At 35.9% G+C, this 220,240-nt stretch overlaps 4 protein-coding genes across 13 annotated transcripts; 2 read left to right on the top strand and 2 right to left on the bottom strand.

Moving 5' to 3' along the window:
* Positions 1–22,298: 22,298 nt before the first annotated feature.
* Positions 22,299–111,104, top strand: LOC128988350 (protein held out wings-like). Of its 7 annotated transcripts, XM_054409564.1 has the most exons (8): positions 22,300–22,480; positions 75,704–75,837; positions 93,303–93,419; positions 98,315–98,455; positions 100,668–100,779; positions 101,472–101,762; positions 106,382–106,496; positions 107,719–111,104. In XM_054409564.1, the coding sequence occupies exons 1-7, from the start codon at positions 22,354–22,356 to the stop codon at positions 106,471–106,473; spliced, it is 1,014 nt and encodes a 337-aa protein (XP_054265539.1). In that variant the 5' UTR covers positions 22,300–22,353; the 3' UTR covers positions 106,474–106,496; positions 107,719–111,104. The 7 variants fall into 7 exon arrangements, with proteins under 7 accessions (XP_054265540.1, XP_054265544.1, XP_054265539.1 ...); XM_054409565.1 differs by lacking the exon at positions 107,719–111,104 and having other exon boundaries at positions 22,299–22,480; positions 100,668–100,767; positions 106,382–107,140; XM_054409569.1 differs by lacking the exon at positions 107,719–111,104 and having other exon boundaries at positions 22,299–22,480; positions 100,668–100,767; positions 101,472–101,808; positions 104,291–107,140.
* A 246-nt stretch (positions 111,105–111,350) lies between these two features.
* Positions 111,351–118,669, bottom strand: LOC128989719 (acyl-CoA Delta12-desaturase-like). Its single transcript, XM_054411733.1, has 6 exons — positions 118,654–118,669; positions 116,121–116,305; positions 115,175–115,305; positions 114,297–114,502; positions 113,581–113,766; positions 111,351–112,827 (listed from the first exon to the last, which is right to left on the bottom strand). The coding sequence occupies exons 2-6, from the start codon at positions 116,293–116,295 to the stop codon at positions 112,518–112,520; spliced, it is 1,008 nt and encodes a 335-aa protein (XP_054267708.1). The 5' UTR covers positions 116,296–116,305; positions 118,654–118,669; the 3' UTR covers positions 111,351–112,517.
* An 8,841-nt stretch (positions 118,670–127,510) lies between these two features.
* On the bottom strand, positions 127,511–138,968 carry LOC128988834 (acyl-CoA Delta-9 desaturase-like). Its single transcript, XM_054410519.1, has 6 exons — positions 138,909–138,968; positions 133,414–133,564; positions 132,736–132,866; positions 132,291–132,496; positions 131,061–131,246; positions 127,511–129,896 (listed from the first exon to the last, which is right to left on the bottom strand). Exons 2-6 carry the CDS (start codon positions 133,448–133,450, stop codon positions 129,593–129,595), a joined length of 864 nt encoding a protein of 287 aa, XP_054266494.1. The 5' UTR covers positions 133,451–133,564; positions 138,909–138,968; the 3' UTR covers positions 127,511–129,592.
* A 35,582-nt stretch (positions 138,969–174,550) lies between these two features.
* On the top strand, positions 174,551–207,923 carry LOC128988656 (acyl-CoA Delta-9 desaturase-like). 4 transcript variants are annotated; one of them, XM_054410150.1, is made up of 6 exons: positions 174,551–174,661; positions 199,321–199,605; positions 201,527–201,863; positions 204,670–204,852; positions 205,464–205,734; positions 207,196–207,923. In XM_054410150.1, the coding sequence occupies exons 2-6, from the start codon at positions 199,338–199,340 to the stop codon at positions 207,274–207,276; spliced, it is 1,140 nt and encodes a 379-aa protein (XP_054266125.1). In that variant the 5' UTR covers positions 174,551–174,661; positions 199,321–199,337; the 3' UTR covers positions 207,277–207,923. The 4 variants fall into 4 exon arrangements, with proteins under 4 accessions (XP_054266125.1, XP_054266123.1, XP_054266126.1 ...); XM_054410148.1 differs by lacking the exon at positions 174,551–174,661 and adding an exon at positions 177,166–177,238; XM_054410151.1 differs by lacking the exon at positions 174,551–174,661 and adding an exon at positions 185,617–185,688.
* Positions 207,924–220,240: the final 12,317 nt, after the last annotated feature.

The raw sequence follows: 220,240 nt of genomic DNA, 5'->3' as shown, positions 1-220,240 counted from the left end.
CTATTCATTATTCTTTCTAACCACTCTCCATATTTCTTTTTCTTCATGAATATTCCTCATTCTTCTTTTTTCAGTCTCCGCTCCATGTTCTCGATACTTTTCTCATTTTTTATACTAAAAATGTATACGGTTATCTTCTAGTGCAACGATTAACTATTTATAAAACTCTTTTCTTAGAATTAGTGACGTTATTTTGCACATTTAGCGATTCATGATACTAACCGATGATTCGGATTCGGATGATTCACTTGATTAACTGAGTGGTTACAGGGCTCATTTAGCAATCCGAGCCACTGATTCGATCGTGAAGTTAAGTCAGTAGCATTTTCATAGTTAAGTTCTTCCAACACTATTTTATTAATGCAGTGATTCAAACCAAGAGCTAATAAATAACCACCAACTCTTAAAAGTTGGATACGAAATACATGAAGAACAATCAGCTGAGGGGTCCTTGTAAGGTCGTTCAAGGGTGGAGTAGGCACCAAGGACACACACACTCCCACAGGACTCCTCGCTGAGCGCCCACCTCCAAGGACAGATCCCACCTGATGCCTGTATTCAGCAAGCTGACTTTTCCATCAGACTCCCACAACCTCCATATAGGGAGCGGCCTGGACCTGCCCAGGTCGCTGATCCTGGATCTCCAGAGGGAGGTCACTCAAGGTTATCGAGGAAGGGAGGAGTCCAGGGCTGCATGCGGTGAAGGATAAGTTGGTAAACAATTGCGTCGTTGTAGATTGTTGATGTTGTGTATCTAATGTTGGAAATGGGGTTTGTGGGTTTAATCAGTAACTTCTTGATTAGCGCTTTAAATGTTAGCGCTACGATTATTGCGAAACACATCTTCCAACTTTTTACAGTATTGCTGTATCAATATAGTAAATTGCTGGAAAATACTAACCAGTGTAGTGGTCTTTACGACATACGTAAGACTTCCTTTAATTTGTACAAATTCCGATGCCAAATTCACTATTGTATAGGTTTTTTAATGGATCCAACACTAGAATTGTTTCTTCTAACTACTCGGAAATTTTTGTTTTGCCACTTAAAATAGTCCGACACAGACACAAAGGTCTTTGGTTTAATGGGTTAAGAGACGAAACGTCACTCTGAAAAAAAAGAAAATAGTCTGAGTAAGTTTTCATTTGACCTAATATATTTAACTTTATTTGTAATAAATTTTGTCTTTTATGCAATGCTCTTGTGCAATGGTTTTGGTTTGTTGTCGTGCATGTGCAACAAATACTCAAATGCGTTTTCTGAAATAAATAAAATCATTTATTCCTGTGTTAAGCTGTCTCCTATTTAACAATAAGCTTCTATCCTATCAGTTTTGATAACTGTTTAAAACTGTTTGGTAACTGAGTTTGTTCAGTGCAAACCAAAATCATGCCATAAATGCCACAGTCATGATTATTGTTTTATCAATATCACCTTGTTGAAGAATTGCATTAAACTAAACGGAGTACCGGTACACGTCAGAAAGATGGTAGTTTTTGTCAATATGTTTACGCTGAGGAATAAAATTACATTTCACTATTTAAACCCCAACCCCAAGCATGGTAAAGCTCCCCAATACAGTGTGTGGGCGAGCCAGCAATAAATGTAACGGCGCTGGGTATGCAATCGAGGTACAGGGAGCTGTACGCATATTGTCTACCTGCGCATGACTATACCATAATAACAACAAAGCGAGATACATAGGATGTGTTTTTTAATTCACTGGGTTTATTTGCTGGGTTTATTTGGGTTTAATTGCTATCTCTTAAAAAACAGCTCTGACTTTATTTTATGTAGGAAGATATAATTCTTGGAACCATCATAACTGTTATTCTTAACGCACTACAGTTCAGAAGATTACTGGCTCAAAACTAGTTTGTTTTGCTTATTAAAGTTAGCTTAAATTCATATAAATTTGAGCAAGGAAACTTTTTGGGGTACACTTCCATATCTGTTGGCACAAACAACCGAATGAGTAATATTGATTATTCGATTGTTTAATTCGATATATCGTTTGGTTAGGTTAACCTTACCTTAATAAACAAACGATATATCAAATAATCAATATATCGATCGATATTTTCATTCGGTTGTTTGTGCCAACAGATACGGAAGTGTACCCACTTCTTGATATACAGTATCTGAAATCATAAAATTTGAATGGTGCAAGTATACTTCTCGTCGCATCTGAAGCCTGTTCTAATTTCGTTCATACTGGTAATGCGTTGATGTAGACTAAAATTTATCGCTTTTTCTTTTGGGGTATATTTGACAATTTTGTATTCCCGGTTTCGCTATAACATCAGAGGATAAGCTATTTTATAATGTGATTTTTTCTTCGGTTGAAACAATTTTAAACATTTTCAAATAAAAATAATCGAACAAAAACAACTCTCTTTATAATATAACCCGGATAGAACAAATGTTTTTTTGTTTTCTGATGATTTACAAGGGAATAGAAATGCGTAAGTTTAATCTGAACTGAAACGTACTCGGGTATTGAAATACTTTGTTGTTTATCAGTTTTGTGTCTTTGTTTTTTTATTATATTTTTACAAGTGTAATATCTATGTATCTATCTATCTATATATCTATCTATCTTTATATTAATAGGCAATCGTGTTTCTTTAAAACCTTTTTTCTCAGCTCGTGTGCATCGCAGAGGGAATCCACGCTTACTGTTAGAAAGATATTTTCTTATAGATGTGCAGAATCCCTTTATAAATGGAAAAAGGCTCAAAAATAAGCACAACAAATAAATTAAAAATTGTTTAAAAAATTAACATGGCCCTTATGGGTTGCCATGCTGGTGACGAAATAACAAAGAAATTTAAACAGAAATCAAAACAAATTAAAGAAATTCCTATCACATGTTTTCTTTACAGCGTTGGGTGGAAATAGAGAAGTCTGTACATTACATATGTTGGTCGAATTTTCGACCACTGGACGACCTCTAGTATTACATTAATGAAGCAACTCCTGTCTTTTGCTTTATAATATAAAGCATTCGTTGTTTCAATTGTCACAAATTAAAGTTGGGGAACTGATTTGAAAAAATACATATGCAATATTGTCATGTTAAATTAAATGTATCCCCAACATTAGATACTACGTCAAAGATGACACACTAAATGTCACAAGAATGAATCGATACTTTTGAATTGTATTGATCAAAACTTCTTAATTCTTCACTTCTTTGATTGAACCCTTCTTAATATTGTTCAAAAATAGAAAGTTCAAATATGTTAAAAACAGCAGACTACTGTTTCATATAGGTTCTTTGGCGGCGCCGTGCCTGAGGCTGAGGAGGAGATGAGGAGAACCAATCATAAACGAGCTCGCCGCTCCCAAGGTTAATGTAACTACTTCGTGGTCAAAACAAGCGTAAGTCAGTGGCTTAATAAAACCAACATCTCAATATCACGAAACTTCCACATTTAGCTAACCACACCGGTTATAAAAGGTCCATTTTGCCTTTAAATGTTTAATACTACTGCAAACCTCTTTCGCCAAGTATTTTCAAATATATTCTGAGATTTCAGAAGATTGGTAAACGTTGAAACAATATTAGTTTAGCATCATGATCACAACACTAAATTGAGACATATAGGGCTACATGTTTTGTGTCTATATAAATAAAATTAGAGTTTTGTATGTACATTGCTCAGAATCATAAATGTTTAGGTTATTTTTACGTTTTATACATTAAAGAAGCTGAAACAAGTCTCATCTAAATTTCTGTCTGTCTGTCTCCTTCACCGTCAAAAAACGCCCTACTTTCAAAATTTTGTAAATTTCTCTCAAATTTTTAACGGCTCTCACTATTTTTTCATATCTAAATAATTATTTTCCCCAAATCCAACGGAAGTCACATAGAGCATCTTTAGTTTAAGGTAAAAAAACTTGAAGTGTTTTCCTTTAAAACAACACCAAAGCCAGCTCTGTACCTTGTTTAATAAGATTTATATGAATTTTCAAAGTTGTTAAGTCCTTTTTGAATCACCCTTTACTATAATTCCACATAGTATTCTCACGATTAGGCCAGTATCCCGTGAAATATTTGGAACAGCTTTTGTGTGGCCATAATTAGTATAAGTTATTTTGCAACACATTTTCTCTCCAACCTCCAGCAGTTCAAAATCTAACATTACACGATCGCTACTCGACACAATCTATCACCCTTATCTCTCAAATCTCCTTCTGAAGTAGGCATCCACGTCTGTCGTTGCAGATATGATAATTTATCCGCTGTCACAGCACAATGAATGATTATAACTATCAACTAACCGATCTCAGATTAAACGATCTCGTAGACAAATTACGCATTCAATTCCCCAGAGGAAACAAGATATAGCGAGAAGGATCGCCGCATCGCAAACAATCAAAAGTCAGCGAATCAGAGAGCTCATAATTGGCTGTCATAACAACAATGGGGGCCGCCCGCCAATCATTTTGATTATGGGCGGGGCTTAGAGTCCAATTAGTTTTATAGCTTAACGCAAGACTTGGGAGTAGCTGCTACTCCAGATATGCAAGCGGCGTTAAATTGAATTTGGATTGCAGGTTTTTGAATGGACAAAGGTAACATTTTAGATTTCTGTAGGGTTTGGAGGCAGTTACCCAGTTGCACCGATGGTCAGGGGTGGCCCTAATCTCGAATGCCCAGTTGCACCGACGGTCATTTTAGGGTGATGCCCAGTTGCACCGGCGCGCGGCGGTCAAAGATCCCTGACACCCTCTTTTCTCATTGAAATGTTGTTAAACATAGTTAATATGGTAAACTGTTAGGTTAGGTTATGTTATGTTATGTTAGGTTAGGTTAGGTAAGGTTGGGTTAGGTTAGGTTAGGATAGGATAGAGTGTTTGTCTATGTGTTTGTAATGTTTGTTTGTAACTCCTTATCCCGTAGCAAAGAAAGGGTTAGCTGCCGTATAGTTCCCTTTATACGGTAACTATTTAGCGCAGGATACATACGATGGAACTAAATGAGGGCATAGGTATATAAAAACATTCGAGGAGGGGAAGGAGCATCCAAGCGTGACAGATTGTTGACCACCGGTGCAACTGGGCACTCTTGGGAGGGAGGACTTCGTGGACCCTTGCAAATTCCCTTGACCATCGGTGCAACTGGGCATCAGCCAGGTTTGGAATCGGTCGGGGTAAAGGATAAAGATAACATTAGTTAGGGTCGATTCCTTAGTGTGGTGGAATATGTGAAAATATATAAAACAATATATTAATGATTACCTTCTCTGCTAGAAAATACATCTTCAGATACTGCACTACGGTCGTTTCGGACCACCCCATCGCCGGGTTTATAGGGTTGTGTAGTTAACTTTGGTTTTGGAAATTTAAGCAAAAATGATCACACATATTAAATTGCATAAACAATATATTCAGTTAGTCATCAAGTACAAACTTCGCCCAACAACATTACTATAACGGGAGGGAGACGCCATAAAGGTGTATTTTAAATTTCAATCCAAATATTGATGGGAGATAAGAAAGCAATAAGCCAGCGATGCCTGATGTGTAGCTTTGTCGATCAGCTGTGTGTTCAGCGGCAATATATTAACTCAGCTAGGAAAGTCTGTGAAAACTTTGAGTTACCATAGTAAATCTTTCGTAAACCCCATTTTGATATGCAATGATAAGTTTGGATGGCTATCTTCTACAAACTTTTATTACTTTAACTTTGTGAAGTTTCACACCATAAAACAATCAAAACATCAATCACCTATGGCTTAGTGCCCAATAATGCCCACCAGCTCCAGTAGTCAGTGACGTCACCAAGACTTGCCCACTACATTGCCCACATGCCCAGCTGTGAACAGGTACCGCGTGGGCATATACTGGGACACACACACCATACTGGGCAATACACCAAGACTGATATTGCCACAGTAGTTGCATGTCAGATGTGGCTGTATTAGTAAAGATAGCTATAGTTCATTTCCTTGGAACAGTCAGTATATTTTTGAGGGTTGGATGCTGGACCCAGCTGTTCCTGGAACCATTAAAAATGATCCTGGATTATGAAACAGCCGATCAAACAAGGATCATCACACTTCATTATACACTCATCCCTCACTCATATTGAGTTAAAATACGCACTTAGGTGGCGCCCCCAACCCAATTGGTAATAATAATAATTTGTCTGGGTGTGAGTGGTCTATTGGTAATGGAGAGGGATTTTTGTTGAGGAGACTCGTATTAAAATACCTCCAGTTAGGGTACACTAAGAAAGAATGCAGAAAATTACGCAAATGGAAATCCACTAGGGCATTTTAATATCCGCCAAACAAAAGTGAAGGCATATTGAGTCAGATGGCGGAAAAGTTGTTGGAGGCAATACGCCTTGGTTGGAGGTACCAAAAACCATATAATGAGTTTGAGTGACCACATTGCTAAATACAAGCAGCACAATCTGTCTTTGTATTGTCAACAATCTTGTCTGAAAACACTTTATGATTCACAAATTACGTAATAACATCGGAGTGATGAAAATCTTCTGTTTTGAGTCCACCTCACCTAAATCTACATTTTGATGTTGTATTCGTAATTAGTTTTTTTAAACTAAATTCATCAAGCTCTTTAACTCTTTTATATCAGCTGCATTTTACTCGTATTGGGTTTAAATATATGTTAAATGTTTATGGAGAGAATTGTTCAATACCCGGTCCTTTGTGGTCATACGCCAAACTGTTTAGAATACAAAGCTTTAATTATCTTAGGTTAGAATACGATTATCACCTTTAAAAAAATACTATATTTTATATTTAAAACAAATAAATGAAATAACTATCTTAACCCAGCCTCGATGAAGATTTTTTGTCGTAAGGCTTTAAGAAGAAGAAAAATTGCACTGCATGTTTGTCATTGATGTTAAGCTAGTTTCCGGTAATTCCCATGTAAAATCCAAGCAACAGCTCTGACACTATTATATATATACGCGATTATAATAAGGTATTGCCCCCGCCTGCGCCTGTTGACTGACATGCGTAGTAGTGATGTAGGCTGTCTGCGCAGGCGCTGCGCCCGCCTACGGTCTGTGACGTCACGGACTGGTCTACTTTATTGATATTGGCACCTATCTCTCATTGACCGGTAAATTGCTCATTTTCGCAGTGGAAAGTTTCCTGGCGGATTAAACAGGTTGTTTTGTCTACGTATCCTTGCGAGGGAATACGGTCTTCCAGTTTGGGATTTTGGGAAATGATTCATAGTATGTGGGTGAATACTATTTAATTTGGAAATTAGCACAAATTTAACATACTCCTTACTTATCATCCTTATGGGTAAGCTGAGGACAGTTTTATTGTTTTCGCCTGGTTTTGAAGAGGCAGGTTTGTTGTTTACTATTAATTTGTTTTTTATTAATAAAACTGTTTATTCGTAAATTATTGCTTGTCCTATGGTTTTGTCAGTAAAGTGTGAAGATCAAATCAAGTAACGTAATTTAGTCCAGACGAACTCACTGGACTTAAATAATGAGCACACTCAAACTTTGAGTGTGTCTCAAACGTAGCTAAATTAAAACACACATGAAAATAGAATCTTCATTTTATTGTGGATAGCAAGAAGTCTACTTGAAGCAAAATGTCTGTATGGACATCCAATTTAATATATTGACCAGCTTCTGCAATTTCTTGTTCAAATGTAACATAATTGAATGAACCCTCTTAGAGTGGGCTACTTTGAAAACTCTACTTTCTCCCTTTGTATTTTAAAATCCGATTGTGTATGCTATAACTTAGGATAAGTTACTTTTTTGGTGTACCTTGGTTAAAACGTCGGCGAATACGACCAAAAATCAATAGTCCTAATTGACAGCAGTGTTTGTCTATGTCTCGTTTCAACTAAGTTTATATAGATTCTGAATGGTTATCCACATAAATCCCAAAGTACCTATGAACTTTTGAGACAATTACAAATCACCCCCCCCCCCCCCATAAACCATATACTTAAAATGTTCGTCATGACGAGACACAAAACTATCCATTATTACATTTATTGCCCTTTGTCGTAATTCCTTTCTACAGAGAACTTTCCATAAACCTAATGTTAAAAATACCTCAGCTGTACTTATTTGTATGTTATTCTTTCAATTTATTACCTTATTAAAATCAGGTGTGATTACTTGTATGTATAACTGTATTCTGTTTTGTTTATTTTAGCTTAACATAACCATAGACAAAGCTATGACTTACCCAATCAATAATTTTATTAATACGAGTACGTTAATACTTATGAAGTCAAACGGGGTGAAGCCCGTGGGTAACAGCTAGAAATAATAATATGTATTAATGGTGAACTAGTGAACCCGTGCTGCTCATCGCGCCGCAAAACAACATATCAATTTAGAAAACAAATCCATCGTGTTATATAGTAATTCTAAGTCGAAAATAAAATACAGTAATGAATGAAGCCTTAGATGGAAAGTAGAGAATCCATTTTCTATCCTTTTTTTATTTACAAAAGTACTTCCTTGAATAACTTACTAAGTTTTTAGTTGTGAAATCAATCACCTTCAGGAAAATTACCCTGGTCAGAATTTTCCGCGATGAATATGGGTACACCATCAAAATATGTAGCCCTACTTAAAGCAACATAAAGCCCATGACTGAAAACTGGTCTGGGCAAGAGCAGTGCTACTCTTTTAAGTGATTGCCCTTGTGTTTTATTGATTGTCATTGCAAATGATAAAGCTAACAGAAATTGGCAGCTTTCCATTTTAAATGGTAAGTTTGTTTCCAACGGGCACATTTTTATCCTCGGAATCAAAATATGTCCCCTCTCACTTGTTCCAGTTAGGACTTTTACATTCTATTAAATTGTTAACCATTTTGGCCACTTGGAGTCTTGTTCCATTAATGAGGCCCTTCTTGGTGTATTGATATTCCTCATCAATAAAACCATTGCCCCGTTTTTTAAATCAATCTGTGTCTTGGCAATCCACCGACCTCCATATTGTTTAAAAACTCTGCTGGGCATTCTAGATGGGCGTTTAAATTATCTCCAAGCAAAACTATAAATGATTTCGAACACCTTGGGCTCAGCTGGCAATTTTTTCAAGACTTTGTTGTTGATTAAATCACAGTCACTGTTTTTGGAGCTATGGCTTTGTCTTTCATTTTGACCATTTTGTATACTTTCAACGACGTTTGGTTGGATGAAATCATCAGCGCATCCAACTCCAAGCATTTTTGCTGGCAAAATGGGGAATCCATCAGCTTCCTATCAGCTTTAGCCTATTTGAACTCTTTAATTTCCTGCTCGTGTACGTATTGCGTCATGAAGTTTCATATATAGCTCTGCTCGAAGTTTTGACTGTTCCCTATGAATGAAACCGAGAGGTTCACCTTCAATTCTGGTAAAAATTTCAACTATATATTGAAGTTTAACCTTACCACCACAGCAGAATACTGAAGCCTAACAGATAGCCTGTGGGCCTCCGGTGTGTAGTTGTCGAGTCGATCCCTCCATAAGGGAAAATCAAGGGATAGGCACAACAAATAATTAAAAAAAATTTGTATAGCAACAAACATGAATTAGTAGTATAGGATTTGTTTTGTTTTGATTTATAAATAAACTAGCTGAGTACCCGTCCTTCGTACGGGGTTGGTATACAATGTTTATTGTAGTTAAATATGCCCTACTCGTGCTTTGCATTTGCAATGAGAGAGGACACGTTTTGAGAAAATTTAGTTTACTATAATCTACGGTATACTATAGTATATAGAATATCTACCATAGCCATAATATTCTACCACTTCACCTAAACAATAGAAAGAAGTAAAGTTCTCACACTCAGGTTTTTGTTACTGCTTGGTTCAAATTAGCTGTTGTCATAAATGTATAAAGAACTAATGGTTCAGCACCCTGTTGGTAAACCATATAACCTTTTAATGCTATTGAATATCATAGAAACAAATTGTGTAGTTGAAACAGCTGGCAAAATTATTTAATTCCTTTTAAATATGAATACTCATAAGGTTAACATGGGAAACTCTAGAGCCGCTGGGGCGGAGCCCGAAAGGATTTTTGAGGTAAGAATATGTCTATATGTTAATCGGGAATGTGAGCTATCATCATACCAAGTTTCAACACAATCCGACCAGTAGTTAATGCGTGATTGAACTTTAAACAAACAAACAAACAAACAAACACACAAACTTTCACATTTATAATATTAGTATGATTGTCTGGTAGATCAGCTGTTTCGTGTCAAATTAATGAATGTCAAAGATTTGTGATTTTAAATAGGTATTACAGTAGCCTACGGTTTTGTAAATCATGGTAACTTTTTCTCAACTAAATTTTACTATTCCCAGCTTTAAAATAAAGTAGTATGATCCATTATTAGTATACTTTAATATACATTGGTTACCAAACGTGATAACATTTAATATACATTAACAGTCATAATAAACACTAATTTTTTATGTAGTAGACTTTGACTATTTTCAACTAAAAACATATGTTTTTATAAATTAAAAATATCTCCCATGTTATCCTTATGGAGAAAAAACTGACTTTAAAGGCCCCTGACGCCCTTACCAACGACTTTTATCAAAAATCTAATACCGTTGGGCACAACTACACGTTTTAACCTTTATTTTGAGACCTCTAACGTCAAAATCGGGCAAATAATAACGGAGGAGTTCGATTAACAAAAAACGGCTTAGCCTATTATATATATATATATATATATATATATATATATATATATATATATATATATAGATAGATATATATATATAGATAGATATAGATAGATTTTAGTTCTAACTATGTTCATAGTCAAGTGTGGAATGGTACCTATGTTACTGCCTAAGATCAGCTGTTTCTAATGTCAAGATAATCTATTATAGTTTAACTTATTTAATTTATAATGAAACAGCTGGTCAATGCAGTTAAACTAGTATTTGTTTATTTTCTCAAAAAATAAGTTGTTGATGCTTTATTTAGGTTAAGAAAATGTTTGCTTTATATTTAGTAAGAGGGTTATGTTTTGTTGAAGAAAGGTTGTAAAAGTTTTGTAGAGTATTGCTCACAGTTTGATTTGTAATTTATTTAATAAGCTAGATTAAAAAAAGCTCGACTAAAATTGAAGGATTATGGTAATACATCTCATTCAGGAAGCATCGATATCACTGAGGTATGTTGTCATATTGTTTTGGATCTATTGATACCAAAAGTAGGGTTTTGAATGTAAGTAGGTTACACTATTTAATAAGCTTATCAAATTAAATCATAGTTGCTTTATTTTTACACGTACATCAGCACACTTAAACAAAGTAATGGCTGCCTAGGTCACATTATTCCCTCTGCAAAGCACGGATATAACAGCTATTTTATTTAAGCAAAATTTAAACTTCACTTGACTCCGCCAATATTTTGAAGGCTCCGCAGCACACACGAGCTTCTGTATTGCATCCGCTGTGGCACGGCGCGACTAGCAAGCTGACAACCATAAGACAACATTCCACAATACGTGGTTAATCACACTTGTACACATCTGTTACAATTACACTTATTACGGCTGCACTTTACTTTAGGTCCTACACTCATTCGAGTTAAAATATCGATCGATATATCGATTAATTGATCGTTTCATTCGATATATCGTTTGGTTAGTTAGGTAAGGTTAACCTAACCTAACTAACTAACCAAACGATATATCAAATGAAACAATCGAATAGTCGATATTTTATTCGAATGAGTGTAGGACCTAAAGGAAAGTGCAGCCCTTATTACTCCAGACAACGGTGTGAATATACATTAAACACTGTGGAAAAACAAAAAGTAAAAGTTTATGCAAATGTGAAATTCGATAACTCGGTTTATCAGCAATCGTAGTATAGTTCGTTGTCTATGACGTGGTGGAGGGTGTCCGGAGCGTAGGTCGCACGTAGGACGCTCAGCCACATTAGGCAGTAGTTGCAGGAGGCGTAGGCGTACGGACTACGTTGTCAGCTTTACGAGAACGTAAACCTCGTGAGAAATTCGGTGCAAATAAATGTTTATGTTGCGAACACCCTACGTGGGCTCCAAATTGAGGCGTCGTCGGCGCCACCTGTGATCCCAGGGGATAGCGTCGTGGGAGGAACAGGTCGTAGGAGTGGAGGCTGAGGTCTGGGTAGGTTTGATAACAAAGTTTCTCATGTACTTTTCACATAGTACATGATGTCCATAGTTATATTGGTCCTGCAGGTAATTGAGCAGCTCAGGATAACTAAGATGGGGATGTGAATATGCGTACTCAATCACAAAAATTAACCGTGGATTAGTGTGTTGTAAAGTGAGATACATTGTGCTTTGTTAATGACTAACACCATCTTTGTCTTCAGCGAGGACCATTAAAACCCAAATACAAGGTGAGCTAGTCCAGTTTGAAACACACAAAAAACTATTGACTTAATATCGAACCATTGACCTCATGATAGTCAAGCCGTCGGAAACCAAAGAATATCATAAACAGATTGTTGTAAGTCTCAAATGAGTAGTAAAATATCATCCAAAATCTTAAAATCTCATATGTAAAATCTGATAGTGGTTCTTTTTGTAGCTTTATATTATTTTTTTTTTTTTACTTTTCAGCTCATACCCCATTGGCAAGTACGAAAATAATTTTTGGTTTTCTAAATAAACGAATTATGTTTACAACTACTTGACTATAGATCCTAAAATAACATGTCAAGATACAAGCGGAGCTGCATACATAGGTCCAGTTTGGATGAACTGGCCACTTACCAGGTGGACCTTGTTCAGCTAAACCAAACTGATTTCGATATACATTTGGGATCAAAGAGAATGTTTCCAATTTGTCAGGAAACGAGAGAAACACAAAATGTGGAGAGATTGATAAAATATGTGGTACGAATTAACCTATTTTCTGAACCTAGTTTTTAGACATTTTTCTAAGTTGTTGTTTATTTTAAATTCTGCCTACTTGCAATGGATAGCTGAGTGGTTATAGTGCTCGCCTAGAAATTATAAGGTCTCCGGTTTGATCCTGAGAAAAGTCAGTAGCTTTGATAGTTAAACTGGACCCAGCTGTTAAATACTAATGGTGTACATTTTCCAACACATTTCAGTCAGCTTGGTTATTAAATAGATTTGGAATAAAAATAGGTTGGCCTATAACCTTTAACTGGTCCGTGTGTTTGTTGTAGGTGCAATGATTTGAATTAGTTATTAGTGTTTCGCGCGAATTTGATAGAAAGACAATAAAATTCAAGGATTGGTAGAGGAGGCCGGTATAAGGCTCAGAATTAAAATGTATGTTATACGAGAAAAACCAGTATAGTCCCTACTGTTACTAGGGTAGAGATATGTCCAAGGTTTGGGCTAAAATAAAGAGTGGAATTTCAGATTACTATTCCAGACTGTATTAAAGTGTTTTTTTTTGTCCTAGAACGCTAGGCACGAGCCCGGGATTGTTTTTCACATTACTTTAGGCTAGATCTAAGGGTTGTGGCATTATCACTAGATAAAATCCATTAGTTATTTGGCGGGATTTAAACCCGAGATTTCAGAGACCGAAATCTCGCGCTTTTTTTTTATAACCACTACAGCTCGCTCCCCATGTGTAATAACTGTGCTGTGCATCATCTATTAATACATAACCATGTCAATGTATTATGAAAAGCCACTAATACACTTATGATAGGAGACTAATTTTTATTTCTTGTTTGAACATACAATACTCAGTACCGTGTGCTCCCACTATCTCCGCGTTCCGCCACCTCCGAACCCAAATCTGTCCCGCCACCTCCGAATTCTTGAGTGACCCTTATAATCCCGTCACTGCCTGCGATGTTAGCTGTCATTGCATCCACGACTGTGAAGCCCCGTGGATGGAAGGTTTAATGAAAATTTAACCCGTGGGTTCGGTTAGGTCAGGTCAGGTTAGGTTAGGTTAGGTTAGGTTTGGACAGAAAGTCTTAACGCAGGAAGTAACCGAGGATTATAGGGGTCACTCTGAAATTCGGAGGTAGCGGTACACGGAGGTGGCGGGACGCGGAGATAGCGGGAGGTAACCCTCAGTACTCCCTTTAAACTTTTATAATGAACCGACGAATAGTAATGGTATATTAGACTCCTGACTTACTGCAGTTAGAAAGCGGTTCATCAAGTTTCAAAATGACACAGTTAGATGTACAATAACCAACCGTATATCCACGATATGAGTTACATCTTTGACCTATCCTAGCCAACTTTCGCGCAGCATTCAGCATTGCTGATGCTGACGACAAGGTCAACAATGCTGATAGAACTACAGCTGTATTCCATACTTCACTCCCTACTGTACCTTCGGCTACAGAATGAACACCTGACAACTGTGTTACCATTTTAATTTTTTTTTTTTTTTTGGGGTCTTTGTTGATGATCCTCGAATTTCTTTAATATTTTCTACAAGCTTAGGACGTGAATATTTTTTGTAAAAGTTAATACTTAGCTTACTTTGCCATAATTAAACATAATCCAATATAAAATTGGCAATTACATGGGGGAAAGTAGCCTAGAAAATCGAGGAATTATATTGTTACCTAACCAATAAAAAATAGTGTAATCCATCGCTAAGGTCATACAATTACTCTTTCCTACACGAGCCTAAGTTTAACGACAAAGGTGAAGCCGAGGTCGGAAAATGAAAGGTGAAAAAGAAACTTTTAAATTATATAATAACAAATATTTTTTACCTTGTATATCGGAGGCTTACAAATATGAATAATATGAATAGCTGTACCCGCGGGCTTCGCCCCGTTCAACTTCATAAGTATTCGCATGGCTCATTCACGTCCTGGTTGAAGTTCGTTCGCTACGCTCACTCACCTTTAGGTTGGCGCTCGTTCGCTACGCTAACTCACCTCCAGGTTGAAGTTCGTTCGCTACGCTAACTCACCTCCAGGTTGAAGTTCGTTCGCTACGCTCACTCACCTTTTGGTTGCAAATTAGCTGTTGTCATAAATTAAAAAAAAATAATAGTGCTGCACCCTGTTGGTAATCCTTATAACTTTTATGCTATTGAACATCATAGAACAGAACCAACTTGTTTAATTGAAACAGCTGGTAAGATTCATTAATTCCTTTATATATGAAAAATCATAAGGTTAACATGGGGAACTACAGAGCCACTGGGGCGGAGCCCGAAAGGATTTTTGAGATAAGAATATGCTTTAATGTTAATCGGGAATGTGAGCTATCATCGTGCCAAATTTCAGCCCAATCCGTCAAGTAGTTTATGCGTGATTGAGCAACACACACACACACAAACTCACAAACTTTCAGATTTATAATATTAGTAAGATTTACAATAGGAACATTGCTTATGTGGTTTACAATAATTATGAGTTAGCTTCGGCTTTAGTTATACATCACTCCTTGATGCGTTACCGTTAATGAACAGATACAGTATCATCAATTAAAGAAAGAATATGCAACAGGTATTCAGATAATACAATGAGAAATCGAAAATACTAAATTATTTTACATTTCAATTCGATTTTCATGGGGTGAACGGATTTTGACAATCATTTGTTTTGTGAACTAACAACATTCTTCTTGTTCCCGGGTTTTATTTGTTTAAATGCCAGTACAAAATAAGCTATAGGCCTAATATGCATTATGCAGATGGTTCATTATGAACATATACGGTTTGTTACGTACATTTGAAACATATAAAATGAAATAAGTAGTATTCATGGTCCTTGTGACTATATTAGCCTGACTGGACGAGGGATGTGGGATCAGATGGTTTGTATAATCAGCTGTTTATTTTCGTTCACATATGGTATCGCTCGGGCCGCTGCACTCGTGCTATTTCATTCTGACTCCTTCTGTTACAGTGTATTATAAGCAATCTGTGGATGTATTACAAGTTAGTTGCGGAACCTGTTTATGTAGTAAAATAATAAAAGATAACACATTTGGCAAACTATTGGCATGTGGATTTAATTTCCCTTGTTTACATACTTCAAGAATGCGTTTCTCTTCACGTCCACTAGTTATTGTCACAAATGAGATGGAATATTATGTATAGCCACAGATATTAATCCCATCACTTAGCCTATAGATCAGCTGAAGATATAGTTAAGATACGATATCCACAGAAATAATATGTAACTTGAGTTTTCAAAGTTTTTCTTTTTATTTCAGTTCAATACTATTACAACAGAATAGAAAGACACAAGATAGATCAATAGTAAACCAACGAAACACACAAGACACTACAGTAAGTGGATTTGACATTCATTTGCAGTGTCTAAAGTAAGGTATGACTGTTTTTCAAGCTTATTGATATAATCGATTTTAGATAATGTAAAAGTCTATGTAAATGCATTGGTTATAGCTATTTTAACCAGTTTTGAATAATTATTTATGTAATTGTAGACTCACTTCCATTCCAAAAACAGTTAAAGTAATAGTAACTTATACTGTATTTACAGCATATTTAGGCGTACAAGGAAACTAATACAGTGTGTTTTTAGTAATATATTAATAGCTTAGTATAAAATAAATAAAATTGCCAAGTTTGGTCAAGATATATCCACAAACAAGCAAACCCCCACCACAGCAAACCTGCCGACTAAGCGAATTTCCAGTTGCCTAAATTGATTTTCAATTAAATGTATTTATTATAACATTAGGTTTTATTAGTAAATAGGCTTGCTGCTACAGGGACGGTAAAAAAGTGTGTTTTTTAGTAAAATATTAATAACTTAGTATAAAATAAATAAATTTAGGCCTACCAAGTTTGATCAAAATATATCCATAATAACAAGCAAACTACAACATTTTACAATATTCTCCATAATAATTTACTATTTTTTAATTTTCTCCGTTACCAATAATTGTACAAAAACACTTTGATTACTTTGGTTACTTTGAAAACACTAAATTATTTGTTTTTTAAGCTCTTTAAAAAGGTCCAGAGAGAAATTGAGATTTTGTATTTTGAGGGTCAAAAATGAGAAAACCATTTTTTTACCCCATTAAAACTCCCCGTAAAACCCCGTTCGCATAGTCCGATCATGGTGGTTCGCGAACTAATTCAAGTTTATCCCGCCTTAACACCTTTACACAAAATTTCATCAATATCGGAAAAAAATACTTAAGTTATCGCGTTCACCGTCATCAGATTATTCGTAAGGATGATACATTCTTAAGTAAGTATATTTAATCTATGTTTTAAACATAATGTACTCTGTGCTCCAGTTAGGATTGCCAAACGCAACCCCACGGTGTGTGAGAAACCCAGATCTAATCCCGCAGGAGTTATGTGGGGTTTGTTCCCCGATATGGACTTATAACCGTTTACGTAGAGATTCGCACTTTCGCTGCCAATTATAGAGCAGCAGTGCGGCAACAATGGCGGGTTATCAGTGGCGGGCGGTTGTTTTACGCGGGAACTGATTCCAACATGCACACGCAGTTGCTATCGTTATATGTGAATGGTACTGTATCTGAATTATATCCTTCCAGTGGCATGTGTCAGTGTAATGAAATAGAAACAATTAAAATTATCGAGAGGGACCACTTTAGACAAGGTATGTCCAGATAATTATCTTATTTTTGCCTTAACTTACCTCTTTTTTACCAATGGGTACTTGGCCGTAGCATTGGCTTGTGGATACTTAAGACATACCACCTTTAGGACCAGCTGTATGACCAGCTTTAGGACCGCCTTTAGGACCGCCTTTAGGAATAACTATAGGACCACCTTTAGGAATAGCTTTAGGACCACCTTTAGGAAGTCAAATGAAATAGCTTTATGTATACAAATATTCCCTAAATATTTTAGACCTCCCAAATACTTTTTAATCGACAATCTTATAGCTAAATGACGGCAGTTCCACCTGTGTAAGTGTGACAAGGGGATACATTTCTATCTGGAAGATGAAGATGCTGACGTGGTCACGAGTATTTGTCGTGAAAGGCCAGACAGAGGCTGAGCCTTGGCAGAGACAATAGGTTACATACAGAGATACAGGTGTGTGTTAATGAAGGGCTGGGATGCCGCATAATAGGGTTAACTCATTGAAGATGAAAAAATTAAAACATATTGTACATTGGATCACAAAACTAAGAATCGTTAGTAAACAAGCACCAGAGAGTCAACGGCGAAAGATAATGGATGAAAAATTCCTCCTAACTCTTATTAATTGTTTTTTATTTCATCTCATTCCATCTCATTTAATTTAATTTTGTCTCATCTCATTTCATCTCATGTCATATCATTTCATCTCATTTCATCTCATTTCATCCCATTTCATCCCATTTCATCTAATTTTATCTCATTTCATAGAATTTGATCTAATCTCATTTCATCTAATCCCAAACATATATTAATATTTTTCACACGATTAGAAAATCAACATAGATTTCGAGATAAATGGATGAATAGTTAGTGTTTCTTGAGTGTACTGTACTTGTCATTCGCGACTGTGTTGCAAGACAGCGAATGTGTAGTGTTAGTTAGTGGTATTGAGTGTCCAGATGACAGCAATATCGCCACACAAGGGGCCCTGTGTGACTTGTAATGACCAAACCACACCACAGCCATGGCAGATGTGATGCGCAGATGCCACCACCATTGTACAGAGTAAATATTTATAACAATTTTCAATTTCTTTGCTCGTAAGCGGTAAATTTTCAATAGGGTACTTGGGAGCCGAGATTTTCTTGGGGGAAATATTCAGCATAGTTTATTTTGGGGGGAAACAGTTGTGCATTCACACTCAGCTAAGTGGTTATAGTCATTGACTGTTATAGCTATCTTAAAAATCGGGGGATCGAAGGTCACCAGTCATGAGAAGACTCAGTAGTCTACGCAGCAAAATAATCAACAAACTACAAAATCTTGAGACGCTTTCAATAAAGTTTGATTTCGTACAATTAGGGAGAAATAGTTCCCTACGCTGTGTAGGCTCGAATACTCGGATTGCCCCCCACGCCGACTTGTACTTGCTTTACCCCGGACCAAATGGGCATTCTATAAAACCACTCTAGGATATGACCGCGAAACAAAATAGATGTACATTTCTGAAGAGGCTTGACTATCATTAGTATATGCGCTAATGCGCTATCATACAACAAAACATATTACGTCTTTCAACACAACTTGATGTTGATGTTAATTTCATTCAATCTTTATAGCAACTTAGCAGACGCACAGGCACAGCCTATGTCTGCTAATTCCAGGACTAAATTGATAGGAACAACCTTTGACACATGTATATAGTTAATTAGTTTAGTTTTGCATAAAACCCTTTTTCTTTTTTTGTATATTTGGTTGTGTAATTTTATATATGTGGTGGAATAAATTCATTCATTCATGCTATGGACTTCGAACCGTCACTCCTGTCATAAGGCAGTAACGGAGATTTTTGTTGCAGATATATATTGTAAATGTATAATAAACATTTGCGTATTACCAAAGTATTACTCCATCCAGCTTTATGGCCTAAGCTCCTAGCAACGATCTTGATTTTTACCGATTTGGAATCGCGATCTGCATAGACGATCGATACTCTAAATGGCAAGTCTTAACGCAATGGAAAAGTATTTCTCACCTTTCCAACTCGGCCGGAGGGGATTGCCTGTAAAGGAGAGTAGCGGATTACAAAACCTAACTAGAGAGTTTTTCTCCAAAATGTAACAGTTTTAGACTGAGAGCCGAGCGTGACAGAGATGTTCATGAAGCGATTGACGAAGACAAATTACCCAAATAAGCGACGCGACGATCAGGCGACTAAACATATGGTTTGATAAAATCACCGTTTCTAGGATACTAGGTAACGTGGTTAATCGTACCATATGGGGATGGTTGCCACACAGACGCCGAGACTAAAGCTAAAGGTTACCGTCACATCGTGATTAGCGAATGTAATCACTTGGAATTTGGTTTTTGTATAAGATTTTCCAAGTTAGTTGGTGCAGTGATAAACGGGTTCGTCTCGCTCTAATAACAGAACACTGCGAGATATTTCTTTCACTATACAATATTTACAATATAGTATCACTAATCGGTGGTGGGAAAGGTTTTAAAGATCTAAAGATATTTCCAAAGACAGTTGTTAACTGAAAATAGTACTATCGAAGCGTTGTTGGTTACGAAGAGAATAAAAATACCCCCGCCGCAGCAAACCTGCAGACTAAGCGAATTTCCATTTGACTGATTGGATTTACACTGAAATGTCTACTTAAAAATATAACATTTATTCTCTATTTAAATGGAATTAGTTTAACTAGTACTTAGGTTTGCTGCATCAGGGAGGGTAAAACTGTTTTTTTTTTTGTAAAACGTTAATAGTTAGTAAGAAATAAAAACATTTTCCAAATTTGATCAAAATATGTTCATAAACAAGCAAACTACAACAATTTACTTATTCTCCATAAGAATAACATGGGAATTTTAAATTTTAAATTTTTTGGAATTTTCTCCGTAACCATTAGGCGCATAACAACGCTTCAATATACTAAATTATTTGTTTTTTTAAGCTCTACAAAATGGTTTGGAAAGAAATTGCTAAATTTTATGTTTTTTGGGTCAAAAATGGGAAAAACCTATTTTTACCCCATAAAACCCCCCGTAAACCCCCGTTCCCATGGTCCGATCATGCTGGATCGCGAACTCGTTCGAATAAACGTGGGTTTACACGTTTGTACCAAGTTTCATCAAAATCGGATCATTTTTGCTCGAGTTATCGTGCTAACGGACACACATATATATATATATATAAATATATAAATATATAAATATATAAATATATATATATATATGAATTTGAACGGATGGTGTTTTTGGCCTCTAGGGACCTCAAAATGAAAAAAAAAATCGGTCCCGCGTCCAGGTCTTACCATGAGTACTACGGTAATAGCTTATTCCCTATATGGGAAATTCGCTAAAACTGTAAATTTCAAATACCATGTTATTTGGAGAATAAACTGTTGTAGTTTGATTGTTTATATTTTGATTATTTGACAAATCCATTGATTTCATACTAAGCTATTGTATTAAAATTTCAATAAAAACGCAATTTATTTCCCTACAGCACCAAACCTTAGTAAGTACTCGTTAAAGTTAATGCTATTTAATTAGAAAATAAATCTGACGATTTAAAGGGAATACTTTAGTGAAAAGCCAACCAGGTATCTACCAGGTATGGAAATTGTCTTATTCTGTAGGTTTGCTGCCGTGAGGGTGTTTTAGTTTTATTAAATTTCTGTCATGCTTAAAATTAATTTTGTTCTCAAATAGATTTTGTTCCCTAGATAGATTCCGCATTATACTTTATTTTTTATTATTATTTTTTTAGTCTGTTCATGACAATACTGCACACTTTTTTTACTCGACCAGCTCGCCTTTAACAAATTTAACAAATAGGTGTTTCATATACACCATTTTTAGAAATTTTACTTCTTCACCTCATAACCAACAAATATTCACTGTATATTATACTATATTACTGTATTATAGCTACGCAAAGCTAAAAGCTCAATGAATTAAATTAAATCTGTTGGCCAAACCGGAGTTGCGGTCATCAGAAGTAAACACGGCGAATCAGCTGATCGAGATAACAAAGTGAGAACAGCTGGCGTGTCACCTGATAGTGGCGCGAGATGCGCTGCATTCACCCGCCAAATCTACAGACTACACTGTAGTAGCCCACGTGTCAGCCCAGTGTACATTCAACTCGAAACTCGATTGTTATCATAATTGAATTATTTGTGTATTGTTTACCAACTGTGCTTAGAGAATTTAGGTGCATTCAGCTCTATGACTTTAAATAAAGCAAGTATAAATCTGATGCTATTCTGTGCGCTTCATTTATGTGAAGTTGTGTGTGCTGCTGTAACCCCTAGAGAGATATAATTTGTTTTCTGATTGAAATATCAGAAGACAAACAATTAATTGTTTACGAATATCAGTTGGTTTTGGTTAAACAGCAAGAAATAAGTCGTAAACAAAACGTCTACGTAAATAGATCCAGAAAAATACTTATGTAAATAATTGTTTTCAGGTGATCCGGATACTGAATGAACTAATTATTATAAGATACGGCACAGTTCACATTCTGACTCGATTGCCATCATAAACTCAAAATGTTCTCTCATTCAAGTTGTATTTGATAAGTTTAACAACACAGCGCGGTAGGAAGAATAAGAACGCGAGATTCTAGAGGGGGCGTGTTGTCGGAGGTCTCCGTAAAAGGTGTGCAGAGCAGAGTGTTGTGCGCATGCGCGCGGACAGACGACCGAGGCGCGGCCATTTTCACTCAGTCTGTTGTGTGCCCGGCAGTCGTGCGTTCTGTCAGCTGTTGCGCGTACGTACTTACAGACAATATGAGTGATACCACGGCCATCAACACACAGAGCATTGCGGACTATCTCGCTCAGCTGTTGAAGGATCGCAAACAAGTAACTGCGTTCCCAAATGTCTTCATGCACGTCGAGAGACTCATTGACGAAGGTAATTGTAAATTCTAGTTGTTCAGTTGGTAGGCGTAGGCACTGTTAGATAACAACTGGAATGTTCATGTAAGGTACGCGTCGAAATGTTTTCGAATTTTGATAGCAGACAGAGTACCACAGAAAATAAGTTTTTATGTGGTTTAATTTTTATAAATGGTGGACCAAAGTTAATTAATTATCACCATAATCACCTAGTGATAACATAGTTTTGTGATCCATGTTAGGCGTATTTAACCTATAAACAAGAACAAGATTGGAAGATGATTGTGATAATAATTTTACGTTCTGACATTGAACAAGACCAACTGTTTATTTAAATTTTATCATCACGTCGGGTTTAACATTTTTGATAAATGATCATTATGGCCAGTACTTTAGACAGTTGTTTTGTAATAACTTACGCTTCATTTAAAATCTCAACACACGAATATCCCTAGGCTTTTTTGTGCACTGTAGAGGTTTATAACCGTATAAACGTAACGTAAAAACTTTGAAATACATTAAGTTTAGCCAAACAGAAACGCTCGTCTGAGACGACAGCCAAGATGCAGACGATCTATTTTTGAAATGGATGGCGCCGTTGCTGTAGAGAATTTCAAACAAAAACCTCAGCTTAACCTGTGAAAACTATCCGGAGACAAACAACATGATATGGAAAATCACTAAGAAATCGATCAAAAACAAAATTTGCGTAAATAATCAACAAGATTTGTTTTATTAATATATCAACGTACGGTTTCCTATAATGAGATACAAAAATATTAAATACCTCAATCGAACACGTTGTAAAGATTCCACAGACATTTTAGTTACTACATTGTAAATAATTAAATTTAAATGCATTCCTTTCCAAATGGAAAACTCTCTACATCGATCTCTTATTTTTTAAATATATTACGATTTTTATTACCTTTAAATATGTATATTAATTTTTTTATTTATTAGATTTATTGGTAATCAGACGTGTACTGTATCTACTTCAGAAGTAAAACAATTTGGATACAAATACAATACTCATCTTGCACTTAGTTTTTTGAACTTAAATCTGTTATTTCCACAGAAATTTACATTATCCACATATGTACCGTACTCAGATAAAATGCCTCGCATTCAAGAACAAATGATGACAAGGATAAAATAAACATTGTACTCTAACATAAGATCAACACTTATAAAGTAGTGTAACAGATGTACGAGAAAATGTATACAAAATAAAACAGGTTAATTGGATGTTTCTCACTAAATTGTAGATTAAGTCCAGGCACTATGTCAAAATAAATCTACTATAGCAAGAGTCCATGTCAGTTGTTATCTTGAACCGGTCAAGTCAATTATCGTGGATGACGTCACGGTTTAAAGTACCCGCATGCCGGTCTTCGGTCTCCCTGCATCGCGAATCATTGTAATGTATTGTTGGGGTAGTGGGTAATTTAATAGAACGCGATCGTAAATCAAGAGAGTTTTATCAGGTGATTTGACCAGCTGATAAAACATATGATTCAAAATCACGAAAAAATACAGGATAGTTATTTTTGTATACACTTGAAACATGCGTACGATTGTTCCCAGAATTTTTCATTTGCTCAAGAGTTAAAATAATGGTACGGTACAGTACTAACATTTCTTTTAATGGTACAAAACACATCAAAAATATAGTTTGCTTAAACTTCTGTTTATTGCATAGAGTTGTTCCCCGGCCTAAAATAACTTATTTAAAAGTAGCTAAGGTTAAGTGCTGAATTAAGTGCTGAAACAACTTTTTTAAAGGCACAAAGTAATACAAAGAGAGAAAACTTAAGGGTTGAGGGTGTAAAATTGTTCATCGACTATTAAATTGCGTATAGCTTAAAAGAACAAAAAAAACTTCTTTTGACGGCAGGAAAAGCAACATAATTTAATAAAAATGTGTTTCACAAGTTTTGCTTTTAAAAGAAGGGGATTAACCCAATCACATAGATAACGTTTTTATGAGGTTACAATTGAAGCCAATTTATTTATTATGACGCTACTAACATAATTGGCTCAGTTCTGGCGAACACCCGTTTTTATAATCAGATGGGCCATAAAACCACTCTTTCTATTGTGCGCTGGAATTTTACTACAATTGTATACTATTCCGCATTTTCATTGGCTGGAATATTGTTACTGGGTTGCTTATCAAGATTCGGAGTCTTATTGGTTTTGTTAGGCCTGATTAACCGATTAAATTATACAAACAGAGAATAGGCCTAAGTATAGTATAGCAGTAACAATACGTCTACTATGGAATTTATAAACGTCTATATAGAGAAGTGAAATAGCTATTTTGATTAAGTAGTTTTATAAACAGTTGAATATTTGCTCGCTTAATAACTATGTAGCGCAACTCCTAGTGGATTGCTTGCTAACTACAGGATCATTACACAGAAAAGTGGCTATTTGATAGTTCAAATTGGACTTATCAGACCATGATTATTGCCAAGCGTTTAATAGACGGTTCTGGCTAAAAACAGTTAATGTAATAAGCCTATTTTCACACCCACATTTCACTCATAATTTTAAAACGCACACGATTGTGTCTTGTCTCAATACAATAAATAAACGGGAAAAGTGCTCAATGTTTGCTTAGGGATACACTAGTTTAGTGGTAAGCATAAATTAGCTAAATTTTAGATTTTGTAACACAATTTTGAATCAACAAACTCAATAAAATCACAAACGTAATTTTTTCATGAATTAAACTTTGATCTGAAACATGTAAAAATCTAAAATCAAAGTTTGTCTGGTGACATGAGAGCCTCAGGGGATTGAAATTAAATGAAAAATATCTTTATTTGGGAGGCGAAATTAGGAATAGCAAGTCCTCTAGCTACCACCAAACACATTTTGAGGTTAAGTGGATAGGGTGAGAGTTAAAAGTTTAAGGATTAAATTGTCTTATGTTCACACATATCAGCAGAAGCATGGAGGCAGGATTTTGCATCTTCACTAAACCGTTGTTTTAAGCGAACCTACCATCTACCATTTATGGAGTCGGATAGCATGACGGTGTTCGGGATTACAAATTTTGAGAGCCGTTATTTACTAGGTGGGCTCCGTGACAAGTTGTTTGACCACTCCGGGCGGCGCCGAAACCCCGAACCGCGACTTGTGGAGGAAAAATCGTAGAAAAACTACAAAAAATCCGCTTTAGTAGGTTAGTGTCGGCGAACATATGCGAAAAATAACTTATTAGTTGCATAGATGAAGAATGCTGTGTTTGTTGTATGACAGTGATGTTTGATAGATACATTTTCATACACTCAAATTTGGCCAACATAGTACGTAATTAGACGTTCAATAGGTGAATTTCAATTCATTATAATTTTTTTGTTAATTTTGTTATTAATTTTAACAGACTGTAACCGGTCTGTGTGGTGTTTTAAGTACCGTAAGGTCACTTGGACAAGTCAGTACAGTGAGTGCTGACCGCACTGATAAGATAACGTGAACGTTCTCAAACTGCGTCTATCTTATCAGCCCAAGATGCTACTTAGCTTCCGTGTTCAGGTTTTATCAATTCGCTTGTGTATTTAACACTATCAATGTTTTCATTCATGCCAGATTTTGTAGAATTAAATCAGGATAGTCTGATTTGAAGTTTATAACTCGTGCTATTTTTAATTAGGTGTTTTAGTAATTTGTTTATACTTATATTGTAAGATGGAATTGGTCGAATCCTTAGTCTGTTGCTGTAGATCGCACAATTTTTGTTGGATAGCAATTAGGATAGGAATTGACAAAAGTAATTTGAATCTGAAACCGATTCTATTAGAAATAGAAGCAGCAACATTGAGATGTGAATAAAAACACAAGATAAAGTTGAACAATTTTTTACGTTGTAGTATAAGTACGGCCCTGGATAAAGTAGTAAAAAATATTGTTTACTGCACATGATTCAAGCCACACAGTGCTCATATTTAGTTAAAATAAATCTTAAACTTTATTTGTTTAAAACATCATGGCATTTAATACAATTTGTCGTCGTTTTATTTAATCTTTAAAATTTCTTCTAACAACACCACGCGTATATTTCCTCTTACATAACTTATCATTAGTTATGTACACTAGGTACGTATTTTAACTAGATATACAGTAGAACCTCGATGACAAGACTATCATTGGGATTATCAAATAATTATATAAATAATTGATTAGGAGTAAAATAAATATAAGGGAATTTGAAAATGTCACTTGTTATCGAGGGCGATTCGTTAACGAGGGTCTAGTTATGGAGGTTTCACTTTATGTCTGAAGGGTGATATGGTATTTGTAGCAGTGGCTAACTAAAATCAGCTGTTCCTTAAGCTATGGCTATTCATGGAAATCCTAACCGAGCACAGCTGGGCATAGTATCGAACCTAAAGTTACTGTACTGTCCAGTATCGAACCGGCGACCTTTAGATTGCTATTTGCTAGTTACACCACTCATCTGCCTAGTTATATTACAGCAAGTAACATATCCACAATCCACGTCGCTACTCCAGTAGTGTTAGTGGCTACATCTCTGGACTTGATACGACCTGTCTTCCATGACGGGTCCAGTTTCAGTGGCTGGTTGCTGGTTGCTGGCTGCTCTTGCTGGTTCTCTACTTGAAACCAGTTTCGCAGATTACTGGTGTATTTCCATCCCGAACTCACATTCATGTCACATGATCGGCGGAAACTTATCACTTACGGCTTATTTCGGGTTTTCCGTTTCTTAAAGGTCAGTGGGTCTACTTGTATCCTTCCATAAAGGAGGATTCCAGCTGTTTCCTTCAAACTAAAAGTGAAATAAAAATGTAAAATCATGAATGTTTGAAACTTATTACACTCTGGCGTGATAATATTCGGGGTTTCCGTATAGTTGCGAAAGTCAGTGGGTCTACTCATTTGTGTATTCGAGTACAAAGAGGGATATTATAATGTCCTTCTTAAAGCCACCAACTTAAATCAAAAGTACAAAGCATTATCACATGTAATTGAATAATTCCACAAATTACATTAAATCATGTTTAAATTATCAAGTCTCCTGCTCGAGAAAAAAAATAGTTATTCTTAATTGAATGAACGAAGTGAATTCTCATACTGGTGTGAAATGCATCTTTATGTTGATCGAAATCTCGCGAATGACTAAAGTTATAAACTTGATGTGTTGCACAAAGATTCTATACCACTTTATCTTGCGACCATTAGTTGTTCAAAAATATTTGTTCCGTAATTATTATAAAATCTTAAAAAAACATTTTTAATTTTGTCCCATAAGATTAACATTATGAGCTACCTTCTTCTTCTTTTTATTTGTTTACATTTTACGACCTACAATTATTTTGTCGTTTACTTGAGACAAAGAGAACGACTACTCTTTCATCCATAGAGTAACAGTCATACCGTATTCACATTATAACTCTACAATTTCTAGGATAATAATGTATTTACGAAAATACTGGCAGGAGTTAACAAATTATCTACTAAAATGTATCGCAATTGATTGAAAAATAAATATTTACATGTTTATTAACAGGCAACGTTTCTTCAGTAGGCTGTGCTATATAATAAGTACGACGCGACGGTAAACGATGCCGTGGGTGAAAGTCTACTATTTTGTTTCCTAACTTGCTAAAAGTTAAGTGTTATATTTGACTAATTAATATTAGATAAGATTTCACTATCTAATAATCAATGGTTTTAGTTATTTTCGTTCTGGTTGTTCTAAATTAAATTTCAGTATGGCCTCGCGTCGGTGGCTTTATCTATTCAGTCAGTCATTCAAATGTTGCTCCAAAACATTTAGATAAGTTACTGTACTTTCATATTACTGTATAATTATATAACATAAGTACTAAGACTTTTTTTTATCAAATAAGGTTTTTTTCATTTAATATATCTTTTTTCATCGGTCGTCTGCAGTTCACTCGCTAACTAAGACAGAATCAGAAACATGCTGAAGTTTAGTCTTAGAACATACTCCTCAAGGTTTAGTAATTCTGCTATTGATAATAAGACGGCAACCTAAGTAGGTTTTAAAAGTTTGTGAATAAAATCCTATCCATTTAAATTACGTAGGTAAGTAATGCAATCAAACTGCATTTTAGATTCAACTCAAACATCATCCATTAAGTTAAGGTTAACCTAGAACAAGTAGACTCAGTTTTGATGAAGAGCGGATGAAACTCAGCCAATGGACACAAGAATAGGCAATAGGAAGGAGCTTTCCCGAATTTGGTCTGAATAAGTGACAAATTTTAGTGAGATTAATATTGAACTCTTCAGTCGACTATGTGCCAACTGAGCTTATGGACCCTTCATCAAGTATTTAAACACTAAATACTGTAGGTCAATAAGTGGGAACCTACTGCTTCAAAGAGCTAGCCCACTTATAATAATGCTGCTAAGGGCCCATAACAAAAGGACTACGCTTAGATAACCAAGAAGTGAAGAACAAGACGTACGGTACGAGCAGACATAAAATTGGGCGCACAGGTCTTCATCGATTGTACCAAGGCAGTGGAAGAATGGTGAGACAGACAATAAGAATGCTGAGTTAGATAATCTTAACTTCAAAATATAGCCTAAACAGTATAAACTTTTGAAGGAAGGCGGTGAAGCGAGGAAGTGCTGTGTCATGTAAAGTTGTTTTGTGTAAAGTGTGTCTGTTGACATTAATTGCCTAGACGGCCGTGTTGCCTAGCCTAGTCAAGTGTTATGGCCTGTCAAGTGTTTTGTTAAAATCTGTGTCTAATGATGTCACAGTACTATGTTTATTTGTTCATACAACAATCTGTGTTTAATGTGTTTTTCACCGTCAAAGAATGTAGGCCTACGGTAAAAAGTTTAAACTAAGAAAGGTAGGCCTTAATATAACCCTAACTTACCTAAATAGACCTAAAAAAGTAATGTAGCCTATAAAACTTTCTTTTAGCTACTAGATCTGTTTCCTTATAGTAGGCCTACTTAGATTAAGTTACCCATCTCAGGGGAACAGTTTCGCAGAGAACCTAGCCTACGATAATTTATCAGATGAAATATTTTTTTTTTTACTTAATATACCCTATATGCAATAACTTAACTTAATAGGTTCACTTTTAGGCTACAACTTACCGTACCTATTTATCAAGTAGGCCTAGGCCAAGGCCTATTTCAATATTGAACAATTTATGCCTAAGATCTTTTTTTAAGGAGCCTATTTACACTGTGTAGCTTACTTTTTAGTTTATAATAGGCCTAATAACAAAGGTAACATTTCTAGATCTAAAAAGATTCTAAAAATCAACATGAATCTTTTGTGTATGATTTTTGTTAAAGAGATAAATTTTTAAATACATATGTTAGGCTACGGTAAGTTAACTTTGATCTTTTTCATGAGTTTATAAAAATGTATGCTACCTAACTTACCTACGGTACTGGGTAAGTTACAGTTCCGCAGAGAACCAACAATAACTTACTTATTTTATCAGATGAATAACTACTTATCGGTTTGATTTCAACTTAACTTAATATCGTAGGCCTAGGCCTATTGAATTTAAGTTCTTCATACATTTACCATATGATATAAATAAAAAAATAACGTTTAAAAAATCCCACTTCCCAGAGCCATAGGTACACCTACCGAGGTAACCAAACATTAAAGAAGCATTTTATTTTTTTATCCTTGGTTGTTTTGTTATTAGGTTGGCGTAGGCCTATTTGTTTTGTTTCTTTTGGGTACACTTCCATATCTGGTGGCACAAACAACCGAATGGGTGATATAAATCGATATATCGAATTAAACAATCGAATAATCAATATTACTCATTTGGTTGTTTGTGCCAAAGATATGAAACTGTACCCTTTCTTTTTAATAGGCCTAACTTATAATTTATTTTTGGTCAATTGGAACTTAAGTTAGTCCTAGACAGTAGTTTAGCCTAATTTCTTAAATATGAACAAAAACCGTACCACCCATAAATCAATTTGATGTTTAGCGACATACATTGGAAAAAAGATTTTTTTGTAATCGAACAATTGAATCGGATAAGTTAAATATTGATATGCATTGTTAAGATTAAATGTATCTAACTTACTCATCCGATAAAATATTTGGCAATTATTTAGTATGTCTACATTGAGAAATGATGTAATTTTTAGATGTTTACTTACAGTATTTTTCATGCTGATTCCAAAAATGCAATCCGTTTTTGTCGGAAAGATTCCTTAGTGGATGTAAAACGAAGGCTAAAGTTACGAATCTACGGTTCATTTCGCGGTTCGGATGGTAATATGGCGTGGTCTGGACGGGTCCGAATGTGGCCTGACCCAGACAGCACACTTTATCCCAGGGACATCCCATAGTAGTCCCATATGTCCTGAGAATGTCTCGGGATATGTGCGCTATCCTCAGGATATCCCGCAAAATCCCGGGACGAGTACGAAATCCACAGGATATCCTACAATATACCGTAATGTCCCGGGATTTGTAAGTTAACCTCAGGATATCCTGTAAAGTCCCGGGATATGTACGAATGCCATAGGATATCCCAGAATGTCCCATGACATCCCGGGACATGTAAAAAATCCACTGGATATCCTGTAATGTCCCGGTAACAAACTGAAGAAAAAAATACTACCACTGATGAAATGTACAGTATATCTAAATTTAAATGTTCAACAAGGCCAATATATAATAATTTGTTTTTTTCACTAGTGCTTTCAGAAACTTGGTTTCCATCTTCAGGCTGTGTTTACACTAGTACAGAAAGTAAATATTTACTTAATAAATTAATTTTAAACAAAGTTAAAACAGATGATTTAAAGGATATTGGAAAAATAAAAAATGATATTAGAAAAATGAATCTTTTGAATTTTGGATATTTTACAGTGTTGTTCTTGATGTAATTATTTTCAGTATTCCGAATTTATAATTGGGCCGTCTTCATTATTTAGCAAATAATTTTGGTCTGTTTTTTTTTCTAAAAACAAGATTCCCACGCATTAAGATGTTGAGGTTTTATAATTTATTTTAAAAGTTTAAGGTTTCCCAGATTGAAAATATGTCTTGTTAATACCATAGATAAAACATACTCCCTTAGTAGATTTCCCATCCTTATGGAACAGCTGAAGCCAATTTTATTGTTAGTTCTGTACGGTTTTCTGTAGAGGTCGTGTTTTGTTTACAATGTGTTTCCCGTTATTACAGCCATTTAAAACCTCGTTTAACCAAATAATACGGTCTAATCATAAACAATAACTTGTCCCTTAGTTATATAACCAAACAGTAAAGCACAAATCAAGAAATTAACCCTAAAATAATAGAAACAAAGTTTCGTCGACACTAGCGCCCAGTGTGGCGTACATGAACTAGACATGAAAAACGAGCTTCAAAATTTACAATGGGATGAGAAGTCTACTTGTGTTGGTTAGTCTATGTTAATACTATGGCTAGCAAGGGTTGACTTTACTTTACTGACATATTACTACCACTGAATTCAGGAAAACTAGAGTTCTATCATAGTTGTGTGAAATGTGAATTTAATTCTAACTTTAAATTAATAAAACAACAATAAACTAATTTTAATCATATAACAATCAATTATTACTGTGCTAATCTAATGGTGATTAAATAATCTATATTCAAATACCAGTATCCTCTCCAACTACCAGAAAAACAATTGAACTACTTGAGGCCTAAACAGATTAACAGAATCATATACCTATAGCCTATACTGTAGTATCAAAAATATTTTAAGTATTGCGACCATTGCAACTGTCGGCTACTCTTTAACCACTTGAAAACACCCATAATCAACAAGCGCAGATAGCTCAGGAGGTAAGGTAAGAGGCTCACAAGGCGAAGGTTCCAGGTTCGAAACCCGTCTGGGCCAAAAACTTTTTTCTCGTTTTTTTCTTAAAAATTTGTGTTTATTAACTATTTAATCAATTTACTAAACTTATAATTAAGCTTTTCATACTAAATCTATATTATTTTGTGTTTTTTATGTTCAGGCCCAGACCACACTTTATCCCAGGGACATCCCATAGTAGTCCCATATGTCCTGAGAATGTCCTGAGGACTACCCTGGGATGACCTCGGATGTCCCACGGATATGCGTGTGAGCTTATCCGTAGGACATCCCCGGGCGGGGACATTACGCATTCCTGTGGATATCCTGTGATATCCCAAGTTGACCATAGGACCACTATGGGATATCTTGCATATCCTGTCGCAATATCCGTGGGATGTCCTGAGGAGAAAGTGTGCTGTCTGGGGAGGACTGTGTGAGCGAAGCAAACAGCTGTTTATACTTGACTCAATGCGGAATTAAATCAATTTGTTTTGAAACTAAATAATCAGCTCTTAGTTACGCATGTGGGGAAGGTAGGTTGGGTTTTATGCGAATTTGTGACTGTATTAAGTGTTTTGAAGTTAGGTTCGATTACATTAGGAAGGTAAAGTTTAGGTTATAATGAACCGGCTCATTAATTTATGCTAAGTTACCTCCAGATTGTCTTTGCACAATTGAAATAGTGGTTGAAACACAATGAAATAACAATATAAAAAATGCTTGCAAATTAAAACAAATTAAAATATTTATCTTGTTATTTTTACCTTAAATTCAATTTCCATAGGTAGGCCTACAGTACTTTATTTGTTTCTATATACAAGCTTCTATTCTTCTGGTAACATGGTCCTACAGGTTAAAATACTTAAATAATAACATTGTTATGCATTTTAAATAGTAACATTGTTTTGCATCTTCCCTTAAGAAGGAGTTCCAGATTACTTATAAAGAAAACGATTTTTATAAAATAAAAAAGGATATAAGATGTTTTAACATTAAAACCTAATGAACTATGGATTAGAAAATTCAATAAAAATTAAAAAGTGAAAAAATTGTTAGTAAAAGTTTTGAATATGCCTGATTGGGATTTGAATCAGGGACTCTAAAGTTGAACTCCGATCACTTAGCCACTACACCACGGCCACTTCTAATCACGTGTTGTAACGAAAGCCATTACGAATACGAGAATCTAGGTCTTGTAATTAATTGTAAGATAACATTTCCCAAAAATTGTCTTGCTCGGTAGAACTTTTACCAAACGAAATTCGACTGACTACAACAGTTCCTACAAATTTAATCATTTATTGATCTCATCTATCAATGAAGTGAATAATTGGAATATTTTAAAGAAAATGTCAAGAGGGGTTCACCAGTTAATTAATAATTAAAAAAGTAATCCATAGATAAGTTAGGCCTACACCTAATGTTATCGTAGGCTAACTTAAGTATGTAGGCCTACTTTAATACTTTTTTTTTGGTCCTTTACTTATGCCAAAACAAATAGTTGGCAACCATATGACAAAAAACAACATTGATTGTGAAAGGCCTACAATAAACAACACTCTACAAACTAAACAAATTAAAACTATTTTTTTTACTCATGCGTTAATTTAGTTGAAGTATTTTTCATTTTCTATGTCAATGGTTACTAACTTTTTTAGGCTTGGATTTTATAAGAATAAAGTGTGGATAACATAAAATGTTAGTTTGTCTCTTAAAACACAAATTTTACCAATTTCATATTCCATATCTGGCCAGATCTGGATGCCAGATACGATCAGATCTGGATGCCAGATACGATCAGATCTGTGATGCCAGATCTGAACTAATTCCATATCTGGTTAGATATGGGTGCCAGATTTGGAATATGTCCAGATATGTCATCCCAGATCTGGCCAGATATAGAATCCAGATCTGGGACCAGTTCACTTTTCCATAAGGGTTACTAACACCATTTTATGGCATCAAACTATTGAATATTATTCATAAGAATTCCGAATTAACCACAGTACTCAAATTGCCATTCACGATAGACCTAGGGTACTCTTGCATTACTTGCTCTAGCTTTTATAATTAATATTATTTATTCAATTTATGATAGGGCCAGGGGCCATCACATAAGGTTTAAAATCTTGTAAATTTTATGTTTTTTTTTTTAAATTTGTATGGTTGATATAGGGGATAGAGTCTTACTGTTATTCAGTGCTCGATTTGGGGGGAATGCAGTGGAACGAAGTTCCGGTACCTCTCTTTCAGAAAGATAAAAATATTTGCATAAATAGGTACCTACATAAATAGATATTTCATTACATTTCATTTGCCTTCAGTTAAAAAAAGTAGCCTTAAAAAAAACTTGAAATGAATGATGAATGGTTTTCTGAATATAAGAAAGAATGGTATAAATATTAATAATTCTCTCAATGCACCGTAACAACGTTGGTTACAACGAGGTTTTTACCAAACAGTTTGCCGAAATCTTTAAAATTTGAATTCAGGGGATTTTGTGGGTAATCAAGACTTGATTCCGGCTAATTCCGGGGATTACCACCGGATTTTGCGGGTAAAATGAGCATGTTGTGTTGGCAACGCTGGTGCGGCGGGCCGCAGAGGCAGGGGCCTACGTCCAAATTCACCAACATTTTTGGGGTCGTTTCTAATGTCCAAATTCACCAACTTTCTACCTGGAGCGTGTACGATATTTCTCCCGGCGGGCGGGGAAGGAATTCCGAATAGTTTGCCCTCGCCTGCTCCGTCTCGTCTCGGCGAGAGTGTACTGCTTAGCCCTAATAGTACTGTTTAAGCTGTGATTGTTTCAGGCAGCTTTAGGTTAGGTTAGGTTAGGTTCGGTTTGGTTTGGTTAGGTTTGGTTAGGTTAGGTTAGGTTACAGTACACTCTTGCCGAGACGAGACGGAGCAGGTGATGGCAAACTATTCGGAGGGAATTCCTTCCCCGCCCGCCGGGAGAAATATCGTACCTGCTAAAGGTAGAAAGTTGGTGAATTTGGACATTAGAAACGACCCCAAAAATGTTGGTGAATTTGGACCTGGCCCCCTGCCTCTGCGGCCCACCGCACCAGCGTTGCCAACACAACATGCTCATTTTACCCGCAAAATCCGGTGGTAACCCCCGGTAATTAAGGGGCACCAAAGACTAAAGACAGATTATATATGGTAGCCTACATGGAATTGTCTTCGTTCATTCTCATACGCGACTTCGGAGCGTACTCCTAGTACTGTACAGTAAGAGTCTTTGCTCGATGGCACTTATAGTACATTTTCCCTAATAATCTATATCATGTCACCTGGTTACATACCGTAGTACTCGTTGTATTAGTGCAGTTTCCTTGTTAACACGTTCATATAATCAAATGTGAAGCTGTTTTTGTTTACATTTTATTTGTTATTTGTTAACTAACTTGGCAACCTATAGGACCAATGTTAAGATTTCAAAACATTGTAGTACAGTTATGGAAAATTGATATACCATGCATTTTGTTTATGGATTGGCTAGTGATACTTATCACTTATTATACTACTACTGCACCTGCACATAGCTTTAAAGCGAAACTTACTGTTAATTAAATCAAACTACTGTATTGTAAATGCGTTGTACGGCAGTTGGATAGAAATAATTTTACACGGGATTAGTGTTACTGAAAGCAACAGAAGAGAAATCAAACAATGATTTGGTGAGACGTGTTTTATTTAATTTGTCTGAGCTATATTTTAGATGTTATGAGTAAATTTATCTAGGTGCTATAGAAGCGTAGACGTTCCTGCACAGTTGTGTCGTGTTGCCATAGTTTAGCTGATTGTGTTATAGATTTTGTCATTGGGCAGGTAGTTGAAATGTTGCCACATAAAAGATTTAAGCCTATTTCCCATGTACTGAATTGGCTATTACCGTAGGATAAGGTAAGACCCCCCAGGACCGATTTACCTTTTCGTTTTGAGGTCCACAGATATAAATATTTATGTGTGTCCGTTAGCTTGATAACTAAAGTAAAAATAATCCGATAGGCCTATTTATGAAATATTTTTAAAATGTTACCTTCATTAACATTACTTGTCCTTATAGCATAGTAATATAGCCTAGTTCTTTCATAAAGACCACCATTATTTTTTAATCGTAATTTATCTGTTATCCCCTTACCGTTTGAGTTGGGACACTTATATAGGCGCCATTCAATCACCATTATGATGTAGTTTGACAGATAATTTTATTTAACACTTATTACTGGACACCCTGTATATTTTGATCTAAATAGAAAATTGTTCATTTTATGGCTTACGAAGTTATTGACATTTTACAAAAAATACACTTTAAATTTTCTGTCGCAGCACACATAAGACCTTAAATCTAATGTTATTAAAAATAGGAATAAATCTGTCATTTTGAAGGAAAAACAGTTCTTCTAGTAAAAATCAAATAGGCAAATGGAAATTCGCTTGGTCAGTAGGTTTGATTTGGCGGGGTAATTTATATACAGGTTAGATGAAGTAGTAAAGATGTTGTCTATATTCTGCCGTTACAAGTTTAGATGTGATATAGCATTATACAATGTTGACATACTATAGATGTTGCTACGATTAGACATATTTTCACCACATACCAACCTATGTGGCGATGTTTCAACTCTAGCCGTGTACAAGTTCAAGTCTGTACTGACTGCTGGCTGCTGGCACCATGTGTGATGTGTTGCTGGTTACAGATGTTGAGGACTATTTCTGTCTCTCTCGCAGCTTGAGTGTCCGTGAACCCTCTACTCTCTCCGTCTCCTCAATTTACACAGTGACTTGAAAAATACGTGTAATTGTCCAGTCAGCCGCGACGCGGTTTGAATGTTCTCAGCTGTTTTATATGGGTAAGAAGACTATTAGCGCACGGTTATAATATTGGTTGGTATTTGCCTCAAAAACAGTGACATGAACGAAATAACAGGTCGTTTCGTTAATTTACAAGCCACACTGAGAGAGGACTAGCGTTAAACGTGTTGTTGCTTTAATACATACTAGCTGGTCCGACAGACGTCGTCCTTTCCTAATGTGGTTTTATGTCAAATGCTCGTTCATTTTCAAGATGAGTCGTTCGCATGGCTCAATCGCGTCCTGGTTGAAGTTCGTTCGCTACGCTCACCCACCTTTAGGTTGAAGCCCGTTCGCTGCGCTCACTTGCCTTCAGGTTAGTTCGTTCGCTACGCTCACTCACCTCCAGGTTAAAGTTCGTTCGCTACGCTCACTCACCTCTTGATAAAGTCTTTCTCAGATGTCTCTTGGTCTTCGATTGCACCTGGTGATGATCAACATTTACTTTGTGACTGGTGTAAATGTTATATATACAGTATCGAGTAATTTGTCTAGGTGTATTTAATAAAATCCGTAAATCATACGAGAGACATTTTATCATTAGGTAAAATTTCAATGTCTCTAGAAGAAATGCACAAAATATCAGTACAGTAGTTTAAAATAGTTTTTAGTTGCTCGGTCTTGAGACTAACGGTCTAATAACCCTCAAGTCCTTGAACTATTTAAGTTTTTCTCCCGGAAGGTTGACATACTCGTACCATGTGCTCCACATAATGCGGTGGCGGGAACTTTTTGCCGCCAAGGAGGGACGACCTTTCACGCTTATAATCAGCTGTTTGGTGCTGGCCTCCCGCGCTGTTGAGTGGTGCTGGTGCTCCTTTGTATCCCTAATGGAATTGGACTGCTGAAAGGTTTACGCCGGTACTGCTGACTATTGCGTGTAAAAACATTTGTAAAGTAACCGATTTTTCAGTGATGTTTCTGTTTTTTGTTCAACTTCATTTTTACTATGAAAATATTTATCAGAAACCCCTTAAATTTAGGCTTAGAGTTATAATAAACTTTCTAACTCGAGTATATCGATGTTTACTACGCACACTTTCTACAGAACGTGAGTTGTGATGTTTGAAAGTTTTATTGAAGTTCAAGCCAGGGCAAGTTGAAATTTACAGTGTACCATATAGTGTAATTCATAAGTCAGTTAGGCCATCAACTGTACGGATAAGAAACATTGTGGCCACGACATTCTCGACTGAAGGAGAATCTTAGTGTCCACAACAGGTGGGTAAACTACAACGACCTTGTGATGACATATCAGAAAAGGACCATAACACAAGCTATACTGTCGTACGTAACGCGAACTGTACATGACGTTACATAACGCTGTGTCCTAATGTAAGCAGGGCCCAGTACAATGAGAGTGTCGTGTAGGAGGCTGTCAGGTGACTGCAGTGACCTTGTAATAACATATTGGAGAAGGACCATAACACAAGCTATACTGTCGTACGTAACGCGAACTGTACATTACGTTACATAACGCTGTGTCCCAATGTAACGCAGGGCCCAGGACAATGAGAGTGTCGTGTATTAGGCTGTCAGGTGACTGAAGTGACCTTGTGATAACATATCAGAGAAGGACCATAACACAAGCTATACTGTCGTACGTAACGCGAACTGTACATGACGTAACATAGCGCTGTGTCCCAATGTAAGCAGGGCCCAGGACGATGAGAGTGTCGTGTAGGAGGCTGTCAGGTGACTGCAGTGACCTTGTGATAACATATCAGAGAGCGACAGAGCCTGTGGTGTACGTCCGCTGGGATGGAGGAATGTGGTCCGCGTGGAGGGGGGAGAAAGCTAGGAGTGTCCGCCTCGCAATATGGCGCTAAAAATCAACCTGGAGGTGTCCCCGAAGCCGATACTTCGGTGACAAGCACGATGTGACCTCAGGGGAGGGTAAACTGAGGGTGTAGAGGGTCAATGACCTCCGGGACTGCTCCAGGAGGTCCTGAGGGACCCTACATCCAGGACCAGATGGGCAACAAAGATGTGTCTGACCTCAATACCGGGCCTGCTTCCTCAACAGCGCGGTCGCGGCTCTCAATGAAAGTGAACCTTTCATCCTCTAAACTCTCTGTGTCCAGCTTTGTGTTAAATTGGGTAAACGTATCATTATAAAATGCGATTAAGACAGCTTTAATAGTCAGCGATTTGTTATTTCAAGGAATTCAAGTCATTGACTTTTGGAGACTGAAGTGTAATTTATATTCATTGTCAATGGTAGAAGTACTAGTAATTCAGAGTGGGGAAATTTGATAACACTTCTTTATTTTCTACCTGAGGAAGCTTTCATCTAAACTCATCGTCAGAAGTCTTTTCGTGTATTTTCATCATTATCTGTTGGTCCCAGACACTATTGTTACGTACTATCTTTATTATACTTGAACATGTAAATCATTAGCGTATTTAAAGTCATAGTGTTCTTAACGTTTTGTACATTCATGTTATCTTTGTAAATTATTAATTTGTATCTGCAGATCTGTAGACAAAGGATTGATCTTATTTTTCAATAACTTGCTTGTTAATGAGGTTTATTAGTGTGATGATTTATAGTGTGAACTTTGTACGCTATTCAGCATTTTTATCTTGTCAGTTTCACCTACTTTTTCCAGGACGAGGAACTGTTTGTGTGTATTCGGATGTGTACCTTCCAGTTCCTGGAAAGCAGATAAGAAAAATTGAAAGAGACTGACCAACTTCACATCTACAACATCATATTATAAATTAATGTCTTTCTTTAACTCCTTCAAAGTCACCTGCCACTCCGGAACTGATCATACTGAGCTTCGTCTGTCCTGCATGGACGCACGGACCATCGCTTATCCGGCAACAGGTGAAAGTCCGACTTCCTGGTCGCCGCTGCAGCTGAGTGCAATGCGTTGTCCGTTGATCAGACACGGTCTCATCCGCGAGTCAAGGGAATTGCCGACTTTCCTACTGGTATTTGTTGTATTTTCCTCATTGTGCTACTTATATAGCTTCTCGGCCTCGATATCGCTGTAGTGACAGTGCATCTTTATTTTTCGAGACGAATTTTGGAACAATACCACGAAGAGGGGAAGCTTAGAGTTTCCTTGTTAGATTATATCCCTGGTGAATAATTCAAGTGTTGCAACTCCTGGATGACGGAGGATTTCATCTCTCACAATGAGCCTCGTCCCACACACCATCAATCAATTTCCAATCCTCGCCACAAGATTGGTCCACGGTTTACCCAGCTTCGTCAGTACAGTGCGGTGGCAATGGTGCTTGTTATCCCTGTGAAAGTTGGCCATCTGGGCCCCCATATACGTCCGCTCAGCCATTGCCCAATATTGTTCTCTAGGTTTCTCCTGTTTCATTTACATACACCATATACGGAGCCAGTCTTGTCTTGTGTTGTGTTACTACGCTTTCGTCAACTTTTATTCTGCCCAACAAACCTTGTCTTGTTAGTTTATCTCTGATTTATTGGTTTTGCCGGTGCTCACTCACCTTGTACAAGTCCTAGTTATCCGTTTTCGTGGGTGATATTTGTTAAGGACTTGCCACTTGATTGGTTATTGAAATGGATTACGTTGAACATCTCGAGAGATTAGATCATGAGGGTTTACGAGTGGCGCTTGATCATTGAAGCCAATTGACACATTGACAGCTTTAGTCGACTGCTTACCTTTTTAAATGCCGACTGACTGATATGATCTACGTTGTGAACCGTTGATAGTTGTTTTGTAAGCTGTAGGATTGCAAATACCATATAGACTCTCCAAGTTCGTAAACGGAACATAAGGTTCTTCAAAATGTTTTGCATCGTTCTCCAAATCTGGGATGAATAAAGATATATATGCGTCAAGTTGTCTTTCAATTTTCTTGTAGCATTTAGGTATCGAGTTCTCAGCAGTTGAACAAGTATCCAATCACAAAGGAATTTCAAACAACCTCGACTTGTAATTTTCCTGATTGCAATTATGAATTTGAATATCACTAGAAGATGCTCGTTGCGAAGCAGCTACGACAGGATTCGCATTTGTCAGACCACTCCTTGTGATGTTATTGACTAACAACTACAAGCGCCTCCGGTCGTACCTTCGGTCTTGTTGCTCGGAGGAGTTCTAGACCATATTTCAGCGTCCTACTGCCAATTAGTCGTGTAGAGGACGGAGTCGGTGGCCTTGAGGACTCGGTGCCGTCTGCATTCCAAACAGACGCAGGATCAGGATCTGCCCCACATCCTCTGCTCGGCACTGCATCCAGTATCCAGACTTTCCTGAGTAAACCGTGCTTGCAGTTCTGTTGCCTGCGTAAGGGATCAAGAGTAACTTACAAACACGAGAATTTACTATTCAAGAGCACATTTTACTGAAATGTTCATAATTTAAAGAATACTGGTGTACTTATTGCAAAATAATCCCACTATCTCTCATCCGCATGTCTCTCTCCGGTACAGAACAAGGTTGCAAGTAAAGGGGACAAACATTGGGTAATGCCAACTGTTACCTCATATAAAAACCGCGAAGTAGAACTACTCCACGTAGTTTAACGTCTGAACCATCTGTTCCAGTGATTGATAGTGTTTAATTTACCAAAAAATTCAGATTTCATCCAAACGGATGTTACAGTGTTGTTGTAAAACCAAATACGCATCACGTGACAAAGTAGTCACAGCATTTCCCAACTGATTATACAGCAATCAGTAAACAGATGGAGGAACGTAACGGCCTTGACAAAGTAATAAAAAGTCCAGTTGCGGCGAAAGCCTCACTTCAAAGACTGGGAAACTGGGGTGGATGGAGACAAATTTGACAGTTTTCGAAGTAGAAAGCCTTTACAAATGAAACGCGGCAGTCACGAGAATCACGGAAACGACAAGTTAGTTGTGTCTGACAAATGGAAAGTAAAAGGTGGATAAAGTAGTAAATCTAGTATTCATAGTGGGCAAGGTCGGCACAAGGCAGTCACGCTTCCATTCTCTCAGCTCACCGACTTATGTAAAGCAAAGTCTTCACACTGCGGTGGCTCAGTAATTATAACTGTGGATGTTTGCGGTGTGATCCTGGATGCGGTTTGACGTTCCCTTTCGTCTGTCGGCAAGAATTCCCACGGACGTCACGGAGGGTTGTTGGCTGAAACTTTAGTCCAATTTCTAGAACCGTGTTTAGATGTGTAACAGTGGTGTAACAGTATGGCATAAATGGACAGGTGATGTCATCCTTTTAAAAAGGACAAGTTACCTGCAAAAACGTGTGGTCCTGTTTAACTATACTTTTGATCCAACCCTGAGAAGGAACAATTCTGGGCAAATGTTTCCGTTGGGTTATGTATGCTCTGTAACAGGTCAAGTTGGATATTGACAATCAGCAATACAAATGGATTGAAGTTGGTACAAGACAATCAGGGTTTGTTCTATTGACCAACAAACCACCCTTTCACAAAATACTTCTTACCTACAAACTGGTTTGAACCAAAAGAATGATTTGCATTTAACTTAGTCGTAGAACATTATTTTAATCCTGAACGCAGACACATTTAAGATCGAATTATGTCACGATATTTTTTTAGAATCAAAACGGAGCCTCGTGTAGTTCCCGGAGGTTCGTTTCGTACTCAATCATGTAGCTGGCGATGATAATTATCGCACCAGTGACTTTCAAGTCGCCGCCTGAGAATGGGAGGTTGCAGCAAGTCCGGACTCGTCCTCACCTCAGCGCGCCCCCGGCTGTGGGGAGCGGCCATGACTCACGGACACACCTAACTGGCTAACCATACACATCATGCCCGCAACTAGATATAAGACTGGACAAACGATAACGTACTAGTCGTTCAGCTTCTTTCTATGCGTACAACGTAATAATAGTTATCGTAAATGATGCTCAACAACGTTTCTGTTATTGCAAAATGTTGGTCCTTCGAGCCGGATAAACCAGAAATTTGCCTTTAATTGGTCGCGGTACAAGTACAGCTATCTTGTTATTGGCATTTTCAGAAACAAATGTTTCTTTAGTGCATAATTCAGCTTTGAAGTCCTTTCAGTATAAATGAGGAAGATTGTCAGTCAGAATCTGTTCTGTCTTCAAAGCCTGTAATGCATATAGACTACGTTTGGATAGTTTTTTCCTTTTTCATCAATTCAAACAAATATCACATTTCAAATACAAAATACCTGCAGGAGTTTTAATCTTGATCTAGGGAGCATTTATCGTAGTTTTCTAAACTGAGACAATCTTATGAATTCCAATGCTAGAACTATTTTGTGGTGTTATGACTCGGCATTCAATCAAACAGTAGCGTGATACGTGTTTGTTTACAAGCCATCTGTTTACATCGCATCTCACATTAGACAGGTGCGGAACGGAAGTCTCCCGAATGACGCTTGTCCAGCTTCTGTGACTAATAACTCCAATCTGACACAGTCAGGCGCCGCCTTATACAGCCAAGAAAGCGCCCGTTTTGTCGCCGCTCGCCTCTAATTTTGACGAATGACCGGACAATAAGTAGGCTAAGCAATCAAGTGGGTTCGAAGTTGTGGTGACCCAAACCCATCAAACCGTTCATTAGTGGTTCTGCTCCGGAGTTAATTAATTATTACCACTAATCGCGATCGTGAGTCATCTTGAAACTTTCCAATGTGTCTACCGATTTAAGGTTAATAGGATCACAAGTGTCGGCCTTCGCTCAAAATTGTATTTAAAAGCATATGCCTTGAAATTTTAAATACTTGCTCTTGAATTGTTGTTGTCATATTTTGGATGTTGAGCAAACATTTGATTGAAGAGTGCCAAAACGTTGTAGTCTAGGTGTTGAAGGTGTTGAGGGGTAAGAATTTAGAGAACTATAGACGATTCCGACACTTCTGTTTGATATTCTTGCACCAATGCTGAATAAATTATTATTTCACGCTTGGAAGAAATCAATTTTCCTCTCCAAATCTGAGGAAAGAAGACACACCCTGAGTTATAGCTGCAGGTGCGGCTCTCATGAAGATGTAGACGTCACGGTTCTGCCTACACCGAAACAATGCTTCCCGAAGCCTCCGGTCATCAGCTGTCCTTTGAATGTCAAGCGGCTCAGTTTCAAGCCGTCCTTAATTAATTTCCTGGCCTCTGACCTATTGCATCTCTCCGGACATGTGCGGATGATGGGCTAACTATAGCCTCCACATATCAGAGTCTTCATTAATTATTTATCACAATCTGTTGAAACGGTTCGACTGGCTTTTTATGCTCTCTGGGAACGGAGTTGGCCCTATAAATTAATTAGATTGGCACATTGGGTTTCAACGGGTTTTAAACAGTTTAACTAAACTCTCAGCATTTGTTGCCATAAGATGCCACACAACACTTAAATCTGTATGACATGCCAGTTAGTTTCAAATCACCTCAAACAAGAATTAGAATCTTTGTTTGCTCTCAAAACATTTACAATGTAAACACTTGTGCACAAGAGAATTGCACTCAACTTCCACCAGTGGCCACTCGTACCTCAAGCACTTCTCTCCTCGTCGACATACATCTGATATGATAAACATTCCCTCAGACATTCCATGAAATCTGAACGCATGTTAGTTGTTTACGCACAAATTGGCCCCGTTTCGCCACAGCGGGTAAATGTCGCTCGACCATTAAAGGGAGCGAAACGACAGTTGACGGGGACTATGACGAAGATCATTAATTTGACTATCACTGCGCCGCTGACATAATGCGAGCGTCGTTAATCAGCTGCTGAACTACTTTCTCGGCGTGTCACTGCAAAAGCTACGCGGTATCTTTGTATCTCCGCATTTTACGGCTTTTAGACCAACCAAGATTGCGGTAATTTTGCAGATGGCCCAATCAGACGTCTGTAAAATATTTGAGTGGAGACTTTCTTGTTTCTTCAGCGATGTTTTTGGAAACCCACCGTGATTTTCTCTGGTTATTATGCATTCTGGATTTCAACATCAGCTTTACTGTCATGTAAGCAATCAAAGGAAGGCGAGCATTCAAGATTATATTGTTGGTCTCACAGTTTCTTTTTGACCTCAAACGTTCAAAATAAGTCCTAGGAAGCTGAGAAATTCAATATTTAGGATTTGCTATATTATTCAAGTTTTTTTGTCATAGAGTGCAATAAGGAGTTTTCTAATTGCTATTGGCCATAACCTTGACCAGTGCCTAAGGCTGTCGTAGTTGTGATTACATTTTATGTTTATAGATGACCTGAGGCCGCCTGGGGCGATTTAAAGACAGATAACCTTGAAGTTCTCATCTTAACAATCTGGGAAGAATAAATTCTTTCTTTGCCAGCATCATAGTGATGAGTATCTTCAAAGAATATCCTAAATGTGTCATCGTCATGATATCAAGGATGAAAAGTGCTAAGCCCCTTGTTCTTTTCCCCAAGAGATGAAATTTTCCGATGAATGTGTTATTGGTTAGTAGAGTGTAACATACAATTAACCTTCACAGACTATTTGAAGATACTGTTCCTCTGCAGCTGAAGGTTGAAGCTATTGTTTCTATGAACACTACTACAGTTACGGAAGACGCAGTCTTATAATAGGCTCTTGTCGCACTTTGTTTCGTTGATTACCTGTTCCGATTACGCGGTCCACGGTCCGGTAGGGAAGAAAGCGAAACTGTGAGAACTGAGGATGTTTGTAATTACTCGGTCTGAAGAGTCGTCCTTCCCAGCTGTAGGTCACTAGGCGAACACCCCTCACGAGTTTTGGACGTTTATCATACAGTATTCCTTAACATTAATCTGGCTTGAAAACTGTTTTAAACACATGCATATCCTGTGTTTTACGGCCATTTATATTGACTATCACCTCTTGTCAAGGACGTTCAGGTAATTTAAATACCGTTGTACGTTTGCCGATGTTGAAAGATGAGGGACGAGAGAGGTTTAAATATCTTTAGAAGTTCGCCTTTCTTCGTTTGATCCTTGAACGGCAGTATGTTGTCTATATTTTGAGTACATTGATAGTTTGCAAGGGGATTCTGAGTAGATGTGCTTCGTCAAATATGGTCCGAGATTTAGTGTGGAGGGAGATCTGATCGTGTTGTAACCCAACTCCTTATCTGACCCAACGTCCTACTTCTCTTGTATCATTATTCACTAGCAATGTCCACATTGCAATGCTTCCAATCTACTTAATACGCTCTTTCAATTTTCCTCGTCAAGAAAATGTAGAAGTCATGCGTTTCCTAGAAGGATTGTTAAAGAACAGTATCCAATTCGTCCCTGAGATATGTAGCAACTGTAGAATACTACGACTCGGAGCTCTAGGTTGATCTTGAAAAGGTCATGATGACATTGGTACAAATTATATTGAACTAGCTGTAACCCACGGGCTTTGCCCCGTTTAACTTCTTAATTTTCAAGATTATCTCGTTCGCATGGCTCAATCACGTCCTGGTTGAAGTTTGTTCGCTACGCTCACTCACCTTTAGGTTGGAGCTCGTTCGCTGCGCTCACTTGCCTTCAGGTTAGCTCGTTCGCTACGCTAACTCGCTCCAGGTTGAAGTTCGTTCGCTACGCTCACTCACCTTTTGGTTGCAAATTAGCTGTTGTCATAAATGTAAAAGAAATAATAGTGCTGCACCCTGTTGGTAATCCTTGTAACTTTAATGCTATTGAACATCATAGAACAGAACCAACTTGTTTAGTTGAAACAGCTGTTAAGATTCAATAATTCCATTTCTCATAAGGTTAACATGGGAAACTCCAGAGCCACTGGGGCGGAGCCCGAAAGGATTTTTGAAATAAGAATATGCCTATATGTTAATCGGGAATGTGAGCTATCATCATGCCAAATTTCAGCCCAATCCGACCAGTATTTTTCGCGTTCACTTGTCACAAACATACATCCATACATCCATACATCCATACATCCAAACTTTCTCATTTATAATATAACTAGCTGTAACCCGCGGGCTTTGCCCCGTTTAACTTCTTAATTTTCAAGATTATCTCGTTCGCATGGCTCAATCACGTCCTGGTTGAAGTTTGTTCGCTACGCTCACTCACCTTTAGGTTGGAGCTCGTTCGCTACGCTCACTCACCTTTAGGTTGGAGCTCGTTCGCTGCGCTCACTTGCCTTCAGGTTAGCTCGTTCGCTACGCTAACTCGCCTCCAGGTTGAAGTTCGTTCGCTACGCTCACTCACCTTTTGGTTGCAAATTAGCTGTTGTCATAAATGTAAAAGAAATAATAGTGCTGCACCCTGTTGGTAATTTTTGTAACTTTAATGCTATTGAACATCACAGAACAGAACCAACTTGTTTAATTGAAACAGCTGTTAAGATTCAATAATTTCATTTCTCATAAGGTTAACATGGGAAACTCCAGAGCCACTGGGGCGGAGCCCAAAAGGATTTTTGAAATAAGAATATGCCTATATGTTAATCGGGAATGTGAGCTATCATCATGCCAAATTTCAGCCCAATCCGACCAGTATTTTTCGCGTTCACTTGTCACAAACATACATCCATACATCCATACATCCATACATCCAAACTTTCTCATTTATAATATTAGTAGGATATATATATAATATATATATATAATATATATATTAGTAGGACTAGTGTACCTGTTGCTCGAATTCGAGCAATTGCAAAGCATTACAGGTGTTATTTTAAAACGAATAACGGTCATAATTTCCGATGACTTTATAAAAGTCGAGTCAAAGATTATGGAAATATTCACGATGTACACAACAGTTATATATAATCAAAATTGTTTGTTAATATCTTATCTTTTTTCAAAAGCTGATCTTGTTTTTTAGTGTTTTCTACAAATGTTTCCCACTCATAGCCCCATTAGGTTCTCTATAATAACGATTATAAATGGGAAAAAAAAACATTATTTCTATTTCTTCTAATTCAGTTTAATTTTTAGAAGGCCTATATCAAATTGTCCAGGATTTCTCGTTTTTTTCCATTGTAATAGTTACACCAACCCAAGTATCGTCTACGGATGCAATACGCCAAAGAATATCATCTACGTGCAACACACCTACGTACAATCTCCAAGAAGTGGTAAAAAAGGCAGAAACCAACCCACACAATAGACATAAGTTACTGTAACTCCATAAGAAATAATTTTTAGTGTTACTGGGATATTAGGATTATCCACTGATTTGGATTGCACATTATCACATTACAACATTACAACATTATATTGCAAAACATGACACGATGCAGAAGAAAATCGATTTTGAAATCAGGAAAAAACCTTTGCAAATACTTCATTTTGACAGATTTAGTAAATCACAATTTAAATATTAACAGCTGTTTCATTAAAAAGTAATGTAAAATTATACATATGGTCATAATGTAAACAAATCTGCTGAGGGGACTTTAAATGCCTCTGGGGCAGAGCCCCAAGGGAATTTACCTCGTCTCTCTTTTGATGGCTCATCTACAGACCAAGGCCTTTCTTTAGAGACCCCTACCAAGTTTGTACGCCCAGCCGTTCTCTGGAATTAGCTGTGACAAAAACCCGTTTTTCCCCCATAAGAATAATATGGGATGGGAATTTAAAGGCCACTGGGGCAGTGCCCCAAGGGAATTTACCACGTTTCTCTTTTGATGGCTCATCTACAGACCAAGCCCTTTCTTTAGACACCCCTACCGAGTTTCTACGCCCAGCCGTTCTCTCAAATTAGCTTATAAGACATTTTCAGCTGTTTTCTTTCCACATTAGTAACATAAACCTCGAATACTTTTATTCAATGAGTAAATGAATGAATGATTAAAATCAAAATCTGGTTAGTAAATAGTTCGAAAAATGAAATTTTGCACAAGGTAGTCAACGAAATGAGAAGTGTTGGCGTGCGGAGAGCGGAGAGCCGGCAACATGGCAGCAACGTTGCGGACGTTTTGGCACGACTCGCGGTAAACCGGGCCAAACCAGTCGGTGGTCAGAGACCCGCGGACAGGACACCTACCTGCAACGTATCCTGAGGTAGATCAAGTATATTGCAAACCTACGGACAAGATACTTACCTGCAACGTATCCTGAGGTAGATCAAGTATATTGCAAACCTACGGACAAGATACTTACCTGCAACGTATCCTGAGGTAGATCAAGTATATTGCAAACCTACGGACAGGACACCTTCCTGCAACGTATCCTGAGGTAGATCAAGTATATTGCAAACCTGTGGACAGGATACTTACCTGTTGTGTATCCTGAGGATACAACTATCTATATTGTTGAAAACCTACGGACAGGATACTTACCTGCTGTGCATCCTTAGGATACAATTATCTATATTTTTAAAAACCTACGGACAGAATACTTACCTGATGTGTATCCTGAGAGTACAATCATATACATCGCAAACTTGCGGACTTGGTTTTTCCTTACCTGAGGATGGATCGAGTAGCCTATATTGAAAACAGGTGGACAGGCTGTTAACCTCCTATGTATCCTGAGGATATATATTGTATATGATTAACACTCTGTGGATACGATAACTACCTGCAATGTATCCTGGGGATACCATCCTGTATATGTTTAGACCTGAGAACGCTAACCTACAGTGTTTTAATGATTGTATTCTATAAAATGTCCGGTACAAAAATTGACAGTGATAATTTATTCTAAATCCAAAATTAGATCCTATGAAATTAGCTACGTGATCTTAATTTACCACATTTTGTTTACATATAATTTTGTGTTGCAACAAAAGCTAGGTATATTGATTCAAAACTAAAATACGTCTATATCTTTATACAATAATAACTGATAATACTTGTATTTATCTGTCTGTACACTTGGTTCGAATTGTTTGTTGTTATATCATTGAAGCTGTGGTCTTATCATTGTGGCGTTAGAAAGCAAATAAAAACTGTTTGTTCTGTGAGTCATCTAAACCGCATTTGACAGTTATGATTCTAACTTGGATTATGCCGTATCTACAGAAATGCCTTGTAGCAACTTGCAGCACCAAGCGAGAACAACAATACTAGTTCCAAAAACCATGCATAACTTGTGCTTATTATTTTTTATGATGCTTTATTACACTAATAAACTTGTATAGCCTTCGTAACTTATTAACCTTTATTTAGGGAAATGCCAAACTAACACGGTTTTAGTTTTATTTTTAAGGTATCACCGTAGATCGGGTTTCGAATCTTGGACAGATCAGTTATGCAACTAATGAAGAGTTTACCTGTTTATGGCAGAGCTAGGAGGTTGAGGACGGTTCGGGTTTAAGTGGGATGGGCATTTTACTTCAATTTAATTTTACTTACTGCTTGCGTGTCCACAGAAAACTTATTTAATCTGAAATTTTTTTTCTTCTCAAAAGTAGCAAACTGAGACATACTGTACATTAATCAACGACTCGTAAATAATTAGGACTCAAAGGGCGAAGCGGGGTAATTTCTTTACCACAAGGCGGGCATCAATATTTCTCTATCTAATTACCCACATCCCCAGATGCTGGGATGGTTGACCATCATTTTTTACCGAGCCGTGAGTCACTGTCCCGGGTGAGTCAGGAGGTGAGCCAGCGCCAAATCTGCGGTCCTCCAGCCTCCCGCCAACTGTGCACTAATGAGCGAATTTTGGCGGCAAACACGTCATTCAGGTGGTCTCTGGTCATCGTTAACAGTATTAATTGAGCCAGTATATTATTGATGGGTAATAAATAACCTCATTTGTTTGGCCAATTTAGTGCTCATTGTATTACATTTCGCACGCAATTTCGTAGAGATAAATCAATTGTGAATAGCTCAATTAGCTGTTACTGTGAGATTAATAGTTTGTTTTCTGTTGCAGGTAAATTCCATCACGTTTTAATCAATTGGTGATAGTAAGTAAACGCTTGTTTGGTTAGATGATAAGGTATGAATTTTTTGTAATGGTTTTGCTAGTAATAGTTAGGCACTCTGTTGTTAATAATCTGTACTGCGTGTGGATTTTGATCACGTCTAAAATCACAAAACTGTAACCATTCGATTTTTGTTGAAGTTTTGAGGAGTTCTGTTTTGATGAATGTTGAACGTTGATCGTTTAGTTTCCAGAAGTCTAGGACCGTTGACTGTAAGGAGTTACAGTCAACGCTAGGACCTAGGAAATTGAAGTATAGAGCTTTCACTTGTACATTCCTTGCTGAATCCCATTAATTACTAGACTAAATACTTTATCAATCAATCAACGTACAATGTTAGTGTTATCGTATAAGATACTAGACTACGTATTTGCTAGAGCATCTAATAAGTTGGTCATTCGAACCGGATAAATGCACGATATACATTGTTTTGAATGTATATTAATTATTCATTTATCTCCATTGCTTTATGCTGTTAAGAATTATTCTTCAAATATTAGTCAAATTCAAAGCATTTGAGCAGAAATTAAATGAGTGTGTCGAAATCCCAAGGCTGCACTAAATGCCCCATCTTAAACGATGGCTCAGGTTAGGTTAGAATAGTTACACAATTTGACAAACGTATTTTTAATATAAAAACAAACATTTATAAATGAGAATAAATATTCTAAATTGACCCAATTAGCATTTAAAAGAGTAGGGGACAACCAACGAATGTTGGCCGCCAAGTTTATCAGAATATTATCCAACATCGGTATCACCTAGGTCACTTGTTATCGCTAGCAATGTCACGTACACTAATCGTCAGTATTGTCGCGTACTTGTACAGAGACCTGCTGCTCCGTTGTACAGTGTACATGACACAATATTGGTGTTGTAACGTTCTCGCAACAACACGTTGCGACGATGTTTTGGCAACGGTGAGCCATTGTCTGCGGCCTCATCTCCACACAACCTCTGTCAAGTTGCTCTGTGATGTTCGTAAAATAATGTGATATATCTTGAAGTTCATTTTGTTAGAGATTCGTTTGTAACATCAGCGGAAATAGATGAGTTAGACAAAATCCGTTAGCTAACCGCAAGGTTAGGATGGTTATTTAATTTTCACCTTTTTCAAAATATATCACATCTCTAATTCAAAATCTTTGGTTAAAAGAGGCCGCCAACCTCTAAAAAAAAAAAAATAAAAAAGTATAACAAATGAAATAACTATCTAAATGTGACCTTCAACCTGAGCCAACTTTAAAAAAATTGGAAGCAGCCAACGAATTCGGACACTGAATCTTTATTAGTGGTAGAAAAGTGAAGATAGACATCTACATGAGGAGAAAGACTTTTGCCATTGCATTGTTAAAAAGATTAACTGAAATGGCTACTTTACAACAGCCATAGTTTTTCCAGCCGGTTTCCCCCCATATACTCATTATAGCTCACGTATATATCCACAACACAGAAGTATAAATTAGAAAGTGTCCAACAATCTCCACAACGATATTTAAATCGTAAACTGTCACTCACGAATTGGTTGTAAACGCGAGACGGTTGGTGTGATATCAGACGCGTTAGAAAGTGCTTTATCGTAATGAGATGGTAATTGGGACTATAGAGGATAATTTTAACAAAATTAACAAGGAAGTGGTCCTAGTGAAATGCTTGTTTTGAAAGCTACGTGATGGCACAAGACTCGGATTCAGGGTATCTTTGTATTTCACTGGATGATTTTAGATGGAAAAAGTAAAACTTGGTAAAACCAGATTTGGCCATTTGTTTTTCTTCGTCGGAAATGAACCGGAAAACACGATGATTTGTTGGATTATGAGGATAGCTGAATGAACGATAGAAAACAATTCAATAGGCTACCTTATGAAACTGAAAGGCATATGCAAGACTCGCTATGCAAGACAAGCTATACAAGACATAGTTTCAGTATGATGCTTCTGACATTTTCTTGTTCCCTTTCTAGATTCTGATGGCCAAACCACAGATAAAGTTTTTTTTATCTTTGCCCTAAATTTGTCATGGTTTCATTTCTACTGCATTTCTTCGCTTGCATTTAGCTTGTTCTTTTGGACTGATTATCCACCAGCCACTAGCCGGCCGGTTTAGGCACGTCTACGAAGGCAGTGTGAGTGCGATGGCTGGTCAGGCCGCTATTACAGCGTTCGTGTGAGGTCGGTCAAGGTGACGCTATACGCTATACGGCCCACCCACATTCCTTCATCCAGCGGTGGAAATGGCCTTCCAAAATGTATCAAACACAGTTCGCTATCCATTGTCCATGTCAGTGAGTTTTGCTTTTACAGAAGTCTTTGGTGGAGAGGAGTTTTGATTGCAACTTATCTGTTGCTGTGTCAACTGGATTTATCTCACATAACCTGAAATGTTCCTGAATGTTAGAGTCTGAATGTTTTGAATGCTTCTTTCGTGATTCTCGGCCTCTCCCGTCCTTAACTTCCTTTACCAATACTGATCATCAAAATTATTTTAAAAAAGCTTTATGATTGTTGGAGTGTGAAGACTTCAAATAGATACAGAAGGCCGAATTATCATTGGCAACATATTACTTCTTACGATTATCTTGAAACTTCATGTACTAACTAGAGAATTCAGAGAGTTCAAATTGGTATAAAGTGTTACCAGCAACATTTTGTTGAATTATTTTCCTGGTGTTTTATGTCACTCAGCTACATATAATAAATTGTACGTAATTTGTAATCATATAACCGGTTCGTTTCCGTATCCGTCAATGTCGAGTACTCTTCCTCCCCCGTCACCTCCTCTCTTACATCCGCCCTCAAGGTCAATCTTATCGATAAATCGAGCCGAAGACAGAACCTGTTCCCTGCCCCACTTACGACGTCGCTGCCAGACACATTAGTCACACGGTTTATGCCTTTAGCTCAGCGCTATAAGATCCAATGGTACAGCGTCCTGGCGCGTGCGGGCGGAGGACCAAGGTCAGATTTGATGTAGCCGCTCCTAGTGTTGTTTATGTATCGGTGGGCAGAAAATTACAATCAATCGCTCCTTAGAAAACGTTCAAGATTATTGCCAAGGTCGAACCTGTTGCGGTTCCTATTCCCTTTGGTGTTCCTGTACGAGTAACTCTTGTCTGACAAAAGGAAAGATCTGATCGAGGCTTTCAAGAGATCTTGCTTCTTTTCCCCTTATTCGCCGCAACTAGATAGGAGAGACTTCCGTAATCAACAATTTTCCGGGTAATCCACAAGCTTTCTGAACAGTCGCAGACAACGCTATCGCAAAACACGGTGCATCTAACAACTCGTTACCTCCTAGAGCGATTCTATCGAGATGCTGTTATGAACCTGGAATTGTTCTATCAGATATCACCTGCCACACAGCTGTTCTGCGATTGGAAATCGTGGGACTTTCAATGTTTCATGATATTATATGCCCTACATGGTGAAAACCTTTCCGATGATTATCTCTTTACTGCTGAGATGTGTAGTGGCTGATTGGTATCGTAAGCTGTGTCTGCCATTCGATATAACTGTCGTTGTTCTCCTATCGAAATTAACGATAACAAAACACGAATTCGTGAAATTCTTCTTAGGTAATCAAATTCAACTTGGCAAATAATCTTCCCTCGGCTGTTTCATATAGGCCTATCCTCGAGAATCGTCTTCATTACCAAAAAGTTCTGTTTATTTGGAAGGTTCATCTGCTCTTATGGAATATATAATTATTTTAATTATTTTCACATTATCACTATGTCTAGTACTATTCTTAGAACGGAAGGAAGCACCTCCTCAAGCAAATGTTATTGTTCGGAAACCCAGTTCAAAATTCTTTTATAAATCATTATAAATTTGTAAGAACACTTCCATGATTTCTCAATATAAAAAGGCCAAAATCAAATTTAATACATGTCATAGCATTCTTTGGAGTTTAAATGCCCAGTGGTTGATGTGCGGTGTATGCCTTCCTCAGCAGTACTCGCCAAGATGCGTGGGAGCCTCGTATCGTTCACCTTCTTCCGGCTGATGATATACTCAGACATGAATACAACAGTTTCAATGGATCTTGTGTAGCTGCAGTCTGCAGTTGCTGCATGCGTCATGGCCGTTACTGCGGTCAAGATGAACGGCTGTATTGTCCTGTAAATTGTGATTGTGAAGCTCGGTCACCTCGTTAGAGTCGCCGACGCCTCTGACTCCACCGCCCTCACCTTCCTGTCGCCGTCCCACAGCGTGAACAATAGGAATATACAACTCATCACCTCTCTAAACACCTCACTTTATGGAACACACCCAGTCTTCGGTAATTAACTTGGTGAGATAGATGGTTGCTTTGAGAACCCAAAAGTGATTGCCATGATAAGTCCGAGGAAAATTAGCAACGTTGATTGAAGTACTGTACATACCTTCGACTCCTTACTTCATCGGCCATGACGTACACTAGAATTACACCGGTGATCACTTAACCTGAAACTCTGAATCCAAATGGAATCTCTTGAGCCAGTAACAGTCCATAATATAATAGAGTTTTACCCTGTCATTATGAGACAAATAGGAGCAGATTGCATTTGTCGTGAGGACTGTTGAGGTTAGGTTAGGTTGAGCAAGACTCCATGACAATCACGATTGCCAACTGTCGTGCGCCCGGGTAACTGGACACTGATCAGTTGATTGAGCAGGGCTGCCAACCGACTCCACCTTTCACCGTAGATCGTATCTTTCCATTATACAGTACTTTACCACGTGTTTCCTGTCTGTTTTGGCAACACTGCAAGTGGAACTGTCTTAATTGAATTGCACACATTGTGATTTGTGCAATCGTGCTGTTACTGTATGCGTATGAAAGTTTCTACAATGTTTTGAGTTGAGAGGTCTCATGATAAAAAGTAAGTCTCCGCAGAAAATGGTTTCCGTGCTTGCTGTAAATCGACAGCACAACAAGTAGACTGAACATGGTCAACTCAAGATAGTTGAGCTGACTACGTTCATGTAGACGGATTAGAAAGTGCCGGATGAAAGTGGTAGGGTCGGTATTACTGTATAGCCAGTGGCGCTGAGAAGATTAGTCCACGTAACAGGTAGGGGAGTACAATAGGGATGCTGACCTTGACATTCCGTCTGCTACCCCAACCCCAACCCCTGGCAGGTGCTACAGAGTACAGCCACAGGTGACCTATTGACATCTTCCGTGTCAGGTGCGCCATTCACCGGAAATACTCGCAATAGCTTCCCGCCAGAACTGGGAATCACGTACGAGAAAGGTTCAGTGACTGTGTGTTTCCCCAAATGTTTCGATTGTTGCTCATAATTTAAAAATTTACCAGGCACATTCTTATTGTTTCCTTTCCAGTTCCAAAGTTTCACGTATGGTTCACGTTTGGTAGTGATTTAGACACTCCATGTCTTGTCTTATCGCGGGTAAAAAATAAATGTTGAGAGACTGATTTTGTAATTACTCTAGTGTTCTTTTCTAGCTCGTCAGCAAAAGCTTTTCATTTTACACGTTTTACTATTGTCTTTAGATGTTGATAAACACAGATGGGACCCACATACACCTTCAGAGATGTTTGGTATAATTTTATGTTGAAGACTATGTTTCGTTCAATGTTTTTCCATACCGTAAGGTTTTCCAATACCTTGAAACTTTGGATGATAAAATTTCAATTCAAAATTGAGTGCTTTCTATCAACTTTGCGTTGCAGGACACCACACGTTGATATCACGTGTGGACCACACGTGATATCAACAAATAGTGTTTCACCTTCACCAAAGCGTTGAAACGCCGCTATTTAGAGCCTAGACAGTGGACAGTGGTGACCTTTGCTTTTCAACGCTGGCAGATCCCCAACTGAGGATCGCCTCTCGTGAGCCTACGAAGGCCAAGGACTGACACCACGTGACTGGTCCTTCCTACCGCAGGATAACTAACTGTTCACCTGACCGGCGGAAGTAACTGCCACATTCTTTCTGACTTTCTCCGCTAATTTGTGCCAAGTGGGCTCGGTCGGTTTGCTCGTCAATTAAAATGCTCGCACTGGCTGATAGTTGTTAGGTAAACGAAATAATTGAATTTTGTAGGTACATTGTCTTTTCATTTTGGACGAGTAATAATTTTAAAAAATCTGTATTTGTGTTTACAAGGCCATTCGTTAAAGACCATTGGATGATAATGCATTTTCCCCAAACCACGCAATGAAACTTTTTATGGACGTAAATGATTTATTGTCTTTACTAATTGTGGAAAATGTGTAAGGGGTCATTACTTGAATTAGAATATGCAGTTAATTTTGGGACATTGTAAAGCCAAGAAGACGGAGGGCACCGACACATATTTCTTTTGTCAAAAGAAGCGCTGACAATATCCTTTCTATCCTAATCAAACTTTACAATTTTTACTGTTCACCAAGAAATATGAAACTTAAAAGTTAACCAAATTGCACTTTAACAAAAGAAATGAGCTATACATACTCTGTCACCTCCCAAATTTTGCATAGCAAGTTGAACGAACTGCTCCCCAAGATGAGAGGCGGAGACAAGGATGGAATGTGAAGGGACCGCAGGGGGTCCCACAGGGGAACGTCGGTGATGTAAGGCAGTGTCTCTGAAACCTATATGTCACATATTGTTCTTCTCAGCCACCGCATGAGCTCTTTGTAGATTTAAAAAGCGTTTCAAATTGATTGAGTCCTCTACTTTCCAACCGGAATGTTCTAGACTCTTTAAAAACTTATATATATTAAGTCGCCTATACGATGGATGCAATATTTAAACAAGCAAAAAGCACTGTTTCTATGGAAAGAGTGTATTTTAGCCTTTAGAGAAGAGGGATTACAATTCTTGCCCAGGCTATATCGTGGCTATTTCACAACAGCCCTCTTCACACGTCAAAATGCCCAGGTCAGGACCCTGTTTCAGAGTGAAATCAAATTTATTGGCTACTCGAAGACTGTAATCGTCACCGTTATGAACGTTGGTTCGCAGTTAAAGGGTCATAACTCATTTTACCCTCCACTCGGCAGCCTGGACAATTCGACGCAATAGTCAGCAATGCTTGTCAATGGTCCTGTGATAAATCAACTTCCATTCAGCAGACTTCACAAGCCTCCGCAGTTTATTGTCCAGTCGGTGGAAAATGCCAACCACTGTTACAGGGCTGTGATGAAGGCTGGTTGTGGGCTGATACTAGCCGATGTGGGTGTGACTTGATGCCCACTTTAATGGCACAACTTAGACCTGATTTGGTATGCGGCAAGGTCCAGCGCCGCCTGGCTCCATACATGTTGCTAGTCTCGTCATCTCGTAGACTGAATCATTCTACCTACGCTTATCCTTTCCGCATGATTTTTCTACCGTGTGATCAATCCTTCTGCGAATTGTAGTAATAGCTAGAAACTGTTCTCGGTAAAGGATCTGGTAAGGGAAATGCTCACTTTTTGTAGTAGTTGAATCCAATTGTCTATCAAATGTTTGGCGAGTCGTTGGCTCAGTTGGTGAAGCGATGTACAGTACTACGAATCCTTGGCTGATGTAGGTTTTGGCGCTGCTGCAACTAAAATTTATCATTAAAAAAACTTCAATTCAGTTAATTTCAATTTTTCACTATTAGGTTACTTAATTAATTGTGCTTCTCAAATTATTTTCCTTTAGATCGTGGTACCTTGGCTCATGTTTGTCAATATCGGTCATACAATTGTAAATCTTCACATCAAAGTCTTTATGGTAATTTAGAACTTTCAGCTACGGGATCAACTTTGCCAACAGCATTTTCCAAACCGATGATACTATATGACGATAACATGAATTCTTATACATCTTGCCATATTCTTGCCAGCAAAATGGCAAAGTGCCGGTCCGCTCTGACGCCGCAGACAGGCTTGGCAACGTCACGCAACACGCGCGTGTGAGTGGCGTCACGCAGTTTCTAAGAACTGACTCCCACATATTCCTAGGAATAGAGGAAACAGTCGTTGTAGCACGAGATCCATAGAGAAGTCAAGCCAGAAGTCACAGGGCAGTTATCTAGGTACTAAGCTTGACTCATCTGCGTGGGAGTCCAGTTGTCCTTCTTTGCTAATACATTGATGTATATCCCACAAAATCTAGGGAGGGTAATTTCATAGAAACGTCAAATGACTAATAACTGTTACGTTGGACATCTTTTGGCCCTGACATCGTAAATATTGCTAAACACATCAGAGTGAAGCAAAGTTTAAATTGTATTTTACCTAGTTTTCATAAGTTATGGAATTAATTATTGAAATTTAAACAACCTTGAGGATAAATCAATTATATCGTCAATGATCCGGAAGAATGTATACTTTTTAAGGGAAAAGAGTACCTGACTACGAGTTTGACCGATAGCACGTGCGTTTTTCTAGTCCAACGCCAAACACAATCCATCTGTCAGAACAGACCTGTTTGGCATCAAGGGATCTATAAATAGTAAACAAGCAAACCTAGCACTACAGTTTGCCTCTAGTTCTCTATTAGCTTAACTTATCAGGCTTTCAAATACTGTAGATATTATAATTAATTCATCTGTAGTGATAGTATACAAGCACAATTTATAGGATTCGTTCAAAATTTCTAGCATCTTTAAGCCCTGGGAGTCTCTTTGGGTACATCATGAAATCAGTGTAAGTTTTTTTGAAACTACAAAGTCTCAATAAAGTAGAATCATTAAATATTTAACACTTTGTAACTGTCATGCCAAGTTAGAATCCCTGGACTTGGCCCCTCTCCAAGGCACTGCCATAAATTAGTTAGCATCGCAAAGTATTGAGGACGGCCTAGTACAGACACCAGGAAGGAAATCTGATACAGCTTATTTCCGACTAAATATAAAGGCTCTGCAGGTATTAAAGGCTATCACTCCTTTGCTCCAAATCAATAAATCTCTTATCATCTTACTTTCAAGCAATGGTAAGTCTGTCAAGATTTCGGATTAGTTTTCCGGGTAATTCAGAATGTTTAACACTCCGTTTGTCTGCTAAGACCGAGGAATCGTTGTCATTCCTTCTCTTCAAGCAGCGTGAACTCCGTCAAGACCTTGCATTAGTTGTTTCCGAGGTAATTCAGATACTTGATCTGATCCAAAACAATTAATAGTTCCGATTCACAATCTTAGTGCAGGATGCATGTTGTTGGTTTCCTGATAAGAGAGTTTTCCAGGTGATTCAAATACAATATGACCCCTTTGCTTTGCTCCAAACGAAACAGTCGTCGTCACTCCTACTCCTCAACTATGACAAACTCTATCAAGATGTTGGATGAATTGTTTTCCTCCTGCTCGAGATGGACGCTGGATGCTGGAAGGTGAGGCTTGAATCACCATATAAGGTGACGCCTGGAGACCCACCTCCCTGAGTCACTTCGCTCACCTACACCTCACTACACACCCCTGCCTCATTTGTATTCATGATTCTTTGTCTCTTCTGCAATCTCGCTCGACTATGTGGCTTTATAAATCTCGTATATGTTAGTCCTTGTCGCGAGGCTTGGTGTGGGTTTGTTTTGTTACCAGTACCTCCGGGAAATCTCTCTCGACCAAAACAAACAAGTTGGTGTTCTTGTGAGCGTGTTGTGTTGGTCTTGTCTTGTTTACATAATTATCTGTGTCGTGGATTGTCGTTGCCAACGCCCAAACACGTGGAGTATTCAATACAACCGGGAAAATATTTTACACAACAAATATGAGGCCTAAATTGTTGTGGTTCTTGATCAAGAATATTTAATCACGATTTCCTTGGTCTTCATATCACTTACACGTAGTAAGGTTTTAAAGCCTCCAATTCAAACTAATTTAAAGAAGAAACAGTTGGAACTCTCAATTTAATTCATAAGACACACTTCAGAAACCCTTCTTTGCTTTACACTATTTTGACAAAACCACGTTATTAAATAATTTTCCAGGGGGGTTGGCAAAGGTTTACTGGCTACAGAGAAATACTTCTGTTCTGGAGGCACGAGTTAAAATTCCAACAACCACTAATGTTATAATGCTCTTGAAAACTGCAATGCAGGTAAACTACACAAAATTAATATATCTCTGAGGTTTGTAGGATTTTCTCTGTTGGAGATTTTTAGTGTCTTGTGTAGAAACAGGGCCTCAAATGCACGATTTTCATCCAAAAAGTCCCATGCTTTGAACTCAGATTTTTATCTTGCCTTGGATGAATCGTAAAGCCTTTGAACTTTAAAACATTTGTTGGGATTAATCAATTAATACTCTTGGAAACTGCAATCAGGTAAACTAAACAAAACTAATACACCAGAGTCCCATGAACTTTTGAACTGAGATTGTTATCTTGCCTTGGATGAATCGTAAAGCCTTTGATCTTGGGATTTATCAATTAATGTCAGGAAGTCATAAGGTATAGTTTGAAATAAATTTAGAATTGGTGTTCAAAACAGCGTTGAATATTTTCATCCAAGGCACTAACGAAAAGTTGTACAATTCACCTCCTCAGCACCCAACATCACATTGTATAGTAAAGTGCACGTGTGAACGTAGTAATTATACGTCGAGGAATGCTTCAAAGCCGCCAAGGCCGGCGAGTTTCCGGTGTGACGCGGTATATTCGTTGGATGTAGGTTATCAGCTTCCGGCTGATCAGCTGACTGATAAGAAGCTCTTCCCTTTCCCCCCTGTTTCTCACACCTTCTTGTTTACCGCATTGTCTTTGGAATGGCCCACGTTATCTTGAAGAACTGCAACAACAGTCAAGTTTTTCTTGCAATCTGTCATTTGAATTTGAGGATGCTCAGACCATCAATTTATTAACAGACTGGTGGCCAACTGACACGCTCTTTTAACTCCAAAGTGTAGGAAGATCATAGCACAGTGTTTACTTGTAATTCTTGTACACCTTAATAGGTATTGCCATTACTTTCAAAAAACCTTAAGGTGGTGACCATTTGACAGATGCAGATTTCCTAGTGTCAAACTATTAGGTTAGGAAGTAAAAAGTATTTTCTTTTAAATTTCGTGTAAAGTAATCCGTACGAGAAACTGTATATCCTCTTGCATATAACCTAATGGGCGAGTCTGACCCACCATTGTAAATGGACAAGAACCACCGTAATGAAGTGGTTTTTCCTCATCAACTTCTTTCCACATCTCGTAGCACCTCATCAGTTAGAAACATACGCCCGAACGGATTTTAAAGACAAGTGAAGAAGAGTTAAAAGCTGGCGCCCCGGGTTGTGATTTTATAAAAGAGATATCGAACTGGTTTACCGAGGCCGCGACTGGAACTGGTTCCGAGGAATCTCCCGTGAGCGTGAGTTGAGAACATCGACTGCGACTCTTCTACAGTCGGATTATCTTGACTTCTTGCTTGCAGCATGAATCAGTGTACGTACCCTTCCAATATCTGATTGAAGAGTCTATTACTAAGTGTTTGGAATTCAACATTAGGCATGTTTGATTCACTCCGAATGGCCTTTGACTTCATTGGCCTCATCCCAATTTCAATGCACAATAAACTTAGCTTGACAGTTTTTGCAGCATCTTTTTCTAGAATATCTACTCGCGTGGCTTGTTATAATACAGAATCATTAACAAGAATATCTTTCTAGTATTAATTCCTTCATATCCGATTCCGTGACTGTTGCTACAAAAGCATAAGTTTTTCCGATGATTTCTTTACATTCTCTCATCTCTAACTGCAACGAATACGTTTTTCAACCTTGTCAACTTCCTTATCAAGGAATTCAAAGCATTCTTTCGCTATTATGATTCCTTTCAGTTACAACTCGGAACTTCATAGTTTTGAAAAAGAAGTAGTTTTAACTCATTTCCATTGCAGTGTTTGTGACTTGGGAATAAAGAGACATATTATGATACCAATTTTTTTTTGGGGGGGGGGTGATGATTTACAAGACACTTTTATGATCAGTATTCGTGCAATCATATGATCCAGTGTTGTAGCATGTATTAGTATTTCTCTTAATCGAGAGGCTCTTGACATTGGGATATTGCCATTTTGCGTCTTTTTTGTAAGCTCTTCTCTCTGGTGATTTTGTTTCTAAAATGATCCCCTCTTTTGGACAAAACTGGACTCTATTCCACCGGAGGTACAAAAGAGCCAGCAACGAGCGGTTTGTTTTCAGAATTGAGTTCATAACAGGACTGAACGGCACAGGCGTGCGTTTGTGGCAGAAGCGGAAATGATCCATTTCAACAGTCAAAACAAAACGTGCCGCTGCTGCTTGACCCCAGTGGGCAAATTCGCTCAAACCTCCGCCATGACCAGACTGGCATTTCATGGAAGTTGGGATTCTTTTGTTTCTTTTGTTATGGAATTACCAGGCGGTTGCAAATCGTAACTTACACATATATCCTTATTGCACACATATATCCTTAGGAGTTCTAAGAAGTTACTCGGTCTTTCTAAAACCATCATAACCTGTGATCGCAAAATTAATATATGTTTAACGTGATATCTATAATAGCCATTAGCCAAATAATATTGTAAAGTCTGTATTCTTAAATGGTTTGATATGGGACTTAGCTATCTCTGTTTATTGGGCTAGTAATAAACGGTCGTATGGGTAAAGCAACAGACTATAGAACCAATTAGTCCAGGAGCTGAGGGGGGTTGAGCATGCATGAAAGTAGTACGCAATGTTATTGCTGATTATTGTAATATGGACTGTGGTGATCAAAATTACGTATGTCGCCTATTTCAAAAGTGGTCGATAAGGTGGGGGGGAGGGGGCAAACATGGCGGTTTGCGCTATGCGTTAAAACGCTGATAGTTCGTAAACGGTAAAAGATAGAACATCGGTTAAAACGTCGTTGTAATCCTAAAAATGTGGACAACAATAATGGTTATTGGGTCCGAGGTCGTATCTCTATAAATAAACAAGTTATTGTATAAAATATGTAAAAATGGACTTTTCGTGTAGTTTTTTTTAACGAAAGTAGAATTAATTTGTGAGTGTCGCAAAGAAGTAATATCCAATATCTTTGCTGATAGTTGTAATATGGACTGTGGTGATACAAAATACGCATGTCGCCTACTTTTCAGGTGGTCGAGAACTTGGGGGGAGGGGGGCAAAGATGGCGGAACGCGCTATACATCGAAATGACTGTAGCTCGAGAACGGTACGAGATAGGACATCGGTTAAAACGTAGTTTTAATCCAAAAAATATTACCAATAGTAAAGGTCATTGGGTAAAAAGTCGTATCTTAACTAATAAAAAAGTTATAACAATAATAAGTTTAACAAAATCTACATCGTACAGCTATTTTTATCGAAAATCGTATGGATTGTTGATAAATAATAGTGTAATTACTTAATTACTCGGCTAAATATTAACTAGATGCATTTTCTTATAAGAAAAAAATATATTATTACGAATACATTTGGTTTAAAATGTAAAACACGGCCTCCAAACGCCTTGGGGTTCGTCCGTTAGGTTGCGTTATAATTGCTGCTGTTTTTAAAATAATGATTGCTTGTATTTTGTATTTCATTATACACTGAGTATATAAATGAAATAATGATAAATAAATAATCAAACAAATAAGATAATAATTAAATATGAAATATAATATATAGTAGTTTAATTCCATTGTAAATATAAACACCATAAACTTTAAATTTCTTGACCGCTCTCATGCATTAATTATATATAGATGTATATACATTTGTATCAAAGAAAATATTTACAATTTTTATTTGTATTACAGGTGCTAAGAGAAATTAAAAAGGTACCTATTTAAATTCAACAAATAATATGAACAACCAGTGTAATTGTTATGGATAGAATGAAGAGATTTGCCGTATTTTTTATTATAAGGTATTTACTTTTGTAGTAATGTTTTTTATTTCATATAACTGTATGAAATAAGAATCTGTTACATAATCATATTGTAATAAACTACAACACTATAATAATTAAAATTGGATTTGTAGTGGTAGTCTGTATTATGCATTTGATTGCGGCGAAACCCCAAGTATTATATGTAGTTTGGAGGCCGTGTTTTACATTTTAAACCAAATGTATTCGTAATAATATATTTTTTTCTTATAAGAAAATGCATCTAGTTAATATTTAGCCGAGTAATTAAGTAATTACACTATTATTTATCAACAATCCATACGATTTTCGAAAAAAATAGCTGTACGATGTAGATTTTGTTAAACTTATTATTGTTATAACTTTTTTATTAGTTAAGATACGACTTTTTACCCAATGACCTTTACTATTGGTAATATTTTTTGGATTAAAACTACGTTTTAACCGATGTCCTATCTCGTACCGTTCTCGAGCTACAGTCATTTCGATGTATAGCGCGTTCCGCCATCTTTGCCCCCCTCCCCCCAAGTTCTCGACCACCTGAAAAGTAGGCGACATGCGTATTTTGTATCACCACAGTCCATATTACAACTATCAGCAAAGATATTGGATATTACTTCTTTGCGACACTCACAAATTAATTCTACTTTCGTTAAAAAAAACTACACGAAAAGTCCATTTTTACATATTTTATACAATAACTTGTTTATTTATAGAGATACGACCTCGGACCCAATAACCATTATTGTTATCCACATTTTTAGGATTACAACGACGTTTTAACCGATGTTCTATCTTTTACCGTTTACGAACTATCAGCGTTTTAACGCATAGCGCAAACCGCCATGTTTGCCCCCTCCCCCCCACCTTATCGACCACTTTTGAAATAGGCGACATACGTAATTTTGATCACCACAGTCCATATTACAATAATCAGCAATAACATTGCGTACTACTTTCATGCATGCTCAACCCCCCTCAGCTCCTGGACTAAATCTTAACGGTTAAAAAGCTCCGAAGGCATTTCACTTCATTCTTCACACATCCTGTACAAATATGGGCAAAGAAATAATAAAATATAGCCAGTTGCGTCTCCATGTTATTTATTTGTAATATAAAATCATATAATAATGTTTGTTTTAATAAAAGTGGCTGTTATAGTACTAGGGCATAGTTCAAAATCATTATCTGTGCTGAGTTAACAGCTAATTAACGGCTAATTTATAGAGGATTGTTAAATATTTCATCATCCAGGCATTTCTTACATCATGGCTTATAATTATTTCAGTGATCTTATACTAATGATTCTACAATTGCTTCATCAGCTCAAGTATGATTTCTCAGTTTAGTTTTGAAATATCTCAATTAATCGGAATATTTCTGTGAGCTGTGTGGTTTTAGTGCTCACCCCAATCATTAAATTTACAGTTCAATCCTGTTTTGATTTAGAAATCTAGCTGTAGATGGTTACAAACTGAAGAAACAGATTTAGTGAAAAAGTAGCACAAGGCATCTCACTCCATTCTACACTTACATTTTCATTTACATTCAGTCTACACACACCCAAGAGTGCGTTGTTATCAAAGGAATTGATTGATTGAAAATAGAAGTTTAGGTTGTTAGGTAGTTTAGGCTTAGGTTTTTTGCTTAGGTCATTAGGTTGCCTAACTTTGCGGGGTCGCAAGCCACGTTACACACGCTAGGGACGATTTCAAGGGAAGTAACGCCAGAGCCGATGTTTTTGACAGGATACAGGGATGATTTCAAGGGGAGTAACGCCAGAGCCGATGTTTTTGACAGGAGCTGGGGATGTTTTCAAGGGGAGTAACGCCAGAGCCGATGTTTTTGACAGGATACAGGGATGATTTCAAGGGGAGTAACGCCAGAGCCGATGTTTTTGACAGGAGCTGGGGATGATTTCAAGGGGAGTAACGCCAGAGCCGATGTTTTTGACAGGAGCTGGGGATGATTTCAAGGGGAGTAACGCCAGAGCCGATGTTTTTGACAGGAGCTGGGGATGATTTCAAGGGGAGTAACGCCAGAGCCGATGTTTTTGACAGGAGCTAGGGATGATTTCAAGGGGAGTAACGCCGGAGCCGATGTTTTTGACAGGACCTAGGGATGATTTCAAGGTGAGTAACGCCAGAGCCGATGTTTTTGACAGGACCTAGGGATGATTTCAAGGTGAGTAACGCCAGAGCCGATGTTTTTGACAGGATACAGGCTTGTATTATCTACTTATCAAACAGTAGCCGCCTCGTTTTATGGGTTCTCACGTCTGTATTACCATCTCAAACGCGCCGCTGTTGTATGATCTACTTCGTCACCGTGTCTTGTGCCAGATGAACGGTGAACGGTGATTCACTTACGATTGTTATGTGAGTCAACAGTGCTGATTCAATTGTTGTATAATATCATAGACAAAAAGAATTAAATATAGACCGTCAGCTGTGCTGCGGTTACCACAGGTTCTGGCGCACACCGCTGGGAGCGCCATGTAGTTACGACGTACGCGCTACGTAACTACACGGCGCTCCCAGCGGTGTGCTTCAGAACCTATGGTAACCATGGCATAGACAAATATTTGTCTATGACCATGGTAACCGCAGCACGGCTGACAGTCTATACTTAATTCTTTTTGTCGATCTTGCATTAATATAGAAATGTACAAGCAGTGCTCATCTTTAAATTTATCATCACAATGATCTTGGGAACTGTGTTAGACGATTTTAGAGATACTGGAGGACTTGTACTAAATTTTCCCGGTAATAACTTCCTTTGGATTATGCAATGGACAATTATTTCTCTCCTCTCCATTAACATAGAATGCAATCTGCGATGTTCATACCGCTGAAAGGGGGTTTTGTTGATATCAGATGCAATACTTTTGAAAGGTGCTCATTGAAAATTTGCGATTTTTTCCCACCCGGTTTTACATTACAACGTGAAACAAGTCATATGTGACTGGGAGAAAGTGTCGTCTGGAAAAGAAAGCGGAGCTCCAGTCAATAAATCTCGAAGCCTCTGCTTTTGGGCTTAGAAAGTCCCCCTCCGCGTTCGCCTCCGCACTGTGATGGGTTGTGTGATAATTTACGTCGGGATGATCACAGATTTATTTATGTTCGATCGTAAATTCCCTAGTTAACTCCTCACAGCCAGTGCCGACTTGATCACAGCGTCTCTTGTATAATTGGGGGCAATAATAGGTTACAGGACCATCTGCTTCGAAAATATCACAGATATTTGAGACTCGTTTAATGTCTGCAAAAATCGATATTTAAAACCTTCGTTGATTCTTTGCAACAACTAGTTGAGAGGTATACAAGTAAATGAAAAATTGTGTAGTAGGTGGAACTTTGAGAAAAATGAATGTACTTACAGAAAAACTGAGAAAATTAAGTAAAACCCCTACTTCTAATTTAAGTTGAAACATTTCATTCTAATTAACATATTTAGAATATCGTTGTATAATATTGGTACCAAATTCAACGTAGAGTATCGTTTTAACAGACTCTCTAGACAGAATAGTAAATATTATCGATATACCTTACATGACTGAATGTTGTTGTAAAATACGCCATATCTTACATTTAGTATCGGTATGATTGACACTGTACAATATCCATACAACATTTTCTACAGGATGTCGCTATGAGATTCAGTGCATTATAGAACATGTCCTAACGGTATTTGAGTGTCGTAGAATGTCGCGCACGATGTCGCAGATATTATTGAGCGCTAATGTCGCTGGGCTGTTCTATGCTAATGCTGTAATGATGTAATGCCATGGTGCAATGCTGACACCCGAGGCTGCTTCCTCATTGGCAAGTCTGCGGTCGGACGTTGGAAGTCATACGTAGATGTAGATGAAACAGTTCTTTGAAATCTCCTCTGTTACGAAAGATGCTCATTTATACTGTTTTCAGTTGCGAGTTGATTGGCTACATTCGTGAGTGAATTATATACATATTTTGAAGCTACAACGAAATTAAAAAGTTAGCCTACTTTTATTCGAGACAAAAAGGAAGACATTTCGCCCACGTTAACCCATGCGGATTTATAGTTTACATCAGGAGAGGGTGTGAAAACGAAAAACTATTGAAACAACAAGGATATGAGACAAGAAGTTATGCTACAATTAGAGGAAACAATGGGAAAAAACTGCAGTACTCACATCACAGTTCACAAAGTAAGGAATGGGATGACTCCATCTGATTTCCATTAAATCCCAGTATTTTTATTACTTTTTTACGCAACCAGCACTTAAATGTGTCCACCGTAAACAATTTTCATAAATGATTGGAATTTTTGGTTCTTAGGAAAGAAACACTGATATAAATGTCCATAATTATATAATGAACATTCCTGGATTTCTAAATGACCTTGATACGAATAGTGATCTTAGCAATAGCACTTAATGCAAAAATATTTTCTAAAGAAACATTAAAAACCAATTCAGTTTAACCTAAAGTATTTGGTAATTTTATTATAGACGTTTGCTATCAAGGTTTTTACTTACGAACGAAATTTAAGCATTTACAAAAAGTTTCAAGATGTGTTATATAAATAAAATTACGCTTGTTATAACATTGAGGAAAAATACAAACAACGAGGGGCCCAGAATGCGTCCCTGAGGCACACCACACTCTGGTAGACAAGCGACATCTGTGTGTGACGTCACATCCTCCCATTCATTTCCCCCTCCAGATCTGTCTTATCACCTCGTTGTTATCAGTATCGGCTTGTTAAATACCTTCCGACACAGCTGTTAAATCGTGTAACTACCGTGTTATTGAGTATCGCGCCACTCCGCTCGAGTGGCTCCTTCAGTTTTGATTGATACTTGGTGTTTACAATTCAAAAGTGTGCTTGGAATGATAGTGATTTTGTGGAAGTTTTAGCTACAAAACGTTTAAGATTATATCGGATAAATGGGCTGGAATATAAAGTGGGTTAGGGAGATTCGCACATAGGGGTTTTCTTTGAATTTCTTTTAAGTCTTAATTGGTGCAAACTACATGAAGGTACGAAGTGGAGTGACGAAATGGTCTATTTTGGTGAGTAAGGACGATGACATAAGTTTATGGCGATACATAGTGTTATTCTTCGTGTCCTTTCAAATTTAACTAGTGTAATAATGGTAATAAGTCGGTTGCCTAGCATGCTGGCCATCAAGAAATGCATGCATTCCGTTTGTATGTACAGTATTTATGGATTTAGTTGGTTTGGCCAACAGACTTTATGCCGTAATTCAACTGTTGATCTTACTAAGTCTTGTAAAGTACACATGAAAAAACTGAAGAGTGTCCGGTTAAACAGGTTGGCTCATTTCAATAACTTTATGTTTAACGTCTTGTAAATATTTACAGCAGGCCCTACAAGAGTATTAAAAGCGTTGGAAAACCTATTGCATTACCGTATGTTCAGAAATGGTCTTAAGGAGAACAAGATATCGATTAGCTTATCTATTATAGCAGAATGAACAAGTCAATAAAATAAACCTCTACGTCGTCAAGTTGTATAAGTAGTGTTGATCTAATAGCTGAGAACAGCTCACTGTAGTTTGGAACCGTTCCAGCTGGAAAACAACTAGTAGGCTATATAAAATATCTGTTTAGTATGAAACAGGCTATTCCTAATATAGTGACCAAAGTTGCAATCTAACTCCGACCGAATTTCATGACATGCAAGTGGTTCGGATCATACTCGGATCTTTCGAAAACCAAAAACTTAATCAACAGTTTTCAACATTCCGAAGCCACCACGAGATTATGAGGCGTTGAAATGATTTCACTTTGGAAGCGGTCCATTTGGAAAATCACTAAAACGCAAGATACAGTCCTCAGTGTATATTTATCCGTATCAGGTTACATGACGTCATTCTGGATCATCGCCTAATGGTTTGATTCATGCTTATTCTAGACGTTCTATCCAGGAGGTGTTCGGGCTGGCATCGGACTTTCATGGTTAAGTTGTATTGTATTGTGGAGTAAACATTGCATCGTTCTAATTGTTGAACATAATCGCTAATAGTGTTATGATCAGTGTATGACATGGGAAGATTGGGATGGTTGAAGAGGTCACTGACCTCGGAACTGTCAACAGAGGCTCACTGTTTGGACAAGAGGTCAGCTGACCAGCTCAGTAGCAATCACGCGTCGACAACCACATGTAGAAGCTACAGATACAGATTCACTCCCAGTTGTGGAACTAAGTAAACAATCTACATGACCTAACTTAAGTAGCTTTATGAGTAACTTTGTTCTATATCTGATGCTAAACACGGGTAAAGCGACTAGTATATTAGCCTTTGCTATGGTTATGCTGTTTCACATACAGCTACACATGTAGTCATAGTTATCAACACAGCGACAACCACGACTGCGGCCACGTCTGAGTTACGATTCCGCGAGAGTGGAATGTGGCCGTTCATCTCCCTCGGGATATTCATGAGAATGTAATTTACTTTGTGAGAAACCGAGAAACCATTAAGTACTTTGGCGCCGGATCAGCTGGTGAGCTGGCTTTACCATGAATAAAACAACAATTTCAATACTTAGCAGTACACAAAAATCACTCCCTTATCAATAGTTAAATTTGTACTTAATTTTGTTGGTGACTAGACGCAAGACGTATCTAATACAGTACATACAATGACACAATTGTAATAAAATATTTTCTCCAAGAGTCAATTTACTTGATGCAATTTCCTGTATAAAAGCAATATTGGCAAACTGTTTTATGTTCAATTATTCCTGCTAATATACACTGTTATCCAATCTTAACGCTGTCACTAGTTTATATTGCGTATCCTGTTTTTTTCTTGCGCAAGACTCACGATCAGAGACGACGTAAAGTAGTTTTATCTCCAAGGTCTGATCAGCGAGGTGCAGTAGTAGTTCTCTTACCATTGAAGCTACCAGCAAGATTTACTCGAATGGCGTGCTTTATGATATCTAGGATTAGAGGAAAGAAAACTCATAAAATCTACTGGTAGTGCCATGAATTGGTGTGTCAAAATATGTTAGACATCTCTAACTCTAATGCAAGCTGGGTCAGCTTAGCTGCATTCAGGGGGACCCAATAGCGAAGATTCTTAATGCTAAATGCATGCTTAAAATTGAAATTAATAATTGACCTTTTATAATTTTAATACATTTAAATAAAACACTAACTAATCGAAATGTAGTTTACAACCACATAAAAGTCGAACTTGAAGCTTCGTTTTTTTATCTCGGTCTTTTTATCTCCTTCCAGTCGCTGGGTAGCCATCTCACTTAAACACCGAATACATAGCTCGCATATTCGTCTTTCAATTGAATGTATTACTTAGGCCTACTTGTAAAAACTTGTATAATTTAATTCTTCATCTTTTCCAGATCTATGCCGATAGATTGCGTATTTAAATTATGAACAATATTTACAAAATGTATAACAATTTAAAAACTTTGCGGTTATTCGGATCAGCATAGTGGACATACTTATCTTATGAGGGGTTCATCTTCCAATTCTTTTAGGAAGTACAGCGGCCTGTTTACTACTGTAGTAGTATCCCTTTCAGTGCCTTATCTAAAGAGTAATTCATCTGTCGCACTCGAGTGGGCCAAGTATTATTAATTTAAATATTCATTTACAGTAAACATTTAAGTGTGATCTTACAATTTCTATCAGTATTGTTTTCAACGCAACATAAACAACAAAACAACATAAATGAGTATGACGTTTTTCGATTGCCAGTGACGTCAACTCGTCAACATAAATTAACAATGTACTAAACCTTCAGCAAAGCTTACGTATAGATCAAAACTGAAATTTTTCGTCTTCTAGTTCCCACTAGATATTGTATTTTGCTCATCCAGGAGGCCCTCCCGGTGCGCCGTGGAGTCTTCGTCGCCCTTATTGTCACCGTTGTCGCCACCAACTGTTTCATTTTGGATATGAAATACAATACATGATTTCTGTAAATGAAGAACATGCTGGACAAATGAAGCTGAACAATTTGGCTATAACGGAATAAACACAGTATTCCAAGTTTATAATACCAGAGACAGCACAGTACGCTATGTGCTGTGTCTTGTGTGTTCTCAGGTTAGCGCCTGGTGTTTGCACGTCCCACTCCTGTCATATGTCAACAACAATGACTCTTCTCTTGCATGTTTGCTGGCTTCTCCACTCGAGATGACAATTTATGCACGGTTGGTCCAGACTTGCAACCGTTCCTTGCCAGTAGCGTCTCCTTTTGCCCAGGAAGTTAGTTGGAACAGCTGATCAATTATGAATTTTAAATTTGATGTTAGGTGAGATCAAGAGGAAGGAGAACGATTTTCGCTCATAACAACCCAACTGTGGTTCAACTTAGGTCGGGGTAGATTTTTTTGATTTGACCATGGTATTTTTAATCAGACATATAATTTTTTACGACGGCCATTTAGTAAATTTCCCAACCTAACATTATCTTGCACATCATGTATTTAGGAGTTGAGAATAGCTAACTGGTTCTGATCTAAATTTATTGTCTTCTTTGTTGTACTCCAAGGTTAGGTGTATCTATTGTCGATTTTACTGAAAATTTCCTGTTCGCAATGAACTTAATGTTTACGTTTATGTTAATTTATGTTAATCTTAATGTTTGCGTTTGACTACGAAATTTGGTAAAATCTGATGTCGTTTTTGATCAGGCTAGGCTAGAAACTCACACCCCTATTCTAACCTGACCAAAATTGCAATTATTCTTATGTAGGTTAGGTTATGTTGGTTATTTCATTTAAATATACTCCATATATATCTTTTATAGGATTACTCTATAATTCCTGTTTTAAGTTATCTAAATCTAACCAAACCAACTTGTGTGGAGCAGCTAACGGATTCAGACTCTATTGAAATATTCCTACTGAATATTCTGCCATTGAAATTAAAGACCTATATTACTGCCGAATTTTGTTTCGAAGATACTGGTGCAGGTCCTATATAAGAAACTATTGCAGCACATTTTTTGCTAATCGAAAACCTCAAAGGAGTCTACGGGCATTATTACAAATAATAACTTTTGTCTGTCTACTTCTTTGTACAACCAAAAAAATACCAACGTGACACAAAGGAAAGCTCAGGCTCGGAGCGCACACTTGGCTGCATGAGGGCGAGGCGTGTTTATGAACACGCTGAGGTCATGTCCCAAAGCAGCGCAGAACGCCGTGTGAGTGTACATTCCAAAATAGACACAAAGGCATGCAGGGTGCATTTAGGATTGAGGTCTTTGTATGTAGATTTACTGGTGAGGACGACAAAGACACACAGTGTTCGCCTCATTTGATAACTGGTGTTGGTGGCATTTATAGTGTACTGTAGTTGAGATGAGTGGTCCGAAAAGCAGTGCTCCGAAAGGCACTGGTTCGAAAATCACTTTCTGTCATCATTCGGTGTTATGACTTTCGGAGCAGTGCCTGGATGCACACATAGTTTCGGACCAGTGACTTTCAGAGTTGTGACTTTCGAACCAGTGCCTTTCGGACTTATGACATTCGAAGCAGTGCCTGACAATGTAATTTCTTTCGGACGAGTGCCTTTCGGAGTACTGACTTTCGGACCACTTCCGCGCTCCCCTGTAGTTGAGAAGCTGAGTGGTCACTCGCCTGAAGGTCGCTGGTTCGATCCTGGGATCAGTCTCTCGCATTTTGAGATTATTTGAACTTCGCTGTTCTTGATTTTTGGGTTTTCAATAGATGACCATGGCTAAAGGAGCAGTTCATCCTAGTGAACAAAGCTACACAGATAACCTTGTTCCATTCTGCTCTCACCTAGCGTTAACATTATACCAAAAATGTGCTTGTGTCAAAACTAATGTAAGTCTGGGTTACAGTAGACTCAACCTATAGCATGTGTCTATCGATAAAGTAACCATTACAAACGGTAAATGATCGGTTATATTAAAACCCACTGCGATTCAAAATAAATGAAAGACCGGGATCCTTCAAATGATCAGGTAGACGACTGAATTGCCGTGTAATTAGATTGGAGCGAGCAATTCCGCTTCATTGCTCCATGGTAATTATGTAGGGAATTCCTTACTTCTCAATCCCAGCTGGTATTTAGAGAATCTTTAGTTCCTAGGAAAGAATTTGTAATTTTCTGTTGGTATTTGAATTAACAGGAAAGGTTGGAAACGTAACTCTTTTTTGGTACAACGATCTCATCAAGCAACGTTTAAGAATAGATCTTTCATAGATACGGTACTTTGTTTATTTTGGGAAACCCGTATGTGTAAGGACCTCTACTGGCTTATATATGCTTAAGGTAACCCCTGTGGGCCCCTTCTCCCAATAATTACCTATCTTAGCATTAAAGACGATCAGAACTAAGGCAAATACTAATAACACCCCAGCATTCAATGACCCCGTCGACTTAAGACCTTTATGTTAGTTGACCACAACAACTGTTGACCACAGACAAAGCTATAGTCTGTGGGACTCGCACTCCATGTGGTCAATGATAATACTCTCCACCGTGCGAGATTCTGTCTCCGCGACAGGTAGTCTACAGACAATACTGGCTGCTTTCCAACGCTCCAATGTTTGCAGAATATCTGTTATTGTTACAAAACTCCAAGGTTTGAACCGAGTCCAATCAATGCCAGGATGGAGTATTGTAGAACGAAATAGGTTTTGATAAATATCTCGATCCGGCCCGAAGGACCATAATTTACTTTAGAGACATTCTTGTCCAACTGTAGGTTTCTTTACTTTTCGAGTAGCAATTACCTATGTGGGAAATTGATTTAATCAAAATCTTTTTTTAGTCATGTGATTATTGTCAATCTTAGTTGATCACCAAAAATATAATTTAACTCTAATTTACTGTTCGTTTTTCTACGAGCATAATTACAACAAGAATTGCTGTCTGTAAATTTCCTAGATACATTTTACTAACAAATGTGTTTTTGTCTGTTTCAGAAATCGCAAAAGTTAGGTCTAGTTTATTTCAAGTAAATGGGATAAAGAAGGAGCCCTTAATCCTGCCAGAGGCGCAAGGACAAGCAACTACGCTTACAGAAAAAGTCTTCGTACCTGTCAAGGAGCATCCAGATGTAAGTTTTTAAATCATTTTTAGTTTTAGTTTTTGTTGTATAGTAACATTTTGATTACATAAAGAGCTGAAGTGTAATAATGTTAAATGAACATAAGTAGTGTCTTGAAGTGTGCTTCTTGGCTCAAGATACAATCAGAATGTTGATACTTGATAATACTGATTTTTACTTTTAACAATTTACTACGGATGTACTAGACACTACATTCTCATTTTGAAGTTGTATGCAGTTTTAGAATAGGCCTATAAATAAACTCAGTTGATTAAACCACTGACAGATTGCGGTGGTGTAAAGTGCAGTTTTTTGTCCAATACCTTAATTTTCTACTAAGCCAAACATAAAGAACTTTTTGTTGTAAACTATTATAACGGAAACAAGATAATGAATTTTTATTGCAGCACTCTCTGTGAGTTTCTCATTAAACGAAATTATCTTTAAATAAAAATCTGGCAAAAGCTTATCTTAGCATATATTTCTTGATGCGATGTCTACATCAACATCAATAACACAACGCTTCGCCTCAGACCTTTTAATGTAAATCCAAGTAGGCAAATTGAATCTCCTCGCACAATTTCCCCCATACACACTCTTACATACAAAGAAACACTGAGAGTTTTTACTCTGCAAAGTTGGCAGGACGTGTGGTTGTTAATGCAACCACTCACAGCTGTAACAACAGCCAGCTATTAGCACACTAATAGTCAGCTGATCTGCCTTCCATTACATCACTTCCCGACAGCCACTCCTCACTCCTCACTTGACTCTGTCCTCTACTGCGTGGCTTCCTCTGTTATACGACCGTCCTAAGGTCAAAGGAAGGTAAAGGTGAGAGTGGGAACGGCTGTTTATTGGTCATGAAACTCGTAAACAATTGCTTTGACAATTACTGAATCGTTGATGTAGTGAACATTAGTTGCTGATTTGTTCAGAAGTTCATGACATCATTCATTTGTTGGTTGAAACAAACAGAAACCACAGTGAGAACTTATACTTGTGATGATACTCCTTGGATTGGCAAAGTAAACAAAGATACTACAGTAGTGACCAGATCTGATGGTCATTGAACTGAATTGTGAATATCAGTGAATCACTGACAGTTGGCCACACTGGTTTGTGCTGTCACTCATTATGTGGTCAAAGTAACAAGAACTTTACTGTAACAAGATCTGAGGTTCATAGAACTATCTTGACAGTAACATTGTACACTGAAAGTAGTCTAACTCTCTGGTGATTGTGCTGCCATTAATTGAATTGGCAAATTAAACAAGGACACTACAGTGGTGACAATGTGTGATGGTAATTTCACAAACTTTACATTTGGTATTATTAATGATTTGAGACGGGGGCACCACCTAGATTTGGTATTTTAACCCAAATTTGAGTGTAGAATGAAGTGTTACGCCTTGTGTATTTTTGTTACCGACTAAGACCACGGAACATTTATTTAGCCCAATGATAAGGAACAGCTGGGTCCAGTTTGGAACCGTCTAAACGCTGCTGACTTTTCTCAGGATCGAAACGGTGACCTTTCAATTAGCCGCATTGTGTTTTATCGCACGTTAGATTGCAAAAGTAAACAAAGATGCCACTGTAGTTTGCTCTAGTGCTTGTGTTATCTCGCATTAGATTGACAAAGTAAACAAGGACACAGCAGTAGTGAGTGGTGGTCAATGAACTAACTTGACATTATCAATGTATCAGTGACAGCCTCTAGTCCTCTATTGCTTGTGCTCTTTCATTGGATTTACAAAGTAAACAAGGACACAACAGTAGTGAGTGGTGGTCAATGAACTAACTTGACAGTATCAATGTATCAGTGACAGCCTCTAGTCCTCTAGTGCTTGTGCTCTTTCATTGTATAAACAAAGTAAACAACCCCTTAGTAGTGTAACCTAATTTATTCACCTAAATCATACAGAACATTCAATATGCAAATGGTAATTGTTAACGCCGCAAATGTATCTAGAACTTTGTAATTTGTCAGAGTTTGTGGAGGAATCTCTAAACACATGTTATCTTTACCAGCTAAACCAACATCTGTTTAATTATACAACTATGTGTCGCGATTCTGTGCCTGTTGCCAGCTACAATGATGGTAGCACGATAGTACTTGCAATGAGTAGATATTATAGTAAAATATCAACGAGCAATTAACATTTATTTGTAGTGTGGTGGTTTTAGTAACAATTAGTAACATATTAACATATTAGTAACAATTTATTTCCCTTGAGTAAGGCCCTCGTCTTTTGTGTTTTGTAATATAATTTTAAAATAATTAATCACTAACATTTAACTACCTAATGAACTACCTATTTTTTTTTAATACCTAATGATAAAAATTATAAATTCATATTTTCTTTTATCGCTGTGTTTTGCACTAATGTCTACTAAATGACCTAAATACTCGGAATACAATTCATATTCAACATTGAACTTGTTGGTTGTTCATTGAAAAACGACCGAGAATCATCTTTGATCTTAAAAAATCTAAAGGGATGTATGAATGGGTATTCATAAAGTTCTGCTCGATGCAGCGGTCCATGACCTCCTTCAAATGTTTGAGTTAAATAATCCTAACAATAGTTTTACTAAATTCGGTACCGTATGTTCATCCTTTGCATAATGTAAAATTTAATTATGATGTTATGTAAATATTAGGGTGTAAGACCCACCTGTATTCCCCCTGTAAGACCCCTTATATTCTCTAATAAGCTGCCAATTTAAGCTTTATTTTCAGTATTCCATCTTGATTGTTGTTTTTTCTTTTTTCCCAAGAAATTAGGTTACACTTTTTCTATTGCATGAGTTAACTGTGAGAATTTAAGGAACATTATCAAATTGTAAGAAACCACACAATTGATTAAAAATCAAAAGGAAAATAAATTGTTTGTGTATTTAACAGCCCCCTGACCATAGCTTTCAACTTTCGAAAATTTGGAAAATTAGGATTAGGTCTATCCGATGAAAATTTTAAAACTTTTTCATCCAATAGGGATCCCCACGATGACTATACCTATTTTTTATAACTTGCGTAGTAAATCCGAAGGTAGCCTCAAACCAGCCGCGATGTTATCTCAGGGTCGGGCGTTCACCCTGCTAGAGGCTAGAGAGGAATTCCTGCAGTTTATAATGGGCAAGGTAACGGGGATGGAAAGTTAGCTAATTCTGTCTTTTGATCAAACAATGTGTAAATAATCACAATTAAATGGAGACTCTAATATTGACCATAAATCGTGCATTTACTAAATTCTCAAAAGGTAAGTGCAAAGTCAACTTCTAGGGTGTCCCGGAACTCTCTACCAATATTTTAGGGCATTGATCCTGGGTAAGAAACGTACCTAAATATCATATTTAAATTGTCCGGAAGTCTTTAGTTACTCACACAGCCGCCATTTTGTTTTTTTCAGTTATTATTTTTTTCTAAAGAATGGTTAAGCATACGAAATGGAAACTTTGCACAAACATTTATGACAAGTAGACAAAACTACAAAAAAATTATGACGATTTTTCAAATTCATAAAACAAAATGGCGGCCATTTAAAATTTCCTTTCTTAAATAACTCAAAAACCATTGATTTGACAAAAATTTTAAATGGCCGCCATTTTGTTTAATGAATTTTAAAAATCGTCATAATTTTTTTGTAGCTTTGTCTAGCTGTCATAAATGTTTGTGCAAAGTTTCCATTTCGTATCTTTAACCATTCTTTAGAAAAAAATAATAACAGAAAAAAACAAAATGGTGGCTGTGTGAGTAACTAAGAACTTCCGGACAGTTTAAATATAATATTTAGTTATGTTTCTTACCCAGGAGCAATGCCCTAAAATATTGGTAGAGAGTTCCGGGACACCCTGTAGATGAGTAAAGTTGATTTAATTCGCAATATCAGACGATCACTGAAGAAAATGTAAATACCATTCTACAGCTTCTTTGTGTTTTACGCCGTTGGAAGTTCAAGTATTCCAACTTTAGTTTCCAACTAGAATCGAACTTTTGGTCAAGCAGGAGCATTATTTGATAGTCCAATAATAAAAGGCATCTGGGTCGAGAATCTATTCACTTGGAATCGAGTAACCATCGGATTCTGTCAAACTCTTTAACTGAACAATGATGACGAGACTAAGTTAGTGGGTACGGACAATATGTACGAGTTTTTTAAGTCACACCCCTTTCAAAGTCAATTTAATGTAAAGGTAGAGAAATAAATGATCATAGAATCGTTCTTACTCGAGCGTTGTGGTTTAGAAATTGTCCATCAACCAATGATTCAAGATAGTTTACATTATTAATTTTAGTTACAACTAAAAAGCTCTATGATCTCTGAGGAAGACATTAATTTAACAGGGCCAAAGTCACGTGTCCTCCTATATGAGGGGGGGATGGTGGGGGTTCAGCGAACTGTGAAAACAAAAACATAAATTGTGTGGAGTAAGTGTGTGTGGTGATAAAAGCATGATGAGTGGGATCTATTCGGGGAGGCCCAGGAATAGCTTCCGCCCACCACTGCCACTGTATCTTCTCCAGTGGTACAATCTACATCTACAGTTTAGACCTGCGAGTCTAAACGTTTAGGAACTTCGAGACTAGCTTGTCTTGTGGCTCGCTCAAACATGAGATATTGCAATAGAACAAACTGAATAAAGTACAGGCAGAGAATATTACAGATTTCATCAAATAATTACTTGATTTTGCGAAAACTGAAAGATTATAATGTTTCGTTATCAAAATGGGGAAGTTGGGGATTTGGTCTGTAAAGCCAAGGGAGTGATGTCTTGAGATAATATCCTTGTCAATACTAAACACACATCGGTACAGTTGTACTTTGCGTGATATTTTCCACACAGGATTTAGGAAACCTTGTGGACGGCAAATCTAAGTTAAGAGTCTTGAATTTCTTAGATTTTGATTACTTCACACCTCATTGTAATGGGACAAAAATCAAGAACAAACACAACACAAATACACATATTATATCTAATGGATTTATTATTAATTATTTTTATTATTATTTTTGGTTATTTTTTTTTTTCAAAGACACACGTGCTTGAGGACGTTGAATCATCACGTTTCCTTGACCCGATTGTTTACCCTCGGTATTGTGAAAAGTTGTCTTGGCTGCTCAATGAAGTGAACCCAAGTGAAAGAAAGTTTTGGGACCGAAGAAGGCGAAACAAAAGAAGTAGTAAATTGCTCGTTTCCTGAAGGCGTGGCGGGCCGAGCCCTAACTCTTGCCACTGATCCTTTGTGTCCTTGGTCCTTTATTTTTGACAGTTTTTCGTTTGAAGGTTTGTTAGAAAATATATTAGTTTGTTTCCTTCAGGATCGCCCTTGATACGATTTATGAACATTTCAATATAAATTGTTGAATATGCTACGCAATTTGCCGCTCGGGCAAATATTCCATTTTGGGAAGTAAAAGTAGGAGACAAATAAAATGAAGATATCGCTGTGTGCTTAGTAGTAGTTACATCTTTTCTATTATATATACAGGGTGTCCCGGAACTCTCTACCAATATTTTAGGGCATTGCTCCTGGGTAAGAAACATACCTAAATATCATATTTAAATTGTCCGGAAGTCCTTAGTTACTCACATAGCCGCCATTTTGTTTTTTCCACTAATTAATTTTTTTCTGAAAAGTGGTTAAACATACGATATTGAAACTTTGCACAAACATTTATGACAACTAGACAAAGCTACCAAAAAATTATGACAATTTTTCAAATTCACGAAACAAAATGGCGGCCATTTAAAATTTTGTTTCTTAAATAACTCGAAAACCGTTGATTTTACCAAAATTTTAAACGGCTGCCATTTTGTTTTATGAATTTAAAAAAATGTCATAATTTTGTTGTAGCTTTGTCTAGTTGTCATAAATTTTTGTGCAAAGTTTCAATATTGTATGTTTAACCACTTTTCAGAAAAAAATTAATTAGTGGAAAAAACAAAATGGTGGCTATGTGAGTAACTAAGGACTTCCGGACAATTTAAATATGATATTTAGGTATGTTTCTTACCCAGGAGTAATGCCCTAAAATATTGGTAGAGAGTTCCGGGACACCCTGTATAATAGAAAGATACATTTACTTAATTAAAGATAAGTTCTTGGTGAAAATACTTAATCTGGCGAATTTCCAATAGTTTAAACTGCACTTCGCAAGTTCGTTTGGCACAGATGGACGGTTTTTCTCTTCTATTTCTGATCTCATTCCAAGAACAACACATTGTTGCAAGTGAATTCTAATCTCATTGTTGTGAATGCTAAAGAATGGTTCTACCTACCTTAATCATATTTTAAATTTAAATTTGAAGATGATCCAAGCTTCGTATACTCTGTTCCCATATAATTGATGGACAATAATCTTATTGCAGCTCTGTCTAAGTAAAAGGATTGTTAGTGAATTGCAAGTAGATAGGCTGTTTCATCAGCTATGGTCTGGTCCTAGACAACGAATGCAACACATATGCCATCGGTTGGTTTGTGGTTTGTGGTGTACCACTGGAACGAATCTTCAGCTCAGCAATAGCATCTTCTAATGCTAACCTCTCATACAGAGGAATATTCTCGTTGACCTAAGAACATACCCGAGAACGTTACAAGGTACAGAATTTGATCAAAGATATTAATTTGATCACCGATAAGTAGACACTTCATTTCTAGTTATCCAGCCTCTGAAAAAAGTTCCATTCAAATAAGCCACTGAGACTGTCACTGTAAACTACGTTGTCATTCCTTGTTAGTTACCTTTTTGTCGTTTAGTTAAAGTGGAAACGGATTGTAAATTAGAACATTTTTAATTCCCCAACTAGCTTTCTATGACAAACCAAATGATGAAATTTTGATGCACACCTGATGCTGGTTAACATCTAACATCCTCTTCAGTATCAAGAGCCAATAAACGTTTAAATAAACACATGTTTGACCGTAAAGTTTGGAAAATCAACTATACAAATCTCTCACAGAGGAAATAAATTTATATCACCTCTATGTTAGAATCTTGGATTTCGTACTTCTTGCTTCCAAACTGTGGATTCAAGTTATCTGAAGCTATCATGCGTGTGGTCGTGACACAAAAGAAAGGTGATTATATCATCAAAGCTAACTACGTAGTGAAACAGTTTAGGGTGGTTTTACAGCTCCAATAGACCAATTAACCAATCCGTCAACAATTAAGCAATAACATCGGTGGACGTTTATTGGCGCCAATTGATTCGGTTTAAAAGCCATCTTGGGTGACGTCGGGACCCGGGGGAGGCTGAGTCGATGACTCTTAGAAATACAGACAGATGACTCTAAGAAGTTGGGAAAATCTTGCTGCTTGTGTTGTCATTCACTAAAAAGATCATACTTAGGATCACTTTGAGTTTAAACTTTGGGTTCGTTCGTAAAAAGGGATTGGTTTTCACCGTGACTATATTCCAGAAACAGTTTCATGTATTTTGCATAATAATGTGACGACTTATATTTTTTTGTCCAAAACATCCCAATGTTTGCTGTAAAGAACCTTTTTGTTTTAAGGTATTTACCCAAGTTTGCAATTGATTGACAAATTGACACTTTACATTTTCTTATCGGTAATTCTTCACAAACTCGTGAATTCTTGTTTTGACCTTTCAAACCTGGACGATTCGTCACTCCCAGAATCACCTCATGTATATTATTTACAAAGCTGAACATTGAGTTGTCATAGGATGCTCGAGCCCGGAATTGTTTTTCACATTTCAGGGGGTTACGGCATTCTAACTTAGATAAAATCCATTGGTGATTGGGTGGGATTTGAACCCGAGACCCCAGGGACCGGAGTCCCGCGCTCTAACCACTAGACCAACTCGATCCCCACAAAGCTGAACATTGAGTTCCCATGGTCTCAAGTACACCAAGGAGTGGCAAGGGTCACGGCTCTCATCTGATATTCGCCCATATATCTGTCCAAACCGAACTGTTCAGTCATTGTTCGCGTGCTTTTTTTATTGCTCTTGCGAAAATATTGTAATGAGTTAGGCAATGTTGGCCAAGCCTGTGCGTGTTTATCTTAGAGTTTTTAATATTCTGTCCTCGGGCACTTTTAATAAGCGAATGATAGTCTATCCAGTCTCGCCGTAACGTAACTTCTCTAAAATTTTGGAAGACGAAATCGTATCTGGTACCATTACAAACATTGTAGCAAAATCAATTTTGGTTTAGTTTGTAGTTAGATGATTTAAGAACATGTATTTTCCATTCAAAAGAAATAACACATTAACAAGTATTTTAGCTGATGTAATTGTATATCTACTTCAACTACTTTCCTTCATACTGCAGCAGACATGGGAATTTTCAACACCTGTGTTCGGAAAGCAGTTCCTTTCATCCATAGTGCAAAATCAGCGTCGAAGATCTCTAAATTTTTTCACTTCCAAACCTTTTAAAATAATCAAATGGATTGAGGGTATCTCAATCTTCTGTAGTTTATTGCATTGTTATTAGCTGGATTTACTTGTCTAGTTGTCTGACCACTAAAAAGTAGATAAACACGTCGTTTTAATTTAATCAAAAGTTGATAGAATTCATTTGGGAGGAGGTACTGACTGCTAAATCAGATGATAAAATGTGTAATCTTTTTGTTTTGTGAATTGGTGCGTAGTATGACGAAAAATATAGTTCATAGCACGAGTCTTTACAATAATTGCTCATTTTAATTTTATATCAAGTTGATAAAAAATCACTTTAATTCCTAGTGATGCGGCATATTTTTTTTTCACCATATCGCAGTTAGAATCCAGAAAATCTCGTATATATTCAGGAGACTTATCTCCTTCAGTCGACCCATTCCCATACTCCTCTAAAAGGAGCGCTGTGGAATCTGCGATTGACTTGCACAGTAGACGCTCGACCTAGCACGACTCTCCAGACGCCTCGGGCCTGTGTAGGTGTCTGAGTCCAATCGAAGATGATGATGACAGATAATGGACCATCTAATGTCACCGTCGAGCTCTCAGACTGACATTATCTCAGAACATTCTGTCAATCATGCAAATGTAACCGCCTTGGGCCCACACTACCTTCGGTTTTATTGTTTTACTTTTCACACTTTCGCTTCTTTACTCGTGCTTGTTTGGTGAAATCGTTTGGAAGTTTGCAAGTGTGATGAAATCGTAGAAAATTGTCATATTGTAAATAATTCATGTTTTTTACTACCATGTTGTAAGCAATTGGTCGATGGTTTTATGGGGTTTTTTACAGCAAAATTAATTTGCATATAGTGTTTTACTTATTGAACTACATTTTGAAAATTTGTGTGCTTGAAAGCTCATTAATATAAAAAAAAAACTGTAGTACAATATATTTTTGCTGTTTCTGGTGATTTCTTACGGATTGGAACCACGCTCTGAATTGCTCTTCGTCGAGGTCTCCGAAGGAAGGTCCAAAACTTCTAACAATATTTAGCAATTTTAGTCACGCCAACTCATCCAGAAACTGGCAAACCTTCCTGAGCCATCAAGCTGTTGGAAACCGATCCGTGGTCGTGGCTTGCTGCTCCAAACAGTCATTTGTCGCATGTTTTCAAAATAGTCGGGTTAGTTGACAACGTCGCGCCGTTGCCAACCGAGTCTGGGTCGCGCACTGGGACCGATGAAGTGTCTTGCTACATTAGTCTTGCTTGGTACGTCAGTACCTTCAGCTGCCCACATTTCACTGGTCTTAAAAATATTAGTATGCTTAGAACAAGGTCTTCGATTTTTGTACACAATTTGATATACGCACACACTTGGAAAGCCTGGGATATTTTGAATGCTTAACTGTTACACCGTAGCTGATCTCACGCATAGATTAAATCGGTGATGAACATAATAAGTTGATGAGTTGTAAACTTAATTCCATCGTTGATATTTAAAGGTTCGAGCTAGTGAACATTTTCCGTCTTATTCTCTCTCTAAGCTATCGTAGTTTCAGATTCTTTCTAGGTACCATAGTCCAACCTTTTTTTTATATTTGGAACTACGACATCTATCTACAAACCAAACGTCTTGTAAGTTCAAAACTTCTTCTCGGCCCCTTCTCTAGTCTAGTAAGTTTGATACTCCTCCAATAGGTCCCTGTCCAACTCTTACATTTCGTAAGTGTTACACTCTCCCTTTGTTCCTCTTTATCCCTTACCTCATGTAAGCTTAAAACTCCTAGGTCCCTCTCCAACCCTTACGTTTCCTGTGCCTAATCACGTCTGCAACACAATCTCTCTATTCCGATACTCCAGACTATTTAAAGCCGCCTCCCCATCGGCTCACGTGCGCTCCAGACCTCTCTGTTATTTCTTCCTCTTTTTATAGCCTCTTTGTTTTAATGGTGATGGTCTAATTCCGCCCGTCTCCCAAGCTCTTGTCAACAGTCCTCGGCTCTTTGATGTTTAGGGTTCGAGGAGGCGAAGGGTTACCGGATGTAATGTCATATCCACTTGCCTGTTCCGGTACTGTAGTTCTCTACTGTTTGCGTTACTTCAAACGGTCGCCTCTCGGCAGTGTGCCATGGCAAACACAGATTCTCGACATGTCTTGGCTAATTTCCTTTTTCCCAATTCCCAGAAATTTCTTCAGGAAATTAGTTTGCCATAGAACTCGAGATGACTGCTTTTCGTTTTAGTTCCCTCCTTCAACAATTGCGTGATGGAAAATCGGCTGTGCCAAGATAGTTTTCTGGCACTAAAGAATTTACCAGTATTGTGTAATTGTTGGCATTCGTAATTTCACAGGGACACAATAATGCATACTTAACCTCCATATGGACGAAAGACGAGTGTAGATTGAAGTGAGATTCCTTAGGTGGAACAAATCCAAATGGTTTATCCATTGTACTTGTTCAAGATGTAATCGATCGAATATATTTCAATGATTTAAGTTCAGACAATAGTTCATCAAAAAGAATATGTGTCATGTTTTGGCTTTAGAATGGGCTTATGCTTAATGGAGAGATTGATCCATTGTTCTCGTTCAATCGTTGTAATCGATTGCATATCTGTATCGTTCAATGTTTCCAAGTTCTGGCAATGGTTTATCAGAGGAAAGGGAAGGCGTATCACGCTTTAGTTTTAGAGCGAGTTAACAAATGCTCAATGGAGTGGTCTTGTTCACAACAGCTGCTGCAGGTCGTTGTTCTGTTGGCTGATCACAGTAGCACGAGTCCAACCTTGGCCCACATCACAGATCACTGCGGCTCCCATGGCTCCGACAATCACCAGCATGTCTCGCTAAATTGTGCTGCTTGCTGCTTGCTGCCCCGCCTCCTCACTCTTCCTCGTGTGTTTTGGGAATTACGTGGAATTGGGTGTGTTTCAAGGAAGTTTTATTGGACACATATGCCGATATGCCAACCACTGGAGTACGTTGAATCTGGGGGTTTGTTTGTGGGTGGACATTTCATCCAAGCGAACCAGATGTGATACTTTGAAAACATAAAGCAACATACAGTAGTTGCAGAGTGCTGCAAGTCGAATCTACAGTATTACTTCTATTTTTCGATACTTCGATAATTTTTTGACAAATAAGATGCTAGAGTGTTCAGTGTGTTGTTCTTACAGCAAGGCTTGGTTAAGAAGTTAAGAAGTATACAATTGAAATCGGTTAGTTATTGATAGTAGCAAGAATTATAATTTTTTCGGAGTTTCAATTTAACAGTACTTATTTTCTTTTTTAGATAAGAGTATGGAATATCTACTTCTATTTACGATTGCAAATTGAATAACCACCAATCAATTTTGTATTGAAGTTCTGAAATGTCTTCCTTTTGCTCTACATATTTGACATCCCTTATCTTAGGAGATAATCTTTTTTATAAATTATCAGTAAACTCAAGGTGACATAATATAACTATGTAATTCAAAGTCAAAAGCACTCAGAGGTCTTTGACTTACCTACAGCTCTAAATTTGTTTAAATTTTCAGAACCATCTGTATTGACTTTCCAAATTGATTTGTATCATCCAATAAGCACGTGGCTGAGAGAGCGCTGTCAACTAACCATCGGTCGAAACGAAAACAACCAAGATTTTACGACAGCCTGTTAGGCTTTACTGCACATTTACACCAGATGTTCCGTGTGGTCTTTGAGACTCCCAATATGCTAAGTAGGCCTAACAGTAAAGCCGCTCTCTCCGATCGGTCGGTCATTAGGAAGACATGCAAACGCTGACAAGTTCGACAGATTTCTGGCATTCCGGTCGTCCTGCTTCGTGTTGCAAAGGTGGATTTTTCTCCTTATACGCATTGTGACCGCTTGTTCTAACAGTTCTAATCGCGGCGACATCGTCCGTGAGATCGTTAAGTAGTTTCGGCCACCAAACAACAACTGGGATCTCACCATCCGTAAAAGGCCGGATGGCTTATTGGAAAGCGTCTTCCTTTTTGGGATCTACGAATCGGATTAACCAATGTGATGAACAAGATTCGCAGGGTAGAATGGTAGAGCTTTGGTGAAGATGGACAAAAAACATGTCGGTAGTGTATAGTGAAGTCAGTTTCCACCGTCTTGCAACTACTGGCGTTAGCTTTTGTTTTTATAATGGTATACAACAAACCTAAGGAAGTGACCGTTGCCAATATGTAAGAGGTTGACCACAGCTTAGGCCATCGTGAGTTTTTCATCTCACGCAAAAATGACGATATATGGACCACAATGTCTTATTTTCAAACTCTAGAATCACCCTAATGAAGATATTTCAAGACTACTTTAGAATTCATAATTCAAATACGTGTTACAATGGACGACATGGAAGAGTGGTGTGAAATTGGACGGACCAATGAAGAAAATATTTAGACGGTGCACTAAAACTAGATAGTATCTTGGGCTTATGTGATCTTTGATAGTATCAAAGAGGTCTTGCACGAAACCTCTATAAAGGTTCGATGTAGTATAACCTCTGCCTCTATCTCTATCTCCAACTCTACCTTTACCTCATCACTGTACGAATATCCGAGTAAAATAGAAAATGTAAAGATTCTGGATTTGCCACCTGTACCGGTACATGCTGGTGGACCGAATTTAAAACCGTCAGATCTTTTCTACCGCACTGAAAGCATCTTTTGAATGCCACAAACAGGCCAAGTCAGGAAGACTTTGCTTGTCATTTTGACATGTTGTCAGTTTCTGCCGGCCAGTAGACAGTGGTAGTTCTGATTTGTATGTGTTGTGTGCGTTGACGGCGGACATCAATATTGATGAGGCTCGTCCCTGGTTTCCGGCTACGGCATATCACTGTAGCTCAGCCACACAGATATCCTGGCAAAGTGGTTTTGCAATCGTTTGCAATCAATAGCGTGAATAAAATTAGTCTGTTGAGCAACTTCCATTTGCTCATGCTCTTTAGTGTGCATGTCACAGTAGTTTTGTTTAAGAGTCGTCATTATTTAGACCACCTCGTGTATACGTGTGTGTAACACATATAAGTAACCTCTCAAAATCTACCAACTACCAAATGCTTTCCTGATAAACATAGCCGTGTAGCTAGGAAGTCTTTTTAGCCATCCTGGACCAAGAGTGGCTTTTTGATGACTCTAAAACTAGGCCCAGCTTTCCCAGAATAATCCTGACTAAAACCCAGCTGTTATTAGCCAATAATACAGCGATCTCTCGTTCTGTTGACAATCCATCCCTCAGCTCCTTTGCACAAGTCAGTGCTATTCGATCTGTGCTCTGAAGCAGAGCTGACCTACCAGGTAATGCTTGTAGGAAATCATTACAAATATTTAATTCTTTGTCCCTCTGTCGCAAGACAGTAATCGCCCAACATTCTGAGGGTCACCGTTTCGACCTAGAGAATAGTCAGTCTAGGTACAGTTGCCTTTGATCATTGGGCTAAATAGTCGTAGTTAAAAAAATAGTTAATACATTAGTTTGTACCAACGCTGCACAACGCATTCAACTCTTACTACTCTCATACTCCATCAATTCACATAAAAATAACAGTAGCTGCGTTCATATCTCATAATGCTTGACATAAACAAAATTTACCAACTACGTTTCTGATTACCAAGAGAATAGTTTTCACACTCTCGACAGAATTGGTGTGCGCTAATACGAAAATGACCAAATTAGCATAGGGACCACATTGATGATATTTAGCAACAAACGTGATACCGGATACTCCGATATTTCTTTCGACAATCTCATTCATCCCGTTGCCAATTGAAATCCTTTTTCCTCACCATCGGAAAACTCGCTATCGCCCCCTTCTTCACACATGTGTGCAAAGATGCCGATGACGCTTTTATACCTTCATATTTTCAATGGCTGACACAAGTGGATCAACTGCAAGTGTATATTTAGCTTATAGCACTTTAGTTGAGCCGTCCTCCACCAGAGGCGCCACGGCTCCCAGAGTGGCGCGTGGCTGACTATCTCATGGGCCATTAGGTCCGGAGGCTGGCTGATAACGAAAGCGATGAGATTTTAAACGTTCTTAAACACGATGAACGATCGGTAAAGATCTGCCGCCTGTGATTACTTAAAAGTCGATTGTTTAAATGATATGATAAGTTGCTGAAGCTCGTTATTTTGTTATTGTATATCAATGTTTACATCCAAAGAATTTAGAACTTAGGACCTTGACTTTTTTGACAAATAACTTTAACTTGTAATGATGTGTCTTGTTTGATCCCTGTGATGGAATTAGATCAGTATAGTCCTCGCCACCCTAAGTAGGGGCAGCCAACGCCGTGCGGCCTTGGGCTGCCTCAACTTAGGGTGGCGAGGACTATAGACGCTAGAAGAACCATTTCGCTTCCGATGTAGTGATATACTCTGTACTTTAAATGTTTTACCCCAAACATGATGGTTTGTTGTCAGGATATGTACAGTATAGAAAGATGTGTAGTTAAATTAAAACTCTTTCCTTTACATATTCCTATTTTACAATCCGCGACCAAAGAGGCGAAATGGAAAACTTAACCTCACTGTGTACTAGGAAGTCTCGTGACACACATTGCTACTCCTAACTTATCCTGAAATCCTCCTCCGTAACCACAGAACAATGAGTCGACTCAGAACTATCGGTGTCCACGTTTCTAAGAAAGGCAATTAATAGCAAAGGCCAGTCCTGTCCGCCATTAGTATCCGATGTAGGCTAAGCGTGGACGAATACGGCAGTCACCTTCAGATGGCATTCTTCGGTAGCTGCGTTCACGACAAAACACGGTTGTTGTGGGGAAAGCTCTTTCGACCCCTGAACTCTCCATTGGGCCAAAATGTTAGGTTGATCACTACTGAATTTAATACTTTTCTAAATATAAAATGGAACCTTTTATGGATGCCAGAAGCGGGTTCTTCTTTAGCAACGTATGTTGGTTATATGCTCCCTTGGAGATCAACTAACGTTCCAATTCATTTGCGCCTTTGACATTAAGTGGCTCTTCTCTTTGAGTCAGTAAATATTTCTGTGCTTAAGAGTTATAGGAAATTGCATGTTATGGATGACCGATCTCCGGATACAAGTTCTATTGTCTTTGTTAGTCAAGGCTTTCAACCTTGGACGTCCCAAGAGTCAAAATGTCTTTACAATTTCTTGTGACTATTGTAGTTTCTATTAGACTTTTTGAACTGAAATGGTGTTTACATCAAGCGTGGTCATGTTGAATGAGTATTTTAAGTGCAATCACAAATGTAGAAGATCTGTAAAATGCTTATTCGGTTGCACGACGGGCTGTGAAAAATACAGCGCTGTCGGGGGTTTGGGTCCCTCCTGTTGCAACCAAATGTATCAGTACCGATATTCTTGTATATTCTCGTACTGTGCTTGCTTTGCTTGAAACGTCCACGGACCGTGAGCGGATGGTTTCAATGTAAAAAAATACTGCCCACCTATTTAAAAAGGTTCATAAAACAAAAATACAATGCTAGACTGGCCGTAGTCCGATGTCAACCGCAAACGACACGTAATGCTGTTTGAGACCCGGCAACAAAAAGTGGCCTGGTTAAAAGATCCAGTGATTACATCAGTGGGAATTTAACTTTCTCCCTAGCAACACAACAGATGTTGCGATCATCATATCGCTGTTCAAAAATCCACCATAAAAGGAGCAAACATTTAGTTGAGACCTCGAGGCAGATGACGAAAAGATAGTGGCTCAATATAATGACCTGAAACAAGTGTTGTTGATGTAATGAATTCTCTACGACTCCAGAAGCATCCCAGGTAACGCACAGCTGTGAAATATGAGTTAATGATGGCATTAGAAGAGAGCGACAAGCCAATAAAGTTGAGCAACTCTTATAAATCTCACGGACATATGGTTTATGGCAGGTGAAGTCGACATGTAACTTGTGTAATGTCAATTACTTTAGATAAAGTTTCTCTTAGGCCTGATCGTGAGAATTCATTGAAACGTTCGATTCTTGATCCAACTGCCTTTTGTCATGGTCTAAGTAATGATATTGAAAGCCTTCATTTGGGTTGGGTGGTACTTTGCAAATTGAAAATTACTAAACTCCAATAAATTGGATTAAGTATGTTAACTACTTTTACTGAGCAAGGTAGCTGAGTAGTAACAGTAGCCTAAACAATCGGAATGTGTTTGGTTCCACCCTGAGAAATCTCAGTTGCTTATTGATAATGATGATCCAGCTACTCTTTCTCATTAATTAGGCTTTTAAAAATGGTCCTGACGAAAAACACAGCTGATCTAAATCAGTTAAAATGCTTCACACATCGTCTTACTTATCCTACACTCGTCTTCCGTTCATATTTGGGCAGGAATACTGAACAATTAGTGCCTCCCCATAATTTATCTACCGCCAACTCCTACTGTACATCGTGAGTTTGTCACTTTTTATTTTAGTCCCACCTGCGGATCCAGTAAAAATCCATCACACCTGTGGACCACCTCGGTTATCCCAAGACTGTATACAACATCCACGGTCTTGATCGCAACCGTTAGGCCTCCTCTGATGAGCCCACGTTGTCTCTTGGGCGGCAGTCACCATTGTTTTACCGTGTCCGACTTGACTGATGGTCGTATTATACGACATGACAATACCAGGAGCCGCCCAGGTCTGTGAGCCGGACTCAGGAAATAGACGAGAGACACTAGCTGGGCCACACCCTCACTCGACATCATCGTCTCCGTGTGTGTTGTCATCATCCCAGGATAGAGTTGAGAGTTGATTACAATGATGGGTGTATTAATGATATTGATTGGTGGAGGAAACCATTTTTTGGTCCTTCGAGCCGGATTGATAAGTAGTACGCTTTTTTGTGTTCGCATAGTAATCGGTAGGTTCAGGTTGTTGGTTTCAATTGTACATTGAAGTATATCTGCCCAGTGAAAGCACGCCATAGTAGGTTTCATAATACCCTACACAGAAATTATCAAAGAGTACACTTAGGCCATAACACTTTTAGGCTAGAACGAGTTGCATGATGTACTATAACTTGTACAGCCTATGTGCCAGAATCTTGTTTAACATTGGCAATGTTTTCTTATCTTTATCTCTGTTTGTTTCAGTTTAATTTCGTGGGCCGGATCTTAGGCCCCAGAGGGATGACGGCCAAGCAGTTGGAACAAGAAACAGGGTGTAAAATCATGGTTCGGGGCAAAGGGTCGATGAGGGATAAAAAGAAAGTAAGTGTTCCTCTTAGTGTAGTAGTGTGTACTTATACTTAATCGCCCATTGAATTGTGACGTCGAGAAATTATCTCAGAGGTTTAGCCAAGAAAATCTTTTCTTAAATCAAAGACACTTCACCTAGTAGACTCTTGCTTGTAACAAGATGAGCAGCCTTGGGTGTGAAATTAGCAGCTTGGGAAATATGTTTATGTTTACTGTGATAAGATAACCCCTGTCTTTCTTTGCCGAGACCATAAAACTAAGTATGTAGCTGTGTGTACAGTTGTACATGTTATGGTTGAAAATAAAATTTACATAGTTTTGCAACGCTTAAGGTCCGAGTACATTTTAAATTGAAATACTTATCAATCATTTTAGCCTCTGGATTGCTTATATATTAATTGATATTATAAGGCCTTACCTTAGCAATCCTGTTTAACAGGATTGCTAAGGTAAGGCCTTATAATATCAATTGAAATACTTAAATATTGAAGTCCACCAAATGAACTGCGAACGAAGCAGGTTTTATGGATCCTTAATTATATTTGTGTAATTCTTATTTACGTTGCAATTAGCCTTGGCTTATTACGAAAATCCCATATGAAAATTGTTATAAACATTATTAACGTTCTTATTCCTTAATTGGCGATTTTTTCAAATGTTATCTGTGCTCTTAAGCTACTCTGGGATCTAAAGTCTAGCAATTAATCATGCAGCAAATATAACGATTAGCAGATCAGTCACCCAAGGGCCATCAGGTCATAGTTGCGAAACTCTATTTGATCATAGGAAGCTTACCAATATGATCTTTAATCCCAACGATTTAATTTTTTTAATGCACTCAACACTTTATTTCTCCCCTAAACCACATTATCGTTGTTATAAAAACGAATTTATTGTTATTATGATATGACTAATTATCACAATTCTCCTTTTATAATGAGGTCGAGATAAAATACAGCAGCGTTAACAGGATAACCTGACGGTAAGGTAACTGCATCCTTTATGGAGTTCGTAATCACCTTGGCGATATCATGTCAAATAAATCAGCTGTTGTGACCGCGGGGCTGCCAATCCTATTTATGAACTATAACCTGTTACTAAAACAGTTTGCTTGATGAAGTTTGTGTTGGTGAGGCAAGCAACAACTATTTTTAACCCCTCAGGTTCAGGTATGAGGATGAGGATATGTTACGGTACTACGAAGGATAACTAGTCCTTTGAAATTCTACAGAGAGAAGGTCAATTACAGCTGGTTTGGACACGACAACGTTGTTATGCGATGATAAAAAAAAACTAGTTTACAACGTTTAGAAAAGAACGGGACTAAGGATTTAGCAATGCTTAATATAATAATCAGGAAAAGAATGGTAGCGAAAATTCACTAATTAATTTATGTGTTATACACTATTATTAATACGCAATCAATGGTAGTTTTATTCTTAAAGGGTGACAGTTGGCAATCATGCTAACAGTATTGGTTGGTAGCCCTGTTCGCGCGCCACACCGGCTGGCCCGCACAGCTGATTTATGTATTTATAGCGCCAAATGTTATGAAACCTCATAAAACGCTGAGCCGCGTCTCGCCGCCGGAGTCAAGTTACCTTCGAGATTGGCTCAGTCTCTGCTCTGGTTTCGTTAAGTTTAAGATTGATTATATTGTACTAGTGTTTGCCCTTTTGTCTGCCTCTGTGTAATAACTCCAAAGTAGCGTCAGTTCATCCGTCTATTATTTACTTGCCGGCTAATGGAGTAATGAATCCAGTATGATCCACTCTGTAGATAACTTATCAATCATTCTTGGACTATTCAATTTTATATTGATCTAGTATATTTCTAAAATGTCAAGATTTCCGGCTCTTGAAAGGCCTTTACCAGATTATAAACATGTAGGCTATACAGAGTGTCCCGTAACTCTCTGGACATATCTATATAGCGTTATTGCTTGGGTCAAGACAAACACACCTAGGAACGTGGGTCTGTGGTGCCTAGTTTTCCGACTGTCTGTATTAATGCGTTTTTGACAAAAATATTAATAACTCCTAAACGGTTTGAGATGCAGCGTTGAGATTTTGCAAAAATGTTTATCTTATGAAGACCTATCTTTGTTTAAAATTATATTTAAAAATCATAAACCGTTTCAAAATGGCAAACACTTAAAATATTTGATGCCAAATTTCACGAAAACCGTTAACTTAATGAAAAAATCGCAAGAGACAAAAAAGTTAGTACATTTTATGTAGTTTTCAATGATACTGTATCTTATTTGTTTAAGAATAGATAAATAATAACAGAGAAATGTCTTCTTTTTCAAATGCATGACCACTTTTCTCAATTTGAACAATGCTAATACTACTTTTACCAGCTTTTACGTTGTAAACACTATAATGTTACATGGGCAGTTTACTTTCATCCTCTTTTGCGTATTTGATTTTTTTATTGTCTAGCACACCCCGTAGTATGTCGACGTCTAGCATTCGTCATTGCTATTAATATGCGCACGTTCTGCTGTTCTGCAGCCTCGTAACCACCCTACACTACATACACGACGAACGACGACGACGTTTACAAACATCTGTTTATCCACTTTGGCTCGACCCACGCCAGTTCAGTACGATGACTCACTCCACTCAACTCCGCTACTCAGCAGTTACGGGGGCGTAGTCTGTGGTGGCTAATCGGTTGATTTAGACCAGCGGAACGTTGTTGTAGAGAATTATGTCTCTGGAAACTAATTGGCCCGTGAATAATATTAATGGTCTTGTCCAGATTTTGGCGGCTGTCTCCTAAGCCGTCTCTGGCTTATCCAGACTATTTTCGTTTCTTTTTGTTTGCTCGGATGACTATCCGATTCGTCTGTGGGTTTGCATAAGACAGTTGAGTAATCCCCATGTGAATACTTGGAGGACTATTTTGTAGAAGTAATTGCTAGTTTTAGTGCACTTACCGAGTTCTATTGTTGGAATCACGTAGACATTAGACATGCAGATTTCTCCTTCTTTGTAAGGCTGCACCTGGTAGTAGCTATACGTAATGCTCGGTTTGAGAAGTCATCTGCATAAATGTTGATTTCATCGTTATTTGTGATGAAATTACGATTAAGCAAACGTTTGTGCAGAGAACATTTTTGCTGAGTTCCAGACAAATGGCAGGAGGTCCTGCCACACTCCACACTCGGATGCAGTTTTGTTAACAATGTAGCTCTGTAATTATTTTTCATAATAGAAATCAAGTTTGCAGCTGTTGTAATCCCTCCTATCGGAATCAGCTTGCTGTTATTGTTCCATCATGCTTTAAACACCAATCAAGTTTGCATGTATATTTTTATCCTAGCTTAATCAAAATCAAAGACTTTTCAGCAGTATTGGTATATTCTTCGTCCAACACTGCTCAATATCAAGTGAGAATATTTGCTTCCAACAGTTGTTTTACTCGGTTTTAGTAAATCCCGGTTGACAATACTGATGTAATGTAGACGCTCTACTGTGTTCAGTGTTCTGTCGCTCACTTCCCTTTGTCGTATTTTGTCTCACTCTATTTCCAGACACACACCCTCCCTTCTCATTTGTACTGTGTCTAATTCACTCTCAGTATGTCAGACGCTCTCTACCGATGTTGTGTACATTGTTGTAGATGTAAACTTTTGATTGGTCAACTTCTTCGTCTTGATTTTGGGGAACTTTTCAAAATGCCACAATTAGTAAAGTCCACACAGCAACTGTGAAGGTAGCCTACAGCAAGATGATATGAAACACCAAAGCCTGTGTCTCGGCTTGGGTTTTTTGTTTCTTATTCATCTATATCAGAACGTAGGGGGAGACATTCTACAGTCCCAGAATAGTCGAGGATGGAGTTAGAGGTAGGAACATGTGGCGTTCCACTCCTGTCACCAAAGTTGAAATATCTCTTGACGCTGTTTCCTGCCACTAATATCTGCACAGCTTCTGGATACAGTTTCATTTCTCTCATGGAATGAGTCCATTGTATTTTCGCCAACTCTAAAGATTCGTAATTCTTTAAAATCCTGAAATACTGTTTTTTTTTTAATTTACCTACCTGCAATACAAATTCTATGGGAAGTGTTTAGTGTGTATCCATTACCAAATGTGCCATATGTACATGATATTATGGATGTTTTAAAAACTATTGTTGTTTGTTTGTGCTGCCAAAGTAACTATTGGAAACACTTGTGTTTTAACACAGATAAGTTTGGGTAAGTTGTTTAAACTTTTCTGTAAACAGTGACAGTTTTGTAGTTAAAACCATAAGTTACCCACTTTTGCAATTGTATAGGCTGGGTATCACCACCTCTCTATGGTATCACTGTGTTTTGTAAATATGTTTAGAGGCATAAATTGCGGAGACGAATTTATTATATGATTGAACTCATATTCTAGTATGATATATTGTTATACAAGTTACCTCTCCTGAACAATGAATGTCAATAAGTTTGTCTGCAAAAGAGAATAAATGTTTCTTAACTATGCTTTTGGTACTGAAAACCACAATGATGGTAACAATCAGAAGTAAATTTACTTAAAAAAATACAAATGCCAAATATGTTTAGCAATTTAAAACAAAGTATTCATTTGTTGTATTGTATATTGTTTGTAAATTAATTTGTAAAATTTTGGCAAATACTAAAAGAAAGCTTTCTACAGTCAAAGTACTGTATATACTGTCAAATCTTATCTTTAGGAGATTACAGTGTTATTAAATTGGCAAAAATACTGGATGATGTTTCGGATGCTTTGAAGCAATCCATCTTCAGGGCACTCTGCAAATCATTTGGTCAATTCAAAGACATGTTCATCTCCCCAAGATGAAAATTTGACACAAAGACCAAATATTTCAATTGTCTGAGTCATCTCCCTACATGTAAAGACAGCTCATGTTGACCGTTTGTGCAGGAGGAGCTGAACAGAGGGAAGCCTAACTGGGAACATCTGAGTGAGGAGCTGCACGTACTCATAACAGTGGAAGACACAGAGAACAGGGCCAAGCTGAAACTGCAGAGAGCTGTGGAGGAGGTGAAGAAACTGCTGGTACCGGTGAGTCAATACAACACGCAATACACCTTCAAGTACATCTGTAAAAAGTTGAAATGCACTACTAAACAGAGGAAACTCGCTTGGCTGACTGTGCCCTTTCAGCTCTAGTATTGTGATGAGCGAGGGAGAACCTGAGCGGCGAACACTGTGCGGAAATTCCTATCCCACAGGGCACAGGGTCCTCCAAAGTGGGTGTTGTAATACATAAAGGCGAGGGGAGCAGTATTTGACTTTGTCCTAGACACCGGGAGTAGTGCTGGACACAACTTAACTGTACCATATTGAGTGTTTCCTTTCCTCTGTACATTAATTGTGACTACCGTCAACAGCCAATATACCTTTAAGGACATGCAATTTAATGTAAGCCAAGGTGTCTTATGTAAAATGAAAGCCTAGGAATGAAAGGAGATAGGATGAAATGTAACATTGCTTCTCTGAAAACTTACTGCTAAAACTGGCAGTATTGGTTTGTTATATTTTCATAACAATATAATTTAGACTACAGCATATTTGAAGTTTCAAAATTACACTGTGTAGATTGCTATTTGTCTAAAAACTCAACAAATGTCAAATATTTGGGTAGCTTTCAAAATATAAGTTGTAGAAAACGTTTGAAATCACTTAAGAAAGTTAAAGGAGGTAGAGTGGTGGAATATTCCATTATACATTGATGTACTGATTTTTATAATTTCAAGTAGTCATAATCATCAGTATTTGATCAACTAAAGCAGAATTGTGTAAGCTCAAATGAGAGATTTAAATGGCTAATGAGCAGTTTTGGTGACCTTGTGTTGTAAAGTAGATAACCTCCGACCTCTCAGAGACTCAGGTCATCTTTTCTGTCTGAAACTGGCAGTGAAATGTACCATCCATTGTTGAGATTAGTGTGGAAATGTAACTGTAAAATCTCAAAATATATTAATACAGTATTTTTGTTTTTGAAGGAAATTGGTAAATTGTCTTCTAGGTCTAGTAGTTTGTAAAACATAATGCTTAACACCTCCATTCAGTTAATTTTGATTTGTGTGTCAGATATGTTCTATTATTGACTTAAACCTTTGACCATATTAGAATATTTGGGAAACTTAATATTCCATTCCCATGTACTTCCCATGTTCTTTAGAATAAAAATGAACGTACCGGTAGTTGAATTGAGTTATCGACTAAAAAGGTAAACCATAGTAACTTTCATGCCACATCAACTATGGCAGTAACAACAACTATGAGGGGATAAATGTTTGTTTAGAAGGTAGCACCATCTCCGAGTGGCTATTTCTACTAGGTGTGTTATTTATTATTAATAAAAATAGCTATACCTGTCCTTAGTTGTGTGATTTTAGAAGCTCAGGAAGGAACTGAAATAAGTGGCACCGAAACGATAAAACTTAAAGCGTCAGTAAAACAACTTACACCATAGCTTGGCTATCCGAATAAAAAAGTGTTTTTTTAATTTAGTTTATAACAATGATGTCACAGTTCAAATTTTGAATTGTTAAAAACTAAAAAGTAGTGGTACTTTTGATTTGAAACCATTGAACACTGTACAGTATTTACTTTGATCTCAAGCGCAATTGTCCCATTATAGACACCTGTGGAATCTATATTGGCTGGGGACGTAGGAGTAGTATAAGGGAGGACAAAACTATAACCGGTGGTCATTTGGCACAGCAAGGCTGCATGAGTCACAACTAAGTTTGCTGCCTGCCAGCATGTTTCAACACCACTAATGTAATATATACTAGGAAAATATGGCTGAAATCTTATATAAGTTAGCTGTTGTGGAAGCAATAAACACTAGAACTGCTTATGATTTCCCCTGAAAGCTGTTTTGCCACTTGAATCGAAGTGGATGTGACCATTTGAGCTATTAAAGAAGAACTTGGGTGGGAATGGAAATCAGATTGTATGTTCTGTTTTTACCAGTAATTTGAATCTATATGGTGATGAGACATTGTACTTCACCCTTTAATTTAACTGCTAATTTCTGAAGTTAAAGAAACATTTTTTCTGTAGAATTAAACTGCCACAGGTACCATAAATAGTTTATTCCATAGCTTTTTTTTATTATCATGCAACCTTGGTCAGTTTTGCTAACTTTTTGATGGAATTAATCTTTATTTATTTTGACAAATGTAATAATTTGGTTTGATGCAGGTAACCTGTGGTTTGGCTGGAAGTCATCTTTGTTAACAGCTGATACTTTTGTTTCTAGGCCGACGGAGAAGATGAGCTGAAGAAGAGACAGCTGATGGAGCTGGCCATCATCAATGGAACTTACAGAGATTCCAACGCCAAGGCTCTGGCGGCTGCAGGTATGTTTACAGGTAGGCAGACCCTTGTATTATTAGCATGATTTAATTTTTTCTTTAAGGTGTGTATGCTATGCCTACTAGACAATAACCAAATGCTTGCAAAAAAAATAGCTAACTGTGTAAGTTGTCAAAATTAATAATAAATTTGATATCTTGTTTGTAAATTTTGCCACATTTTTCTTACATTTTGCTTATGTGTGATTCTTATCTCTGGTTGATTTCATACCATTGTTTTGCATTGTACCTGTAGTGGTGTGCATAATTTATTTCACTGAATTCTTAAGAGTAAAACAATAAACAATGTTATTTGAGATGTCATTGTCTCTTTGCATGAATGTAATCCTAATTAAGAAGATTAACTGCTATATTAGAAAGTTTCTCTCTACATCAAACATCAACATGAGTCAGAAACTTGTTTTAATTAAATAGTAGCTTTGACTATCAATACAACTTCAGTCCAATAGTCAATGGTAGTAGCTAATAATGACTCAAAAACAGGAAAAACTTAATGGTTGAGGTTTTAGATAAGATTTCATATTGTTACGAACGAAGATTTTAGGAAAACAAGGAATTTTTCTATTTTGGTAGGTAAATTGTTGTTGTTTTTTTTTTTAATACCAGGGTAAAATGTAGGGTGCCCAAAATTGTTCTTTGACCTTTAATTCTCTACCAAAGTAATGCATCCTGTTGACGTCTTATTTCAGACGAAGAGTGGCGGAGGATGGCTCTCACAGCGGCAGCGGACGCCCAGAGGCTGATGTCCCCGTCTATCCCCGGCCTCACCCCGTCAGCCCTGCGTACCCCCACAGCCACCCCCCTAGGTGCCCCGCTGATACTCTCCCCCCGCCTGCCAGTCCCCACGTCAGCACCACAGGGCCCCCTGCTGTCCCCCGCCGATGCCCACAGTCTCATATACACGCAGTACGCTGGCTACCCAGACTACACCGCCCTCGCCGGGTCGCCCCTTCTCACTGACTACACAACCGATCACACCGGTGGGTTCTATGTTCGGTGACACAAACATTCCTTGTAGGCCTACAAGTAAGTTAGGCTATTCTGTACCTGATTGTAGCTTTACTCACTCAGCGGCACCGTTGTGTGGGGTTCACCTGTAAATAAGATATTAAAAAAACTTAACTGATTTTAGTTTTGTACATAAACGAAATGTAACAACAAATAAAAGCTTGAAATATCTGGAGTACCGTACTGTCAGGAAATCTTGGTTTAGAAAATGAGAAGAAATTAGGGCATCATTTTCTTTTAAAGAACAAAGAAAAAGAAAGAAAGTTGAGAGCATGGTACATGACCTAAAACAAATCTAGATTCAAACTAAACGTCCAACTAAAACCAGGATTACCTGCTAGTACTAAATAGGCGGTTTAAACTTAAACTTGGTATAAAATTGATCCAGGGGTTTAATGATTCATAAAATTATGCCCATGTAATTGTTATTTCCTATAAATGGTCTTCTAATCGGTGAAATTTACATCTAGTGTCCTTAAATTTACATAGTTAGATCAAAGAAAATGTAGATACCGGAACCAAATTTTTATGCGATTAGTTTTAAACAATGTATCAAGTTATTACCTTACTTTTTAAATTCAAGATTTAACTTTTCTCAAAAAAAATTTAAAACTTACTAAATTAATTGTTTTTATTTGACAACGATTAATTGCAGGAACACCGATACTACATATGTAATGTTTAAAATTTGTCAGCTCATAAAAGTAATACAAAATTACAATAATATTTAAAAAAATTGAATCGTTGCTGATTTTGCTTACGATAGATTTTTTTGCAAGTTTCACCGCACTTTTCCATTAATTAAATTAACGGCATGGTCTAACCCTCATCAGTGTGTCTTGGTTACTTTCTAGCCCTCATTTATGAGAATAGCACAACTTACTGTAGGCCTAATTCAAGGTATTTCACTCAACTAATCTTTGTTGTTTTAGTTCATTATTTATTTCTAGTCACCATTGCATATTTTACTAATATTTTTCAGGACTCACTATATTTTAAAATATTTTCCTCCTTTAACAAATTTTTTTTGTTTAGTAATTGATCTCAAAAGAGTTTGACAGCTTATTACAAATTACTAGAATTGAAACTTTATAAAATATAGATCACCAAACAAAAACAGAACTCAAGTTATCGATACTCATTTACTTCAAATTTGGTGATAAAAAGCCCTCATAATTATTTATTTTATAACATGTAATTTTTTTATTTTTTTAAATTTGTGCAAGGAAGATATTTTTTGTTAAATCTGTATGTTCTTGTTTCTTCTTTTAAATGTCTTAATTTACAAACACTTAATTGTTAAATTTATCAATTTTTTTAAATTCTTTTTTTTGGTACCATTCCAAATTATATACAGTAGTTTCCTTTCACCATTATGGCTTATAATGATTGTCTTTAAAAATATATATATATAACATAACAAGCAATAAAAAGTTTCAAAAAATAATATAAACTTCTTAAAACATGTAAAATATAAAAATTACTAACATATCTTAACATATACACAGTGTTTTTCCTAATCACTTCTTCATTCTTTAAAACTTTGTTTCTAAAAACACAATAACAATAATCAATCATTACATTACAACTTAACCCTCCAGTTTAGAGGAATGAACTGAAACTCGGAGATTTTAATGAAGGTCCAAATACAAATTTGGGGACAGAAAAAATATTTTGCTATTAATTTTTTTAAATCTAATCATAGGCTATTTACAAGTTAGTTTGACAGCCAGAAACTAATTGCAATATTTTTTAATTATCTCAAGCAAATCGGCATTAATATAAATTTTGATATTGACATTTTTTTATTGTAGAGCAATTGGGAAATTTAATTTGTTTAAAGTTGTTCTTTTTATAAATTTTCCTATAGGGAACTATAAATATATTATTTAAAGTAATACTACTTTATTTAAAAAATGAATTTTTCAACTTGACTTTGATGACCTGTCTCTGCTGGAGGGTTAAAGTATAAACTGGTAATCTTGTGTTAATTTTGCCACAGTTCACCAACACATATGAATAATTGAAACAATTGCCAGTAAGTTTTATTCTGTTGTAAAAGATTCAAAATAATCTACCATTACAGTGGCCTTCCCTCTTACCGCTACAGTACCTACTTTTCAATGGGACGTCGGTTTAACAACTGTAGTCTTTGTTATCAAAACTTTGACGTTCTTTAACTGATAGATTAGTAAAAAATATGAGCTGAAAGCTTTTCCAAAGAATAGGCTTTTACTTTTCTGTTCAGTATCAAATTCTCCTTTAGTTGTTCTAACATTTTTATTTTTGTAGTGATTTGGAAACATAATGAGTTTTAGACCACATCGGTTTATCTGGCCAGATCATTTTCTAATCTCCTGTCCAAATAAGAGGGAAGCTACTGTGTTTTTATAGTGATTTCAAAATTTTAAACAGTCGATAAGCCCTAAAACTGAGAGGAATGAAGAAGTGTTTGTTTAGGCTAGTAAGGTAGGCTAATGTTGATTTTTCACTGTATCAGATCTGGTGAATTGTGCGTACACGCTGCGACTGGTCCCGCAATGTTTCTGCTAGCCCCCCTTACTAGCCTAGCTATCGTACGTACGTCCGTACGTACGCCTGTACGTACATCTCATACGTGTCTTGCAGAGCAGCTGTGGGACGTACCTGGGGTTTGATATATCCCCCGAGTCACTGGCACCGATACTGGATGGATCAGCGATAATGCGCCCGACCTCCGACCATATTTATATCTTATCTGTAAGATTGGGACTTCAGCGTATCAGTTCAATGTTTAACATTTCAGCTTTTGTTGACTGCAATGATCATTTTAAGTTTTAACATCAAGCTTGTAAAAGTGTAATCATAGACAACATAAGACGTAAGACGAAACAGTTTGGAATCAGGTTTGACCTCTGACTAAGAGTCAGTGCAATACTGTCTTCAACTTTCAACTAGCTTCAACTTCAACTTTTGTGAAAAAATTCTGATTTTTATTAGTATTAATATTTTGCAATTTTGATAAGACAAAAGCGGTTTACCATTGCTTAATATTTTAAGTAATCCGTTATCTAGTTCAACACTTACTCTTTTTTATTTATTGTTCTTCCACCACCATTCTCATCATTGAGTCATGTCATGTTGAAGTCCCTTGTTGATAATTTGAAACATCTTTAAATTATCTGTTTTGCCCTGCTTAAGTATTAATGTGTATTGAGGGTTTACTATATATTTAGCTTTAGTATTTTTATATATGATTATATCCTATCGAGTTATGTTGTAATTAGATGGTTTTAGTGTTTTTGTTGTTCTGCATCGATTATTCGATTTTTAGCTGTCAGGTTTTTTATGGTATGAATGGTTGTGAATGTCGTTGCTTTTTTTAGTCATAGGACTGCTTTTTGACACAGCCTTCTGTTGACATTTTATAGATCTCAAATATTTTCTGACTCATTTAAGTATTTTTGACAGTATTCTTTGTATTATTTGAGAGAAAACTTGTATACAAATTTGTTTTTTGTTTTAATAACCGTAACAAAATTAGTGTCCTTAGTAGGGAGGTAAATTTTTTGTCATTGTTATTAAAATAATTAACCATCCCCGTGTGGATTGTGAAGTCACTAAAAAGCACCAAATTATTTTTAAAATCGAGTTTATTTAACCTCAACTGATGTTTTTCCTCAAATAATGTAACACAATAACTTCAAATTTCAACACCGTTTATTTTGCCGTCCACTTTGAGTACAACGTATTCCATTTAAGGTATAACAAAATTAACAACTAAACGTAACGTGTGCCATTTAATACTTCAACCATAATTCTATAAGTACCAGAGCTGTGTTTTCAGATCAAAACTAGTTTGCGTAGTTTGACAGTAAGACGTTAGACGTAACCTCACCATGACTTGAAGGCATTTTATTCTGTTCCTAAGGCTGATTTGAACTGAACAACCAACAAACTGTAGTCTTAGCCTACTAATGAAAAGGAACATTTCCACGTTACATTGACGAGACTGACGATTCCTTGGCTTGCGTGTTCCGTAACTGACTAAACACTAACCTAGCCAGGGACCAACTGTGTAGAGAGGCCATTTTGTACGTCTAGTTGCATTTTTATATTTATGAGTTATCATATTCTATGTATCATTGTGTACTTGTAGGTACTTTAGCCACTTTCCATGTTGAATATGTTAGTATTTTAAGTATTATTTTATCGACTTGTTGTATATTGTTGTTTTTCATGCTGCATCGGAACGGCATGATTGTTTGAGGGAATTGAATACCTATGAGATATATAGGGATAAGTTTGAATTCTATTTTGCTTTTGTTTGTTTAGAAACACGGCCTTGTTAAAAATTTTAGTTTTTGAGACAACCATTTTTGTTTAGCAATAACTTTAGTAATGTAAAAATATTATCTTTTGTAATGTTTTGATGAAACCCAGTTTCATCATAACTATTTGTTATGGTATTAAAAATTATATCTCAATTTCAGAAATGACGACATACAGTTTTAAAATCCTTCCCTCTAGATACAATGCAATTCCGATGCAGTGCTGTATAGTTGTATATGTATGGAGTGACCGATTGTTACCAGTAAAGATGTTGCGACAGGTGCAGCTGCCGCGGCTGCTGTAGCTAAGCAGCGCCGCCATTTGGGTCAGATCAGAGAGCATCCGTACCAAAGGGCTGGGGCTCTCTCGTGAAATAATACTCGTTCTCAGTGAAGGTTAGTTTCACTGTCTGTACATTTTTATATTCGATATTTTGTATGTTGGTGAAATGTTTATTTTTAAATTATTTATACTATATTATTTAGCTGAGATGTTTTGTTACATGTTTAGTAGATTTTATTCTCGTTCGTATAGTCGTCCTCGGAATCAAATAGCTTTATTTTCTCGGGTAATCGATTCTCCCCCGCGCATCACGTTGTTTAAAAGTTATTGTCCTTTATCTGTGATATTCGTTGTTCCCAATGGGGAGCGTCCGGGTGCGATGCTTTTACGATTTCTCGTTTCGTTTGGCATTCTCTTCTTTACCGTTTGTTATTTCATGAGGGCTTTATGAGTGTAACAAAACATTTTGGCCCTTGGAAGAGAAGGAGGACTCGGTAATCAAACGCTAGTCTGTTCTCGTTTAGTCGGCATTATTTAAACGCTTATGTAGTAGCCGTCTGTAGATTATAAGCGCGAACAATCCAGTCGCGCATCAACGAGTCCTCCTTCTCTTCTCCCTGTCGATCCGATTTTGTATTCTGTACACGTAAGGAGATATATTGTATCTGCAAGAATCTGGATTATGTAAATATCGTGGTGCCGAGCCATCGAGAGAATATACAAAATATTTAAACAATAAAAGAAAATGCTCTTTAAATTGTTTTATTTTTTACTCCTCTTCCAGTCCATCCCGAGAGGAGACGGCCGCACTAACCCTTTCTAATTTTAGCTGGTGTTTGGGTATTTTATATCACTACTATCTAATATCTTACCGCACAGTTTTTAGTTCAACCCATTAAAAAACTTCCGATCCCATTTCATTACCTTTTATTAACCGGTGCCATGCAAACTGGTTTGTCGTTGTGGCTATTAACCCGCTCAGCTTACAAACACAGGTTTGCATGGCGTTCTCTGCAGATACAAGTTGTCCACCTTGCTTGTCGGACTTCTCACACTAGTGTCATGTCCCACCTAACCAACACTAAACCGCCAATGCTTGGCCTGTAGAGTCAAAGTCACTAGCCCGACATTAAAATCTCATAACGCATTTGTCAGATATTTTTTGTAAACTTTTACCGACCCTAATCTGAAATAACCAAAGTGTTCTCACTTGAGTTTCTGTCCTCGTAACTGAGGTGTAGGCTGCATGACACTGGTCTGGGAGGCTTACATATCTTAGTGTACATAATACAGTATATGGTCACTAACAGTTTTCTTCTTGTTTAACCACGGTAGGCTTGGCGTGATAGATGCTAACAACGCACGCCCATAACTTGCGGACGTCACTCCACTCCATCCACGACCTCGACCAGTCGCTTAACACGCTTCCAAACTACTCTAGGATTAAGTGTTACTCTTGGACTTAAATTGTGTTGAGTTAACAAAAATTATAAGTACTCGTGACATCTACGGGTACAACTACAAAACAGGACAATTTTATTTCGGCAATGTGCCATCAAATTTCTATAAGCGATGATCACATTCTATGAGATTAGTTAATGTTTTACTTCATGGAGTATATTTGATTTTTACTATTTCAAATGAGCTTAATTGACTGATGAGTCTAAAACTTTAAATCCCCTGTTACTTTTTTGTTAGTATTTATGTTTGTTTTCATTTAAATCATCTATTTCTCGCTGCCATCAACACTTTAGATGATATTTAGGTCGATCACCAAATAACTCTATGGTTGTTTCAGTTGAATCTGTTATCAATTTTTGTTTAAAAACCTTAGGATCATTGGAAGTAATGTTAGTAGATACGTTTGTTATCTTATTGGGAAAAGTTAAATCCCTGATTACATAATCTGATTTTATAATATAACACAGGTTTATCATTGTTTTTGTGTAAGGTCGGTGGGTTAAGCGACTTAACATCGACCAGTATTAACAAGGCTACTTACATGGTGATCTTCTGTTTTCTGTTAACCTTGTTAGTTGTTGGTAAGCTAAGCTGACGATTCTGAAGATGCCAGATTTGTAAATATTATTAACTATCTAAAATACTAGCTTTATATAATTTAAAATCAAATCTTAGGAATTATGGCAGCATTTAGAGCGTTGAGGTTTTTGTTGTAAGCCATAGTGTTTATTGTGTGTCAAGTACTTAGCTTTAGGCTTCTAGGCAGCTACGCCACACTTAATGAGTGCAATCATGCAACCAACACGATTAAGTAGTTCAATTTATAACAAAAAATTATTAATTATGGTTTAACATTATTTTGTTAACATAGGTTTTTCTATTTGACTATCTGAGAAAAGAGTGTAAAAAGTTATATTTTATTTTTGTAACTCCTATTTTTGAGAAAAAATTGATTTACATAATATATTTTATACGGATTTTCTTATTATTAAAGTATTCCGTCCTTTCAAAGTGTGGCAATACTTCTCTTTTGAACCATGAAGATCTGAAATTATTTAAAATCTCAACATAGTTGTTCTGTAAATAGCATTTTGATATTTCTATTTGTGTTTCTTAGTCTTGTTAAAACAAGACAGATTTCATCACTGACATGAGTCTTAGTTGTTAGAGAACGTTATCCACAAGGCCAGCACTCTTGAGAAATAGTTTAACTAAAACTATTAAATGTTATATATTATTGTTAAAGATTTCTAATCAAAGTCAAACGTATTGACCATGGATACCAAAATAGACCCATCGCCTTAGCTATATCTGCAGATTGTTTTACACGCAAAATGTGGTGGTGTATATTAATGGTTCTTGAGCCAGGAAAGTTTTTGTGATTTTATACGGATTTTGGTTAGAGTTTGTTCGTTAGTGATTTAAGTTCTGGAACGGGTGAAATAAATAAATCATACATCATCAGGCAGTAGTAAAGCATCGATGTAGACATTTAAATGTACACTATTTTACCTATGTGCTGCATCAATGGGACTATTTTGGTGTCCATTGCCAATTAATTAATCTAAAAAAATCTTCACATTAGATTACGTCTTCACATTGGCAAAACCGATTCTACAACAAGTAGGTAGTTAAAATAGAAAAAAATACATTAAACTTACAGATAAAAACATTAAAGTGTGGCAAATTAAATTCCTCTAATCAGAGGAAAAGATTTTCTTTTTAATCCATCTTAAAATGAGTTGCTCAGTGAGAAATTTTTAAAACGTTGTACATTTAGTAGAAACGTTGACTATGAATATAACTAGACATTCCATTCCCATAATATAGTTGTAGCCAATTTTAGAATAAAGTGAATGTAATTGAATTGAGTTTTCACTTTTCAACTTGCTGTCAATTATTGATTTCTGATGTGAACACAAACTTTTAACTAATCTGAACTGAGAAGACAACTTATTCTAAACTATATTATCAACTAACATAGTACGAAAAACTAGGAGAATAAATATAATTTAGACAGCAGTGCACTAGGTGAGTGACTCATTTAGCAGTTATTTGAATCAAAACTAGGCTACAGCTGATCCACCTTGGGATGTCTTGGATCTAATATGGTAGAAGTAATTTCAGGTGATTGTTATATCAGACGAAAAGTAATGAAACAACAAAATGAAACAATGATAATGCCAAAGTAAAAACCTACTGTTTCCTTTTCTGTTGTACGGTTTGTGTTTTGCCAATGCTTAGAAGGATACGTCGGGGCCATTGTGCAATGAGGGTTTCGGTGCTTGCGAGAGAATCCGGCGCCCCATTATCATCTTTGCTCTCTATTGTTACTTATTCTTGAGATTTTATCATTCTAGAGGTTACGTTTTAGTTAAACATTAGTACATTTATTTATTAGTTCGTATTTGTAATGTTTATTTAGTTTTTTTGATATTCATTATATTGATGTTGTAATTGAAATGTTTTGAGTTAGGTTAGAAAAATATGTTCTTTTCGTTTACTAGCTTGGGTCTCAGCCTCCGTGTTGTTTTTTGCATGCAAAACACCATTGAGAATCTATTTCGAAAACCCTATTTTTGATAAACAGATTTTTTTCTGAACAGGATTTCATCCTAAATAGAGTTGCAAAAATTACACGTTTTCCAAGGCTGCTTTGGTTTTCTTTGATTTCTTAAGTAATCAAGAACCTACATAATCATATTTTTCTTAATAATGCCTTAATTCAAGACTGTCTTTTCTGTTTTTACCAACTTGATTTTTATCTGTTAAAAAGCTGTCATAATTTTTCTCATAACTAACCTAGATAGATAAGTTTTTTTGTTTGTTGCTCTGAAAATTTCTGTGATTCTAGCTCAAGCTAAATCAACACCTGTTAAAAGTCCAGATGTGTATTCTTTTTCAAGGTTCATTTAAGGTTTTTGGTTTTCTAAGAAATTAACATGTTTTTATTTTAGCTGCTTATGAAAGAGGTAAAGCAGGTGGTTAGGGGAAAAAATAACTAAACATAGTGCCTAGAGCGCATATTTAAACTGAAGACGTACAAATATATTTTTTATAGTTTTATCGAGTACAAGTGAATTTATCGTAAGTCTGGTTTGTAGGTTAGTTTAGTAATAAGCTGAGACCCAGCAGTTTTGTACCCAGTTACAAGTGCCATTGCAATATCGTTATGCCTCGTCTCGTGGCTTGTATATACTCAGCCAAATCGTTCTTTACAGGCGGTTAAATCGATGTTTTAAATAAATATTTACCAATCATCTCCTGTTTTTATTCATCCTTAACCTTATGTACCTACTGTACATTATGATTTTTTTCAACTGTATTTTTTTTCTTACCAATGAGGGAAAACATGATTAAAATATACATAGTTTAAGCACTGAAAAATTCATGGAATTCAAAGAGTTAGAGATGTTCAAACCCACCCATGACGATGACAACGTCAAGAAACTTTAGCAATAAACGTGACATTTGGTACTATACTTACTAATGAATAAGAATAAAACTGTAAAGTATTTAATTTTATTGTTACCAAAAATACACCATTTACATAGTTATATAACTAACTGATACTACTAACACTCAAACAATTACAAGAAATGAAATATTTACAAATGAAATAATCACAATCTAGAAATAAATTAATGTTGTGTCAAACTACTTAACTCAAAACAATACAACCTTAAACCTAGACAATTAATGATTATAAAGCTTAAGTGTAGATTCAATCTTTGAAATTGTTTTTGAATAAATAAGTAAGTTTTGACAAATTTGTATTCTATTTTTGAAACCAGTAACTACTGAACAAATTCTGATTTTTATTAAATTTAAATTTACACATTCTTGAACATGAGTGTTGTCCTATCCTTCATTCTTCTTGTTATTATTTCAAAACCCGTTAAAAAAATCCCACAACTTTTCTATTATTAGAATCAGTTCAAGAGAAAAACATGAATTATACCATTACTTGTAACTTGCAGAAACATATTTTAGCCAATTTTGAATTACAGGTAATTTAAGTTAACATTTATTCGTTTTTATCAGTAGATAAATACTGAATTCATGTGATCCATTATTATTTACAAATTAAAGTAAATGCCTTTATAATTACTGGAATTTTTTTGAAGCTAAAACAAAACTTTCACAAACAGTGTACAATGATTAAATAGCTCAACAAGCTTAAAAGTTGATCAAATGCTTAAGACAGAAACAAAATCTTTAAATAATCATGCAATAACACCTTTTGTGGAAAAATAAGTCAATTTTTTTTAAATTGCACTCATTTGTTTCAATAAAAAAAATCTTGTTTTTACGAGTGACACGGGCGAATCCATCCTTTTAAAAAGGAGGGGCTGCTTTCAAATCGTTTAAGAGCTACAACCAACTGTGGGTTAGGGCCTAGGGGGATTGAATGTTTGATTTTTTGGGCAATCAGAAGGCATGACATAGAGTAAAATATAAACCATGCCATGTCTACTTATTAATTTATAGTGTTTTATTTATTACCGCCGTGGATCCGCCCATGACAAGTACAAAATTATTCAAAACTGATAAAATCTTCCTAAATAATTTGCTAATATTTTAAAACTTGTTCAATCTTTTATCATCAGTTATATAAGTAGACATTACTGATCCAGTGAGTACATCTCCATCCCAGACCTGAAGATTGCCTTCTACGCTGAGTGTAGTTTAAAGTCGAGTATTTCGGTCAGAGTAGAGGTGCTTCTATTCTCGTCCAGACATTCTATAACAGGTCGCCCAGTGGTACTCGCAGCTGTCAGAGCCTTCTTGATGCCGTCGCTGGAGCAGGTGGTGAGGTCGTAAGCCGCCCCCAGAGCAGCCGCCACCCGTATCACTGCCGTAGACACACCCGAGCCGTACGTCCCATACTCTCCAGACTTGTAGTCCCATGGCAGCAGGTAATGGTATTGCGGCCACAGTGACTTGTTGACAAAAAACACAAGTGTCGTGTCACCGGATTTCCTGCAAAATAAGAATAAAGAACTATTTGTTTAAAATCCATTTTTGGTAGTTGGTAAATAAGTTTATGGTTGGTGTTCACATTTCTTGTTTAAAAGATCATTGCAAACATTTACCAACACCAGTAAACAATTAAATTATTGTCCATAGGATTTCATACCCAGTGTAGCTGGAGGTAATGTCTTAATGGCATTATCATTATCATGATAAAAACATACCACCCACAATTTTAAGGTGCAGCCTCAACCGAGGGGATATGAAATCCTGACATTACACAGTAGTTTCTGACTGAAATTATATTTATTATTATAACTATTGAGCTCCAAAGGCTGATATACATCACACAAGAATACATATCCAAACTTACACTTACAAACGCCTATGCTAGTATAACCTTTGATTATTGATACAACTTCATTACGATAATAGTCAATGGTATAACTCAGCAAATATGGCTGGTGTGCAGCTCATGAGGAGTTACTGCCTGTGGTGAAAGAGCTTGGTGAAAGAACATCGCCTAAAATACATGGTGGCTCGGGTAAAAACTGACATAAGTGGACTCATTATAAAATGCACATACCAGACCTTTTACCACTTATTTTTTCTCATCCTTAATGTGTCCATTAAGAATTTATTTAAACGGAATTAGATTTTTGTGCTCAGAAGAAAGGGAACATTAATAAAATAAGCATGAATCCCTGGAGCTCACAAAGTTTATCACTTATAAAACCAACAGCAAAAAGTATTGTGATTTACCTGTCGACAGGGTCCAAGCCCCAAAGTATGTTGGCAGAGTTGACTAGCCACGATGCATGCCACAGTACTGCTATACGTAACATCCCCACCACAAACACTGATACTAGAATACTCTCTCCCCAATACTCTACTGGAGCGTTGATAGGCAGCAGGAGCCCGACAATGGGCATCACGATCCAGTACAACCTAGGTTATGGATAGGCAAGACAAACGTACAAATATTTTGAGCATATTAAAATTCAAGAATAATGTTCTATTCAGTGATCCTCAAATGAAAAGAGTTACCTGCCTTAAATTGGCGATATTTTTATTTAGTTAGATAAATTTGTTTACGTTTGCTAATTTAAAAAAAATAAATTAAATAGTTTATTTTTGGTGAGTCAGTGGCTCAGTCTGATTCTGATTCTGGTGCCTGGTCGGATACTGTTACCTGCCAATAAATACATGTTATCAGTACAGTTTAGCCTTGTTCTATATTGGCTCACTCCTTGCTTTACTGGATATGTTCCACCACAGGCCCGAGACCTATGTTAACAGGAAAGCAAGGTTGAAAGAGGCTACAAATCTCTTAAAAAATATATATTTTTTTTAAATCGCTAATCTGTGCTTCCTTTATTACTCAGAGAGTATAGAAGAGGATTTTCAGCACAGCACACTTGGGAGGCAGGAGCTACAAAATAGGTGATGTCAGTGAAGCGTAAACTAGGAATATTTACCTCTTCTGGTACATAACCATGTTGTCCTGTTCAATGTCGCTCATGTCAATTTTGTCCTCCTCTCTAGTGATCCTGGAGTCAGTGTTGTTACAATGGGACAGCAGATGTGCAAACATGAAGCCCTTCTTGTAGTCAAACTTGTCCAACTCCGTATCCCTCAGCTTGTGATGTGCTCTGTGCTCCTTCACCCAATCATACACTGTCCCCTGCGGAAACATTGCAAATTACAACAAATTATCCGTACCAATAACTAACATGACGTATAATCGGGCGTGTTGTAACCAAAATATGACTGTAAGGATGACTGTAGAGTGGATTGACGTACATTGTTTAACTTTGTTATACTATCTACTAAGATTAGCTAGTTATTCAGTCAGGGCTTTTCTACCATGAGCTTGGATAAAAAATAAGCTAGGGTTTAAAGGGTGAGCGTGATGAATTGTTGCGTCTCTATTTAAACCATTTTTAAGCTAACTAATTCAAAAGACAAACATTTATAGTATCATTTAACTTGATTGGTCAGATTCATAAATTATATTAATATTTTGTTCCACTATTTTTTTGTAATGATATTGCCGTAACCCCTACAGCCTGAAGTAATGTGAAAACAATTCCGGCTCCCACTATCTTTTTTGTAGTGATATTGCCGTAACCCCTACAGCCTGAAGTAATGTGAAAACAAATCCGAGCTCATGCCTAGCGTCCCACTGAAAAAAAAACCAAAAAAAATATCCTTTTTCAATAATAGCAGCAATCTAGCATCACATTTTAAGGGCAATCAAATAAATTTGAATTGATTCGTTTGATAGGTTTTAAGCACCAAAATGTTTCTTGTGATCTCTTACTTGCTATCATGAATTATACAACACAACACTTACATGACAGCAGAGTGTGTGTGCTATCACTAGCAGCAGTCTCAATGGCCAGACAGCTTTGTATGTGTTATGTGCCCAGAGTCTGTGACAACCGATAGTGATGCTCAGGGTGCCGAGGAACATTAGCAGGGCAGCTGCAACAAGTGATGACAACACGAATCTCACATGAAAAATGCTTAGAAGGAGGTGGGTGATGCTTCAAGTTCAGCCCTTTCTCCTCTCTGTCTCAAATATTTGCCCATACTCTGGGATTATACAGAAGGCAACTCACACTGATCCCATGAATGGCCACAGGTGAATGGTTATCTAAAGTAAAGAACCGACCAAGAGGACATAGGATGCAGGAAGCTGGATAGTCTGAGTAGACTACATACCATTTACTTTACGACACAGATTTTGATGAGGAATAAAGCACTCTTTAATCCTTGGTAAGTTAGAGATAGTGCTGTAGTTCATCAAGTTTCTCAAGTTTGATTAACTTTGTGGCATAGGCGGCCACAGGGGGGCAGAAGAGGCCATTCCCTCTCTTGAGAAAATCAAAATCTAATTCACTATGATCTGTAAAATTTTAAAGCGATTGAGTGATAAATATGTATGTTTCAAAGTTTTTATAGACAATTTTGGCTTTAAAAGAACCAGCAATGATGTCAAATAATTTAAAATTGAATTATTTGTGGAAGTGGGAATTTTCCTCCAAACCCAAAACAAAGATTCTGGATTGCCCTTCCTAAGGAGAATTCCTGCGGGGACCATCCCATTCAGAATTCCACTCTGAGGCATAAAATAAAGAGTGCAAAACTAGGGTGCTTAGAAATAAGGTTTACATCCTCCAATCACTCATTTAAAAATGCCTTAGTTTACTAACATATGAGATGAAAAGTTTACTTGTAAGGTTTAGCGTTCATTGCATAACTCTCGTTAATATAGTTTTTACTGGTTTGCCACTTACAGAAGATAGTGGTGTAGAAGCTAGCCTGTGTAAAGATGAGCAGGGTAGCGTAGATGGCGGAGGTATGTAGGTAAATGTAGAACAGCACAACTGGCCAGTTAGTCTCCCTCTGTATAGGCTTCACAGTATCCTTGGAACACGAGGGTTCAGTCTCACTCAGTACCTCCCCACTCATCTTGAGGTACCTATACGACATTTGTTTCCTTTAGACTTAACTGAAATTAGCTGCTAACACAGGTAGTTCTGCGAACTAAAATTTAAAATTATGCTTTGTAAGTGTTTCAATATAATATGTAGTCTTGAATACTTTTCTGTCAGTAAGAAATTTTAACTAATTTTAACCAGATAATGACCAGTTGTACGGGGTAGGAGTAGAGGCTAAACACAGGATCATTATTTTCATCATCTCATGAACATAAAAATCAAAGTTATTTTCAAAAGGGTATTTGGGGGGGGGGGGGGCTCTAGACACTAGTCAAATTAGTAAAGCAAAAATTAATAAAATGCCTCATTTGAGGTGAGATTTACACAGATAATCCATCTTAGCTGTCAAGTGTACTTGGGCCTCTCCCACCTAATTTGCTAAAGACATGGTTGGACTACATACTGCACATCAGACCTGACTGAGGTGGTCTCCTGGTCTAAAAAGCACATGGTTCAAACAGCTTAATGTAGGTTATATTTTCAGATAATTAGCAGGATTTGAACCTTGGACTCCAAGACAGAGGGCCTTAACTATAACTATTGGACAAATTTTAAGAACAGCCCAATAACTTCAACTAAATCCTTCTGAAGGCACGTTTTCAGCAAAGTTTATAACTAAAAGTTTAAAAGTAAAAGTTGCTTTTAAAAGTTAGAGTAACTTGTGGAAATTTTTTTGTGGAAAACTTCAAGCTGTTCTTCTCTAATTTAGAGCAACAAGTGGAAAACACCTGAGATCGCTTCTGGGGCGTATGGAGGGGGAACAGCTCTCCCCTAGTTTTCTACAAGTTGCTTGCACAATGCATGTAGCAACAAATCTTCCTCTTTTAGTTGTCATCTTTCTTTGATCTTAAGCCGTGTGAACACCAAAGTTTTCTACTAAGATTTTTACTAGTTGGGGCAATTAGTTGCTTTTTCTACAAAATACAGCAACTTTTTCTGTCCCTCCACTACTCTTCCAATAAATTTTAGATTCCTGCAGAGTGTCGGTGAAGATCAGGAGAAAAAGTTGTTGTATTTTGTAGAAAAAGGAACTAATTGCCGCAGCTAGTGGAAAACTTAGTGGAAGACTTAGGTATAAACACAACTTTACCTATCAACTATACTATGTGGTTATACGTTCATCCTTTAAATTCCTGTTTGGTCAACAAATGAACCCAAATGGATATTTTCCAAAATAGGATTGCACTCAGTAATAAATAACAGTTCTTATCAAATATAATATAAAGAAAATATATAAATATATAAAGAAAATACATTTCTTGCTCATTTTCACTAAGATGCATACTTTAATTTTATAGTTAAAATTCTAAGCTCATAAATAAAAAGGGGCCCAAATCTATAGAATTAAATTTAAAAGTTTCCAAAATGTTAAAAATTTACACTTTGATTTTAAAATATGGCTAAATTTTGAAGAGCAATGCATGTGGTTGCTGAGCTAAGTAGCCAAAACTCTTGAATATACATTAGATGACTTTCAATATGTTCAGCTATTGTAGTCAATGATACATTGTAGTAGCAAATTAAACATGCTTTCACAACAAATACTTCTTGACCAATTACATTTCCTAATTTCACTTACAGTACCTATTTATCATCCTAAAAAAAGATATTTCTTAGTTGGTCCCGAATACTTTGACTAGAGTTTAAAGATAAATTACTCAATTTCAGGTAGTGTATATTTGAAAAATCTATTTTCGGATCTCCTTGAGGTGCTTGAACTCTGACTGAATTAATGAATTTGTTCAATTACATCGAGGGTTTTCATGTAGGAAATTGATTGAGCACTAATTTTTTAGACAATTAATTCATCATTTTCTTCTTAGAAAAATATATAATTTGTTTTCTTAACAAAATATTTTGTTTAATGTGAGTGTTATATATAGAGAATTTTTAGTATGCTATTCTCACTATTATTGATTTGAAAGAAAATAATGAACTTGGTATGTAACTTTTGAAAATTTATATATACAAATGTATATTGTATGTGAAAGTGAACATGGCCAATGAAAATTTAGTGGGGTGCAGGCACACTTCTAACATTAGGCACAGAAACATCTGAAATTAGCAAACCACAAGAATTTTATCACAAAACGAGTGCTTACAGATTACCTAAAATCATTAAATAAAGGCAATTAAATTTAAGAAAAATTAAAACACCTTAATGCTTATTGAACTAAATAGATTTCTATAAGTAGTGTAAAAATTATATTTTAATGTTTTAATCATATTTATTGTTTGTAGTATTTATTGACACAAGTTTACATATATTATGTATGCTTGAATTAAGTGTTTCTAAGTTTTTTTTATTAATAATCAAAAGCCTACCCACCTGAGCTGCGTTTGTGTCGATGTATGAACACCAAATGGCCAATGTAAAGGAAGAACAAAAATCAGACTTCCAAATGAAGCCAGGGGTCGCATACCGTTGACTGACAACTATTGTTGTCTCTTGTAGTAGACAAGCTTGCGTCCTCAATATTAACCAACATAGGGTAACTTGTGAACAGTTCATGTTGAACTTACCATTGACTTTTAGAACCAACTTAGGGTGACTTGTGAACCGTTAAACGTTCATGTTGAGCTCACCGTTGTCTTGTGAACAAATCATGTTGAACTCACCATTGACTTGTGAACAAATCATGTTGAACTCACCATTGACTTGTGAACAAATCATGTTGAACTTCAACTTACCATAGACTTGTGAACAGTTTATGAACTTTATATTGACTTGTGAACAGTTTATGTTGAACTTACTATTGACTAGGGTAACTTGTGAAGGTTCATGTTGAACTTACCATTGACTTGATAACAGTGTATGCTGAACTTACGATTGACTTGTTAACAAATCATGTTGAACTTACCAACCATTGACTTGTGAATAGTTTATGATGAACTTGCTATTGACTAGGGTGTGACCATTGACTTGTGAACAAACCATGTTGAACTTACTATTGACTTGTGTTCAGTTTAGGTTGAACTTACTATTGACTATAGGGTAACTTGTGAAGGTTCATGTTGAACTTACCATTGACTTGATAACAGTGTATGCAGAACTTACTATTGACTTGTGAATAAATCGTGTTGAACTTACCATTGACTTGTGAACAGTTCATGTTGAACTTACTATTGACTTGTGAACAGTTCATGTTGAACTTACCATAGTCTTGTGAACAGTTTATGTTGAACTTTCTATTGACTTGTTTTCAGTTTAGGTTAAACTTACTATTGACTAGGGTAACTTGTGACCATTGACTTGTGAACAAACCATGTTGAACTTACTATTGACTTGTGTTCAGTTTAGGTTGAACCTTTGACTATTAATGGTTGAACTTACTGTTGACTATGGTAACTTGTGAAGGTTCATGTGGAACTCACCATTGACTTGTGAACAAATTAAGTTGAACTTACCATTGACTTGATAACAGTTTATGATTAACATACTATTTACTTGTAAACAAATCATGTTGAACTTACTTTTGACTTGTGTTCAGTTTAGGTTGAACTTACTGTTGACTATGGTAACTTGGGAAGGTTCATGTGGAACTCAACCATTGACTTGTGAACAAATTATGTTGAACTTACCATTGACTTGATAACAGTTTATGATGAACATACTATTTACTTGTAAACAAATCATGTTGAACTTACTATTGACTTGTGTTCAGTTTAGGTTGAACTTACTGTTGACTATGGTAACTTGTGAAGGTTCATGTGGAACTCACCATTGACTTGTGAACAAATTATGTAGGAAGAGGTTTGTGTTAAGGATCAGCTGTAGCCATTTTTTTTATCAAATGGAACATAGCAGAATGAGCCTTTGGCAAGATAGGCTGCTGTCAATAAAATAATTTTTTCTTTTGTTTTTCAATACCGTACTAAAATATATAATATAAAAGGTGCCTCTGTTTACAATAAGTTGTTCTTTTCTGTTTTGCTTGGTAATAACAGTGGTCGGTAATTTACAAAAGCACAATCCGTTGGAATTTTGAGCGGTAAGATTTTGTTGAGCCATGTAAAATCCAAAGATAGAGTCCAAGTCCAAGTCTGTTTGACAGTCTTTCTCGTTTCATAGACAAAAATTGTTATGCAACAGTTTTCACAAGGACTTAATGTCCACAGGGAACAGTGTTCACACCGTTTACGCAACAAACTCTGATACCCAAAGTTTTTGAATCAATAAGATAAAATGTTGCCATTCTATATTCAAATAACTCAATAATTGGTAATTTCAGCTTGATGACACCAATAAAGTCCAGGGTCAGTTCATAGCAAGGGTTGAATATTACCAGCTGGATATTTACCTTTCCTGAATTTACATTGACAACTTTATGTTTCTGCAAGGCAGGAAAATTCCTTTGGAGAGCTAAAAACTAATTTTGTAAAACATTAATGAACAAGTTCAGCTTGCGAAAAGGTACAAAATATTTACATTAGCCTAAATATTGTTTAGAAAGAGCTTTAATTGACAGAGCGAGTACTTCCAGAAGATACTTAATTTTAATAAGTCGAACCTGATAAATTAATAAAAAATTATTGTGAAAGTTATTTATGTCAAATTTACTCCGTTTTAATGTACCAACTCATTACTTAGCAATTGTTCGATTTCAACACTACACTAGTATATGTTAAAATGCAATGCAAATAGTTACACATCTGAGTCTAATAAACTACTCTGTAAATGTAAAACAAAACCCATAAAATAGAGAGGAAAATAAAAACAATTTATTAGAGAACACACACTTTATTACTCACAACAGACAATGATGAATACATCTGTTTGTAATAGTAAAACTCAATTAAGAATAAAGCTATACAAAAATAAATAAACTTTACAAAATCTCTCACAGCATAAAATTAAAACTGAGCCTCAAAGTGGAAGAGGCAAAATAAGGAATTCTTTACCAAGGTGAAAAAGGCAATGAAACCTCTATAAAATAAGTCTTGTTGGTATTATATCTACAAAACACTAACAGTTAATACTTTATGTTAATAAGGAAATCCACTATTTTAATGTAGTGTAACACATAACATGTAGTGCATATAAAAGTAAAAACAACAACAAAGTTCTAACATCAATAAAGTGAAAATTGTTAGTTTCTAACAAAACAAAAACACAAATCAAAAGTGAAAATGCCTTTGTTAATTAAGCGTCCACTTCCTTAAATTTTGGTAGGGGGGGGGGGGAGAGAAGGGAGGAAATTAAATAACTATAATATGTTGGGTGAAAATTAACTTTACCATAAACAATGGATGGTAGAAATTTCAACAGTTCAATATGTTTTAGAATATAAACTAGAGCTCGCCCAGTGGTCGAAAACACGACCAAAAGTATGTATTGTGCAAACTTCTCTAATTTCACCCCAAGCTGTAAATAAAACATGTAATTGGAATTTCTTCCATTTGTTTTTAGTTTTTCTGTTTATATTTTGTTGTAATTTTGTCACCAACATGGCAACCCATAAAACCCATGTTATTTTTTTAATTTTAAATTCATTTTTTGTGCTACGGTAATTTTTTAGCCTATTTTTAATTTATAAAGGGATTCTTCACATCTACAGGCAAATATCTTTCTAGCAGTATGTGTAGATTTTCCCTGTGATGCACAGGAGCTGAGAAAAAGTTTTCAATAAACATGCTAGTCTATTAATATATAGAATTAGCCCCACGTTAAATCTCCAAAAGAAAAGTTTAATTTCCATTTTTGACCCCGTTAACATAGTCATTTTCAAAATACAAATAAAACTTGCACATATAGGACCGATAAGCTTTCTTTTGGCACAACCCGTGTGTAATTTGGTCCAGTAGTATGGTCAGGCCAGCTGTTAAAAGTTTTGCAAAAGTTTTTTAATATAAAAGATGTATTACATTTTAATAAAAGGCTAATATAAAACATATATCCATTTCAGTCAAACTAATGATGTGTTCAAATTAAATGTGAATCTTTCTGTAGTGGGCTATACTTGAATTGTCAATAGCAATGGAATTACCAACTGTTTCCTATTTCTATAATCAAAAAGCTACTGACTTTTCTCAGGATTGAACCGGGGACCTTTTAACTACCAGGCAAGCACTCTATCCACCCAGCTATCGAACTATTTAAACCTGTTCAAATTCTTAAGAACAGTTATTTCAACACATCACTAGTTTAACTTTTCATCCAAGCTAAGAGTTATAAATAATTGACGTAATAAATACTTCAGTACAAAACTGATTTTATAATAAAATAATTGACAAAGTAGAAAATCTCCATTAAAATGAGACTGGTAGCAGTGATCTCGTTAAATTGGAAGTAAAAGTAAAAAGTTGGTATCCAAGAAATATTTGGCATATTATTAATCTTGCAGTAATTTAAACACTGAAATGTTTTATGAATCATTAGTAAATAACCAGCATCAATGTTCTAGTTACAGACATGTTATTCATGTTGCAGTTTTATGTTCTATGAATTAACAAGTGGTAAACACAGAAATATCTTATGTACTATCCACAATCGTATAGAGGTAATTTAATACAAGCCCTAGGAACATAATTGATTTAAAATAGGCAACTCATGACGAAAATTAATTCACTTAAGTAAAATCACAAAAATCATAGTCTTCTTCATTAACAAACTAGTTGTACTGAAAGCTGCGTAAGTACATGAGTAAGCACATTATCCAGTCATAGCAGCACTTTAAGCAAAGCAGACATAAGCAGGGATACCACGAGTAAATCTCTATAAAAATCTAAATATCACATAGTTACAGGTAGGTTAGTAAGTACTAACGATAGCGAACAGAACAAAAGTAAATCTTTCATATAATCTTTGTAAAGTGGACAGGTCCTAAATATTCTCATTCTCCACAGTTCATTTTATAATAATACTGTATTTTCATATACATTGTTAGATATTACAAATATAAAACCGGTTGGCATCTTCATACAAGGGTGATGTAATATGTAATATAAGAATGAAAAGGAAAAATACCATTGACTTCAAATAGTCAAAGGAAAATTCTCATCTTATTATAAACTTTGAAAATGTTTGGATGATTCAGATTGGGAACGTTGGAGTGCCCTGATGAGAAGTATACTGTATTAAACAACAATAAACAAATAGTAAACAACTCTACATAAACACTTTCATAAAATAATATTTTTTTTATCTTTAGTTTCTCCACAAGGATAATAAACTTGCAAGGGAGAATGTTTAATCTGTGAAAGTAATGATAAAGATTCATATTGTAGCACTTGTTAAACTGCTAATATGATTTACGCCAGTGAAACTATTGACTTAATTGCAAAATGCACACTTTGAAATATAACAATAATTATTGTTAACATCTACAGCTAGAAACATGAAGGTACAGTTATTGTTCCCAGAATCTGTGGTATCCCAGTACGTACACATATAACTATCAAGAATACAATATATGTTTTGCATAAAAATATTAACGCTAAACTACACTTTAGTGATCACATTTAGAAGGCAATACATACAAGGCTTTTACGCTACCACAACATGTTTTAGCAGAGGAAGATTTTCAAGTTCTAAGCTAATAAATCTCAGCATTATCACATGGTAAATTAAAATCAGTTATTGATAGTATTTGAAACCAGGATTTCACCGTTACAGTCCTAGACCAGCACGATAACACAAACTGGCTTTATTGATCGACTCCTTTGGTTTCATAACATTTTCTTTTATAAACGTTTGAGATTAACATGAGTAAACTTTTTACCACTGCAAAAAGACACATCTATTTTAAACACTTTTTTCACTGGCAAGGAAATAGTTATTTGTGCAACTAATGGCTCGTGAGTAAGGATTTCTCTCGAGTGAGTCAATTGCACTTTGCACTCGAGCTGCACATTATATTTTTCCTACAGTTACAATAAAACAAATAAATTAGTAAAGAAACGTGACATATTTTTACACAGAAGTGAACTTTTAATATGACATTTAATGATCAACAAGATCAACAACAGTACAACAGCTGACCAGCTGATTTACAGCCAGTGCTGCCAACGTATTTCGCGTGCATACGACCTTGTCTACATGTTACGCACTCACTATTTCATGCCTTCACGTTGCAAATCTGGAGTGAGAGAAAGTAATTAGAGTGAGACAATGTTAACATTGTCTCACTGATGAGCGAATTGGCCACTTTGCTTTCTCAAATCAGTGAGAGAACATGTACATTGTTAGGTAACTCGAGGAAAATGTCTTTAATCATACAATATTTGTTATTTTAGTTGTGGTCCTCTGAAAATGGCCATGTCTCATCATCACTATTCCATGTTGGCAGACTTGACTCCTGCACAGTGAAATCTTAAACTATAAAGTGGTGTTTGCATTTTGCAGGGAGATGTTGTAGATTCTATCTGGTGAGATGGGAGTTAGGATTTCCCTCATCCCCAGAAATGTGCAGTGGAGATAACAGGTTCGTGGAAAGCCCGACACCCACCCCACCTACAACCTACAACTTCAGCCTGCAAATACCACATGAAACTTCACTATGCAGAAGTCAATTCCCTTTAAGATCTTCCCATTCAGCCTTACATCGAGGCTGAAAAATTGGATAGTAATCATCTAAACTGTTCCACGGCCATTACCCAAAGTGAATGAATTACAATACAATTAAGGAAGCTTAAATGAAATCTGTTCAATAATCTTTGACATGTTGTGGTTGACGTTGCAGTCTTAGACAGGCAAGTAACAAGTAAAACTGGCCAATACTATCTACTACACAAGTTACACTGGGTAACTGGAGCCTGAAAAATAAACACAATAAGTTATTTTACCCGTAATAGAAACCCTCTGTAACCCACATGACAACCATATTGTGGACATTATTTTATGTCCTTAGAAAATATTAAGTTCTATTTTGTTATCAAAGAGTAAAGAGACAGTTAATGTTTGCATCCTTTAAAACAGGTTAAATTTCTTATTTGAATTTGCACACTCCAGCTGTACAAAGTGAGGTAGATGAAAATTGTTAAGGTTTCTACTATTGTTAGAAAAACATCGCTAATAACTGCAGAGCTTAAAATGCTTGGTTAATAGCAAGGCACTTTCTATGAACCCTTTTCACCAACTACAGGTGCCAGTGTAAGGAAACAACTTGTTTAGCGACACGTTTTGAAGGATTTGGCAATCAATGTTCCACTATGATTATCATTATCAATACTTTTGAAACAGCAACCTAGGTGGGTATTTTACAGGGTGTCTAGTTTATTTCCATTATAAAATTCAAGACTAATTCCAGACTTTTCAAGACTAATTCCAGATTTTTCAAGACTAGTTTTTTCCACAATTAGTGGGTGTTGATACCAAAATGTATCGATTCTCGATTCTTGATACCAATACCAATTTTTATAGCTATTTCTAACCAAATTTTCTAAATAATACTACACCAACTCTTTGTCTTTGTCATAAAGTAGTATTATGATAGTGTGGTGTTTTCAAGTAAAGAAATAATGCAGCAATAAAACAATCTAACTAGCAAATTTGGTTTTTTTTATCATGAAATCTTCTGCGCACCATACGTTTAGACATCATCATTGACTGCAGCGGTTACAGAAACGTGATTGTCGTCGTCCGCGATCACGGCAAAATCATAAACACTTCCCGCGGCCGTGTATACATCATCGTCGTCTCCTGCGGTCACGGAAACTCCATCGTCACGTCCCGCGGCCACAGAAACGTAATCGTCGTCGTCCGCGATCGCGATAAAATCATGAATATTTCCCGCGGCCGAGCAGATATCATCGTCGACTCCCGTGGTCACGGAAACGTCATCGTCATCTCCCGCGGTCACGGAAACGTCATCGTCATCTCCCGCGGTCACGGAAACGTCATCGTCATCTCCCGCGGTCACAAAAACGTCATCGCCTTCGTCCTCGATCGCGGCCAAATCATGAACACTTCCCGATGCCGTGTAGACATCATCGTCATCTCCCGCGGACACGGAAACGTCATCGCCGTCGTCCTCGATCGCGGCAAAATCATAAAAATTTCCCGCTGCCGTGTAGACATCATCGTCGTCTCCCGCGGTCACGGAAATGTCATCGTCGTTGTCCGGGATCGCGGAAAAATCATGAACGTTTCCCGCGGCTGTTTAGACATCACCGTCATCTCCCGCGGTCACGGAAACGTCATCGTCATCTCCCGCGGTCACGGAAACGTCATCGTCATCTCCCGCGGTCACGGAAACGTCATCGTCATCTCCCGCGGTCACGGAAACGTCATCGTCGTCGTCCGGGATCGTGGCAAAATCATGAACATTTTCCGCGGCTGTTTAGACATCACCGTCATCTCCCGCGGTCACGGAAACGTTATCGTAGACGTCCGCGATCACGGCAAAATTATGAATATTTACCGCGGCCGTGTAGACACCATCGTTGTCTCCCGCGGTCACGGAAACGTCATCGTCGTCGATCGCGACAAAATTATGAACATTTCCCGCGGCCGAGCAGATATCATCGTCATCTTCCGCGGTCACGGAAACATCATCATCATCTCCTGTGGTCACGGAAACGTCATCGTCGTCTCCCGTGGTCACGGTAACGTTATCGTCGTCCCCAGCGGTCACGGAAAGGTCATCGTCGTCTCCCGTGGTTTCGGAAACGTCATCGTCGTCGTCCACTATCGCGGCAAAATCATGAACATTTCCCGCGGCCCTGTAGACAACATCGTCGTCTCCCGCGGTCACGGAAACGTTATCGTCGACGTCCGCGATCACGGCAAAATCGTGAACATTTCCAGCGGCCGTGTAGACATCATCGTCGTCTCCCGCGGTCACGGAAACTTCATCGTCATCTCCCGCGGTCACGGAAACGTCATCGCCGTCGTCCGCGATCGCGACAAAATCATGAACATTTCCCGAGGTCGTGAGGACTATCATCATTGGCTATCGCGGTTACGTAAACGGAAGACGGCGATCGCGGCAAAATCATAAAAATTCCCGACTTTGAAATCAAATTTAAGACTAAATCCCGACTTTTCAAGACTATTTTGAAATTCAATACTAATTCCCGACTTTCCCGATTTTCCCGACTACTAGACACCCTGATTTTAAGTTCAAATGAATGCAAGAAGAGTGTAAAATTATGAATGAGATGAGTGTAAACTGACTAAGATCAGCTGTTCCTTCATCCAAAACATTTATTAAAAGCCCGATGTTTAAGGTTAGCTAGGCCCAGTTTGGAACCATCAAAAATCTAACTTGATGTTTTCAGAATAAAACAGACAACCTTCTCATTGATTGTTAAACAAGCACTATAACCACTTAGTTACCCAGCCGCTCAATAACCTTCAGGCTACAACAATTCTGATGCAAGATGGTAAAAAACACAACCTCAAGGAAACGTAAACAATATCTTCACCACACTATGATGTTTTTAGCCGTTGTACAAATGTTAATTGGAGGCTGAAAGCTACGTATTGCTGTCCATTCCACGTTATTGTCATTTGGTGACCGAGCAGGTTTTGGCGGCACTAGGGCTGAAAATCAGCTGTTCGCCTATTTACTTAAAAGGGATTTGCAGCTCCCGATGATCTCGAGCTGGCAAAACCTCATTTTTGGCCCTAGGTACGAAATATACTATTGAAAAAAACTGTCTACAGTAGTGTACTGATTCAAAATAGGCTACACAGTGATGAAGTTAATAAAACTTAACTGACAAACATTTTCAGTCATTAGATAGTTTTTCACGGTTTAAGGCACTGAAAATTTGAAAGTTTTAAGGCTCCAGTTTCCCTGCAATGAGACAGATGAAATGTAATAAATAAATTTGTACATGAAATATATAGACGACGACAACAGAACAAAGCTATATAAAGTGTTACACAAGTCAAGAGTTGGCAGTTACTTTAGAGACGGGACCTTCTCCGGGAAGGGACTAGACTAACATAACAGACTACCAGGTAGCTCAACACTTACAAAATATAGTCTCAAAACAATTCTTATAAAACTCTAAAGTTTATCAAACAGTGTGTATACTTGTTAAAATATTTACAAACATCGGTTTTTCATAGGTAAGGCCAGCATTTAAATTTAAATGAAAAACTGTATTAGCATCAATTCCATATTGAAAGCTTTAACAGTACTTTTCAACAATTCATCAAGCACATATAGGCATTTAATGGTAATATTATAGGCTATGTTTAAATGCACAGCGTTATCCTGTATAGTACGGCTGTTGGATAAAATGTGGATAAACGTAAACAATGATTAAATAGTAGTAAAATTACTGATTAAGTAACATCAATCACATAAAGTTAACAATAACTATAAAACAAACAAGGTTATAACAAGTTATAGAGGGATTTAACATTAGTTTAAATGCTTGAAAAATTCATCAGATTAATTTAAAATTGATTCAATATATTTATTTGGTGTATTAGTACTTATTGGTTTGTTAACATAAGGTATTTTAATTAATTTGTTATTTTATTTAAATGCGTCATAAATTAAATTTTTCTTTAATTGGTAGACAATAGTTATAAACATAAATATTAATCAGTTGCACGAGATAATATTGTTATAAACACAACAAATTGGAACAGAATGCCTTATGCTAATGCCTAACAATTGTCCCTCACACTGGAGAAACCTAGCCTATAGAATGTGTTAAAAAAAACTGAGGTAAATATTTAACTGGTATTTTATTATAGAAATAAATAAAAGAGGAATGCTTTCTTCCCTGAATTAAAGTGAGGTTATTTACTTCTCTACATTTTCATAAATTAAACCTAAGGAAATCATAAGCCGGGTGTCTACCAGTTCCCTTAATTACAAGATAATGACTTTTCAGGGGCGTATTTCAGTATTTCAATTCAGAACTATCTGTTGTCATTGTTTATCTGCTATAACGAGAAAAAAAACATCAAATGTTAAACTCATGATTTGACCATTCAGTAAATCTTGAGAGAGTATACATGTAGGACAGTTTCTATCAAAATAAATAAGATAATTTTAAAACAATCCCATGTTTCAATTGTAGCTTCCAATTTCCATGAATGAAAAATCACATTCAGCCCTTGTAAAATCTGTGATTTAGCCTTTTAAAATAAAATCGCTAAAATCTGTGACTTCTCAGACGCACCCTCGAGTATAATTAGTCACTTAGCAATGACTTCTGTAACTGGTAGACTGAACTTATCGCTCTATTGGATACAATGTGTGATTATAATCTTAATCCATGGCAAGGTGAAGTGTCAATGACAGACAATAGAGTCGAACAGTTGTTATACAAGAAACATCTGAGTTACTGCGGTCGCCACTCTACCTGGAGGCGTCCAGTTCCCTGCGGTCAGCTTCATCCATCTCAGTGTCGCCGTAGCCCCACAGACGACTGCCGTCTCCGCTACGGGCCGCCCGGCGCCTCACCATCGACTCACTCACAGTCTTGCAGTCGTAGGCCCAGCCCAACCGCGCGAACGCATCTATGAACGCTGTCGTCCAGTTGAAGCAGTACTTGCCCAGCTCTGAGGTCTTGTAGTCCCAGGGGAACACGTGATGGTAGTTGTGCCAACCTTCGCCCAAAGCTCCCAGAGACACCAGTACGTTCTCTACGGGACTGATGCTCCTGCAACAGAAACAATGACTGAGTGTAAAGATTGACAACATTTATTTGTTCATTGTGATTAGCCACAAAACAAAAGCTTACTATGTTGATGTACTGAGGAAATGAGATTTCTTTCCTAGGTCATCTAGTATCTTCACGAGGTGTCTGTATCGATCCAGCTAGAACCCAGGCAATCAGGGATTTCCCCCTCCCAGAGATGTCAAAGGCATTGCCCGTTTCATCGGCATGGTGGGTTTCTACCGGCGCTTCATCCCCAAGGTGGCTGAGTTGGCGGCTCCGCTCAATGAGCTTCGGAAGAATGGCGCCAAGTTTGTTTGGGGTGAAGCACAACAGATGTCTTAGAAGCTATCATGCAACCTCCGGTTTTGGCGATGCCAGATTTCAGTCGAAAGTTCGTTTTGCAGACCGATGCTTCCTCCGTCGCTATTGCGGCTGTGTTGTCTCAAGAGGTAGATGGTGTTAGGCAGCCAATTGTGTATGCCTCACGCACTTTGAACCCATGCAAAAAGAAAAGCTCTTCTGCGTATGAGTGTATGGCTATCGTGTTTGGAGTGAATAAGTTCAGACGTTTTTTGGAACACAGAGAGAAGAGTTTTTGCTGGAAACCGACAACCAAGCGCTCTCGTGGCTCCTTGCACATCCTCGCCAGCTTGGGAAAATAGGTCGTTGGGTGGTCCAAATATCTTCACTCAAATTCCAAGTGCAACATGTTCGAGGCACGCAGAATGTGATTGCTGACACTTTATCCAGGATGTATCACTCACCTGACGACCAACCTTCTGATCAGGAGGTGCACACTGGGTGTGCCGTGCTCCTGGAGTTTCCCCTTGCCTTTTCTGAGTTCATCCCACATCAACTAAAAGATCCCGAGCTGGCTAAGATCATTGATGAGCTTCAAAATGGGGGAGCCCACTCCCGTATTTATTCCAAACTACCTTCACTCTTTATTTTGGTATGAAGAGGTACTAGTGATCTTTATTACAAATACTCAGAATACCACAAGCAACGCCATTACCAAGACACAAAATTCAATAAGGAATAAACATCTCACCAAGAACCTCAGGAATATACCCAACAGGTCAGGACTAAATAAATAATATAACTTATGTTAATGTTGGCTACTAATTCAAACTGCAGAATTTCAAAGAAGTTTTCTCAACTTACTTGTCGTAAGGTCGAGAACCCCACATGTGAGCGAAACTGTTTACAGCGAAGGCCATGTTGAGGGTTAGCGAGAAACGGAAGTTGAAGTTTATGAAGAATGAAATCCACAAATCTTCATTCCAGTAATAACATGGGATCAGCACTGGGAGCCCGATGCAGAAAATAGCGAAGAGAGGAATGTAGAGCCTAAAAAAACACAGAATAATACAGTATCTCTTAGAAATAAATATATAAAAAATTACATTTGTTTTCTCATTCATTTGAGTATTCTTTACTTAAGGAAATAATCATACACACACTTTTTTTACATATGCTAGCTCTGATTTTATGAGACCAACATTACAACCCAGACTTATATCTGCTCCAGTATACTGCCATTATTATCACCATGCAATCAACATCAATAATTGTATTTTTGCAATATTTGCACCATTATTAGTTTCTAAACAGGTTATAACATCAGTTTGAGTGTTGTTACAATTTGGGGGTTTTAAAATAAGAAACCATGAAGCCCTGGACTACTGAAGCAGATTTTCATCGAGGATCAGCAAAGCAAAAGAACTCATAGATTCCACTGTCAAGGCCTGACTCCCCCCCCCACAAGTTTTTCCTCCTAACACAAACCCTTTTTATATTCGACACTACCAAGATAGGATCCCATGAAATTCTGTGCATTGTAATATTTATTTATTTTAGATTGCACCACTGGTGCTTAAGTTATCAGCTGTTATTTTTTGTGAATATGTCTGACTAACTAACCTCAATCTCTGCTGGCCAACAACCAACAAGTCGAGTTTTAGTGTGATTTTACTTTATCAGTTTACTCCGTGATTATAAGTTGTAAATTTGTAAAAGTTTATTTTGATATTATATATTGTGCCTTGACTGAAATGTGACATTACTTTTAGAAACTTGAGATACTATTTTTAGATGGTTTTTGTGAACTTTATTGACTGTTTACCAACAACCAATATCGCGGGTGTGACTTTTATCACTTTGGATATTTATTAATTGTAAATTTGTACATATTTAGTTTGTAAACTTTTTCTTATGGACAGATTTACCAAATTTGAGGTTTGGGACATTACATTTAACCCGTTTTTGAAACATTTTGTCATAATGAAAAAACAATTTGATCGCCACGTGAAAAAGGTGCAGCAGCATTTTGTATTAAACACTATAAAATATTTATTTATATTTGATAGCAAGCCTAGTGGTAAGTAGGCCTACCTCTTCTGCCACAGTACGATGGGGTCGTTGTCCAGGTCACTCATGTCCACAGCCTTGCGCCTCACCTCCACATCAGGGTGAGGTGTGAGTACAAGCCAGCCTACATGAGAGAACCAGAACCCTCTCCTGGCGTCGTGTGGGTCTGAGTCTGTCTCACTGAACTTGTGATGCACTCTGTGGTCTAGGGCCCATGCGTACACGTGCCTCTGTTATCAAATAATCAATCAATAGTACACTACAAAGTACAAATACAAACTTTCGTTTTTGACAAACGTTGTCTATGACAACTGAGTCAGAAACGGGGGCAAACACTACTCCTTAAAAATACCATTCAGAGACTTAAAGAATCATTCAGTACAGTAATTTTCTACGATTACTAAGAACTACAATATTGATACAAAGTTTACCACTATAAGTTACTAAATATAATCACGTAGCGGTTTACCTGGCCAGCAATGGTGAACAAGAAGCAGAGTAGAAGCCGCAGAGGCCACTTAGCCTTGTAGGCTCTGTGAGACCACAGCCTGTGCGCCCCAGCTGTGATACCAAACCCTGACGTGTAGACCATTGCGAATGCTGCGGAAAACAAATCAGTTCTTACATCAAACGTTATATACTGTGTGCAAAAACAAACGTTCTAGGAAAAAAATATAATTTGGTGCAATTGAAAAGGAATTGGCTCATTTGTTCAGTCAATTGCACTGAACATTATGTGATTGATGTCCATAACAACAGTTACAACTTATGAGCTGAGTGAAAAAGGTAACACCTACTTTGTACTCAAATAAACACTGCCTATATGAATAATGACCAGTTTTTAATAATTTCATGTTTATACTTTACATGAATCTGTATACAAATGTAGCATGAATGTACAAGGCATGACATTGAATGTCTGTATGTGTGTTTTTTTTAAACTAGCCTATCCTGATATTCTTGTGATAATTGAATATGGACTTGAGAAGCCTGAAACTATAGTAGTGCACAAACAAACATGTATTGATTTACATAGCAGGTAACCTGAGGTACATTTAAACTATTCCATGAGGAAATGTCTGTATTTTTTTGTAAAGTAACTGGAAAATACAAGGCTTTGCAAAGCACTACGCATAAGAGTACCTACCCCAAGGGACAGTGTACCACTGGGCCCTGGTGATCATGAGGTAGAGGCCGTAGAGAGCTCCGCCATGTACAAACAGCTGAGCAGCGAGGTCTGGCCAGCGGATACGAGGAATGTACTCCGGCTTGCGTCCACACTGGGCGTCTCCACCTACCTGTCAAGGGAAAATTTATTTTTATTTTCATTTATTCAATGCTGACACATCATTGAACGAGGAGTTTGTTAACATCTTGAGGACCAGCATAGCGGAGGAGCTCCATCTAGCTGGCCTGAGCTCAACACCCAGTAAACCTGATATCCCTGAGCTGACGACCAGCACACCCTGTGTCATCCAGGCAGATACACCATCAGCTGAGCCTCGCTACACTTGTCAAGCTGCACCACCCTCTGTGACTGACCCTACCTCACCAACCGCAAAACTGCCATCATCACTGCCCACACTGGCATCCACGTCTCTTCAGAGCTCTACACCTTATCTCGCTGACAACTCCCTGCCTCCTACGATGACATCCCGACAGCGGCAACCAATCATCAACAACGGTGTTAGTCAAGTTTCAAGTGCTATGGGCAAAATGTGAATGTGAGTGTCAGTGTGACCGGTGATGATCAACCTAGTTTTTTAGGATAAAAAATAATTTAAAATGTGATTCAACAATGATTCAAAATCCCAACATAAAAACACCTTTTTGTAAAACCTCCTATCTCAGTATTTTTCACCAAAACGTCCAACATCTAGAATCACGGATTGATGTTTTAGAAATTCTATTAGAGCAGATAAAAACTGATGTATTAGTTCTTACAGAGCACAAAATGAAAGATTTTGAAATTGATAGATTAAATATAAAAAATTTTCATGTTTGCTCTTTCTATTCTCGCCATTCAACCTCAGGCGGTGGAGTTTTAATTTTAGCCAAACCTGAATTACAAATTAAAGAAATACGTATACCTGCTGTTAATAACTTAATAATGGATAAAGAATTTGAATGTGCGCTTGTTGAAATTAAAACACAAAAACTAACTTTAGTTCTTGCCGGTGTCTATAGGACTCCGCGACAATGTTTCACAAATACTTTCCTGGACAAGTTAAATACTTTACTTGAAATTCTGAACAAAATGTATGCCCATGTTGTTGTTGCTGGGGATATAAATATCGATGTTTTAGAAAGCAATAGTACGAGTAATAGACTAAAAAATATTGTTGAATCACATTCAATGTACTGTTCTGTGAATTTCCCTACGAGAGTGTGTGACACTAAAGAAAGTTCAATTGATCAGATTATAACAAATATTAATAAAAATGAAATTGTCGTCACAGGACTAATTACTGAGATATCTGACCATGATGGTCAGCTTTTTGAAATACATTTTGGCAACTCAAACAAATCAAAAAACAAATCCATCACCACCACTCGTAGAAAATTCACAGAAGACAAAAACGCACAGTTTATGCATTTAATTTCTCATGAAAATTGGCATGATGTCTATAACGCTCCTGTAAATGATAAGTATGATGTGTTCATCAATGTTTTCATGTATTATTTTAACTTGTGTTTTCCTATGGTAAAATGCAGACAGACTTCCAAAAAAACAGGCTGGATGAACCAACACATTGTACAGAGTAAACAGGAAATCGACAGACTAAGTAATTTAAATCGGCTTACCAGGGACAAAAATGTTAAATTGGCCTTGAAAAACAAAAAAACTGAATTAAAATCCCAAATTCTTGGAGCTAAAACTAACTTTTTCAGTAATAAGATACGAAATGCAGACAATGTATGCAAGACAACATGGAATGTTATAAATAAAGAGGTAGGCAGCAGTTCAATCCGCCAACAAAACATTACTTTAAAGCATAGAAACAGAGACGTCAGTGATCCCAGGTTGGTAAGTGCACTCCTAAACCAGTACTATGCCAACATGGTTGAAACAGAAGTTATCCCAAACATACCCAACAAAGCTAAAAGTATCCAAACACCCCTTTTGAGCCACTCAAATAAAAGTTTTCTTCCTCAACCACTATCATTAGAAGAAATCAAATCAATAGTTTTGTCTTTTAAAAATAAATTTTCTTGTGGTTATGATGAGATCCCCATGCCTATTATTAAAACAGCAATTGACTATCTAAAATATCCGTTATGTCATCTTGTAAACTCTTCTTTTATTACAGGTATTTTTCCTGACAAATTAAAGATTTCTAAGATTAAACCAGTCTTTAAAAAGGGAGACCCCGCTATACCTTCAAACTATAGACCTATATCTTTACTACCATCCTTTTCTAAGATATATGAAAAAGCTATGTGTATAAAACTAACAGAATTTCTGGAAACCAACAACTTGATAGATAAAGAACAACATGGATTTCAATCCGGCAAGTCTGTGATTAGTGCTAGTGTTCAGTTCATTGAATCAGTAATAGATTCGGTTGATAAGAGAAATAATGTTACTGGGGTCTTCATGGACCTCAGCAAGGCTTTTGATAGTGTGTCACACTCCAAGCTGGTAAATATCCTGTTTTGTTTGGGTATCAAGGGAAGAGCTTTAGATTGGTTTAAATCATACTTAAATAACAGACAGCAATATGTAGAAATAACTAATGTCACAAACAACAATAAGGTAAATTTTACTTCATCATTGGAAATTTTAAAATATGGAGTGCCACAAGGATCAATCCTGGGACCACTGTTGTTCATATGTTATACAAAGGGTTTACCAGATGTATTAGATGATGCAAAAGTCTGTTTATATGCTGATGACATTAGCTTACTTGTATCTGGTAATACCCATCAAAAAGTAGAGTCAATAGCAAATAACCAATTTCCACACGTAAATACTTTCTTAAACAATTTAAACCTTTTAGTAAATATAAATAAGACAAAGTGCATATCTTTCTCAACATATCAAAGTAATAAACCAGCTCAACACAGAATTTTGATGGAAGGAAAATGTCTAGAAGAACTGCAAAATTTTAAATTCCTAGGACTTGTACTTGACAAAAATTTGAATTGGAACCTTCATATTGAACATCTTGGCTGTAAAATTTCATCAGGGATTTTTGCTCTGAGAAAAATGTCTAAATTATGTCCTTTGGAAACATTAAAAATAATTTACTTTGCTTTTATTCACTCCCACATCTCCTTTGGCATAATTTTGTATGGTGCAACCTCTCATGAAAATTTGGAACAAATATTATTATATCAAAAAGAAGCACTTCGTATCATGTTAAACATTCAAGATTGGAGAACCTCAGTTAAAGAACAATTTTCAAAACTTGGTATTCTTACTGTTTTTGCCCAATATATCTTTGATTTGATCTTGTTTGTAAAGAATAATTTACCAAAATTTGAGACCTTGGGTTCATGCCACAGCTATGGGACAAGGCACAGACACAAAATCAGTTTTTCAAATCACAACTTAAAATTCTTTGAAAATAAACCGTCATATGCTGGGATTAAATTTTATAACCATCTACCAGATAATATTTTACAAATAACAGACAAAAATAAATTTAAAAAACAGCTAAAAACTTTTATGTTATCCAAGCCCATTTATTCCCTAGAAGAATTTTTTTGGTTGAATGTGTTGTAAATTGTAAGTTATAAGATTTGTATTTTTGTTTAGCCTTTTTATATAAGTTATGGTTAGTTCTAACAATATAATTTAATTGTATAACGCCATTCTGGTGCAACATGTTGTACTGCTGAATAAAGATTATATGACTATGACTATGACTATGACTATCATGGTGGGTTCTCAAAAGCAAAGATGAGTAAACGAATGAAATGATAGCTTTGTTACTGACTAAGATCGACTGGTTCTTTAGCCACCATTTGAAAGCCCACACGATGATCCCACACGATTGGGACCAATAACCATAAAACGCATCTTACTTACTCAGGATCAGTCAAGAGCACTATAGATAAGCTACCAGGCTGTCGATGTCAGAAAATGTATTGATGTTTTAATAGAGATATTCATAATGTAAACATGTAGTGTTTCAGAACATGTTCAAGTTGACTGAACGTGTTAAATAATAACTTGTTCATCTGACTGTCAAAAAGGCTGTTCCTTTGAGTAGAAGGTATACTTGATCTGGGGGGCAGTTGGTAAGATGGCATTGTTTGGGTGTTTGGGGAGGACAGCAGTATCCCACTGGAGGAGCTGGACCCCAAGATGGTCTTGTCAAAATCCCAGGACTATATACTTTAGTCTTGGGCCAGGTAAGGTTGTGTGTTTTACTATATAGGAGTTAAGTGTTCTCTCCCAAATATGGGTTTGGATTATAAATTTAGTTTATTGAGGTGAAAGCACTTGCATTGCGAATACATGGACAGAGGAGGAGCGTTTTAGGTAGTCGATAGTAGATAACAATGTCATGACAGAATTAATTTGATATCCACTCCTTCAAGAAAACTTCTTCAGAAGGAAAGAAGAATAACTTTTAGAATAGCCTTGACAACTAGGGAATAAGAAACACCTAGTTGAAGAAATGTGCAGTAAAAACTAATAATCTCAAGGAGAAGTGCAATTCTTTAGTTTGTCAATTATCCATCAATCATACAAACATTTTCCACACAAGCAACATACAAAGTGGTCATATATTTCAGACCTTAGAATAACTATCAAGAAAGATGTATCTTATCTATTTGTGTTTGTGGTATACAGTTAGGTAACTGTGGTCATATAGGCTAGCCAGTGGTGATTGCAGTGATATGACAGGAGCCAGTGGCCGCACCTCAAAGCAGCAATGTCCAGTTTGTCAGACTCTGTCAACTAGTATCACTGTCATTCACAAGCTTAAGTAAAAGAGGGAACAAGTTCCCTCCTTAAGGCCGTCGACACACGGGAAGACTGTTTTTCAACTGAAATCGGCGTTCCGACCGATGTAGATAGGTGGGACAGTACACACGGTGCGACTGCGATGCGACTAGTTGAGGACCAGTCGGCGATCAGTCATAAAAATCCAGACCTGCCGGTTGAAAGGTGATTTTGCCTGGTTTGAACAACTTTTCGCTTATTTGTATTGCGCTTTAAAGGATCGGGCATCCCAACTGCAATAACTCCTCATAAGTACTTTTTGACATCCTGTACATAGACTGAAATTTTGCGACTGTTTCTTGTAATGCAGCAGCAGCTACAAAGAGCCTACATTGAATATTTGTTTTAACATAATGATGTACCCAATACCTTCTACATCCTCTACGCTTTCTTGATTGTTTATAAAACACCAGGGCTTCTTCACCACTACTACTCATTTCAAACACCATACACAGTACACAGTATCATTATAACAAAATTAGGACTCATTCACTGTCTCAACTCAACTACAATTATTTCAGTCACGCCCGTGTGCGGATTTAACCAACGCAACTGCAATCGTAATCGCGTCACAAAACAGTTGGTTCAACTTTAGTTCGGTTTCAGTCTTCCCGTGTGTCAACCGCCTAAGTCCTAAATCTGCCTGAAAATACAAAGACAATATAAATTTAACTTTCTCTTACCTCTGCGCTAGTATCATTGTCTGTGATTACTCGGTGAGTCACCAGTGTCTCAGTCCGTGACTCCATCTGTACAACACAAGGTAAAACATATCAAGTTTATTACAAAATTACTATACTTCAGGCACAGATTAGTTCTAAAAAATTGATATCAAACAGCTTACATTGTACCATAGATAAAGATTTTAAAACATTTCACTCCAGTAGAATCTCTCTTGTTCGGAACCGTTTGGTTAGTGTTTGAATTGTTCGGATCCCACACTCACAGACTCACTCGTCTTTGTCTGTAGCCACGTAAAGAATCATATTCACAACCTGTTCAATTCAATTGTTTTTCATTTAAAGATATACAATGAGTATACATGAATGTTGTATTGACATTTTGTTTAGCACAGCTCAGTACAAACATGTTGTGAACCCCTTTATTGTTCAGTATAACAGCTCGTTTTACTTATTTTGTTAAACGTAACGTGTAATTTTGCAATGTATTTATGTTGTGATAGTTTGTGGTAGTCCACACACTTTTTTCTTCAAACGTTTGAACAAGGGTTTAGAACCAAAATGTCTGAACAAGAAGAACTCTTTTAAGTACGGTATTTAAAAAGTGATAAACATTTTTAATTAAGTTTCTTTCAATCCTTTACATTTTTTTCTCTGCAAAATGTGCTTATAAAATACAACAAAATATAACATAATCGACTATCAACCAACCATAAGTACATACATGTCATGTGCATTTTAAAAGGCAGGACACTGTTTGGTGTGTAAATTATTGTCAGGTCTGTAATTTGCTTCAACCTTGAACTTTCAAAGATGAATGTGTCAATATGTCAGTGGAAGGGAATAGACAATGCGATATTAGAGAGGACCTCAAAATAAACTTTAATAAATTCAAACACGTTTTATACTAATTATATTTTTTGTGCGACTGTAACAAATTACATGGTAGCCTATAAACCATTATTCAATACAATGCCATTAGCAAGATAACAAATGAAAATGACTCAGTAAGTGACTCACCCACTAACTGATTCAATAATATCCAGTGAGTCAACAACAGTAAAACATGTGGCTGGCAGAAAATGTTGAATAACCTATACAGTACAAACAGTTTAACTTATAGACACTACGTTCCAAAACTGCAGACTTTACTAGAGACTTACCCGATCCTAAAACTACTCAACTCATTAATCATTGGATGTGTGCTAACATATCATTCCACTGTGATTATGTTCAAGACTCTGCTACCTACATTTTTTAGTTTATAGCTTTGACAATGTCTATTGCACAACTGTGTCTAATGACAATAAAGGATTCTTATTCTTTATAGAAGAATTTCAAACAGATTTGAAAACATTGTTTGTAAGTAAATATTTGGATACAAAATACATAAATAAATGTATTTGCTCCAGGCTAAAAACTAATTTTAATGTGATACTACAAAAACTGGAATGTATTTTTTACGACTTTAATACCGTACCACAACTATCAGAGATGGCATAAGATCTCAAAAGAAGGGTCTGACTTAGGGGAGGTACGAATGAGGCATTAGTTCAAAATTCCTCCGTGAACAGCGCTGTAGTAGAGAGCACTTTGGCAATGAAGGTTTACTAATCGCAAAAATAGTTCTGTTCATAAAATAAAATTATAAATGCCTCAAATTCAATTTTATAATTTATTAAATATAAAATTAAACTATCATAACCTAACCGAACTAACAAAACTTGCTGATAATAAAATAATATAACAAAAGTTTAGTAATAAAAAAATAATTCTGTTTATTAAATAAAACTAGATATTGCTCAATTAAAATTTTATAATGACTTAATAATAAAATTAAACTGTCATAACCGAACCAAACTTGCTGATAATGAAAAAATCTTGGACAAAAAGTTAGTGCTACCAGCGGGATTCGAACCCAAGACCTTCAGCATACCAGCCCGGCACGCTAACCAATAGACCACCAAGGCCGATGGCCACAGACCGTATTGTTACGGTAATGGCGTTCCTTCAGCTAATAAGAAGTCCACAGCTGTCATCGTAGGCTCTTCTACACCTCCCCTGAGTAAATACCTCAAAAGAATTGTCAATTTAAAACAACAAATAATAATGTTTGCCAAATGTTTTTGTGTTATGTATATTTAACTGAACTGTAAGTTTTGTTCATTTCTATGCAATAGGCCAACTGTTTGATGCATTTAGAGCCCTTATCCAACACTTTATATATAACTAGTGGCTTGTAAGGACATAAGTCGCTAAAAAGCTCAAATGTAAAACAAATTATTGTAATATTTAAACAAACTCAGAATTAAATTATCTATGTGTCAGAATAGATATCCCTGTACACCATATCTTTTGGGTATAAACATTTTTTTTGTCTTTGTTTGCTTTTATTGACATTATTTTCAATAAATTATTCGAATCACTTCAGAGGTTTAACTCTGCCAGAGGCAGCAAACATATAATTGTTTGTGAATGAATACTGGTTTACTAAAGTAGCTTTCGTGTTTGGTCTTGTAGTTAATCATGACAAAAAAGGATTCGATTGGAATTTTGGTAATTGTCTTTGTCGAATATGAAAAGGCAAATAAATTACCTTATTACCTTATTACCGATTCTTCATCTTTTACCCCATGGGGGATTGATGGCGTCATTAAAAATATGTGTGTTTAAGAAACGTAAATAAATAGAAACTATCTCTAGGTTTTACTGTTATATACAGATGCTCTCTTTACTATATAGGCCTATACCATACATGCTAGGCTATATTATTGGAACCTTTTTATTTTGGAGAAACGGACAGTACCTACCTGTTTAAAATCCCCTCCTAACAATATTGTTTTTTTTTCTCCCAATGAAACCTGTCATAGTATTTACTTATTAATTAACAAATACAGTAGACCCCCTCTTAACCGACCTCGTATTAACCGATAATCGGATTATCCGCCTTCGATCTTAAAATAATACAGTTTGTTTTAACCGACCTTGCTTTGAGAGCAGCTCGGTTTAACCGCCGCTTTCTAGGAATCTCGGCATTTCCGCTCCCACGCTGGGCGATGAGAACTGAACTATACGCTTATCTCCACAGGATATGACTAACAATAAGTTATTTTGTGTTGATTACAAAAAATATAGCATAGCCTATTGTCAGTTTGTCACCATTGTTCGTAGCTCAAGCACATCTGATCTGATTTGTTATCTGTGCGGCAAATTTATAACATCATAAAAACACGTTACGATTTTGAGAACTGATTATCTTATCGCCGGAGTAAACAAACAACGCAACTTGTAGGGAAGGCAGGGAAGGGGGGTTAACAACTCCAAGGTCAAGATAGTTTTTTTGCCTCGAGCCCCCAGTGAGAGGCTATAAAAAAACATCCTGTCTTGTAACAAAATGGTCGCTTGTATCTTTAATGTCGACAAAAGGTTCTGTACCGTATTACGATGTATTTGGAAAGCATCAATTAATACATTACAGTACTAAATTTATTAAAATAGGAATTTTATTGACTCTTGCCTAGTACTATAATATATTCCACTGAAAGTAGGCCTATTTGACTTAACCGTGTTTTGTATTTATTTGTGACTTTTCTATCAATATGAAAAAGGAAATAAGAGTAGTTTATTTAATAAATAATGCAAGTATGACTTCAAAATAATAATTATATAATTCCAAAAGAATAGCACTTCATTATGTTCTGATTTTAGGGATTGCCCGTTTTATCCGACCTTTTGAGTTATCCGACCTAGGTCCGGTCCCATTAGGGTCGGTTAAGAGGGGGTCTACTGTATATTGCTTGTACAAACCTATTTCATCTTTACTCCCAGGTTATTTTCTAAGAGTAGCCGTTGAGATTATTCCACTTCATAAAAAATATTGATTAAAAACGCTACAATAAATCTTAAATTAAAAATATTAATAAATTTACAAAGAAAGTGTAGAATAAATCTTTAACATATGTTTTGAAATTAAAACAAAGCAGAAGTTTTCCATTTAATCTTGAATTTTTTACTAAGTTCAATTCCTTACTGAGCCATCTCCTATTATTCTACTATTTATTATCCGCTTAACTAATTGGCTTAAAAATACACAGTTTGCGAATTGCACAGTAAATAATTGATTTCAAAATTCTAAAATGTAACTAAAAAGTCTTAATTATTATAGGTACTTAACGTTATCCCTGGTTTTATATAGTATACAGTACATTGCAGAATCACAGAGGATACGCGTCCAGCAGTGACGTCACCGGGTTGTGGGGGCCCGGAACGCCATTACCACAACGATACGATGTATAGCCATCTGTGTTCGTGATGCTCGGCTGATATGATAGAGGTCCCGGGGTCGAATCCCATCGGTAGCATAAATTTTTTGTCTAAGATTTGTCTTTGAATGCCATTTCTTCATAACTGATCTTTTGTTAGAATTTTTGGCATTTATAATTTTATTTTATGAACAGAACTTAACCTTCATTCGATTTTTTCATTATCAGCAAGTTTGGTTGGTTAAGTTAGGTTATGACAGTAACAGCCGGACGCCTAATCCATGTCCGGTTACCGGACGCGTATCCTATGCGATGAAGAATTGACTGGCAAATGAGTAATCCAAATGTAATATTGCTTACTGACTTAATGATAAATCATGATCAGCTGTATTGAAGTAAACAAAAATCAACAGTAAATGGCTTCTGATGCTGTTCTTATGGAGAACATTTTATGTTATTTTATTGACTACTAGCTGTTGTACCCGTGCTTTGCAACGCGGGAAGAGGACACAAAATAGAAACATTTTAATCTTTACATTTGTTGCATATAATAGTTACAAATCCGCCAACGCTTTTAGAAACAAAATTCTACTTTTATGGCCTTAATATAAACGTTTAAGTTATGACTTATAAATCTGGTAAGTAGTGGATACCACCATTTTGGTTTTGATTAATTTTAAATCTTGTGTAGGCTGATATGAGAAAAACTGACCAAATCTTCGAACAAAACTTTGACATACATGATGTACCTTCATCTCCCTTAATTACATATCTTTTAATTTATTATTGACATTTTAAATTTCAATTTTTAAGTAGCAAAAATACTAATTATTAAATTTAAATGATTTTTTTTTTTAATTTCACTCTTCTTTATATTAAATCACAAATCCTTCCATCTTCAGTTTCTTCACTCACAATAAATCATTAGCAAAACTAAGTCAGCAGTTATAAACTAAATATTGCTGTGCCTTATCTATACAATCTTTTGAAATATTAAAGAAACTATATCTATAGGTAGGTACGGTACTATAAAAAATTTCAAACAAATAATTTAGCATTAAAGACAGCAGACAAAACTTATATGATTATTAAAGCATCAAGGACTAAAAAATGTAATAGCAAATACAGAACATGTTTCATTGCATCTCTGCTTCTACTCTACAAAAATATAAACGAACAACTTAATATACAAACCAGTTCTTTTAATCAGTTCCATGTACATTGCCTTTACATTTTCACACTTACCATTAAGTAAACATAGTAACAGATATTTCATTGATTTTAGAAACAAAAGACCACTGTGTACTGCTTAGTTTTATGATATTTTACTTGGTTTATTTTAATCAGTGGTGTGGCAAAACACAAATAATAAATGTAGCAAATAAAGTGAATGTGAACTGAAAGCTATGTTAAGATAAAATAAGAGTATTTTGTATTACAATTTGATAATTAAATATAGTTACACATATACAACAGATTTTAGAAAACAAAAATCAACGAGTTATTTATGATATTCTTTAGTTTAATTTAACCAAAACAGTAAGTTGGTTTAGCAAAACACAATAAGTTAATTTACCTAAATATACATAAATTAGACGCTTTAAAAATCCAAAGCAGAGCCGGAGTTGATACAGCAACGGTTATAGAATCTTTTTTTTTCTATAATCATTGACATAGTTTTAGAATAAATAATCCATGATATAAGGTTAGATTAAAATAAACGGTACTTTCCTGTTAAAGGGAACATTCATTATTATCGATGATTTTTTTCTCGATATATCGATGTTTTTGTTTTCCGATCCATTACAAATTAATTGACAACAAGAAATGAAACTGCTCGAAGCTAACCTAACATAACCAACCATACTTGCTGTACCTTGTTTAAAAATTCCGTTTGGGTTTGAATATAAAAGGCAAGTTATAAACGCGGAATTTTTAAATGTTACAGCAAGTTTGGTTAGTTATGTTAGGTTATTTATTTTAGAACAGTTTCATTTCATTAATATGTTTGTTGATACTGAACCATATTTTTCGTAATTGTCAGCTGATATGTTTCAATTTGTTAATATCGATATATCGAGAAAAAATCATCGATAATAATGAATGTTCCCTTTAACAGGAAAGTACCAAATAAACCTACCTCATAGTCATGGAAAATATTATATTTAATTTCTTTGTATCAGCTGTCTGAAATTGTGAAATATGCAGTTTAGCAGTTCTTCTTGTTTACATTTAAATGTCAAAGCAAATGTAAACAAACATTGTAAGTGTTCTCATCGCAGCCATGGAGACCAATCAATATTTACTTTTAAAATGTTCACCTCAGAACTTTTAAAGCCAAAGGGGCAAAGCCTACGGTCAGTATCGAAATGTGAATAATTCTATAATGGTCCTTGGTATGGTAGCTATATTTTTGTAAAATTTAAGCCCAGTTGGTTCAGTAGTTTTTGCACCTATTAGTAACACACATACAGACACCATTAGATTTTTATATAATAGTATAGAAGTATAGATAGATAGTATAGATAGATTGTAGTCAAAGGTAAAGTTTAGGGAATTTCACTATTTTCCCCGCCGTCATGGGATGGAATCCTTTAATTTGAGCCCTCTTCTATTGTTCTACGACTTTCCCAGTTGCCCACAATTTTGACACAAAGAATCATCTTACGTAATTAAATAGATTAATTACACTCTTCTATCACCCAATTCACTAGCTCACTTATTTAGAAAAATCCCTTTCTGAATCCAAGTAGATATTGAATATTGGTATTGGTAATGAATATTGAATATGAAATCTTAAAAACCACAAATATATAAAAATATATGGCTGTTCATCAAAAAATTAATTTTAATTTCCTTTTAGAAATAATTATTATTTTATGAAGTTTTTTGTATTCAATAAAATATTTTTGGCCATACACCTGTATATGTTATCATAGAAAATGAAATGTTGTGAGCAAATAAATTATTTATGTCTCAAAATAAAGCTTGACTAAATTATAAGGATCAAAGTTTGATTAAGTAAAATCTAAACATACAAATAGATTATTACAACAAAATTGGCAATTAGTTTGCAAGTCTTATCTGGTGTATTGCGATTGTTGAGACTTGAACACTACCTGGCAAGCTTAAATATTGAAGTACCGATAAGATAGCATTGGCAAACGAAGGCTTGGTTACCAAGAACGGCAAATGATTCATGTGTACTGTACGGTAACTAGCCTGTTATTGATCCCTGGCTACTAAGTTCGTTTACATGTTCTCAACTTTTTTAAAAAAGAAAGATTGTTAAGAACGTACCTAAGTTATTGACAAGATGAAATCAATATTGCAAGCTCTATTCTAATGACACACAAACGGTATTTAAAAGTAATCCAAACGATAGATTGTTAGAGTTAGCCTACCTAGATGCAATTGATAAATACAATAAAAAACAAACTAACTAACTTTATACCAATATCATCAACAAATTTGTTTCTAATCACATACAAAATGATTATCAAATTTCTTGTACTTGTAGGCTAATTAAAAAAACTTTTAGCAATAATATTTTTTTAACTATCAAATTAGTTTATAAAATTGTCTACCGGTACCGGCAATCAGTTTTTTATTAATATTTAAGACCTCTTAAAAAAAAGAATATTCCATATCTAACAGTTAAACGTCAATAGCATAATAAAATAATAAATAGAGATTGGAAACAATTTTTCAAACACTGTATAACTAATTTTTATTTAATAGCTTGGCGTTTGGGATGTATACAAAAAGTTCATTCAGCACTTTGGTCAAAATAGAAAAGACCTATTGATAATCTGTATTTTACCATAACTTCCTAATTTTCATTGTACCGGTACGTTTCAAACCCAAAATGACAAATATTTTTGCAGCCAAGCACTATACTTACTGCCAATCGATATTGTCTCCCAACGAAATACTCACATTGAATTAAGCGCAGATCAATCGTTGACGGAACTAATGACTCATCGGAGACCTAAAACAAAACTATTATCAGTTAATGAGACAGGCGGACACTTGACAGTGACACACAACACACTGGTGCCGCAACTGCTTCACAAAGCCACCGGCTGGTGCTGGGTTACAATCAATAATCTGTTTACACATATCATATCACATCAGAGTCTTGAGTATCAATGTTGCTATACCAATGATTACTATCAATACTGCTATATCAATGTACTGCTATATCAATCTAGGCAGTGATTTTGTTTATATATAAATGTTGCTATATCAATGCACCTTGTCAATGCCGCTAAACAATTAAGCGATATAATCTTTTAAATTGTTACTGTACTCTAATGGAGCAGAATCAATGTTGAAATATAATTAAATGTTGCTAAACCGAAGCAACAAAAAAAAAATAAATATAAATAAATACAACACAACTCAAACATAAATAAATACAATTGTATTTATAGATGTTGTTAATCTTATCAATGCTGACTTATAAATGTTTATCTAAATCTTTACTGTATTATTGCAGCTTTACCAATGTTTCTACATAAATGTATATTACTATCCATGCAGCTTTAACAAAATGGCTTTATCAATGTAGCTTAATCACTATAGCTGGCCCACCTATTCTCTGATGTTATCTGGTTTCAAAATGGTTTTTAAGACTTACGTGTGTTCTGTTATCTGATGGTGTGTGCTATTCCAAACAATAACTTGATCTAATTGGCGTTTGGCAACAAAGTCTCACAAGACTTAAAACCCCTTTTAAAACTATGATTCAAACTAGCGATTTTCCATTTCAATTTGAAGACCTCATGAGTAAGTTTTAAAGCATATTTTCAACCCCATCTATCTTATTTTGAAAACAAATTGATATGCTTAATTAATTATTTGTCATCATGCATAATAGTTTATTAAAAAATAAATGCTAAAATTGATAGGATTTATCATTAATTGATAGGAACAAAATCTATATAGGCAAGCATGTTTCTTTAACACCTTTTTTCTCAGCTCAAGTGCACCGCAGAGAAAATCCACGCATACTGTTAGATAGTATATTAAATTACTAGTCCTGAAAATAGGTGTTTACCGGACGAGTGTGGTCGTTCCCGTGCGAGACTTAGTCGGGTGCAGGATTACCATACGAGATCTGTAAAAGTATTTTGGACAAGTGACATACGATATTTTACGCCATACCACTCTAAGCTAGCATAACAATAAAAAAATCTGTAGGCTCCCCTACCGACTAAATTGTTATTTTTCACTACTCATAACCCCTCTTTATGTTTTTGCATATAAACCACTCATTACAAAAATTTAATCAGCTGATTGGTGTCCCGTAAAAACTCATTACAATACAGTTAGTACGTAATGAAACCCCATTTGATTAAGCTAGCGACAATAAGCTGTTTTCTGGACTAAATCCTTGCATGGAAAATTTGTTAAAACAGTGTAGTGTGGTGTAAATTAAATTTACGGTTTTTGATGGATTAATACAGTATGTTAATGAATGATGATGCTTGATGGCAAATCTGTGTTAGCATACCTTTAATTTAAGACCAAAATGATAAAAAATAGGTCAAGTAAAAGAGCTAAACCGACTCAGAAAATAGAAACCAATATTTTTGAATAAATAGATAATAAATAATAGATAATAAATGGGATGAGTTAACTCGAATTGAAACAAATTATATTAAAAAAAAACAACAATTATTGATTAGGATCTATAGAGTTGATAAAGTTATTGAATGTTCTTTATTTATTTGATGATTAAAGTAGATGTCAACGTCAACCACTTTCATACACATCTAATGTGTGTCTATGTAGACAGCAATGTCCACCGACAGTAGTTTCGAGCCATGTCTCAAGGGCTGGTTCTGCTTTGTTTTATTTTGTGTTTGTATTGATTATCTTGTATGTCTTATGGCCCTCACAGTTGCGAATCGATAAAAATTATCCATTTAGGGAACAAATGTAGGCTATATTAATGTGAGGTACGGCAAGTAAAATGCAAATTTTCAGGAAAATGTTTCTCTGGCCGGACACCAAGGAAGATAAAAACCCAGAACATTCCAAAGCCATATCCTTCCATCCCAGATGGTCATAATTTTTTTGGTGAGAGTATATTCATGCCATTCACATTTCTTAGGCCAGGCGCACACAGGCAATTTTGAGTCTAGCAACAGTTGCCCGACTAATTGGGGGACTGTTACGCAACACACTCGGAGACTCTGAAGTCTGAACTTTTTAGTCGTGAATCTTAAGACGTAAGTTGGACATTCGTTAACAGAGTTAATAGTACCGAATGGATTTCAATGATGCAGCCGTAGTATCTGCTTTGCTGCGACAATTGAGTCGCAGAGCTGTCTCTGGCAAAATTGGGTCCGGGAACATCGGTTGCAATAGATGCGCGACTGTCCCTAGACTGTTTCCTTGGTGTGCACACTCCAATTTAAAACAATGGTGAACATTTTAGTCGCGCAACTGTTGCTAGACTCAAAATCACCTGTGTGCGCCTGGCCTTAAATGTTTTGCAGGGAAGGGTCCAAACCCTGGTCTTGTTGGGTGTATACAAACCACACACAATGTCCTAATCCCCGAAAGGGTACCCCTATCATCTAAGCCCGCACATGACCCGCAGGTGCCTCAGAAGGTCCTCAGCGTCTGCCTCAATGACTCTCTAATGTCTCATTCCCTACATACATACGATATTTACCATAATAATACATTGGCAATCCTAGAATGCTTTAATGGAAAGCAATACTCAACCACTAACTTATTATAAAATACTAGCCGCTATACCCACTAAGTATATTACTAGGATATCTAGTACGATATACAAGTGGCATTAATGCACGTGCAAAATACTATATTATCATTATTGGCACTTAACGCGTTCTACAGTTTCAAGGACTTTACATTTCTTACCAATAATTATAGTTGTACTATATGGAACCTTAAGTTGAAATTATGGTTTGGAGATTCCCATCTTCTAAACATCATCTTTCATTCAATAGAGGAATCATGAAACTCACCAGTAGGTGAACAATGTAACGTAATTATTTCTCGGTAACTGGGTACTACCACACTCTGTTGCTCTAGGGATAATTTTATAACGTACTTTGCGACCGACCAGACTAATCACCAATAACCGGGAAGTTTGACTTTTATGTGTCAACATTATTCCTCAGTTACATTGGACTGTCCCTCAGTTGCTGCTTGGAAGGCTAACTGTTAAAAACATAAATCATTACTTTCAGTTTTATAGGTGTACTTCCATTTGTAATTTTTGAAAAATAATCGATGAAGTCAGACAAGTAGTGCGGCTTAACACATCAAAAGACCCAAAAGGCAGGAGGAAAACTAACGAGATTGATTAATTAAACAACGACAAATAGGTTAGTAAACATTTTTAAATTCATAGGATACAAAAAATACTACAGTACCGTAAAGGTATTAAATGTATAATGACAATAAGCTAGTTTTAATTTATTTGATTCTTCGATTTTAAATTTTTCAAAAATTACAAATGGTACACCTATATAAAACTGAATCTAGTAACAGTTATGTTTAATCAATCATGAGATTTCTCGGGAGGTTAGATGTGGGAAGTTAAGGAGGGCTATCACTCCCCCATGTGATGTGTGAGGTTTACATGTCGACCTCCATTTTGGTGCGTGATTTGAGTGCGACTCTCTTGTTACTACATTGGCCTTTTGTTGGGTAACTAAACAAAACAATCTCTAATGCCTCATGTTGGTGTTGTGTCCTATCAAAGTGGCATAGCCTACACCGGTGTGTTGTATATTCAGAAGCTTATAATCCTTGCAGCAGCAAATCTGATTCGTCTATTTCCTGTGGTTACTGGTTGGCTTGGAATGAACCCAAGTCGGGTAAGTTCTAGCCTCAGGATGTCATTTGTCATTTACGTACCAATTAATGAGGTAACAAAAATTCTAAAACAAGGAAAAGCTTAATATTTATGATTAGGCCTAGATGATTTTTTAAAATGTATCGCCATGTAACATCAAAAGTTTAAAAACATCTGATTTATGAAGGTGGTAAAGTTTAGGGTTGTGGTGGAGCTAGGGCTATTCTTTTTCCAAAAAAACTAAATACCAGCAGAGGACCTACGTGTTTTTTTCAAGATGGTGGTGAACATTCCTACACTGGGAAATCTAAGTCAGAACTAGACCAATGGTACAGTCTCTTGTGTATTAAAGTCAATGATTGATCTTGACATTTTTAGTCTGGTAAGTAGGCCTAATGTTCATAAAGTAACTTAGAGAATCAATCTTTTAGGCGTAGCTAAACTTAATAAGCTACCTAATTTTTCATATTATTTACATTGTTTAAAAAAAAATGGTAAATAACAATTGTTAGGGTAGGCGTATTAGTGGTTATAGTACCCGCCTTATCATAAGGGAGCTGGTTCGATCCAAAGAAAGATCCAATGTGAATCCAGATACCAATAAGATGATAAACGAAGGGAGTGAATTTTATGCTTAATCTATAATCATACACAAAATTAACTTATCCCTAACCTAAAAGTTTGTTCTCTTTTGATAAAAGATCCCTAGGGTAAAAAACATTAATTTACCACAGGTAATTTTATGTTAGTTTAACAGAAAACTTTTGATAAGTTTATATAACTTAGGCCTATAAGTTACTTATTCTAACTTTCTACAATCAAGGCCTTTTTGATATTTTTATCTGCGACATGCTTTAATGATATTAGGTACCAGTACCCTTTCATTGGTACCTAGGCCTACCAAACATAGGCTATTTGTAGCCTAAGTTTTTCTTTTTGTTATTTGGATAGACATCATAAGTTAGTCTCCTAGAAACAGCAACTTATACAAAGATAGACATTTCAAATTAATGTAGGGAACTAGGTATAGGTAACATTTCATAAATGTTCCGTAGAAAATCCCTCTTTGTAGATATGTTAACTATCTTGTGAGGAAAGATTCCATGAGCCTAAACCTAAAGGCATGCAAAAAGGCATTGACAAATAAAAACATTGAAAATATTTTCATGCAAAACATCTGCCAATGTCTTACTGTAATAATGGTGTATCGGTATGAAATAAATAAAGATTAATTTTTACTTTATGATTTAGTTACCTAACTTTAAATAAGATGTACAAAATGTATCACATACATTCTATTGAGCAATTAGGATTAAATAATTTGTAAAAACATCTAGAAATGTGACAACACCCGTGCACCCACCCGGTAGACACAATTTATTTGTCAAATTTGTCTAGGATTAAAATAAGTAACATGGTTAACTTATCTTAAACACTTACTTATTAAATATAAAACTAACGAAAGTAAGTCAAAAAGTTTGACGAAAGGTTTTAGTATAATTGTTTCTTGATCAAACAAGACTTACCAAATAAAAATAGCATAACACAACTTATCCACCATTCGTTTAGCGTCTTCCAGTGTTTTGGTTTTGGTTCGGTCGGTTGATAAACTTCTGAATTGACAGACAGACACAGCACAGGCATTCAATCGTCATTCGTCACTCAATCAGCTGGACTCCTGGACTTTGAAACGTCAGTGCTATTTAGATCTTGAAAAGTGTGTCCATGAGTATGACACCAGTACTATATGTAACATTACATTATCTTGTTAAACCGTATTTGTCCAAAACAACTTTTCATCATCATACTACGTATGGATTAAATATACTCCTTTATAGATTGTCATCCCTATGGATCCCGCCCTTATAGACCTCCTCTTTATGGATCAGCTGAAGATGATTGTAATGTAAGTGCAGTCCGGTCTCCGGTGTCTATCGGGGGGGGGGGGGTGTTTTATTTACATTTTGGTCGTTGTTATTTATTTTATTTTAATACTAATTTAGCAAAATAACACGACCTAATTATAAACAATTGCTCGCTCTCTGGTTTCGTAACAAAAAGGTAGAGCACAAATACAAAATACAAATCGTTAAGTGAAACCTGTAATGAGAGGAACAACATTTTGTCGACACTAGCGCTCAGTGTCACCAACTTGAACCAGACATAATAAGCTTCAGACCATCGATTAAACATACTCCTCAAGGAGTATGTTTAATCTATGCTTCAGACATAGATCATAGATGTTTCAGATTTTACAGTGGGTCGAGGAGTCTACTTGAATCATGTATACGTAGGATCATGTTGGACCTTCGATTCAAAATGCTATCATGTAGATTAGTAATAATTTTTTGACTCAACCGATTATAATCATAGATATAACATTATAACATATTCTTTTAGAATTGTGTCGGTTTGTCTATGTTATGATATTGAGTTATGTTTCTGCCCGGTATTTGTAAGAAGCACTTATTGCTAGATATCTATTTTCATTTCAACGACTACGTAGATACCTACGTAGATAGGTACGTTTTTACAAACCAAAACAATTTACAAATCATTTCTCGTTCTGCGACATTAAAAAGAAAAGAGTAAAGGACGGAACTAATGGATAAATATGCCCAAGGAAAAAATATGTACCTGCTAGATATTCGGCACTCCAAAAGGTGCCAATCAATAATAAAAACAGTCCTCAAATTTTACAGCCTATAACATTGTTTACTTTCAGAACAATGCAATAAGTTTACTTTTAGTACATGTAATAGTCCAAGCAAACTAAACAAACTTACATAGGGATCGTTAAAAAAAATTGCAAGAAAACGTTTTATGGTTTTATTTTGTTGAGTTGGGATTGCAGAATGACATACTAAAAGTTGCCAAAAATCGGTGCACGAGAAAACCGCTAAAATCACAATTTAAAATGGCGGCTTTTTCCAACATTGGACAAATTAAAAAAAACATATTTCACATGCATTTGTTACGCACATTTTTCGAGATATTGACTTGAGACCACCACCTGTATTTATTGGGTGGTTAGTACTTAATTTTGATAGGGAACATGTTTTTGGCCGCCATCTTGGATCCGCCATATTGGACATAGATAATTTTTTTCAATGTAATGATAGTGTTGTGACACATCATTACCAACTACATTTTTACACTGATTTCAATGCCGAAATCCGTTTTTAAATATCTTTATTCATTTAGAAGATATATTCAAACGAAACCCCTCCACCAGACATTTCTTATGGACGTTTCGTAGTTTGATAATTGTTTTAAAATTATTTTTCTTATATCTCCAGTTCTTATTGACGCTTGTAGTTCGTTCTAGGCTTAAAATATTCAGTAATGTAAGGGCTTTCATTTGAGCTCTTGATCATTAAAATCAGACGAGTTAAAGACCAGCTACAAACCTCAGAACAATATTAAATTTAACTGTTTAGAAATATATTTTTATTCAAAAATTTATAACTCGGGTTGTTAATACGTCACCAAGTTCTTTCTGGTCTAAAATTACTCAGTGAATGTTTAGCTTTGATTTTATTAATCACTAAACAAAATCTGACAATTTTAAAATGAGTCATGGTTCTTAATTTTACATTAAAATGTATTTATTTTGAAATTTGTCTTTAGTTAAGGACATATATCCCAAACCCTAATAGCTTCCGGAAAGTAATCCATAGCTAAAATAAAAGTCAATAATTTGGCGAATTATTTAAGACTATAAAGAGTTTTGGGAGTTATTTAGAATTGGGGATATACGTCTTTAACTAAAGACAAATTTCAATATAAATACATTTTAATGTTAAATTATGGTTCATGACTCATTTTAAAATTGTCAGATTTTGTTTAATGATCAATAAAATTAAAGCCAAACATTTACTGAGTAATTTGAGACCAGAAATAACTTTGTGACGTATTAACAACCCGAGTTATAAATCTTTTAATAAAAATATATTTCTAAAAAGTTAAATTTAATATTGTTCTGAGGTTCGTAGCTGGTCTTTAACTCGTCTGATTTTAATGATCAAGAGCTCAAATAAAAGCCCTTACATTACTGAATATTTTAAGCCTAGAACAAACTACAAGCGTCAATAAGAACTGGAGATATAAGAAAAATAATTTTAAAACAATTATCAAACTACGAAACGTCCATAAGAAATGTATGGTGGAGAGTTTTCGTTTGAATATATCTTCTAAATGAATAAAGATATTTAAAAACGGATTTCGGCATTGAAATTAGTGTAAAAATGTAGTTGGTAATGATGTGTCACAACACTATCATTACATTGAAAACAAATTTCAATGTCCAATATGGCGGATCCAAGATGGCGGATCCAAGATGGCAGCCAAAAACATGTTCCCTATCAAAATGAAGTACTAACCACCCAATAAATACAGGCGGTGGTCCCAAGTCAATATCTTGAAAAATGTGCATAACAAATGCATGTGAAATATGTTTTTTTTAATTTGTCCAATGTTGGAAAAAGCCGCCATTTTAAATTGTGATTTTAGCGGTTTTCTCGTGCACCGATTTTTGGCAACTTTTAGTATGTCATTCTGCAAACCCAACTCTACAAAATAAAACCATAAAACGTTTTCTTGCAATTTTTTTAAGGTGATATCCTATATTTCTCCGACTATAAGGTCAACGACGAAACAAGATGCAGCATCCCCGACACATGTATGTAATACAGAAAAGAATAATCCGTGTGACTGACACATATGAAGACGTCCATGTCACTGGCCCGGCCATGACGGAATTAGTACATAAGAATTATGCTAATATTTAGTACCTATTTCGTACTATTTAGTACCAACAAACAAAAAATTTGTACCCCACTCGGTACCGGATAACTAATTAATTTAGGATTCCGGGCCAGTGACATGCTGGCCCGGCTATTTTCGAATTTGATCCTAATATTTATACCATCATTTAGTACCTATTTCGTACTATTTTGTACCTCCATTAATATAATTTGTACCTCAAAGAAAACCAAGCTACGGGCCCGTTAACTGTACAGGTCAACGACCCCTCAGCCCGGCCATATCGTAACCTATGGTTTTAAGCTATACTACTATTTAGTACTTATTTCGTACTATTTTGTACCTCCATTAATATAATTTGTACTTCAAAGATAACCAAGCTACGGGCCCGTTAACTGTACAGGTCAACGACCCCTCAGCCCGGCAAAAATTAAGGGTTCCCCGACTAACTTTGCCTTATTTTTACACAAAAAACGTTATATTTCAGTTATCATTTGTCCGATCTTTTTGATCTTGGTATCGTTTGATAGGGAATTAAAAATGCTAAAAAAAAGTATTCTTGGCATTTTTTCGTAGAATTAGCCGTTTTTGAGTTATTTAAGTTAGAAAAATTAAAACGGCCGCCATTTTGAAATTTACAATCGGAACAACTTTATTATTTTTTATATTTTAGGTTTTGTGTATGTTAACATGTATACCAAATTTCATGATGGTCGAATAAAAAATTTCACAGATAAAAATATTTTTGTATAAAAAACAAAATGGCGGATATCTGGGTTAATATGCAGTTTCGGACATACCTTCCCATAAACTTTTTTCTTCCTTTTAGTATGGGGATTCATTTCCCAAAGTCCTGAAACGTTTTTTATGGACACCCTGTATAATATAAAACTGTATTCAAAAATAACAGATTTAAATGAGCCACTCACCAAAAACCTTACTACTAAAGTTTTTTGTTTGTTTGTTTGTATTGCATTCCTTAGTTTAGTAACTGAGAATGTAGATGTAACTTAACATATGTTTGGCTAACCATAATTCTTCCTATTAGTTTGTATTTGTAAAAAATGGGCCGTATAGAAAGGGGTCTGACTTAGGGGAGGTACAAATGAGGCATTTAGTTCAAAATTCCTCCGTGAACAGCGCTGTAGTAGAGAGCACTTTGGCAATGAAGGTTTACTAATCGCAAAAATAGTTCTGCTCATAAAATAAAATTATAAATGCCTCAAATTCAATTTTACTATTTTTTAATTATAAAATTAAACTATCATAACCTAACCGAACTAACCAAACTTGCTGATAAAGAAATAATATAACAAGAGTTTAGTAGTCGGAAAAATAATTCTGTTTATTAAATAAAACTAGAAATTGCTCAATTAAAATGTTATAATGACTTAATTATTAAATTAAACTGTAATAACCAAACCAAACCAACCAAACTTGCTGATAATAAAAAAAATCTTGGACAAAAAGTTAACACTACCAGCGGGATTCGAACCCGGGACCTGCAGTATATCAGCCCGCCACGCTATCCAATAGACCACCGAGGCCCGATGGCCAACGAATGTTTTGTTACGGTAATGGCGTTCCCTCAGCTAATAAGAAGCCCTCAGCTGTCGTAGCCTCTTCTATACCTCCCCTGAGTAAATACCTATAGAAAGAAATTTGTTTTAAGAAAAAAGTAATCGGTGTAGAACTTAATTTTATAATATTTACTTAATTTTATAATGGGACTGTGAATCAAAGTAAATTCTGCAAACATGAAAAAGCAGCTGGTACATATAATAATATAATTTCTTACCTTCTACTGAAGACAGGTCTGAGCTTATATCCGATCCCATCCTCTGTTAAACTTCTTCCTCGTTAACATCCAGTCCCCACTCCTTGTGCTTCAGCTGAGCAGTTTTATTATTTTTTATGAAAAGATAAATTGCCTTTGGTGTCATCTGACCACTTAAAACACTGGATAATTCGGTAAAAACAGGATTCGACGGTGCCACAACCCTCCCCGCAATAACAACACTCGTTTTGTAACGCGAAATTGTTGCGCACACCTCCTCGGCAGTTACTTTTCTAGGCCTACCACGCTTCATTTTTTATGACACTGCAAAAACGCAAAAGCACTCACTACAACAGCACTCACCAAAAACTATTGACTTAAGACAAGGCAATTGATTCACTCCATGACGAGAGTTACACACAGATCGCAACACAAGAAGTATATCTCATGGCACTCACGTGCAAAAGGATGGGCGCGAGCATTCCCCATTCGGCTGTGCCATTGAGCAGTGTTGCCACTCATAGGGGTTTGTCCCGAATCCAGGGACTTTTTAAAACGCAAGGACCGTTTTAGGGACAAAATCATTTATAGGGATTTTTATTTGACTTTATATTTAATTTATTTCACTGAAAACTTCATAAATTATGACCCCTAAATAAATAAATACATATAGCCTATGTAGCTGTTTTATAAACAAACCCACCAGTACATATTGGAATTGAACTTAATTATTATTGCAGTACCTATTTTGGCGAAGAATGAAAGAATAACCGAGCATAACAACTATACCAACATATTAACCTTTTTTGAATACAGTTAAGAAAAGTGTAAATAGTGTGTGAATTGGTTTGCTTGGCGTTGACATTCATCATCAATAACCAAAAACTTGTACAATTGATTCTAAAAACTCATGTTTGGAGCTTTATTGCCACAAGTGTAAGTCTTGGGACATATTTGGGACATTTTACGACATCTTGATATTTCCAGGCAAAAATATAATAATGGATCTAGGGATATTTTGCTCGGAGTAGGAGGAAGAGGTGGTATCACTGGTAGTAAGCAAGGTCGGGCGGCTGACCTTGAAAAGGAAGGGAGGGAACTATCGCTCCTCACCTCCTCTCCCACGACCACCGTTTCCGGCCTTCCCTCTTACGGCTCACTCTAGTCACACTCACAATCACAAAGCTAGCAGCAAAACAGCAGTTACATGAATGGATGAATAAATTAATGAATGATTTATGCAATAATATTTACTACATAATACAAATGTTTAAAACTTTTGCTGATCATCATAAATATTAAAACGTGGCAGGGTTTTTTTATTTCACGATTCTGAATCAACCCCTTGACGGATTTTCAAGATTTTTGTGTTGAAAGACAGATAATTTTGAAAACTAGGGAATTGTTGAAGCCATAATTTTAGTTTAGGGTTTCAGTTTTTTAAAAGATAAGTTTAAAATTGTAAAAAGTCTAGCAGCCGACGCTAACATTCTACATTCTAGAAATATTGATATTACTATATAATAACAATAATATAAAACAATATATAACAATAATATATTGATAATATTATATTATGAGTTATAGTTGACTACTAAATTCCCGTACGTAGGACGGGCCAACAGCGATTAATTTATGTTATTAATTAATGTTGAATGGTATAAAAAAATCACCACAGTCCCCTCGCACCAAAATAGCCTAAAACTCGACACATTGATTACTTGGGTTGTATGATATTGCATATTGTTGCATTGTTGTACTGTGTTGCATATTGTTTAATATGAAGAACTAAATAGTTGGAGATAACCACCAAATAACTGCATCACTTGTTAATTATTGAGTACTAAATAATAGCATACCTTATAACTAGAAACTGTGACATGGCCGGGCTGAGGGGTAATTAACCACTAACAATAACATGATTACACATATAATATGTAAAAAGTACGAACAGGTTACTAAATAGTAGCATAGCTTAAAACTACAGGTTCCGATAAGGCCGGGCTGAGGAGTCATTGACCTGTACAGTTAACGGGCCCGTAGCTTGGTTATCTTTGAAGTACAAATTATATGAATGGAGGTACAAAATAGTACGAAATAAGTACTAAATAGTAGTATAGCTTATAACCATAGGTTCCGATATGGCCGGGCTGAGGGGTCATTGACCTGTACAGTTAACGGACCCGTAGCTTGGTTATCTTTGAAGTACAAATTATATGAATGGAGGTACAAAATAGTACGAAATAAGTACTAAATAGTAGTATAGCTTATAACCATAGGTTCCGATATGACCGGGCTGAGGGGTCATTGACCTGTACAGTTAACGGACCCGTAGCTTGGTTATCTTTGAAGTACAAATTATATGAATGGAGGTACAAAATAGTACGAAATAAGTACTAAATAGTAGTATAGCTTATAACCATAGGTTACGACATGGCCGGGCTGAGGGGTCGTTGACCTGTACAGTTAATGGGCCCGTAGCTTGGTTTTCTTTGAGGTACAAATTATATTAATGGAGGTACAAAATAGTACGAAATAGGTACTAAATGATGGTATACATATTAGGATCAAATTCGAAAATGGCCGGGCCAGCATGTCACTGGCCCGGAATCCTAAATTAATTAGTTATCCGGTACCGAGTGGGGTACAAATTTTTTGTTTGTTGGTACTAAATAGTACGAAATAGGTACTAAATATTAGCATAATTCTTATGTACTAACTCCGTCATGGCCGGGCCAGTGACATGGACGTCATATGAAGACAAACAGGATTTGACGTAAGGACATGTTGACAGATTGTAGGCCTACTCTGCTGTCGGTTAAGATTTAGGTTGCAGTTTGTCCTCCGGTAGATGATTAAACACGTAGTAGAAATCCCTATTTATGTGTATTTCGTAATATATATATATATATCTCGTTCAGAAGTAAAACGTTGAAATAAAGAAAACTACTAACACTGTAGACAGTTTTTCCGTTTGATAATATATCAGATTTGATCCCAAGTAAGGTCAGTATATCTCAAGGCGTTGAGTACCTCTGTGGTCTTATAACAGCTGAGGGTTCCATTTAATCTCAGGTTACGGTGGATGAATTTTACTGTGCTGGTGATTTCTCCCATAATATCACTAATAAACATTGTTGGTTGGTTGTTGTCGTACAAATACAAGACCCGTAAGTTTGATCCCTCACAGCACTGTGTTTTCTGGAAATCAATTACGTATAAGGAGCCTCGTGGGGACAATTGTCGATATCAAATATCGCGTGCAGGGAACGAGGCAGTTGAAGACGTCCTCCATCGGGGAATAATACATGATCGGCGGCGGGCGGGAACGGCTGTTCATCAAATAACTACCTTTCAAGAGCGAAGGAGCATTACAGTAAATCTATATATTAATTTGAAACTGTTTTTCTTTGTCACAGCTATTTTGAGAGAACGGCTGGGCGTAGAAACTCAATAGAGGTGTCTAAAGAAAGGTGTTGGTCTGTAGATGAGCCATCAAAAGAGAAACATGGTGAATTCCCTTGGGGCTCTGCCCCAGTGGCCTTTGAATTCCCATCCCATGTTATTCTTATGGAGGAAAACGTGGTTTTTGTCACAGCTAATTTGAGAGAACGGCTGGGCATAGAAACTTGGTAGGGGTCTCTAAAGAAAGGTCTTGGTCTGTAGATGAGCCATCAAAAGAGGAACGAGGTCAATTCCCTTGGGGCTCTGCCCAGAAGCCTTTAAAGTTGCCTCTTCAGATTTGTTTACATTACGACCATATGCATAATTCTACACTACTTTTTAATGAAACAGCTGTTAATATTTAAATTGTGATTAATTGAATTTGTCAAAAATGAAGTACAGTATTTGCAATGGGGTTTTCTGATTTTAAAATGGATTTTCTTCAGCATCGTGTCATGTTTTGCAAGATAATGTTCTATTACCAAATCAGTGGAAAATCCTATTACCACAGTAACTCTTAAAATTATTTCTTTTGGAGTTAACTTATATCTATTGTATGGGTTGGTTTCTGCCTTTTTTACAACTTCTTGGAGATTGTACCTAGGTGATATTCTTTGGTATATTGCATCTGTAGACGAAACTTGGGTTGGTGTAATTATTACAATGGAAAAGAGCGAGAAATCCTGGTCAATTTGATATGGGCAAAAAAAAACTGAATTTAACACTGTGCTACATTTCTTGACCAATCATTGAAATAACCGATTTGCAAACAATGGAAACATAGAAAAAGTCATAGAACACAACTAAGTAAAAGAAATAGAAATAATGTTTTTTTTACATTAAAAAAAACAAGATCAGCTTTTTGAAAAAAATAAGATATTTACAACAAATTTTGATTATATCTAACTGTTGTGTAGATCGTGAGTATTTCCATAATCTTTGAGTCGCCTGTAATGCTTTGCAATTGCTCGAATTCGAGCAACAGGTACACTAGTTATACATTACAAGATAATACTAAATTTGACACCTATTTGTGTAAAATATTATATTTAATTTCTTTATATCAGCTGTCTGAAATTGTGAAATATGCAATTTGGCAGTTCAAGCTTGTTTACATTGAACTGTAAAACCAAAAGTAAACATTGTGAGTATTCTCTTTGCAGCCATGGAGACCAATCCAACTTACTTTAAATTCTCACCTCAGGACTTTTAAAGACAAAGGAGCAAATCCCAAGGTCAGTATTGTTGTGTAAATAGTCCTATTACCATTCAAGCTATGTTTTTGTAAAATTTAAGCTCAGTCGGTTCAGTAGTTTTTGCGTCTATAAGTAACACACATACATACAGACACCATTAAATTTTTATATAATAGGTAGTATAGATTACTACCTATTCGAGATGGGACACTGCTAAGGCATATATTTCAATCTAAATGGCAATGAAATATGTATTTGCAAGCCAAGTAGTAATAACGTCACGGATTTCTGTGCAAGAGCACAGAAAACGTACTACTATAACCGGTATAGTATAAACGGTATAGTAGTACGTTTTCTGTGGCAAGAGTGACGGGTTCGATGCCCGGTATCAACACAAACATTTCAGGGGTTCGAACAGCTTATAGCCCTTAGGGTTTGCCATTCTGCAATACGTCATGCCAATGGCGTAGAAATGAGTGTGGTTTGAGTAAGATGCCTTGCGTAGCTTTGTTACTAAAATTAACAGCTTAGCTATATACTAAAAGTTCATTAAGAATAGCTAAGCCAATGTTTCAATCATCAAAAAGCGTAACTTTCTATCTAAAATTTTGGTACCTTTTTCAGAATAAATCCGTTAACCGTCAGATTCTTAGGAGAGCACCACAAGGCTATTGGATACTGAGAATGTATTCAATGGTTAAAGGAAAAAATTTCAGTGATGTTATTTAATATTTTTTGGTATTTTATGAACAAACAAATATTCTCATACCTATTTTAAATATACTAAAATAAATACAACCTTTAAAAATAAAAACTACATTTTATGAGACCTACGGTAACTTAATAGCTTATTCCATATAATATGTGAAATTAGAAAAAAAATAAATAAATAAATAAATAAAAATACAAACATTCAAAATGGTTAAATTCTTGGAAAATTCCCTTCATATGTGATGCCTGTGCATGGGGAAGGAGTAAATCATCAAAAACATAAGCTTGATGGTCAATTAAATATGAATACAAGAAATCAGACAAGTTAATTAATTATTAAAATAAATATTAAATACAGAAGAATCTGTAAGAATGAAATGAGTAATGTTTAGCAATTTCACACAAAATGTGTTATACTTGAGATACTTCACTGAGAGGAACCAGTGAGGGTTAAAAATAGTTTTCCGCTCGTTGCACAACATTCACCTGCGTGATGTAAAAACGCTCTTACTACACTTGTAATGTAAATAGCTATAACCCTACATAGATACACTCTCTACACACCCTTAACACATGATCGGCCGCCCGCTCACAGGAGGCTCTGGCTGATATATAAAAACATCTGATAAAATTCTAGCACCATACATACCAGTAGTATACTTGGATAAATGTGTACGAAATTATGCTGTATATCCACTATACAAATGTTTCTAATGCCAAGTTTCTGCTCGATTTCAAACTGTGTGCCTACTATACTTACATTGAAGTACGACTTGGTAGATAAGTAGAAAGTCACGTGTTCAGTGATCACATGTTACACCTAGCTGAATGTCAAGGTCTGGTTAACCGCCATAAGGGTAGAAAACAATATGTTTATTGTACCTACCTTGAAAACACTAAAACAAGATTCTAGAGATGAAAACATCACTAAGCTATTAACAAACAGAAGAAAACATGATAAATTTCATTCATTAAACGTGATGTATAAATATATTTTGCCTAACATGTTTCAATGCTATGCTAATAACACTATTTACTGCACAGTATAAACATTCTATTTAATAAATAAAACTGTTAAATGATTAACCATTCAAATCGTAGTTGACTCAATGTCAACTATTACCAACAACATCGACAACTAAATTTTAATTTATAGAAAGGTTTTTTGTAAGTCGTTGTAGTAGGTACTTGTGTTATGATTTATCATAACTTGTGTTGTTCAAAGGTTTATTGCGGACATTTTCCATCACGATTGTAAAAAACAATACACAATGTTTCGGGATTTGGAATTTGATCCCGTCCCCAGGTGAAAAATCTTAACTAACAATACACAAACGCCCAACCTAAGTTGGAATACACTACAGAAGGTACCTCCTTAAACAATAACTTTATATGATCAATTTAGGGACAGAAAACCTGTGTTCCCTGAACAAAACCGATGCATCTATAGTAGTAAGTTTCTAAGATGTGGCCAACTTCAAGCCTATTGTTAGTCACGTGATGTGGTCCACTGCCCCACAATGCAATGCGCTCGCATCTGGAGCTCTCCAGATGCGTGTAATGTGGTATTGTACGAGTACGAGATATGTTTCATGGGGTGACTGGCACTTGTACGTCCCACTGCCTCGCTTTCCCTGGGAAACACTCAGGGAAAGCGTCCTAAGTCAGTGGAATCAGGGAGGATAGCATTGGAGTTGGTTGCCAAAACGCTTCATCCACTTGTTTTCTTTTACCTCTTATCACAACTAACTACAGCGTTTGTGTAACTAGATTCACATGTAAAAGATGCAGAAACTTAGAGAACAAGAAGGCTTGTTGTTTTCTGTCGATCGTTCATTTGAACCAAGCCAAATTTAAAGGATAACTACTTATAGTAAACTATATCATATTAGATAGGTATAATGATAGGGATCTCAAACCTTCGGAAAGCTTGTTGCCAGACGTGCCGCTATGAAAGCCAGAAGATTCCCGGCCTTAAGGCTGCAAGGAAAGCTAGTCTGAACGGCTAGACACGGAGTAAGCCCTTCTGGCTTAGGCAAACTCGGCCTAGTTCTGATGAAGTGCGACAAGTGTTCCCAGGCTAGTGTGAGAAAAGTAGAGGAGGTTTTTAGTGGGTAGTCTCTGGGCCTTAGACCCGTTGTAGTCCCACACTACAGGCTAGCCACCTGGGTACGTAAATGCATTTTCCCACCTCTCCCTAAAAAAACGCAAACTATAAAATTTAGGGTAGAAATACAAGGTTCAATCAATGTTTTATTTCAATAGAGAGTTCACTGCATCTGGTTCACTTTAGTTGGACAGTCAATTCGATAAACACTACTAGTCTGATTTCTGATTTCGCAGATTAAAAGTCCGCTTTACACATTTGAATCGGCTTGACGGTTGGAACGGTAGATTTAAGCAACTGAACTCCCACACACAATGTCAGATGCATGGCTTGAACTTGCACCTTTTGAGCAAACTTGTGTATACACCAACGTATACACACGGGCAGTTTGGCCTGTTCACGTTAAACAGATTAGCCGAACTGAACGCGTGTAGTAGAAATTGCAAATCAAAATTCAAATCACCTTCATATCAATACAAAATAACCACAACAACCATATAACAGTAAGAATCGACAGCTAAAAGTGAAACACCTCGAGCACGTCTAGTTATAGTAGAGCAACTATAGTCCTCACCCCCATAAGTTGAGGCAGCCCAAGGCCGCACGGCGTATATTTAGTGCGGCCGGCTGCCTCAACTTAGGGTGGCGAGGACTATAGTGCTCAGGGTTGTGTGCTATGTGCCTGTTGAAATGGCACGTAGGCAGGTGCAGGGTGACTCACGTAAACTGGACGAAAACATATGCGTTTATATTCAATGGCAGTTGCTCGGACACTGGCAGTTTAACTATATGTATACATTGAAACTGTATAACCCCTCAGTGTAATAATGATGTTACATATATGGATATATGGATATGGATATTGCGCCTAATGTTTTTTGAGAATATATAAAATTAAATAAGGCTTGAATTTCAGGTAATTTCAGGTTTTTGTGAGAACGCTCGCAACTAAAACGTCAACGACGTCAAGGATCGTTAGGGAAACATTTTGATTTTGGGAAAGGTTATATAAAGTAAGTTAGCTCGACGAAAAGTTAGATTTCAATTTCCATCAAAGTTCGATCACAAACAAGGTCAAAATATAAGACAAATTGAAACTTGACGCTCTAATCCCATGGTAATTGTCCTGTGCTTACTGCTTACTTTTCTAATACTCTTTAAAGGTCCATTCCCATTGAGGATTACAATGTTTGCATGAATCAGCTCCTGGAATAGCACGAGGTGACAGGTGGCTTTATATAAGTAAAAGTCAACAAAACAATCATTATAGAGAGCAATCGCTTTTTGGACAATCGTGTATAGCATTTGATTTAAAACCGTAAGATGCATTGTGCATGTGTAAGAAAATATTTTAAGTGTATGCCTACTGTCAAGGGTGACATAATTTGTGGGAAGACAAGTATATTATATACAGGGTGGTCAACTCATGTAGGCCACCATTGGATATCGGAAAGGGCAAGAATTAGAGAACTCTTTAAATGGGGGACATTTCTTAATTTTTTGTGGCAGTTAAAAATTTGAATTTTGTATTTTGAAATTCGACCGCAATTTTTCAATATGGTGGCTAACTTTGACATTTCGTTTATGGAACACCCTATATTGTATCATGTTTTCGGGAAGAACGTGGGATTTAGGACTTTTTTATTCAAGAAATTTATGTATAAACTTCAACCTATACCTGATATGAGTGCTAAAGGTTTTATAATTTTACATCAATAGTTTAAGAGTCATGTTGCAATGTACGTATTTCAACTCAAAGAATTCATATTCAGCTAAAAATACCCTCAAAAGAGTGGCCCGTCTCTATAGGGTATATGTACTATTAAAAAATATATTACAAAAATACCGATCGTGCCAATTATGTGTGAATGGAAACCACATGGTTTCTAGGCAATATTATCAGCTGTTTCATTGTTGTATTTTTCGCTTTAGTTTTTCCGTTTCCCCCCTTTACCATAGCATATGGAGAAAGTAGCCTATTATTTTCGTCAAAATTTTCGAGCTCAAGTAATTATACCCGTTTTGGGCCCCTCTGAACCCAATAAAGTGATTTGCGAAGTTATGTCTATCTGCTTGTGTGTGTGTGTCTGTATGTCTGTATTTGTATTTACCACCACAGCCTGATTAAGTTTCGTATGTATGTAAATAGTAGTGTTTATTTTAGCGAATTTCCCTATAGGGAAGTAGCTATTACCGTAGGTGGCACGGTAAGACCTAGACCCGGGACCGATTTACTTTTTCATTTTGATGTCCCCACAGGCCAAAAACACTATTCGTTCAAATTTTTATATATGTATATATATATAGACATATATATATATATATATATATATATATATATATATATATATATATACGTCCGTGAACGCGATAACTTGAGTAATTTTTGTCCGATTTTGATGAAATTTGGTTCAAAGGTGTAAAGCGTAAAAAACTTGAATGAGTTCGCGAACCAGCACGATCGGACCATGGGAACGGGGCTTTACGGGGGGTTTTATGGGGTAAAAATTGGTTTTTCTCACTTTTGACCCTCAAAACACAAAATTTCCCAATTTTTCTTTAGACCTTTTTAAAGAGCTTAAAAAAAAAAAATTAGTATATAACAGTATTTTTGTTCGATTATTAGTAACGGAGAAAATTAAAAAAATTGTAAATTTAAAATTCCTATGTTATTCTTATGGAGAATATTGTCAAACGTTGTAGTTTGCTTGTTTATGAATATATTTTGATCAAACTTGGTAAATTTATTCATTTTGTATTAAGCTATCAATATTTTACTAAAAAACACACTTTATTAGTTTCCTTGTAGCAGCAAACCTAGGTACTCGTTAAACCTAATGTTATTAAAATATATTTAACTGAAAATCAATTCAGACGAATGGAAATTCGCTTAGTCGGCAGGTTTGCTGCGGCGGGGGTATTTTTAATGTATTAATAATGCAGTCTATCCGACATTGTCGGTCAACGACGCAGCACACAAGTATCAAGTATCAAGCATCAAGTAAGTATTTGTTAAATTTGTATAAGTCAACAATAGGTGATTTATTATGTACGGGAATCACAACGGGGAACTTAATTTCAAACCTTTTTTGGCATAAAACCAGTGATTTACTAGTAAAATTTATTTTAACTGTTCAAAATTTGGGGAACGCCATTTTTCTGACTTATTTACGATAAACTCCCAATAGCACTAAAACTCAAAAATAATAATACAACAATCCATGTTGGCTAATCAGCAATGAAAGTAAAGAAAACGGGGATATCAAAATATAAGGAAGTTTTGTCAATAAAATGTGCCTCGCAGTACATTTAATTTGGGTTGCCCGTTAAAAACACCATGAACAAGTAAATATACATCATATGTGAATACTATGATTTAAGAAAGTTCCCTACCCCCATTGAAAAACGTCAGAACTTTACAGTTAAAGTTCACTAACTTTAACAAGTCGTTGCCCTTGATTGCGTAAGCATAGACATTTTTTAAAAAGCAAACTTAGTAGAACCACTCTTTATGTACAAAATGGTGTTTGGTTCACAATTTAAATGTTAAAACTAGAATCGCTATATGATACCGCGCGAAGCGGTTTTCTGACGTTTTTCAATGGGGGTAGGGAACCCTCTTAAAAGAAAAGTATTCATGAAAAGTAAAGTAAAAGTAAGTAAAAGAAAAGTATTAAGAAAAGTATTCACTATCATTGAGTTATTCACGTAAAGAGGTTGCACGTGAACAAACTTAAAAATGGTCCTGATTGAAGGTTCTTACAATAATTAAGAGTACAGATTGGTAGCCTACAATTAATTCTCTCTGATCTAAAGCTCATATGAATTAAAAAACCTCCATAAATGAATGAAGATTTGATCTTCTATATCTTATGGTCTTTATGAAATTGTCCAAATCTCGCTATTGTACGTAAAACAGAACTATACGCTTCAATATAAATCATGAGATTGCAAGGTCTTTTACGATAGTCCCTGGCTTCAGTTCCACAGGAAATTCACTTAAACAAATACATCGAATTAGTAAACACTCAATACTTCCGAAGACAACGCCAATATCCTCGTGTTGAGTTTGTTGTCACATGATTGGTCACCTGTGGTAGCCGTGGCTGAAGTGTTTGGCGAATCTTCGCTTTTACCATTGAACATCGACCACGTGACCGACGTAGAAGAGTCACTTCGGGCAATAAACAAACATGAAGATGAGGCAATATTGACTGTCAACCTTCCAGCCATCGGGAGGTCACCTAGCACCGACAGTTCAACACGAACACGACAAATGAACATGACAACATGAACACTTCGACTTGCCACGTTTACATGTATAAGTTTTGACTTAGGTTTATCTATGAACACGTTGATTGTACGAGTTAACATGAACATATTTATATGACCACTTCCACATAGTATGTTTACATGGACTCGACTTAGAACGTTTACATGTTTTTTTCCACACTACACACTAAGCAGGTGGATTCTGTACTATTTTTAGTCCAGATAGTAGCTGTTCACAGAAATGGACCGAAAGAGCCAGCTGGGGTACGGAAAATGATGCTTAATTACGGTAAAATCAGCTGGAGTACGGTACAATTTACCGTAAACATCTACTTCCTGGTCTTGTGTCGTAATAATATACTATTTTACAGTTTTACTGAGGATGTGTTTTATTGATGCTTATTAACTGTTTCTCTTTTATGCTATGTGTGAACACGGCAATTTAACTAGTCAACATGATTAGGAATAATTTATGTATTTACAAGATCATATCTACTTTGAGTGTTTAGGATTAACAAAACACGTCAACTCTGTATGTGATGTCGAATCGGCATGTCTTCATGAACATATGAAAGTTAAAATTAACACACCGACTTACATCATGTCAACCCATGCATCTCCAAGTTGTATAAATAGCTGGAAGGCTCAGACTGAGTGTTTATGAAGTTCGTTTAGCAATCTGTAGGTCACCGGTTCGATCCTAGTACAAGTCAGGCATCTCCCTTTTGATGGAATGAAAGTGGACCCAGCTGTTCTTGATCATTGAGCTTCTGGGGAATCAGAACACACACTATTGCGATAGACACACTTTATAAAAAATATCGCGAATGGAACTTTAGAAAGCTCTTCTCGATTGAAGAACATACCCTTGTAACTTAATGTGTATACGTCAACCTATAGCTTCAGGTGGGCTGGGAATCAAAGTCCCTGCTTTACAACGAAGCCAAAAGCCACTGGCGATTTGACATATTTGAACCCAAAGCTCAGAGGCAGTAGTTCCGTACTTTGATCAGCTGTGACCTCAGATCCCTCGTATGGTTTCCTAACGTGCCGTTGGTAATAGACGATGGGGTTAGTGCTAATCTTATTAAGGTTGTGATCTCTATTTTTGATATAGTTTTTTTTGTATGGCTGAAAGAAAAAAAATATACTCTTTGGTAACTATAATCTTTGACTATTAATACAACCAAAATACAACCTTCAGTAACCAATAGTCAATGCTAGGTATAACGCAAAAACATATTTTTCTTATGTAACTTAAACTTACAAAACTACACAAAACCCATATTTTGCAGTTAAACCAACAAAAATAAAAATAAAATAAAACTTCAGGCTTTAAGTTTAGAAAGTAGATACATTATCATAAAATCAGTTGCGGTGAAAAATATTAAAATTGCTCATGGATGCGTTATTGTCAAAAATATCCGGATGTATTCACTCAATTTGAATTGAAAACTTGCTATTGTTGATGGTCTATTTCCTTACTTAACCACCCAAAATAGTCCGGAGGAATTTGCAACATCTATTCATAACTGTTACTATTGTATTCAATTGCAGATTTGACTATAAAGCAGACTCGTGCTTTCATTACAAAATATGAAGCCTATTTAATGTGTGTTTCGTGTTGGTGACGTTTGAGTACATTGATACTTGTTTCGCTTTTATTTTATGCAACATTTTATGATTTTTCTTTACTATTTTGTTTTAATAAATTTGGACAAGCAACAGTTTTTATTTTAAATTTTTCATAAGTTTGTTTTATTTAAATAGATGAGTTAAATAACGAAAAAAAAACTTAAATTCTTCTACGAAAGCTGGCAGAACTAAAGTTTATTCTGCCAAATACGTTAGGAGTGTGTTTAGTAAATGCTTTAAATAATGATTGAATATAAATATGATACCGTCATCAAATGTAACTTAACATTATTTAAAATGGTCTGTCTAATTTACATTTTTTACTGTTTCACTAATTTTAAATACACCTTTTATTTTTTCACTATCGACATGGCCATTTTGCATATCGTCACGAACATTTATACTTGTATCCTGTAATGTATAATTGATTTGTGAACCTATTACAAGAGACTTATGTAATAGATCCTCACATTAAATTTCCAGGAGTACAAAACAATATTGCTGGAGTCGTATTAAGTGTAAAAATAGACATTGAATGCTTAATAAACCCAAAAGTAATCTATCAACGCCAATAGACAATCGGTTTACACTCTCTAAATCTAATTGACCTTAGATCAATCATGATTAGGGTTTAAACCGTTCCCTTTTGAATTGTTCATAATAAAACCGGAGTAAATAATAACTTCACCGAGCAACAGACAACAGGAAGATTGAGTGTTATTATTTTCGGCTCTGACAAATTCTATGAGAGTATAATTTAATTTCTTATGTAAGTATTTTTATTTACACTCCTTGAGACTATGTTACTGGCTAAGAACAGCTGTTTATTCAATAAGGATGTAGCCTAAATTGACTATACACCGAGATCCAAAGTAAAATTTGAAGCCAAGAAAGTGGAAGTGAAGGACCATTTCACCAGAGGATACGAGCTTTAATTATTGATAAAACAGTTTCCAATAGTCGATGATACTGGGTTGAAAGTTAATTAAAATCAATGCAAACAGCTGATTGATCACTTGACACAGGTTGTCATTATATTGTTGGTAGAACATCTGATCAGGTTGCACCACATTTTTAACTTCAAACTTTTGGATGGTGATGTGGAATATATTTAAACCAATAATCAATTATCAATTATCAATTATCAATTATTTAAGATGGGGACGCCACTATGTGCGTATTTTAACCCAAATATGAGTGAAGGATGAGTGTAGGATGAGTGGCGCGATCTTGTAGTATGCTTATAGACTATTTTGCATTTCAACTTAATGATTTGAAATCGAGAAACCCCTTGCTTCGCATCTTTTATACAGGCGTGGTTAAAAATGTAAGATATGTTTCGATATATACCACAAATAAAATAACAAATTGATTCATTTTATATACGAGATTATCACACATGAATGATTAGAACATTTTTGTAACACATCCTGCAGGTTTATTTTTTTCAAATTTTGTCCTAAGACACTTTTTCATCCATGAAATTAGTTTCTAACCTACTATATAATATTAAGTATAAAAAAAACAATATAGGTATTTCTGTGAGTGATTGTTATGTTTAGATTCTGTGACTAAGCTATTTACCTCGTCTCAACAATTCCTTACCCTAATTAGTCACATTTTCCACTACTGTTGTAAAATCATCAGAGTTGACACAATTTAAAAAACAAATAGTTCGTTTACCAATAAATTATAAACCTATTTTGTTTTTGTATTGTTGATGCTACTGTTGTAAACCATGCGAAAAAATTGTAAGGAACTGTTAAGACGATATATATCAGTCATAGACAATACAGTTCATATTACAGGATGTTAAAGTCTTTTTTTATTTCATAATCCGTCAAATTTGTAAAGTCCTTTTTTAAACACACCGTATTTAGTGTGATTAGTCAAACTTGACCGAAAATTCAAGTGTTTTGTACACCTTGCCAATTACTGTGGCCGTGAACAGCCGAAGACGTACAAGAGAATCTGCAAGGTCATGATAAGAAGAAAGTGGCTGGCAGAATTCTTGATGTGCATAGAGTAATGTACCTTAGGTGTACACTACGCCTAAAATACACCTCAGTCAACAACACTTGGACTTGGCTGTTATACTAGATGAAATATAAATATAACTTTCGTCGTATTAGAAATGAGAGTATTTTCATTGCCTTATAAATTTACGCCACTTACACAAATAAATCGGGAATCCTAAAAAAAATATAAAAAAGGCAACTAATACAACCACTATTATTAGAACAGAAACTGTATGTATAGTAAAAATTGACGTCACTGGCATGAATGTGTATACTTAGCCGTAACAGCTGGTTTGAGCGTTTTTGACAGTTGCATTTAAATATTAATCAAACATGTTGTTTACTTTCGGGAAGGGTGATTTCATATGTTTGTTTTGTCCGTTTCTGTTCTAATATTCGTGTAAAAAATACACCAACTCTAAAATTACGTCTCTGAATGATTTTGAGCAGGAACTAAGTCTCTGCATGAAAAAATCGTTCAACACGGTGATCCATATATTCATACAAATATACATAATGATATTTATCCCCTGCAAAGAGGAAGGCCCGAATTACTTTAACAAAATTAATATATTTGTTTTATGGATTATTATTTATTGTATTCATACGACTTTGACACACAAGGGTGTGTATTTAATTATGAAGATCAATAAAGAATGATTGTGGAATTGATGAGATAACAGCTGTGTCTTATCAGCTGGTTCTGTAGCCAAAGTCATTAAATGGCCCAAAGATCAAGGTCAACTGGGACAAATTTCGATCCATCAAAAAGCCTTTGACTTTTTTGTAGGATTGAATAAGTAGCCTAGTTATTACCAGGCACTGTATAAGTAGAGAGAAATTTTCCTATAGAGTAAAATGAATTAGATTTTCGTATACAGCTATAAAAACATTACAGAAACTACACCCAGCTACCCAAAATTAAAATACATTCCTTATGAAATTTTATGTTACTATTAATTCATATATACATACACAAGAATGAGAATATCAAGAGACAGATTAAACCATGGGATTCACTTATTTATTATTATATTTGTGCCATATTGCAGCATCATCTAACAAGCTAAGAAAACGAAAATACTTTTCATGTAAAGGTAACCTTCTGAAAACTACTTTCAACTTGTCAGAATTTGCTAATGCAAACTATCAGCTGTTTAGGTAAGTGATTAATTAATTTCGTCTATAAAGATTATGTTAGCGTCGATTATACCATCGAAAATTCGAACTATTGAAGAATCCAACAATAAGATACAATAGATTAAATCAATCGATACATAATTTCAAAAGCTTACTCCTTAGGACTAAAAACGCCTTTGACTCCCTAGGGAGTAAAAGGAGCTACTTTAGACCCGCAACGCATATATAAAACGGATGTTTTTGCTGCACTATGACGAAAAATAGATGTCTATTGAACACTACGCGTGACTACAGCCCGTCCACATTGATGGGACGTATACTACCCAAAAGTCAATGCTAATTAGTAAACTCAACACTTTGGTGCTAATCGTACCCCGTAGGATGAGTGGGCTCGGGGCAAGGAATGTGCAAGTCCTCGACCTTGGAGTGCGGAGATGGGAGAGGACGGCAAACGGCACCCGCTACATCGAGGTCGTGGAGTACAGAAGAGAGTGGAGGTAGAGAACCCGCGTGGAGCTCCGACAGCATCAGTCACTTGTGAACACCGCGGAGTTACGGAACACCCTGGATCTGTAGCTGATAACCAGGTAACTACACGTGTACTGGGCTATGGGTAGATCTATTGTAGGACATTCAAAATTTTGTATTTTAACATTACATTTTTGTTATGATAAAAAATTGCTGTGATCTTGAAGGGCTGGTAGAATAAAATAAGTTAACTTGTTTAAATTTTGCAGGAGAACAAAAACAATGCTCTTAAACCAAATATATTTTTGTATTTCACTTAAAAGTTGTTGGTTTATTTAGTGGTTTTACGAATATACTTTTAAGATTTGTCGTCAAATTACAGTAAAACAATGCTATTCGGTATTTTCTTCCAAAAATGATATAAACTACAAGATTTTGTGTGATGAAGGTAATTAGTACGTAGGACTTATCACCTTTATTCCACTAAGAGAAATTATTGTAAGGGAATCGTTGTACTAGTTTTCTACTGAAACAAAATGGACTGATCTCGTTCTTCCCCAAATAGAATTTTTTTCAGGACTGGTCCCATTTATTGTCAAACCAATAAAACTTTTTTTATAGCTGGGCATATAAACTTCCATTTTGAGATTTGATGGACTTATCCCTAATATATCACCAGTTTTTTTTTATTTAATTTTAAACAATTCAGCAAAAGGTCTTAGTTTAATCCACCCTTTGAAAGGGATTGTGCCTTGGATATTAGTTAAATGTTAAGTCTGGATCCAAGCAAGCCAAGTCATTGGGCACTCATTCATATTATTAAATTGTCATAAACATTCCAAAAACTTCGAATCCGATTAATTAATTAATTTAAAACCAGATCCGGTAACTACCACCAACACACACTTATATTGGTAAGGGAATAGTATAGATAAATTAAAGATTTCATTTTTTTATTGCTATACCGAGGGTTTAACAATATTTAAGTTTGAAACATTGTGAATATTTTTGGCTGTTAAATGTTAGCCTATTCAACAGGGTAGCTTATAATCAGGTAAACCTCTTATATTACATACAGGCCAGTATGGTAAAGGAATATTGGCTTGTAATGGTTGTGTTCTGTAATACACTTAGGTTACAACAAATAATTTGGAGCACTTCATTTCAACCAGACAGAATTCAAGAATTCTCTAAGGGTTAACCGCTAATTAGTCAATATTCTCAGATATATGATACTCTATAATATTGGGCGAGGAGTATTTTTATTTAAGATAATTGAAATACGTTTTTACTTTAATTGATTAAAAGGGTCTTGAATACACACTCACATGTTTAAAACACTTAGTTTGGATATTTTTGGTTAGCCGGTACTACGTCCCCGTCTTAGATATTTAAAACTTTGAATTAATCAACTGTGTGAATAATTTTATAGGAACAGGCTAGTAACTTGGTACCACAGTACCCTCTTGTTGGTTAGAAACAGGGTAGTGAGATTGTATAATCATATGGTTTATTGGGAAATTAACTGTTTGATCTCAGACCATTTAATGGCATTACTACTCACCATTCTTTCAAACATTGTCTTAGGAATCAAAATAATTGTTGCTTACTTAATACATTACTTGTACATGCATTGGTCGAAGGGTAAAATAGTTACTTATCTAATATAACAATTCTAACGCACCCTAATTATAATAAATATGCACTTGTATCGTGTGAGGGCTAAGATTAGGGGTTTTCCAATGTGTTAGAATGGTAAATAAACATACCTTAAATAAATTTACCAAAATCGACAATGACACTAACCTATAAAAAATAGTGTGGATTAAAGTTAAATTGATTGATTGTAAACCATTAAAGGATTTTATTTTTATCCATTTTTAACAATATTGAATGCGTATTTATTTGATATTTTTCTGATTCGATCCGACTAGTATTGCAATATATGTTAAATTAAATTCCGGATGACCACTACGATTCTAAAATAATAAACATAAACGTATTAGTATCAAAATTTACTGATTCATCGATGTATCTTGGTGGAGAGTGCGTCGTCGGTTAGAACCATAGACTAAGCATACTTCCTTAGATAAACTACAGCATGGGGACATTGACTCGTTGAAATAAAAATAAATATTACAGTATTTGGAAAGTCCCGAGACCGTTTCGTAGTTTCAATATAGAATTAGACCAAACTACTGTACCGAACCTAACGATAAACTTTGTTGAACTAATCACAAACTGTACCAAGTTTAGTTATTGGCATCAAACAACACTTTTATGAGTACACACAGTCATATTTTCACAAATTTTTATTTTACTTACTAAAACATAAATATTTATATTGGTCAACCTTACCAGACATCGAATTAAAATAAATTGCTTGAGGAAAATCTATCATGTTGATTGGGTGATTTCCTAACCTTTTACCCCAGTGTTGACCCATTGTGTTTACAACCTAATTAGTTGACAATTTTGAAGTACGTGGCTGTTCTGGGATGCAAATAATATACAGACGCAGGTCTATTGCCCTCTCGAGGCTGCTAGTTGCGACAATAGTGGTGTAATTAACATAACTAGATTACCAAAATGTTCTAATGTCGTGCAGGCTACAGTCGTGAGCGAAACTTGGTACATCAGCTTAGGTGAAGTGCTACGTTGTAGGGAGCCGATTTTCTCACTGGAATTGTCTCAAGGTATTCCTACAGTAGTTTATGTTAAATATTTTGCGCTTTAGGAACTGTTTATGGTTATTAAAAAGTTTAAATTTAAGTCCCTTTTATGTTAGTGTAGTGCTTGTTTCAGTTGCAAGCTTTGATAATCCTGTCTTCACAAACATGTAAGCTGATCCAACTAAACAATTCTTGAACTATTTGACGGATTTAAAGTTTAACATATTTTTGTATGAACAAAATTCATGGGTCAGAAACATGAATTTGTATTACAAACATTGTAAAAATTTGCACTCACACAATTTAAATTATGAACAGTAATTAAAAACCATACAAGTAATATACAAATTACTAACAATGAAAAAATACAATTGATTCGTAATCCTACATATCTTATTTTTTATCTATGCGTTTTTATCTCACCCACTTCACAAGTCCATGCAAATAGTGGTTTGGAGGGTGGGTTTGTGAACTTAGTTGCCTAGCGGGGAATACTACCCCTTTGACCACCTGTTCTGGATAAAGCGCAAAATAGGTGCAGGATTAAGTATCCCTTGCAAGCCCTCTTGGAAGGACTGGAATAGGGCGCAAAAGAAGTGCAACCTGTAAAGGTAAAGAATAATAGTACACGTAAACAAAGTTGTTAGATTTTGAGCCAGAACCAGTGCTTAAAATCCAAAAATAATATTAAAAGTCAAATTAGTTTAATTTGTTTGTTAACAATAATTTAATCTGGTGGTGGCATATAAATTTGAGTTTCATTTCATATCTTTGATCACGATATAGCTATCTTAACCAAACTTACCTCATGAGTTGCATTTTAAGTGATAGCCTAGTATTAGTGGTGAATAGTAAACTGGAGGGGGAGGGTGTTGTAATGAAACAAAAAACACCATACAGTAGAACCTTGATAAGAAGACCCTCGATAACAAGTCACCCTTGATAACAAGTGCAATTTTTAAATCCCCTTGCATTTTTTACCCCTAATCACATGTTATTACAAACCTCAATAAGAAGTCAAGCTTGATAACAAGTCTGATTTAATAATCCCCATGAGAGTCTTGTTATCGAGGTTCTACTGTATATAAATATAGGCATTTATTCATAGCTACATATTCAAAGCTAAATCTTTCTATCACATAATGCAGTAATAATAACTTTTTTGCAGAAGACAATATCATTATAGTGATGGGCGGAAGCGCCCTTGAACGTGAATCAAAGGCCATTCAAACTATCGTATCAATGGTAATGATCTCACCATTGAAATGCCGTCCTATTGTTCAAGTCACTGTAATGTTTTTCTTAACCAGTGATAAGTTAATTAGGTGAAACCAGCCGATTTTATTATAAATCTTAATCATTCAGCTCAATAAACCTACACTGTGAGACGGAGATGGGTTGTTAAATTCGTTGTAGTAGAGGAGGGAGGAATTGAAACTAAAATGGGGATTTCTTTAGGTCTTAGCCCCTTAGCGTTTGATTTATTTAACTTTCAAAGACTCCGTTACGATGATCCACTTTCTTTATAACAGTTTATATGGAAATTGTTATTTAATAGATGATCCTTTAGTTGATTTTTTTACTTCAGTTAGATTGTAAACAAGAGACGGAAATTTGTTTAAACATGGATTTTAAATAGGCATAGGCTACGTTTTTGTTAGCTGTAACCTGATTACGATAGATGAATCACTTCTTATGGTGTGGATCTAAAATCAACAAATTTAATTTATTGTGAATTAATAGTTTTCTTCACTTGGAAATGTAATGGGGTGTATACGTTTTGACCCCAATTGAAATGCGTAGTTTGCACACGTGTTACATAAGTACGAGTAATGTCCAGTGGTCGAAACTCGACCAAAAATATGTAATGTACTCACTTATGTTAATGTTTCACCCCACAATGTAAATAAAACATGTGATTGGAGTTTCTTCCATTTGTTTTGATTTTCTTTTTATATTTCGTTGTTATTTTGTCACCAGCATGGCAACGCATAAGATCCATGTTAATTTTTTCAAATTTTTAAACTCATTTTTTGCGCTTATCTTTGAGCCTATTTAAATTTATAAAGGGATTCTGCACACCTACAGGAAAATAGCTTTCTAACGGTATGCGTAGATTTTCCCTACGATGCACACAAGATGAGAAAAAAGGTTTTAAAGAAACATGCTTGCCTATTAATATATAGATAGATACAAAACAAACACTCTTTCCAGCTGTCAACGGTGCTGCAGCGAGCGATGCATTCTCTGTTAGGTCATGATACAAAACAAACACTCTTTCCAGCTGTCAACGGTGCTGCAGCGAGCGACGCATTCTCTGTTAGGTATACAAAACAAACACTCTTTCCAGCTGTCAACGGTGCTGCAGCGAGCGATGCATTCTCTGTTAGGTCATGATACAAAACAAACACTCTTTCCAGCTGTCAACGGTGCTGCAGCGAGCGACGCATTCTCTGTTAGGTATACAAAACAAACACTCTTTCCAGCTGTCAACGGTGCTGCAGCGAGCGATGCATTCTCTGTTAGGTCATGATACAAAACAAACACTCTTTCCAGCTGTCAACGGTGCTGCAGCGAGCGACGCATTCTATGTTAGGTATACAAAACAAACACTCTTTCCAGCTGTCAACGATGCTGCAGCGAGCGATGCATTCTCTGTTAGGTCATGATACAAAACAAACACTCTTTCCAGCTGTCAACGGTGCTGCAGCGAGCGACGCATTCTCTGTTAGGTATACAAAACAAACACTCTTTCCAGCTGTCAACGGTGCTGCGGCGAGCGATGCATTCTCTGTTAGGTCATGATACAAAACAAACACTCTTTCCAGCTGTCAACGGTGCTGCAGCGAGTGACGCATTCTCTGTTAGGTATACAAAACAAACAATCTATCCAGCTGTCAACGGTGCTGCAGCGAGCGACGCATTCTCTGTTAGGTATACAAAACAAACACTCTTTCCAGCTGTCAACGGTGCTGCAGCGAGCGATGCATTCTCTGTTAGGTCATGATTACACGCTTGCACCACATGCAGTTTTACCACAACATCTTCACACCACGTCATTTTCATTTATGGCTCCCCTTCACCATCTTACCAACCTCATAACAGTTATTACTACCACAGGCCGTTAAAACAGATTGTATATTAATTAGGTCAATAGAGATGGTGTAAAACGACGTTGGGAGAAAAGTAAAGTTGAGTTTACTCGAGTTTTTTGTTGACAAGCAAAAGAGAAAGAGGCGCTGCCATACGGAGAAACAGCAAACAAACAATGTTCAAAATCTGTTAGCCCCCCTCCCCTAGTTTAAGTGCAAGTTAGGTCAGGGTCAAATTAGTTTAGGATAGTTTTCACTTTCGTAATTTGCCAAAAATTAACTTTTTATTTCCTCTCCAAAAACAATATAAAATATCATATCCATTCAAACTTCACATAACCTGACCCAATTTGCATTCAAATGGTTAGAGGCAGCTGCAGAATTTAAAGCTACACCTTTTTTGTGACTGTGCACGCCTTTTTCTTTTATTTTTACTTAATACAGTTTCATTTCAAACAAAGCTTTTTCAGTATAAAGGATTTAAATTATAGTTTGGACAATTTTTGTGTCAGTATGAGTAAGCAAATAGCTTAGTCAGCCCAGTATTTGGAATAACTGTGAGTTTAATTTTTTATTGTTTAAAAAAATTACTGAAACTCATTTCAATGATGAACTTGAAAATCAAATAAGAAAATTCTTTAAGTCGCGTTTTGTATCTTATTGAAGAATACCTTTAATTCAGCACCGTTGCTACGTTTAAAAACCCATTGATGAATCATTCTTGCTATTTGGTATTTAATCCAAGCATATACGTTTTTTCTCTTTAAATCATTCACATTGGAATGTTTTATAGAAATATATGGGTATTTGATATGATTTTGAACACTGCTAAGTTGTAAACACACCTTAAACATTGTAAAAATACTAAGACCTTAGAACCCCATTTTTAATGAATTTAAAAAAAAACAAGTTCACTTTTTAGTTTTGTATAAACAATAAGATCTAACAACGATAGACAAACATTAATATAAATCAACTGTACTTCAACGTTTCCACTGCTTAACTTCTCTCTGGTGGTCCTTGAAAGAATGAGTCAGAAAACCTCCAAATTTCGTAATTACAACAATTTATTCTTGTACGACAATTATCCCTCGATGTAGTGGTGGGTGTTGCGTCATTATTATATCACGGAATCACGTCTTTCCCGGGTTATAGTAACCGCAGCTGTCAGTTTCCCGCGGTTTTGTCATCAGCATCAGAGACTGTTACGTGTCATCTTCAGTTCTTATCAGTGTCCTGTGATATCTGACCCATGGGGGTCACGTGCCAGGAAGGATATCCTAGGGAATGTGACACAGGTAGTTCATTACAGTTTCAACCCTTAAATCCATTTGGGGTTGATCTGGTTTAATTTAACAGATTTCCTTGTGCGGTCTTTTAAGAGTTATGCTGCATTACATTGTTGATTTGTTGGGGTGTTTCTTGAGATTTACCGTATTTTAAAACTTTTTTTGTTTCTACTGAGGAAAAAGGCCTTTTATTCGTAGCAATTATTTCAATTGTTTTATAAATTTACTTGGTTCTATTTTAGGCACAATAATGGTTCTAAATTTTGATTACACAGGTTATTGAATATAAAAATTAAGGTAGAATGGTTGCGGCAAATATGTATAATTTTATTTTTGGCATCACATAGTTCGATGTTTATTAATTTTATATATATATAAATAATAGTGTTTTTAGAAATTATGAAAGTAAAAAAAGCTGCGGATTGTTATAATGGTTTAAACTCGTTCTCTACCGAGTGTAGGGAGATTATGTACAGAGTGTGACGGCCGTTAAGGAACCGGTTTGGATATTTACCAATCATACGATCAAATTCAAAGGTTTGGTAGTTTTCAACAAAAAATCTTTCTATATACCTGAACTGGCTAAAACCACGTGACACACTAAACTTTTGGCTTACCTACATTCGTATGGTCACCATTTCAGATTAAAGTATTTAAGTATTTTTATTAACATTTAAATTCATTACAATTATAATTAAATTCATTATAACTAAACATTTTATCCAAATTGGAGTCCAATTTGGATAAAATGTTTCTGTTAACCACTTTAGAATGACATATTTGGCGAAACATATGTAGTGGACTTTAAACACTATATTTGAAATGCAAGACGAGGTACGTAATAGCATTGACTATTAGATACTAAAGTATACTTCTCATCTATATGGACCAGCTGTAACCAATTTTTTATTATGAAAGAATGTACTTGTGAGAGCCAGTCACAGAATGCTCTAGTGTCTAAACTTCTATTTTATACCTTGTTTGTTGTATTGATAGTCAAAGGTAATAGAAGACCTTCTATCATTCTGATCATCTATATGGATCAGCTGTCGCCATTTTTTTACTAAAAGAGAATGTAGTTGTGTGAGCCAGTCACAGATTTCGCTAGTGTCTAAAACTCTATTTTGTACCTTTTTTTCGTTACTGACATAGTTGCTGGGTCACAACAGTTGCTATAGCTCATAATAAGCCATTCCATCAGTTTGACTTGGTAAAAACCATCATGTAATCGGCAGAAATCAGTAATTTAGATCAGCGCAATCTGTAGGTGGCTCACATCAACTAAGACAAATTTTATTGAAAACCTGGCTACAACTTTAACATGGGGATGGAATGTCTAGTTGTTGTGTAATAGTTTAGTCATTAATTTTTGTTGAAATCTCCCATACAACAATCACCAATACATTTTATGCGATAAACTGGTGACATGGAGGGTCGGAACCCACCCTTTAGCTGCAGAACCATTTATAACTAAAACTGAAAAACTAGACCTAATCGGATAGGGGGGGAGGTCTACAGTTGAGGATAACTTCACTTCAATTTTCAAACTACCTCTACCTGGTTCAAGTAATAATTCCCAATAAACGATTTTGATTTAAAACTGGCAACAACTATAAAATGAGAATGGAATGTCTAAGGTATTATTAAGTGGTCCTGTACATTTCCACCTACAATGCAGTAGTGCCAACATTCAACCCCGAGACACAGCAGTACCGGTAATACACGTGAATGCTATTTTCGGTCTGTATGTGTGGCAACCCCTACGACTTTCTCTGTTTTCCAATTTCTCCGAGAATTCTTACGTGTCTGATCCACGACTGCGGTGTTCATTTCCTAACTTTTCTACAAGTCGAGTTGCCTAATGTATGTTCACGATTTTATTCAAACTCGAGACAAAGTGGATTTAAATAATGTTATGGATTGTGTTTTTTTTTATGAGAATGTGCAATGCCAATTCTATTTCATTAATTAAATATAGTTAGCAAAATTATTTTAGTAAATTTCTATCGATTGAGAATTATGAATACCATAGAAATACAGTTTACTTAATTATTTTATGCAATTTCGTCGTTTCGTCGCAAGTGGTTGAATTTAAAACAAAACACGTTTACATTTATTTCAAGTGTTAGTTAGTAGACACTATAGGGTGGATTTATAAAACTCGACCCAAATTAAAAATACCACGACACGAGATACATTTTAATGGCAATACAAGCTCATGTGTTGCTATTCCTGTTTTCATTACTTTATTGCCGATCAGCTGATATGCATTGTTGCATAGTTATCTATTAGTTTTAGTGTTATTGGGAGTTTATTGAAAGATTCAATATAGTGATTTCCCAAGCCTTAAACGAATAGGTTCAAAATTAAATCAGTTGGTGTTATGCCAAGAACGGTTTGAAAAAAGTTTCCTTATGTGATTCCAGCAGGCTCCCCAATAAATTAAATTGACTCGTACAAATTTAAGTAAACCGGATCCTTAGCAAAAAAACTGTGTGTATTTGTAGCACTTTGTGATCTATGTTGCAGGCTCAAACTATTATAATAGCTTTATTAAGATAATGCAAACATACAATTTAATGAGAATCAAAAGATTAACACAGGGAAAAGTAAACAAACAGACTACAAACAAAAACAAATCTAACAGCTGATGTTTCTTCAATATTTTAAATGTGATACAACCCTTTAACTGTTGTTCGTGCCCTTAGCAGAGGATTTGTCGAAAAAATATAATATTTTTCGGGGGGAAGTTTCAAATCAAGACCTTTCATTTCAGTATGCAATTGATATGTGTGTGGCTTACGGTTTTCTAAAAAATTCTTGACCCTCATTAGCTTTATATATAGATAGATGCTAACAAAGTAAATGTACATAGTACATGTAAACATTGTGATTTCTCTTTTTGTTGTCAAGGAGTCCAAACAATATTTACTTGTTACAAAGGTGTAAGTGCGCCTCCAAGCTTTGAACGGCAGCTTAGCATAGCTCGAGGAGATTTTAAGGCAACACAATTAGGCCTATGTTGTCCGGGTACACGATTTATCAGAGTAAAATTTCAGCCCAGTCGGAAAAGTAAATTTGTGATTACTCAAAACAAACACATGAACCAAATCTTATAATATTAATGATTTCACAATGCAACATAGTTATACATTTGAACGTAAAACGAGGAATACTACTTTGTAGAGAAAAATTCCAACATCAAATAGTTAACTCTAGCGGATAACACGTTCGTGAAACCGAAAGTGCTATAAAATGAAATGAAACAATTTATCGTCAAAAGAGCATTTAATGTTGCGGTTAGTTACGTCAGCTGTGGTCACGACAGGTCTGCCAACGTATGAGTCAGCTGTGTGGTGTACTCGGCAAGCGTGGATCACCTATGTCAACAATACATAGGGTTGGCAACCCTGGGTGCATTGTAAACAATGCAGTATACTGGTAAAAAAAATTGAAAAACTGCCAAAAGAGTGAAATTCTAAAAACCCCCGAAAAACGTACGAATGAAAATGTTAACTTAGTGTACATGATGCGATATAAAGTAATTTATCTCTCAGACATATGTCTTAAAATTTAAAACCCTAAAATAAATGATACTGTCTAATGAAACAGCTGATCTTAGTTAGTAACAAAGCTACACATATCATCTCACTATATTCTACACTTATCTTTCACGCATACATCGGATGAAATTCCCATCTCATTTGATAATGAATATAATAATGATACAATGATAATTTAGGTAGACTACATTATGGATAACATCCTATTTTGTATTAGTGAAGACAAATAAAAGTCAACCACCACACCATCGAAATCAATTACAATCTGTTTCACATAAACATGGAACATAATGAACGAACAATCCAGCCTAATATTGCATGTGATTGTTTCTCTGAACATTCTCTTAGATACAATCATATGTTTATACCTAGGTTGATACATACACGTAAACATTTCGCAATTGGCCGGAACTACCCAGGGTAGGTTGCAAGATCTGAAATACTCCAGTTGAAAGTTAGTTCCTGAAGATTAGAGTAGTTTAGTGCTGAGAAGCAGTTGGAAAGTGTCTTCTGTAAGGAAACCGGTGAAGGTTAGTCTTCAAATTGAATACTACTTTTTACATTTAAGATTTTTGAACCGCTTTTTGAGATTTTATCATGGGACAATTTGGATGATAATTATCAACAATCAAATAATCTAACTATCCTCAAAGTAATGGGATTAGAAATAAACATTTCTGTACTTAATGATGTGATCGAATAATAAAAAAGTATTTGGTTCCTCAATGGGTATGTATGTGTTATTAGTGTTATGGATTGGCAATTAGTTGAGTTTGTCGGAGGAAATACTAGTTTACAGCTAACTATAGTTAAATTACTTCAGAGTTAGATACAAGAATCTCAAATAGTAATATTAAATTATAACAAGCTGCTATACCCGTGCTTTGCAACGGGAAGAAAATGTTACCGAGAGAGCTAGTGGTGATGATGTGTGTTTTAAAATACAGCAACTCTATGACTTAGTTTTAAAATATAAACTGATTTAAAAGCGTAAACCTACTTACTTTCGAACCCCTACTTTTGATGTTAATAGATCCATAAGAATATGACAACATACCTTAGTGTAGCAATAGCATCAAATGCTTCATATTGATGCTTCATGAATGACATGTTTTACCATAATTCTTAAATTTTAGTCAAGCCTCTTCACATGTAGCTTACTACATAAATTAAAATAATGAAACTTTCAGCAATACTTTACAAAACGTAGGCTATACAACCTCACTTTAAAACCAAACATAACCCTTCTCAATCTACATAAACAGTCACAAACATTTTTCGAGTAAATAAATAAACACCAGTTCCTTGTACTGATCAGCTGTTTCATTAACTAAATTAAATTAAATAATTTAAACATTGGAAGCATGCCAGGCGTAGCCCTTTAGAAATCAGCCTGTGGGGCAGAGCCCTTAGGAAATTCGTCCATATCAATACTTTTCGGCAAACCTACACAATCTAAGCTTCATTTTGATGTGCCATATGCCTATATTTTTATTTGGTAAATTACCTTAATCGTTTACATAAAATTTGATTGTATCACTTTAATAATATAATATATAATTCAGTTGTATGTCTTAAAAAATACTACAACTCGCAGTCAAATAGTCGTTTCGCAACTCAACTTCTGCAAACATAATCTCGACACAAAAAATTTAATTAATAGTGTGGGTATTCGAATGTTTAGATTTATTTAGATTTCAAGTTGGATAGAAGACCACTTAGGTTGATAATTTTCGTACTTATCACTTATTGGATAGGGCTATTACTTTAAAACGTCTTGATTTTTGGGTCAATGTATTAGTTGTCAATGTAACAGATTTTTGTGGAGGAAACGTTTTTGTTATCCTGCGTCAACTTGTATATTATTTGTGTCAATGTGACATGTGTAGGTACAGTAAATCGTGATAGTTTTCTCCTAGCAAAGAAGCGTCATATTTATAAACTGTTCATGGAAATGAGTTGAGAATAAACGGGTTATGTTTCGCATAACTAACCATAGTTATATAATTCCATTGAGTGAGTCCACAATTACAACAGCAGACTCAAGGACTGGGTGATAGACTTGTTGACGAACCCCCGAGCTATGTATCATACTTGTCTACTTTCTTTGATGAATAAACCTCAGCTTTTGTCCAACTCATAGTATATAAATACCACGGTTAACTCAAGGTCTGGGTATAAGACCTTGTAAAATACTTGGAGGTCGAACTCTTCGAACTGCGTTTGATAACTTTTGATTGGAAAGATTTTTTACTTTATCAATTCATCAATTAGTTAGGACTGCTTTACACTATTTAAGCGAAATATTATTGAAGATTGTGATACTGAACAATCCCGACTGGTTGCTTACTGCTCTTGATAAAATCTCAATTACAAAAAGACGACTTGGTCTATTTTCCATGTATCACATAGCTGTTGCTTTTTGGGCTGCATTATAACATAGGGATAAACTGAGCGTAATTTTAAGGTTTGTTTATGCGATATGTCAAGGTAGTTTCATTTGTCTATTTGTCTTGTTATTTAACAAACTTTAAAATTATTTAAACGAAATATAAGGTTTAGGTTAAGTGTAAACTTTTTTGTATTTTTTTTTTAAATCTCAAATCGAAAATTTATTCATTTGACATGTACAAATTACACTAACCTTTTCACGTTTACAATTCAAAAATAAGTCAAAGCAACGCCTAACTCTTATAAGTTGGAGACATGTATATAGTTATCTATATTAAACGCTAAACATAGTTAACTGCTACTATTAACTGTGATAACAACTTATTTATTGATCTTAAAAATGGAACCACACAATTACGGCATTGCAAGACTTTATAGGGCAAAGCGCGAATATATCGAGTGGTGAGGGGTTTTGGAAGGGTTTTTAATGAAGCGTATGTTAAATCTTATATCGGCACCATCACGCACAATAACTATCGAGAATGTATGTAATGTTTTATGTAGATTTAATTCCAAACGGATTGGTTGAGTTTCAAACCTCTACAAGTTTTTTAGTTGGTTTGTTGATTGAAAACGCTTATCACTCGCCGTTCTGTAATTTCGGGACTCTTCGACATATGAATTCCATTGTATATACTCTTCGAATACTCTTCGACATATATTTGAAAGAATAAATAACTAACGGATTATCTTAAATTACATCATTTACTGCTCAAGTAGGGTGAGTGACCCTCATAATGGACAAACGCACGTAGGCTTAACTGCAGATTGCAACTTTCACCCCAACTGTACAAGGGTTAGTTGAGGTACGTTAGTTTGTGCTATGCCCTCTACGAGGACACCTTAGACCATGGGGTTTCCTATAGAAGACACCATAGACCACTGCAAAGGTATTAATCCTACTCGTAAACATACTATTTTGGGTTACTACGTTACATAGTAAGTTTTATAAGTTTAACGATGCTTTATTGTAAAAGATTGAGCAGCTTGGGTCTTGAAATAGATTTGGTATAGTCATTCATTTTGTGAATGGTAGAAACTAATCTATTAGGTATGTTGGGTTTTGTCTGGTCACTAAGATTATGCGTGAGTAAATATAGGATACTATACTACCAGAAAATGGTTGAAAAGATCCACGAGAGAAGGGGAATGACAAAGGACTTGGAAGGATGGGTAGGGGACAGAAAAGGGGAATAAAAAAATAATAGCAAACTTTTAAACTTTGTGTTTTTAAGAATATATTTCAATATAGATTAATCAGCTTTTGAAACTTTATCATTCAAATAAAATCTATTTGAAACACCTTCATACTGCCAGGTTCTATCTTCTCTTATAGTTTTAGTACTATAGCATTGCGACATGTGAACGCTAAAGTTCACAATACGTGTGTCAGTTTGACTTTAAAAGTTTGCGCATTCGACATAAATCGGTAATTGACAACAGGACAGTCTGTGGCAGAACAGTCTAACAATTCGTTACACAACTACATATTTCACATGCCTACATGTATCAATATTCACAGACAATAAGAAAGACTATTTACATTTTACTATTACAAAAAATGAATCCTTTAATATTGTAAGAGCAACATTTTGACGTAACTCGTTCCCTTTTGACCCCCCGACACACAAATCGCCTGCATACTCTATATAATAAGATTTGTACTAATAATCCTATTAAGGCATAAAGGTAAATTTATGAGAAATTCTTGAGTTTCAACACTGTATGTATGTACTATGGGAGTACTATGTTAAATACTGTATTATGCTACAGAATCCTTGGTAGTCACTCTAATGGGTTGATCGTGTAAGACCGTGACACCGGTGCTCTTAAATGAAGGAACTGTGATGAGTGCGGTGGCAACAGGAAAACTTAAGCATTGTTCACAAATTGTCTCATTTTCGTCGCGAAGCCTTGGGTTTAGCTTGCAGAAAGTGTGCAAATATTTCAGTCGTCATGAAAAACAGCAGGATGACATGCTGGAGATGCCCCGTGTGCGCTGCGAGTCCGACCGTTGTGGGTTTTCTTATTTTGCCCCTAAAATCTGGAATATATTGTCATCCAGGACTGAGCCAGGGGTGTTGGACAGTGAAAAGTCGTTTAAAAAATATATAACAAATAGCTTGAAGAATGGTAAAATAAAAAGGAACAGGGAAAATATTTTAATTTTTAATTAGCCTAACTTAAGATTTGAAAGATGCCATTGTTCTATGTCATTTATGTTGACGTGAGTTGTTTTGAAAAACATATGTTCTAATATAAAAAACGCTCAAGAATAAAGACGAAAAAAAATCTTGCTTATTTAAGTGGGCAGTAAGAATAAAACTAGAACCTCTGCATTTTTACTTGTAGCGAAACTTTGTAATCACGAAAATCAAATTCACGTAGCATTCGTACAAGCTGACGGTATAAGGTTGATATTTGAACTTTAAAGTACACACATTTGTACAAATAAATACCCCCGCCACAGCAAACCTGCCGACTAAGTGAATTTCCATTTGTCTGAATTAATTTTAATTAAATCTATTTAAAAAAAAACATTAGGTTTAATGAGTGCCTAGGTTTGCTGCTACAAGGAAACTAATAAACTGTAGTTTTTAGTAAGATATTAAAAGCTTAGTATAAAATAAATAAATTCGCCAAGTTGGATCAAAATATATCCATAAACAAGCAAACTACAACATTTTACAATATTATCCATTAGAATAACACGGGAATTATATATATAATTTTTTTTTTCGTTACCAATAACCTTAAAAAACACTGAAGGTCTTTAAAAAGATCTAGAGAGAAATAGGGAAATTTTGGTTTTGAGGGTCAAAAATGAGAAAAGCCATTTAATATTTTACCCCATAAAACCCCGTTCCCATGGTCCGATCATGCAGGTTCGCGAACTCATTCAAGTTTATCCCGCCTTATACATTTAAACCAAATTTCATCATAATCGGACAAAAATTACTCAAGTAATCGCGTTCACGAATGGTGTTTTTGGCCTTTGGGGACATAAAAATGAAAAAGTAAATCGGTCCCGGGACTAGGTCTTACCGTGCCACCTCCGGTATTAGGTACTTCCGTATAGGGAAATTCGCTAAAAGTAACTATGCATGTCTTACTATGCTTTTTTGTAGCTGCAAACCCTATTTTTGGCTTACATAAATGTGCAAATAAGCGCAACCATGAAATATTTTTGTATTTGCGAAATTAAAAGTTAAGTTCCATGTAGCCTTAAATAAAAATTAGCCTATTTAGCATTATATCTTTGCTTCGAACAAATTTTCGTCACAAAAACTATAAATTTATATATCAGAATAATTGTGCAAATTCAAAAAATGACCATATGGAAACAGAATTTTATTGCAAATTAAAAGAATACAAAATGAAGGTGTTATTATTTTCACCCTTAAAATTTATATTGTATGTAAATGACCAAATACAAAAAATCCATTCTTTATCTCACTTACGATTCCTAAAATGTTTACAGTAAAATTCACAATACAGCATTAGCCATAAGGATTGGTCCGACTGATTTCCCCTTGCATTAGTGCTGTATTTTTCTGCACCCTAAAATATTTTTGTATTTTGTTTTATCTATGGCCAGAACTGCACGGATTTTTACTTAATTAAGTACAATCTGTTAAGTTTGCTTTGTTTTTAAAGTGTAATATTCCGCTTCACACGCATATTTTTTTGTAACGTGAATCCGTCAAGAAGCTATTTCGGAACCACTCACTCCAAGCTTCTAGGTATCACTTAATAATTGGCTTATCAAATAATTGGCACTTTATTTTTAACCTCTTACAAATAATGACTGGGTTTATGGTAGAAATTACTCCAAAACGCCTTCATTATGTAATTTCCTACCAATTAACGACATAAAAATGGACCTGACCAGCTAGAGGTGAGTCTAAGTGCCTGACAACAAAAATCACCGGTTCGATCCCAAGAAAAGTCGGAACTTTGGTTGTTAACTGAGCAAAGCTGCCTTCGGTCACATCAATTTGATCCATGATCATTGTAAGAAGCAGCAGATCTTTGTCAGAAACAAAGCAACAGATCCATTGGATAATCTTACTCCATTTGACACTCATATAGTTTAAAATATACAACTTGGTGACAAAGCTGTTTCAAAAACTTATAATAAAAATACAGACTGTACCAAAAGTCCCGGACCGGTTTAATATTTTCTAAACGACAACAAATAAATCAATAAGAATTTGCACATCAACACCACACTTAAAAATCTACTTTTTTTAAGGAACTATCAATTTTCTGTCATATAATGGGGACGTCCCGCAAGGAGTCAGAAGGAAATCTTAAATAGAAGCATAGGTTGACATGCACATAAAATTAAAGACCTTTACTAGTAGATTACAATGCCGTAAATTCAAGCTCAAAAGAACGCCTGAGTAAAAAATGGCAGCCGTTCAAAGATTTCTTGAACCTGCCATTTTGAATCTTTAAACGACTGCCATTTTTTACTCAGGCGTTCTTTTGAGCTTGAATTTACGGCATTGTAATCTACTAGTGAAGACCTTTAATTTGATGTGCATATCGACCTATGCTTACGTTAACAATTTTTTTCCGATTCCTAGGGCTGTGCCCCCAAATGCAAATTAAATGAATCTTTGAACCACTGTCATTCTTGACTTGGTTGTCCGTTTGAGTTAAAATTTGCGGAATTATATTCTGCTAGTAAAGACCTTTAGTTTGATGTACATGTCAACCTATGCTTCTATTTAAAATTTCCTTCTGACTCCTTGCGGGACGTCACCATGAAGTGACAGAAAATTGATATTTCCTTAAAAAAGTAGATTTTTAGCTGTGGTATTGATGTACCAAATCTTATTGATTTATCTGTTGTCGTTTAGAAAATATTAAACCGGTCCGGGACTTTTGGGATAGTCTGTATATCATATTGCTTGACGGTACGAAGGTATATTCCGTCGCTTCTCCACCAGTAAAGAAAGTGTTACCGTATGTTCCGTTTCGGCCGTTCCAATGGCAATGTCAAACAATGGATCATAACGGCACTGGCACCATGACTAGCAACCTACTAACCTATCTTCCTTCTCACTCTCATCGCTCAATCTCTCATTCTTCATCTCGGGATTTACTTTCTTCAGTCGCAAAGCAGCCAGTCATCGACACTTACTGCTGATTCCTCTCTGTAATGAGTGGCAACTGGTGGACTACTTTGTAACTGTGGATATTTGGGTTAAGACTTGGGGTGAAATGGTGAAAATTAGTCAACCTGTGTGGAATTCCGCACTGCACGCCAAATCGCAGAATTAGTATGTCGACAACTTCTTTGTTCTAGGTACATTTGCTTTTCAGCAATAGTCTCTAGCTTGTGTATGGATTTGTAGTAAAGCAAGGGGTGAGCCGGTAGTGGCGGTAAAATTCACGACAATCGCTGGAATCAGTTGGAATCAGCTGGAATCATAGACCATCATGATCCCAACTCAGTCGCCGATTCACTAAACATCTTGTATCGTTAGTGAAGTAGTTATCAGGTACAAGCCGCTCCCGTGCCTTTCAAAGGGATCAACATGCAGAAGAGACAATTTTGATTCCTTTAAAAAACCGTTAAATGGTTGTTTCATCCTCCATTTAATTAAGAGAGGAAATTGAACTTTACCAATTAACTTGCAAATAGTCAGTTTATGTAAATGTTCATTTACAAATATCTTATAAAGAGCTGGTTATTGGCAAGTCGCAATAATCACTTTGCCCGTTCCAAAATTCAAGGCCCTTAAATTTACAATTGATTTTAACCCTGAAATTTAGCCTACACCCTTAAATTTACCATAGATTATAAAAAAATAACATAAACACTTCCCAATGATTTGAGAATTAAAAGTATTTTTTGGTCAGCTGAACAAATGTTAACATGTTTACATTTTCACTTCTATCAAAACAAACAATTCATCTGAATAAGGTTATGCTAGATTAGTTTTATACAAGTAAGAAATATAGTGAAAAAAACAACAATAATCGATTAACCATCCAGTTAAGCTTTCTTTAATCTATTTGTGGATAAGGGTATATTTAAAAAATATGAAATTATTGTATTGCCACTAGAGTAAAACGTTTAAGATCAGGATTAGGCTCATCTAATATGAAAAATGCTCTTTGTGGCACTAGCATGTTTTAACTTTTACGTCACCGTATTACCTTTTCTGCGAAGTTGTGTAATTAAATAACGCTTCCGGTGTTGCACTAGAGATTCTTATGAGTTTCAAAAAATGAATCACGGAATAACATCCCTGCCCTCATCCACAGGAAATGCAAATTCTTAGAGTTTCGCCCAAAGGCTTCTAGTGATTTGCCTAACGACTTATCATTTCTTCCCCAGTTCAGTGAACTAGAGCTAGAGTCTTTGGCCTCTCACTTCCTCCACCTCCCATTCATCCTGCACCCTAAGTCGTCGTTTCCGCCCCCTGGGCTTCAGGTCATTAGAACAATCACTAATCGTTGTGAGTCCGTTAATGGTGACCTCGTTATTGTCTGGGATATGCGATTACTACTTTTTCATGGTGGTTTAAATAACTTTATATTTATTGCCAATGAAATATTTCATATCGGAAGAGAATTTCATATTGAAAAACATTTCTTAAACAAACATAGTTATGAGTATCAGGAAACTTAAAAATTCTAAAAATGCTATATATTTTGGCATAAAAATGCTTTAATGTGGGGAAAACATTGCACAAACATCTAAGTTTACAAAATAATGGAGTCAAATATGTAATTAAATGCAATATATAAAAAATTCTTCGATGAATGTCAATTATATTGATTTTCACCACACTATGATGTTTTTGGCTGTATTACATACGTTAATTGGTGGCTGAAAGTTACGTTTTGCTGGCGATGCCAGCTGTCATCGTAAATTGGGGACCGAGCAGGTTTTTACAGGCCGGGGCCGCAAAATCAGCTGTCCGCTTACTTACTTAAACATGAATGCATTTTAAATACACAATCAAAATCCATAGCATTGCAATAGAATTGTGTTATTGTCACCGTTGCCTAGCAACTATTTATTTTTATTTTTGCTGATTCCTCAAATTATTTCTTCACATAACCTTAAAGTTGTACAGTAGTTGTGTTGACTATCAGTGTGCATTATAATGGTGGTGAATAGTAGTAATAGGGTACCTATAGTGTGGTGAAAAATAGCGTTCGTACCACGAACCGAAATGGTTTTGCAGCTCTTGATCGATTTAAGTTCTCGACTTCGTCTCGAACTTAAAAACTATCTCGAGCCGGCAAAACCTCATTTTCGGCCCTTGGTACGAAATATACTATTTCACCACACTATGATGTTTTTGGCTGTATTACATACGTTAATTGGTGGCTGAAAGTTACGTTTTGCTGGCCATGCCAGCTGTCGCCAATTTGGGGACCGAGCAGGTTTTTACAGGCCGGGGCCGCAAAATCAGCTGTCCGCTTACTTACTTAGAACATGAATGCGTTTTAAATACACAATCAAAATCCGTAGCATTGCAATATAGAATTGTGTTATTGTCACCGTTGCCTAGCAACTATTTATTTATATTTTTGCTGATTCCTCAAATTATTTCTTAACCTTAAAGTTGTAGTTGTGTTGACGATGTGCATTATTATAGTGGTGAATAGTGGTAGTGTGGTGAAAAATAGCGTTCGTACCACGGACCGAAATGGTTTTGCAGCTCTCGATCGATTTAAGTTCTCGACTTCGTCTCGAACTTAAAAACTATCTCGAGCCGGCAAAACCTCATTTTCGGCCCTTGGTACGAAATATACTATTGATGACTTTAAAAGATTCTACTCAAAGATTATGGAATACTCAAGACGTACAAAACAGATCGATATAATCAACATTTCTTGTAAATATCTTATCATTTTTCAAAAGGTGATTTTTTTAGTGTTTTCTACATATAGCCTTACTCATAGCCGCATTAGGTTGTCCATAATAACGATTATATATGAAAAAACACATCATTTCTATTTCTTATCCTTGGTGGTGTTCTATGACTTTTTTTATGTTTCCATAGTTTGCAAATCGGCTCTTCAATGATTACTAAGAAATGCAGCACAGTGTTAATTCAGTTCTCTTTTATAGTATAACAATTTATCCAGGCTCTCTCGTTTTTTTCCATTGTAATATTTACGCCAACCCAAATTCAAATAGTAACTATTTTATTTCAACTAAGTACGTAAATGTTTGTAGCAAACCGTTAAATTAGCAAACTTATTGACTGTGTTTACAATAAACATATGTCCTTCTTCTCACTTTTAATTTCTGACAATAGCTGGAGTTTCATAACAATATTTGTTTCCCATGTTAATCTTATGGAGAAATACAAAACATTAAAAGGCCCCAGGGCCTCACCCTCTAATTATTTCCATAAAAAGAAAGTTTCCTGCACAACTTCACGGTATGCTCTTTCCAATGACACCAAAAACATGTCAATCGGTTCAGTGGTTTCGGAGGAGTAATTGTCACAAAAATCCTGCTTGCGTATTAAATAAGTAAAAGATTGTCACCGTTGCCTAGCAAATATTTATTTTTATTTTTGCTGATTCCTCAAACTATTTCTTCACATAACCTTAAAGTTTTAGTTGTCTTGACTATCAGTGTGCATTATTATAGTGGTGAATAGTGGTAATAGGGTATATTGTGGCGAAAAATAGCGTTCGTACCACGGACCGAAATGGTTTTACAGCTCTCGCTCGATTTAAAAACTATCTCGAGCCGGCAAAACCTCATTTTCGGCCCTAGGTACGAAATATACTATTTTAGATTTAAAGTGAACTATCTGGGGCATAATTGAGTGAAGCGAGTGGAAGCTCTTACGTACATTGACTCTTATGCGTTTTGTCATACAAATAGTCCTTCTAGACGGTTGAAGCAATCATTTTCAAAATTTTCTACGTGTATATTTGCTAATCTTTACAAACTGTACAGTACTAGGGAATTCCTCGGATATTTCCAAACCTTAACATGTTATTACCAAACTCTAGAATATAACATTGTACATTTAAGGGAAAGTTTCACTTCTAATCAGATTTTGTACAACATTTCAACCTGTTGAACAGATTATTTGATATAGTTGCAGTATCATTAACTCCTTACCTACCTGATAAACACTTCTTGTTGTGCCTCTTGGACAGTAAAGAATAATATTTTGTTGATGTTATTTCAAAGTTCTATTGAGGCGGTCAAGGCTGTCAGATTAGTTGTTGACGGTTGAATTTACTTGTACAAATTTACCAATTAACTTTAATGAGTAATTGATTAATCTATGTGTAATTGTTATTGGGAATCGAATTATTAAGGTACTGGAAATCCACCGATATTTCTTCAGGCTAGTTTAGTCACTTGTTTCCCCTTTCAACAAGAAGATTTTAATTCCCCACAAACAAAATTATTGGCACTGCAAATTAGTGGATATTTCCTCTATACCGAGAGAAAAATATTTTCCAATTGTCCTGCATTTCTGCGGAATCACTCTTAATCCATAAATCCCAAGGTACCCATGAACTTTTGAGAAAACTACAAGTCACACCCCCATAAACCATATACTTAAAATGATCGTCATGACGAGAAACCTTGAGCAAAACTATCCATTATTTCATATAATATATTACATATCCTTTGGTTAATAATTACTATTCTAATTACGTGATTACCCAATACTCTAGACATTTTATATGACATTGTTTGTTTATTATTTCTAACTAATTATTGCCGACTGGCAATTAACGTTGGCAAAAATCACCGGTTATTTCCTTTTGACCCTAGGAAAGTTTTAGTAATTTGTTTCAAGTTACAGGGATGATTTAAATACAAAGTTAACAAGGCTTTGTCTGCAGTACATGTTTGTTTTATGTAGTGGTTACATGTGTAATGTTATGTGTTTCCCTTGCAACGATTTCATCTATAAGATTTATGACTAGGTAACTATTATTTGTATGTAATAACAAACAGTTTTTGAATATTAAAATTGCAATGTTCTTAGCACTGTTTACCTTTACAATGTCCTTGAACAATATTATTGAGAGTTTTCGTTATTTTATTTTAACTATAATGATTATGAAGCAAATACCTCTTTTACAACAATGTATTTGCAAATCCTGTCCAAAACATGAAATAATAACTTACAAAATGTTCTAATTTTTAACTATTGGCGATGCAGTTATAGTTTATTCGAGAAGAGCTCGTTTTATTAACTTTTCACAGCATATAGACTGAATGTTTTAATGACTCTAATTATTACCTTTTACATCATCAACATGTGTTTTAGCAAATGCGGTTGTGTAGGGCCTAAATTTACTTCCATTGTTCTGTATCGTAATGTGGTCTGCGGTGTGGTCGGTACGGGGATTCTTTCGTCGATTATTTTCTGGTATTCTTCATTATTCTCAACAGTAATAGTAATAGTGCTAAGTAATGATTGCAATAAATATTTATGAATGCTCTAAAATCTTAAAGATGTACAGTACCAAAGTCATTTTTATCATATGGCACGTATTATATAATTAGAACTACGCTACTGAATTTAAGGCACAATTTAAAAAAATATATCTTACTTAGTCAAAAAATGTCAGTTAATTCAAATAGTTTATTTTAGATTTCCGTGAAAATATGTGGCCAACTTTAATCTACTAAAGCTTCCACTTGAATATTTTTTACAACATATAATTCCAGACCGTAATAAATTCTTAAAGTTTACTTAGGTACTTTATTGTGTGTTTTCCTTATTAACTAATCTATGAAACCCTCGTCAAATTTTATCAGACTGATTTACCCCCACGAAATTTAATGACATTAAATAATTTACATGAACTTTGTTCGAGATTTTTTTACTTTATATATTTAATTGTTTCTCTACGTTATGACATAATATTCATATTGGTTTTTCATTAAAACATATTTTGAGGAACTTGTATTGAATTCGCAAACGTTTAGTACATTTTAATGGATTTTTCGTAGTGTTTTCTCCCGTGAATTTATTTGTCATACTAAAAAAGGGTTCACACACCTTGAGTGCGATCGCGATTCTGGTTTTGGTGACGACCAACACCCCCGTACGGCCTAAAATTGGCAACGATTCGGCGCCTAGTTACTAAGTGTGACTCAAATTGCTATTGACAGCGTTTCAGCTACCTATAAATTGCTTCTTATAGAAGTAGCTATCTAAACAAATGTTAATACTCGTCGGTAAATCGGAGGCATTAAACACGATCCTGAGAAAAGTGTAACGTTTTGATGGTTCGAAATCGAACCCATCAGCTGTTCCTGATTATTGAGCTTTAAATAAATGATCCTGACTGATGAAACAGCTGATCTTCAGTAACAAAGCTACAAGGATCAATTAATCGATCAAACATTTGATAGTTATACACTCATCCTCCACTCATTTTGTGATACGCATCCAGGTGGTGGCCCGGGAGAGAGGTGGGGTTAGTTGGGTAAGTTGAAGTCCCCATCTTAATTTATAATGCTAATGCACAATAATCCACACCATAATCCACACTGAGATAGTAAACGTAAAACGCATTATTTCCCCTTCAGTATGATAACTACTCAACGTTTTGTACGTATTATCATTGACTATTTGATACTGAAGTTGTATTAATAGTCAAAGGTATTATATTATGTGTACAAGATCTATAATCAAGGACTCTAGTTATTTAATTTTAACGTTTTCAAATTATTGTTACAGTGAGCGCATTGAGCAGTATGGCGCCAAACGTAACAGGATCGCCAACCTCGCTGTTTTTGGCGGGGGCGGAGATCTGCCCTGAACAGAAGATTGTTCCTGAGAAACTCCGCATCAAGTCCGTGCCCACCCCCGCCCCTACAACCACCCCCGCCGCCCCCAAGTCAGAATACCACTGGGAAATAGTGTGGAGAAACGTGGCTGCCTTTATCTACCTCCACGGAGCCGCCGTGTATGGCCTGTTGCTCCTCCTAACTGGGAGAGTACATCCACTCACACTACTGTTCAGTAAGTATAAAAATACATTTGTCAATACAGTCTGTTTTCGAGTATAATGGCAAAGAAAACTAATGATAGACACAAATGGAGAGTTCAAAAAACAAAAACCCAATTCCAAAACAATCGCCACTATTGTGGGGACAGGTATCGCACATACCATAGGTATAGCGAAGCTATTGCTTACTTAGGCAACTTGCATCACAAACACAGCCCGATCAAACAGTTGTACAGATGGGAGACGCTCTCCACAAATATTACTCAGTGTTTAAACTTGGGATACTCAAAACAGAAAACTCTCTCGTGTTAATAGCATTACACGATCTTAGAAAGCGAGCGTTTCTTTATGTAACAAAAGTTAAAAACACTTGATAGCAATCCCGTCAAAGATAATATCAGAAAGCATTGAGGTTGAAAATAATCTGATATGCTGAAGTGTATCACGGTCTACAAAATATAAACAATTATTTCTTCTCAAATTTTGCGTGTTGTTGATAATGTTGAACTTATTTCCAATGCATGTATTTTAAAAATGATTTTTTCATTCTTCTAGGTTTTTGCCCGGAATCGTTTTCAACATTACTTGAGGCTAGGTCTAGAGGGGGGTCGCGATGTTATCACTTAGGTATAAAATCCATTGGTGATTTGGCGGGATTCGAACTTGGGACCACAGGTACCGAGGCCCCGCACTCTACCACTAGAACAGCTCGCTCCACATACTCGTAAACACACATAAATTTGCGTAAAATTAAAAATGAAGTCATCGTTTTCAAAAAAATATAATGGTTTGGAAACAGACAAATTTGGTCAAATGCTGGATAGAAATTTTGTTTGTATTTTACGTAATTTACGTACATCAGAGATTAATTGATCAATTGATACTGTGCGTTAATTGTTCTGCATTTATAATTTAAGTTAATATTTCATAACCTGCTAAACGGATGGCGTAAAATATTCAGCACTTAATAGAGGAAATCAATTAAGTGTTTTTGATGTTCAACCAAACTTCGCGTTTACCTTTGGCGCCTTTTTTTGATGTTAACAATCTATTTCAAAAATGTTTGTTTCTCTTGTGGTTGGCCATATATAAAATACATGATTATAGTTCGGCCGCTTAGAAAACGACCTGCGCGCTAATGCTAAACCAATGCTGGAGGAGGTCGCTTTCTAAGCGGCCGAACTATAGTAATCGTTTTAACTGTATGCTTCGCAATAGCTAGTTTCGGTTGTGCTAATTTAAAAATGTCCTCTACCGGAAGTGACTAAATACCAGTACGAGGGAATGACGAGCCAGTCTCCCTCTAACTCGTCCTAGATTCTAATGGGAATGATTCATGGAATTGTCACTGATTCAGGAATGAGCCTGGAATAACATGTCAGGTAGAAACGTGCATTTGTAAAGGAGTAAACATTTGAATGTCTTCCTGTCTACTTCTTAGGAGGATTAAGCTAAAAATGTAAGCATCAATCTTTTTCCAGGTAAAAGGAAACATCAACTTATTTGTTACTTGATTTATTTTTTACACTGAAGTGACATTTAGTTTATTTAGCTGTGAAACATTTTTGTTGAAAAAATCACAGTTGGATGTGGTGCTGTCAAAATTCTATTGTCTCCCTCAGTATTTGATGCTATGATCTAGGTGCTATATAAAATATGTTGTACTGTATTTTGCAATAGGTATTTCCCCCAGTCCGGTTTGTCAAAAAATGAGCTGCCGGCCTCAGGCTCTGCTACGCTAATGTTTATCATAAAACTGGAAACAGATTTAACATGAAGATGCAATGGACCTTTGCCTTCATACAAAGGGTATTTGAAAATGTAAATATTGTACTAGCAACCAGAACCTATCATTTCTGGGCAAACGAGACTTACAAGTAGCCTCAACGCTGAAATTGTACAAAGTAGAGTTACAAATCCTGATCTCTGTTGCAGGCATGTCCGTCGGCTTCGTCTGCGGCCTAGGCATCACAGCAGGCGCTCATCGGCTATGGGCACACAAGGCCTACAAGGCAAAATGGCCTCTACGTCTGCTGTTGGCCTTCTTCCAGACAGTGGCCTTCCAGAACCACATTTACGAGTGGGTTCGCGACCACCGTGTTCACCACAAGTTCACCGACACCAACGCCGACCCGCACAACTCCAGGAGGGGGTTCTTCTTCTCACACATGGGTTGGCTAATGGTCCGCAAGCACAAGGATGTAATTGTCAGGGGCAAGACGGTCGACATGACCGACCTGGAGAAGGACTGGGTGGTGGTGTGGCAGAGGCGGTGAGTGCTAGGAACAAGCTATACACCTTGCTGTACACAAAATACTAATGCAATTAAATTATTCGTCAGTCAACCGGCTATGGTGATGTCTTTGAAATATATGAGGGCAGCTGGTTCCCCAAATGGATAAGATTCTGGTCCTATTTACCATTGGGCTATCGAATTATGGTGTCCAACAAAATATCAAATTAGATGGTAACAAGATTTGGAGCGATCTAGTTTCAAAACTAGGTAAAAACACCAATAACGTAGAAAAATCTAAAAATTACGACTACAACTATAAAAAAGGTTGAAATATAAAACTCCAGTGCATATAAATAAAATATACGCCATTTAAATAAAGTAATTTAGCGGTTTCTTTAAGTCCTGTGTGGTACATCACAATTTTGGAGATTACTATAATACAGTAAACTCTGTCAAATTGCATTGAAAATTAGCAAACCGTACTACGTAAGCACTACTGTCAATTATCAATTATCAATTAGTTAAGATGGGGACGCCACTATGTGCGTATTTTAACCCAAATATGAGTGAAGGATGAGTGTAGGATGAGTGGCGCGATCTTGTAGTCTTGTTAGTGACTAAGGCCGACATGTTCCTTAGACACAGCTGTTAATTAATAGCCCATACAGCTAATGGCAACTAAGGGACCTACAGTTTATAGTGGAATCCGAACCACATTTTTCCTTGTAATTTACAAATTGGTCTAATTATCAGGATAGTACTGCGGATAGTCGTAGTACTCACTAGTGCGGACGTTAATCCACACCAGGGAGCATCGCATCCACAGTGCATCCCTATAAATATCCACAATTCGTGACCTCCTAGTAGCTGGATTACAAGACGACGCCACCCGTCCCAGTCTACATTGGACATATTTTTACATTGTGTTTGTCAACGCCAAAGGCTTGAACATGTTTGAAATTAAATTGTAAGATTTATTTCCTCCAAATCTGTTGTTTAAAAGCGTCGATAATTGATACTCCAATGATATTTCAATCGAGTAGAGAAATCGATCTTTACAGAATCAGCTTGGTCTCCTTTATTCAAAAACTTTCGACGCAAACTCTTTAAAGTTGTACCATAGATCCTTGAACATCCTTTGTTGTATTTTACCTTCAGGACCTGCAGCGATTGCATGAACCCGACTCACTAAAGAAACATCCTTCAGATTGTTGACCCATTACTTAAACGAAAGTACTCCAATATCTCGCACTTTGGTGAAAGGGCTCCATAGCCAAGGGTCAAACTGTTTACTTACTTCCAAGGCCTCATTATTTATAACTAGAGCCATCCGACACGAGAATAACTCGACCGGGAGCTGTAAATACTTAACAAACATATGCTGAGGAATAATCGCTACGAGTTTAACTTTTAATGAGTATTACGAATAAACATAGATTTGCCTTAATGTTATTTAGCCACTATCAATCTGTTGGCGATAAACATTTTAAAAGATTGACGATTGAGGTTTTTAAATATTGGTAGAATAAATTACATTTTTCTTACAGTAATCCGACAAAGTTGGCTTCCTTGTACTAGAAAGCTGCTAATTGTTGCATTTACTTACTTTGCCGCATACTTTTTACATTGTAGCACAGTTTTTACTTTGTCGCACACCAGTATTACAACCAACCAAAACAAAACAGCGAGCTTTTATTATGCATGTAATCCGTGTACGCTTGGAAATAGGTTGGCAACACTTAAAGATACTACGACTATGATCAGCTGGTGCATCGTTTCCCATTTCGTTCAATGTTTGGATTTAACCTAACCTAAAAACTTGTCGTACAGTGTTTGAAAGATTCATATGATTCATTATAACTGTACGAAAAATATAATGTGTAACACGAGTGCAAACTCCCTCTAGTTATACAAATAACCATTTAAATAAGTATTTTCACTTGTTTTGGGGAACCATGAATTATTTCGTTACTAAGGTGAACCAATTAATATTGAGGTTTCTAATTTTTTCATTGGATTCATCACCGATCAAATCTGCTGAGGAATGGTCTACAATTATGTGTGAAATTCCGTCTACGATGACTTTTTATGAATAACAATTTTATAAAGCGTTACCTTTCCTCCGAACACAGTGACTCAGTTAAACACAAAACATCATTATTAAAAGTAGTCGAATCTTGGCCGGCGATCAAAATCATCTCAATATTAAATTATTGAGAACTTACTCACTTTTGAACATTTAACCCCCAATAGCATTCATAATCTTTTACACTTTTTTCAGACCATTCTTTCCATCCTTATGTATAATTTTCACGATTGTATACACTTTATTGATACTATCTTTCGTATATTTAACACCCTTGCTTTCCTTTTCTACATTCCTTCTAATTTATTTACAACTTAGTTCCAATCCATCCTTGCTCTCCTAACTTGTCCTTGCTTTCTCATTTACTAGCTTTGTTTATGGTTTCACTTCCTCTCCTTATTAAATTTCCTTATTCAAATATTAAATTTCATTACGTTTTTATGTACTAACATTCATTGTAGAATTGCTTCATTCTTCCTATTCACTTCATTGCTGCAGATTATTGCAATTCTCTTATGCAACCCCTTGTATAAGAAATTATGAATCAATTAATGCAATACCCTTTGCAGATATAACATTTTTTTACCGCTTAATGCTGCAGACCATCATGCATTCCTTACAACACTATCATTTTCTATATACATCCTTTTATCATGAATTGGTTCATGCACTTTCCAATGCAGACCACCAATTTGAACAATTTCATGTAATACCCTCAGTTGCAGATTACCACGAGTCACTTTATTCATGTTGCAGATTATATCTGCTCCTGCTGCCTATTTGCTGTTTCGCGCTGCCCACCTGGATACCCATGCATTTCTGGGGCGAATCGTTCTGGACGGCATGGAACCTCAACATCTTGCGGTACACCCTGAGTCTTAACGGAACATGGCTTGTCAACAGCGCTGCTCACATCTGGGGCATGAAACCTTACGACAGGTCAGTCGTAAAAGAAAGTAAAAAAAAAGTAAAGTAAAGTCACCAGAAAGTATAGGATGTTCAATAGTTGGCGTGGTTTAACGTCGATGAATTAGGATTTATTTCAAAATTTATTGTACTTGGGTTTATTGAGCTATACACGTGGAAAATGTGTACATAGCAAAAACTATTTATGAACATAAATTTAAAATTAAGGATTACAATAGGAAACAATTTTGTAATTTTTTTTGTATTTTGAATATACGGTGAACACTAAAGATGACCATTTATGTTTGAAGCAGCTTGAATTTAGCATTATTGCATTTGCTCAAATAATTTAAGTCGGTGTTGTTGCTCTTTTAATATGATCTTTGTGTGATTTAGAATTGAGATAAATATTCAGATTGATGTTAAAAGGTAGGGATACTCAAAACACCTCACTGTACATTAGAGCTGACAAGCAAAAATAAATAGATCTAATGAATCCTCTGGTATCCAAAACCTTTGTCAGATCCCTGTCAAATTGAGAAACTTTCAAGCTGTTCAGGTAGTTAGGACTTTTAACCATACTAAAACTGTAAGACAACGTCACACAGTAACTCTTCAATAACCGATGTGACTTTTCCCTCCAGAACTATCAGCCCGACAGAGAACGCGTCCGTGGCTCTGCTCGCTCTGGGCGAAGGATGGCACAACTACCATCACGCGTTTCCCTGGGACTACAAGGCTGCCGAGCTGGGCAACTACACCCTCAACTTCACCACCATGTTCCTGGACGTCTGTGCGAGGCTGGGCCTGGCCTATGACCTGAAAAAGGCCTCTGACGAGCTAGTGAGGAAGAGGATCCTGCGGACAGGAGACGGCAGTCATAAGATCAGCCATGAGCACAGTCATGAGGGCGAGGTGAGGATTGGGTAGTGCTAAGTGTTGTGGATTGGGGTATCTGGTAAATAAGTAGAAAATCGACTAAGTAAAAAGAAAAGTAATTAAATAATTAAATAATCAAATTTTGGATCCGAGTATTACGAAAGACTTAATAGGGAATAGTGGTCGAAGTAAGGGGACAAACTTGTCTAGTACTAAAGCTGGGACTTCAGTTTCTGAGGTCCTGGGTTCAAATACCGCAAATCAATGGATTTTATCTAAGTGATAATGGCGCAACCCTCTAGGAATAGCCTGAAGTAATATGTAAAATAGTTCTGATCTAGAACCTAGCGTCCTAGGATGCCCTTACAGCCTAATGGGACATAAAAAGTGGCTATAGTAATACCAGAAACAAAAGAACCCTGGGCCGTTTCGAGCCGCGCAGGTTTGAATGGTACGCCACATCTACCGGCGCGAACCACGTGATCTTTTCGTTTCTGCGCAGGTTGTTTTGTTCTTGGTATGTCTATAGTGGTCAAAGTAAAAGTGTTTAATGTGCAATCTAGGCAGGGAAATATTTAATATTTTAAAGGACAAATTAACCTAAGTAACCTTAAAAACAAAAGCCGAAATTAAAAATGTCATGTAGATAATTAATTACACTTAATTTGCATGTGGTACAGATCTTACTAAATATATAAAGGGGATAGGGGTTGAAATATAATTGTACGGTGTGTGACAATTTCAATGTACCAAAGTTTGTAAAACAAAAACTATGTATCATTGCATATGGGTAATGCATTTTCTTGAGTTGAAGAATGTAAGGCCATAGACAAGGGAATAAGTAAAATACTGTATAGGGCTGCGGTTGGTTGGTCTGGTAGGTAAAGCGAGGGACTTCTGTCATGGTGACTTGGGTTCGATCACCGCTAATCGCCAGTGGCTCTCATCTATATAATATTGCCTGGAGGTGGTTCAGTAGAGTATATAGTATTCTATAGTCCCTGGTTCGGCCCCTGGCTGAAGTTACTGGCAAACCGATCTACATATTTACATAATATCTATTATACATACAACATACAAAATCTAAACAAAAAAATATTAGTTGAAGAAATGCGTATATTGAGTTTCTTTGTAAGATAAAAACACTCAACGTACATGTCTGAAATATAATTTTGCTGGAATATGTCATTGTTTGGAGTATAGCGATCTAGTATCATGGTTTAAAAAATTATTTTAAATTTTTTTTGTGAGTGAAATTCTTAGTTAAAAGTTCTACTACAATTTTCCACAATGTTTTAATAAAACTCACTATGCATATTGATATGTAAAAATATATTTATATTAGATCTCTAAACATATATTATTACGGTCAGCTCGTGATTAATGGCCTAATTGTAAAACATCATTTTGATAAGCATACTTAACCAAGCCTAGTTTAGTATATTTTTGTAATAATTTCTTCCTGAATGCAATATTTTTATTCGGTGTTTTTTACAGGTTTGGGGATGGGGAGACAAAGACATGGATGAAAGTGAGAAAGACCTCGTCGACGTGGTAAACCCGGCAAAAGAAGAATAAGAATAAACAACATTATGTGTAAATACGTCACCGACAGGTCGACACCAAATCTAAGTCAAACTTGGAGAATTCATTTCGAGAAGTTCGGTTTTCCAAAGTTTTTCAACTGGCTCTCAAATTGTGTGTTATGTTTCAGTATTGCTACTGTTAGATTAGTTTTAGAACGTGTACATATTTTGAGACTATGGGCAAGATATTAAAATTTATCTATTAAAATCTATTATATCGGAATACTTTTCTCAACTTGATGCATTTTGTAAATATTTGAATTGCACTGTCACAATGACTTTCTTAATATTTCTGAAATGTTTATTGATTAATTATTTTTTTTTTTGATGAGTTAATCTTGTTTAAACTAGTTGTATAATATCTCCAATGATATCGGAAAATAAATGGTTACTTATTGTTTTAGGAAGAATCACTCCATAGTGATGTTTTCACTTTTGTCTTATTATTTTCTTCTTTTGGGCATTCATAATTAATTGCCAGCTGTTATTTATTGCTTTAAGTTTATTTCTTGTCATTATTGGTATTTTATTTTCAGCCTTAAATATGCGAGCTGATGTAATTATTAGTGTGAATTAGTTTTAATGTTGTAGTTGTAGTCTGTTTCAACTGTTATTTAAATAAACTTTTTCGTTTTAAATGCTGTGGTGTTTTTAAGAATTATTTTTATCCTTGCAAACTTGTTTTTAAATATCAATAATCGTTTTTAGGAGTAAAATAAAATATTATATTATCTATTTACCTGTGTTTCCTATATCAAATCAAATTTTGTTAGCTGCATAGCGTTTTTTTTTTTAATTTATATATTGAAGATAAACATAAGTCAAAGTTTGATTTCATTAATTGACCACATTGGTTTTATTTTATCTTTTATTCCAACCATAAATTAAAAATAAGAATGTTAATAAAGCATTTGACTATTAAATTAAAACAACAATATCCAATATATATATGTATAATGACTCCAATATATGTATAATGACTTTGTTAAGACAGCTGTGTACATTGTGAAAGATCCATTGTTGTGGGATACAGTATTTTAAGCTGAATATGAAATACCCCCGCCGCAGCAAACCTGCAGACTAAGCGAATTTCCATTTGTCTGATTGGATTTACACAGAAATGTCTACTTAAATATATAACATTTATTCCCTATTTAAATAGAAATTAGTTTAACAAGTACTTAGGTTTGCTGCATCAGGGAGGGTAAAACTTTTTTTTTGTAAATGTTAATAGTTAGTAAGAAATAAAAACATTTTCCAAATTTGATCAAAATATGTTCATAAACAAGCAAACTACAACAGTTTACTTATTCTCCATAAGAATAACATGGGAATTTTAAATTTACATTTTTTTGGAATTTACTCCGTAACCATTAGGCGCATAACAACGCTTCAATATACTAAATTATTTGTTTTTTTAAGCTCTACAAAATGGTGTGGAAAGAAATTGCTAAATTTTATGTTTTTTGGGTAAAAAATGGGAAAAACCTATTTTTACCCCATAAAACCCCCCGTAAACCCCCGTTCCCATGGTCCGATCAAGCTGGATCGCGAACTCGTTCAAATAAACGTAGGTTTACACGTTTGTACCAAATTTCATCAAAATCGGATCATTTTTGCTCGAGTTATCGTGCTAACGGACACACACACATATATATATATATATATAAATATATAAATATATAAATATATAAACATATAAATATATATATATATATATATATGAATTTGAACGGATGGTGTTTTTGGCCTCTAGGGACCTCAAAACGAAAAAAAATCGGTCCCGCGTCCAGGTATAGTACCATGAGTACTACGGTAATAGCTTATTCCCTATATGGGAAATTCGCTAAAAAGGGCTTTTTTAATTGTTACTGACTAAGGCCATCTAATGTAAGCCATTTAACTTTTATCGTAATGTGACTTTTGTTAGATTCATTGAACAGTTGTATTCAAAATTATTTTCAAATCATTGCTTTATTCGCTCTCCACTTTACTGACTGTAGGTGATTGTTGTCTGAAGACAGCACAGCGGAAGCTCGTATGCGGGTTGCTGTTTTGTTTGGCTGGTTGAATCTCACTTTTTACGTTTCCTTTCTCACGCAAGAAACAAAAAAATCATGGAAGGTTTCGCAATTTAATATGGAAACAGGAACGGGATGCTTATATTGACAATCGAGAAGATTGATTAAAAAGTCTAGTGGAAAATAGAGAGACATCAATATACTAAGATACCAAATATTCATAAGCTACGCTTTAGAAAAATATGAAGTAACAAAATGTGTTGCTAAATTGTACCTTTGACTTTGGCATACTGAAGTTTTATCAATTGTCGAAGAATTTTTTCTATCAAAACCAATGCTTCAATATACTAGATTATTTGTTTTTTTAATTGTACAGAATGGTTTGGAAAGAAATTGCAAACTTTTTAGTTTTCAGGGTGAAAAATGAGAAAACCCCATAAACCCCCTATGAACCCCTGATTCCATAGTTCGATCATGCTGGTTCGCAAACTCGATCGAATTAAAGTAGGTTTACACGTTTATACCACATTTCATCAAAATCGGACCATTTTTGCTCGAGTTATCGTGCTAACGAGTTATATATGAATTTGAACGAATTGTGTTTTTGGCCTCTGGAGACTTCAAAATGAAAAAAATAAATCGGTCACGGGTCCAGGACTTACCTACAGTAATAGCTACACACCGAATTCGAGTAAAATTGTTAATTTATAAATATCTACATACCAAGAGAGTCAACTGGGGTCTGCTGATATAGGCTAATTTTACAATTAATTCAATTAGGTTCATAAACAGTAAAAACCCTACTAGTAACCATTAAAGAAATTCAGGATCCATCAACATGTAATTATCTTTCTATGAAAACTACTTAAATAAAATTCTAAGTTGGGTTAATCGTGTTCAATACCAGTAAAAGTTATTCAAAAGTGCTAAAGATTCTCGACTCCCTTTAAAATGTATTGAAAATCATAGATTATAGATGATCTCGCAATAATAAACACAATTATTACAAAAAAATTCATATTACAGAAGTAGAAAGAGATTATATAAGAGACCAAATCTTTCGGTGGACAATATTATCAAGGTTATATTCCAAGTGAATTTAGATGTGCAAACGTCTAATCAGTGGCTTTATGAGCCTTTCTTAGAAATAAATCCGTCAGAGGATGTGCCTCATTAAAACCTCGTACGCAAGAATTCTAGTTCGTACTATTGTAGCAGCTTCCAAGAAATGTAGGCCTTAACGTTACGAAATAGCTGGAACCGATTGCAAATTAATAACTATCTTGGATTAAGATATGGTTAAATATGTATTGTTAAGTTTTGTTTTACAAACTCACGTTTGTAAATTTGAAGTACAATTTCCGAACATTATGACAAATTTTAACTAAAGATATTATAAAATATTAAACAATTTGAAGTGTCCCTCATCACTAGGGCGCAATGTCTCTTTTCGAATCAAGGACAAACTTATTTAGAATCAAAAATACACTTTTGGACTGTGATATGGAACACGGCATATTTCTTTTGAAACTGCACCATTCATTAAGCAAATTTAACTATTTACTAAGCTAATATTATCAATCGTTTCCCTTTATAATTTTTAACTCTAAAAATAGGGGGATATTTTTTCATATATAACTATAAACAAAAAGCCGTTTACTGAGGAATGACACTATTTTGTTAGTGACAAACGTCTAAAACCAATGTTATCTTGGCTGCACTTTACTTAAGGTCCTGCGATCTTTCGAATGAAAATGTCGATCGATATATCGATTATTCGATATATCGTTTGGTTAGTTAGGTAAGGTTAATCTAACCTAACTAACCAAAAGATATATCGAAGGAAACAATTGACTACGAATAATCAATATTTTCATTCGAATGAGTGTAGGACCTAAAGTAAAGTGCAGCCATTCTTTCTTTTCAAAGATAATGTTTTGTTGAACAGTATTGGGTGAATAAAATCAGGGTACTAATTTGCAAACTTGATTATACTGTAAATCTACAGCTTAAACAGTGATATACCTACCTCAACAAAGACACGGTCATCAATAAAAGAAGCCTGTTTCAAACTGTTTTGTCTCTTGTTTACAACCTATCTGTGGTTAAACATTCAACCGAACGATCAGCTGATTACATTTCACAGCTGACCCCGTTATAAAGAAAGTCGGCCAGCATCAATGGATCTTTGAATGTGAACTCTAGAAATCAACCAAAGGCTAAGGGGGGGGGGGGCGAAGCCCTAAACTAAATGACTTAGTAAATTTCCATATACGGAAGTAGCTATTACCGTAGGTAGCACGGTAAGACCTACGCGCGGGACAGATTTACTTTTTTTATTTGGTTGTCCCCAGAGGCCAAAAACACAATTCGTTTAAATTTGTATATATGTTGTACATATACACACATATATATAGATTTCCGTGAACAAGATAACTTGAGTAAATGTTGTCCGATTTTTATGAAATTTGGTTTTGAAGGTGTATAAGGCGGGATAAACTTGAATGAGTTCGCGAACCAGCATGATCGGACCATGGGAATGGGGTTTTATGAGTTAAAATATGTTTTCTCATTTTGACCCTCAAAACATAAAATTCCCCAACTTCTCTCTTTACCTTCTTAATGAGCTTAAAAAATAATTCAGTACATCAAAGTGTTTTGTACGGTTATTGGTTACGGAGAAAGGTCCAAAAATTGTTAATATAAAATTCCCATGTTATTCTTATGGAGAATATTGCAAAACGTTGTAGTTTGCTTGCTTATATATATATATTTTAATAAAACTTGGCAAATTTATAGATTTTTAACTTAGTTATAATTATTTTACTTAAAAACACACTTTATTAGTTTCCTTGTTGCAGCAAAACTAGGTACTCGTTAAACCTAATTTATTTAAATAGATTAATGGAAAATCATTTCAGGCAAATCGAAATTCACTTAGACGGCAGGTTTGCTGCGGCGGGGGTATTTAGCTACCCCTTGTCCCTCCGCTAGATAAAATGGCTATAAAATGACATCAAAATTGTAAAAATCAGTGAAGTAGGACGGGTGAAAGGGATGTTACAGAGGAAATATATCTTGTTTAAAGTTTATAGATAAATATATACTGTATATATTTTGTCCAGAAAAACCTTTAAGCAAAATTAAGTGGAATCGTCTTCAACAAACGAACAATCTCCAACAAATAACAAAAACATTTTTCAGACTATTAAAACGTTTTCAATTATTGACGTAGGCTAGTTAAACGAATATGATATTTGGAAAAAAGTAAGGTCCTTATTACTTAGGAGGAAGCAATAAGATATTTAAAATAAAAGATTAGAATAAATTCCAATATTATCATTATTAAATTTTGTGAATTACACAATTCACCTAAACCAAAATTATAATTTGATTGCGTAGGCCTAATATTTTCGTACAAAAAAGTGGACAAACTTTACAAGTACAGAAATGAGCAGCCGATGCCCTTGATTCTGATTCTAGTTTATCCTAGGGATAAAGAGAACCTTCAATAGTACTGCAACGCATGTGTTTCCAACAATCGTTTAGCAGGAGGATAACGAAAATAATTTTCAAATTTGGTAAATCAGTAAGGAGATTTCTTCTCATTAGGTTACTTTTGTTCGATGATAACTTTAGCATTCCTACTTATATCCTATATATTTCTAACAATTATCTCCATCCCTCCTAAAGTTTGTTAAAATTATGTTCACCTTAAAAATAATTTAATTTTTTGCTTGGTTAAATGATTATCAACAAACTTGTTGTTCCACCCCTACGTTTTCATCCCTTGTGAATCATCATGTTCTGAGGCCTCTGATTGGCTGGCGCTAAGAGTGTCGGTGGAGGGGGGAGGGATGACAACCCCGTAGTACGATGGTCCATTCATCAGTTCATTCATCCGTCTCTCGTAGTATCGTAGTAGTGAGTTGTGAATGAAAATGTACAGACCGGTAGTGATGTGTGCGCTTTACGCGAGTTTCATGGCCAACGCCAAGTCCGGCCTTACATGGTGAGTCTTTACAAGCTATTTATTTTATTTAACCTTTCTGCGCTTTTTTATGTAAATTTGTGAAAAAACTTCATTGCAGAGCTGAAAACTAAATATTTTCTGAATTTTTAATTGTGTTGTGTTGTTGGTTTAGCCATGCTTTACTTAAGGCTGAAGACACAATACATAAATATTTAGATGTTTAAAGTTTTCTAAAGAAGTTTAAAGAAACGATAAGTTAACGATACACAGGGTTAAAGTTTTTTAAATTACCGATGTCTTAGAATCACGATTCATTATAAAACTGTGGTAATTCGAATTAATGTTCTTAGCCACTAGGATTTAACTGTGATTTTGTTGAATACTAAAATAGGTCTACTTTGAAACTGACTGACGTAAAAATCTGTAACTGTTTTAATATTATTATTACAATTAATGAAAATAACCAAAATAATTCGTAGGATATTTTTGGGTACTGCAATAGCACGAGGTATAAGTTTATTTGATGCGTCATCTTAGTTAATTGCGTAAAAAAAGTTTAAATCATTCCCATATCATTGAATGTCTTCTGATCTAATATATCATGCACCATAACCTTAACACACGGATATTAGAACATATCACGAACAGATAAATGAACAAGTAAATCGGTCCTGGGCCTTTCCGTGCCACCTACGTTCTCTTATTTGTTAATCTTTAGTGCGCCGGGTGGTTCATAAACTTATTTAATAAAGTTTGATTTTATTTTGATTTATTGTAATAATAAATGCACTTAAGGTGACTAGGACTGCTTTCATAGCAGTGAAAGCCAGTTGAGCGGAGCGATGAGGTTTCATGGTTTTTAATAAAGCAATAAATTAAAACAATGTTTATAGATATAGGCTAATACAACTATTTCACCAATTAAACTTATCAGTTTGTCTCAGAACATCAACATCTATAACAAGTTTCATAAGTAAAACTTATTTATTTTTACTCGTTAATGTCATCTGGTTGAACCCGACCAATTGACAGATTTGGCAATCCAGGCAGAAATAATCATGCATTGATCGATATGATTAGCATAGATATAATTTTGAGAATTAAGACTTGCCTGCTTTGAGAGAATTTAACGAATAGTTTTCACCATACCTTATAAGGTCTGTTTTCTTCAATTTTGTACATATGAAAAGCATTGTTTTCAAGTGCATCGAACCGATCTAAAATTTCACCAGTGCAAAAATGGGGAAAATAGAAAAATCATAAAACTCATTGACATGGATCACAAAAACTGAAATATCTTATTTCTTTATGAACCAATTTATAACAATATAAATACCATTACATTGCTAAACTATAAAATCAAACGAAATTGAGAGAAACATATTTTACTGTTCGTTCAGGGTGGCGGGTCATCAGTGATAAACATTTTTTTAAGTACAAAGTGTGATGGTGCAATTAAGAGGTTCCAAGTCTAAAAATGGACTTCCCAAAGAATTGTTTTGATTTTTTCTGAAATAACGATGTTTCAAATACAATACAGCAATTTCTCAAATACCTACAAACGGCTTTGAGTAGATGATGCCATTTTTGTGTTTTAAATTAAATTTTGAATAATAATAATTGAAAATGATGGAGGATTAATAGTAAAAACTCTTTTGTAAATAGTTCAAAAGATTAAAATGAAGGTATTTTACAAAAATTTTGAAAAACATTCAATCTATTGCATTTTCTACACTCTGTATAAAAGAAGGTAGCAAAATATGTTAAAAACTGCGGCATTTATAAGCTTTCCAACCATCTGCTTCACCTATAACCATATGTTATGGAGGTTTAGATATGCTTTTTCATCATAATGTCCGGAAAGCAGCCGTTTTTAGTTCTCTAAATCGTTAGCAAAATCATTGTTTTCAGGTAACTTCAAATAGGGAACAGAAAAAAACCATAAATTTTGTAGGAAAAAGGTAGCACGGATTTGGGATTCATTTTAAGGTTAAAGGTTCAAGGATGGTGGGGAAAATATAAGAAGTGTAAAAAATTACCCCTGCTCTGCCCCACAGGCCGTCAAAGATCCAGTCATTTTATAATGGAAGTACTGCTACAGTATTTCTATAAACTGAATTTGAAACTCTCATTTTGCACAGCTTTTTGTTGCTAGTTGGTCCAAATTGGATCCTATTCATACTAATATTATAATTGAGAAAAATTGGATGTATATCTGGATGGATGTATGGATGGATGTGACAAGTAAACACGAAAAATACTAAACCGACAGGGTTGTAAATTGGTATGATGATAGCTCACATTCCCGATTAACATATAAACATATTCTTATCTCAAAACCCCTTCGGGACTTTCGGAGTACACTGTAAGCCTATTCTGCTATGGTTCAAGGGAGACGGGATGGATAGGCTAATAAAGGGGCCAATCATTAGTTGTTTTTTTTAATTTTTTATTGTTCCGTTGTCATATATTTTTCATTTAGCTATTTTATTTTTCTATTTTTCTAATAAATATTGGTTTTTTAAATTATAAATTACCAAACTATTTTATTACCCACATTTTACGTGATTTTATATCTATCTATATAAATGAAATTGGAATTTTGTCTGTACATTGCTCAGAATTTTTTTGTTATTTTTAAGTTTAATACATTAAAACGAAACAAGTCTTATTTAAATTTCTGCCTGTCTGTCTGCCACGGCCCAGAGGGCATTTTACAAAAATTCGGTGCGGCCTTCTCCTGAAAAACAAGGGCAAGAGCATTGATCGGAATTCAAATATAGTTCGGCCGCTTAGAAAGCGACCTCCTCCAGCATTGGTTTAGCATTAGCGCGCAAGTCGTTTTCTAAGCGGCCGAACTATAGTTTTATTTTTATTCACTGGTTCGGCGAGAGTGTCTTTAGCCATTAAAATATGATATCACTAATTTTGAAATATAATAACGAAAGTTCAAAACCCAAATTTTTAGTGATTTTTGTCAAGTTCTCTCTTTATGTTTACCACAAACGTTATTTATGAAATACTCATCTGTTTGGAGTACGACATCTATGGAGTAACGAACAGCTGTTTGGATAAAGATTATTTGTTCTAGCTGTCACTGGATATGTTTACATTAAATGGTTTTTTACAAATACTGCAACCATTTAAAGAAAATCCAAAACCAAGTGAAATTAAAACGTTGTGCCTTACAATGGATTTTAAAAATCGCAAGTGCAATAATGCAATGTTTAACTGTAAATTGATTGAATTTCTATGCATCATTCGGGTCACTAACCGGAGATTCTGTGTGTGTGTGTCAAATTGTACTTGAGTTTTGATAACCGGGAAACAGACCCTGAATCAGTGCTGTATACGGAGTTTTGCCTGCATATCTAAAGAAGAAGGACTGCAAGATCCCCGTGCATAGAACGGGTACACAGCTAGTTAGTAATATTTTTACAAAGGCTCTGTTTTTACCAACTATATTGTAGACGAGCTGATATTTAACATAACGCGACATTTTAAGTCACCACTCACCGATATATTTATATTACTGGTTTGATGAGAAAGCTCCTGCCGTAACTCACAGGCAAAACAAACGCTGTATTCGTTTTGCATATCCGCGCCGTTTTAGCCTTTCATCCTTTGATTTCGGTGTAACGTTTAAAATACGGTTCTGACACACATTTCTATGGATATCACTCTGCAGAAAACGATTTTATTTGTAGACGGACCACCTACCTAAAAGTGTCACCTATGTGTTTAAAAATAGTTTTGTAACAAACTAAACGTGTTATATCCTATAATTTTCTACCAACACAAAGACTTTTTAGACATTCATTCGTCAAAGTTATGTTTTTAGTTGTCATTTTCTAACTATTATGCCTTCACCTAATGCCTTGTTGCACAACCTGTCTAATTTTGTAATGTTTTGCTAACTTTTAAATGTTTGTTTTTACTTCTCGATAGCTATAAACTGTCATATTAATTTTGGACCTAAAATAACTTAAAATGAATTTTTTTCTTCGTAGACTTAAAAGTATACTTTGTAACATACTTCTCAATTTGACACCTGTTCTGTATGAAATTGTTTGACTCTTCTATTTTGTAATATGTCTACTGGAAATAAACATGTCTTATGTCATAATCTTGTAATGTATGAGCAAAGTTTGCTTGTATGTATGCTTGCATAAAGACCGCGTAAACGGCCTTGACGATTTCCTTCAAATTTTGTAAATCCTTTATTTCTGGCCTAAAAACGTGTTTACTGCAGTTAAAACTGCCAACAATCTAATTACGTAAAAAAATTAAACGAAAAATCCTTAAAATTGGCCTTATGGGTTGCCAAGTTACCATGTTGGTTGAACAAAGTAACAAGGAAATACCCTTGCCACAGCAAACCTGCAGACTAAGTGAATTTCCATTTGCCTGGATCGATTTTCAATTAATCCATTAAATTAACATGTACGTTTAACGAGTGCCTAGGTTAGCTGCTACAGGGAAACTAATAAAGTGTGTTTTTTATTAAAATACCAATAGCTTAGTATGAATTAAATAAATCCGCCAAGTTTGATAAAAATATATCCATAAACAAGCCAACTACAACATTTTATAATATTCTCCATAAAAATACCATGGAAATTTGAAATTTGCATTTTTTTTAATTTCCTCCGTAACTAATAACCGTACAAAAATATAGTAATGAAAAGTTGGGAAATTTTGTGTTTTGAGGGTCAAAATTGAGAAAACCCAATTTTTACCTCATAAAACCCCCTGTAAAATTATGTTCCCATTGTCCGATCATGCTGGTTCCCGAACTCATTCTAGTTTATCCCACCTTACACCTTCAAACCAAATTTCATCAAAATTTGGCAAAAATTACTCAGGTTATCACATTCACGGACGTATATATATACATAAATATAAATTTTTTATATATACATATATAACAGATTTAAAAAATAGTGTTTTGGCCTCTACGGACATCAAAATGAAAAAGTATATCGGTCCCGGCCCCAGGTCTTGCCGTGCCACCTACGGTAATAGATACTTCCCTATATGGAAATTCCCTAAAAGTAAACAAAAGAATGTAACATGTTTTTTATAAAAAGCCTACTAGAAAATTACAAAATATAGTACAAAGGGAAAAACATCAGTTGTAACTATACAGAAAATATTCCACTGCAAATTGATAATTGATTACTTGATATAGGTGAAAATGGTTCCAATCAAATACTGTTTATTTTACTTGGCTCTCTTCTACCAAAACTCTCCCTGAAGTACTGAAGCATTTTTTAGCAAACTTTGGTTTTAACAATGAAATACATTTTTATTACTAGCTGTTGTACCCGTGCTTTGCAACGGGAAGAGGACACAAAATAGAAACATTTTTATCTTTACATCTGTTGCATATAATATAGTTGCACATCCACCAACGCTTTTAGAAACAAAATTCAACTTTTATGGCCTTAATAGAAACGATTAAGTTATGACTTTTAAATCTGGTAAGTAGTGGATACCACCATTTTGGGTTTGATTAATTTTAAATCTTGTGGAGGCTGATATGAGAAAAACTGACCAAATCTTCGAATAAAACTTTCACATACATGATTTACCTTCATCTCCCTTAGTTACATATCTTTTTTCTTTATTTTTGACATTTTAAATTTCAATTTTGAAGTTGCAAAAATACTAATTTTTAAATTTAAATGAAATTTTTTTTAAATTTCACTCTTTTTCATAAATCACAAATCCTTCCATCTTCAGTTTCTTCACTCACAATAAATCATTAGTAAAACTAAGTCAGCTGTTATAATCTTTAGAAATATTGTTGTGCTTTATCAATAGTCTTTTGAAATATTAAAGAGACTATATCTGTACTATAAAAAATGTTAAACAAATAATTTAGCATTAATGACAGCAGACAAAACTAATACATATGATTATCAAAGCATCAAGGACCAAGGACAAAAAAAAATGTAATAGCAAATACAGTATATGCTTCATTGCATCTCTGATTCTACTCTACAAAAATATTAACAAACAACCTAATAATATCAAACCAGTTCTTTTAATCAGTTCAATCCTCTATTGCCTTTACATTTTCACACTTACCATTAAGTAAACATAGTAACAGATATTTCATTGATTTTAGAAACAAAAGAACACTGTGTACTGCTTAGTTTTATTATATTTTCCTTGGTTTAATTTAATCAGTGATGTGACAAAACACAAATAATAAATTTATCAAATAAAGTAAATAAAGTAAATAAGAGTATTTAAATCAACGATATACAATTTAGTTATTGATGATATTCTTTAGTTAAATTTAAGCATAGGTTTAGCAAAACACAATAACTAAATATACCTAAATATACATATAAAAAAAAAACAATGTGATGTGAAAGTTATGTTAAGTTAATCTAACACATGTTAAGCAGTTCAAATTTATTTAAGTAAACTCCAAATTCATATAAAACATCTATGCATTGTAATTTTCTTACTGTTTCCATGAAAATATATCAATAACATTATTTTCATAACACTTAAAACACCTTAAAAATCGAAATTAGAGCCTGAGTTGATGCAGCAATGCTTTTAGAATATTTTATATCTATAATCATTGACATAGTTTTTGAATAAATGATCTTTGATAAATTTTTAGATTAAATCAACCAACCACATAATTGTATGAAATATTATATTAAATTTCATTGGATCAGCTGTCTTAAAATGTGAAATATGCAATTTGGCAGTTCTTCTTGTTTACATTGAAATGTCAAAGCAAATGTAAACATTGTGAGTATTCTCATTGCAGCCATGGAGACCAATCAATATTTACTTTTAAAATCCTCACCTCAGAACTTTTAAAGCCAAAGGGGCAAAGCCCACGGTCAGTATCGAAGTGTGAATAGTCCTATAATGGTCCTTGGTATGGTAACTATATTTTTGTAAAATTTAAGCCCAGTTGGTTCAGTAGTTTT

The sequence above is a fragment of the Macrosteles quadrilineatus genome, unplaced genomic scaffold, assembly GCF_028750875.1.
Source record: "Macrosteles quadrilineatus isolate MER2022 unplaced genomic scaffold, UCM_ALF_1.0 Scaffold_3__2_contigs__length_128488019, whole genome shotgun sequence".
NCBI lineage: Eukaryota > Metazoa > Arthropoda > Insecta > Hemiptera > Cicadellidae > Macrosteles > Macrosteles quadrilineatus.
This window is presented reverse-complemented; position numbering and strand designations above follow the sequence as displayed.

What these genes read in the sequence shown, in the direction of transcription:
- LOC128988656 (XM_054410150.1), top strand. Translation starts at nt 199,338, where the DNA reads ATGGCGCCAAACGTAACAGGATCGCCAACCTCGCTGTTTTTGGCGGGG. An exon ending in TCCACTCACACTACTGTTCA is followed by an intron (nt 199,606 to 201,526) that starts GTAAGTATAAAA and finishes TCTCTGTTGCAG; the next exon opens with GCATGTCCGTCGGCTTCGTC. An exon ending in GGCATGAAACCTTACGACAG is followed by an intron (nt 204,853 to 205,463) that starts GTCAGTCGTAAA and finishes TTTTCCCTCCAG; the next exon opens with AACTATCAGCCCGACAGAGA.
- LOC128989719 (XM_054411733.1), bottom strand. Translation starts at nt 116,295, where the DNA reads ATGAGTGGGGAGGTACTGAGTGAGACTGAACCCTCGTGTTCCAAGGAT. An exon ending in CTTCTACACCACTATCTTCT is followed by an intron (nt 115,306 to 116,120) that starts GTAAGTGGCAAA and finishes CACTTGTTGCAG; the next exon opens with CTGCCCTGCTAATGTTCCTC. An exon ending in CACACACACTCTGCTGTCAT is followed by an intron (nt 114,503 to 115,174) that starts GTAAGTGTTGTG and finishes ATGTTTCCGCAG; the next exon opens with GGGACAGTGTATGATTGGGT.
- LOC128988350 (XM_054409564.1), top strand. Translation starts at nt 22,354, where the DNA reads ATGAGTGATACCACGGCCATCAACACACAGAGCATTGCGGACTATCTC. An exon ending in CGATGAGGGATAAAAAGAAA is followed by an intron (nt 93,420 to 98,314) that starts GTAAGTGTTCCT and finishes CCGTTTGTGCAG; the next exon opens with GAGGAGCTGAACAGAGGGAA. An exon ending in TGAAGAAACTGCTGGTACCG is followed by an intron (nt 98,456 to 100,667) that starts GTGAGTCAATAC and finishes TTTTGTTTCTAG; the next exon opens with GCCGACGGAGAAGATGAGCT.
- LOC128988834 (XM_054410519.1), bottom strand. Translation starts at nt 133,450, where the DNA reads ATGATCACCAGGGCCCAGTGGTACACTGTCCCTTGGG. An exon ending in GTGGTACACTGTCCCTTGGG is followed by an intron (nt 132,867 to 133,413) that starts GTAGGTACTCTT and finishes TGTTTTCCGCAG; the next exon opens with CATTCGCAATGGTCTACACG. An exon ending in TGTTCACCATTGCTGGCCAG is followed by an intron (nt 132,497 to 132,735) that starts GTAAACCGCTAC and finishes ATTTGATAACAG; the next exon opens with AGGCACGTGTACGCATGGGC.